Source organism: Asterias amurensis, chromosome 2 (assembly GCF_032118995.1).
Source record: "Asterias amurensis chromosome 2, ASM3211899v1".
NCBI lineage: Eukaryota > Metazoa > Echinodermata > Asteroidea > Forcipulatida > Asteriidae > Asterias > Asterias amurensis.
The window spans coordinates 21954971-22243328 of NC_092649.1; the positions used below are offsets into that span (position 1 = coordinate 21954971).

Consider the following 288358-nt stretch of genomic DNA (forward strand, 5'->3'; position numbering starts at 1 on the left):
TAGCGTGCAGTGGAAGCAGCACTGCTGTCTTGATCCAGGACGGTGCGCAGCCCGTTTTCCAGACAATGTAGGGCCGCCACCAGAACTGCCGAGTCCTCATAGCCGGCCAGTGTGAGGTATCCGGACAAGAGAAGCAAGAAGGACGATGTGCGCATGCCGAAGCGAGATGCCGAGTCCATTTTCCTGATTACCTCCTCCATTTTCCCACACACTTTGTTGGCAAAGGGAAGTTTAGGGGAAGTCGACCCCCTGTCTGCAGCCAGTTTGTCTGACGCAGAGTCCGGCAGAACTTGGGTCGAAAAATGTTTATCAAAATCCCAGGCAGGGAACCGACAATATGAATCAGCCCACTTGGGGTAAGCAATCCAAGAAGAAGCTGACATAATGCCCTCCATGCGATCAGTACATACGCACATGGAGCAGGGCCTGTCCTCCTCTTAAACGATCACAGTTCAACAGGGGAGTCATCCGTTTACTCGGCCGGAAGGTCCAGTACCCGGGCCATGTCCCTCTGGACAAGGCGCAGTTCAGCAATTAAGAGCCGTTGAACACTTGAGCCAAACTCATCCTCTTCAGGGACGAGTTGCTTTGTGGGGAAATCCACATGGTTGGTGCGGGCCGGGTACCCTGAGCCGTGTGGAGGGGGAAGCTCTCCGGCTTCAGAGACCCCGAGGCGGTGCTGGTAGAGCGGGCGGTGCACTCCGGAATTGAGCCACTCTTTGCACTGCCTCTCTTGGTCGTTGCCCTGGCACCAGTATTTTGGCCTTGCCGGGGCGTTTGACCTTCAATTTGGTTGACCCACGCATGCTGACCGAAAAGGGGGAGCGGAAAGCATCCACTCTTTGATCGGTGGGTCCACCAACTGATGCAGCCGACTAAAACTGCGGGGCTGGTTGAAGTGCTGCGAGCTAGGCGATGGAGTGTCGCGGGTGCAGCCCTCCGAGAGCTCTGACTGTCCCCGGGGAACGGACACAACCCCGGTATTGACAGTCGAAGCACTCCCCAATTTCTTTACACTACTCATAATTTAACTCATAGAAATCAAACTATATATTTCTCAAACTCTCTACAACAACAACTATAAGTCTACAACTTCTAGTCTTTAGGAAAGCTCTCAGCAAAGGATAAGGCGCTCTTATTTTATCACAAAAATGGTGAACTATTGGACACAGATTTATCACGTCCTTACCCACTCGGGACTAAGAGAAAAGAGGACGACTACGTGGCAGGCATGTCGCGGGGCGTTGTGGGTAGGACGGTGGAGGGCGCTATTGTGTGTGTGTGAGTGAAAGTTTAAGCATTTATTGCCTCGCGGCATAGGGAACATGCAAATTAGTAATTTGACTCTACCGGTATGTACAGTGAAGTAGACTCGAGTTGTTTTATTTAACCAAACAAATACTTCAAGACCACTATTGGCCAATAAAACCCATAAGCAGCATGAACGGATCAGTGCGAATGAGGAGAACTTGTGGTTTGAAAGTTTCATTCACAATCATTGCCAGTAAAAGTGTAATTGGTAGGCCTATAGAGAAATTATTTTAAGAAGTAAATTAGTAAAATGATGTACAGAGGAAATCCCACGGGGACACAGCGGTTTGCTCATAAAACTGTTTTTATTTCTTTATTCTTTTTGTTATTTATTTATTTATTTATTTATTTACTTGTTTGTTAATTCATTGTTATTAATTTAGTTATTTAACTTTTTTTTTTATTTATCTATTAATATCTCTTTATATTCATCTATTCATTTATCTATAAATATCTCTTGATGGGTGGAAGGAAAATCAGGGTTATGTATCTTGGGTTCACTGAAGAAACAAGGGTAGGAGGGTGCACAGGTCTTAAAATGACAGTATATGGGTGTGCGATGGCTTGAGCCTGACGGAAAGATCAGAGCTGCTTGGTGATTCTGCATTCAATGACAGGAATAGAAGAGGTGGACAGGACCACAGTCCACAATCAACCACAACCCTAACTCTAACCCTAACGCAAGTCCACACCCTGGTCTTGCAAACCTAAAAAACACTAAGCCACCAAGACACAACCAAAACAAACTAATGCCACCATCTAAGCTATACCTCAAGACTAATCAATCTATATCATGTACGCCACTGTTTTCATATCCATCACAACTAGAACCATGAGGGTGACTAACATTCTGTCGACCAACACTAACAGACGCCTACCAAGAAACCCTATGCCCACCACAAAAATGCAAGATCACCAGGCAAGCCATCATCACAACTATCTACTGTCATCCCAAGCCCTTTGCATCCTCCTGCCCTCGTTTCTTCGATCAACCCAAGATACACAATCCTGATGTTCCCCTCTGCCCCATCATGGCATCCAGGGGCGTAACAACCTCTAACATGGCTAGACATATTACCAAGATCCTCCACCCACTTCTCATTGTATTTGATACCTTTTTTTATTTACAGGTTGAATTTAAAATAGGAAATCTGTTGTGTATCTTGGGTAACTTTTTCGGACCGATAGATATTACATGTTTTTTTACTAATATGTTTGATTGATTATATATCTGTTTACTTGTACTTGTACCTTTATTGTTTTATGATCATATTTTTGGGATGTTATTTTTCACCTTCTAATGATTTTGCTTTTTGTGGTTAAATGATAGTTTTTATTGTTGTAAAGCGCTTGAGGGCATTTTTAATGGGTTTGACGCTTTATAAAAAGAGTTTAATTTTTACTTTTGATTACTATTATGAGCAAACTGCTGGGTCGCGATGGTATCTCGTCTATTCCTATTTTACACTTTAAAGTACCATTTCTATAAATCAATGACTTTTGCTTGATATACACGTTTCTAGTGGGTTTCATTCTGGTATTCCTTCTTACAAACTTGATCTTTGATACTGAGTAGTAATTGCATGGTCCATTCTAAAAACATCACTGAAATATACGCAAACAATGAAAATGGGCAATTCCTCTTGGAAGGACACAAAAAGTGATGCTGCATGACTTATGCAGAATCATTTACAAATTTCAACGCTGTTTGTGATAACATAAGAAGTAATATTTGGCACTGTGCTTACACAAACAAGTGCCTTTGCATAGATTTACAAAATTGATGCAATCTGTACTGACCTGATTCCATTCTTCTTCTTGCAAGCTTGAGTGTAGATCCGACCTTGACACAAACATTGATAATGCTTGATTTCCCATCAAACAAGAAGCTGTAAAGTCATGCATCTTGGTAAAGTTCCACATCTGGAAATAAAGTGAGAACTTTAATTGAATGGGCAAGTTGTGATTTTAATATTCTGTGATGAACAAACAGAGGCATGAGAACCACAATGAGAGATAAACATAAGTATGCACTCATAATGGGCTCTTCCACCAGGGGGACAACCTTAGCAAAGTATTTTTACTAATGTAATAATAATTCTAAGCAGTTTTACCTGAGTGCGCCTTGTTGCTAGACAACATCTGAGCAGAACACACACAGTTGAAGACGTTTTTGAACGTCTCATTCTCCTGTGCTTTCCAGGCCGTGTCTCTATCTGCAACTTGCCATCAAGCAATGACTTTACTACAATAAAGCTTCACGGCATCGAATAGCACTTTAGGGGCTTGAGCCACTTAAGCTGCCATTGCATGAGGCCCTGATGGAATGCCTCCCTTCACATCTTCCAACACTGTTGTCTCATTCCGAACGATTCCTGCAAGGGCATATAAAAAAAAAAAAAGGGGGTTTGAACAAGGGCAAATTTACGGGAGCAGGACTTGCAAGTCCAGCTCCAGTCAATTTACCTTGTTCAACCAACATTTTAAAGATCTACCCAGTCAGTTTCCTTTCTGGTTTCTTACTTAATGGGTAAAACAAGTGTTCAAACACAATGAAAAAACCTAATAATGTCACAGGAATAGAACAGACCATGCAACCTACTAGCAGATTTGATAATGATTTTTATGATGGTATGAGACAAACCACTGTACTGCACAGGTCATTGGTTTGTTAATTTTGTTAAACAAATCCCTAATCTTTTTTGCTTTTAACTTTTTAATTTTTAATTACTATAGTTTTACAGAATATTTGGAATCCTTTTGTAGTTTGTATTTTTTTTTAATGGTTTAACTAAGGTAACAGCTGGACTTGCCTATTTTATATAATTTTATTGTGGGTTTTAATTCAGAAATTTATTTTCAGTTTTGTTTTCTTATAGCTTTTATATTTAGCTGTTAAGCGATTTGGGGAATGTTTTGTTATTATTGTTATTGTTATAAATCCACAACTAATAGGGTTTACATCCACGCTATGCATTTGATCCATCAACAATTTAGCCTATATTAATTGTGGATGACAGATCAAAAAAAAAACTCTAGCGTAAGACGCTGTTTAGTTTCAAGATGAGCATTTTTTAGGTAGTAATGTAAAGACAGCATCTCCTACACCTTGTTTTGCTCTATAAGCAAACTGATGGATCGATCTGTGGTTTGTGACAAATACATACATTTAATAATCTGCTCAAAACACTTCATAGCAATAACAAAGGGCCATGGTCAATAATTGTTCATAGCAACTTGTTTGGGCATTTTGGATATCAGAGTTGACCATAGAAGATACAAATACCTTCAGACCAATACCCAAAGACCATTGATACAGGCAGTGAAAAACTGGGGCAAGTGTTAGAAGTGTACACCTTTTTTGGGATGATCATGGCTTTGCAGAAATTGATGTATGACAAAATCATCTCTGTAGCCTCATCAGTGTGGCAGATGTTTTAAAGACCTCTCAATCCCTACAGGCCTACTACAAGCATGCCATTAGAGTAGCCATAGTTCTTACAAGTGTTTAAGATGGCTTTAATCATTGAACATACTTGGGTAGCAGTTGAAGGTGGTGTATACCTAGCCCTTCATCTTCAGGGACGGCCCCTTTTATTTAAAAATTGGGGCCAGCTCCCTGAACTTCTTCCATCCACTCCTCATGCCGGATTTCAATGCTGCATCTGAATAGCTCACTCGGCACCCATCATGTCATCAAGGTAGCAGAACGACTCAACCATCTCAAACATGTCAAGAACGTGATGCTAGCAGCCTGAAGACTACCTTTCACGCAACTACATCACCTGTGAACCCATGTCCTACAAATGTTACACTGGACTGACTTTGTAGCTACACCCTTCCCACACACACCACACAACCATGTACCAGAGCTCGTCATGGGTCCATTGATGATTCAACTAACCATCACTATGGTCTCCCCAGCCTTTATTTTCAGACCCTTAGTTTCCAGACAAGCTCTCCATGCTGCAATCTTTGCCTGTAACTCTCTTTTGTCCCTGCTTGATGATAGTTTTTTCACACTCCTTGCACATTTCCATAGCATTTGTCAAGCATCCGCTCCATTACCAAAAAAACAAACACTAGGCACAAAGATCGAAAATGAAGAGAAAACAAACAATCATCATGGGTTGACCAAAGATCCGAGGGCAGGATGATGCAGAGGGCTAAGATGACGTATGTGGGTTTCTGATTTTCTGATGGCTTAGGGACTAAATAAAAAAAAATAAAAAAACAGGTTGGAGATTTTGCATTCAATGTCTGGCATGGGGTTTCTCGGTAGGTATCAGCAAGTGTCAGTCGGTGCTTGTAAGTGTTGTAAGTGAGTTAGGGTTAGAGTAACGTTTAGAGTAAGGGTTAAAGGGTTAGGTTGAGGATTAAGGCGAATGTGAGAGTGAAGGATAGGTTTTTAGTTAAGTTTAGGCAGACACCTACCTAGAAAACCCATCACAGACATCAAATGCAACATCACTTACTTTAAAGAAAATTCACCTCAGTCAATCTAACATTTTTGTCAGTTTTGACACAGTCTCTCTCGTCCCAACATACCCAAGTAAGAAGCATGCCTCAACACCAAACAACGCCTACAAGTGGATCCTTTCACGACAGACAGCACAAGCCTCACTTCTCAACAAGTCCACAATCTTCTAATAACCTGTGTATTTTTATCCAGCTGGGTCGGCATTGGATCTCCTCTATTCCTGGTCCTGGCAATTTGCTCATACATGTATGAACTCTGTTCCAACTGCCAACTGGATTCCATCAAGAATGTTGATCTTCGCCTCTGCTCTTCTATGTTGATGATACCTTTGAGGTTTGACCCAGCTGCAAGGCAGTTCCTCCAAAACCTAATAAACCAGCAGCCACTGATCAAATTCACCATGAAAAAAGAGAAGAACAACACCATGTCTTTTCCTAGATGTTCAAGTCACCAGACAAGCAGATGGCACCCTTGTCCAAACAGTAAACTACACCGGAAGCAGACACAATGACTGATTTCCATACAACCTTCATTCCATTATCTACACTTCAAGTCTGCCATCCACAACACTTGAACCCACTGACACCTAGATATCTTGTAGCACCACTTCACCACATCAAGACACCACTGCAACTACACCAATATAGAGCAGCATGCGGAGGAGGAAGCACTGCCGTCAAGAGCGTCGTTGATGGAACCGCCGTCGCGCTCCTGTAGATTGGTAAAAACCCAGCTCTTGTTTCCATTACTGTGTAGCGTGCAGTGGAAGCAGCACTGCTGTCTTGATCCAGGACGTGCGCAGCCCGTTTTCCAGACAATGTAGGGCCGCCACCAGAACTGCCGAGTCCTGATAGCCGGCCAGTGTGAGGTATCCGGACAAGAGAAGCAAGAAGGACGATGTGCGCATGCCGAAGCGAGATGCCGAGTCCATTTTCCTGATTACCTCCTCCATTTTCCCACACACTTTGTTGGCAAAGGGAAGTTTAGGGGAAGTCGACCCCCTGTCTGCAGCCAGTTTGTCTGACGCAGAGTCCGGCAGAACTTGGGTCGAAAAACGTTTATCAAAATCCCAGGCAGGGAACCGACAATATGAATCAGCCCACTTGGGGTAAGCAATCCAAGAAGAAGCTGACATAATGCCCTTTATGCGATCAGTACATACGCACACGGAGCAGGGCCTGTCCTCCTCTTAAACGATCACAGTTCAACAGGGGAGTCATCCGTTTACTCGGCCGGAAGGTCCAGTACCCGGGCCATGTCCCTCTGGACAAGGCGCAGTTCAGCAATTAAGAGCCGTTGAACACTTGAGCCAAACTCATCCTCTTCAGGGACGAGTTGCTTTGTGGGGAAATCCACATGGTTGGTGCGGGCCGGGTACCCTGAGCCGTGTGGAGGGGGAAGCTCTCCGACTTCAGAGACCCCGAGGCGGTGCTGGTAGAGCGGGCGGTGCACTCCGGAATTGAGCCACTCTTTGCACTGCCTCTCTTGGTCGTTGCCCTGGCACCAGTTTTTTGGCCTTGCCGGGGCGTTTGACCTTCAATTTGGTTGACCCACGCATGCTGACCGAAAAGGGGGAGCGGAAAGCATCCCCTCTTTGATCGGTGGGTCCACCAACTGATGCAGCCGACTAAAACTGCGGGGCTGGTTGAAGTGCTGCGAGCTAGGCGATGGAGTGTCGCGGGTGCAGCCCTCCGAGAGCTCTGACTGTCCCCGGGGAACGGACGCAACCCCAGTATTGACAGTCGAAGCACTCCCCAATTTCTTTACACTACTCATAATTTAACTCATAGAAATCAAACTATATATTTCTCAAACTCTCTACAACAACAACTATAAGTCTACAACTTCTAGTCTTTAGGAAAGCTCTCAGCAAAGGATAAGGCGCTCTTATTTTATCACAAAAACGGTGAACTATTGGACACAGATTTATCACGTCCTTACCCACTCGGGACTAAGAGAAAAGAGGACGACTACGTGGCAATCATGTCGCGGGGCGTTGTGGGTAGGACGGTGGAGGGCGCTATTGTGTGTGTGTGAGTGAAAGTTTAAGCATTTATTGCCTCGCGGCATAGGGAACATGCAAATTAGTAATTAGACTCTACCGGTATGTACAGTGAAGTAGTTGTTTTATTTAGCCAAACAAATACTTCAAGACCACTATTGGCCAATAAAACCTATAAGCAGCATGAACGGACCAGTGCGAATGAGGAGAACTTGTGATTTGAAAGTTTCTTTCACAATCATTGCCAGTAAAAGTGTAATTGGTAGGCCTATAGAGAAATTATTTTTAGAAGTAAAATATTAGTAAAATGAGGTACAGAGGAAATCCCATGGGTACACAGCGGTTTGCTTGTAAAACTAATTTTATTTCTTTATTCTTTTTGTTAGTTATTTATTTATTTAATTATTTATTTACTTGTTTGTTTATTACTTTAGTTATTTAGTTATTTAATTTTTTCATTTTTATTTATCTATAAATATCTCTTTATATTCAACTATTCATTTATCTATAAATATCTCTTGACGGGGGGAAGGAAAATCAGGATTATGTATCTTGGGTTCACTGAAGAAACAAGGGTAGGAGGATGCACAGGTCTTGAAATGACAGTATATGGGTGTGCGATGGCTTGAGCCTGACGGAAAGATCAGAGCTGCTTGGTGATTCTGCATTCAATGACAGGAATAGAAGAGGTGGACAGGACCACAGTCCGCAATCAACTACAACCCTAACTCTAACCCTAACTCAAGTCCACATCCTGGTTCTGCAAACCTAAAAAACACTAAGCCACCAAGACACAACCAAAACAAACTAATGCCACCATCTAAGCTATACCTCAAGACTAATCAATCTTCATCATGTCCGCCACTGTTTTCATATCCATCACAACTAGAACCATGAGGTGACTGACATTCTGTCGACCAACACTAACAGACGCCTACCAAGAAACCCTATGCCCACCACAAAAATGCAAGATCACCAGGCAAGCCATCATCACAACTATCTACTGTCATCCCAAGCCCTTTGCATCCTCCTGCCCTTGTTTCTTCGATCAACCCAAGATACACAATCCTGATGTTCCCCTCTGCCCCATCATGGCATCCAGGGGCGTACCAACCACTAACATGACTAGACATATTACCAAGATCCTCCACCCACTTCTCATAGTATTTTATACCTTTTTTATTTACAGGTTGCATTTAAAATGGGAAATCTGTTGTGTATCTTGGGTAACTTTTTCAGATCGATAGATATTACATGTTTTTTTTACTAATATGTTTGATTGATTATATATCTGTTTACTTGTACTTGTACCTTTATTGTTTTATGATCATATTTTTGGGATGTTATTTTTTACCTTCTAATGATTTTGCTTTTTGTGATTAAATGATAGTTTTTATTGTTGTAAAGCGCTTGAAGGCATTTTTAATGGGTTTGACGCTTTATAAAATGTGTTTAATTTTTACTTATTATTACTATTATGAGCAAACTGCTGGGTCGCAATGGTATCTCGTCTATTCCTATTTTACATTTTTAAAGTACCATTTCTATAAATCAATGACTTTTGTTTGATATACACGTTTCTAGTGGGTTTCATTCTGGTATTCCTTACACACTTGATCTTTGATACTGCGTAGTAACTGCATGGTCCATTCTAAAAACATCACTGAAATATACGCAAACAATGAAAATGGGCAATTCCTCTTGGAAGGACACAAAAAGTGATGCTGCATGACTTATGCAGAATCATTTACAAATTTCAACGCTGTTTGTGATAACATAAGAAGTAACATTTGGCACTGTGCTTACACAAACAAGTGCCTTTGCATAGATTTACAAAATTGATGCAATCTGTACTGACCTGATTCCATTCTTCTTCTTGCAAGCTTGAGTGTAGATCCGACCTTGACACAAACATTGATAATGCTTGATTTCCCATCAAACAAGAAGCTGTAAAGTCATGCATCTTGGTAAAGTTCCACATCTGGAAATAAAGTGAGAACTTTAATTGAATGGGCAAGTTGTGATTTTAATATTCTGTGATGAACAAACAGAGGCATGAGAACCACAATGAGAGATAAACATAAGTATGCACTCATAATGGGCTCTTCCACCAGGGGGACAACCTTAGCAAAGTATTTTTACTAATGTAATAATAATTCTAAGCAGTTTTACCTGAGTGCGCCTTGTTGCTAGACAACATCTGAGCAGAACACACACAGTTGAAGACGTTTTTGAACATCTCATTCTCCTGTGCTTTCCAGGCCGTGTCTCTATCTGCAACTTGCCATCAAGCAATGACTTTACTACAATAAAGCTTCACGGCATCGAATAGCACTTTAGGGGCTTGAGCCACTTAAGCTGCCATTGCATGAGGCCCTGATGGAATGCCTCCCTTCACATCTTCCAACACTGTTGTCTCATTCCGAACGATTCCTGCAAGGGCATATAAAAAAAAAAAAGGGGGTTTGAACAAGGGCAAATTTACGGGAGCAGGACTTGCAAGTCCAGCTCCAGTCAATTTACCTTGTTCAACCAACATTTTAAAGATCTACCCAGTCAGTTTCCTTTCTGGTTTCTTACTTAATGGGTAAAACAAGTGTTCAAACACAATGAAATACCTAATAATGTCACAGGAATAGAACAGACCATGCAACCTACTAGCAGATTTGATAATGATTTTTATGATGGTATGAGACAAACCACTGTACTGCACAGGTCATTGGTTTGTTAATTTTGTTAAACAAATCCCTAATCTTTTTCACTTTTAACTTTTTAATTTTTAATTACTATAGTTTTACAGAATTTTTGGAATCCTTTTGTAGTTTGTATTTTTTTTTAATGGTTTAACTAAGGTAACAGCTGGACTTGCCTATTTTATATAATTTTATTGTGGGTTTTAATTCAGAAATTTATTTTCAGTTTTGTTTTCTTATAGCTTTTGTATTTAGCTGTTAAGCGAATTGGGGAATGTTTTGTTATTATTGTTATTGTTATAAATCCACAACTAATAGGGTTTACATCCACGCTATGCATTTGATCCATCAACAATTTAGCCTATATTAATTGTGGATGACAGATCCCAAAAGAAACTCTAGCGTAAGACGCTGTATTGTTTCAAGATGAGCATTTTTGTGCAGTAAAGTAAAGACAGCATCTCCTACACCTTGTTTGCTCTATAAGCAAACTGATGGATCGATCTGTGGTTTGTGACAAATACAAACATTTAATAATCTGCTCAAAACACTTCATAGCAATTCCAAGTGGCCATGGTCAATAATTGTTCATAGCAACTTGTTTGGGCATTTTGGATATCAGAGTTGACCATAGAAGATATAAATTCCTTCAGACCAATATCCAAAGACCATTGATACAGGCAGTGAAAAACTGGGGCAAGTGTTAGAAGGTGTACACCTTTTTTGGGATGATCATGGCTTTGCAGAAATTGATGTATGACAAAATCATCTCTGTAGCCTCATCAGTGTGGCAGATGTTTTAAAGACCTCTCAATCCCTATAGGCCTACTACAAGCATGCCATTAGAGTAGCCATTAGTTCTTACAAGTGTTTAAGATGGTTTTAATCATTGAACATACTTGGGTAGCAGTTGAAGGTGGTGTATACCTAGCCCTTCATCTTCAGGGACGGCCCCTTTTATTTAAAAAATGGGGCCAGTTCTCTGAACTTCTTCCATCCACTCCTCATGCCGGATTTCAATGCTGCATCTGAATAGCTCCCTCGGCACCCATCATGTCATCAAGGTAGCAGAACGACTCAACCATCTCAAACATGTCAAGAACGTGATGCTAGCAGCCTCAACTCTACCTTTCACGCAACTACATCACCTGTGAACCCATGTCCTACAAATGTTACACTGGACTGACTTTGCAGCTACACCCTTCCCACACACACCACACAGCCATGTACCAGAGCTCGTCATTGGTCCATTGATGATTCAACTAACCATCACTATGGTCTCCCCAGCCTTTATCTTCAGACCCTTAGTTTCCAGACATATCTCCATGCTACAATCTTTGCCTGTAAGTACTCTTTTGTCCCTGCTTGATGATAGTTTTTTCACACTCCTTGCACATTTCCATAGCATTTGTCAAGCATCTGTTCCGTTACCAAAAAAACAAACACTAGGCACAAAGATCAAAAATGAAGAGAAAACAATCATCTTGGGTTGACCAAAGATCCGAGGGCAGGATGATGCAGAGGGCTAAGATGACGTATGTGGGTTTCTGATTTTCTGATGGCTTAGGGACTAAATAAAAAAAATAAAAAAACAGGTTGGAGGTTTCTGCATTCAATGTCTGGCATGGGGTTTCTCGGTAGGTATCAGCAAGTGTCAGTCGGTGCTTGTAAGTGTTGTAAGTGAGTTAGGGTTAGAGTAACGTTTAGAGTAAGGGTTAAAGGGTTAGGTTGAGGATTAAGGCGAATGTGAGAGTGAGGGATAGGTTTATAGTTAAGTTTAGGCAGACACCTACCTAGAAAACCCATCACAGACATCAAATGCAACATCACTTACTTTAAAGAAAATTCACCTCAGTCAATCTAACATTTTTGTCAGTTTTGACACAGTCTCTCTCGTCCCAACATACCCAAGTAAGAAGCATGCCTCAACACCAAACAACGCCTACAAGTGGATCCTTTCACGACAGACAGCACAAGCCTCACTTTTTAACAAGTCCACAATCTTCTAATAACCTGTGTATTTTTATCCAGCTGGGTCGGCATTGGATCTCCTCTATTCCTGGTCCTGGCAATTTGCTCATACATGTATGAACTCTGTTCCAACTGCCAACTGGATTCCATCAAGAATGTTGATCTTACCCTCTGCTCTTCTATGTTGATGATACCTTTGAGGTTTGACCCAGCTGCAAGGCAGTTCCTCCAACACCTAATAAACCAGCAGCCACTGATCAAATTCACCATGGAACAAGAGAAGAACAACACCATGTCTTTTCCTAGATGTTCAAGTCACCAGACAAGCAGATGGCACCCTTGTCCAAACAGTAAACTACACCGGAAGCAGACACAATGACTGATTTCCTTACAACCCTTCATTCCATTATCTACACTTCAAGTCTGCCATCCACAACACTTGAACCCACTGACACCTAGATAGCTTGTAGCACCACTTCACCACATCAAGACACCACTGCAACTACACCAATATAGAGCAGCATGCGGAGGAGGAAGCACTGCCGTCAAGAGCGTCGTTGATGGAACCGCCGTCGCGCTCCTGTAGATTGGTAAAAACCCAGCTCTTGTTTCCATTACTGTGTAGCGTGCAGTGGAAGCAGCACTGCTGTCTTGATCCAGGACGTGCGCAGCCCGTTTTCCAGACAATGTAGGGCCGCCACCAGAACTGCCGAGTCCTCATAGCCGGCCAGTGTGAGGTATCCGGACAAGAGAAGCAAGAAGGACGATGTGCGCATGCCGAAGCGAGATGCCGAGTCCATTTTCCTGATTACCTCCTCCATTTTCCCACACACTTTGTTGGCAAAGGGAAGTTTAGGGGAAGTCGACCCCCTGTCTGCAGCCAGTTTGTCTGACGCAGAGTCCGGCAGAACTTGGGTCGAAAAATGTTTATCAAAATCCCAGGCAGGGAACCGACAATATGAATCAGCCCACTTGGGGTAAGCAATCCAAGAAGAAGCTGACATAATGCCCTCCATGCGATCAGTACATACGCACATGGAGCAGGGCCTGTCCTCCTCTTAAACGATCACAGTTCAACAGGGGAGTCATCCGTTTACTCGGCCGGAAGGTCCAGTACCCGCGCCATGTCCCTCTGGACAAGGCGCAGTTCAGCAATTAAGAGCCGTTGAACACTTGAGCCAAACTCATCCTCTTCAGGGACGAGTTGCTTTGTGGGGAAATCCACATGGTTGGTGCGGGCCGGGTACCCTGAGCCGTGTGGAGGGGGAAGCTCTCCGGCTTCGTGCTGGTAGAGCGGGCGGTGCACTCCGGAATTGAGCCACTCTTTGCACTGCCTCTCTTGGTCGTTGCCCTGGCACCAGTTTTTTTGCCTTGCCGGGGCGTTTGACCTTCAATTTGGTTGACCCACGCATGCTGACCGAAAAGGGGGAGCGGAAAGCATCCACTCTTTGATCGGTGGGTCCACCAACTGATGCAGCCGACTAAAACTGCGGGGCTGGTTGAAGTGCTGCGAGCTAGGCGATGGAGTGTCGCGGGTGCAGCCCTCCGAGAGCTCTGACTGTCCCCGGGGAACGGACACAACACCGGTATTGACAGTCGAAGCACTCCCCAATTTCTTTACACTACTCATAATTTAACTCATAGAAATCAAACTATATATTTCTCAAACTCTCTACAACAACAACTATAAGTCTACAACTTCTAGTCTTTAGGAAAGCTCTCAGCAAAGGATAAGGCGCTCTTATTTTATCACAAAAATGGTGAACTATTGGACACAGATTTATCACGTCCTTACCCACTCGGGACTAAGAGAAAAGAGGACGACTACGTGGCAGGCATGTCGCGGGGCGTTGTGGGTAGGACGGTGGAGGGCGCTATTGTGTGTGTGTGAGTGAAAGTTTAAGCATTTATTGCCTCGCGGCATAGGGAACATGCAAATTAGTAATTTGACTCTACCGGTATGTACAGTGAAGTAGACTCGAGTTGTTTTATTTAACCAAACAAATACTTCAAGACCACTATTGGCCAATAAAACCCATAAGCAGCATGAACGGATCAGTGCGAATGAGGAGAACTTGTGGTTTGAAAGTTTCATTCACAATCATTGCCAGTAAAAGTGTAATTGGTAGGCCTATAGAGAAATTATTTTAAGAAGTAAATTAGTAAAATGATGTACAGAGGAAATCCCACGGGGACACAGCGGTTTGCTCATAAAACTGTTTTTATTTCTTTATTCTTTTTGTTATTTATTTATTTATTTATTTATTTACTTGTTTGTTAATTCATTGTTATTAATTTAGTTATTTAACTTTTTTTTTTATTTATCTATTAATATCTCTTTATATTCATCTATTCATTTATCTATAAATATCTCTTGATGGGTGGAAGGAAAATCAGGGTTATGTATCTTGGGTTCACTGAAGAAACAAGGGTAGGAGGGTGCACAGGTCTTAAAATGACAGTATATGGGTGTGCGATGGCTTGAGCCTGACGGAAAGATCAGAGCTGCTTGGTGATTCTGCATTCAATGACAGGAATAGAAGAGGTGGACAGGACCACAGTCCACAATCAACCACAACCCTAACTCTAACCCTAACGCAAGTCCACACCCTGGTCTTGCAAACCTAAAAAACACTAAGCCACCAAGACACAACCAAAACAAACTAATGCCACCATCTAAGCTATACCTCAAGACTAATCAATCTATATCATGTACGCCACTGTTTTCATATCCATCACAACTAGAACCATGAGGGTGACTAACATTCTGTCGACCAACACTAACAGACGCCTACCAAGAAACCCTATGCCCACCACAAAAATGCAAGATCACCAGGCAAGCCATCATCACAACTATCTACTGTCATCCCAAGCCCTTTGCATCCTCCTGCCCTTGTTTCTTTGATCAACCCAAGATACACAATCCTGATGTTCCCCTCTGCCCCATCATGGCATCCAGGGGCGTAACAACCTCTAACATGGCTAGACATATTACCAAGATCCTCCACCCACTTCTCATTGTATTTTATACCTTTTTTTAATTTACAGGTTGAATTTAAAATAGGAAATCTGTTGTGTATCTTGGGTAACTTTTTCGGATCGATAGATATTACATGTTTTTTTACTAATATGTTTGATTGATTATATATCTGTTTACTTGTACTTGTACCTTTATTGTTTTATGATCATATTTTTGGGATGTTATTTTTCACCTTCTAATGATTTTGCTTTTTGTGGTTAAATGATAGTTTTTATTGTTGTAAAGCGCTTGAGGGCATTTTTAATGGGTTTGACGCTTTATAAAAAGAGTTTAATTTTTACTTTTGATTACTATTATGAGCAAACTGCTGGGTCGCGATGGTATCTCGTCTATTCCTATTTTACACTTTTAAAGTACCATTTCTATAAATCAATGACTTTTGCTTGATATACACGTTTCTAGTGGGTTTCATTCTGGTATTCCTTCTTACAAACTTGATCTTTGATACTGAGTAGTAATTGCATGGTCCATTCTAAAAACATCACTGAAATATATACGCAAACAATGAAAATGGGCAATTCCTCTTGGAAGGACACAAAAAGTGATGCTGCATGACTTATGCAGAATCATTTACAAATTTCAACGCTGTTTGTGATAACATAAGAAGTAATATTTGGCACTGTGCTTACACAAACAAGTGCCTTTGCATAGATTTACAAAATTGATGCAATCTGTACTGACCTGATTCCATTCTTCTTCTTGCAAGCTTGAGTGTAGATCCGACCTTGACACAAACATTGATAATGCTTGATTTCCCATCAAACAAGAAGCTGTAAAGTCATGCATCTTGGTATAGTTCAACCACATCTGGAAATAAAGTGAGAACTTTAATTGAATGGGCAAGTTGTGATTTTAATATTCTGTGATGAACAAACAGAGGCATGAGAACCACAATGAGAGATAAACATAAGTATGCACTCATAATGGGCTCTTCCACCAGAGGGACAACCTTAGCAAAGTATTTTTACTAATGTAATAATAATTCTAAGCAGTTTTACCTGAGTGCGCCTTGTTGCTAGACAACATCTGAGCAGAATACACACAGTTGAAGACGTTTTGAACATCTCATTCTCCTATGCTTCCCAGGCCGCGTCTCTATCTGCAACTTGCCATCAAGCAATGATATCACTACAATAAAGCTTCATGGCATCAAATAGCACTTTAGGGGCTTGAGCCACTTAAGCTGCCATTGCATGAGGCCCTGATGGAATGCCTCCCTTCACATCTTCCAACACATCTGTTGTCTCATTCCGAACGATTCCTGCAAGGGCATATAAAAAAAAAAAAAGGGGGTTTGAACAAGGGCAAATTTACGGGAGCAGGAATTGCAAGTCCAGCTCCAGTCAATTTACCTTGTTCAACCAACATTTTAAAGATCTACCCAGTCAGTTTCCTTTCTGGTTTCTTACTTAATGGGTAAAACAAGTGTTCAAACACAATGAAAAAACCTAATAATGTCACAGGAATAGAACAGACCATGCAACCTACTAGCAGATTTGATAATGATTTTTATGATGGTATGAGACAAACCACTGTACTGCACAGGTCATTGGTTTGTTAATTTTGTTAAACAAATCCCTAATCTTTTTTGCTTTTAACTTTTTAATTTTTAATTACTATAGTTTTACAGAATATTTGGAATCCTTTTGTAGTTTGTATTTTTTTTTAATGGTTTAACTAAGGTAACAGCTGGACTTGCCTATTTTATATAATTTTATTGTGGGTTTTAATTCAGAAATTTATTTTCAGTTTTGTTTTCTTATAGCTTTTGTATTTAGCTGTTAAGCGATTTGGGGAATGTTTTGTTATTATTGTTATTGTTGTAAATCCACAACTAATATGGTTTACATCCACGCTATGCATTTGATCCATCAACAATTTAGCCTATATTAATTGTGGATGACAGATCCCAAAAGAAACTCTAGCGTAAGACGCTGTATTGTTTCAAGATGAGCATTTTTGTACAGTAAAGTAAAGACAGCATCTCCTACACCTTGTTTTGCTCTATAAGCAAACTGATGGATCGATCTGTGGTTTGTGACAAATACAAACATTTAATAATCTGCTCAAAACACTTCATAGCAATTCCAAGTGGCCATGGTCAATAATTGTTCATAGCAACTTGTTTGGGCATTTTGGATATCAGAGTTGACCATAGAAGATATAAATACCTTCAGACCAATATCCAAAGACCATTGATACAGGCAGTGAAAAACTGGGGCAAGTGTTAGAAGGTGTACACCTTTTCTGGGATGATCATGGCTTTGCAGAAATTGATGTATGACAAAATCATCTCTGTAGCCTCATCAGTGTGGCAGATGTTTTAAAGACCTCTCAATCCCTATAGGCCTACTACAAGCATGCCATTAGAGTAGCCATTAGTTCTTACAAGTGTTTAAGATGGTTTTAATCATTGAACATACTTGGGTAGCAGTTGAAGGTGGTGTATACCTAGCCCTTCATCTTCAGGGACGGCCCCTTTTATTTAAAAAATGGGGCCAGCTCCCTGAACTTCTTCCATCCACTCCTCATGCCGGATGTCAATGCTGCATCTGAATAGCTCCCTCGGCACCCATCATGTCATCAAGGTAGCAGAACGACTCAACCATCTCAAACATGTCAAGAACATGATGCTAGCAGCCTGAAGACTACCTTTCACGCAACTACATCACCTGTGAACCCATGTCCTACAAGTGTTACACTGGACTGACTTTGCAGCTACACCCTTCCCACACACACACCACACAGCCATGTACCAGAGCTCGTCATTGGTCCATTGATGATTCAACTAACCATCACTATGGTCTCCCCAGCCTTTATCTTCAGACCCTTAGTTTCCAGACAAGCTCTCCATGCTGCAATCTTTCCCTGTAACTCTCTTTTGTCCATGCTTGATGATATTTTTCTTCACACTCCTTGCACACTTCCATAGCATTTGTCAAGCATCCATTCCGTTACCAAAAAACAAACACTAGGCACAAAGATCGAAAATGAAGAGAAAACAAACAATCATCTTGGGTTGACCAAAGATCCGAGGGCAGGATGATGCAGAGGGCTAAGATGCAGTATGTGGGTTTTTGATTTTCTGATGGCTTAGGGACTGAATAAAAAACCAAAAACTGGTTGGTGATTTTGTATTCAATGTCTGGTATGGGGTTTCACGGTAGGTATCCGCAAGTGTCAGTCGGTGCTTGTAAGTGTTGTAAGTGAGTTAGGGTTAGAGTAACGTTTAGAGTAATAATCCTTTAGCATTCAGAATTATTTGAGTTGGGAGTAATTCAACCTTGAAAACCCCCGAAATATTGATGAAAATCAGACTCTGTTTTTTCGAACTTCGATAACAATTCTACTGGATAAAACATGGGCCCCATACACATAGCCGAGTGGCTACAATCGTCATAGCTTGGCTCTCTACGCGCACCGTGTAATACACACTTAAGTTACTGAAAACAATATTTACGACTAGTCGCGAATTTAGTCACGACTAGTCGCAGAATTATTCACGACGTCGTAAAAAATATACGCAACTAGTCGTGAAAATATTCGCGACTAGTCGCGAAAATATTCGCGACTTGTCGTGAGTAAATATACAACGTTGCGAAAATATTCGCGACTTGTCGTGAATAAATATACGACGCCGCGAAAATACTCACGACTGGCTGTGTCCCTTCAGGGCCACCATATTATGTAACCCGTAAAGAGAGGTGCCTGCCGCGCAAAACATTTGTCCGGCCTGATATTGTCTTGTGTTAAGAATAGTGCATTTTAATAGGCCTATTGGTAATTTTTAACTTGGTTTTAGGTCGTTCCTCCGATGTTTAACCCCGGGGTGGGGGTGTCTGATAGGCCCAATGCAGCCAAATTATGAATCAAGGGCCACAACTTAAATAGTATACACCTTTCAGCCGCACAGCTGGTGTCGTTATTAAATTACGGGCTTAACGTTTGAAAGAATACCACCACGACGCGCGGTGTCGGCCGGGGGCGGAGCTCCAAAAGGGGGAGATTTTAGCATATTTTAAGAGGTTGTATCTCATAAACGACATAAAGAATGGATTTTATTTGTGGTTTGTGTTCTTTTTAGCCATAGTGGAACAATTAAACAAAGTTTGTAAATCTGAGGTAATTTGACAACTGGTTAATTTCAACCCATAGGTTTGTACATTAAATATTTGGGGGAGGGGGTGTCTGACAGACCTAATGCAGCAGAAAATTTGTCTGGCGGTTGATTTTGTTTACTTAGTATCATGGTAAAGCCCATTTCCACTTGGTTTCATGTGGTACCTAGAATGTTTGGTTCAGCCCATTATTTTGCCTCTTTGTTGGGGGTCCATGCGCCACATGCAGCGGGGGTCCCCGGCAGACATCCATATCTGATTATGTCACGTTATCCACTCAACGTTCCCGTAGTCAAATATTGGTACCTCGTTCCTTTAACCAAAGTGCTCTGGGCTTCCGGTCTAATATTATCATTTCCATCAAACTGCCATATCAAAACAAAATAAAAACTTCCATAAAAAAAACAGACAAGTCAAAATGAATTAATTTAAACGTATCATTTAATTAAATTTATTTTCATTTATAAATATAGTTTTATTTATCAAAAAATATATAACAGTCTATTGGCTTTGCTATTGTTCAATAACCACTGTATACAAAAAAATAAAATGAAGCCCCTACCCCCCACAAAATACACAAGCAACTCTTAATATAGCAAATATCAAGAATTATTTTAAAACTACAATCATGAAGATTTGATGAATTAACTTAAATGCATCATTTAATTAAAAAAAAACATTTATAAATATTATTTTATTTATTGAAGCAAAATATATAACAGTCTATAATTGGCTTTGCTATTGTTCAGTAACCACTATATAAAAATTAAAATTAAAAATAAAAAATAAATTATTTTAAAACTACAATCATGAAGATTTGATATCAGAAGATGAACTGGCAATGTATTTAAAACATTTCAAAAGAATTTCACAAAATATTTGGAGAGAATTGTTTTAATTTAATTTAATTTAATTGAAATGATTTGATGTTTTTAACTTGTAAAGACAGTAAACTTAAAGACACTGAACACTATTGGTAACTGTGAAAGACGAGTCTTCACAGCTGGTGTATCTCAACATTATGCATAAAATAATTACAAACTTGTGAAAATTTGAGCTCAATTGGTCATCGAAGTTGTGAAAAGAAAATGAAATTAATGAAAGAAAAAACACCCTTGTCCTACGAAGTTGTGTGCGTTTATGGTTGATTTCGAGACCTAAAGTTCTAAACCTCGAGGTATCACAATTAATTTCGTGGAAAATTACTTCTTTCTAGAAAACTACACGTTACTTAATTCAGAGCTCCGTTTCTCACAATGGTATACTAACAACAGCTCTCCATTACAATCCAAACTCACAAAATTTTCTTTGAATCTACACATTTTGGTTGTTTAGCCAGTCTCAACTGATAAAATGTCTTCAGTAGCCCGTTCTGTATTATTATTTGGAACCATAAAATCATTGGAAATTTGTTGACCCCAAGTCTGAAAAATTTTGACCATACCGACATAGTTCTATTTTTTTTTATTTCGGACCAAAAATCCAAACTCACAAAATTCTATTTAAATCTAAAAGTTTTGGTTTTATACCCAGACTCCACATGTAAAATATCTTCAGTAGTCCGTGCTGAATCATTTGGAACCATAAAATCATCGGAAAAAATTTCACCCTAAATCTGAAAATTTTGACCATACCGGCATGGTTCGATTTTTTTCATTTCGGACCTAAAATCCAAACTCACAAAATTCTCTTGAAGTCTAATAATTTTGGTTGTTTAGCCAGTCTCAACTGATAAAATGTCTTCAGTAGTCCGTGCTGTATCATTTGGAACCATAAAATTATCGAAAAAATTTCACCCTAAATCTGAAAATTTTGACCGTACCGGCATGGTTCGATTTTTTCATTTCGGACCTAAAATCCAAACTCACAAAATTCTCTTGAAGTCTAACAATTTTGGTTGTTTAGTCAGTCTCAACTGATAAAATGTCTTCAGTAGTCCGTTCTGTATCATTGGGAACCATAAAATCATGTGAACATTTTTCACCCTAAATCTGAAAAATTTGCCGAACGAGAACTTTTTGAAGTTGAGTTTCTAGTAAAAAATCTGAAAAATGTGCCGAGCCGGTGTCGCATGCAATTGTGTCCTCTATGCAATATTATCCAGCAGACATTATCGCATATGCGATAATGTTCGCCAGACACTTTTGCATAAGCAATTGTGTCCGCCCGGACGCTGCTGCACAATGCAATTGTGTCCGCTCGGACACTGCTGCATAATGCAATTGTGTCTGTCCGGACACATTTGCGGACACATTTGCATGTGCAGTTGTGCCCGCCCAGTGCAAAACCATCCATGCAGTAAATTAAACGCCCTTGGTCGACGGAACACGTTTGGCATTTTTTTACAAGCAAAAGTGTGTGTCATGAATGAAATGGGAAATGTTCGGCTGTTGGTATTCGGTGCAATCATAAAATACGTGAATATTCATGCTGCATACTTAAGTTCAGTACATGCACGCGCTCGCTTACGGGTTTTTTGCATAGCCCCGGTTTGCATATGCAAAATTGTCTGGAGCGGAAAGTTTTGCATGGCGGACACAATTGCATCTGCTATCAAGGGCAAATTTTCAGTTTTGAGATCAAGCAATTTTCGGTGATTTTACGGTTTCAAATGATAGAGTACACATAGTGCATATGCAAACTTTCCAGGGCTAGCTACGCAAAAACGTCCAGTGGACATGTACCTACGTATTATGAATATTCACGTATTTTATGATTGCAGGGAATATCCAACAGCCGAACATTTCCCATGTCATTCATGACAGCATGCACTTATGCTTGTAAAATAATGGTGAACGTGTTCCGTTGACCAAGGGCATTTAAGCTTACTGCATGGAAGGTTTAAAACGGGGCGGACACACCTGCATATGCAAATGTGTCAGGGCAGACACAATTGCATAATGCAGCAGCGTCCGGGCGGACAAGATTGCATATGCAAAACCCTCTGGATATTGCATAAAGGACATAATTGCATGCAAAACAGGCTTGGCACATTTTTCAGATTTTTGACTAAAAACTCAATTTCACAATATTCTCATTATATTTCAAACTCTGGTTGATTTACTATTAGTCAGCACTGATGAAATGTCTTTTAGTAGTGCACTCTGTATCATTTGAAACCATAAAATCACCAAAAATTGTTTGATCACAAATCTGAAAATTTGCCCATGCCGGTAGCAGATGCGATTGTGTCCGCCATACAAAACTTTATGCTCTGGACACTTTTGCATATGCAAACTGTCGGGCTCTATGCGAAGGGGTACATGACTGTACATGTACGTGCGCCTGTAAGCGAGCTCACTGAACCTATGCAGCATGAATATTCACGTGTTTTATGATTGCAGCGAATATCCGACAGCCGAACATTTCCCATGTTATTCTTGACATGCACTTATGCTTGTAAAATAACGGTGAACGTGCTCCGTTGACCAAAGGCGTTTTAATTTACTGCATGGACGGTTTTAAACGGGTCAGACACAACTGCATATGCAATGTGCACTTATGCTTTTAAAATAATGGCGAACGAGGGCGTTTAATTCCGGTCCGAAATGAAAAAATCGAACCATGCCGGTATTGTCAACATTTTCAGACTAAGGTTTTAAAAAAATTTGTGAATTTTATGGTTTCAAATGATACAGCCACACTACTGAAGACATTTTACAAGTGGAGTCTGGGTAACAAACCAAAATTATTAGATTTTTAGAGAAATTTTTAAGTTTGGATTTTTGGTCCAAAATAAAAAACAAATCGACCATACCTGGGTATGGACAAAATTTTTGTTTTGGGGTCAAACAATTTCCGATGATTGTATGGTTCAAAATGGTACAGAACGGACTACTGCAGACATTTTATCAGTTGAGACTGGCTAAATCACCAAACTTATTAGATTTCAAGAGAATTTTGTGAGTTTGGATTTTTGGTCCGAAATGAAAAAAGTCGACCACACCTGGGTATGGACAAAATTTTCGTTTGGGGGTCAAACAATTTCCGATGATTGTATGGTTCAAAATGGTACAGAACGGACTACTGCAGACATTTTACAAGTGGAGTCTGGGTAACAAACCAAAATTATTAGATTTATAGAGAAATTTGTGAGTTTAGATTTTTGGTCCCAAATGAAAAAAGTCGACCATACCCGGGTATGGACAAAATTTTCAGATTTGGGGTCAAACAATTCCGATGATCTTATGGTTCTAAATGATACAGAACGGACTACTGAACACATTTTATCAGTTGAGACTGACTAAACAACCAAAATTATTAGACTTCAAGAGAATTTTGTGAGTTTGGATTTTTGGTCCGAAATGAAAAAAGTCGACCATACCCGGGTATGGACACAATTTTCATTTTGGGATCACACAATTTCCGATGATTTTAGAGACTGGGTAAACACCCAAAATTATTAGACTTCAAGAGAATTTTGTGAGTTTGGATTTTTGGTCTGAAATGAAAAAAAGTCGACCATACCCGGGTATGGACAAAGTTCCCAAAAAAACTGTGATGCTGGCACGGGTCGAATTTTCAGATTTGGGGTGAACAATTGTTTGTAATTTTATGCTACCAAATGATACAGAACAGACTACTGAAGACAATTCATCGGTGCAGATTTAGTACATCAGCAAAAGTTTGAGATTAATTGAAGATTTTTTGAGTTTGGGTGTTTTGGTCAAAATCCCCAAAAATCTGTGGCGCCTGCATGGGTCAAGTATTCAGATTTGGGGGTCAAACAATTTTCAGTGATTTTATGGTTTCATATCATAGGCATACAGAACAAAATACTGAAACGTTTCATTAGTGCGGACTGAGTAAATCGTTCTCAATGAAACTCCCTCTCCATTAGGTCCAGTTAAATGTTGAAAGACAAAATCAACCAGGTGTTGTCCCATTGGTTGACATTGTTGAAAGTGTTTGCAAAGACTTGTGCTTTTTATGGGGAGAGAGAGTTATTACATGTGCCCATATAATCAAGGATACTAGCAGAGCAAGCAAACAGTAAACATGGATTACCTTAGGCCTATAGGGTGTGCATGCATCATCTGAGGCGCAGCCACTCTTGGACTGTGGAGAACAGCAAGTAGTACAAGAAGAATGGTGCAGGTAAGATTTCAGGGCGGGAAGAAGAGGCGTAGGGTGTAGAGGCTGCAACTGTCCTGTTCAGCTTTTAGCTGCAATTTGGAGGGAAAATGACCTAACACAGTGTTATTAAAACAGTTTGGAATAAATTCCAACCTTTCTAAGTCAACCAAGCATTATTCATAAATACCTCAGGCAGTTTCGCTATTCCTATTGGTGGAGAGCGCGTCACGTGGGTGTGTATAAACCTTTGTTTATGACCAGTAAAAAGTGTTGAAACATGGGCGAGACACGCGAGCTTGCACCTGTTCTTATAAGACAGTTTTGTCATGCCTATTAGTCGAGAGCAACAGCTGAAACAGTTATGCCACATTACACAATACACGCAACGCGCACAGCATTCCCTTATAAGGAGTTGCTTACCCGAGGGCGGCGAAGAGCTTTACCATTTCATAGCTGGAGGGGTGTTGTGTTGAAAGAAATCATTGAACAATTAAACAATTTACATTTATTTTACTTTTTTACAAAGAATTGTTCATGTTTTTGACCGAAACAGTATTCAGAAATGGGAATCAAAGTGTGTTGAATCGGTTTTCACCTAGTGGTTTAAACCCGCCGAGGCCTGGTTCTTGATAATTTACCTTGACTTCCTCTTGGTAAAATTATCAAGAGCCAGGCCTCGTTGGGATTAAACCACCAGTTGAAAACCGCTTCACCACACAGTGATTCCCCTATTTAAAAACCAATGATTTATGTATGAAAGATCAAATTCCCCACCAAAGGTTTTTTAAAGGATGAATTATTCCCTGTACATTTAAATAATGCAATCAGGAAGTAGGTACGACATCTAAAAAGTGAGTTGAATGTGTAAGATTTCGTTAAAGGTGGTGGACACTATTGGTAATTACTCAAAATAATGATTAGCATAAAAACTTACTTGATAACAAGTAATGGGGAGAGGTTGATATAATAAATCATTGTGAGAAACGGCTTCATGTGAAGTTAAGTGGTTTTCGAGAAAGAAGTTATTTTCCACGAATTTGATTTCGAGACATCAGCTTTAGAATTTGAGGTCTCAAAATCAAGCACATGAAAGCACACAACTTCGTGTGACAAGGGTGTTTTTTCTTTCATTATATGGCAATTTCGATGACCAATTGAGTTCAAATTTTTACAGGTTTGTTATTTTGTGCATATGTTGAAATACACCATGGAGGTAGAATTGGATACACCAAGTGAGAAGACTGGTCTTTGACAATTACCTATAGTGTCCAGTGTATTTAATACAGATTGTCTTAAATGTTGGTACAATTAAATTGCAAGTGTAACAGTCTTAAGTTTACGGGGCTAGTATTTCAACCTTGTATCTAGTACACAATACTTCTTGGCCAATATAATTTCACATTTCAGTTCCCACATTGTCCCGAGTCATCTAAATGTTATTGTTGTGAAACAGTTTTGATGAGTGAAAGGGTGGACAAACATTTTACCGAAAATCTCCTTTACCACAAAATGCCGAGAATGCCTGCTATTGAGAGTTCCCTGACGAAATTCTCCAACATTGAAAATGTTTCCAATGAAACAGAGAGAGTGCTCATCTCTTAAAGGTTGACTCGCTGATAAGAGGAAGTTGTAAGCCACAAAGACCTGCGTGTTATGACAGAACGTATGAGATCTATTGAGAATTTTGTACGTTTGAGTTTTTGGTAAAAAAAATAATAATTTCTGTCAGTTTGGAAAAAATTTCAGATTTGTGGTCAAAAATACTGTTAATAGTAATAATAATATGCCTTTGATATTTTGTCATGGGGCTCGGGAAAAAGTACTGACAAACTCAGTATACAGAGCTTACACACATCGGTGCGTGGGTAAAAACAAAAAATTAACATACAGGCCTAGCACATTGAACTTCTAATTAGTTGAACACTTTCACCTTGGTTTCTTAAGTCGCTCACTACATTTCATTTGCTTGGGCAAGACAACAAAACACAATTCAATTTGAACAATGAAGATTTCTTGCTTAAACACCTGGGTATCTTGACAAAGCCAAATCTCCCAATAGACAACATACCTGTATTTGAAAATTTCTTGCTTGAACATTTCTTTCTTGAAACAATCGCTCATAAGACAAAAACAACACATTGAAGATTTCTTGCTTACTCCATGCTTAAATACATATCGCTCATTGGAAAAAATAACTGTAGGATAAGTAGGCCTACTTGAAGATTTCTTTCTAGATTGAAGTTGAAACCTCCTTCTTGACATTTCGCTCATAAGACAAAATATGACACACTCTAAAATTTCATGGACCATGATCTTTGGAAGAAAGTCTGCTTGAATGTACGCAACTTGCCCTTGCTGAAACACTCACACGATACGAGTCGTACGACTGTACTTATACTAGTTTTAACTGCTGTGATCTCGGCCTCCCCGGGGCCCTGCGCGTGGCTGAATGCATACCGTGTTTTTGGCTCATCTCTCCCCGTCATGATCGTGTCTCCGCCCCGGTCATGTCGTCCGTCCCGGTGCTTCCGTGGTAAGTGTTCGAAGTAAGCTCCTTGGACTTCGGGGATAACTTTCCGTATGGCGCCACCACTTTTTCACTCATTTTTACAAAAAGGGATATGTCAATCAGGTAAATTAGATACTATATTATTTTATTTCGAATGAAAAAGTGGTGGCGCCATACGGAAACTTTTCCGCCTAAATTGGAGCAATTAATTTATTCCAAAGAGTAGAAAATAGATGGTTCCATCCTGCGGTTATTAGTCTTGGCCCAAGACGATGGTGCTTGATTCTGGATAGTGTACTACGCGCGGTTGAATCGCCAAAGCGCGCCCGCCACGGTATGATTTAGTTACGTGGACGGCTCGAAATCTAGACTACACTCTGCAAGCTTTTTCTGCTGCTAAAATCATTTCAAATAACCCTTTTTCCCAAAAAAAGAAAACAAAAAGGTGTCCTGTAAAAAGGAAGCAGGCGGGGACGCTAAACATTTCTATTTTTTTATTTTTAATTGGTCTAATATTATTATGTTTTGGGTATTTACACACCCACAGAGCCTGTTTGAGAATGCCGTGTACAACTCTAAATTGGTACTTGGTGATCACAGTTGGTAATTTAATCCTTAAATACAGTCCAAAAGTTTTATCTTTATAATACAAAATGATATAAGTTCTCTATAAGATTTTATTGTTTTCGCAATCTTTTCTTACCTGCTGACTATGTCGACTGTTTTAGAACTGCATTGTTGTGTATCAACTATATATCAGTTGACATTATTTAATAATAATCTTGCACTTCTTTGCCCCCCCCCCCACCAAAAAAAAAAAAAAAAAAAAAAAAATTAATCTTTGCCCCACCAAATGAAAATGCGTAGTTACGCCACTGATGCATTGAGATAATGAGGGACGACTTGGTAAATCTGCCTGTATACACCCAAGCCAAATGAGTGCACTCCTTTTAGATACCCATCCTGTCTTAAAAATGACAGTTGTTGGGTTTTATAGCTAAAAATGAGCTTTACTTCGTTGTGGGGTTGTAACATATTTGACACTTTATGATTAATTGATCTTATTTGAATAAACAAATTGCAGTCTAGTTGTTCCACTGTCTTTGACAGATATCTTTGTCGTTTTATGCAAATATAAACACGTCTTTTTTAACTATAGCACCCCCCCCCCCTTTCAGATGCTTGATTTCGAGACCTCAAATCCTAAATCTGGGGTCTCGAAATCAAATTCGTGGAAAATTACTTCCTTCTCGAAAACTACATTACTTCAGAGGCAGCCGTTTCTCACAATAAACCTCTACCCATTACTCGTTACCAAGAAAGGTTTTATGCTAACTATCTATTTTGAGTAATTACCAATAATGTCCACTGTCGTTTAAGCCTACATACGCAGAACATAAACTGGTTGTATTAGTCATGTATAGCCCACCCTTCGTGTGTCTTTACCAAATATTGTGAATTATCTAGCTCCTGCTCGTGTATTCGGATGGCCCAAGGTATACAGAAAATGTTTTTAAACAAACCTGCTGAGATCATAGAGCTATAAATGGCTGAGACTCGGAAGTGTTTTGTGGTTATAACAATCCATCAACAGAGGGCGCTATTTACAAATAACAGTCTCCAAATTTTTGGCAACTCTTACGATGCCATGGGTAGGCTACTGCTTGAAGGTCATCACCCACAACATGTGCAGGCGACACCTACTATAACATTTTAAAAGAAATCCAGCCTTCTTTTTATTTGGTCGTTATTATACACAATTTTTTCACATGAGCAGTGAAGTGTATTGCCTGCTGCTAGATGTATAGGGCCTAACTTCATTATGACTGTATAAGCACAGAAACACTTGCTTAGCACTGAATAGCTTTAAAAGAAAATTGGTTACCAGCAACAATTACATTTTAAGTTTACATCGTTGTGATCGGTGGCCCGGGGCTAACTTTTTTTCCCAAAACGACATTGCAATGATTTGGTAAAAGAGCAGGCCAATTTCATTATGACGTAATCTGACGGAAAGAACCAACACAGCGGCAGGGGAAAAACATATTGCAATGCAGTTTTGAAAAAAAATTGCGACCCGGGGTTGGGGGTTGGGGTTGGGGTTGGGACGGGGACGGGGATGGGTTGGGTGTTGGGGTTGGGGCTGGCAATGGGGGGGGGGGGTAATGCTTCTCATACTGTGTTCTTATACGGATTATTTCTCCTATTTGGAACATGTTATTTAACTCTGAAATTTAATGGCAATAAATTAAGTATACATGAGCTTTGATTAGTACATTGCATCGTTAATTTGAGAAATACATTTCACTCATAATTGGTACATACGGGTATGGAAAACGGGTATCATTTTTTATTTCTAAAAAATATTGAATATAGGATGGGGTAAATGGAACCTTTTCAGGAAACATGCTAATTACATTAATTCTCGCATGCGCACGGCCCATGTTGGTTGGCAAACGCCATAGAGTTGTGCACTAAGCAGACGCACAATCACGTCTGCGTCACCATTACCCGTTTATAAAACAGCCCAATCGATGTTCCCTAATTTTTTGCCAACCAAGTTAGTGCGCACTTCATATTCCATGAAAAGGGTACATACGTTTGATGCATAGAGCTATAAACATGCATATAGCTCTATTGTTTGATAGCAATTACTAGTTAACAACAGGGTAGACCACGTGAAGGTTTTCATCTCCCACCCCACAAATGGCAGTTAAAAGTGTCCTTAATACATCGTTCAAGGCAGTGGACACTACTGGTAATTACTCAAAATAATTATTAACATAAAACCTTACTTGGTACTGAGCAATGGGAGAGGTTGATGGTATAAAAACATTGTGAGAAACGGCTCCCTCTGAAATAATTTTCAAAACATTTGATTTCGAGACCTCAACTGTAGAATTTGAGGTCTCGAAATCAAGCGTCTGAAAGCACACAACTTCGTGTGACCATGGTGCGAGCAGGGTGTTTATTCTTTCGTTAATATCTCGCAACTTCGCTGACCGATTGAGCTCAAATTTTATGCACATGATGAGATACACCAACTGTGAAGACTAGTTTTTGACAATTACCAATAGTGTCCACTGTCATTAACACGCTATAAATAAACACTAAAGACAGTGTCACGACCTTGTAATAAAAAATATGTAAAAAAATATGTTTGGTGAATAGATCTATACAAACAAGTTTTATATAGCTCTATTGTTCGATGACAATCAGTTAACAGCAGGGTGGACCACGTGAAGGTTGTCATCTCCCACCCCACAAATAACAGTTAAAGGGAATCTTAATACATCCTTAATGAGTACTCAATAAATAACACTAAAGACAATGTCATGACCTTGTAGTTAAAAATTGTTTGGTGCATAGAGCTATACAAACAAGTATTTATATAGCTCTTTTGTTGGATGACAAATAGTTAACAACAGGGTGGACCACGTGAAGGTTGTCATCTCCCACCCCGCAAATAAATGTTAAAGAAATCTTAATAGATCCTTAATGGTACTAAACACACATTAAATAAACACTAAAGACAATTTCATGACCAATATAATTAAAACATTGGTTTGGTGCATAGAGCTATACAAACAAGTATATATAGCTCTATTGTTTGATGACAATTAGTTAACAACAGGGTGGACCACGTGAAGGTTGTCATCTCCCACCCCATAAATAACAGTTAAAGGAATCTTAATAGATCCTTAATGGTACTGAACAAACATTAAATAAACACTAAAGACAATTTCATGACCAATATAATTAAAACATTGGTTTGGTGCATAGAGCTATACAAACAAGTATATATAGCTCTATTGTTTGATGACAATTAGTTAACAACAGGGTGGACCACGTAAAGGTTGTCATCTCCCACCCCACAAATAACAGTTAAAGGAATCTTAATAGATCCTTAATGTACTAAACACCCTATAAATAAACACTAAAGACAATGTCATGACCTGGTAATTAAAACATTGGTTTGGTGCATAGAGCTATACAAACAAGTATATATAGGTCTATTGTTTGATGACAATTAGTTAACAACAGGGTGGACCACGTGAAGGTTGTCATCTCCCACCCCACAAATAACAGTTAAAGGAATGTTACGAGATCCTTAATGGTACTAAACACACATTAAATAAACACTAAAGACAATTTCATGACCAATATAATTAAAACAATGGTTTGGTGCAAAGAGCTATAGAAACAAGTATTTATATAGCTCTATTGTTTGATGACAATTAGTTAACAACAGGGTGGACCACGTGAAGGTTGTCATCTCCCACCCCACAAATAACAGTTAAAGGAATCTTAATAGATCCTTAAAGGTACTAAACACCCTATAAATAAACACTAAAGACAATGTCATGACCTGGTAATTAAAACATTGGTTTGGTGCATACAGCTATACAAACAAGTATATATAGGTCTATTGTTTGATGACAATTAGTTAACAACAGGGTGGACCACGTGAAGGTTGTCATCTCCCACCCCACAAATAACAGTTAAAGGAATCTTAATAGATCCTTAATGGTACTAAACACACATTAAATAAACACTAAAGACAATTTCATGACCAATATAATTAAAACATTGGTTTGGTGCAAAGAGCTATAGAAACAAGTATTTATACAGCTCTATTTTTTGATGACAATTAGTTACCAACAGGGTGGACCACGTGAAGGTTGTCATCTCCCACCCCACAAATAACGGTTAAAGGAATCTTAATAGATCCTTGATGGTACTAAACACACATTAAATAAACACTAAAGACAATGTCATGACCAATATAATTAAAACATTGGTTTGGTGCATAGAGCTATACAAACAAGTATATATAGCTCTATTGTTCGACGACAATTAGTTAACAACAGGGTGGACCACGTGAAGGTTGTCATCTCCCACCCCACAAATAACAGTTAAAGGAATCTTACGAGATCCTTAATGGTACTAAACACACATTAAATAAACACTCAAGACAATGTCATGACCAATATAATTAAAACATTGGTTTGGTGCATAGAGCTATACAAACAAGTATATATAGCTCTATTGTTTGATGACAATTAGTTAACAACTGAGTGGACCACGTGAAGGTTGTCATCTCCCACCCCACAAATAACAGTTAAAGGAATCTTAATAGATCCTTAATGGTACTAAACACACATTAAATAAACACTAAAGATAATTTCATGACCAATATAATTAAAACATTGGTTTGGTGCAAAGAGCTATAGAAACAAGTATTTATATAGCTCTATTGTTTGATGACAATTAGTTAACAACAGGGTGGACCACGTGAAGGTTGTCATCTCCCACCCCACAAATAACAGTTAAAGGAATCTTAAGAGATCCTTAATGGTACTAAACACACATTAAATAAACACTAAAGACAATGTCATGACCAATATAATTAAAACATTGGTTTGGTGCATAGAGCTATACAAAAAAGTATATAAATTATAGCTCTATTGTTTGATGACAATTAGTTAACAACAGGGTGGACCACGTGAAGGTTGTCATCGCCCACCCCACAAATAACAGTTAAAGGAATATTAAAAGATCCTTAATGGTACGTAACACACATTAAATAAACACTAAAGACAACGTCATGACCAATATAATTAAAACATTGGTTTGGTGCATAGAGCTATACAAACCAATGTTTATATAGCTCTATTGTTTGATGACAATTAGTTAACAACAGGGTGGACCACGTGAAGGTTGTCATCTCCCACCCCACAAATAACAGTTAAAGGAATCTTAAAAGATCCTTAATGGTACGTAGCACACTTTAAATAAACACTAAAGACAATGTCATGACCAATATAATTAAAACATTGGTTTGGTGCATAGAGCTATACAAACAAGTATATATAGCTCTATTGTTTGATGACAATTAGTTAACAACAGAGTGGACCACGTGAAGGTTGTCATCTCCCACCCCACAAATAACAGTTAAAGGAATCTTAATAGATCCTTAATGGTACTAAACACACATTAAATAAACACTAAAGACAATTTCATGACCAATATAATTAAAACATTGGTTTGGTGCAAAGAGCTATAGAAACAAGTTTTTATATAGCTCTATTGTTTGATGACAATTAGTTAACAACAGGGTGGACCACGTTAAGGTTGTCATCTCCCACCCCACAAATAACAGTTAAAGGAATCTTACGAGATCCTTAATGGTACTAAACACACATTAAATAAACACTAAAGACAATTTCATGACAAATATAATTAAAACATTGGTTTGGTGCAAAGAGCTATAGAAACAAGTATTTATATAGCTCTATTGTTTGATGACAATTAGTTAACAACAGGGTGGACCACGTGAAGGCTGTCATCTCCCACCCCACAAATAACAGTTAAAGGAATCTTAATAGATCCTTAATGGTACTAAACACACATTAAATTAACACTAAAGACAATTTCATGACCAATATAATTAAAACATTGGTTTGGTGCATAGAGCTATACAAACAAGTATATATAGCTCTATTGTTTGATGACAAATAGTTAACAACAGGGTGGACCACGTGAAGGTTGTCATCTCCCACCCCACAAATAACAGTTAAAGGAATCTTAATAGATCCTTAATGGTACTAAACACCCTATAAATAAACACTAAAGACAATGTCATGACCTGGTAATTAAAACATTGGTTTGGTGCGTAGAGCTATACAAACAAGTATATATAGGTCTATTGTTTGATGACAATTAGTTAACAACAGGGTGGACCACGTGAAGGTTGTCATCTCCCACCCCACAAATAACAGTTAAAGGAATCTTACGAGATCCTTAATGGTACTAAACAAACATTAAATAAACACTAAAGACAATTTCATGACCAATATAATTAAAACATTGGTTTGGTGCAAAGAGCTATAGAAACAAGTTTTATATAGCTCTATTGTTTGATGACAATTAGTTAACAACAGGGTGGACCACGTGAAGGTTGTCATCTCCCACCCCACAAATAACAGTTAAAGGAATCTTAATAGATCCTTAATGGTACTAAACACACATTAAATAAACACTAAAGACAATTTCATGACCAATATAATTAAAACATTGGTTTGGTGCAAAGTGCTATAGAAACAAGTATTTATATAGCTCTATTGTTTGATGACAATTAGTTAACAACAGGGTGGACCACGTGAATGTTGTCATCTCCCACCCCACAAATAACAGTTAAAGGAATCTTAATAGATCATTAATGGTACTAAACACACATTAAATAAACACTAAAGACAATTTCATGACCAATATAATTAAAACATTGGTTTGGTGCAAAGAGCTATAGAAACAAGTATTTATATAGCTCTATTGTTCGATGACAATTAGTTAACAACAGGGTGGACCACGTGAAGTTTGTCATCTCCCACCCCACAAATAACGGTTAAAGGAATCTTAATAGATCCTTGATGGTACTAAACACACATTAAATAAACACTAAAGACAATGTCATGACCAATATAATTAAAACATTGGTTTGGTGCATAGCGCTATACAAACAAGTATATATAGCTCTATTGTTTGATGACAATTAGTTAACAACAGGGTGGACCACGTGAAGGTTGTCATCTCCCACCCCACAAATAACAGTTAAAGGAATCTTACGAGATCCTTAATGGTACTAAACACACATTAAATAAACACTAAAGACAATGTCATGACCAATATAATTAAAACATTGGTTTGGTGCATAGAGCTATACAAACTAGTATATAAATTATAGCTCTATTGTTTGATGACAATTAGTTAACAACAGGGTGGACCACGTGAAGGTTGTCATCTCCCACCCCACAAATAACAGTTAAAGGAATCTTAAAAGATCCTTAATGGTACTAAGCACACATTAAATAAACACTAAAGACAATGTCATGACCAATATAATTAAAACATTGGTTTGGTGCATATAGAGCTATACAAACAAGTATTATAGAGCTCTATTGTCTGATGACAATTAGTTAACAACAGGGTGGACCACGTGAAGGTTGTCATCTCCCACCCCACAATCAGTTAAAGGGGATCTTTATACATCGTTAAGGGGTACTCAACACACTATAAAAAATCACTAAAGACAACGTCATGACCTTGTAATTAAAACCTTGTTAATGAGAACTCAATTACCCTTAATACCATGGCTCTGTCATGATCTATGTAATTATAAAACCTCTAGTTAATGAGAACTCAAATGACCTTAATGAATACCATGGACAATGTCAAGAACTTTGTAATTATAAAACCTTGTTTATGAGTACTCAAACAAAGACAAGGTCATGAACTTTGACATTACAAACTTTAATTAACCCTATGTGTGTCACAATATTTTACATGTCTTCATACAGTAGATAATAATAATAAAAACATGGTGGCCACCATGTAAGGGTTCCACAGAACAGATACCATATAAGCAATAAGAATAATAAAAATTACAATAGCAATGAAATAAACTTCATCCAGAGTTAAGTATTTTAGCAATGAGGACAAAAACTGTTTCATGTCAACTTCCAAGAATGAATAAAACAGGCCAACGAATAGTGAAATTTACAAAAAAAAAAGATTTTGTGTTATTTTAAATGGGAAAATATCAATCTATCTAGCCTATACCGCTCCATACTGTAGAAGGAAGGTCTCTTCGTCACCATTCCACCTTGATCTTTCTTGTGCTTGTCGCTTCCATGTGAAGCTTCCACGTGAAGCTTCCACATTCTGTTGTGCCGTCCATCCAAGGCCAACTTGATCTGCCTCTTTGTGTTCTTGGGGTTCATTCTGTTATACAATGTGTCCATCTGTTGACATGACGCCTTAGATGAGGTGGTGAAGAAAGAGTTTTCTTCACGTTAATCCTGTAATAATATGATCAAACGTAAAAAAAAAATTTTAACTGTTTTTTTTGTGGTCACTATTATACACTCATCTTTGACCTTTAAACTCATGATTTAACTCAGGTTTTAATTTAAAGGTCAAAGATGAGTGTGTATGATAACCACAAAAATGGCTTTTTATAAAGCATGCATATCTCTCACTCAATGACGCGCCTGCAGTTTAACAATACAGTATTGGTGCAAGGTAATATGGGACTATGTTTTAATTATGAGACGTAAGAAATGTATATTTTCTGCACTTTAATGGATTTCTAAACTTTCAGCTTAAGCTTAGCTAAAAGAGATCCTACCTTCAAACTCCACTTGGGACCCTGGTATGTAGCTGAGAAATACTTTGATGTCCATCTCCTCAAGCCATGATGTATCTCTCTTTGTACTGTGTTGTCACATCTTCATGGTCCATATTGACGGAGGGCAGAAAAGCAGTCGTCACAATCATCTGAAAGAAAATAACAATGTACTCACATTAGGACGAACCATATGAAAACAAATATAGATCATCAGGGTCCATGTTACAACGCTGCTTAAGCTCCACAGGGAACTAAGCACAACATTAATATGCCAAAATACCGTGTCACATGTACAATTTATTACTAGTATCCTGCTTTTGTTTTGGTTAGCAGAAAACTGTTAAGCAATATTTTTTGCTTAAACAGCGAGATGAAATTTGGCCCTGATTACAAAACAGGACGATGCTGAATTAAGAAGAACTTTTTCCACATACGAACATAGTCTTGTTTGTCTACAGAAAAAAATTGTACTCCTTTTGAAGTAGAGAGTGAGGCATCCAGGTACAGTAACAGGTTAATTGCAGCAACTCTGTTGGATGGTTCAGTCAACGTCCCTGTCAGTCATTAAACAGCCAACCTGAATAACACATCAAAAGAAAACTAAAACAAGAAGGTTCTGAATTAATCAGAGCTTTTACAGATTGAAATCATTGTATTTTAAATTATCGAAAAGAAAAATATCTACCTTTTTGAGGTAGAAAGTGAGGCGTCAAGATACAGCAACAGGTCGATTCCAGAAACTCCGTTAGACAGTTCAGTCAACGTCCCGGTCAGTCATCAAGCAGCCAACCTGAATAACACATGAAAAGAAAACTATAAGGAAAAGGTTCTGAATTAAATAGAGCTTTAAACAGATTGGGTTTGTTAAAAACTTCTTTGTCTAAAGAAAAAATATCCACCTTTTGAAGTCAAGAGTAAGGCATCCAGATACAGCAACAGGTCAATTTCAGCAACTCCGTTGGATGGTTCAGTCACATTTCATCATTGCATGAAATAAAAAACAAATACATACAATCAAAAAATACATTTAGAAACCAGGTTTCTTCTCATTAGTTTGGGATTATATTCGGTGCGATAGATGGTGTGGGTGGTTGTTACATATGACCCTGTGAACCATGACGGATGGAGGTGCAAGTTTGGTTAGTCGAGTAATGAATAAAATGGCATACCTTAAGAGATTGTGTAAAAATACTAGTGAATGTAAAAATAACAGAAACAAAATCTACTTGTTGAAGTAGAGACTGAGGCAGCCAGATACAGTGTCAGGTCGTTCCCAGTAACCCCATTAGGCGTTTTAGTCAACATTCCAGTCAGTCATTAAACAGCCAACCTGAATAACACATCAAATACAACTAAAACAGGAAAACGCTGAATTAAATAGAACTTTTACAGATTGATATTGTCCAAAACTTATTTATATAAAAGAAAAAATATCTACCTCAAGAAGTGGAGAGTGAGGCGTCCAGGTACAGCAACAGGTCGATTCCAGCAACTCCGAACGATGGTTCAGTCAATGTCCCGGTGAGACACCAAGCAGCCAACCTGAAGAGCACAACAAAAGAAATCTTTAAAAAAGAAATTTCTGAATTAAAAGGAGCTTTATAAAGATTGGAATTGTTAAAAACTTCTTTATGTAAAGAAACAATATATACTTTTGGAAGTAGTAAGTGGGGCCTCAAAATACAGCAACCGGTCGATTCCAGCAACTCGGTTATGGTTCAGTCAACATCCCGTTCAGTCATCCAGCAGCCAACCTGAATAACATATAAAAAGAAAAACTAAAACAAAGAAGAATCCAAATTAAATAGAGCTTTAAACAGATTGGATTTGTTAAAAACTTCTTTGTCTAAAGAAAAAATATCTACCTTTTGAAGTAGAGAGTGAGGCATCCAGATACAGCGACAGGCCAATTTCAGCAACTCCGTTGGATGGTTCAGTCACATTTCATCATTGCATGAAACAAAAAACAAATACATTCAATCAAAAAATGCATTTAGAAACCAGGTTTCTTCTTATTAGTTTGGGATTATATTCGGTGCGATAGATGGTGTGGGTGGTTGTTACATATGACCCTGTGAACCATGACGGATGGAGGTGAAAGTTTGGCTAGTAGAGTAATGAATAAAATGGCATACCTTCAAAGATTGTGTTTAAAATATTAGTGATGTTTATCTTCATTGTAAAAATAACAGAAACAAAATCTACTAGTTGAAGAAGAGAATCAGGCAGCCAGATACGGCTTCAGGTCGATCCCTGTAACCCCATTAGGCAGTTCAGTCAACGTTCCAGTCAGTCATTAAACAGCCAACCTGAATAACACATCAAATTAAACTAAAACAGGAAAATGCTGAATTAAATAGAGCTATTACAGATTGATGTTGTCCAAAACTTCTTTATCTAAAAGAAAAAATATCTACCTTATGAAGTGGAGAGTGACGCGTCCAGATACAGCAACAGGTGGACTCCAGCAACTCCGATTGATGGTTCAGTCAACGTCCCGGTGAGACATCAAGCAGCCAACCTGAAAAGCACATCAAAAGAAATCTTTAAAAAAGAAGTTTCTGAATTAAATGGAGCTTTAGAAAAATTGGAATTGTTAAAACTTCTTTATCTAAAGAAAAAATATCTACCTTTGGAAGTAGTAAGTGAGGCGTCAAAATACAGCGACAGGTCGATTCCAGCAGCTCGGTTATGGTTCAGTCAACATCCCGTTCAGTCATCAACAGCCAACCTGAATAACATATCAAAAGAAAAATTAAAACAAAGATGGTCCTTAATTAAATAGAGCTGTTACAGCTTGATATTGTCAAAAACTTCTTTATCTAAAGAAAAAATTATCTACCTTTTGAAGTATGAGTGAGGCGAAAAAATACAGCGACAGGTCGGTTCCAGCAACTCCATTAGATGGTTCAGTCAACGCCCCGGTCAGTCATCAAGTAACCAACCTGAATAACATATCAAAAGAAAAATTAAAACAAAGAAGGTCCTGAATTAAATAGAGCTTTAAACAGATTGGATTTATAAAAAACTTCTTTGTCTAAAGAAAAAATATCCACCTTTTGAAGTAGAAAGTGAGGCATCCAGATACAGCGACAGGTCAATTTCAGCAACTCCGTTGGATGGTTCAGTCACATTTCATCATTGCATGAAATAAAAAACAAATACATACAATCAAAAAATACATTTAGAAACCAGGTTTCCTTTTATTAGTTTGGGATTATATTCGGTGCGATAGATGGTGTGGGTGGTTGTTACAAATGACCCTGTGAACCATGACGGATGGAGGTGAAAGTTTGGCTAGTAGAGTAATGAATAAAATGGCATACCTTTAGAGATTGTGTCAAAATACTAGTGATGTTTTTATTGAATGTAAAATTAACAGAAACAAAATCTACTTGTTGAAGTAGAGAACGAGGCAGCCAGATAAAGCGTCAGCTCGATCCCTGTAACCCCATTAGGCGGTTCAGTCAACGTTCCAGTCAGTCATTCAACAGCCAACCTGAATAACACATCAAATACAACTAAAACAGGAAAATGCTGAATTAAATAGAGCTTTTACAGACTGATATTGTCCAAAACTTCTTTATCTCAAAAAAAAGAAATCTACCTTATGAAGTGGAGAGTGAGGCGTCCAGGTACAGCAACAGGTCGATTCCAGCAACTCCATTAGATGGTTCAGTCAATGCCCCGGTCAGTCATCAAGCAGCCAACCTGAATAACATATCAAAAGAAAAATTGAAACAAAGAAGGTCCTCAATTAAATAGAGCTTAAAACAGATTGGATTTGTTAAAAACTTCTTTGTCTAAAGAAAAAATATCCACCTTTTGAAGTAGAGAGTAAGGCATCCAGATACAGCGGCAGGTGCTGAATTAAATAGAGCTTTTACAGACTGATATTGTCCAAAACTTCTTTATCCAAAAGAAAAAATATCTACCTCAAGAAGTGGAGAGTGAGGCGTCCAGGTACAGCAACAGGTCGATTCCAGCAACTCCGATAGATGGTTCAGTCAACGTCCCGGTGAGACACCAAGCAGCCAACCTGAAGAGCACAACAAAAGAAATCTTTAAAAAAGAAATTTCTGAATTAAAAGGAGCTTTATAAAGATTGGAATTGTTAAAAACTTCTTTATGTAAAGAAACAATATATACCTTTGGAAGTAGTAAGTGGGGCCTCAAAATACAGCGACTGGTCGATTCCAGCAACTCGGTTATGGTTCAGTCAACATCCCGTTCAGTCATCCAGCAGCCAACCTGAATAACATATCAAAAGAAAAACTAAAACAAATAAGAATCTAATTTAAATAGAGCTTTAAACAGATTGGATTTGTTAAAAACTTCTTTGTCTAAAGAAAAATTATCTACCTTTTGAAGTAGAGAGTGAGGCATCCAGATACAGCGACAGGCCAATTTCAGCAACTCCGTTGGATGGTTCAGTCACATTTCATCATTGCATGAAACAAAAAACAAATACATACAATCAAAAAATGCATTTAGAAACCAGGTTTCTTCTTGATAGTTTGGGATTATATTCGGTGCGATAGATGGTGTGGGTGGTTGCTACATATGACCCTGTGAACCATGACGGATGGAGGTGAAAGTTTGGCTAGTAGAGTAATGAATAAAATGGCATACCTTTAAAGATTGTGTAAAGATATTAGTGATGTTTTTCTTCATTGTAAAAATAACAGAAACAAAATCTACTAGTTGAAGAAGAGAATCAGGCAGCCAGATACAGCTTCAGGTCGATCCCTGTAACCCCATTAGGCGGTCCAGTCAACATTCCAGTCAGTCATTAAACAGCCAACCTGAATAACACATCAAATTAAACTAAAACAGGAAAATGCTGGATTAAATAGAGCTTTTACAGATTGATATTGTCCAAAACTTCTTTGTCTCAAAGAAAAGAAATCTACCTTATGAAGTTTAGAGTGAGGCGTCCAGCTACAGCAACAGGTCGATTCCAGCAACTCCATTAGATGGTTCAGTCAATGCCCCGGTCAGTCATCAAGCAGCCAACCTGAATAACATATCAAAAGAAAAATTGAAACAAAGAAGGTCCTCAATTAAATAGAGCTTAAAACAGATTGGATTTGTTAAAAACTTCTTTGTCTAAAGAAAAAATATCCACCTTTTGAAGTAGAGAGTAAGGCATCCAGATACAGCGGCAGGTGCTGAATTAAATAGAGCTTTTACAGACTGATATTGTCCAAAACTTCTTTATCTAAAAGAAAAAATATCTACCTCAAGAAGTGGAGAGTGAGGCGTCCAGGTACAGCAACAGGTCGATTCCAGCAACTCCGATAGATGGTTCAGTCAACGTCCCGGTGAGACACCAAGCAGCCAACCTGAAGAGCACAACAAAAGAAATCTTTAAAAAAGAAATTTCTGAATTAAAAGGAGCTTTATAAAGATTGGAATTGTTAAAAACTTCTTTATGTAAAGAAACAATATATACCTTTGGAAGTAGTAAGTGGGGCCTCAAAATACAGCGACTGGTCGATTCCAGCAACTCGGTTATGGTTCAGTCAACATCCCGTTCAGTCATCCAGCAGCCAACCTGAATAACATATCAAAAGAAAAACTAAAACAAATAAGAATCTAAATTAAAGAGCTTTAAACAGATTGGATTTGTTAAAAACTTCTTTGTCTAAAGAAAAATTATCTACCTTTTGAAGTAGAGAGTGAGGCATCCAGATACAGCGACAGGCCAATTTCAGCAACTCCGTTGGATGGTTCAGTCACATTTCATCATTGCATGAAACAAAAAACAAATACATACAATCAAAAAATGCATTTAGAAACCAGGTTTCTTCTTATTAGTTTGGGATTATATTCGGTGCGATAGATGGTGTGGGTGGTTGTTACATATGACCCTGTGAACCATGACGGAGGAGGTGCAAGTTTGGCAAGTAGAGTAATGAAAAAAATGGCATACCTTTAGAGATTGTGTCAAAATACTAGTGATGTTTTTCTTGAATGTAAAAATAACAGAAACAAAATCTACTAGTTAAAGAAGAGAATGAGGCAGCCAGATACAGCGTCAGGTCAATCCCTGTAACCCCATTAGGCGGTTCAGTCAACGTTCCAGTCAGTCATTAAACAGCCAACCTGAATAACACATCAAATACAACTAAAACAGGAAAATGCTGGATTAAATAGAGCTTTTACAGATTGATATTGTCCAAAACTTCTTTATCTCAAAGAAAAGATATCTACCTTATGAAGTGGAGAGTGAGGCGTCCAGACACAACAACAGGTCGATTCCAGCAACTCCGAACGATGGTTCAGTCAATGTCCCGGTGAGACATCAAGCAGCCAACCTGAAAAGCACATCAAAAAAAATCTTTAAAAAAGAAGTTTCTGAATTAAACGGAGCTTTATAAAGATTGGCATTGTTAAAAACTTCTTTATCTAAAGAAAAAATTATCTACCTTTTGAAGTATAAGTGAGGCGAAAAAATACAGCGACAGGTCGATTCCAACCACTCCATTAGATGGTTCAGTCGACGCCCCGGTCAGTCATCAAGTAACCAACCTGAATAACATATCAAAAGAAAAATTAAAACAAAGAAGGTCCTGAATTAAATAGAGCTTTAAACAGATTGGATTTATAAAAAACTTCTTTGTCTAAAGAAAAATATCCACCTTTTGAAGTAGAAAGTGAGGCATCCAGATACAGCGACAGGTCAATTTCAGCAACTCCGTTGGATGGTTCAGTCACATTTCATCATTGCATGAAATAAAAAACAAATACATACAATCAAAAAATACATTTAGAAACCAGGTTTCCTTTTATTAGTTTGGGATTATATTCGGTGCGATAGATGGTGTGGGTGATTGTTACATATGACCCTGTGAACCATGACGGATGGAGGTGAAAGTTTGGCTAGTAGAGTAATGAATAAAATGGCATACCTTTAGAGATTGTGTCAAAATACTAGTGATGTTTTTATTGAATGTAAAATTAACAGAAACAAAATCTACTTGTTGAAGTAGAGAACGAGGCAGCCAGATAAAGCGTCAGCTCGATCCCTGTAACCCCATTAGGCGGTTCAGTCAACGTTCCAGTCAGTCATTAAACAGCCAACCTGAATAACACATCAAATACAACTAAAACAGGAAAATGCTGAATTAAATAGAGCCTTTACAGACTGATATTGTCCAAAACTTCTTTATCTAAAAGAAAAAATATCTACCTCAAGAAGTGGAGAGTGAGGCGTCCAGGTACAGCAACAGGTCGATTCCAGCAACTCCGATAGATGGTTCAGTCAACGTCCCGGTGAGACACCAAGCAGCCAACCTGAAGAGCACAACAAAAGAAATCTTTAAAAAAGAAATTTCTGAATTAAAAGGAGCTTTATAAAGATTGGAATTGTTAAAAACTTCTTTATGTAAAGAAACAATATATACCTTTGGAAGTAGTAAGTGGGGCCTCAAAATACAGCGACTGGTCGATTCCAGCAACTCGGTTATGGTTCAGTCAACATCCCGTTCAGTCATCCAGCAGCCAACCTGAATAACATATCAAAAGAAAAACTAAAACAAATAAGAATCTAAATTAAATAGAGCTTTAAACAGATTGGATTTGTTAAAAACTTCTTTGTCTAAAGAAAAATTATCTACCTTTTGAAGTAGAGAGTGAGGCATCCAGATACAGCGACAGGCCAATTTCAGCAACTCCGTTGGATGGTTCAGTCACATTTCATCATTGCATGAAACAAAAACAAATACATACAATCAAAAAATGCATTTAGAAACCAGGTTTCTTCTTATTAGTTTGGGATTATATTCGGTGCGATAGATGGTGTGGGTGGTTGCTACATATGACCCTGTGAACCATGACGGATGGAGGTGAAAGTTTGGCTAGTAGAGTAATGAATAAAATGGCATACCTTTAAAGATTGTGTAAAGATATTAGTGATGTTTTTCTTCATTGTAAAAATAACAGAAACAAAATCTACTAGTTGAAGAAGAGAATCAGGCAGCCAGATACAGCTTCAGGTCGATCCCTGTAACCCCATTAGGCGGTCCAGTCAACATTCCAGTCAGTCATTAAACAGCCAACCTGAATAACACATCAAATTAAACTAAAACAGGAAAATGCTGGATTAAATAGAGCTTTTACAGATTGATATTGGCCAAAACTTCTTTGTCTCAAAGAAAAGAAATCTACCTTATGAAGTGGAGAGTGAGGCGTCCAGCTACAGCAACAGGTCGATTCCAGCAACTCCATTAGATGGTTCAGTCAATGCCCCGGTCAGTCATCAAGCAGCCAACCTGAATAACATATCAAAAGAAAAATTGAAACAAAGAAGGTCCTCAATTAAATAGAGCTTAAAACAGATTGGATTTGTTAAAAACTTCTTTGTCTAAAGAAAAAATATCCACCTTTTGAAGTAGAGAGTAAGGCATCCAGATACAGCGGCAGGTGCTGAATTAAATAGAGCTTTTACAGACTGATATTGTCCAAAACTTCTTTATCTAAAAGAAAAAATATCTACCTCAAGAAGTGGAGAGTGAGGCGTCCAGGTACAGCAACAGGTCGATTCCAGCAACTCCGATAGATGGTTCAGTCAACGTCCCGGTGAGACACCAAGCAGCCAACCTGAAGAGCACAACAAAAGAAATCTTTAAAAAAGAAATTTCTGAATTAAAAGGAGCTTTATAAAGATAGGAATTGTTAAAAACTTCTTTATGTAAAGAAACAATATATACCTTTGGAAGTAGTAAGTGGGGCCTCAAAATACAGCGACTGGTCGATTCCAGCAACTCGGTTATGGTTCAGTCAACATCCCGTTCAGTCATCCAGCAGCCAACCTGAATAACATATCAAAAGAAAAACTAAAACAAATAAGAATCTAAATTAAAGAGCTTTAAACAGATTGGATTTGTTAAAAACTTCTTTGTCTAAAGAAAAATTATCTACCTTTTGAAGTAGAGAGTGAGGCATCCAGATACAGCGACAGGCCAATTTCAGCAACTCCGTTGGATGGTTCAGTCACATTTCATCATTGCATGAAACAAAAAACAAATACATACAATCAAAAAATGCATTTAGAAACCAGGTTTCTTCTTATTAGTTTGGGATTATATTCGGTGCGATAGATGGTGTGGGTGGTTGTTACATATGACCCTGTGAACCATGACGGAGGAGGTGCAAGTTTGGCAAGTAGAGTAATGAAAAAAATGGCATACCTTTAGAGATTGTGTCAAAATACTAGTGATGTTTTTCTTGAATGTAAAAATAACAGAAACAAAATCTACTAGTTAAAGAAGAGAATGAGGCAGCCAGATACAGCGTCAGGTCAATCCCTGTAACCCCATTAGGCGGTTCAGTCAACGTTCCAGTCAGTCATTAAACAGCCAACCTGAATAACACATCAAATACAACTAAAACAGGAAAATGCTGGATTAAATAGAGCTTTTACAGATTGATATTGTCCAAAACTTCTTTATCTCAAAGAAAAGATATCTACCTTATGAAGTGGAGAGTGAGGCGTCCAGACACAACAACAGGTCGATTCCAGCAACTCCGAACGATGGTTCAGTCAATGTCCCGGTGAGACATCAAGCAGCCAACCTGAAAAGCACATCAAAAAAAATCTTTAAAAAAGAAGTTTTTGAATTAAACGGAGCTTTATAAAGATTGGCATTGTTAAAAACTTCTTTATCTAAAGAAAAAATTATCTACCTTTTGAAGTATAAGTGAGGCGAAAAAATACAGCGACAGGTCGATTCCAACCACTCCATTAGATGGTTCAGTCGACGCCCCGGTCAGTCATCAAGTAACCAACCTGAATAACATATCAAAAGAAAAATTAAAACAAAGAAGGTCCTGAATTAAATAGAGCTTTAAACAGATTGGATTTATAAAAAACTTCTTTGTCTAAAGAAAAATATCCACCTTTTGAAGTAGAAAGTGAGGCATCCAAATACAGCGACAGGTCAATTTCAGCAACTCCGTTGGATGGTTCAGTCACATTTCATCATTGCATGAAATAAAAAACAAATACATACAATCAAAAAATACATTTAGAAACCAGGTTTCCTTTTATTAGTTTGGGATTATATTCGGTGCGATAGATGGTGTGGGTGGTTGTTACATATGACCCTGTGAACCATGACGGATGGAGGTGAAAGTTTGGCTAGTAGAGTAATGAATAAAATGGCATACCTTTAGAGATTGTGTCAAAATACTAGTGATGTTTTTATTGAATGTAAAATTAACAGAAACAAAATCTACTTGTTGAAGTAGAGAACGAGGCAGCCAGATAAAGCGTCAGCTCGATCCCTGTAACCCCATTAGGCGGTTCAGTCAACGTTCCAGTCAGTCATTAAACAGCCAACCTGAATAACACATCAAATACAACTAAAACAGGAAAATGCTGAATTAAATAGAGCCTTTACAGACTGATATTGTCCAAAACTTCTTTATCTAAAAGAAAAAATATCTACCTCAAGAAGTGGAGAGTGAGGCGTCCAGGTACAGCAACAGGTCGATTCCAGCAACTCCGATAGATGGTTCAGTCAACGTCCCGGTGAGACACCAAGCAGCCAACCTGAAGAGCACAACAAAAGAAATCTTTAAAAAAGAAATTTCTGAATTAAAAGGAGCTTTATAAAGATTGGAATTGTTAAAAACTTCTTTATGTAAAGAAACAATATATACCTTTGGAAGTAGTAAGTGGGGCCTCAAAATACAGCGACTGGTCGATTCCAGCAACTCGGTTATGGTTCAGTCAACATCCCGTTCAGTCATCCAGCAGCCAACCTGAATAACATATCAAAAGAAAAACTAAAACAAATAAGAATCTAAATTAAATAGAGCTTTAAACAGATTGGATTTGTTAAAAACTTCTTTGTCTAAAGAAAAATTATCTACCTTTTGAAGTAGAGAGTGAGGCATCCAGATACAGCGACAGGCCAATTTCAGCAACTCCGTTGGATGGTTCAGTCACATTTCATCATTGCATGAAACAAAAAACAAATACATACAATCAAAAAATGCATTTAGAAACCAGGTTTCTTCTTATTAGTTTGGGATTATATTCGGTGCGATAGATGGTGTGGGTGGTTGCTACATATGACCCTGTGAACCATGACGGATGGAGGTGAAAGTTTGGCTAGTAGAGTAATGAATAAAATGGCATACCTTTAAAGATTGTGTAAAGATATTAGTGATGTTTTTCTTCATTGTAAAAATAACAGAAACAAAATCTACTAGTTGAAGAAGAGAATCAGGCAGCCAGATACAGCTTCAGGTCGATCCCTGTAACCCCATTAGGCGGTCCAGTCAACATTCCAGTCAGTCATTAAACAGCCAACCTGAATAACACATCAAATTAAACTAAAACAGGAAAATGCTGGATTAAATAGAGCTTTTACAGATTGATATTGTCCAAAACTTCTTTGTCTCAAAGAAAAGAAATCTACCTAATGAAGTGGAGAGTGAGGCGTCCAGCTACAGCAACAGGTCGATTCCAGCAACTCCATTAGATGGTTCAGTCAATGCCCCGGTCAGTCATCAAGCAGCCAACCTGAATAACATATCAAAAGAAAAATTGAAACAAAGAAGGTCCTCAATTAAATAGAGCTTAAAACAGATTGGATTTGTTAAAAACTTCTTTGTCTAAAGAAAAAATATCCACCTTTTGAAGTAGAGAGTAAGGCAACCAGATACAGCGGCAGGTGCTGAATTAAATAGAGCTTTTACAGACTGATATTGTCCAAAACTTCTTTATCTAAAAGAAAAAATATCTACCTCAAGAAGTGGAGAGTGAGGCGTCCAGGTACAGCAACAGGTCGATTCCAGCAACTCCGATAGATGGTTCAGTCAACGTCCCGGTGAGACACCAAGCAGCCAACCTGAAGAGCACAACAAAAGAAATCTTTGAAAAAGAAATTTCTGAATTAAAAGGAGCTTTATAAAGATTGGAATTGTTAAAAACTTCTTTATGTAAAGAAACAATATATACCTTTGGAAGTAGTAAGTGGGGCCTCAAAATACAGCGACTGGTCGATTCCAGCAACTCGGTTATGGTTCAGTCAACATCCCGTTCAGTCATCCAGCAGCCAACCTGAATAACATATCAAAAGAAAAACTAAAACAAATAAGAATCTAAATTAAATAGAGCTTTAAACAGATTGGATTTGTTAAAAACTTCTTTGTCTAAAGAAAAATTATCTACCTTTTGAAGTAGAGAGTGAGGCATCCAGATACAGCGACAGGCCAATTTCAGCAACTCCGTTGGATGGTTCAGTCACATTTCATCATTGCATGAAACAAAAAACAAATACATACAATACAAAAATGGATTTAGAAACCAGGTTTCTTCTTATTAGTTTGGGATTATATTCGGTGCGATAGATGGTGTGGGTGGTTGCTACATATGACCCTGTGAACCATGACGGATGGAGGTGAAAGTTTGGCTAGTAGAGTAATGAATAAAATGGCATACCTTTAAAGATTGTGTAAAGATATTAGTGATGTTTTTCTTCATTGTAAAAATAACAGAAACAAAATCTACTAGTTGAAGAAGAGAATCAGGCAGCCAGATACAGCTTCAGGTCGATCCCTGTAACCCCATTAGGCGGTCCAGTCAACATTCCAGTCAGTCATTAAACAGCCAACCTGAATAACACATCAAATTAAACTAAAACAGGAAAATGCTGGATTAAATAGAGCTTTTACAGATTGATATTGTCCAAAACTTCTTTGTCTCAAAGAAAAGAAATCTACCTAATGAAGTGGAGAGTGAGGCGTCCAGCTACAGCAACAGGTCGATTCCAGCAACTCCATTAGATGGTTCAGTCAATGCCCCGGTCAGTCATCAAGCAGCCAACCTGAATAACATATCAAAAGAAAAATTTAAACAAAGAAGGTCCTCAATTAAATAGAGCTTAAAACAGATTGGATTTGTTAAAAACTTCTTTGTCTAAAGAAAAAATATCCACCTTTTGAAGTAGAGAGTAAGGCAACCAGATACAGCGGCAGGTGCTGAATTAAATAGAGCTTTTACAGACTGATATTGTCCAAAACTTCTTTATCTAAAAGAAAAAATATCTACCTCAAGAAGTGGAGAGTGAGGCGTCCAGGTACAGCAACAGGTCGATTCCAGCAACTCCGATAGATGGTTCAGTCAACGTCCCGGTGAGACACCAAGCAGCCAACCTGAAGAGCACAACAAAAGAAATCTTTGAAAAAGAAATTTCTGAATTAAAAGGAGCTTTATAAAGATTGGAATTGTTAAAAACTTCTTTATGTAAAGAAACAATATATACCTTTGGAAGTAGTAAGTGGGGCCTCAAAATACAGCGACTGGTCGATTCCAGCAACTCGGTTATGGTTCAGTCAACATCCCGTTCAGTCATCCAGCAGCCAACCTGAATAACATATCAAAAGAAAAACTAAAACAAATAAGAATCTAAATTAAAGAGCTTTAAACAGATTGGATTTGTTAAAAACTTCTTTGTCTAAAGAAAAATTATCTACCTTTTGAAGTAGAGAGTGAGGCATCCAGATACAGCGGCAGGCCAATTTCAGCAACTCCGTTGGATGGTTCAGTCACATTTCATCATTGCATGAAACAAAAACAAATACATACAATCAAAAAATGCATTTAGAAACCAGGTTTCTTCTTATTAGTTTGGGATTATATTCGGTGCGATAGATGGTGTGGGTGGTTGTTACATATGACCCTGTGAACCATGACGGAGGAGGTGCAAGTTTGGCTAGTAGAGTAATGAAAAAAATGGCATACCTTTAGAGATTGTGTCAAAATACTAGTGATGTTTTTCTTGAATGTAAAAATAACAGAAACAAAATCTACTAGTTAAAGAAGAGAATGAGGCAGCCAGATACAGCGTCAGGTCAATCCCTGTAACCCCATTAGGCGGTTCAGTCAACGTTCCAGTCAGTCATTAAACAGCCAACCTGAATAACACATCAAATACAACTAAAACAGGAAAATGCTGGATTAAATAGAGCTTTTACAGATTGATATTGTCCAAAACTTCTTTATCTCAAAGAAAAGATATCTACCTTATGAAGTGGAGAGTGAGGCGTCCAGACACAACAACAGGTCGATTCCAGCAACTCCGAACGATGGTTCAGTCAATGTCCCGGTGAGACATCAAGCAGCCAACCTGAAAAGCACATCAAAAAAAATCTTTAAAAAAGAAGTTTCTGAATTAAACGGAGCTTTATAAAGATTGGAATTGTTAAAAACTTCTTTATCTAAAGAAAAAATTATCTACCTTTTGAAGTATAAGTGAGGCGAAAAAATACAGCGACAGGTCGATTCCAACCACTCCATTAGATGTTTCAGTCGACGCCCCGGTCAGTCATCAAGTAACCAACCTGAATGACATATCAAAAGAAAAATTAAAACAAAGAAGGTCCTGAATTAAATAGAGCTTTAAACAGATTGGATTTATAAAAAACTTCTTTGTCTAAAGAAAAATATCCACCTTTTGAAGTAGAAAGTGAGGCATCCAGATACAGCGACAGGTCAATTTCAGCAACTCCGTTGGATGGTTCAGTCACATTTCATCATTGCATGAAATAAAAAACAAATACATACAATCAAAAAATACATTTAGAAACCAGGTTTCCTTTTATTAGTTTGGGATTATATTCGGTGCGATAGATGGTGTGGGTGGTTGTTACATATGACCCTGTGAACCATGACGGATGGAGGTGAAAGTTTGGCTAGTAGAGTAATGAATAAAATGGCATACCTTTAGAGTTTGTGTCAAAATACTAGTGATGTTTTTATTGAATGTAAAATTAACAGAAACAAAATCTACTTGTTGAAGTAGAGAACGAGGCAGCCAGATAAAGCGTCAGCTCGATCCCTGTAACCCCATTAGGCGGTTCAGTCAACGTTCCAGTCAGTCATTAAACAGCCAACCTGAATAACACATCAAATACAACTAAAACAGGAAAATGCTGAATTAAATAGAGCCTTTACAGACTGATATTGTCCAAAACTTCTTTATCTAAAAGAAAAAATATCTACCTCAAGAAGTGGAGAGTGAGGCGTCCAGGTACAGCAACAGGTCGATTCCAGCAACTCCGATAGATGGTTCAGTCAACGTCCCGGTGAGACACCAAGCAGCCAACCTGAAGAGCACAACAAAAGAAATCTTTAAAAAAGAAATTTCTGAATTAAAAGGAGCTTTATAAAGATTGGAATTGTTAAAAACTTCTTTATGTAAAGAAACAATATATACCTTTGGAAGTAGTAAGTGGGGCCTCAAAATACAGCGACTGGTCGATTCCAGCAACTCGGTTATGGTTCAGTCAACATCCCGTTCAGTCATCCAGCAGCCAACCTGAATAACATATCAAAAGAAAAACTAAAACAAATAAGAATCTAAATTAAATAGAGCTTTAAACAGATTGGATTTGTTAAAAACTTCTTTGTCTAAAGAAAAATTATCTACCTTTTGAAGTAGAGAGTGAGGCATCCAGATACAGCGACAGGCCAATTTCAGCAACTCCGTTGGATGGTTCAGTCACATTTCATCATTGCATGAAACAAAAAACAAATACATACAATCAAAAAATGCATTTAGAAACCAGGTTTCTTCTTATTAGTTTGGGATTATATTCGGTGCGATAGATGGTGTGGGTGGTTGCTACATATGACCCTGTGAACCATGACGGATGGAGGTGAAAGTTTGGCTAGTAGAGTAATGAATAACATGGCATACCTTTAAAGATTGTGTAAAGATATTAGTGATGTTTTTCTTCATTGTAAAAATAACAGAAACAAAATCTACTAGTTGAAGAAGAGAATCAGGCAGCCAGATACAGCTTCAGGTCGATCCCTGTAACCCCATTAGGCGGTCCAGTCAACATTCCAGTCAGTCATTAAACAGCCAACCTGAATAACACATCAAATTAAACTAAAACAGGAAAATGCTGGATTAAATAGAGCTTTTACAGATTGATATTGTCCAAAACTTCTTTGTCTCAAAGAAAAGAAATCTACCTTATGAAGTGGAGAGTGAGGCGTCCAGCTACAGCAACAGGTCGATTCCAGCAACTCCATTAGATGGTTCAGTCAATGCCCCGGTCAGTCATCAAGCAGCCAACCTGAATAACATATCAAAAGAAAAATTGAAACAAAGAAGGTCCTCAATTAAATAGAGCTTAAAACAGATTGGATTTGTTAAAAACTTCTTTGTCTAAAGAAAAAATATCCACCTTTTGAAGTAGAGAGTAAGGCATCCAGATACAGCGGCAGGTGCTGAATTAAATAGAGCTTTTACAGACTGATATTGTCCAAAACTTCTTTATCTAAAAGAAAAAATATCTACCTCAAGAAGTGGAGAGTGAGGCGTCCAGGTACAGCAACAGGTCGATTCCAGCAACTCCGATAGATGGTTCAGTCAACGTCCCGGTGAGACACCAAGCAGCCAACCTGAAGAGCACAACAAAAGAAATCTTTGAAAAAGAAATTTCTGAATTAAAAGGAGCTTTATAAAGATTGGAATTGTTAAAAACTTCTTTATGTAAAGAAACAATATATACCTTTGGAAGTAGTAAGTGGGGCCTCAAAATACAGCGACTGGTCGATTCCAGCAACTCGGTTATGGTTCAGTCAACATCCCGTTCAGTCATCCAGCAGCCAACCTGAATAACATATCAAAAGAAAAACTAAAACAAATAAGAATCTAAATTAAAGAGCTTTAAACAGATTGGATTTGTTAAAAACTTCTTTGTCTAAAGAAAAATTATCTACCTTTTGAAGTAGAGAGTGAGGCATCCAGATACAGCGACAGGCCAATTTCAGCAACTCCGTTGGATGGTTCAGTCACATTTCATCATTGCATGAAACAAAAACAAATACATACAATAAAAAAATGCATTTAGAAACCAGGTTTCTTCTTATTAGTTTGGGATTATATTCGGTGCGATAGATGGTGTGGGTGGTTGTTACATATGACCCTGTGAACCATGACGGAGGAGGTGCAAGTTTGGCAAGTAGAGTAATGAAAAAAATGGCATACCTTTAGAGATTGTGTCAAAATACTAGTGATGTTTTTCTTGAATGTAAAAATAACAGAAACAAAATCTACTAGTTAAAGAAGAGAATGAGGCAGCCAGATACAGCGTCAGGTCAATCCCTGTAACCCCATTAGGCGGTTCAGTCAACGTTCCAGTCAGTCATTAAACAGCCAACCTGAATAACACATCAAATACAACTAAAACAGGAAAATGCTGGATTAAATAGAGCTTTTACAGATTGATATTGTCCAAAACTTCTTTATCTCAAAGAAAAGATATCTACCTTATGAAGTGGAGAGTGAGGCGTCCAGACACAACAACAGGTCGATTCCAGCAACTCCGAACGATGGTTCAGTCAATGTCCTTGTGAGACATCAAGCAGCCAACCTGAAAAGCACATCAAAAAAAATCTTTAAAAAAGAAGTTTCTGAATTAAACGGAGCTTTATAAAGATTGGAATTGTTAAAAACTTCTTTATCTAAAGAAAAAATTATCTACCTTTTGAAGTATGAGTGAGGCGAAAAAATACAGCGACAGGTCGATTCCAACCACTCCATTAGATGGTTCAGTCGACGCCCCGGTCAGTCATCAAGTAACCAACCTGAATAACATATCAAAAGAAAAATTAAAACAAAGAAGGTCCTGAATTAAATAGAGCTTTAAACAGATTGGATTTATAAAAAACTTCTTTGTCTAAAGAAAAATATCCACCTTTTGAAGTAGAAAGTGAGGCATCCAGATACAGCGACAGGTCAATTTCAGCAACTCCGTTGGATGGTTCAGTCACATTTCATCATTGCATGAAACAAAAAACAAATACATACAATCAAAAAATACATTTAGAAACCAGGTTTCCTTTTATTAGTTTGGGATTATATTCGGTGCGATAGATGGTGTGGGTGGTTGCTACATATGACCCTGTGAACCATGACGGATGGAGGTGAAAGTTTGGCTAGTAGAGTAATGAATAAAATGGCATACCTTTAGAGATTGTGTCAAAATACTACTGATGTTTTTATTGAATGTAAAATTAACAGAAACAAAATCTACTTGTTGAAGTAGAGAACGAGGCAGCCAGATAAAGCGTCAGGTCGATCCCTGTAACCCCATTAGGCGGTTCAGTCAACGTTCCAGTCAGTCATTAAACAGCCAACCTGAATAACACATCAAATACAACTAAAACAGGAAAATGCTGAATTAAATAGAGCCTTTACAGACTGATATTGTCCAAAACTTCTTTATCTAAAAGAAAAAATATCTACCTCAAGAAGTGGAGAGTGAGGCGTCCAGGTACAGCAACAGGTCGATTCCAGCAACTCCGATAGATGGTTCAGTCAACGTCCCGGTGAGACACCAAGCAGCCAACCTGAAGAGCACAACAAAAGAAATCTTTGAAAAAGAAATTTCTGAATTAAAAGGAGCTTTATAAAGATTGGAATTGTTAAAAACTTCTTTATGTAAAGAAACAATATATACCTTTGGAAGTAGTAAGTGGGGCCTCAAAATACAGCGACTGGTCGATTCCAGCAACTCGGTTATGGTTCAGTCAACATCCCGTTCAGTCATCCAGCAGCCAACCTGAATAACATATCAAAAGAAAAACTAAAACAAATAAGAATCTAAATTAAAGAGCTTTAAACAGATTGGATTTGTTAAAAACTTCTTTGTCTAAAGAAAAATTATCTACCTTTTGAAGTAGAGAGTGAGGCATCCAGATACAGCGACAGGCCAATTTCAGCAACTCCGTTGGATGGTTCAGTCACATTTCATCATTGCATGAAACAAAAACAAATACATACAATCAAAAAATGCATTTAGAAACCAGGTTTCTTCTTATTAGTTTGGGATTATATTCGGTGCGATAGATGGTGTGGGTGGTTGTTACATATGACCCTGTGAACCATGACGGAGGAGGTGCAAGTTTGGCAAGTAGAGTAATGAAAAAAATGGCATACCTTTAGAGATTGTGTCAAAATACTAGTGATGTTTTTCTTGAATGTAAAAATAACAGAAACAAAATCTACTAGTTAAAGAAGAGAATGAGGCAGCCAGATACAGCGTCAGGTCAATCCCTGTAACCCCATTAGGCGGTTCAGTCAACGTTCCAGTCAGTCATTAAACAGCCAACCTGAATAACACATCAAATACAACTAAAACAGGAAAATGCTGGATTAAATAGAGCTTTTACAGATTGATATTGTCCAAAACTTCTTTATCTCAAAGAAAAGATATCTACCTTATGAAGTGGAGAGTGAGGCGTCCAGACACAACAACAGGTCGATTCCAGCAACTCCGAACGATGGTTCAGTCAATGTCCCGGTGAGACATCAAGCAGCCAACCTGAAAAGCACATCAAAAAAAATCTTTAAAAAAGAAGTTTCTGAATTAAACGGAGCTTTATAAAGATTGGAATTGTTAAAAACTTCTTTATCTAAAGAAAAAATTATCTACCTTTTGAAGTATGAGTGAGGCGAAAAAATACAGCGACAGGTCGATTCCAACCACTCCATTAGATGGTTCAGTCGACGCCCCGGTCAGTCATCAAGTAACCAACCTGAATAACATATCAAAAGAAAAATTAAAACAAAGAAGGTCCTGAATTAAATAGAGCTTTAAACAGATTGGATTTATAAAAAACTTCTTTGTCTAAAGAAAAATATCCACCTTTTGAAGTAGAAAGTGAGGCATCCAGATACAGCGACAGGTCAATTTCAGCAACTCCGTTGGATGGTTCAGTCACATTTCATCATTGCATGAAACAAAAAACAAATACATACAATCAAAAAATACATTTAGAAACCAGGTTTCCTTTTATTAGTTTGGGATTATATTCGGTGCGATAGATGGTGTGGGTGGTTGTTACATATGACCCTGTGAACCATGACGGATGGAGGTGAAAGTTTGGCTAGTAGAGTAATGAATAAAATGGCATACCTTTAGAGATTGTGTCAAAATACTACTGATGTTTTTATTGAATGTAAAATTAACAGAAACAAAATCTACTTGTTGAAGTAGAGAACGAGGCAGCCAGATAAAGCGTCAGGTCGATCCCTGTAACCCCATTAGGCGGTTCAGTCAACGTTCCAGTCAGTCATTAAACAGCCAACCTGAATAACACATCAAATACAACTAAAACAGGAAAATGCTGAATTAAATAGAGCCTTTACAGACTGATATTGTCCAAAACTTCTTTATCTAAAAGAAAAAATATCTACCTCAAGAAGTGGAGAGTGAGGCGTCCAGGTACAGCAACAGGTCGATTCCAGCAACTCCATTAGATGGTTCAGTCAACGCCCCGGTCAGTCATCAAGCAGCCAACCTGAATAACATATCAAAAGAAAAATTAAAACAAAGAAGGTCCTCAATTAAATAGAGCTTAAAACAGATTGGATTTGTTAAAAACTTCTTTGTCTAAAGAAAAAATATCCACCTTTTGAAGTAGAGCGTAAGGCATCCAGATACAGCGGCAGGTCAATTTAAGCAACTCCGTTGGATGGTTCAGTCACATTTCATCATTGCATGAAATAAAAAACAAATACATACAATCAAAACATACATTAAGAAACCAGGTTTCTTCTGATTAGTTTGGGATTATATTCGGTGCGATAGATGGTGTGGGTGGTTGTTACATATGACCCTGTGAACCATGACGAAGAAGGTGCAAGTTTGGCAAGTAGAGTAATGAAAAAAATGGCATACGTTTAGATATTGTGTCAAAATACTAGTGATGTTTTTCTTGAATGTAAAAATAACAGAAACAAAATCTACTAGTTAAAGAAGAGAATGAGGCAGCCAGATACAGCGTCAGGTCGATCCCTGTAACCCCATTAGGCGGTTCAGTCAACGTTCCAGTCAGTCATTAAACAGCCAACCTGAATAACACATCAAATACAACTAAAACAGGAAAATGCTGGATTAAATAGAGCTTTTACAGATTGATATTGTCCAAAACTTCTTTGTCTCAAAGAAAAGAAATCTACCTTATGAAGTGGAGAGTGAGGCGTCCAGCTACAGCAACAGGTCGATTCCAGCAACTCCATTAGATGGTTCAGTCAACGCCCCGGTCAGTCATCAAGCAGCCAACCTGAATAACATATCAAAAGAAAAATTAAAACAAAGAAGGTCCTAAATTAAGTGGAGCTTAAAACAGATTGGATTTGTTAAAAACTTCTTTGTCTAAAGAAAAAATATCCACCTTTTGAAGTAGAGAGTAAGGCATCCAGATACAGCGGCAGGTGCTGAATTAAATAGAGCTTTTACAGACTGATATTGTCCAAAACTTCTTTATCTAAAAGAAAAAATATCTACCTCAAGAAGTGGAGAGTGAGGCGTCCAGGTACAGCAACAGGTCGATTCCAGCAACTCCGATAGATGGTTCAGTCAATGTCCCGGTGAGACACCAAGCAGCCAACCTGAAGAGCACAACAAAAGAAATCTTTAAAAAAGAAATTTCTGAATTAAAAGGAGCTTTATAAAGATTGGAATTGTTAAAAACTTCTTTATGTAAAGAAACAATATATACCTTTGGAAGTAGTAAGTGGGGCCTCAAAATACAGCGACTGGTCGATTCCAGCAACTCGGTTATGGTTCAGTCAACATCCCGTTCAGTCATCCAGCAGCCAACCTGAATAACATATCAAAAGAAAAACTAAAACAAATAAGAATCTAAATTAAAGAGCTTTAAACAGATTGGATTTGTTAAAAACTTCTTTGTCTAAAGAAAAATTATCTACCTTTTGAAGTAGAGAGTGAGGCATCCAGATACAGCGACAGGCCAATTTCAGCAACTCCGTTGGATGGTTCAGTCACATTTCATCATTGCATGAAACAAAAAACAAATACATACAATCAAAAAATGCATTTAGAAACCAGGTTTCTTATTAGTTTGGGATTATATTTGGTGCGATAGATGGTGTGGGTGGTTGTTACATATGACCCTGTGAACCATGACGGATGGAGGTGAAAGTTTGGCTAGTAGAGTAATGAATAAAATGGCATACCTTTAAAGATTGTGTAAAGATATTAGTGATGTTTTTCTTCATTGTAAAAATAACAGAAACAAAATCTACTAGTTGAAGAAGAGAATCAGGCAGCCAGATACAGCTTCAGGTCGATCCCTGTAACCCCATTAGGCGGTCCAGTCAACATTCCAGTCAGTCATTAAACAGCCAACCTGAATAACACATCAAATTAAACTAAAACAGGAAAATGCTGAATTAAATAGAGCTATTACAGCTTGATATTGTCCAAAACTTCTTTATTTAAAAGAAAAAAATATATACCTTATGAAGTGGAGAGTGACGCGTCCAGATACAGCAACAGGTCGATTCCAGCAACTGCGATAGATGGTTCAGTCAACGTCCCGGTGAGACATCAAGCAGCCAACCTGAAAAGCACATCAAAAGAAATCTTTAAAAAAGAAGTTTCTGAATTAAACGGAGCTTTAGAAAAATTGAATTTGTTAAAAACTTCTTTGTCTAAAGAAAAAATATCCACCTTTTGAAGTAGAGAGTGAGGCATCCAGATACAGCGCCAGGTAAATTTCAGCAACTCCGTTGGATGGTTCAGTCACATTTCATCATTGCATGAAATAAAAAACAAATACATATGATCAAAAAATACATTAAGAAACCAGGTTTCTTCTGATTAGTTTGGGATTATATTCGGTGCGATAGATGGTGTGGGTGGTTGTTACATATGACCCTGTGAACCATGACGGAGGAGGTGCAAGTTTGGCAAGTAGAGTAATGAAAAAAATGGCATACCTTTAGAGATTGTGTCAAAATACTAGTGATGTTTTTCTTGAATGTAAAAATAACAGAAACAAAATCTACTAGTTAAAGAAGAGAATGAGGCAGCCAGATACAGCGTCAGGTCGATCCCTGTTACCTCATTAGGCCGTTCAGTCAACGTCCGAGTCGGCCATTAAACAGCTTACCTGAATAACACATCAAATACAACTACAACAGGAAAATGCTGAATTAAATAGAGCTTTTACAGATTGATATTGTCCGAAATTTCTTTATCTAAAAGAAAAAATATCTACCTTATGAAGTAGAGAGTGAGGCGTCCAGATACAGCGTCAGGTCGATTCCAGTAACTACGTTAGATGGTTCAGTCAACGTCCTGGTCAGTCATCAAACAGCCAACCTGAATAACACATCCAAAGAAAAATTACAACAAAAAAGGTTCTGAATTAAATAGAGCTTTAAACAGATTGGATTTGTTAAAAAAATATCCTCCTTTTGAAGTAGAAGAACAGGTCGATTCCAGCACTTCCGTTAGATGGTTCAGTCAACGTCCCGGTCAGAATGACATGTGCTGTTTCAAGTCGACATCAAACATTGTTTAAACATATTTCTGTAAACTATATTGTTTAAACTTTATATGTTTTGTAAACTTTGCTTTGTAAACTTTTTATATTTAATGTATGTTATATAAGTGTAAACTCTATAATGTTTTTTAAACTTTATATACATTTGATTAACTTCTATATATATTTTTTCAACTTTAGACTTTACATTATTGTAAACTCATCTAGAGTCCTGTTTTCAAGTTTTCCCTAAAATCGAGGCAAATCTTTTACCTCTCTGTGCGCGATGTAAACACTCCCAATGTTTTTGGTCTGACTTGCCAAGCAAAGAGTCTCCACTCCCTTGACCAAAACTTAGAAACACATAAGGCTCCACTCTGGTTAGTTGCAGTTGTAAATGCAAAAAGGTTTTGTGTTTTTGGCATTTCTACGAGGTATACAAATATGTCATATTGTTGGGGGCCATAATATAAAAAAAAATTGCCCACAAAATATTTCAATTCACAATTCACGGTGATCAAATCATGTGACTGAACATTCTGCTGAGCATACTGGGGGAAAAATACAGAGGCCAATAAAGAAGCCAATTGCCTTTACACAATTTTCTAATTTTTCTGATTTTTTTTAACCCTCATAATATTCATAATTATTTTTTTTAATATTAAAATTTAATCATCGTCTTGGTGATTGAATTATTACTGGTTATTTATTAGCTTTATTATGAATGTTAAGGGGGAAAAAGACTTAATAAAAGTAAAAAGATTTGAAGCCAAAAACTATTCACATTTTTAATTAATTTAACTTTTTGCCAGTTACCATCGTAATTTTTACAAAGAAATGTCATACAAAATATTTTGAAAAAAATGAAAACAACTGCTGGCTATAAAGTCATAAACAAAGTCTCACAGAACATTTGTAATCTCTGCAGATGTTTTGTCCACGTTATGGCTTCACCGGGAAACCATACTTTCTCGTTTGCCTCGAAAACAGGAAAAACTCGAAAGAAATGGGACGCTGTTGAAATCATCGAAGATCGGTGTATGGTGTGAAAATTTTAATGTCTACAAAGTTTCAAATATGCGCATACTTCTTATAAACAAAACAAAGGTAGGGCATGATTATATGTGGCATAATTATTTTTTTTCAATTCAAAGAAAAAGCCATAATAATACCTTGCTTGAAAACAATTAAGGTCCTAGAAATCACAATAATAATTACATCGGATAAACTGAGGGTTTAAACAATACTCACGAGTGGCTCTATGAGCTTGTCCCTTTCACGTGACTAAGCTTTAGGAGCATGGCCAGAGCAATGGTCTCTATAAAAACAGAGAGAAATGCTCTTTCAAGAAAACGAAGCTGTTATAAACATGATAGAAACAGAGTGAATGTGACATAATAATAATGTGCAATCCCAAAAGTTAACTTTATACAAATTCAACACTGAGGGCGCACTTGGGATCCCTTTATTGGGTGCATTCGTTTAGCTTCCCTGGGTCGACCCCGATGTTGCGTATTTTATTTTTTTCCAGGACGAACGTGGGCACACACAATTACCCCACGTTCGTCATCGACGTCAGTGCACCTCGGGCCAGCCCCAAGAGCCCCACTTGTGGATTGGGTCACTCGCCAGATATAGAACCAATCACAGAAACAACAATCAGTGATCATTGTCAAAGGGGTGGATACATTAATAATGAAGTGATGACCATTCAATTTAAGGTATTCATTGTTTTAGCTCACCTGTGATAACCTCTTTGAGTTTCAGCTTTTCATATTGTCAACATGTAATTAAGCAGCAATATTTTGATGGAAGTTTTAAATCTGTCGCTTTTGCAATAATGAGTGACTCTATGCTAATAATTATTTTGAGTAATTAATGTCCACTGCCTTTAAGCTATTACTGGTAACTTGGATTAGGGGATTTCACAGAAAAGAAAGAACTAAAAGAAAACAAACACGAGGCGAACACTATAACTCATATGAAACTTAGTCTAGAAACTTAGTGAAGACACGATTTATTATTTGGGGGTGGGGTGGGGGTAGGGGCGTTGGGGTCGGGCGGTGGTGGTAGGGGGCGTTGGGGTCGGCGGTGGGGTTGTTGTCGGTGGCCATTAAAAAACGGCAGGTGAGGATTTTGAATAACGGTGAAAATGTATTTTGCAATTTCTTTTTTGCAGGGTGGATTTTTTTCTGGACCCACGCTGCTGAGCTCTCGACAAGAACTTATAGAGACTTATTATTGCGTGAGATCCAGTTTCATAGCACTCCAGGTGCATAACCACAAAGAGCAAAATGTTTGAGGTTCGAGGAGACGTTCCGTAGCTATAGAAGTGGTGCACTAGCAGAAATTCATTTGGTATTGTAATATAGGTCTCGGAGCCCTGAGGAAAAAAGATGAAATACACCTATTATTGAAGAAAAAAGAGTACTCACAAAGCACAGCACACATCATTAGTGCACTAATGAAAGTAAGGCAAATCGCTCTCGACTAACTGCAGCCATTTTACAGTAACATATGGTACCGTCCATTTTACGGCTAACTTGGGATCCACACAAGCACTCCCAACCATGGCGTAGCAACGAGTCCACTCGACCATGCAGTGTTTGTTTTCAAATTAGCCAAGGGAGCATGCAAGCCCCACACCCAAAATAACAAAGAAACGGGATATTGAAAGCGCTGGTCTTTAATCACTGCGATCTCGTAGTAGTAGCAATCAATGGAATCTTCGCGGGCTTTTACTTTCCGTGTTATGATTGGTGACCTCTGAAACGAGGCAGAATGTAACTTACGTCCAGGGGCGGGGTCAATTTCATAGAGCGGTTTACTTAGTTTACAAAACCGGTTTAAGGCACTAGATTGGTATTACTCAAAATATTTCAGAGTATAAAAACTTTCTTGGATAATGAGCAAGGAAGAAATGGTCATCACGTATAAAACATCGCGAGAAACGTCTCCCTCTGAAGTGACACAGAAGGCGTGTATTCAAGGGCTAATTTTAATTAAGTAGGATTTGAAACTTTGCGCGGTGGATCAGATACAATATAGAAAAGTTTGCGGTAGTACCATGTACTGACTATCTCTAACTCGACGTTTCGATCAGTATGCTCTGATCGTCTTCTGGCTAATTTTAATACTATTTAGTGGACCGAATCAGTCCCCCCCCCCCACAAAAAAATACAATAATAATAATAAAGTCTGCCTAGAGGTATGAGCATGGAGCCATAGCTCTATGGGTATGAGCTATCAGATTATGAAATAAAATTCCGTTTTTTATGTACCGTGAAGGGTGTATTTACTTTACGTCAAAGCTCTGTGCTATACGGTTAACGTAGTGTGTAGAAAATGGCGTGTACTCGAGCGGCTAATTAGGTATTAATTAGTGGACCAATTTAGCTTCCTTTATCCAAAAGTGAAGTGCCCAAAGGTACGGTCTATCAGATAATGACATAACATGTTGTCTTTTCTGCAAAAGGGTACATTTACTTTGGGTGCAAGTTTTGTTTAGTAATAGCAGGGGCGTCAATCCGTCTTGAAAGATGGGGGGACATCACATTTACGGCGTGGGGTCCGGGGCCGCTTTAGGGCCCGGGATTTCTTTTTAGTCCGTAGATACTCTCTGGTGCAGTCCAGTGGATCTGAGGGGTGATGTTTTCCCCTTTCAGGTGTTGGAATTGAATGCCTATTTCAAGGTATGATGCAACTATTCTTGCTCTCATGGTATTGTACCTAAAAATCATAGCTTCGTTATATCCATATTGTTTCTGCATTCTAATGCTCATACGGCGTTTCATCCTTATCATCACCAGACCTAAGTTTTATGGGGCAAATCTGTCAGAATGAAACAGAACATCTGTAAAATGTGAACAGCAGTAGAACCTTTTGGGTGGACAGCATCTTCAAGCGGGATCTATGAACTAAGTTTTAGGGGGGAAATCTGTCGAAGAGTGAGATCACGAGTGCAAACTTTTACGGCATGGGTCCGGGCCAAACCGGACCCGGGAAATTTTGCATTCTAGATGCTCTGTGGTGCAATCTTAGGCCAATATAAGAGGCATACAGAACGGAACATAATATCTGTAAAATGTGAGTAGCAGTAGAACCTTTTGGGTTGACAGCATCTTCAAGTGCGGAACTAGGAACCAAGTATTAAGGGGGAAATACTGTCAAAGAGTGAGGACGTGAGTGTGACGCCTTTACGGCATGGGTCCGGGCCCGCTTAAGGGCCCGGGAATTTTTTTTTTTAGATGCTCTATGGTGCAATCTTTAGGCCATTTTGCAGCCAAATGGCAAACGAAACAGAATAATGAGCAGTGTGAATATTGTGTTCCAGTGCTCCACAGTTCCTCAGTGCAAGACACGATTTTGATGATAAAGGTGGTCAAACGACACGGGGAATATCTGATACTGTTCAAAAATGGAGTGGGGTGGGGTGGGGTACACGTCCCTTCCACTCTTTCAGGGGTTAGGTGCAAATCTGTCCACGACGGAGCATGCGTGTGAGAAGCCTTTACGGCTCGGAGTGCGGACACAATTAAGGGCTTGGCATTTTAGACGCTCTGTGATGCAATCTAGGGCCAATTTTTAGGGGGGATATTGCGTCATCCTTTGCCCACATGCCCAAATAGGGACACAGGGTTTCGTCTTACACAATGCAAAACTTGGGCTTCATGATAAAGGTGGTCAAAAAGGTGGGGGACCTTTGATATTGTGTCCCCCACCCTCCAAAAGGTGAGGGGACATGTCCCCCTGTGCCATCCCCCCCCCCCCCCAGGATTGACGCCCATGAGTAATAGTAGCTGTTTATCATGGTCTGGATGGTGCGGTAGTGATTACGGTGGCTAAATTACTCACTAGTTATGCAGCCGGATAATCTAGTTCTCCCTTTGAAATTTGGTCAATGATTTATTCAAATTTATGGAAAAGACAATAACGATGAAGCCAGAAAATTAAAAAAATCGTTAAAGCAAGAAAGGAGGGGCAGACCCAAAATTTGACCACCTTTTACTGCACAGTGTATTTTACTCTTTCCTGAATTTCATTAATGCGCGGCTAGGGGCCGCCAGCTGCGCTCTCCCGTAATTTGGTGATATGGGAGGGGGGTAGGGCTGATAAGGCGCAAACGGCACCCCCACCCACCCAAGTATGCCGAGCTATCCCTGACCCGGTGTACCTCCATGAATTTCCTTGCCTCTCACCAATTCGTGGGGGCCAATCCCATCCAAAATGCCTCAACTTGGATATCAAGAACACTAATGCTTGTTCTTTGTATAGCGTAATGTACATCAGCGTATAAAGTACAAAACTCGTAAATTCTTCCTTGACTAAATTAATTGGGCTGAGCTAATTAGCAGACTTAACAAGTTGGGGCGCTAATCTAATATAGCCAGGGGTATGAGGAATGGATTTATGAAATAAAAACTAATAATATTTTCCAATTAAGATGGAACTCTTGGCTTTGTAGTTGTCCATACCTTACGCTTGTTCTTTGTATAGCATAATGTACATCAGCGTATAAAGTAGAAAAACTCGTAAATTCTTCCTTCGTTTAATTAATTGGGCTGATCTAATTAGCAGACTTAACAAGTTGGGGCGCTAATCTGATATAGCCAGGGGTATAAGGAATGGATTTATGAAATGAAAATTAATAATACTTTCCAATTAAGATTGAACTCTTGGCTTTGTAATTGCCCATACCTTACGCGTGTTCTTTGTATAGCATAATGTACAGCGTATAAAGTGCAAAAACTCGTAAATTTTTCCTTTATTAAACTAATTGGGCTGAGCTAATTAACAGACTTAACACGTCGGGGTGCTAATCTGATGTAGCCAGGGGTATGAGGAATGGATTTATGAAATAAAAATTAAAAAGATTTATGATGGAACTCTTGGCTTTGCATATGCCCGTACCCAAACGCTTGTTCTTTGCATTGCATATAAACAGTGTATAAAGTAGAAAAACTCACAAATTCTTCCCTAATTTAATTAATTGGCCTGAGCTAATTAGCAAACTTAACAAGTTGGGGCGCTAGTCTGATATAGCCAGGGGTATGAGAAATAGATTTATGAAATAAAAATTTGTAATATTTTCCAATTAAGATGGAACTCTTGGCTTTGTATTTGCCCATACCTTACGCGTGTGTTTAGTGTATCATACAACGTATAGTAAGAAATTCGTGAATGCTTCTCTTGATTAATTTAATTGGGCTGAGCTAATTAGGTAAGTTAACATGTCGAGGTGCTAATGTGATTTAGCCATGGGTATGTGGAACACATTTATGAGATAAATGATATTAATATTTTCCATCTTAAATGGAATTCGTTTGTTTAGTTTTTGCCTATACCCCACGCATGTATTAGGCATAATAGCGTATACAGTACGAAATTCGCAATTTCTTTCCTAATTGGATTAATTGGGCTGAGCTAAATAGCAGACTTAAAACACTGGGGCGCTAATTTGATATAGCCAAAGGTATAATGAACAGACTAATGAAATAAAAATTAATAATATTTTCCAATTAAGATGGAACTTTTGCCTTTTTATTTGCCCATACCTTACGCATACAGCGCATACAGTACACAAATTCGTAAATTCTTCATTGACTAAATTAATTGGGCTAAGCTAATTAGCAGACTTCAAACACTGGGGCGCTAATCTGATATAGCCAGGGGTATGAGGAATAGATTTAGGAAATCAAAATTAACTAGACATTAAGTGTTTGTGAACAAACACGAAGCTGTTCCGTGGTGTTTTGCTTGGATTATGTGCTTCATTGCCCAAGGAATATATAACTGAAAAAAGGTTTCAAAAAAGTTGTGTAGCTCTTGTTATAAAGTCTTACTTCCCGGTTGACACGTAAGTAAAGGTCAACATGGGCCCACAGCTACCAAAGATTAATCTGCAATGCCAAGGAGACTATAAAATCGGTTGTGTAGATTTTGATATATAGTCCCACTTCCGGTTGACCCAGAAGTAGAGGTCAACTTGGGGCCACAGTTTTTCAAAGCTAATATCTATTGCCTTAGAGTCTATAACTGAAGTTTGAACATTAGCTTTTTACTTTTTTAGATAATGGGCTCACTTCCGGTTGACCCGGAAGTAAAGGTCAACATGGGGTCAAAGTTGTTTCAAACTAATCGTGAATGCCCAAGGAGTCTATAACTGAACAAAAATTGATAATCTGTTGTATAGTTCTTGAGATATGGTCCCACTTCAGCATTTTGATAAAATTAGTTGGTTAAACATGAGGGCGGGTGGCTGAAATTCACAAAAAAAACATCATAATTCACCGTAAAAAGCATGTACATCCATAAGGGACAAAACAAATAAAACACAAAACAATTAAAACATCACAAGGGCCGGTTTTAATCCCACGTTTTGATAATTATTTTTAGGGCAAAAAATATCGCTGACATAATTGTGTTATGAGAAACAAAATACAATTTGGCTAAATCAAATACAAAATCAAAAACACGCAAAACACAAGGTATTTGCTGTCAGTGGCCGTCACTCATGCTTCTCCTTTTCCTAAGTTGTTGACATTTTTTACGGCTCTGACATTATAGTGGAGAGCGCCCTCTCTTTGTGATTGGCTAAAGTTTCCCACCACTGGGTAACGGCAGTTGGGCTGAAAACCTTAATTGGGATTTAAAAATAAGACGTCTTCGTAAAACCGCAAATGTCAGCTGCAAGGAAAACCGTCTGCATGATGCAGTTCGAAATTCTACAGAGAAACGGTATATCTTTGGTTTTTTAATATCCCTGTCAAAATATACTTCCGTAAAACCATTTGGCACTTCCTTGAACTGTTTTCATGATACGTGTACTTTTTAAGCTGCCTCCAAACTACGGTCATGACACTTTGACGGGCCAGACTATGACATTAGTATTACAATGTAGTCAAGCGAAGCTTCCCACGGTCTCCTCTCACGTTGTGGTTTACATATACATGTATGTATGTACATGGACAATGTACATGTTACCGGTATTTTAGCAGTAGTCCCTAAAACGAGCCACGATCGACTTCAGAGTAAGTGAGATCTAATAATTACGGTCCTAATTGAACATTCTAAACCATTTATTCCAATCATTCTTTTTGAGATATAACTTAACAAAAATAGGACTAATATCATTCAGTTCATAATCATGGGCCTAATTGTTTGTTGATGAATTCCGACCTGGGCCCTGGGTGTATCAAATTGTACACCTATCAATTGTAAGACGCACAACTGGGTCAGATCCAAAACCTGTCAACCAAAACTGGAAATAATCAACTTTTTGTTGTACATTGAATTGATTATTTTTTTCTTTGTGTGAGCCATATAGATATTGGAGTTTTTAGGGGCAATTTTTTTTTCGCTGAATCTCGTCTTATTTCCAAGATATACACCGTGAAAGACAAAAATGGCGCAATCTGAGTGCGACGGGACGGAATTTTAACACAATTGATTCTGATATAAACAAAGCTAGTCAAATCAAACTTTTTGTGATCAGTCTGTTTGGCTTGTTCCTAGGAACTGATTTAAGCATTAAGGTTTTTTCAAATTCTCAGTGAATTGCCTAGGGTTCTTTTTAAACAAGTCCGCATTCCGTCCCGTCGCGTTTTGACATAATTTTTTTAAATTTTTACTATGATAAAGTAAATGGATATGAATGAAACTTTGCAAAGTATCATTTTTTGAAGTGTTGAAGATTAACAACTTATGTGTTTTCATATTTTTGGACCCCAGGTTTATACAGGACACTTTAAAATTTTCATGACGGGACGGAAATTTAGTGCGACGGGACGGAAAATGGTGCAATGGGACAACAATTATATTATAACACCATACCTTCTGGAGTATATTCTGACTCTTTTATGAAATGTTTACTGTTATGGGTCCTTGAGCAGTTGTAACCGAGTTTACCCTCCCGTCCATCATTACTGGTTCCTCAGATACTTTCAGATGTGCATGGTCAATTGCAAAAATGAAGCTCCTCAAACTTGTGTACCCCTCTATGCAAAATAGTGTACTCCACACTGACCTACAATAAATAGGCCTAACCTCCATGGTGTATGTTAATGGTAATGTTACACACAATATGTATTAGTATGTTACACATTGTTTTGATAAGTAAGACCTAAAGTCTAACTGCCCTATATATACCTCACGGTATACTAAAACTCAAAGACACAAACCGTTGAGAAAAAGAGTATCACTGTTCTTAGTGTGCATAGAATGAGTGTGACGACTAGTTATGTAGGATCTAGACATTGTACATACTCCGCACGAAAGGAAGAAAAATAAAAAATATACGAAGCTAAGTTTTAGCCATTATGAAAAGTGTTTGGGGGGATGAAGGGGAAATGATTTTAGATCGCGTAATTTGGCTAACGGCATAAAACCTGACAAACTACACGAAACCTGAGGCTCTGAGGGATATTTTAGAAAAGGGAAATAGTTGAAAAGACAATTTATAAAAGGGGGAGGGGGGGGGGTTGGGGTGGGTTAGGTTATAAAAGGAATTTTGAAAAAAAGAAAAAATAACTTGAAAGACAACTTATAAAAGGGGGAAGGGGGGGGGGTTGGGGTGGGTTAGGTTATAGAAGGATATTTTAGAAAAGGGAAATAATTTAAAAGACAAATTATAAAAGGTGGGGGGGGGGGGGGTAGGGGGGGTTAGGTTGTAGTTAGTATGTTAAGCCGACAATGTACCTGATGTACCTGGCACCCTTAAGGTGCGCTTCATTAAGAGACAAATCACCAAGACCACCAAGCTCGAGTCCTTGACAGGTGGCATTCGGAGAAGAATTTTTGAGAACAAATTTACGAGTGTGAGCAAGATGAGGTGGAAGACATGGATGTTGGTGAGGATGAGAGTGAAATTGTTACAGATGAAAGAAATGTAAGAGATGAGATAAGTGCAGGTGACAAGGTTGCTGATGACAATAATGATCTTTCTTGGAAAGTGGGAGACTGGGTAATTGTAGAGTACGACTCACAAATGTACCCCGGTGAGGTCCTTACAATCAAATCAACCGATACTTATGTACACGCAATGACCAAATCTGGGGGTTATTGGAAATGGCCAGAGACAGACGGGAAAAATATGGATACTGTGTGGTACAAAAAAAAAAGGTCATGTGTAAAATTTCACCTCCTGTACCAGTGGGGTCAAGGGGACAATACAAAGTAAGTGGTAAGTGACTTTTCTATGCATGAGCAGCCATAGCTAATGTATTAATAAGCAGGGTACATAGTACATTGCTTTAAGTAGGCCTATCAGTTGATTTGACATGTTGGTTATGGGATCTACATCTACAGGTACATGTACTTGTAAAATGTTCTAAAGATTTATTAATTAACTAAAACACCATTAAAGAAGAAAACAATGGTTTTTAATGCTAGTATTTTGAAAGTTTAACATGCAGATCAAATTTGTTAAAGATCTACAGATCTAAACCAAACATTTACACATATTGACAAATTTCCGTCCCATCACTTTTCCGTCCTGTCACACGACCATTTTGTTTTTTAATTAAGTGTTTTTTATTTAAAGAAAGAATCAAGCTGTGATGTCTATGTATAGTAAGAAGGCCAATAGTTGTACTTTGTATTGCCATGAAAATTGTTGTTGACTTCTCATTAAATTTGATGAAAATCAGTATTGAACACAAAGTACAAAAGTTTCATTATTTCTTCATTCCGTCCCGTCACTTTTTAAAAATGTTCGCTACCATGGCAACGTTTTTATGTTGAGGGTAAATAATTTTTCCAATAATAGAGCACAACTTACTTGTGATTATAAGTACCTAACTAAAAAAAATTAACATTCCTGACAAAATATATGCAACCAAATGTACTTCATTTTCCGTCCCGTCACAAAGAGGTAGTTTTGGATCTGACCCAACTTGACCCCCGGGGAGGTTGCGTCAAGTCTGCGTCTTTACTCTCAATAAAGTGATGGTGGGTACATCAAAATCCATAAGTCGTCAGTCAAAAAATCTTTAAGATGTGCGTCGAGGTACGTCATGTTCCTTCAATGTTTTTTGTTTATTTGGTGGAGAATCAAATAATGAAGCCAACTTTCCCTCCCTGTCTTCGAATGATGTTGGTATTTGCACACATTCCAACCTTTCAATGCCACAACCTGTGTTTTGCTCGATCTAATTAGCCGCTATCGTGATTGCAATCGTTTATTTTGCAGCAAAACACGCATCCGCTGTCGCTCATCGGTCGAGCGCAATCAACAAATTTGCGCAACAATTTTGTGCACAATTTATAACTTGCGCTATGCAGAACAGGCAGTTCAAATTGTGTATCGAGCAATTTGAAGATTGTGCACCATCGTGTACACACGTGCATGGTGTGCTTTGACTTGCGGTTATTAGGGCCCCACTCTGTTTTCTGTGCGTTTTACTAGCTAGTGCGCTGGGTCCCGCTCGTCTCGAAAATCGAGCGGTACCACCTCGAACACCTCAAATGGTGCATGCACTTGCAAAACCGCGAAACTCGCTCTCGTAGCTGTAAGGTTGAATTACTTTGTATTCACTGCGCCTGTGTAGTTCATAGAGACTTTATGTGCGTCGGTAATGTGCGTTGTTTTCTGTGGTTGGTTAGTCAAAAAACGTTCGGAGGACCGTCCAAATCTGCAACAAGTGTGTCATTTTCTTTAATCATTGTGGGTCTTTGGACTCACAAATCCGACTCGCATATGGACAGTGACGCATCCTCCCCGAGGTCAAGTGGTGCGTCTTACAATTGATAGGTGTATTAGTATTACTCTTCATGGGGAGTAACCATTTTTTACTTTCCTATAGTTTCACATTGACTGTCACTATTCAACTTTACTAAGTCGCTTCCCAATTATGCAACGCGACTTTTTTGCAATAATGTAATGCACGATTGCTATAAATAGTAATTAGTAGCATGGGAGGGCAGAATTAAAAACCCAGTGTGTGCCAGTGCAAGTTTACGAGTGCTCGAGACGGTGCTTTCTCAATGCCAAGAAACACTCACCCCATTCGATCAAAATATCATCCTGGGATTTATCGGCATTTAACCCTTTGCATGCTACCATTCATTACACACACTATTCTCTGCCCGCTGGAATCATTAAAATTACACACATCTGTACTCGAAAGCATTTTTCTGTGTGAAGGAATTATTTTATTGCAAAATGCAAATTAAGATAAATGAAGAGTATAATACGGACAACCAGTTAGTTCAAACAGAATTGAATTCGAGTACATAATTTATTAAGTACACACTTCCAAAGCACAGCGAAAAATGTCCCCAACACCATGGACAGTTCTACCCTGTTTCCTTCTTGCATAGGAAAGCTGCCATCGCTATCATCAGATTCGGCCCCATCTTCCATAGATATGTGTCCGTTATCTGGCCCAATGTCAATAGACATAACCCCACTCAAGTATTATCATCTCTATCGTCTCCCAAAACATCCTTAGACTCTTATTTTCCAAAGCTAGAATCCGCGAAAATCTTCCAGAATGCTGCCTGCGGCGTCCATTGTTACTCCATTTTGTTTGACGGTGAAAACAGTCACCGAAAAACTCGGAAAATACAAGATTTTTTCATGAAAAACTGTCGCGTATTCGTTCGTAACATGTCCTCTGTGTATCGAAGTGTATAGAAAAGTACCCGGATGGATGTCAGGGGTCAAAAGAAAGCTTGATTGTGTGCAAACAAACAGCACGTTGTGTTGGGCGCAAATATGCGCCTACAGCAGTGAGGGGATAAACGTTGCGGGCGCAAATTTGCGCCCGCAGCACGCAAAGGGTTAAACAGTGATTTTCCTAAACTTAAAGGAACTTGAAGATACATGCAGGTCTAGGAAGACACTGTAATGAGGTGGTGGACAACTGTAGTTTTGACATAGAGGTTTATAATTTGGTGTTTTTCTTTTGTTAAAAACTGCTAAATTATTGGTTTTACAGCACGTTGACACACATGGCACACACACACTGCATGATGGAACGAGCCATTGCTTCACAGGGATATAGGTTGTCAGAAATAATAAACATGTGGACTGATAAAGTACAACACCCCAGCTTCTAAATTTGATTTATATATTTTTAATCAAATAAATGATATTAAGAATAATGAAGTGGATTGATGCATGCATGTCCGCCCCTCTAGAATAATATTTCAAATTAATGCCTCCACACAAAGAGTGGAGCAGGTCCATTTTGTGTATGCCTAATGCAAAGAGCAACGCAAGTTGCAGTGTCAACTAACCGCGTATGATACCTCAACTGTAGCCTTGCTCAAGGCAGTCGCATTATTCGCTCCGAAAAGACGCCGCTGTAAACCCACCGGTATATATACCGGTTGGTTTACAGTGGCGTCTGTACTGTGCGAGGTGCGTGTAATCACACTGCACACCGGTGTGAAGTTACATCGTATTTGATTGGACTAAAGTTTTGATGTTTTCACTGTTTGCCCCTGTGTTACGACAATATTAAACAATCACATTTTTTTACAGGACTCGTAGAAAAACTACTGAGTAAACAGTGCTGAGTAAACGGTGTACAGCGAAAATTTGTAATTTGTAATTTTAAGGCGATGCAAATTTATCATCTTGAAGCATCACAGACCTTGCTGCTAAACTTAGGATTAGAACTATCTTGAGCTACCAGGCAATCTTGGCAGTCGAGTTGGTAATACACTGCTCTAGAGTTTCAAAGATCCCACTAAAGTTTTTATGCCTGGACTCGGAAACACTTTGACTAGCAGGCTCCAACCTTTCAACCTCAATAGTCAGCGAGGCATTGTTGGCTTCAATCTTTGCATAATTAGAAAGTTAAACTTACTATCTGCTTACCGCGTATGAGTCCATCCAAGTTTCTTGCTAACAAAACAGTTATACTGGCAGTGTAATCCAAAATATACGTAAGTTTGAGTTCAATGGGTCATCTGGGTCCTGAGAAAATAGTGAAAAACCGATGACACACTTTATAAGCGCTTAAATGTATTCAGCATTCGTGCCTGCAAGGGTTAAATTTTTTAGCAGCATTGATTTCAGTCATTTTGCTTTCCATTGTTGACTACTTGCAGCTGCAGTGCAAGTTACCTCCATGTTTTGTGCAAGGGGAACGTCAACACCAAAACCTCATGCATTATGTGCCCATTTGAAATTCTGGATGTAGAGAAGAAGTGTAGGTTACAGTGCATTTCATTACTCACAGTCTTTAATTTCACATGTAGCGCATAATGAGGTAGGTATTATAGCCAATCTGAACTTCAAAAAAATATTTCTATCAATGTGGAATATTGTTTGAGTACTTTCTTACATTTTGAAATGTTGGTGTTTTCTTTGCAGGTCTACGAGAGACATGACCTGAAAAACTCATAATAGAATGAGCTCATAGTGTTTGAGTTCTGCTCAGATGTTGTCTGGCCACAAGGGATGTTAAGGTAAAACTGCTTTGAATTATCATGAAAACTAACCATTAGTGAAATATTAGAACAATATTATGAAAAGGCATCAGTTTAGACGAACATGAGTACAGATGCAGAGAATACATACTTAAGTATTGGTTAGCTTGTTCTGCTGTATTGTCTCCATGAATTGTATCATATGCTTATAGAGTGACAGCAAAACAAAACACTGTACTCAAAATGTTTTGCCCCTCACATTTACATGACTACACTGTTCTTTGTACTCTCACTGAGCGTTACTCTCTCATCCAGGAAATACAATTGCACAAATTCTCACTGTCTTTTAGAATCCTTGCATTTCAGTAATGGTTGCCTTATGGTTGGTAATCGATGTTATCTGCAGACAAACTGGTTCACAATGACCATTGGTCCATGTACAAAAAGCGTAATTTTAACATTACTAAAGAATGATCCACACAGATTTATCTTGGCCCTAAATTGTGTTTTTTCCTGCTTTTTAAAAAACATTTCTTTTACTCCACAAATATACGAACAACCATTTACAAACTATAGATAGCATTTTATTGGGACCCTATGTGTTTTGTATATATGTAAATGTAAAAAGAGGTAGCTTCAAGATGATATACAAGTAGGGGGTATGAGAGCACAATGGCACAGTTTGTGTTATCACCAAACCACATTTTAAAAACAAAATTCTTATTGAAAAACAGAGGGGTTTGATCTTAAAAGAACAAAAGCAACACTCCTGTCAGTAACAAGTTGTTGTGGAAAGTCAAATACTGTCCTACTACATGGAAGAGCACATTTATGGGGGCATCAGTTCATACTGTTGTAAATCTGTTCTGATGGCTGTTATCCTTGCTCTTCACAAAAATTTGTTAAAAATCCAGGTCAGTTAAATCTATGTTCAAAAACTTTATTTGCAGATATGGTTGATCATCATTATTTGTGTCAAGGTCGGTTCTGCACTCAAGCTTGCAAGCAGAACATTAGACTCAGGTCAGTGCATTGTATCAATGAGAATGGGTGGTTTTATTGTTTACGCGTAATTTACACAATGTGGTTAAATGGACCATGCAATCGCCACAGAAAACATAATATCAAAGATATCATGAGAGGCGTTGTTTGGAGATGATGGAATCTTCTTTTGTGTGTATGTTGGTGAAGAGAGCGACTCTATGCACGTCAGAACCCCTAAAGAACGTGCCCATGAAGACACAACTATTTTACTTGCCAAATCTGTAGGTAATAAGGGAGTTCTGTTTGATGCCAGGATGTCAAAGGAATATTATGTTGCACAACTAAGTAAGAACCTTGGCTTTTACCTACAAATATTGCGACATTCTTCTGTCCTCAGTAGCTTTCTCTATTGAACCACTAATTGTCCTAACTTGTATAGTTATCTTTGTTACCAATAGAAGCAACAACACTCTTAATTTCGTTCCTCTTTTCATGAAACTTCTGTTTCCTTCCTGTATCTAACACTCCACCCTACTCTCTGATGATATCTGTCTGTCCTCAGTGTAGCTTAAACCTCTGTTTCATTCCTGCATCCAATACTCTAGTATACTCCTTAATAATATCCTTCTAACAACACCCCTTTTTTGTTTCTTTGTAACTTTTCTTTGGCCTTTTTCTTTTGTCTAAAGTTGCATCTGGTTGAAACAAAAAGCTACATTTTTAGTTATTTGGCTTAGGTTTACTAAGTTTTTTTAAATTAAAAGCACTTGACACCTTTGGTCCTTCTCAAGGACCAGTATTCTTACTTGGTGTATTCTAAAACATGCATAATAAATCTGCGAACATTTGGACTTAATTGGTAATTGAACTTGCAAGGGAATAACAAAAGAAAAAACACCCTTTTTTGACGCATTTTTTATGCTTTTAGTTGTTAACAAAGGCTTCAGGCCTGAAGTCTTTTGTTACTGCAATGAACTATACTACTTAGCACTCTCCATGGTTTTTGACCAAGTAAGTTTCTTTGCTCACAATTTGTCTTAGTAATATCCAACACTGTCCAGTTTGTTTAAGTTAAGGCCCCACAAAAATTTGTTTTAAGGTAATAAGGTGACCATCCGTGTTTGTCTAAAGTTGTCTTATTCCTCCTTAAAGACAGTGGACACTATTGGTAATTGTCAAAGAGTAAAATAACAAACATTTGAAAATTTGAGCTCAATCAGTCGTCGAAGTCGCGAGATAATTACGGAAAAAAAACCACCCTTGTCACATGAAGTTGTGTGCTTTTTGATGCTTGATTTCGAGACCTCAAATTCTAAACTTGAGGTAATCAAATTTGTGGAAAATTACTTCTTTCTCAATAACTACGTCACTTCAGAGGGAGCTGTTTCTCACAATGTTTATACAATCAACCTCTCCCCATTACTCGTAATCAAGAAAGGTTTTATGATGATAATTATTTTGAGTAATTAACAATAGTGTCCACTGCCTTTAAAACTTGTTTAGTTCAATATTTAAGTTGGCTTCCTGAATAAACTCCAGCAAAATGACACTGGACACTTTTTGTATTTGTTAAAGACCAGTCTTTTCACTTGGTGTATCTCAAAGTATGAACAAAATAACAAACCTGTGAAAATTTGAACTCAATTGGTCGTCAAAGTTGCGAAATATATGAAAGAAAAATCAACCTTGTCACACGAAATAGGGGCTTTTAGATGTCGTGACCTCCAAATCTAGTTTTGAGGTCTCAAAATAAAATTTGTGCAAAAATTACTTCTTTCTAAAAAATTAGGTTTCTTTAGATGGAGCCGTTTTTTCATACTGTGTTACTCCACTGCTAGTTACCAAGAAAGTTTTATTGCTTACAATTATTTTGAGTAATTACCAAGAGTGTCCACTGCCTTTAAGGGGAACTCTGTATAGTTCAAATTAAGTTATGAATTCCTAAAATTAAATAATTCTCATAACAAATTTGTTCAAGGTATCTACCAATTGCATCAATGCCATGTGGCTACTAGTGATTACCACGTTCACCATTTTGGGAGTAAAATTCCGCTTGTGCTTTAAGAACTTTGGAGCGCTTTACCTGAAAACTCATTTATTTAACTCCAGCTTGTAACTTGTCTTAGATTATTCCTTGAATACTTTGTATACTTCATGTACTCCTTATTTTACTTATCAAGTAAGAAAACCACAAGGGAATCTGACTTCGATTCTAACTAGATTTTAAGTAGATTTTAAATAATTCAGATTTGACTGAACAAAGAAAAACTGACTAGACCAGGACTTGAATGTTGAATTTTCTTTGTTCAAACCCCATTACTTTGATTTTACTTGCAGGTAATTGTTCAACAAACTTGCTGAAAACTTATTTATTTAGCTCCAGCTTATAACATGTTTTAGATTATTAATATACACTTGTCCATGTATTCTATATTTCTCTCTGTTACTTTGTTATTTGTGTGTGCTGCGCCTTGGAATAGGCATTTTACACTAGATAGATAGCATTATAAATGCATTATTATTATTGTTGTTTTTATAATGACTAACGCCACAAATGGCAATACTTAAAGGCACTGGACACCTTCGTTAATTGTTCAAGACCAGTCTTCTCACTTGGTGTATCTCAACGTATTATGCATATATAATAAAAAAAACTTTGCAACTGTGAACTAAATCGGTCGTAGAATAATGGAAGAAAAAAAGACACCCTGGCGCACAAATTTTGTGCGTTCAGTTGCTTGAGTTTGAGACCTCAGATTAGGTCTCAAGTTCAATTTAAATATTTTCGTGAGAAATTACTTCTTCCTCAAAAGCAACATACTTAATGGTGAGCCATTTCTCACAATGTTTTATACTATCAACAGCTCTCCATTGCTTATCACCAAGTAAGTTTATGCTTAAAATTATTTAGAGTAACTACCATTAGTGTCCTGTGCCTTTAGTATAAAACAGTGTTAGAAACAGCTCCCTCTGATGAGACATAGTTTTCGAAAAAAGAAGTTATTTTCCCATGTTTGATATTTAGACCTAAAATTAAGAACTTGAGGTCTCAAAATCAAGCATCTGAAAGCACACACCTTCGTGCACACTTGTTTTTTTTTGTTTTTTTTTAATATCTCGCACTTTCAACAACCCATTGAGATTGAGATCAAATTTTCACAGGTTTGATATTTTAAGCAGATACACCAACTGTGAAGGCTAGTTTTTGACAATTACCATTAGTGTCGCAGTGTCTTTAAACATTAACTCTAAAGGGAACAGACTGGGCCATTTTTTCTTTGCTCAATTCCCAATGTTTTATTTTACTTGTAGGAATTGTTGAGACTACACGTATGACAGTCTAAGATGTACGGGAAGATTTGCCGGTAGATGTGCAGGGAGGCAGCCCAGCAGTAGGGCCTCTTGCAAGAGACCCGTGCCCATAAAGTACGATTGAAACTTTACTGTAGTGAAATCTTTGCCATTGTCCTAAAACATACGAGGTCAGTTGCAGTAAAATTGTTGTTTTTTATCGATAAATAAATAAGCTAAACTCCACTACTGCTGACAAATATGTTTTACTGAACTCCTGTGTTTAAGCTTTGCGTCCAGAATTAAAACATATCAATAGAAACCACAAGGGAAAACCCAAAAATCAGAATTATGTTGTCACCAAAACGAGCCCCTTGATGTGTGATTTTGAAATATCCTATATTGCATATCTAAATTAATCCTGTGAGTGACCCATTCTATGTTGAAGACTATGCAGAGCGCACTTTAAAACGATGCATCAAGATAGAGCTACTGGTTCCCTCTCAATGTTTTTGAAGCTTGCAGTATGCTAATTGCTTCCAGTTTGGGATCATTATAAAAAAACAAACTGAGCTATCAAGTCATATTTTAGCGGTTACCCTTTTGTTTGGCCGGGGGGTGTCAGTCACAGCCATACAGCTGCTGTGTAGCCAGGTTGTGATCTTTTGCTACACCGCTGTTAATGGTTGTATGGCTTCTGACTTTCACCCAAAACAAAAATATTTTTTAAAAAGGGACACTGCCAACATAGGGCTAGATGACACAGTTGGTAGAGCTCCAGCTCGTTGATCTGGAGGTCTTTGGTTTGAGTCCCACTCTTTGTCACTTTTGTTTTTCAACCCCAAATCAATTTCTTCACAGGTCTGTAAGAGGCATATGACCAGACAAGCAAGCACAAAAGAAAATAAGATCCGCATGAAAAACCTCTTCAGTTGTTCATATTCTGCTAAGATGTTTTCTAACAACAAGGGACGCTCAGGTAATACTGCTAAGAATTATCATGACAACAAATCATTGTGTGAAAGATACATGTAAAACCAACATTGAAAGGGAGAGCAGTGTAGACAGACTCATGAGCAGGCCTAGAATTTCGTGTTTGAACATGTTGAAAGGACAAAGAAAAGAGCACTTCCATTTGAAAATCTTAAAGTCAAAGGGAGTCTTTTGAAGGGCACAAAAGCCAAGACATGGAGCAACAGAGGCCATAGTCTTTGTAACCAGCATGTTTCTCCAGACCTACATGAGTGCAGATAAAACGGGACTTGTGTATGCTATATTATATAACACCACATCAGTACAACAATGTCAAATCTGCATGTAGATCTTACATGTCCCTTTAACTTTTGGAGGAAGGGGGACACAATATCAATGACCCCCCCCCCCCCACATGTTTTCGACCAGTGCTCAACTAGATGAACACTGTGTCCCGCTGCCGGCATCAATCCTTGGTGAAACGGATGACACCACCTTTCTGAAGGGTGGGGACAAATTATCAAATGCTTACTCATGATCATTGGCCTCGTTAAACTTCATGTACATCCATTACTGTGGTTGATATATGACCTGCTGCCTCCCATGTTCATTACAGAAAAAGATACAATTCACATGTAGCCCTTTTAAAGGAACTTTACGTTATTTGCAGATGCCCAAAATCATCTTCTTGCAAATCATGGGTTATTTGATGAGAAATCAAGCAGTACTTTAGTTGTGTCTAAACGCAAAGTTGGATCTGCACTCAAGCTTGCAAGAAGAAGAATGGAATCAGGTCAGTGTAGAATGCATCCAGAAATGGATCCCATTGTATCAATAAATATTAATTCTGTTATTCTACGCAAAGGTACTCTTTAGTTAACAATCACAGTGCCGACTATTGCTTAGGTAAAAATCAGTAATGATTGTTGTAAAACTACCACTCCTTTGTTATTACAATAAGGGTTAAAATTTGGAAGTGGTTCTGTAGAACTCAAGCAGCATCAACTTTTAAGGCAATTTAGTATGAACTGCCTTGTGTAATTGTTCACATATAATCCACATGATGTTTTTTCGAGGACCATGCAATACTACATATAAAAATGTAACCAAAATCTTCAGGAATCCACACTTTTTTGATGTATCTTTTGTTACTACTATTATTTAATATACAATGGCTTTTGTGGAAATAGTTTAGGTCAGAGAAAAGACTCTGAATTATAGATGCATTTTAAACTACAGATGTACTTGCCTTCAGCTGGTACATTCTATCAACAATTAGTAATTTATACACATTCTCATCCATTTTCCTTACAGTAGTTGCAAAATGTTATACTGCTCGGAACTATAAGGTCATTAGTGGCTTTCGTTTTTCTAATAGTCAAAAGATCATTCTTTGAAAAAATGCGTACAAAATTTGAAAACGTAAATCAACAAATGAATATTTTACTTTGAATAGAAAGGTTTTTTTTGCCTAACAATTTTGAAGAACACTCTTGATCAACAAACACATTTACTAGGATTCAAACGTACTGGCTGAAATTGGTGATGCGATGCTGTTTGAGACAGTACGTGGGTGTGCTGATAGCTTGAGACTGAAGTAGACACTGTAGCTTGTTGTTGATCTTGCATTCATTGGCCAGGATAGGGTTCCTTGGTAGGCGTTTGTAGGTGTCAGTTGACAGCATTTTAGTCACCTTGTGGTCATACTTTGTGGTAGCTATGACCACAGTGGTGTTACTTTTTTCGACTGGCATGAAGTGGATTGATTGGTCTTGAGGTAGGGCTTAGATGGCAGCATTCTACTGCTGGCTTTGGTTGGTCTTGGTAGACGGCATTCTTGAGGACAGAACTTAAGCCACTTCGTGGTCATACTTTGTGGTAGATATGGCAACAGTGGTGTAACCCTTTTCGGCTGGCATTAAGTGGATGAATTGGTCTTGAGGTAGGGCTTAGCTAGACATTCCTTAGCTTACTTTAGTTGGTTCCTGGTAGTTTTTGAGGGTTCTTGAAGGTGAGCAGGGTCTGGATACGGACTTAGGGTTTAGGGTTAGGGTTGAGTTAGGATTAGGGTCTGTGGTTTAGGTCGAATGTGGTCAACACAACTGACTTGACCAAGGAAACTGAAATTCTGTCGGCCAACACTTAACATACTCTTACCAAGAAACTCCATCCTGGCCACCGAACAAGAGATCAGCAACAAGCTTTGAACAAGACATCCCTCTTCTCATTTCTTGCTTATCTTTATCAATTTTCTGATTGAGGGACTAGTTCTATGATATACAATTTTCTAGTAGGTTTCATTATATAGTCTTCATTGCACACACTTAAATAAAATACCTCAATAATTTTTGTTACATTTTATTGGTAGTAATTGCATTGTCCATTCTTAAAACATGACATGAACTAACTGTAACTGAAAAACTTAGGGCATTCATCTTGAGTGGTCTTTTCACAGGACATGGGACAATACACAGGAGAGTACAGAGTATTAACACACATCGATGTCAGGGTGAAACCAAAACTATCATTCTTTATCCTGAATGAAAGTTTAACATCTTTTAAAATAGGAATGGTAGTTTGACAGCATTCCTTATTGAATTTTACCAAAGCAACAGTTGTCAACACAGTGTTCAGAACTATATGCAGTCTTCATTGCAAGTTGTATAGGTCTCATAAAAATGCTTGCATATTTTTGAGCTCCTGGTAAATGAGGTTTATTGGGATTTGAATTTGGCAAAGAGAAACCTTTGTTTCAAAGTAAAACATTAATTTGGTGATTTTCATCAATTTACTTTTTCAAATTTGTTTGCTTTTTTCACTTTTTGATTCTTTGATTACTAGAAATATGAAATTTCCATTAATGACCTTTTAGTTCTGAGCAGAAGATAATTGTGCAAATCTGTAGTTTATGTATCTACACTTTAGAGCATTCTCTGACCTAAACTATTTCCACAAAAAGTTAAAGGATATGAAACAAATTAGTTGATTTTGATTTCCCAATAATGAGTGTAGACTCCTGAGATTACCCATGCATGCATATTTTCAGTAATTTTACGAAGGGCTGAAAAATCCTGGCAGCCAAAAGTTTATGTTTGGAGAAAACCGCGCATTAAGTTAACTTATTTTTTAAATAACTAGCTGGTAGACTAATGGTGGTTTAATTTTACACTGACAGCTATTAGTTCATATTATTGTTGACATTAACATTCCAAAGTAACTTTTATTCCGTTGTTGTTGATTTGTTTGTTGAAAGAACATTACAGAGTTTGTATGAAAAAAACATGTCCAAGATCACAGATTTATATCAAAATTTCAAGAAAAAAATCCCTTGAAATACTTCTGTCTGAAGTGTCATATTTGTTTATATAAAACTAATTTCCTGTTTTCAGTTTGTTGCTCAGTAAGCGTTTCATTCTTAAAATTGATGTCATGACAAATGTGTCATTGGTGTCGCACTATTTTCATGTGACCCAGAAGGTCAATCGCTCTCAAATGAATACTGTTTTTTTTATGTAGATGATGGATTACATAAAGTGCCTACACTGCCAGTAACTGTTTTGTAAGCAAAACCAATTCTGTAATGTTCCTGTAAACATAACTTTAAAGGCAGTGGAAACTATTCGTAATTACTCAAAATAATTATCAGCATAAAACTTAACTTGGTAACGAGTATTGGGGAGAGGTTTATAGTTTAAAACATTGTGAAAAATGGCTCCCTCTGAAGTGCCATAGTTTTTAGAGAGAAGTAATTTTCCACGAATTTGATGTGAGACCTCAGATTTAGAATTCATGGTCCCAAAATCAACCTTCTAAATGCACACAAATTCATGTGGCAAGACGTTTTTTCTTTCATTATGATCTTGCAACTTCGAGATACACAAAGTGAGTAGACTGGTCTTTTACAATTACCAATAGCGTCCACTGTCTTTAACAGATTGTATTCATGTAGTGTGATAAATTGGTTATTAGTGGGCTAATTGTTAAGCTGACTGCTTGTGTGAAAGCTTTCGCAGTGTACATGTATTAGACCATGGTCCCTCTGTAATTTTCCTGAAATATAAAGAGAGTGTATCAATGGGTGAATAAAGGCACTGGACACTTTTGATGATTAGGCCCCTACTCAACACAATTATTAATAGAACAACTTACTCGTGCTTTGGAGAACTGTTGATATTTGCAAGACACATATTTTTTTAGAAAGAGGTAATTTCTCATTCAAATAGTCAAATACTTCAGCTGAGAAGCCTTTGTTATGCATCTGCAGCTGGAGAGCGTTTGATGGTGGAAAACATTAGGAGAAACTGCTCCACTATTCTCTTGCAATTGAAATTACAAAAATTGAGTCCAAATTTTCCCAGGTTTGTTATCTATCTATCTATCTATCTATCTATCTATATAATTTATCTATATATCTATTTATCTATCAATCTATCTTTGAACCTGTTGATCAATGGAACGGAACAGCAAGCTGCAGCACTTTTTCTCTATAGGTTACAAATACATGTAGTTTAAAACTGACGTTGGCTTTAACTTCCGTGTTTTTACTAGAAGTTAAGGTCAAATAGGGTCACACTCTGTGTTCCTTTTGCTATCCGCTTTTTTGGTGACATAATCATCATGGAAGGGGGATGGTATCAGTCTACTTTAGTTCAATGGTCAATGTCATCTGTGGATCCTAATTGCTAAAGTGTTGGAGGAACTGATGATCAAGTGTTGTCTGACAAAACTGACATTAATGTCAAACTTTAGTTGCTGATGTGAGGCCAGACTAATGTATGGAGGATATTGGTTAGATGTCTGGCCGTGTGGTAGGTTGTTGAACCCCTGTGTACCACTATGTCCTGGAGGGGAACATCAGAATTGTGTGTCTTGAACTAACTGAGGAAACGAGGGCAGGGGACTCAGAGAAATGCAAAGGTCTTAAAATTACGCTTAGTTGGCGTGCGAATGGCTTAAAACAAACAGAGAGACCAGAGCTGCTATGTGATCTTGCATTCAATATCAGGGATGGGGTTTCTTGTAGGTGTCTGTCCATGACACAAATCTAACCCAGTCATCCTAAACCCTCATCCTAACCCTAATCCTATATAGTTCTACCTGGGATTTCTATAACACTAATCCTATAACCCTAACCACTCACTCATAACCACACTTACAGACACCCACAACTAGGCCTACGACCAACCCTTATAGACACTAACCTCCACCTAGACACTAACTGATAATTACAGTCACCTACCAGGAAACCCCATTCCAGATGTTGAAAGCAAGATCAGATACCAGTTTGGGTCTCAGCCTATAGTGTTCCATGCAGAGCAATGTGGCAGCTTTCGCTATTGCTCTCCTCCAAATATCTTTGTTTTCTCTGTTTTCCTACTTAATTGGTTGCCTGCATGTTAACTTCAAGGTATTTGAATCTGGATTCAAACTGTAGAGTTGTGCCATCCCTTGTGTGGACAGGCGGGTCAAATCCTGACAAATTGTCCAGTGCCAATCCCAAAGACATTGTGCATACTGCTCTGACAAATTCTGCAGTGCTAATCCCAAGGACATTGTGCATACTACTCTTGTCAAAAAACTAGGTGAACATTTTCTACTTTGAAAACTCATCCATGGCAGACAAAGGTGCCTAAAGAAACATGTCAAGGAAGGCAAAAAACGCTTGACCTGACGACGATGATGAATAACTGTGCCAAGAAACTGCTTGCATGTTGCTCTGATATCGATATTGCTCATATTGTATTGTCTTCATTTATCTGTGAAATGGAGCAAATTAGTCTCTAAAACGCTGTGTCCTGGATATTACTCTTGATACCTACATAAATATTATGCACAATTTCAATCCGCTCATGGACGTCAAGAAACTTATAAGGGACTTTTTTAATAAGTCCTGTTGCTAAGACACGCAACCGAGTCTGATTATATATCATGTTAAAACTAAGGTCATGAAATGATAAGTGTAAAAATTAGCTTAAACTAGTTAATTAACTTTCTTATTTATTTTGACATGAGAACCTTAATTACCAATAGTTAGCTTACAAGGTAGTTGCATGTCAAAGCACTTTTGCAAATAAATAACTATGTTATAAATCTTGCTTTAAGTATGATCCCATAAGACCTTTACTTCCAGCCCAAACCGGAATTGCAAGTTTCGTAATTCAAAAATTCATTACTCATGAACCAAGCAAATTTCATCTTGAAGTGTGTAGGACCCAGTTTTTTCGTGGGTTGTGAAATCAATGCAAGCTCATTCAGATTGTAGTTGTAAAATGCGCGCTAAAAGAAACTTTGTTAATAATTTTATTTATTTAATACTACAAAATCTGCAGATATGTGAGGCCCAAATGGAAGCACAACAATGTTTTGAATAGGTTCACTGCACTCCTTTTCCATCATCTTCTACTTTCCCTTCTCAACCTTTTTTTTATTACTGGTATCCATAAATGTTCATAGTCAAATGCCATACTACTGGTCAGCATTCCATTCGTGTACAATCTTCTAAGAGAACAGCGTGCCGACCAAGAGAGGCCATCAGCAAATCTCGACACTGCAGAGTTTATCGCACATTCAACTACCATCCCTATCAACTCCGGAGAACTTGCAACTTCATAAAATAGTGTCCAGTGCCTTTAAAGTTTTTGTTTGTGGTTTTGTTTAAGATTACAGGTTACTATACCTCATACATATTCATGATCGAGACTCAGGTTCTTACAGCTAAATTCATCATCACGTGCCAGGTGTTATTTTTTGCTATTAGCTGAGAAAGATTAAAGAATGTTATTTGCCAAGGGCACTAAATTGCATTGAGAAGGTTACTGTAAAATGTGCTAAATACATGTAAAGACATCAGATGATTTGGGTTAATAAGTTAATTTATCAAATATTGTACTCTTTCTTTGTTTCACTTATTAAAGGCAGTGGACACTATTGGTAATTACTCAAAATAATTAATTATTATTAAAACACCTTTCTTGGTTAAGAGTAATGAGGAGAGGTTAATAGTATCAAACATTGTTAGAAACAGCTCCATCTGAAGAGACGTAGTTTTGGGAAAAGAAGTAATTTTCCCGTCATGTGATTTCAAGACCTCAGATTTAGAACTTGAGGTCTCGAAATCAAGCATCTGAAAGCACACAGCTTCGTGTGACAACTTGGTGTTTTTTTCTTTCATTAATATATCGCAACTTCGATGACCAATTGAGTTCAAATTTTCACAGGTTTGTTATTTTAAGCACATGTTGAGATACACCAGCTGTGAAGGCTAGTTTTTGACAAGTACCAAAAGTGTCTTTAAACAATAAACCTAAAGGGAACAGACTGGGCAAATTTTTCTTTGCTCAATTCCCCATTCTTTATTTTACTTGTAGGAGTTGTTGAGACTATGACACTCTGAGATGTACGAGAAGATTTGCGGACAGGCACCCCAGCAGTTAGGCCTCTTGTAAGAGACCCGAGGCCATAAAGTATGATTGAAACTTTACTGCAGTGAATTTTTTGTCATCGTCCTGCAACATACCAGGTCAGTTGTTGTCAATCTTTTGTTATTTTATCTATAAATAAATTTGCTAAACTCCAGTACTGCTAACAAACAGGTTTTACAGTTACTGAACTCCTGTGTTGAAGCTTTGCGCCCAGAATTCAAACAGTTTCAATTTAATTATTTAGTCGCCAAAACAAACCCTTTGAGGTGTGATTTTGAATGATCGTATTTGGATATCTAAATTAATCCTGTGAGTGACACATTCTATGTTAAAGACTATGCAGAGCGCCCTTTATAACGATGCATCAAGATAGAGCTACTGGTTCCCTCTCAATGTTTTTGAAGCTTGCGGTATGCTAATTGCTTGCAGTTTGGGGTCATTATAAAAAAACAACTCAGCTATCAAGCCCTATGTTAGCGGTCACCCTTTTTTGTCAACCTCTTTGTTCGGCCGGGGAGTGTCAGTCACAGCGATACAGCTGCAGTGTAGCCATGCATCACACACTGGGTGAGATATCTTGCTACATGACAGTTATTGGTTGTGTGGCTTCTGACTTTCACCCCAAACAAAAATATTTTTAAAAAGAGGAGACTGCCAACATAGGGCTAGATGACGCAGTTGGTAGAGCGCCAGCTCGTTGATCTGGAGGTCTTTGGTTCGAGTCCCAATTTAGTCACTTTTGTTTTTCAACCCCAAATCATTTTCTTCACAGGTCTGTAAGAGGCATATAACCAGACAAGCAAGCACAAAAGAAAATAAGATACGCATGAAAAACCTCTTCAGTTGTTCATATTCTGCTAAGATGTTGCCTAGGAACAAAGGGACGCTCAGGTAATACTGCTAAGAATTATCATGACAACAAATCATTGTGTGAAAGATACATGTAAAACCAACATTGAAAGGGAGAGCAGTGTAGACAGACTCATGAGCAGGCCTAGAATTTCATGTTTGAACATGTTGAAAGGACAAAGAAAAGAGCACTTCCATTTGATACTTGCATAAATATTATGCACAATTTCAATCCTCTCATGGATGTCAACAAACTTATGAGGGACTTTTTTAATAAGTCCTGTTGCTAAGACACAACTGAGTCTGATTCTTTATCATGTTAAAACTAAGGTCATGAAATACTAAGTGTAATAATTAGCTTAAACTAATTAATTAACTTTCTTATTTATTTAAAAATGAGAACATTAATTACTAATAGTTAGCTTACAAGGTAGTTGCATATCAAAGCACTTTTGCAAATAAATAATTATGTTTTAAGTCTTGCTTGATGTATGATCCCATGTGACCTTTACTTCAAATTTCGTAATTCAAAAGTTCATTACTCATGAACCAAGCAAAATTCATCTTGAAGTGTGTAGGACCCAGTTTTTTAGTGGGACGTTAAATCAATGCAAGCTCATTCAGATGGTAATTGTTAAATGCGCGCTAAAAGAAATTATTATTAATTTTATTTATTTAATACTACAAAATCTGCAGATATGTGAGGCCCAAATGGAAGCACAACAATGTTTTTGAATAGGTTCACTGCACTCCTTTTCCATCATCTTCTACTTCCCCTTTTCCCTTTTTTTTTTACTGGTATCCATAAATGTTCATAGTCAAATGCCTTACTACTGGTCTTCACTCAATTCGTGTACAAACTTCTAAGAGAACAGACCAAGAGAGGCCATCAGCAAATCCCTGTCGCAGAGTCTGTCGCACATTCAACTACCATCCCTATCAACTCCGGAGAACTTGCAACTTCATAAAATAGTGTCCAGTGCCTTTAAAGTTTTTGTTTGTGGTTTTGTTTAAGATTACAGGTTACTATACCTCATACATATTCATGATCGAGAGTCAAGTTCTTACAGCTCAATTCATCATCACGTGCCAGGTGTTATTTTTGCTATTAGATTAGAAAGATTAAAGAATATTATTTGCCAAGGGCACTAAAACGCATTGAGACGGTTGCTGTGAAATAGGCTATATACATTTAAAGACGTCAGGTGATTTGGGTTAATAAGTTGTGTTATCATGTATTGTACTCTTTCTTTGTTTCACTTATTATAGGCAGTGGACAATATTGGTAATTACTCAAAATAATTAATTATTATCAAAAAACCTTTCATAACAGGCTCTAAAGGTCCTTCAAGCCTCTATTATGCATTTGCACCCCATTCGCATAGTGCAACATTACTGCGAATGTTGTATTGTGCCGGCGCAGCGGTGTATACTGTATGTGTGTTTGAGGGTAGGAGTAGTGACCCAAACGAGTGTCTAAAAAGCTTCACAAATGATCGTACAATGTATTATCTTCTTGTTTACTTTCAAGTTAGTGTGTAAACCTTTCGAGGGGCACTTTTAACCATTAAACAATAATACATATCAGACCACAGAAGGTGATGACTTTTTTTCTTGCCACTCCGCAGTTATTTCGCAAGCCAATTTGTCATCACCTTGCTTTTTGCTAAAGCAAACATCTAAAATGTTACGTGCCTAAGCTAGCATTCGCTCGTGAAATAGGTTTGCCTAAGCAATTTTTGTTGCTATGTTAAGCAAACAAATTTTCTTACTGTTAAACAGCCCTACGCCATTGGGCCCTTCACACACACACAGTGCAACATAATTGCAATATGTTATTGGTGTGGCGTGCAGCAGTGCATTTGGGTGTGTATTTGACGTGTGTTTGTATGGTAGGTGTAGCGAAGTAAACGCGTCTGAAATGTTTAAGGAATGATGTACAAAGTATTATCTTCTTATTTTCTCTCAAGTTGTGTAAACCTTTCAAGTGGCGCTTTGAACCATTACAAATAGTACATGGAAGACAGAGAAGGCGTTAATTTTTGTTTTATCGCCACTCTGCATTAATATTGCCCGCCATTTTGTCAGTAGGGGGCCTACCTTCTTCTATTTTGCTGCAGCAAATGATTTACAATCTTGTGCGTGCCGTTTGTTTACGTGCTTAACCTCGTGAAATATGTGTACATCCTCCATGGTTTAAGCGATTATTTTTGCTACGTTAAGCAAAAAAAATTGCTAACCGTTAAGCAGCTCTTTGAAATTTGGCCCTGTTCTGTTCAACATTTGAACAGTCTGTTTTATCAGTTGTTTATTGAAAGTGTGTTATGTTTTTCATTTATTTCCTTGTATTTTGTAACTTAAGTGTCAAGAACAAAAACAGTTTGAAAAGGATTGTTAGACTTGGGTCTCAAAATTATCAGAGAGCCACAGAGAGACTTAACCAAGGTCAGTGAGCGACAGATACTTAAGAGATAATCATGTACTTAGGCAATTGTTTAACAATGATCTAGAACACCCCCCTCCCCCAAATAGATGGAAATTTCTGTTTTGTTCCATTCAGACCTGTTCTGAGTGGTTTTTGTTTTGCACTTGTTTTCAACTGTTTTTGTATGCTGGGTGTCAGCTATTTGGAGGTCTGGTTCACCACCGTTTATCTGTTTACACTGTATTTATAAATTGTTTTGTGGTTCTTATTAATGTATATTCAACTAATGTGTTTTATATTTATTCAGTTGTCTGTAATTGCTGTGGTTTCACACCACTCTTACTTACCTGCTTCTTGTCATTGTGTCAAGTAATCTATATATTTTTAACTAATTGTATTTTGTCTACTTCCAGCTGTAACTGTAAATGTTTTATATGAAGCACGCCAACTGAATTAATTGACTATTGAAGATTATTAAAGTTTTTTTAATTGAATTGAATAGCCTCTGTGTCTTTTATCAACTTCTTCCTTCAAGAAACAACCTGAGGTTTGACACGCTCATTATTCGACTCTCACCAAATCTACCACTGTTTTGGACTGTAAAACCGCTCTGGTCGGAGAGTTCAACACTCATGTTTTTGATCCCAACAACAAAGAATCCAAGGTTTTTCTGAACATGCTTGAGGCTGCTGGTTTAAACCAACTTGTGTTTTCATCTGCTCTACCCAAGCTACTCTATACAAGTACTTGTACACAATAGGCTTAAGTACACAATTTCAGGCAAACTTTGATAATTTCAGGCACAATTTCATACGTTAACAAGGCTAAAATTTGATAATTTCAGGCAAAGTTTAATTAGTATACACAAGGTAAAGTTTGATAAGAAAACAAGGCTTGAACACGATAGCCTTGTACACCATTTTAGACAAAACTGGATAATTTCATGCAGAATTTGCTAATTGTCAATTTAATAAGTACATGTCCACATGGCTTTATACACAATTTCCAGGCATTATTTGATAATTGCAGGTAAAATTTGATAAGTAGGCAAGGCTATTGTACGCAATAGCTGCATACACAATTTAAGGAGAAGTTTCACAAGTACACAATGCTATCGCTTGTACACAATAGCCTTGTTCACATTTTCATGCAAATTTTGCTAATTGCCAGACAGAATTTGCTAATTTTCTGACAAAATTTGATAAGAACACAAGACTTTTACCTTGTACATATGTTTAGGCATAAGTACGCAAGGCTATATTGTACACAATAGCTGCGTACACAATTTCAGGCAAAATTTATTCAGTACACAAGGCTATTTATAGTCTTGCAATTTGATGAAGTACACAACTCCTGGCAAAGTTTGATAATTTTAGGCACACAAGGCTTTATACACACTTTCAGGCAAAACCTGGCAAAATTTGATAATTTCAGGCCAAATGTTGATGATAAACAAGGATAAAGTCGTGTAATTTGACCAATTCATGCAAACTTTGGTGCATACACAAGGCCAGGTGATCTTGTTTAGTACACAATTGTATACAATTTCAGGCAAAATTTGATCGCTTCAGGCAAAATTTGAAAGCACACAAGGCCAAATTCAGGCAAAGTTTGGTAACTTCAGACAAAATTTGATCAGTAGGCAGAATTTAAGGGGTACACAAGTACACAATTATAGACAAAGTTTGATATATTAAGGCAAAATTTGATAAAGTTCACAACTCCTGGCAAAGTTTGATAATTTCAGGCACACAAGGCTTTATACACACTTTCAGGCAAAACCTGGTAAGTAAAAATGGCTTTAGTAGGGTACACATTAGCCTTGAACACATTTTCAGCAACCATTTTATAATTTCAGGCCAAAAGTTGATAACACAAGTCTTACACTATTTCAGGCAAAATTTGCTACTTTTCAGTCAAAATAAACAAAAAATAGTAGAAAAGGCTGGTTAAGTAGACAATTTTAGGCAAAACTTGAAAGCGTCATGCAAATATGAAAGGCTTAAAATTTTAACACATTTTCAGGCAACAATTGATAGTCTCAGGCTAAAATTGAAAGTACACAAGGCTTTAGTCTTGTACACAATAAGTCTGTGCACAATTTGAAATATACACATTGCTTTAGTCTGTACACAATTTCAGGTCAAATTCGATAATTCCAGGGAAAGTACACAAGGCTTGTTTACTGTATAGTTCTTATTTTCAGGCAAATTTGATCATTTCAAGCAAAATTTGATGATTACACAACGCTACAGTCTTGTAGGCCTACACTATTTCAGGCAAAATTTGATAATTTCAGGCAAAATTTAATAATTTCAGGCAAAGTTTGATGATTACAAAAGGCTACAGTTTTGTTCACTGTATCAGGCAAAATTTGATAATTTCAGACAAAGTTTGATAATTTCAGACAAAATTTGATGATAACACTATTTCAGGCAAAATTTGATCATTTCAGGCAAAATTTGATCAGTACACAAGGTTATAAGTCTTGTACTTGTTTGAAGGCAGAATTTAGGGAGTACACAAGTCTTGTACACAAGTACACAATTTCAGGCAAAATTTGATATATTCAGGCAAAATTTGATGATTTCAGACAACATGTGATGATTACACAAGGCTAAGGTCTTGTACACTATTTCAGGCAAAATTTGATAATTTCAGAAAAAGTTTGATAATTTCAGACAAAATTTGATGATTACACTATTTCAGGCAAAATTTGATGATTACACAAGGCTTGTACTTATTTTCAGGCCAAATTTGATCAATTGAGGCAAAGTTTGAAGATTACACAAGGCTATAGTTCTGTACACTATTTCAGGATAAGTTTGATAATTTCAGGCAAAATTTGATCATTTCAGGCAAAATTTGATGTTTAAACAAGGCTACAGTCTTGTACACTATTTCAGACAAAATTTGATCAGTACACAAGGCTACAGTCTTGTACACTATTTCAGACAAAATTTGATCAGTACACAAGGTTATAGTCTTGCACTTGTTTTTAGGCAGAATTTAGGGAGTACACGAGGCTATAGTCTTGTACACAAGTACACAATTTCAGGCAAAGTTTGATGATTACACAAGGCCACAGTCTTGTACACTATTTCAAACAAAATTTGATCAGTACTTGTTTTAAGGCAGAATTTAGGGAGTACACAAGGCTATAATCTTGTACACAAGTACACAATTTCAGGCAAACTTTGATGATGACACTTTGATGATGATACTTATTTTCAGGCAAAATTTGATCATTTGAGGTAAAATGTGATAATTACACAAGGCTACTGTCTTGTAAACTCAGACAAAATTTGATGAGTACACAAGGTTATAGTATGGACTTGTTTTTAGGCAGAACCTAGGGAGTACACAAGGCTATATAGTCTTGTACTGATTTTCAGGCAAAATTTGATCATTTGAGGCAAAATGTGATGATTACACAAGGCTACAGTCCTGTACACTATTTCAGGATAAGTTGATAATTTCAGGCAAAATTTGATGATTACACAAGGCTACAGTCTTGTACACTATTTCAGGATAAGTTTGATAATTTCAGGCAAAATTTGATGATTACACAAGGCTATAGGCTTGTACTTATTTTCAGGCAAAATTTGATCATTTCAGAAAGAAAAATGATGATTACACTATTTCAGGAAAATTTTTATAATTTCAGGTAAAATGTTATCATTTCAGGCAAAATTTGATCAGTACACAAGGTTATAGTCTTGCACTTGTTTTTAGGCAGATTTTAGGGAGTACACAAAGCTATAGTCTTGTACACAAGTACACAATTTCAGGCAAAATTTGATGATTACACTAGGCTATAGTCTTGTGGTTATTTTCAGGCAAAATTTGATCATTTGAGGCAAATTGTGATGATTACACAAGGCTACTGTCTTGTACACTATTTCAGACAAAAGTTGATCAGTACACAAGGTTATAGTCTTGTACTTGTTTTTACGCAGAATTTAGGGAGTCCACAAGGCTATAGTCTTGTACACAAGTACACAATTTCAGGCAAAATTTGATGATTACACAAGGCTACAGTCTTGTACACTATTTCAGACAAAAGTTGATCAGTACACAAGGTTATAGTCTTGTACTTGTTTTTAGGCAGAATTTAGGGAGTCCACAAGGCTATAGTCTTGTACACAAGTACACAATTTCAGGCAAAATTTGATGATTACACAAGGCTTCAGTCTTGTACACTATTTCAAACAAAATTTGATCAGTACTTGTTTTAAGGCAGAATTTAGGGAGTACACAAGGCTATAATCTTGTACACAAGTACACTCTTTCAGACAAAATTTGATGAGTACACAAGGCTATAGTCTTGTACTTATGATTACACAAGGCTACAGTCCTGTACACTATTTCAGGATAAGTTTGATAATTTCAGGCAAAATTTGATGATTACCCAAGGCCATAGTCTTGTACTTATTTTCAGGCAAAATTTGATCATTTCAGGCAAAGTTTAATGATTACACAATGCTACAGTGTTGTACACTTTTCAGGCAGAATTTGATAATTTCAGACAAAATTTGATGATTACACTATTTCAGGCAAACTTTTAATATTTCAGGTAAAATGTTATTTCAGGCAAAATTTGATCAGTACACAAGGTTATGGTCTTGTACTTGTTTTAAGGCAGAGTTTAGGGAGTACACATGGCTATAGTCTTGTGCCCAAGTACACAATTTCAGAAAAAAAATAATATAATTATTCAGGCACAACTTGATAAGTACACAAGGCTTGTGTACCATAGAGTCTTGTTTCTTATTTGCAGGCAAAATTTGATCATTTCATGCAAAATTTGATGATTACACAAGACTACTTGTTTTTAGGCAGAATTTAGGGAGTACACAAGGCTATAGTCTTGTACACAAGAACACAATTTCAAACAAAATTTGATACTAATTTTAATAATAATTTATTCATTTATATTGCGCCCATTCCAAAAAGTGTACACAAGCGCATAACAAAGTAATTATAATGACATAACTTTTAACAACAAGAAAATATACAGCAATCCAAACAAACTGAAAATACAAGAACCTTACAGGACAATCCGAAGAGTTCAAATTGCAAAACATAAGCTAGACCAAAAACAAACTAGTAAAGGAACAATAAATTTATATGCACAATCAGTAAAAAGCTTCTCATAAAAAGATAAGTCTTAAGGACCGATTTAAAAATATTGAGGCTGCCAGCGATCCTAGTATGAGGGGGAGTTTGTTCCAGAGGTGGGGAGCACTACATTCAAAGGCCTTGTCCCCAAGAGCGGCCTTACTACAACCAACAGGGTGACTAAGAAAAATACCATTATCAGAACTGCGAAGGCCTTAGCGAGATAGGGGTTTGATCGAAACAAGCCTAATTAAATACTGAGGAGCTAAAATATGAAGAATTTTGTAAGTGACCATTCAAATTTTAAATTCAATTCTAAACCGAACAGGGAGCCAATGTAAATCCATAAGTAGTGGAGAAATATGGCAATATTTGAAAGCATTACAGACCAGCCTGGCACAAGCATTTTGCACTCTCTGGAGTTGTTTAATCTTAGTGTTGGGTAAGCCATAAAAAAAGACTATTACGTATAGGATAATGCCCGAGGTGCGCGCCATTCGTACCCACGAATGGCGCGTTCACCGAGGGCATTATGCGACTTAACCCACACCTGTGACGTCATGCTATTGTTAAAATCGCTCCATTATTTTGCACGAATGGCGCGATATTGTTTAATTTTTAAGTCAATTGTTTGTATGTATTACGTAAGCTTGTTCACTCCAGTGAACACCACTGTATATGTGTGTGAACAATGGACGAAGACCAACATTTAGGAAATAATTATGCTCGTTCCTTCGATAGTGGCATCATTGATCGGGAGCGAAAGTGGCAGCAGATAAGTGATTTGGTTTCTTGACTTTAAGTAAATTTATACGAGTTAGTGATAGAAACAGACTATCAGATGATGTTGTAGCCGACTTTCTCGGTCAACAAAAACCCCAAACGGTGAAGATAAAAGAAGTGACCTACCCGCGTACAAGCCTGTAGTTTCAGATTTGTTTTTAATAAACAAATTTAAGCTACCTTTATGATCAACAATTTCAGTTGAATTCCTGTTATTTTATGACGATATTGAAAAAAAGTATCTTTGCAATCTTAAATTTTAGGGACTTTACTCACTTACCATGTTTGTGTATGATAAATTAAGCATTTTGAATTAATAAAAACAAAAACATAAATACTGGTTAAAATGAAATTGATTTATCTGACTTTAAGACCTGCTTAAATTACTGTTATAGTTCTATAATTATTTTTTAACATCTCAGCTAAATAATAATTTAATAATGTAGCTGTTCACATGTGGAAAGTGTTAACGATCATTTTGCAATACATGTGTAGCTCTATTAACCTGTGTTAAAAACCATTAAAAACAAAATAATATGTGGTCCATGGCGTCATTGACTTCATTTACTTTATTCCCTAACTCTTTTATGCACAATGGGTGAATAGATGTACCCATCGCGCCATTCGTGCAAAATAATGGAGCGATTTAACAATAGCATGATGTCACATGTGTGGGTTAAAGTAATATAGTCTATTAGAGACAAACGCATGAATGAGTGTTTCAGTACATTCCTTAGACAAAAAATTTATTATGCGCGGGTTTTCATTGACAGATTGGCATCAAACCATGCACCTAGACTTCGAGCAAGGGAAACAGGTGACACAAATGACTGCCCAACCTGAATACCATCCAGTGTAACCTTAGATAGTTGCTGACGGGTACCTATGATCAAGAATTCAGTTTTATTGTCATTTAGATACAAACCATTACATGCAAATAATTATAATTATGAGACAGTTTACCACTAATCGAAACCCTTTGTGATCTGCCATCAAGGTATGAGCGAAACAATAAGGGCTGTACCATCAATTCCAAAGCGAGACTTAAGTGTACTCAGTAAAATACCATGATCCAGTGTATCAAATGCAGCACTTAAATGTAATAAAACCAACAGGGTAACATGTTTTCTATTCATAGCCATTAACAAATCGTTTTGAATTTTCAACAGAGCAGTTTCGGTACTATGGAATTTGCGGTAAGCAGACTGCATCAATGAGTAAAAGTTATTCTGTCAGACAAGATTGTAACTGACATGCTACAGGGAAGTACACACGCCGTGTGTACCGTATAGTCTTGTACGTATTTTCAGGCAAAATTTGATAATTTCAGGCAAAATTTGATAATTTCAGGTAAAATTTAATTATTACACAAGGCTACAGTCTTGTACACAATAGTTCAACAGTTTTAGTTTAAGAACAACACTTTTGTAAGTACGCAAGGCCTGTACATCTTTTCAGGCAAAATGTGATAGTTCAGAATTTGTACACAAGGCTATAGTTTTCAACACAAACATTGTCAACCAAACTTGATAACACACATTTCCTAAGCCTCGTCAGATTCAGGCAAGGTTTGATAACGTTCAGGCAAAATATGGCAACTGTACAAGGCTATATTATTATTATTATATAGGCCTGAGATACAGTTTCAGGCAAAATTTGATAATTTTAGGAGAAAAAGTACACGAGGCCTTGTAAACATTTTCAAGCAACATTTGACAACTACACAAGGCATATGCACCAGTCTAGTAAGTACTAGCTCTTACATTTTCAAGCAAAGTGTTTTTTCTGTACGGAAAGTGTATAATGGCTTTAAACACATTTCCAAACACACAAGCCTTGTACACATTTTGTAGCAAATGCTATACAAGTAGCACATTTGAACACTTTTTCAGGCAAAGTTTTATAAGTACACAAGGCTGTATAAAGCACTGTACAAACATTTTCGGCAAAGTTTAAGTTTAAGTAAAGGAGGCTGATGTACAATAGCCTTGTACACAATTTCTGGCAAATTTAATAATTTCATGCAAAATCTTATCAGTACACAAGACCTAATACACAATTTCAGGCAAACCTTGGTAAGTACAAATTTTAGTAACTAACCCAATAGCTTTGTACAAATTTGATAAGTACACAAAGGCCACGTTATTATTATGGTTAATTTAGTTAGCACTGGGACAAGAAAAACAAACACATACAATGATTCGTAGATCTGTTGCCCTACATTTGGAATACACAATGAAATTAATAAGGGAATCAAAGAGTAGGCGACGAGTTCTTAAACGGACGTTTAAAACTGGTAGGGTTGTGGCCATGTGATAAAGGCTTGAGCGGAAGGTGAGGGCCTTTATCGCACCGTAACGACCCTGCAAGGATTTAAACGTCCGCTTTAGATATCGAGTCACTACTCTTTTATTCCCGTTCATAAATGCCCTTATGTTTAAAGCAACTTAATTTACCAGGTATAGACAGTGTGACATTGTTTCATTTGCGTTTTTTTGCGCGTCGGTCGGTGTGTAATACGCGCTGTTAATAATAGCTATGCCAATTGTGTTCCACATAATTCAATTTGGCGTACATTAGCTTTTGCGCCCAACACACAAAGCTTTTCAAAATTTCAAAATCTTTTGTACTTGAAAAAGATCCTTTACTAATTTCGTTGTATGGATTAGACAAGTGATGATCACAGGTAACACAAAGAAGCTGAGTTTGTCTCATTTCTGTTACATCTTTGTAAAATAATTCACCTGCTGTGTGATTTAGCTTGGACAAAACATCCATGCAGTAAGCAGTGTGTTTACATCAATATTCTTCAATATGCCTAATTAAATGAACTGCATACTGTACAAAATCCGTTTACACACAAATCACTTTACGTCAAGTTGGCTAGTTGTGCTGTAATAGAAATGTGTTAAAACTCCAAACTCTGTTTTTACTTGTTTGTTTTAAAATTTATTTATGCCGGTAAAAATCACAGTTACTTACTGGCAACTCAGCTGACAGTAAATTACTGTAATTTTTAAGAGCAAAGTTTTACAGTTTACCCTTTCAAACATTTTAGGCAAAATTTGATAGTACACAAGGCCTTAGTTCTCTAAAAAACAAGGACAGTAAAATCATACACAACCTGGAACGTTAAAGAAAACTTAAATTGTGTTTACCTAAATTTTCGAAGGACTGCAACTTGTGTGTCTACAAAAAAGCTTCTTGGCATCAAAAGGTTCTTTAAGGGCTCGAATCTCTTCAACAGTGTTTCCATCAGGCCTGCTGGGCTGCCTCCCTGCACATCTTGTCGCAAATCTTCTCGCACATCCTATAAATGTCTCATTCTCAATGATTGCTGCAAGTAAAGTAAAGCAATGGGGTTTGAACAGAGAAAATTGTTCTGAGGTGGGCCGCTCTAGTAAACATTTCCTTGTTCAAACCTAAGTTGTTTAAGATCTACCATAAGTCAGTTTCCCTTCAGGTTTTCCTAATTGATAAGTAAAGTAAGGAGTACATGATGAAAAATCTTTGTTGCAATTTTGGGAATCAATGTGGTACATGGATTCCCTAAAGATTGTGCCATATTGTGCGCCTTTTAAGGCAAGACAAAAAGAACAAGGCTACCATAACTAATATTGGCAAACAACGCCTCTCATGATATTCATAGGCACATTCTTCAGGGGTTCTGACGAATGTATAGTCTCTATCTTCACCAACATACACACAAAAGGAGATTCCATCATCTCCAAATAACGCCTCTCATGATATCTTTGATATTATGTTTTCTGTGGCGATTGCATTGTCCATTTAACAACATCATGTAAATTATGCATAAAAAATAAAAATGACCCATTCTCATTGATACAATGCACTGACCTGATTCCAATCTTCTTCTTGCAAGCTTAAGTGCAGAACCGACCATGACACAAATAATGATGATGCTTGATTTCCCATCAAACATGAAGATATATCTCACTCTGTTTAACCATATCTGCAAATAAAATATTTGAACATCAACTTAACTGACCTGGATTTTTAAAAAATTTCTGTGATGAGCAAGGATAACAGCCACCAGAACAGATTTACAACAGTATGAACTGTTAAGAGTCAGTTCAGGTAAATAGTTGACATACTTGCTCACGGTCAAAAAATGAATTTTTTTTATACTTTGTGGGTTGAAGGGCCTTGGGGTGCGAGTAAACAAAATTGCATTTTCAATTCTATATATAGCCCGTTGCCATGGTTACGGCTCATTTTGTTTTTTGGCCATTTTAGGCCGATTTTGGGGTCTGAAAAACTGGTTTTTCTTAGAGATAGAGATCATAAACAATGTAGTTTCTGTGTTTGCGGCAGATGGTTTGGAGCATCCAATCATGTCCAACACAAACGTGGGAAATTAAAAAGCCCGCTTAAAAGTGTTGGAAAAGTTTGCCAAGATCTTATTAAAAACAATGATACTAACGATTTGCAAGATGAGCGTAAGAGATTATTTAAAAGGAACACGTTGCCTGGGATCGGTTAAGTTGGTCTTTGAAATGCGTTTGTAACGGTTTGTTTTAAAATGCATGGTTAGAAAGATGTTTTTGAGTGATACTTGTATAGATCATTATATTCTACTTTTAAAATATCTTTCTAATCATATGCATTTTTTAATAAACGTTTACAAACGCTTTTGAAATACCAACTCGACCGATCCAAGGCAACGTGTTCCTTTAATGAAACAACATTGAAAGAAGTTGTAAAAACTTGCACCTGCTGAACATAAATAAGTAAGATGCATTTGCAGTGACAAAAGTCTATTCAGGCTAGTTTGATATTTTTTCCATTCACTATCTTACTAATTCATAATTATTATATATGTCTCTGAGAACGTTGAGTTGTTTATCACATTGAGTTATTTATCACGTTAAATAAACCAACTCTTTTATTGTTTGCAACAGTACAATTGAAAGGAACCCCACCATAGATGGGGGAACTGCTTACAGAAGGCCAAAGCAGGTGAATGGCCATTTAGCCCTTTAGTCCCTGCACCGCCCGAGTTTGCTGAAATCCAATTTCTCAAGAGTCTTGCAGTAAATTACTGGAATCATAGTTCAAATTTTAAAAGATAGCCAAGGCTTAATGTGTATGCACAATTTTTTACCCTTTCGGTAATATTTGTATAAAAGTTCTCATGGGAACAATAAATGCCTCTCGTTAAACGGCCACGGTAATTTTTATGGCGAATACTTTTGTGCACGGATAAAATGAACACAATAGCTTTTCAAGGCTTTTGTCTGGCTCAATGCTCATACTGATTAAATGCGAAAGCGTTATTTTCGACAATATCATCATAAATGATGAACAGTTTCCTGTTTACTGATGAGCGTTTTATTTTTCGTAAGAGCTAAATTATTTCATCATCATTAGCTTTGACAAGTCAACTGTGAAGGGAGAATTAATAACGATCTATAACAACTAGATATATTAACAAATGCGTAGACCTACTAATGACTATCGAGTTTTCTTTTGATGTTCCTTTTTTTCTACAAACACAAGCTAGCGAGGTTTCCTCATACCGCATACAGTGTATCGCTATAATGCGGCTGGGCGGTACAGCGGCTAAATGGTTAGATACTTTGGATACAGTACTTGCTCACTTTTAGAGCCTCTTTGTTCTGAATGGGATGAAAATGTTTAGTTCGGTAGCGGGCAGGGGACCAAGAAGACTGTTATAAGGCCATGTAAAGACAAGGACAGTAAAGATTGCTCACCGCACTACTTCTCTTCTTGCAATGTGAATCATACCTGTACAACTAGGTAAAGTAGTTATGACAAAACAAGAACTCAGTGGCTTAAAGAGCATGGAAACAGTGCCATATTCTTTTAACAAGCATGCTCGTTTTTGTTTTTTATCAATTCAAACTAAGGGATAACTTCAAAATGCATTTTTAATTGTTTTTGGAAAAATTACCATTTTTGAGGCAGAAGTGTCACAACAGGATACAATAAACCAAAGTGTTTCTCCCCAGTAGACATGCAAACCATAATGATAGCCCAATCAAAACAAAAAGGGAAATATTCCGAGAACCAACAAAACATTAAAGACAGTACAAACTTTCTTGATGTGCAAGGGGAATTAAAAAATGTGACTTTCAAAAAAAAAGGCGCTGTTCGCAAAACTGTTATTTTATTTTATGCAATGTCAAGAAATATGATTGGGCCAGGGCCGGGGTGGGGCAAATTATAAGATTTAGGTCATCAACAAGTCCTGATCAATGTTTGGTAATGCACTAAACCTACAAAGTGCTTATAAAAAGCTGCCAGATTGATGGAATTATAGCTAACTTTTTCATGTTATAAATTCAAAATGAAGCAAATATTTCAAAATGCATTTCTCTATGTTTTCGGGGAAAAGGGTCTATTTTTGAGACAGTTCTGTTACATCAGGATACAATTGCCCGAGTCTTTCTTACCAGAAATAAAAAGACAAATTATGGCCCTGATCAAAACCGAAAGGAAAATATTCTGAGACCCCTGAAAAAATGGAATTTTGAGGGCAAAAAATATGGTAAAAATGTTGAATTTGCAAGCTCTAAAAACATACTGTAATGCACGTTCTTAAAATAGCACAAGGGTGAAATTTATAGCAATATTTTTTGTCTCAAGTAAAGCCAAGGATGATACTTTGTAGTGATGTAAAAGGTTTTATGAAATATTTTTGTTTTTTGGTGGGGTGGAGTTGTAAATATTAACTTAAAAAAACAGTTTTTCATTCCCCAATATCGGCCCAAAGTGGCCTAAACACAAATGAACTGTTACCATGGCAACGTGTTATATTATGATTTGAAATGTTAATGTTGTTTATTTGCACCCCAAGTCCCTACCATCCACAAAGTATAAAAAAAAATATTCCTTTTCTTTTACCATGGACACGTATGTCGATATTATGTGGAAAGACCCTTAAAAAGGCATTTTTCATGTTTTGGGGAAAAAAGTCTAGTTTTGAGGCAGTACTGGCCCAACAGGATACAATTGCCCAAGTTTTTGACACCAGATATGGAAAGACCAATGTTGGCCCTAATCACAGACGAAAGGAAAATTTTCTGAGACCCCTGGCAAGTTGACATTTTGGGGTCCAAAAATAGGGTAAAAATGTCGATTTTGCAAGTTCTAAAAACATACTGTAATGCATGGTGCAAAAATAGCACAAGGGTGATATTTAAAGCAATAATTTTTTTTCTCAAGGAAGGCCACGGATGATACTTTGTAGTGATATAAAAGGTTTTTTGAATTAATATTGCATTTTGGTGGGGTGGAGTTGTAAATATGAGCTAAAAACCAGTTTTTCAGACCCCAAAATCGACCTAAAATGGCAAAAAAAATAAAATGAGCCGTAACCATGGCAACGGGCTATATATAGAATTGAAAATGCAATTTTGTTTACTTGCACCCCAAGGCCCTTCCACCCACAAAGTATAAAAAAAAATTCATTTTTTGACCGTGAGCAACTATGTCAACTATTTACCTGAACTGACTCTTAATACGCTCTTCCATGTAGAAGGGTGGAATTTTTTATTATTATTTTTTTTGCTGACAGGAGTGTGGCTTTTGTTCTATTAAGATCAAACCCCTCTGTTTTTCAAAAAGATTTTCATTTATTATGTGGTTTGGTAATTGCACATGTGCCATTGATTTCTCATACCCCCTACTTGTATATCATCTTGAAGCTACCTCAGTCTACATTTACACATACAAAACGCAAAGGGTCCAAATCAAAGGCTATCTATAATATGTAACTGTTGTTCGTATTATTTGTGGAGTAAAATATATTGTTCTCCAAAAAAGAAGGAAAAAACACAATTTATATCGACTATATATCGATATGGATCATTCTTCAGTCCTGTTATAAATGTATTTTTTTATACATGGACCATTGGTCATTGTTGTCATGATAATTCAAATCAGTATTACCTGAACATCCCTCATCGCCAAACAAAATCTGAGCAGAACCTAAACATTTGAAGAGGTTTTCCATCTTCTCATTCTACTATGAGCTTTTCAGGTCATGTCTCTTGTAGACCTGCAAAGAAAACACCAACATTCAGAATTTAGAAAATTACTCAAACCGATTTCAACATCGATAGAAATATGTTATGAAATTCAGAGTGGCTTTAATACCTTTCTCATTATGCACTACATGTGAAATCAAAGACTGTGAGATGACATGCACTGTTACATACACTTCTTCTCTACATCCAAGAGTACAAATGGGCACATAATACATGAGGTTTTGGTATTGACGTTCCCCTTGCACAAAACATTGAGGCAGCTTACATTGCGGCTTCAAGTTGTCAACAATGGAAAGCAAAAAGGACTGAAATCAATGCTGCTAAAAATTTTTAGCCTAGCACGCCAGCTATCCATTATAGGATGTTTCAAACTGAAAGTTCCAGGGGTTAAGATCAAGAATTAGGTATTCTGGGAAATAGTTGCACAGTGAAAATATACACCACTGGGAACGACTTCTTCCATGAAGGCAATAAGCTTTTTCAATAATGCTGATTAAATTCATGCATACCTAAAGACACCAATGACTTGCCAAACTTGTGTAGAAGGCAGTCGCACAAAGTTGGCTTCAATGTGCCACAACTAGGTCATTTTAATGAAAACTGTTCAACTTAATTAAATCTAGAAGAGAAAAAAAACTTGAGTGTACATTGCCATGTGTGTCTTGCGTGATGATTGAAAGGGTTTCACTACAGAAAAGCTTCTTGGCATCAGAAGGCACTTGAACATCCTGTGCACTAGGCCTTGCTGGGCTGCCTCCCTGCCCATCTTTTCGCAAATCTTCTCGCACATCTTTGATTGTCTAACTGTCCATGATTCATGTAAGTAAAATAAAGCAATGGGGCTTGAACAAAGAAAAATGTACTGAAGCGGGCCGCTCCAGTAAACTTTTCCTTGTTCAAACCTAAGTTGTTTAAGATCTACCAAGTCAGTTTCCCTTCAGGTTTTCTTACTTGATAAGTAAAATAAAGAGTACATGATGAAAAATCTTTGTTGCAATTTTGGGAATCAATGTGGTACCATGGATACCTCAAAGATTGTGCAGTATCGTGCGCCTTTTTAGGCAAGACAAAAAGAACAAGGCTACCGTAACTGATATTGACATGGAGTTTTACCCACAAAATGGTACATTAGGTAATCAGTGGCATTGTGGCATTGATGCAATGGCAGAAAACATAAACAAATTATCATGAGAGTCGAATGAGACTTATTGCATTTAAGGAACTTGCAACTTATGCTATACAGAGTGCTCCTGTCTGAAGCGTCATATTGATGAGTAAATTTAAAATAAAAACAATTTCCGCAAAGTGAGCATTTTATGAAGTTTTGGTTGGTAGTCGATGTCATGCAGAGTTTGTCATTGGTTTTTCACAATTTTATCTCGACCCAGATGGCAGATTGATCTCAAACTTCTACAAAGAGTCAGTTGTGGTATAATACATTGCCAGCAATGGTTTTGTTAGCAAAACCAAGTTCTGTAATGATTCTTTAAGTTGCTGGAGTTTATTCAGAAAGCCAACTACTAAAACAAATCTTGAAGCAAAATTAAAACAGCTCAACCAAATAAAGCTTATAAAGATTTTAGGGTAGCCTGAAGGCACTGGACACTGTTGATTATTACTCAAAATAACAGTTAGCATAAACCTTACTTAACATAAACCAATGAGAGCTGTTGATAGTATCAAACATTGTGAGAATAGGTTACCTCCGATGTATTTTTCAAATATTCAAAGACTTCAGGCCTTGAGAATTTGTTTTTCTTAAACACACAAATGTGTGCAAACAAAGATTTTTGTCATAATTCCCTTTGCTTTGCTGACCAATTCAGTCAAAAACTTTTACAGATTTGCTATAAATGCATGTGTCAGAATACAACTAGTGAGAACAAAATTACCAAAGGTGTCCAGTGCCTTTAAACATTGAAAACCCAGTGCACCTAAACCAAGTATTAAAAAAGGTCTTATTTATTTAAAATAAATGCAACGAAAAGTAGAAATAGAATTTTTTGTTTTCTACAAAATAAAGTGTTAAACAATAAAGATTAATTAAAGGAACACGTTGCCTTGGATCGGACGAGTTGGTCAAAACAAAAGCGTTTGTAACCGTTTTTTATATAATGCATATGGTTGGAAAGATGTTTTAAAAGTAGAATACAATGATCCACACAAGTTTGCCTCGAAATTGCATGGTTTTTCTTCTACTGTGCGAACCAACACGGTCGGCCATTTATGGGAGTCAAAATTTTGACCCCCATAAATGGCCGACGTGTTAGTCGACGAGGTAAAAGGAAAACCACGCAATTTTGAGGCATGTTTGTGTGGATCATTGTATTCTACTTTTACAACATCTTTCTACCCATATGCATTTTATAAAAAACGGTTACAAACGCTTTTCAAAAACCAACTCGACCGATCCAAGGCAATGTGTTCCTTTAATACAATGTGTTGCTATTTTATTGTTTAACTTGCATCACAATTTCTAACAATTCCTGAAGATCACAGATTTACATAAAATCTACACGATCTAATGATGATGATGGTAGAAAACATACCTTAAAATATTTTTGTCTGAAATGTCATACTTGATGAGTAATAATAATCTAATTTCGCGTTTGGAGTTCATCGCTCAGTGAGAGTTTTATTCATTTTTGTTTTGCATTAGATGCAATGCAAAATTTTTAGTTGTTTTTGTCACTATTTTCATGTGACTCCGATGGCGGATCGATCTCAAACTTCTACAGGTTTGTCAGTTTATGTTTGTGGTAGATACATAAAGTGCTGACACTGACAACAACTTTTTAGCTAGCAAAACCAATTCTGTAATGTTCCTTTAATTTTTCACAAAAATAAGTCACGATAACAGCCCAGTTCTAAAATACAAGCAAGGTCTATAAAATAGGTCACTAACATACTAATTTTTGTGGTAATATATATAAACCTTCGTATCAACAAGTTTAATTAAAAACTTCGTAAAAGAACACCCATGATTCGAACCAACTACCTTTGGGTATGGAGTCGGGAACCCTTCCACTGGGTCACTGCTCATTCTTGCTAATCATGTGTTCGAGTTTAATTTTAAACCGTCTCTTCAACAATTTTAAATTAAAAGTTAGTAAAAGAACACCCATTATTCGAACCCAGTACCTTTGGGTATGGAGTCGGGAGCCCTTCCACTGGGCCACTGCTCCTTCTTACTAATCATGTGTTCGAGTTTAATTTTAAACCTCATCAACAATTTTAAATTAAAAGTTAGTAAAAGAACACCTGTTATTCGAACCCAGTACCTTTGGGTATGCAGTCGGGAACCCTTCCACTGGGCCACTGCTCATTCTTGCTCATCAAGTGTTCGAGTGTAATTTAAAACCTTCGTATCAACAATTTGAAATTAAAACTTAGTAAAAGAACACCCACGATTCGAACCCAGTACCTTTCGGTATGGAGTCGGGAACCCTTCCACTGGGCCACTGCTCCTTCTTACTAATCATGTGTTCAGGTTTAATTTAAAACCTTCGTATCAACAACTTTAAATTAAAAGTTAGTAAAAGAACACTCATTATTCGAACCCAGTATACCTTTGGGTATGGAGTCGGGAACCCTTCCACTGGGCCACTGCTCCTTCTTACTAATCATGTGTTCGAGTTTAATTTTAAACCTTCGTATCAACAATTTGAAATTAAAACTTAGTAAAAAAACACCGATGATTCGAACCCTGTACCTTTGGGTATGGAGTCGGGAACCTTTCCACTGGACCACTGCTCATTCTTGCTGATCAAGTGTTCGATCAACAATTTAATCAACAATATTAAATTAAACGTTAGTAAAAGAACACCGATGATTCGAACCCAGTACCTTTGGGTATGGAGTCGGAAGCCCTTCCACTGGGCCACTGCTCATTCTTGCTCATCAAGTGTTCGAGTGTAATTTAAAACCTTCGTATCAACAATTTTAAATAAAAAGTTCGTAAAAGAACACCCATGATTCGAACCCACTACCTTTGGGTATGGAGTCGGGAACCCTTCTACTAGGCCACTGCTCATTCTTGCTCATCAAGTGTTCGAGTGTAATTTAAAACCTTCGTATCAACAGTTTGAAATTAAAAGTTAGTAAAAGAACACCCATTATTCGAACCCAGTACTTTTGGGTATGGAGTCGGGAACCCTTCCACTGGGCCACTGCTCCTTCTTACTAATCATGTGTTCGAGTTTAATTTAAAACCTTCGTATCAACAACTTTAAATTAAAAGTTAGTAAAAGAACACTCATTATTCGAACCCAGTACCTTTGGGTATGGAGTCGGGAACCCTTCCACTGGGCCACTGCTCCTTCTTACTAATCATGTGTTCGAGTTTAATTTTAAACCTTCGTATCAACAATTTGAAATTAAAACTTAGTAAAAAAACACCGATGATTCGAACCCTGTACCTTTGGGTATGGAGTCGGGAACCTTTCCACTGGGCCACTGCTCATTCTTGCTGATAAAGTGTTCGATCAACAATTTAATCAACAATATTAAATTAAACGTTAGTAAAAGAACACCGATGATTCGAACCCAGTACCTTTGGGTATGGAGTCGGAAGCCCTTCCACTGGGCCACTGCTCATTCTTGCTCATCAAGTGTTCGAGTGTAATTTAAAACCTTCGTATCAACAATTTTAAATAAAAAGTTCGTAAAAGAACACCCATGATTCGAACCCACTACCTTTGGGAATGGAGTCGGGAACCCTTCTACTAGGCCACTGCTCATTCTTGCTCATTAAGTGTTCGAGTGTAATTTAAAACCTTCGTATCAACAGTTTGAAATTAAAAGTTAGTAAAAGTTAGTTATTCGAACCCAGTACCTTTGGGTATGGAGTCGGAAGCCCTTCCACTGGGCCACTGCTCCTTCTTACTAATCATGTGTTCGAGTTTAATTTTAAACCTTCTCATCAACAATTTTAAATTAAAAGTTAGTAAAAGAACACCGATGATTCGAACCCAGTACCTTTGGGTATGGAGTCGGGAGCCCTTATACTAGGCCACTGCTCCTTCTTACTAATCATGTGTTCGAGTTTAATTTTAAACCTTCTCATCAACAATTTTAAATTAAAACTTAGTAAAAGAACACCGATGATTCGAACCCTGTACCTCTGGGTATGGAGTTGGGAGCCCTTCCACTGGGCCACTGCACCTTCTTACTAATTATGTGTTCGAATTTAATTTTAAACCGTCTCATCAACAATTTTAAATTAAAACTTAGTAAAAGAACACCCATTATTCGAACCGAGTACCTTTGGGTAAGGAGTCGGAAGCCCTTCCACTGGGCCACTGCTCCTTCTTACTAATCATGTGTTCGAGTTTAATTTTAAACCTTCGTATCAACAATTTGAAGTTAAAACTTAGTAAAAGAACACCGATGATTCGAACCCTGTACCTTTGGGTATGGAGTAGGAAGCGCTTCCACTGGGCCACTGCTCCTTCTTACTAATCATGTGTTCGAGTTTAATTTTAAACCTTCTCATCAACAATTTTAAATTAAAACTTAGTAAAAGAACACCCATTATTCGAACCCAGTACCTTTGGGTATGGAGTAGGAAGCCCTTCCACTGGGCCACTGGTCCTTCTTACTAATCATGTGTTCGAGTTTAATTTTAAACCTTCTCATCAACAATTTTAAATTAAAACTTAGTAAAAGAACACCCATTATTCGAACCCAGTACCTTTGGGTATGGAGTCGGACGCCCTTCCACTGGGCCACTGCTCCTTCTTACTAATCATGTGTTCGAGTTTAATTTTAAACCTTCGTATCAACAATTTGAAATTAAAACTTAGTAAAAGAACACCGACAATTCGAACCCTGTACCTTTGGGTATGGAGTCGGGAACCCTTCCACTGGGCCACTGCTCCTTCTTACTAATCATGTGTTCGAGTTTAATTTTGAACCGTCGTATCAACAATTTGAAATTAAAACTTAGTAAAAAACACCGATGATTCGAACCCAGTACCTTTGGGTATGGAGTCGGGAGCCCTTCCACTGGGCCACTGCTCCTTCTTACTAATCATGTGTTCGAGTGTAATTTTAAACCTTCTCATCAACAATTTTAAATTAAAAGTTTTAAAGTAAAAGAACACCCATTATACGCACCCAGTACCTTTGGGTATGGAGTCGGGAGCCCTTCCACTGGGCCGCTGCTCCTTCTTACTAATCATGTGTTCGAGTTTAATTTTAAAACCTTCTCATCAACAATTTTAAATTAAAACTTAGTAAAAGAACACCGATGATTCGAACCCTGTACCTCTGGGTATGGAGTTGGGAGCCCTTCCACTGGGCCACTGCACCTTCTTACTAATTATGTGTTCGAATTTAATTTTAAACCGTCTCATCAACAATTTTAAATTAAAACTTAGTAAAAGAACACCCATTATTCGAACCGAGTACCTTTGGGTAAGGAGTCGGAAGCCCTTCCACTGGGCCACTGCTCCTTCTTACTAATCATGTGTTCGAGTTTAATTTTAAACCTTCGTATCAACAATTTGAAGTTAAAACTTAGTAAAAGAACACCGATGATTCGAACCCTGTACCTTTGGGTATGGAGTAGGAAGCGCTTCCACTGGGCCACTGCTCCTTCTTACTAATCATGTGTTCGAGTTTAATTTTAAACCTTCTCATCAACAATTTTAAATTAAAACTTAGTAAAAGAACACCCATTATTCGAACCCAGTACCTTTGGGTATGGAGTAGGAAGCCCTTCCACTGGGCCACTGGTCCTTCTTACTAATCATGTGTTCGAGTTTAATTTTAAACCTTCTCATCAACAATTTTAAATTAAAACTTAGTAAAAGAACACCCATTATTCGAACCCAGTACCTTTGGGTATGGAGTCGGACGCCCTTCCACTGGGCCACTGCTCCTTCTTACTAATCATGTGTTCGAGTTTAATTTTAAACCTTCGTATCAACAATTTGAAATTAAAACTTAGTAAAAGAACACCGACAATTCGAACCCTGTACCTTTGGGTATGGAGTCGGGAACCCTTCCACTGGGCCACTGCTCCTTCTTACTAATCATGTGTTCGAGTTTAATTTTGAACCGTCGTATCAACAATTTGAAATTAAAACTTAGTAAAAAACACCGATGATTCGAACCCAGTACCTTTGGGTATGGAGTCGGGAGCCCTTCCACTGGGCCACTGCTCCTTCTTACTAATCATGTGTTCGAGTGTAATTTTAAACCTTCTCATCAACAATTTTAAATTAAAAGTTTTAAAGTAAAAGAACACCCATTATACGCACCCAGTACCTTTGGGTATGGAGTCGGGAGCCCTTCCACTGGGCCGCTGCTCCTTCTTACTAATCATGTGTTCGAGTTTAATTTTAAAACCTTCTCATCAACAATTTTAAATTAAAAGTTAGTAAAAGAACACCCATTATTCGAACCCAGTACCTTTGGGTATGGAGTAGGAAGCCCTTCCACTGGGCCCCTGCTCCTTCTTACTAATCATGTGTTCAGGTTTAATTTTAAACCTTCGTATCAACAATTTGAAATTAAAATGTTAGTAAAAGAACACCCATGATTCGAACCCAGTACCTTTGGGTATGGAGTCGGGAGCCCTTCTACTAGGCCACTGCTCCTTCTTACTTATCATGTGTTCGAGTTTAATTTTAAACCTTCGTATCAACAATTTGAAATTAAAATGTTAGTAAAAGAACACCCATGATTCGAACACAGTACCTTTGGGTATGGAGTCGGGAACCCTTCCACTGGGCCACTGCTTATACTTGCTCATCAAGTGTTTGAGTGTAATTTGAAATCTTCATATCAACATTTTTAAATTAAAAGTTAGTAAAAGAACACCCATGATTCGAACCCACTTCCTTTGGGTATGGAGTCGGGAACCCTTCCACTGGGCCACTGCTCATTCTTGCTCATCAAGTGTTCGAGTGTAATTTAAAATCGTCATATCAACATTTTTAAATTAAAAGTTAGTAAAAGAACACCCATTATTCGAACCCAGTACCTTTGGGCATGGAGTCGGGAACCCTTCCACTGGACCACTGCTCATTCTTCCTCATCAAGTGTTTGAGTTTAATTTAAAACCTTCGTATCAACAATTTTAAATTAAAACTTAGTAAAAGAATACCCATGATTCGAACCCAGTACCTTTGTGTATATAGTCGAGAACCCTTCCACTGGGCCACTGCTCATTCTTGCTCATGAAGTGTTCGAGTTTAATTTTAAACCTTCGTATTAACAATTTTAAATTAAAACTTAGTAAAAGAACACCTATGATTCGAACCCAGTACCTTTGGGTATGGAGTCGGGAGCCCTTCCACTGGGCCACTGCTCCTGCTTACTAATCATGTGTTCGAGTTTAATTTTTAAGGAACACGTTGCCTTGGATCGGACGAGTTGGTCAAAACAAAAGCGTTTGTAACCGTTTTTTTATAAAATGCATATGGTTGGAAAGATGTTTTAAAAGTAGAATACAATGATCCACACAAGTTTGCCTCGAAATTGCGTGGTTTTCCTTCTACTGTGCGAACTAACATGGTCGGCCATTTATGGGAGTCAAAATTTTGACCCCCGTAAATGGCCAACGTGTTAGTCGACAAGGTAAAAGGAAAACCACGCAATTTCGATGCATGTTTGTGTGGATCATTGTATTCTACTTTTACAACATCTTTCTACCCATATGCATTTTATAAAAAACGGTTACAAACACTTTTCAAAGACCAACTCGACCGATCCAAGGCAACGTGTTCCTTTAAACCTTCTCATCAACAATTTTAAAATAAAAGTTAGTAAAAGAACACCGATGACACAAACCCAGTACCTTTGGGTATGAAGTCGGGAACCCTTCCACTGGGCCACTGCTCATTCTTGCTCGTCAAGTGTTCAAGTTTAATTTTAAACCTTCGTATCAATAAATTGAAATTAAAATGTAAGTAAAAGAACACCCATGATTCGAACCCAGTACCTTTGGGTATGGATTCGTGAGCCCTTCTACTAGGCCACTGCTCCTTCCTACTTATCATGTGTTCGAGTTTAATTTTAAACCTCATCAACAATTTTAAATTAAAAGTTAGTAAAAGAACACCCGTTATTCGAACCCAGTACCTTTGGGTATGCAGTCGGGAACCCTTCCACTGGGCCACTGCTCCTGCTTACTAATCATGTGTTCGAGTTTAATTTTAAACCTTCTCATCAACAATTTTAAATTCAAAGTTAGTAAAAGAACACCCATTATTCGAACCCAGTACCTTTGGGTATGGAGTCGGGAACCCTTCCACTGGGCCCCTGCTCATTCTCGCTCATCAAGTGTTCAATTTTAAACCTTCGTATCAACAAATTGAAGTTTGAACTTACTAAAAAAAAGACACTCGATTCGAACCCAGTACCTTTGGGTATGGAGTCGGGAACCCTTCCACTGGGCCACTGCTCATTCTTGCTCATCAAGTGTTTGAGTTTAATTTAAAACCTTCGTATCAACAATTTTAAATTAAAACTTAGTAAAAGAACACGGACGATTCGAACACACTACCTTTGGGTATGGAGTCGGGAACCCTTCCACTGGGCCACTGCTCCTTCTTACTAATCATATGTTCGAGTTTAATTTTAAACCTTCGTATCAACAATTTTTAAATTAAAAATTGGTAAAAGAACACCCATGATTCGAACCCAGTACCTTCGATAATGGAGTCGGGAGCCCTTCCACTGGGCCACTGCTCCTTCTTACTAATCATGTGTTTGAGTTTAATTTTAAACCTTCGTATCAACAATTTGAAATTAAAACTTAGTAAAAAACACCGATGATTCGAACCCTGTACCTTTGGGTATGGAGTCGGGAACCTTTCCACTGGGCCACCGCTCATTCTTGCTCATCAAGTGTTCGAGTGTTATTTAAAACCTTCGTATCAACAATTTTAAATAAAAAGTTCGTAAAAGAACACCCATGATTCGAACCCACTACCTTTGGGTATGGAGTCGGGAACCCTTCTACTAGGCCACTGCTCATTCTTGCTCATCAAGTGTTCGAGTGTAATTTAAATCCTTCGTATCAACAGTTTGAAATTAAAAGTTAGTAAAAGAACACCCATTATTCGAACCCAGTACCTTTGGGTATGGAGTAGGAAGCCCTTCCACTGGGCCACTGCTCCTTCTTACTAATCATGTGTTCGAGTTTAATTTTAAAACCTTCTCATCAACAATTTTAAATTAAAAGTTAGTAAAAGAACACCCATTATTCGAACCCAGTACCTTTGGGTATGGAGTCGGGAGCCCTTCCACTGGGCCCCTGCTCCTTCTTACAAATCATGTGTTCAGGTTTAATTTTAAACCTTCGTATCAACAATTTAAAATTAAAATGTTAGTAAAAGAACACCCATGATTCGAACCCAGTACCTTTGGGTATGGAGTCGGGAGCCCTTCTCCTAGGCCACTGCTCCTTCTTACTAATCATGTGTTCGAGTTTAATTCAAAACCTTCTCATCAACAATTTTAAATTAAAACATAGTAAAAGAACACCGATGATTCGAACCCTGTACCTTTGGGTATGGAGTAGGAAGCCCTTCCACTGGGCCACTGCACCTTCTAACTAATTATGTGTTCGAATTTAATTTTTAACCGTCTCATAAACAATTTTAAATTAAAAGTTAGTAAACGAACACCCATTATTCGAACCCAGTACCTTTGGGTATGGAGTCGGGAGCCCTTCCACTGGGCCACTGCTCCTTCTTACTAATCATGTGTTCGAGTTTAATTTTAAACCTTCTCATCAACAATCTTAAATTAAAAGTTAGTAAAAGAACACCGATCACACAAACCCAGTACTTTTGGGTATGAAGTCGGGAACCCTTCCACTAGGCCACTGCTCATTCTTGCTCGTCAAGTGTTCAAGTTTAATTTTAAACCTTCGTATCAACAATTTTAAATTAAACGTTAGTAAAAGAACACACATTATTTGAACCTAGTACCTTTGGGTGTAGAGTCGGGAACCCTTCCACTGGGCCACTGCTCATTCTTGCTCATCAAGTGTTCAATTTTAAACCTTCGTATCAACAAATTCAAGTTTGAACTTACTAAAAAAAAAGACACATGATTCGAACCCAGTACCTTTGGGTATGGAGTCGGGAACCCTTCCACTGGGCCACTGCTCATTCTTGCTCATCAAGTGTTTGAGTTTAATTTAAAACCTTCGTATCAACAATTAGAAATAAAAAGTTAATAAAAGAACACCCATGATTCGAACCCGGTACCTTTGGTTATGGAGCCAGGAGCCCTTCCACTGGGCCACTGCTCCATCTTACTAATTATGTGATCGAGTTTAATTTTAAAACTTCGTATCAACAATTTGAACATAAAACTTAATAAAAAAAAACACCCATGATTCGAACCCAGTACCTTTTGGTAAGAAGTCGGTAACCCTTCCACGGGGCCACTGCTCCTTATGTGTACGAGTTTAATTTTAAACCTTCGTACTACGTCGACAAGCCCTGTCCTCCCCAAATTCCTATAACTCATATTTTATTGTATACAACTACATTTATAAAGTATTAAAACAATTGAACGGATAGTTCCAAGAAATATTTTGCCTGTGAACCTGTTTATGGTACTGCCTTGTCTTGTCTTTACTGCACAAACTTCTGCCACTGGGCTATAAACGTGCAGACCCTCATGCATGCATGCCCCTACATTTAAGTTAAAATTAATGTGTCAATGTAGGTACACTGTATGTATTTATGTGTTGAATCTGAGAAGTTTCACAGTATAAAGCTTCTGAAATTCTGTTTTACAATAGAAACTGTTTCCAACAATCAAAAGAACTCTGCATTTTAAATTCAAACTTAGTAAAAGAACACCCATGATTCGAACCCAGTACCTTTGGGAATGGAGTCGGGAACCCTTCCACTGGGCCACTGCTCATTCTTGCTCATGAAGTGTTCGAGTTTAATTTTATACCTTCGTATCAACAATTTTAAATTAAAACTTAGTAAACAAAAGACCCATGATTCGAACCAAGTACCTTTGGGTATGGAGTCGGGAGCCCTTCCACTGGGCCACTGCTCCTTCTTACTAATCATGTGTTCGAGTTTAATTTGAAACCTTCGTATCAACAATTTCAAATTTAAACTTAGTAACACAGTACCCTTCCACTGGGCCAATGCTCCGTCTTACTAATCATGTGTTCGAGTTTAATTTTAACCCTTCGTAACAACAATTTGAAATTAAAACTTAGTAAAAGAACACCCATGATTCGAACCCACTACCTTTGGGTATGGAGTCGGGAGCCCTTCCACTGGGCCACTGCTCCTTCTTACTAATCATGTGTTCGAGTTTAATTTTAAACCATCGTATCAACAATTTTAAATTAAAAGTTAGTCAAAGAACACCCATTTTCTGGCTGCTGTGGTTCAGATTGCGGGGAGAAGAAGACCTTGGTGCTAGTGGCCAATGGGGAATAAGCCACTTCGGAATGTCAGTGGCGCATGTCTGTTACTGCTGACAACGTATTCTGTCTTTATTCCTTAACCTTTTGACAATACCCACTGGTATTGTCAAAAGGTTAAGGGAGATAGACAAAGTGTTGTCAAAAGGTTAAGGGAGATAGACAAAGTATTGCCAAAAGATAAAGGGAGATAGACAAAATGCGTTGTCAACAGTAACAGACATGCGCCACTGACATTCCGAAGTGGCTTATTGCAAGGAGGCTGCTAAATAAAATTGGCTTTTATCATAAGAAAAACATAAAATTATGTCCGCACACCATATTCACAGAATCAATGAACTTTGTTTATTTTATTACACAATCTCCACAGAACACTTTACAACAAGTGGACAACAACAAATAAATAAAAAAAGTGAAAATCATCAAAGACACTGAAATATGAAGAGTTGTCGGGGGCATTCTTTGATCATTTGGCTCAAACAAATTTAAGCCCCTTCTGTTGCAGAGCAACAAAGAATCCATGCAAAATCATACATGCTTTTGACAAAACACACTCAAACAATTCGTCATTTCTCTATTTCAATTAGAAGGTCAGGATTAGTACTCAAAATCAAAATTTGTATTTTGTAAATTCATCTCAATTTTCAACAAATAATATTTATTAAAGCCTTTTAGAAATACATTGCTTTAAAATTTGGCTCTTTAGATAATGAATTTGCTTCAACAAAATGGCAGACAGTTCAAGAGGGTATAAACAGAAAACTAAACAATTTTCAGGTATATTTATGTGGGTCATTATTTACTAAATTTGAAACATCTTTCCAACCATATTCATTCTTTCATAGCAATATCTTTCTTGAGCACAAAACACTAAACCCAGATGATACATGTCCCTTTTGGCATGTGATGTAATTCAATATTCATAAATACCTCACACAGTTTTGCTATTCATATTTTTGATCTTCTGTGACTTTTGTGTCTCCCAGCTCTGTAACGTTCCTTTAAGTTTCACACTGTTGTGACTTAGGTGCCCCACTCAATTATACTTGTATTAGCAAAGTAATTTGTCAACAGTGTTTTCTGTATAACAGCTTTATAAATTTTGGCCCTGGTTGGACACATGTTTTAAATGTAGGGTATCAATATTTACACTAATGTGCCTCAAAACTGTGAGGTTTTCCAATTACTCTGTGAACTAAAATAGTCAGCCATTTTGGGGAGTCAAGCATTTGCTTCAACAAAATGACAGAATGTGATCAAGAGGGTAAACAGAAAACCAAACAATTTCCAGGTAGTGTGGATCAATCAATTTGAAACATATTAACAACAATCTTTTCATAGCAGGCACTTTCTAAAGCCACAAACAGCCAACATGTCCCTTTAAAGACACTGGACACTGTTGGTAATTTGTCTAAGATCAGTCTTCTCACTTGATGTATCTCAATATATGCATAAAATAACAAACCTGTGAAAATTTGAGATTAATCAGTCGTCAAAGTTGCGAGATACTAATAAGAGAAAAAACACCTTGTCACACGAAGTTGTGTGCATTCAGATGCTTGATTTCGAGACCTCAAATTATAAATCCGAGGTACCGAAGTCCAATTTGAGGAAAATTACTTCTTTCTCAGTCGTCAAAGTTGCGAGATAATAATGGAAGAAAAAACACCTTGTCACACGAAGTTGTGTGCATTCAGATGCTTGATTTCGAGACTTCAAATTCAAAATCTCAGGTACCGAAATCAAATTTGAGCAAAACTACTTCTTTCTTGAAAACAACAGCTATCAACAGCTCCCCATTACTAGTTACCAAGTAAGGTCATATGCTAATGATTATTTTGAGAATTAACCCACAGATAGTATCCACTGTCTTTCATGTTATGTAATATTTTGTTATTATCTGGTTGGAAACCTGTTTTGAAAGTACATGTAGTGTACAATGTATAATAATTTACACTATCAAAACTGTGGTTTTTTTTTTTTTTTTACTTCCTTTTTTTTTTCTTTCTTTAGTCAAAACTTCCATTTACTTGTGTACTTTTTAAATAGTCTGCCATTTTTTAGGAGTCTAGAATTTGCTTCAACAAAATGGCAGACTATGTCACTGCAATCCCATGCAAATACCATTTCAGGTTTATTTGTGTGGATCGTTAATTTCTAGTTTTAAAACCTACTTGCAACCACATCCACTTCATAGCAAGCACTTTCTAAAGCCAAAAACACCCAACTCAAAAACGAAGTGTCCCTTTAGGAGTGTCAGGCAACATTCAATTGTCAGGCTCATTACTTGTTATTAAAACTGTCTTGCTAAAAATCATCACATCTCAAACTCAACAATTTCAATCACAATCAATGATTTCATTAATTTTATCTAAACATTTTGGAGACCTATTTTAGGCTATGGAAGAGTTTTTTATGACATAGACCTGGTTGGACAGAATAACTTTTAAAGTAGTGGAATAAAAGTAATGGATAATAAACTCATGTACTTCAAAACTGTGAGGTTTTCCATTTACTTTCTGAACTAAAACGGTTCAACATTTTGATGAGTCAAAAGTTTGCTTCAACAAACTTGTCGGTTGTGTTAGGTCAACAACACAAAAAGAAAAACCAAACAAGTTCCAGGTACAACATAATTGTGTGGATCATCATTTTCAAAAAAATTAAATAAAAAATAAAATCTTTCGGATGGCAGGCATTGAAGAGAAGCATAATAGGATGTTGACATGGGCTTTCAGTGATAGATGTTCATCCATGACTGCACTGAGATTTCTTGCTTCTGATGAGTGTATTAACTTTACATCTCCAACTATGATGAAAGTGATTTGGCTGTTTCAAAAATCTTGATGAAAAAAAACAAACAAAAAAAACCCACTGTTTTTGCGGCAATTAGCATCTTGTTCGTAGTCGCCCATTGGTGAATGTCCTTCATGCATGCACTGAGTTTTGGGAGTGAAGTGTCAGTCCATGGCCGCATCAAGCTTAAAAAGTAACGGGGGGGGGGGCACATTCCTCGAGTTGCCCTCCTCACCTGATCTCTTCTCTCCCAATGGGGATCCAAACCTTTGCAAGTTTGCAGTCAATTCAGGAGCCATAACCTTGAAGATGTTATCAAAGTACTGCACAAATAAAAAATTCAAATAAGAAAAAATCACTTGTATAAAAAAAAATATTGGTTACCACAACTCAGTAGGTAATCAAGACTTTCCAACCATCAGAATTATTGTGGAAACATGCTGAACTTACTTATGTTTTTATAATAACAATCTACTACTCATACTACTCATACTTAACATCTCATTGAGCCGAATACAGGGATTAACAATAACGGCAACCTGTCCATTTGAAACTAAAGGGCAAAAGGTCAGGATTTCGGAATTACAAAATAACCCCCGGAAAAAGAAAGATTTAAAGCATAAATTCCAGTACCGTCTTTCTGTTTTTATTATAAGGTCAGGTCAGGTTTTCTATCAGACATAAAGAAAACCTGCCCCCATGGTTTTGTTGCATGTGGACTCCTTTTGTTCTGGTTTTGCATTAACTCCTGTAAAGTTCTTTTCAAAACTACGCCAACTCACAGAAAGACTGTCATTATATGGTGTTACGTCAAACCTTCCAAGATTGTATTTCTGCCTTGTAAATTTTCAAGAAATCCCACATAACGATTATTTGGTTTTGTTTTTTATTTTTCATAAAACAGATACGCATGTCCTCTCTTACACGGGCGAATGAGCACTTCTTCTTATCCGGGATCCAGAAAGATAGGGAGTTTCAACAAACCCCTAGACCCAAATGCACCATCCGTGAAACCGGCTGCAATTGGCTCTTCTTCAGGTTGATGAAGTATCCAAGGCGTGACTGCATGTAACAGACTACATACAACGCTCTAGCAGCCTTTTGACTCGAGTCGCTTATCGAGCCCTGCAAGCAAACAAAAACAAACATTCTGCTGTTAGGAACAATACTTCGCCTCTCCACCACACTCTCCAATGAAACGGTCGACGATCCAAGCGTAGCTCGGTCCGGAGACTGGCAACCGTTGGATGGAGCTGACCAGCTCGTCCTCCTCATTGGCCGAGTCGGTCGAGTCGGAGGGACGAGATGTCAACGAGGAACGGGATTCTGAACCGGCCTCATCACGGCGCCCGTGGTCAGACTCAAAGGCCGCCGACGGGTGCAGACTGATGCAAGGCGGGCCCCCCGGGGGGGGGGGGGGGGGGGGGGTCCCATTGGGTGGTAGCCACACGCCCCTGAACGTACGGGTTAGCGGGCGGTTGTGAGGGGAGAATCTGGCGCACTGCTAGCCGTGTGGGGGAGTCCCCATTGGCCCAGTGCAAGCCACCCACGGCCGTGTTGACTATGGGGCACCAGTTCGGTGGCTAAGTCAGACGGGCCTTGTCCACCACCCTCGTGACGACCCGTAATTGAGGCCGCGAGGGTGTGAAAAGCTTCTAAAAATTCTTCCCTCGAGATCGGGTCCCCACCCTTTTGACGTTTGTCACGGTGGGGACAACCGGAGGTAGAGCCGCTTGAGCTGGGACTCGAGGGCGGGCTTTCTTGCCCTTTTTGGAGGGGCGTCCCCAAAGCAAAGTCCTATGTAGTATCGGAGGGCGGCTGCCGGGCGGGAATACCCAAGCAGCGGGTAAACCCTGAAGTGGAGGCCGACCTTTCGGAACGTAGCGATCCGACGGGGCCCCAGGGGGTCTGTACCCCGTTGCCAATCTCCTTGGCAACCGCCAGCGCCCCGAGCCCGATAGCGCAGGCTGCCTGGTCAGGGCAGCGATACAAAAGGCCATCCCTGGGCACCGCGGTACTTGCGTGTGCACTGTGGGGGGCCGGGTGCACCGAGCCGTGGAGAGGTAATTTCTCCGGCTGTGCATACCCTGTACATGTACTCAGCCCTGGGTGCACCGAGCCGTGGAGGGGTACCCCCTCTGGCTGTGCGTGCACCGCTGGCTGGCCTGGGATCGATGGGGCGAGCCTCGTAGTGGAGTCCAGCTTACCAACTCGTCCCTTCTTGGGTGTCACCCAGATACTAGGCAATTTTTTGGCCTTACCGGGGCGTTTCCCCTGCTGTCGGGGGGATCCAGGCAGAGACGGTGAGACCGTAGGTCCCCCGCTCGGCCGGTTACAGATCCGTCAGCCCCGGCAGCTGGCGATGGCTGAGGGGGCTGACTGGGAGATAGCTTTGGCGTCGACGTAATGTCACCGTCGCAATCCCCCAAGGACTTGGGCTGTCTCGGAGGGATGTAGGTCCCCCCTACGTCGACAAGCCCTGTCCTCCCCAATTTCTTATAACTCATATTTTATTAAATCTCACTTTAGAATTTCTCAACAACTCTACTAGAAATTCTCAACACTTACAGACTATCCTGCTATAGGATAGCTGCTAAACTACACTCTTATTATAGCTAAAAGGGGCAAAGAATCTACCCCAATACGGACAATCACTTACTTACGTCCGCTGCCTTTGCCGGCTAAGAGAAAGAGAGGCTGCCGACGTGGTGCGCATGTCACAGGGCGTTGGGGATAGGACTCTTGAGGGCGCTATTGTGTGTAAAACTCTTAGCTTTTTGCCTGCCGGCATAGGGAACAATGCAATTGTAGTATTCGCTCTACAGGTCAGTAGAGTGAAGTGTACTCATAAGTATGCACTCATAATGGGCTCTTCCACCAGGGGGACAACCTTAGCAAAGTATTTTTACTAATGTAATAATAATTCTTGGCAGTATTACCTGAGTGCCCCTTGTTGCTAGACAACATCTGAGCAGAATACACACAGTTGAAGATGTTTTTGAACGTCTCATTCTCCTATGCTTTCCAGGCCGCGTCTCTATCTGCAACTTGCCATCAGGCAATGATTTCACTACAATAAAGCTTCATGGCATCAAATAGCACTTTAGGGGCTTGAGCCACTTAAGCTGCCATTGCATGAGGCCCTGATGGAATGCCTCCCTTCACATCTTCCAACACATCTGTCTCATTCCGAACGATTCCTGCAAGGGCATATAAAAAAAGAAATGGCGTTTGAACAAGGACAAATTTACGGGAGCAGGACTTGCAAGTCCAGCTCCAGTCAATTTGCCTTGTTCAACCAACATTTTAAAGATCTACCCAGTCAGTTTCCTTTCTGGTTTCTTACTTAATGGGTAAAACAAGTGTACAAAACACAATGAAAACCTAATAATGTCACAGGAATAGAACAGACCATGCAACCTACTAGCAGATTTGATAAAACAACTTTTTAATGATTTTTATGATGATATGAGACAAACCACTGTACTACACATGTCATTGGTTCGTAAATTTTTCTTTGTTTTCCGGGGGGGGGGGGGGGGGGGGGGTCCCATTGGGTGGTAGCCACACGCCCCTGAACGTACGGGTTAGCGGGCGGTTGTGAGGGGAGAATCTGGCGCACTGCTAGCCGTGTGGGGGAGTCCCCATTGGCCCAGTGCAAGCCACCCACGGCCGTGTTGACTATGGGGCACCAGTTTGGTGGCTAAGTCAGACGGGCCTTGTCCACCACCCTCGTGACGACCCGTAATTGAGGCCGCGAGGGTGTGAAAAGCTTCTAAAAATTCTTCCCTCGAGATCGGGTCCCCACCCTTTTGACGTTTGTCACGGTGGGGACAACCGGAGGTAGAGCCGCTTGAGCTGGGACTCGAGGGCGGGCTTTCTTGCCCTTTTTGGAGGGGCGTCCCCAAAGCAAAGTCCTATGTAGTATCGGAGGGCGGCTGCCGGGCGGGAATACCCAAGCAGCGGGTAAACCCTGAAGTGGAGGCCGACCTTTCGGAACGTAGCGATCCGACGGGGCCCCAGGGGGTCTGTACCCCGTTGCCAATCTCCTTGGCAACCGCCAGCGCCCCGAGCCCGATAGCGCAGGCTGCCTGGTCAGGGCAGCGATACAAAAGGCCATCCCTGGGCACCGCGGTACTTGCGTGTGCACTGTGGGGGGCCGGGTGCACCGAGCCGTGGAGAGGTAATTTCTCCGGCTGTGCATACCCTGTACATGTACTCAGCCCTGGGTGCACCGAGCCGTGGAGGGGTACCCCCTCTGGCTGTGCGTGCACCGCTGGCTGGCCTGGGATCGATGGGGCGAGCCTCGTAGTGGAGTCCAGCTTACCAACTCGTCCCTTCTTGGGTGTCACCCAGATACTAGGCAATTTTTTGGCCTTACCGGGGCGTTTCCCCTGCTGTCGGGGGGATCCAGGCAGAGACGGTGAGACCGTAGGTCCCCCGCTCGGCCGGTTACAGATCCGTCAGCCCCGGCAGCTGGCGATGGCTGAGGGGGCTGACTGGGAGATAGCTTTGGCGTCGACGTAATGTCACCGTCGCAATCCCCCAAGGACTTGGGCTGTCTCGGAGGGATGTAGGTCCCCCCTACGTCGACAAGCCCTGTCCTCCCCAATTTCTTATAACTCATATTTTATTAAATCTCACTTTAGAATTTCTCAACAACTCTACTAGAAATTCTCAACACTTACAGACTATCCTGCTATAGGATAGCTGCTAAACTACACTCTTATTATAGCTAAAAGGGGCAAAGAATCTACCCCAATACGGACAATCACTTACTTACGTCCGCTGCCTTTGCCGGCTAAGAGAAAGAGAGGCTGCCGACGTGGTGCGCATGTCACATGGCGTTGGGGATAGGACTCTTGAGGGCGCTATTGTGTGTAAAACTCTTAGCTTTTTGCCTGCCGGCATAGGGAACAATGCAATTGTAGTATTCGCTCTACAGGTCAGTAGAGTGAAGTGTACTCATAAGTATGCACTCATAATGGGCTCTTCCACCAGGGGGACAACCTTAGCAAAGTATTTTTACTAATGTAATAATAATTCTTGGCAGTATTACCTGAGTGCCCCTTGTTGCTAGACAACATCTGAGCAGAATACACACAGTTGAAGATGTTTTTGAACGTCTCATTCTCCTATGCTTTCCAGGCCGCGTCTCTATCTGCAACTTGCCATCAGGCAATGATTTCACTACAATAAAGCTTCATGGCATCAAATAGCACTTTAGGGGCTTGAGCCACTTAAGCTGCCATTGCATGAGGCCCTGATGGAATGCCTCCCTTCACATCTTCCAACACATCTGTCTCATTCCGAACGATTCCTGCAAGGGCATATAAAAAAAGAAATGGCGTTTGAACAAGGACAAATTTACGGGAGCAGGACTTGCAAGTCCAGCTCCAGTCAATTTGCCTTGTTCAACCAACATTTTAAAGATCTACCCAGTCAGTTTCCTTTCTGGTTTCTTACTTAATGGGTAAAACAAGTGTACAAAACACAATGAAAACCTAATAATGTCACAGGAATAGAACAGACCATGCAACCTACTAGCAGATTTGATAAAACAACTTTTTAATGATTTTTATGATGATATGAGACAAACCACTGTACTACACATGTCATTGGTTCGTAAATTTTTCTTTGTTAAACCCCCAAAACTTAAACATTACTGCGACAAACGCTCTGCTATCGAACAGTTAAACAAATCCATAATTTTTGTTTGCTTTTAACTTTTTAATTTTTAATTACTATAGTTTTACAGAATTTTTGGAATCCTTTTGTAGTTTGTATTTTTTTTTAATGGTTTAACTAAGGTAACAGCTGGACTTGCCTATTTTATATAATTTTATTGTGGGTTTTAATTCAGAAATTTACTTTCAGTTTTGTTTTCTTATAGCTTTTTATTTTGCTGTTAAGCGATTTGGGGAATGTTTTGTTATTATTGTTATTGTTATAAATCCACAACTAATAGGGTTTACATCCACGCTATGCATTTGATCCATCAACAATTTAGCCTATATTAATTGCGGATGACAGATCCAAAAAGAAAACTCTAGCGTAAGACGTTGTATAGTTTAAAGATGAGCATATTTTTTGTGCGGTAAAGTAAAGACAGCATCTCCTACACCTTGTTTTGCTCTATAAGCAAACTGATGGATCGATCTTTGGTTTGTGACAAATACATGCATTTAATAATCTGCTCAAAACACTTCATAGGAATTCCAAAGGGCCAGGGTCAATAATTGTTCATAGAAACTGGTTTGGGCATTTTGGATATCAGAGTTGATCATAGAAGATATAAATAACTTCAGACCAATATCCAAAGACCATTGATATAGGCAGTGAAAAACTGGGGCAAGTGTTAGAAGGTGTACACCTTTTCTGGGATGATCATGGCTTTGCAGAAATTGATGTATGCCAAAATCATCTCTGTAGCCTCATCAGTGTGGCAGATGTTTTAAAGACCTCTCAATCCCTATAGGCCTACTACAAGCATGCCATTAGAGTAGCCATAGTTCTTACAAGTGTTTAAGATGGATTTAATCATTGAAGGTGGTGTATACCTAGCCCTTCATCTTCAGGGACGGCCCCTTTTATTTAAAAAATGGGGCCAGCTCCCTGAACTTCTTCCATCAACTCCTCATGTCGGATGTCAATGCTGCATCTGAATAGCTCACTCGGCACCCATCATGTCATCAAGGTAGCAGAACGACTCAACCATCTCAAACATGTCAAGAACGTGATGCTAGCAGCCTGAAGACTACCTTTCACGCAACTACATCACCTGTGAACCCATGTCCTACAAATTTTACACTGGACTGACTTTGCATCTGCACCCTTCCGACACACACCACACAGCCATGTACCAGAGCTCGTCATTGGTCCACTGATGATTTAACTAACCATCACTATGGTCTTCCCAGCCGTTATCTTCAGACCCTTAGTTTCCAGACAAGCTCTCCATGCTGCAATCTTTGCCTGTAGGTACTCTTTTGTCTCTGCTTGATGATAGTTTTTTTCACACTCCTTGCACATTTCCATAGCATTTGTCAAGCATCCGTTCCGTTACCAAAAAACAAACACTAGGCACAAAGATAGAAAATGAAGAGAAAACAAACAATCATCTTGGGTTGACCAAAGATCCGAGGGCAGGATGATGCAGAGGGCTAAGATGACGTATGTGGGTTTCTGATTTTTTGATGACTTAGGGACTGAATAAAAAAACCAAACCGGTGGGAGATTTTGCATTCAATGTCTGGTATGGGGTTTCTCGGTAGGTATCCGCAAGTGTCAGTCAGTGCCTGTAAGTGTTGTAAGTGAGTTAGGGTTAGAGTAACGTTTAGAGTAAGGGTTAAAGGGTTAGGTTGAGGATTAAGGCGAATGTGAGAGTGAGGGATAGGTTTATAGTTGGGGTTAGGCAGCCACCTACCTAGAAAACCCATCACAGACATCAAATGCAACATCACTTACTTTAAAGAAAATTCACCTCAGTCAATCTAACATTTTTGTCAGTTGTGACACAGTCTCTCTCGTCCCAACATACCCAAGTAAGAAGCATGTCTCATCACCAAACAACGCCTACAAGTGGATCCTTTCATAACAGATAGCACAAGCCTCACTTCTCAACAAGTCCACAAACTTCTAATAACCTGTGTACTTTTATCCAGCTGGGTCGGCATTGGATCTCCTGTATTACTGGTTCTGGCAAATTTGCTCATACATGTATGAACTCTGTTCCAACTGTCAACTGGATTCCATCGAGAATGTTGATCTTCGCCTCTGCTCTTCTATGTTGATGATACCTTTCAGGTTTTACCCAGCTGCAAGGCAGTTCCTCCAACACCTAATAAACCAGCAGCCACTGATCAAATTCACCATGGAACAAGAGAAGAACAACACCATGTTTTTCCTAGATGTTCAAGTCACCAGAAAAGCAGATGGCACCTTTGTCCAAACACTAAAGTACACCGGAAGCAGACAACAATGACTGATTTCCATTCAACCCTTCCTTCCATTATCTACACTTCAAGTCTGCCATCCACAACACTTGAACCCACTGTCCCATCAACACCTAGATAGCTTGTAGCACCACTTCACCACATCAAGACACCGCTGCAACTACACCAATATAGAGCAGCATGCGGAGGAGGAAGCACTGCCATCTAGAGCTTCATTGATGGAATCGCCGTCGCGCTCCTGTAGATTGGTAAAAAACCAGCTCTTGATCCAGGACAGTGTGCAGCCCCCTTTCCAGACAATGGAGGGCTGCCACCATCATATCAGCCGGAACTGCCAAGTCCTCATAGACGGCCAGTGTGAGGTATCCAGACAAGAGAAACAAGAAGGACGATGTGCGCATGCCGAAGCGAGACCCCAAGTCCATTTTCCTGATTACCTCCTCCATTTTCCCACACAATTTGTTGGCAAACGGAAAGTTATGGGAAATCTACCCCCTGTCCGCAGCCAGTTTGTCTGACGCGGAGTCCGGCAAGACTTGGGTCCAAAAATATTTATCGAAATCCCAGGCAGGGAACCGACAATATGAATCAGCCCGCTTGGGGTAACGATCCAAGAAGAAGCTGACATAATGCCCTCAATAAGATCAGTACATATGCACATGGAGCAGAGCCTGTCCTCCTCTTAAACGATCGCCGTTCAACAGGGGAGTCATCCGTTTTCTCGGCCGGAAGGTCCAGTACCCGGGCCATGTCCCTCTGGACAAGGCGCAGTTCAGCAATTGAGAGCCGTTGAACACTTGAGCCCAACTCGTCCTCTTTGGGGGACGAGTTGCTTTGTGGTGGAATCCACGTGGTTGGTGATGGCGGGGTACCCTGAGCCATGTGGAGGAGGAAGCTCTCCGGCTTCAGAGACCCCAAAGCGGTGCTGGGAGAGTGGACGGTGCACTCCGGAATGGAGCCACTCTTTGCACTGCCTCTCTTGGTCGTTGCCCTGGCACCAGTGTTTTGGCCTTGCCGGGGCGTTTGACCTTCAATTGGGTTGACCCAAGCATGCTGACAGAAGAGGGGATCGAAAGCATCCCCTCTTTGATCGGTGGGTCTAACAACTGATGCAGCCGAAAGAAACTGCGGGGCCGGTTGAAGGGCTGCGAGCCAGGCGACGGAGTGTCGCGGGTGCAGCCCTCCGAGAGCTCTGACTGTCCCCCGGGAACGGACGCAACCCCAGTATTGACAGTCGAAGCCCTCCCCAATTTCTTTACACTACTCATAATTTAACTCATAGAAATCGAACTATATGTTTCTCAAACTCTCTACAACAACTATAAGTCTACAACTTCTAGTCTTTAGGAAAGCTCTTGCAGCAAAGGATAAGGCGCTCTTATTTTATCACAAAAACGGTGAACTATTGGACACAGATTTATTACGTCCTTACCCACTCGCGGCTAATAGAAAAGAGGACGACTACGTGGCAGGCATGTCGCGGGATATTGTGGGTAGGACGGTGCAGGGCGCTATTGTGTGTGTGTGTGTGAGTGAAGTTTTAGCATTATTGCCTCACGGCATAGGGAACATGCAAATTAGTAATTAGACTCTACCGGTAAGTACAGTGAAGTAGACTCAAGTTGTTTTATTTAGCCAAACAAATACTTCAAGACCACTAGTGCCCGATAAAACCCATAAGCAGCATGAATGGATCAGTGCGAATGAGGAGAACTTGTGGTTTGAGAGTTTCTTTCACAATCATTGCCAGTAAAAGTGTAATTGGTAGGCCTATAGAGAAATTATTTTAAGAAGTAAATTAGTAAAATGAGGTACAGAGGAAATCCCATGGGGACACAGCGGTTTGCTCATAAAACTGTTTTTTATTTCTTTATTCTTTTTGTTATTTATTTATTTATTGACTTGCTTGTTAATTTATTGTAATTAATTTAGTTATTTAATTTTTTATTTTTATTTATCAATAAGTATCTCTTTATATTTATCTATTCATTTATCTATAAATATCTCTTGATGGGTGGAAAGAAAATCAGGATTATGTATCTTGGGTTCACTGAAGAAACAAGGGTAGGAGGATGCACAGGTCTTAAAATGACAGTATATGGGTGTGCGATGGCTTGAGCCTGACGGAAAGATCAGAGCTGCTTGGTGATTCTGCATTCAATGACAGGAATAGAAGAGGTGGACAGGACCACAGTCCACAATCAACCACAACCCTAACTCTAACCCTACCTCAAGTCCACACCCTGGTCTTGCAAACCTAAAAAACACTAAGCTACCAAGACACAACCAAAACAAACTAATGCCACCATCTAAGCTATACCTCAAGACTAATCAATCTATATCATGTCCGCCACTGTTGTCATATCCATCACAACTAGAACCATGAGGTGACTAACATTCTGTCGACAAACACTAACAGACGCCTACCAAGAAACCCTATGCCCACCACAAAAATGCAAGATCACCAGGCAAGCCATCATCACAACTATCTACTGTCATCCCAAGCCCTTTGCATCCTCCTGCCCTTGTTTCTTCGATCAACCCAAGATACACAATCCTGATGTTTCCCTCTGCCCCATTATGGCATCCAGGGGCTTACCAACCTCTAACATGGCTAGACATATTACCAAGATCCTCCACCCACTTCTCATTGTATTTTATACCTTTTTTTATTTACAGGTTGCATTTAAAATAGGAAATCTGTTGTGTATCTTGGGTAACTACATGTTTTTTTACTATATGTTTGATTGATTATATTCTGTTTACTTGTACTTGTACCTTTATTGTTTTATGATCATATTTTTGGGATGTTATTTTTCACCTTCTAATGATTTTGCTTTTTGTGGTTACATGATAGTTTTAATTGTTGTAAAGCGCTTGAGGTCATTTTTAATGGATTTGGCGCTTTATAAAATGTGTTTAATTTTTACTTATTATTACTATTATGAGCAAACTGCTGGGTCGCAATGGTATCTCGTCTATTCCTATTTTACATTTTTAAAGTACCATTTCTATAAATCAATTACTTTTGTTTGATATACACGTTTCTAGTGGGTTTCATTCTGGTATTCCTTACACACTTGATCTTTGATATTGCGTAGTAATTGCATGGTCCATTCTAAAAACGTCACTGAAATATACGCAAACAATGAAAATGGGCAATTCCTCTTGGAAGGACACAAAAAGTGTCGCTGCATGACTTATGCAGAATCATTTACAAATTTCAACGCTGTTTGTGATAACATAAGAAGTAACATTTGGCACTGTGCTTTCACAAACAAGTGCCTTTGCATAGATTTACAAAATTGATGCAATCTGTACTGACCTGATACCATTCTTCTTCTTGCAAGCTTGAGTGTAGATCCGACCTTGACACAAACATTGATAATGCTTGATTTCCGATCAAACAAGAAGCTGTAAAGTCATGCATCTTGGTAAAGTTCCACATCTGGAAATAAAGTGAGAACTTTAATTGAATGGCAAGTTGTGATTTTAAATTTCTGTGATGAACAAACAGAGGCATGAGAACCACAATGAGAGATAAACATAAGTATGCACTCATAATGGGCTCTTCCACCAGGGGGACAACCTTAGCAAAGTAATTTTACTAATGTAATAATAATTCTTAGCAGTTTTACCTGAGTGCCCCTTGTTGCTAGACAACATCTGAGCAGAATACACACAGTTGAAGACGTTTTGAACATCTCATTCTCCTATGCTTCCCAGGCCGCGTCTCTATCTGCAACTTGCCATCAAGCAATGATTTCACTACAATAAAGCTTCATGGCATCAAATAGCACTTTAGGGGCTTGAGCCACTTAAGCTGCCATTGCATGAGGCCCTGATGGAATGCCTCCCTTCACATCTTCCAACACATCTGTCTCATTCCGAACGATTCCTGCAAGGGCATATAAAAAAAGAAATGGCGTTTGAACAAGGACAAATTTACGGGAGCAGGACTTGCAAGTCCAGCTCCAGTCAATTTGCCTTGTTCAACCAACATTTTAAAGATCTACCCAGTCAGTTTCCTTTCTGGTTTCTTACTTAATGGGTAAAACAAGTGTACAAAACACAATGAAAAACCTAATAATGTCACAGGAATAGAACAGACCATGCAACCTACTAGCAGATTTGATAATACCATTTTTTAATGATTTTTATGATGTTATGAGACAAACCACTGTACAACACAGGTCATTGGTTTGTAAATTTTTCTTTGTTAAACCCCCAAAACGTAAACATTACTGCGACAAACGCTCTGCTATCGAACAGTTAAACAAATCCATAATCTTTTTCGCTTTTAACTTTTTAATTTTTAATTACTATAGTTTTACAGAATTTTGGGAATCCTTTTGTAGTTTGTAGTTTTTTTAATGGTTTAATTTAGGTAACAGCTGGACTTGCCTATTTTATATAATTTTGTTGTGGGTTTTAATTCGGAAATTTACTTTCAGTTTTGTTTTCTTATAGCTTTTTATTTTGCTGTTAAGCGATCTGGGGAATGTTTTGTTATTATTGTTATTGTTATAAATCCACAACTAATAGGGTTTACATCCACGCTATGCATTTGATCCATCAACAGTTTAGCCTATATTAATTGCGGATGACAGATCCAAAAAGAAAACTCTAGCGTAAGACGTTGTATAGTTTAAAGATGAGCATATTTTTTGTGCGGTAAAGTAAAGACAGCATCTCCTACACCTTGTTTTGCTCTATAAGCAAACTGATGGATCGATCTTTGGTTTGTGACAAATACATGCATTTAATAATCTGCTCAAAACACTTCATAGGAATTCCAAAGGGCCAGGGTCAATAATTGTTCATAGAAACTGGTTTGGGCATTTTGGACATCAGAGTTGATCATAGAAGATATAAATAACTTCAGACCAATATCCACAGACCATTGATATAGGCAGTGAAAAACTGGGGCAAGTGTTAGAAGGTGTACACCTTTTCTGGGATGATCATGGCTTTGCAGAAATTGATGTATGCCAAAATCATCTCTGTAGCCTCATCAGTGTGGCAGATGTTTTAAAGACCTCTCAATCCCTATAGGCCTACTACAAGCATGGCATTAGAGTAGCCATAGTTCTTACAAGTGTTTAAGATGGATTTAATCATTGAAGGTGGTGTATACCTAGCCCTTCATCTTCAGGGACGGCCCCTTTTATTTAAAAAATGGGGCCAGCTCCCTGAACTTCTTCCATCAACTCCTCATGCCGGATGTCAATGCTGCATCTGAATAGCTCACTCGGCACCCATCATGTCATCAAGGTAGCAGAACGACTCAACCATCTCAAACATGTCAAGAACGTGATGCTAGCAGCCTGAAGACTACCTTTCACGCAACTACATCACCTGTGAACCCATGTCCTACAAATTTTACACTGGACTGACTTTGCAGCTACACCCTTCCCACACACACCACACAGCCATGTACCAGAGCTCGTCATTGGTCCACTGATGATTCAACTAACCATCACTATGGTCTTCCCAGCCTTTATCTTCAGACCCTTAGTTTCCAGACAAGCTCTCCATGCTGCAATCTTTGCCTGTAAGTACTCTTTTATCTCTGCTTGATGATATTTTTTTTCACACTCCTTGCACATTTCCATAGCATTTGTCAAGCATCCGTTCCGTTACCAAAAAACAAACACTAGGCACAAAGATAGAAAATGAAGAGAAAACAAACAATCATCATGGGTTGACCAAAGATCCGAGGGCAGGATGACAGTATGTGGGTTTCTGATTTTCTGATGGCTTAAGGACTGAATAAAAAACCAAAAACTGGTTGGTGATTTTGCATTCAATGTCTGGTATGGGGTTTCTCGGTAGGTATCCGCAAGTGTCAGTCGCTGCCTGTAAGTGTTGTAAGTGAGTTAGGGTTAGAGTAATGTTTAGGGTAAGGGTGAAAGGGTTAGGTTGAGGATTAAGGCGAATGTGAGAGTGAGGGATAGGTTTATAAATAAGTTTAGGCAGACACCTACCTAGAAAACCCATCACAGACATCAAATGCAACATCACTTACTTTAAAGAAAATTCACCTCAGTCAATCTAACATTTTTGTCAGTTTTGACACAGTCTCTCTCGTCCCAACATACCCAAGTAAGAAGCATGCCTCAACACCAAACAACGCCTACAAGTGGATCCTTTCACGACAGACAGCACAAGCCTCACTTCTCAACAAGTCCACAATCTTCTAATAACCTGTGTATTTTTATCCAGCTGGGTCGGCATTGGATCTCCTCTATTCCTGGTCCTGGCAATTTGCTCATACATGTATGAACTCTGTTCCAACTGCCAACTGGATTCCATCAAGAATGTTGATCTTCGCCTCTGCTCTTCTATGTTGATGATACCTTTGAGGTTTGACCCAGCTGCAAGGCAGTTCCTCCAAAACCTAATAAACCAGCAGCCACTGATCAAATTCACCATGAAAAAAGAGAAGAACAACACCATGTCTTTTCCTAGATGTTCAAGTCACCAGACAAGCAGATGGCACCCTTGTCCAAACAGTAAACTACACCGGAAGCAGACACAATGACTGATTTCCATACAACCTTCATTCCATTATCTACACTTCAAGTCTGCCATCCACAACACTTGAACCCACTGACACCTAGATATCTTGTAGCACCACTTCACCACATCAAGACACCACTGCAACTACACCAATATAGAGCAGCATGCGGAGGAGGAAGCACTGCCGTCAAGAGCGTCGTTGATGGAACCGCCGTCGCGCTCCTGTAGATTGGTAAAAACCCAGCTCTTGTTTCCATTACTGTGTAGCGTGCAGTGGAAGCAGCACTGCTGTCTTGATCCAGGACGTGCGCAGCCCGTTTTCCAGACAATGTAGGGCCGCCACCAGAACTGCCGAGTCCTCATAGCCGGCCAGTGTGAGGTATCCGGACAAGAGAAGCAAGAAGGACGATGTGCGCATGCCGAAGCGAGATGCCGAGTCCATTTTCCTGATTACCTCCTCCATTTTCCCACACACTTTGTTGGCAAAGGGAAGTTTAGGGGAAGTCGACCCCCTGTCTGCAGCCAGTTTGTCTGACGCAGAGTCCGGCAGAACTTGGGTCGAAAAACGTTTATCAAAATCCCAGGCAGGGAACCGACAATATGAATCAGCCCACTTGGGGTAAGCAATCCAAGAAGAAGCTGACATAATGCCCTCCATGCGATCAGTACATACGCACACGGAGCAGGGCCTGTCCTCCTCTTAAACGATCACAGTTCAACAGGGGAGTCATCCGTTTACTCGGCCGGAAGGTCCAGTACCCGGGCCATGTCCCTCTGGACAAGGCGCAGTTCAGCAATTAAGAGCCGTTGAACACTTGAGCCAAACTCATCCTCTTCAGGGACGAGTTGCTTTGTGGGGAAATCCACATGGTTGGTGCGGGCCGGGTACCCTGAGCCGTGTGGAGGGGGAAGCTCTCCGACTTCAGAGACCCCGAGGCGGTGCTGGTAGAGCGGGCGGTGCACTCCGGAATTGAGCCACTCTTTGCACTGCCTCTCTTGGTCGTTGCCCTGGCACCAGTTTTTTGGCCTTGCCGGGGCGTTTGACCTTCAATTTGGTTGACCCACGCATGCTGACCGAAAAGGGGGAGCGGAAAGCATCCCCTCTTTGATCGGTGGGTCCACCAACTGATGCAGCCGACTAAAACTGCGGGGCTGGTTGAAGTGCTGCGAGCTAGGCGATGGAGTGTCGCGGGTGCAGCCCTCCGAGAGCTCTGACTGTCCCCGGGGAACGGACGCAACCCCAGTATTGACAGTCGAAGCACTCCCCAATTTCTTTACACTACTCATAATTTAACTCATAGAAATCAAACTATATATTTCTCAAACTCTCTACAACAACAACTATAAGTCTACAACTTCTAGTCTTTAGGAAAGCTCTCAGCAAAGGATAAGGCACTCCTATTTTATCACAAAAACGGTGAACTATTGGACACAGATTTATCACGTCCTTACCCACTCGGGACTAAGAGAAAAGAGGACGACTACGTGGCAATCATGTCGCGGGGCGTTGTGGGTAGGACGGTGGAGGGCGCTATTGTGTGTGTGTGAGTGAAAGTTTAAGCATTTATTGCCTCGCGGCATAGGGAACATGCAAATTAGTAATTAGACTCTACCGGTATGTACAGTGAAGTAGTTGTTTTATTTAGCCAAACAAATACTTCAAGACCACTATTGGCCAATAAAACCTATAAGCAGCATGAACGGATCAGTGCGAATGAGGAGAACTTGTGATTTGAAAGTTTCTTTCACAATCATTGCCAGTAAAAGTGTAATTGGTAGGCCTATAGAGAAATTATTTTTAGAAGTAAAATATTAGTAAAATGAGGTACAGAGGAAATCCCATGGGTACACAGCGGTTTGCTTGTAAAACTAATTTTATTTCTTTATTCTTTTTGTTAGTTATTTATTTATTTAATTATTTATTTACTTGTTTGTTTATTACTTTAGTTATTTAGTTATTTAATTTTTTCATTTTTATTTATCTATAAATATCTCTTTATATTCAACTATTCTTTTATCTATAAATATCTCTTGACGGGGGGAAGGAAAATCAGGATTATGTATCTTGGGTTCACTGAAGAAACAAGGGTAGGAGGATGCACAGGTCTTGAAATGACAGTATATGGGTGTGCGATGGCTTGAGCCTGACGGAAAGATCAGAGCTGCTTGGTGATTCTGCATTCAATGACAGGAATAGAAGAGGTGGACAGGACCACAGTCCGCAATCAACTACAACCCTAACTCTAACCCTAACTCAAGTCCACATCCTGGTTCTGCAAACCTAAAAAACACTAAGCCACCAAGACACAACCAAAACAAACTAATGCCACCATCTAAGCTATACCTCAAGACTAATCAATCTTCATCATGTCCGCCACTGTTTTCATATCCATCACAACTAGAACCATGAGGTGACTGACATTCTGTCGACCAACACTAACAGACGCCTACCAAGAAACCCTATGCCCACCACAAAAATGCAAGATCACCAGGCAAGCCATCATCACAACTATCTACTGTCATCCCAAGCCCTTTGCATCCTCCTGCCCTTGTTTCTTCGATCAACCCAAGATACACAATCCTGATGTTCCCCTCTGCCCCATCATGGCATCCAGGGGCGTACCAACCACTAACATGACTAGACATATTACCAAGATCCTCCACCCACTTCTCATAGTATTTTATACCTTTTTTATTTACAGGTTGCATTTAAAATGGGAAATCTGTTGTGTATCTTGGGTAACTTTTTCAGATCGATAGATATTACATGTTTTTTTTACTAATATGTTTGATTGATTATATATCTGTTTACTTGTACTTGTACCTTTATTGTTTTATGATCATATTTTTGGGATGTTATTTTTTACCTTCTAATGATTTTGCTTTTTGTGATTAAATGATAGTTTTTATTGTTGTAAAGCGCTTGAAGGCATTTTTAATGGGTTTGACGCTTTATAAAATGTGTTTAATTTTTACTTATTATTACTATTATGAGCAAACTGCTGGGTCGCAATGGTATCTCGTCTATTCCTATTTTACATTTTTAAAGTACCATTTCTATAAATCAATGACTTTTGTTTGATATACACGTTTCTAGTGGGTTTCATTCTGGTATTCCTTACACACTTGATCTTTGATACTGCGTAGTAACTGCATGGTCCATTCTAAAAACATCACTGAAATATACGCAAACAATGAAAATGGGCAATTCCTCTTGGAAGGACACAAAAAGTGATGCTGCATGACTTATGCAGAATCATTTACAAATTTCAACGCTGTTTGTGATAACATAAGAAGTAACATTTGGCACTGTGCTTACACAAACAAGTGCCTTTGCATAGATTTACAAAATTGATGCAATCTGTACTGACCTGATTCCATTCTTCTTCTTGCAAGCTTGAGTGTAGATCCGACCTTGACACAAACATTGATAATGCTTGATTTCCCATCAAACAAGAAGCTGTAAAGTCATGCATCTTGGTAAAGTTCCACATCTGGAAATAAAGTGAGAACTTTAATTGAATGGGCAAGTTGTGATTTTAATATTCTGTGATGAACAAACAGAGGCATGAGAACCACAATGAGAGATAAACATAAGTATGCACTCATAATGGGCTCTTCCACCAGGGGGACAACCTTAGCAAAGTATTTTTACTAATGTAATAATAATTCTAAGCAGTTTTACCTGAGTGCGCCTTGTTGCTAGACAACATCTGAGCAGAACACACACAGTTGAAGACGTTTTTGAACATCTCATTCTCCTGTGCTTTCCAGGCCGTGTCTCTATCTGCAACTTGCCATCAAGCAATGACTTTACTACAATAAAGCTTCACGGCATCGAATAGCACTTTAGGGGCTTGAGCCACTTAAGCTGCCATTGCATGAGGCCCTGATGGAATGCCTCCCTTCACATCTTCCAACACTGTTGTCTCATTCCGAACGATTCCTGCAAGGGCATATAAAAAAAAAAAAAGGGGGTTTGAACAAGGGCAAATTTACGGGAGCAGGACTTGCAAGTCCAGCTCCAGTCAATTTACCTTGTTCAACCAACATTTTAAAGATCTACCCAGTCAGTTTCCTTTCTGGTTTCTTACTTAATGGGTAAAACAAGTGTTCAAACACAATGAAAAAACCTAATAATGTCACAGGAATAGAACAGACCATGCAACCTACTAGCAGATTTGATAATGATTTTTATGATGGTATGAGACAAACCACTGTACTGCACAGGTCATTGGTTTGTTAATTTTGTTAAACAAATCCCTAATCTTTTTTGCTTTTAACTTTTTAATTTTTAATTACTATAGTTTTACAGAATATTTGGAATCCTTTTGTAGTTTGTATTTTTTTTTAATGGTTTAACTAAGGTAACAGCTGGACTTGCCTATTTTATATAATTTTATTGTGGGTTTTAATTCAGAAATTTATTTTCAGTTTTGTTTTCTTATAGCTTTTATATTTAGCTGTTAAGCGATTTGGGGAATGTTTTGTTATTATTGTTATTGTTATAAATCCACAACTAATAGGGTTTACATCCACGCTATGCATTTGATCCATCAACAATTTAGCCTATATTAATTGTGGATGACAGATCAAAAAAAAAACTCTAGCGTAAGACGCTGTTTAGTTTCAAGATGAGCATTTTTTAGGTAGTAATGTAAAGACAGCATCTCCTACACCTTGTTTTGCTCTATAAGCAAACTGATGGATCGATCTGTGGTTTGTGACAAATACATACATTTAATAATCTGCTCAAAACACTTCATAGCAATAACAAAGGGCCATGGTCAATAATTGTTCATAGCAACTTGTTTGGGCATTTTGGATATCAGAGTTGACCATAGAAGATACAAATACCTTCAGACCAATACCCAAAGACCATTGATACAGGCAGTGAAAAACTGGGGCAAGTGTTAGAAGTGTACACCTTTTTTGGGATGATCATGGCTTTGCAGAAATTGATGTATGACAAAATCATCTCTGTAGCCTCATCAGTGTGGCAGATGTTTTAAAGACCTCTCAATCCCTACAGGCCTACTACAAGCATGCCATTAGAGTAGCCATAGTTCTTACAAGTGTTTAAGATGGCTTTAATCATTGAACATACTTGGGTAGCAGTTGAAGGTGGTGTATACCTAGCCCTTCATCTTCAGGGACGGCCCCTTTTATTTAAAAAATGGGGCCAGCTCCCTGAACTTCTTCCATCCACTCCTCATGCCGGATTTCAATGCTGCATCTGAATAGCTCACTCGGCACCCATCATGTCATCAAGGTAGCAGAACGACTCAACCATCTCAAACATGTCAAGAACGTGATGCTAGCAGCCTGAAGACTACCTTTCACGCAACTACATCACCTGTGAACCCATGTCCTACAAATGTTACACTGGACTGACTTTGTAGCTACACCCTTCCCACACACACCACACAACCATGTACCAGAGCTCGTCATAGGTCCATTGATGATTCAACTAACCATCACTATGGTCTCCCCAGCCTTTATTTTCAGACCCTTAGTTTCCAGACAAGCTCTCCATGCTGCAATCTTTGCCTGTAACTCTCTTTTGTCCCTGCTTGATGATAGTTTTTTCACACTCCTTGCACATTTCCATAGCATTTGTCAAGCATCCGCTCCATTACCAAAAAAACAAACACTAGGCACAAAGATCGAAAATGAAGAGAAAACAAACAATCATCATGGGTTGACCAAAGATCCGAGGGCAGGATGATGCAGAGGGCTAAGATGACGTATGTGGGTTTCTGATTTTCTGATGGCTTAGGGACTAAATAAAAAAAAATAAAAAAACAGGTTGGAGATTTTGCATTCAATGTCTGGCATGGGGTTTCTCGGTAGGTATCAGCAAGTGTCAGTCGGTGCTTGTAAGTGTTGTAAGTGAGTTAGGGTTAGAGTAACGTTTAGAGTAAGGGTTAAAGGGTTAGGTTGAGGATTAAGGCGAATGTGAGAGTGAAGGATAGGTTTATAGTTAAGTTTAGGCAGACACCTACCTAGAAAACCCATCACAGACATCAAATGCAACATCACTTACTTTAAAGAAAATTCACCTCAGTCAATCTAACATTTTTGTCAGTTTTGACACAGTCTCTCTCGTCCCAAAATACCCAAGTAAGAAGCATGCCTCAACACCAAACAACGCCTACAAGTGGATCCTTTCACGACAGACAGCACAAGCCTCACTTCTCAACAAGTCCACAATCTTCTAATAACCTGTGTATTTTTATCCAGCTGGGTCGGCATTGGATCTCCTCTATTCCTGGTCCTGGCAATTTGCTCATACATGTATGAACTCTGTTCCAACTGCCAACTGGATTCCATCAAGAATGTTGATCTTCGCCTCTGCTCTTCTATGTTGATGATACCTTTGAGGTTTGACCCAGCTGCAAGGCAGTTCCTCCAAAACCTAATAAACCAGCAGCCACTGATCAAATTCACCATGAAAAAAGAGAAGAACAACACCATGTCTTTTCCTAGATGTTCAAGTCACCAGACAAGCAGATGGCACCCTTGTCCAAACAGTAAACTACACCGGAAGCAGACACAATGACTGATTTCCATACAACCTTCATTCCATTATCTACACTTCAAGTCTGCCATCCACAACACTTGAACCCACTGACACCTAGATATCTTGTAGCACCACTTCACCACATCAAGACACCACTGCAACTACACCAATATAGAGCAGCATGCGGAGGAGGAAGCACTGCCGTCAAGAGCGTCGTTGATGGAACCGCCGTCGCGCTCCTGTAGATTGGTAAAAACCCAGCTCTTGTTTCCATTACTGTGTAGCGTGCAGTGGAAGCAGCACTGCTGTCTTGATCCAGGACGTGCGCAGCCCGTTTTCCAGACAATGTAGGGCCGCCACCAGAACTGCCGAGTCCTCATAGCCGGCCAGTGTAAGGTATCCGGACAAGAGAAGCAAGAAGGACGATGTGCGCATGCCGAAGCGAGATGCCGAGTCCATTTTCCTGATTACCTCCTCCATTTTCCCACACACTTTGTTGGCAAAGGGAAGTTTAGGGGAAGTCGACCCCCTGTCTGCAGCCAGTTTGTCTGACGCAGAGTCCGGCAGAACTTGGGTCGAAAAACGTTTATCAAAATCCCAGGCAGGGAACCGACAATATGAATCAGCCCACTTGGGGTAAGCAATCCAAGAAGAAGCTGACATAATGCCCTCCATGCGATCAGTACATACGCACACGGAGCAGGGCCTGTCCTCCTCTTAAACGATCACAGTTCAACAGGGGAGTCATCCGTTTACTCGGCCGGAAGGTCCAGTACCCGGGCCATGTCCCTCTGGACAAGGCGCAGTTCAGCAATTAAGAGCCGTTGAACACTTGAGCCAAACTCATCCTCTTCAGGGACGAGTTGCTTTGTGGGGAAATCCACATGGTTGGTGCGGGCCGGGTACCCTGAGCCGTGTGGAGGGGGAAGCTCTCCGACTTCAGAGACCCCGAGGCGGTGCTGGTAGAGCGGGCGGTGCACTCCGGAATTGAGCCACTCTTTGCACTGCCTCTCTTGGTCGTTGCCCTGGCACCAGTTTTTTGGCCTTGCCGGGGCGTTTGACCTTCAATTTGGTTGACCCACGCATGCTGACCGAAAAGGGGGAGCGGAAAGCATCCCCTCTTTGATCGGTGGGTCCACCAACTGATGCAGCCGACTAAAACTGCGGGGCTGGTTGAAGTGCTGCGAGCTAGGCGATGGAGTGTCGCGGGTGCAGCCCTCCGAGAGCTCTGACTGTCCCCGGGGAACGGACGCAACCCCAGTATTGACAGTCGAAGCACTCCCCAATTTCTTTACACTACTCATAATTTAACTCATAGAAATCAAACTATATATTTCTCAAACTCTCTACAACAACAACTATAAGTCTACAACTTCTAGTCTTTAGGAAAGCTCTCAGCAAAGGATAAGGCACTCTTATTTTATCACAAAAACGGTGAACTATTGGACACAGATTTATCACGTCCTTACCCACTCGGGACTAAGAGAAAAGAGGACGACTACGTGGCAATCATGTCGCGGGGCGTTGTGGGTAGGACGGTGGAGGGCGCTATTGTGTGTGTGTGAGTGAAAGTTTAAGCATTTATTGCCTCGCGGCATAGGGAACATGCAAATTAGTAATTAGACTCTACCGGTATGTACAGTGAAGTAGTTGTTTTATTTAGCCAAACAAATACTTCAAGACCACTATTGGCCAATAAAACCTATAAGCAGCATGAACGGATCAGTGCGAATGAGGAGAACTTGTGATTTGAAAGTTTCTTTCACAATCATTGCCAGTAAAAGTGTAATTGGTAGGCCTATAGAGAAATTATTTTTAGAAGTAAAATATTAGTAAAATGAGGTACAGAGGAAATCCCATGGGTACACAGCGGTTTGCTTGTAAAACTAATTTTATTTCTTTATTCTTTTTGTTAGTTATTTATTTATTTAATTATTTATTTACTTGTTTGTTTATTACTTTAGTTATTTAGTTATTTAATTTTTTCATTTTTATTTATCTATAAATATCTCTTTATATTCAACTATTCTTTTATCTATAAATATCTCTTGACGGGGGGAAGGAAAATCAGGATTATGTATCTTGGGTTCACTGAAGAAACAAGGGTAGGAGGATGCACAGGTCTTGAAATGACAGTATATGGGTGTGCGATGGCTTGAGCCTGACGGAAAGATCAGAGCTGCTTGGTGATTCTGCATTCAATGACAGGAATAGAAGAGGTGGACAGGACCACAGTCCGCAATCAACTACAACCCTAACTCTAACCCTAACTCAAGTCCACATCCTGGTTCTGCAAACCTAAAAAACACTAAGCCACCAAGACACAACCAAAACAAACTAATGCCACCATCTAAGCTATACCTCAAGACTAATCAATCTTCATCATGTCCGCCACTGTTTTCATATCCATCACAACTAGAACCATGAGGTGACTGACATTCTGTCGACCAACACTAACAGACGCCTACCAAGAAACCCTATGCCCACCACAAAAATGCAAGATCACCAGGCAAGCCATCATCACAACTATCTACTGTCATCCCAAGCCCTTTGCATCCTCCTGCCCTTGTTTCTTCGATCAACCCAAGATACACAATCCTGATGTTCCCCTCTGCCCCATCAAGGCATCCAGGGGCGTACCAACCACTAACATGACTAGACATATTACCAAGATCCTCCACCCACTTCTCATAGTATTTTATACCTTTTTTATTTACAGGTTGCATTTAAAATGGGAAATCTGTTGTGTATCTTGGGTAACTTTTTCAGATCGATAGATATTACATGTTTTTTTTACTAATATGTTTGATTGATTATATATCTGTTTACTTGTACTTGTACCTTTATTGTTTTATGATCATATTTTTGGGATGTTATTTTTTACCTTCTAATGATTTTGCTTTTTGTGATTAAATGATAGTTTTTATTGTTGTAAAGCGCTTGAAGGCATTTTTAATGGGTTTGACGCTTTATAAAATGTGTTTAATTTTTACTTATTATTACTATTATGAGCAAACTGCTGGGTCGCAATGGTATCTCGTCTATTCCTATTTTACATTTTTAAAGTACCATTTCTATAAATCAATGACTTTTGTTTGATATACACGTTTCTAGTGGGTTTCATTCTGGTATTCCTTACACACTTGATCTTTGATACTGCGTAGTAACTGCATGGTCCATTCTAAAAACATCACTGAAATATACGCAAACAATGAAAATGGGCAATTCCTCTTGGAAGGACACAAAAAGTGATGCTGCATGACTTATGCAGAATCATTTACAAATTTCAACGCTGTTTGTGATAACATAAGAAGTAACATTTGGCACTGTGCTTACACAAACAAGTGCCTTTGCATAGATTTACAAAATTGATGCAATCTGTACTGACCTGATTCCATTCTTCTTCTTGCAAGCTTGAGTGTAGATCCGACCTTGACACAAACATTGATAATGCTTGATTTCCCATCAAACAAGAAGCTGTAAAGTCATGCATCTTGGTAAAGTTCCACATCTGGAAATAAAGTGAGAACTTTAATTGAATGGGCAAGTTGTGATTTTAATATTCTGTGATGAAAAAACAGAGGCATGAGAACCACAATGAGAGATAAACATAAGTATGCACTCATAATGGGCTCTTCCACCAGGGGGACAACCTTAGCAAAGTATTTTTACTAATGTAATAATAATTCTAAGCAGTTTTACCTGAGTGCGCCTTGTTGCTAGACAACATCTGAGCAGAACACACACAGTTGAAGACGTTTTTGAACATCTCATTCTCCTGTGCTTTCCAGGCCGTGTCTCTATCTGCAACTTGCCATCAAGCAATGACTTTACTACAATAAAGCTTCACGGCATCGAATAGCACTTTAGGGGCTTGAGCCACTTAAGCTGCCATTGCATGAGGCCCTGATGGAATGCCTCCCTTCACATCTTCCAACACTGTTGTCTCATTCCGAACGATTCCTGCAAGGGCATATAAAAAAAAAAAAAGGGGGTTTGAACAAGGGCAAATTTACGGGAGCAGGACTTGCAAGTCCAGCTCCAGTCAATTTACCTTGTTCAACCAACATTTTAAAGATCTACCCAGTCAGTTTCCTTTCTGGTTTCTTACTTAATGGGTAAAACAAGTGTTCAAACACAATGAAATACCTAATAATGTCACAGGATTAGAACAGACCATGCAACCTACTAGCAGATTTGATAATGATTTTTATGATGGTATGAGACAAACCACTGTACTGCACAGGTCATTGGTTTGTTAATTTTGTTAAACAAATCCCTAATCTTTTTTGCTTTTAACTTTTTAATTTTTAATTACTATAGTTTTACAGAATATTTGGAATCCTTTTGTAGTTTGTATTTTTTTTTAATGGTTTAACTAAGGTAACAGCTGGACTTGCCTATTTTATATAATTTTATTGTGGGTTTTAATTCAGAAATTTATTTTCAGTTTTGTTTTCTTATAGCTTTTGTATTTAGCTGTTAAGCGATTTGGGGAATGTTTTGTTATTATTGTTATTGTTATAAATCCACAACTAATAGGGTTTACATCCACGCTATGCATTTGATCCATCAACAATTTAGCCTATATTAATTGTGGATGACAGATAAAAAAAAAAACTCTAGCGTAAGACGCTGTTTAGTTTCAAGATGAGCATTTTTTAGGTAGTAATGTAAAGACAGCATCTCCTACACCTTGTTTTGCTCTATAAGCAAACTGATGGATCGATCTGTGGTTTGTGACAAATACATACATTTAATAATCTGCTCAAAACACTTCATAGCAATAACAAAGGGCCATGGTCAATAATTGTTCATAGCAACTTGTTTGGGCATTTTGGATATCAGAGTTGACCATAGAAGATACAAATACCTTCAGACCAATACCCAAAGACCATTGATACAGGCAGTGAAAAACTGGGGCAAGTGTTAGAAGTGTACACCTTTTTTGGGATGATCATGGCTTTGCAGAAATTGATGTATGACAAAATCATCTCTGTAGCCTCATCAGTGTGGCAGATGTTTTAAAGACCTCTCAATCCCTACAGGCCTACTACAAGCATGCCATTAGAGTAGCCATAGTTCTTACAAGTGTTTAAGATGGCTTTAATCATTGAACATACTTGGGTAGCAGTTGAAGGTGGTGTATACCTAGCCCTTCATCTTCAGGGACGGCCCCTTTTATTTAAAAAATGGGGCCAGCTCCCTGAACTTCTTCCATCCACTCCTCATGCCGGATTTCAATGCTGCATCTGAATAGCTCACTCGGCACCCATCATGTCATCAAGGTAGCAGAACGACTCAACCATCTCAAACATGTCAAGAACGTGATGCTAGCAGCCTGAAGACTACCTTTCACGCAACTACATCACCTGTGAACCCATGTCCTACAAATGTTACACTGGACTGACTTTGTAGCTACACCCTTCCCACACACACCACACAACCATGTACCAGAGCTCGTCATAGGTCCATTGATGATTCAACTAACCATCACTATGGTCTCCCCAGCCTTTATTTTCAGACCCTTAGTTTCCAGACAAGCTCTCCATGCTGCAATCTTTGCCTGTAACTCTCTTTTGTCCCTGCTTGATGATAGTTTTTTCACACTCCTTGCACATTTCCATAGCATTTGTCAAGCATCCGCTCCATTACCAAAAAAACAAACACTAGGCACAAAGATCGAAAATGAAGAGAAAACAAACAATCATCATGGGTTGACCAAAGATCCGAGGGCAGGATGATGCAGAGGGCTAAGATGACGTATGTGGGTTTCTGATTTTCTGATGGCTTAGGGACTAAATAAAAAAAAATAAAAAAACAGGTTGGAGATTTTGCATTCAATGTCTGGCATGGGGTTTCTCGGTAGGTATCAGCAAGTGTCAGTCGGTGCTTGTAAGTGTTGTAAGTGAGTTAGGGTTAGAGTAACGTTTAGAGTAAGGGTTAAAGGGTTAGGTTGAGGATTAAGGCGAATGTGAGAGTGAAGGATAGGTTTATAGTTAAGTTTAGGCAGACACCTACCTAGAAAACCCATCACAGACATCAAATGCAACATCACTTACTTTAAAGAAAATTCACCTCAGTCAATCTAACATTTTTGTCAGTTTTGACACAGTCTCTCTCGTCCCAACATACCCAAGTAAGAAGCATGCCTCAACACCAAACAACGCCTACAAGTGGATCCTTTCACGACAGACAGCACAAGCCTCACTTCTCAACAAGTCCACAATCTTCTAATAACCTGTGTATTTTTATCCAGCTGGGTCGGCATTGGATCTCCTCTATTCCTGGTCCTGGCAATTTGCTCATACATGTATGAACTCTGTTCCAACTGCCAACTGGATTCCATCAAGAATGTTGATCTTCGCCTCTGCTCTTCTATGTTGATGATACCTTTGAGGTTTGACCCAGCTGCAAGGCAGTTCCTCCAAAACCTAATAAACCAGCAGCCACTGATCAAATTCACCATGAAAAAAGAGAAGAACAACACCATGTCTTTTCCTAGATGTTCAAGTCACCAGACAAGCAGATGGCACCCTTGTCCAAACAGTAAACTACACCGGAAGCAGACACAATGACTGATTTCCATACAACCTTCATTCCATTATCTACACTTCAAGTCTGCCATCCACAACACTTGAACCCACTGACACCTAGATATCTTGTAGCACCACTTCACCACATCAAGACACCACTGCAACTACACCAATATAGAGCAGCATGCGGAGGAGGAAGCACTGCCGTCAAGAGCGTCGTTGATGGAACCGCCGTCGCGCTCCTGTAGATTGGTAAAAACCCAGCTCTTGTTTCCATTACTGTGTAGCGTGCAGTGGAAGCAGCACTGCTGTCTTGATCCAGGACGTGCGCAGCCCGTTTTCCAGACAATGTAGGGCCGCCACCAGAACTGCCGAGTCCTCATAGCCGGCCAGTGTGAGGTATCCGGACAAGAGAAGCAAGAAGGACGATGTGCGCATGCCGAAGCGAGATGCCGAGTCCATTTTCCTGATTACCTCCTCCATTTTCCCACACACTTTGTTGGCAAAGGGAAGTTTAGGGGAAGTCGACCCCCTGTCTGCAGCCAGTTTGTCTGACGCAGAGTCCGGCAGAACTTGGGTCGAAAAACGTTTATCAAAATCCCAGGCAGGGAACCGACAATATGAATCAGCCCACTTGGGGTAAGCAATCCAAGAAGAAGCTGACATAATGCCCTCCATGCGATCAGTACATACGCACACGGAGCAGGGCCTGTCCTCCTCTTAAACGATCACAGTTCAACAGGGGAGTCATCCGTTTACTCGGCCGGAAGGTCCAGTACCCGGGCCATGTCCCTCTGGACAAGGCGCAGTTCAGCAATTAAGAGCCGTTGAACACTTGAGCCAAACTCATCCTCTTCAGGGACGAGTTGCTTTGTGGGGAAATCCACATGGTTGGTGCGGGCCGGGTACCCTGAGCCGTGTGGAGGGGGAAGCTCTCCGACTTCAGAGACCCCGAGGCGGTGCTGGTAGAGCGGGCGGTGCACTCCGGAATTGAGCCACTCTTTGCACTGCCTCTCTTGGTCGTTGCCCTGGCACCAGTTTTTTGGCCTTGCCGGGGCGTTTGACCTTCAATTTGGTTGACCCACGCATGCTGACTGAAAAGGGGGAGCAGAAAGCATCCCCTCTTTGATCGGTGGGTCCACCAACTGATGCAGCCGACTAAAACTGCGGGGCTGGTTGAAGTGCTGCGAGCTAGGCGATGGAGTGTCGCGGGTGCAGCCCTCCGAGAGCTCTGACTGTCCCCGGGGAACGGACGCAACCCCAGTATTGACAGTCGAAGCACTCCCCAATTTCTTTACACTACTCATAATTTAACTCATAGAAATCAAACTATATATTTCTCAAACTCTCTACAACAACAACTATAAGTCTACAACTTCTAGTCTTTAGGAAAGCTCTCAGCAAAGGATAAGGCGCTCTTATTTTATCACAAAAACGGTGAACTATTGGACACAGATTTATCACGTCCTTACCCACTCGGGACTAAGAGAAAAGAGGACGACTACGTGGCAATCATGTCGCGGGGCGTTGTGGGTAGGACAGTGGAGGGCGCTATTGTGTGTGTGTGAGTGAAAGTTAAAGCATTTATTGCCTCGCGGCATAGGGAACATGCAAATTAGTAATTAGACTCTACCGGTATGTACAGTGAAGTAGTTGTTTTATTTAGCCAAACAAATACTTCAAGACCACTATTGGCCAATAAAACCTATAAGCAGCATGAACGGATCAGTGCGAATGAGGAGAACTTGTGATTTGAAAGTTTCTTTCACAATCATTGCCAGTAAAAGTGTAATTGGTAGGCCTATAGAGAAATTATTTTTAGAAGTAAAATATTAGTAAAATGAGGTACAGAGGAAATCCCATGGGTACACAGCGGTTTGCTTGTAAAACTAATTTTATTTCTTTATTCTTTTTGTTAGTTATTTATTTATTTAATTATTTATTTACTTGTTTGTTTATTACTTTAGTTATTTAGTTATTTAATTTTTTTCATTTTTATTTATCTATAAATATCTCTTTATATTCAACTATTCTTTTATCTATAAATATCTCTTGACGGGGGGAAGGAAAATCAGGATTATGTATCTTGGGTTCACTGAAGAAACAAGGGTAGGAGGATGCACAGGTCTTGAAATGACAGTATATGGGTGTGCGATGGCTTGAGCCTGACGGAAAGATCAGAGCTGCTTGGTGATTCTGCATTCAATGACAGGAATAGAAGAGGTGGACAGGACCACAGTCCGCAATCAACTACAACCCTAACTCTAACCCTAACTCAAGTCCACATCCTGGTTCTGCAAACCTAAAAAACACTAAGCCACCAAGACACAACCAAAACAAACTAATGCCACCATCTAAGCTATACCTCAAGACTAATCAATCTTCATCATGTCCGCCACTGTTTTCATATCCATCACAACTAGAACCATGAGGTGACTGACATTCTGTCGACCAACACTAACAGACGCCTACCAAGAAACCCTATGCCCACCACAAAAATGCAAGATCACCAGGCAAGCCATCATCACAACTATCTACTGTCATCCCAAGCCCTTTGCATCCTCCTGCCCTTGTTTCTTCGATCAACCCAAGATACACAATCCTGATGTTCCCCTCTGCCCCATCATGGCATCCAGGGGCGTACCAACCACTAACATGACTAGACATATTACCAAGATCCTCCACCCACTTCTCATAGTATTTTATACCTTTTTTATTTACAGGTTGCATTTAAAATGGGAAATCTGTTGTGTATCTTGGGTAACTTTTTCAGATCGATAGATATTACATGTTTTTTTTACTAATATGTTTGATTGATTATATATCTGTTTACTTGTACTTGTACCTTTATTGTTTTATGATCATATTTTTGGGATGTTATTTTTTACCTTCTAATGATTTTGCTTTTTGTGATTAAATGATAGTTTTTATTGTTGTAAAGCGCTTGAAGGCATTTTTAATGGGTTTGACGCTTTATAAAATGTGTTTAATTTTTACTTATTATTACTATTATGAGCAAACTGCTGGGTCGCAATGGTATCTCGTCTATTCCTATTTTACATTTTTAAAGTACCATTTCTATAAATCAATGACTTTTGTTTGATATACACGTTTCTAGTGGGTTTCATTCTGGTATTCCTTACACACTTGATCTTTGATACTGCGTAGTAACTGCATGGTCCATTCTAAAAACATCACTGAAATATACGCAAACAATGAAAATGGGCAATTCCTCTTGGAAGGACACAAAAAGTGATGCTGCATGACTTATGCAGAATCATTTACAAATTTCAACGCTGTTTGTGATAACATAAGAAGTAACATTTGGCACTGTGCTTACACAAACAAGTGCCTTTGCATAGATTTACAAAATTGATGCAATCTGTACTGACCTGATTCCATTCTTCTTCTTGCAAGCTTGAGTGTAGATCCGACCTTGACACAAACATTGATAATGCTTGATTTCCCATCAAACAAGAAGCTGTAAAGTCATGCATCTTGGTAAAGTTCCACATCTGGAAATAAAGTGAGAACTTTAATTGAATGGGCAAGTTGTGATTTTAATATTCTGTGATGAACAAACAGAGGCATGAGAACCACAATGAGAGATAAACATAAGTATGCACTCATAATGGGCTCTTCCACCAGGGGGACAACCTTAGCAAAGTATTTTTACTAATGTAATAATAATTCTAAGCAGTTTTACCTGAGTGCGCCTTGTTGCTAGACAACATCTGAGCAGAACACACACAGTTGAAGACGTTTTTGAACATCTCATTCTCCTGTGCTTTCCAGGCCGTGTCTCTATCTGCAACTTGCCATCAAGCAATGACTTTACTACAATAAAGCTTCACGGCATCGAATAGCACTTTAGGGGCTTGAGCCACTTAAGCTGCCATTGCATGAGGCCCTGATGGAATGCCTCCCTTCACATCTTCCAACACTGTTGTCTCATTCCGAACGATTCCTGCAAGGGCATATAAAAAAAAAAAAAGGGGGTTTGAACAAGGGCAAATTTACGGGAGCAGGACTTGCAAGTCCAGCTCCAGTCAATTTACCTTGTTCAACCAACATTTTAAAGATCTACCCAGTCAGTTTCCTTTCTGGTTTCTTACTTAATGGGTAAAACAAGTGTTCAAACACAATGAAATACCTAATAATGTCACAGGAATAGAACAGACCATGCAACCTACTAGCAGATTTGATAATGATTTTTATGATGGTATGAGACAAACCACTGTACTGCACAGGTCATTGGTTTGTTAATTTTGTTAAACAAATCCCTAATCTTTTTTGCTTTTAACTTTTTAATTTTTAATTACTATAGTTTTACAGAATTTTTGGAATCCTTTTGTAGTTTGTATTTTTTTTTAATGGTTTAACTAAGGTAACAGCTGTACTTGCCTATTTTATATAATTTTATTGTGGGTTTTAATTCAGAAATTTATTTTCAGTTTTGTTTTCTTATAGCTTTTGTATTTAGCTGTTAAGCGAATTGGGGAATGTTTTGTTATTATTGTTATTGTTATAAATCCACAACTAATAGGGTTTACATCCACGCTATGCATTTGATCCATCAACAATTTAGCCTATATTAATTGTGGATGACAGATCCCAAAAGAAACTCTAGCGTAAGACGCTGTATTGTTTCAAGATGAGCATTTTTGTGCAGTAAAGTAAAGACAGCATCTCCTACACCTTGTTTGCTCTATAAGCAAACTGATGGATCGATCTGTGGTTTGTGACAAATACAAACATTTAATAATCTGCTCAAAACACTTCATAGCAATTCCAAGTGGCCATGGTCAATAATTGTTCATAGCAACTTGTTTGGGCATTTTGGATATCAGAGTTGACCATAGAAGATATAAATACCTTCAGACTAATATCCAAAGACCATTGATACAGGCAGTGAAAAACTGGGGCAAGTGTTAGAAGGTGTACACCTTTTCTGGGATGATCATGGCTTTGCAGAAATTGATGTATGACAAAATCATCTCTGTAGCCTCATCAGTGTGGCAGATGTTTTAAAGACCTCTCAATCCCTATAGGCCTACTACAAGCATGCCATTAGAGTAGCCATTAGTTCTTACAAGTGTTTAAGATGGTTTTAATCATTGAACATACTTGGGTAGCAGTTGAAGGTGGTGTATACCTAGCCCTTCATCTTCAGGGACGGCCCCTTTTATTTAAAAAATGGGGCCAGTTCTCTGAACTTCTTCCATCCACTCCTCATGCCGGATTTCAATGCTGCATCTGAATAGCTCCCTCGGCACCCATCATGTCATCAAGGTAGCAGAACGACTCAACTATCTCAAACATGTCAAGAACGTGATGCTAGCAGCCTCAACTCTACCTTTCACGCAACTACATCACCTGTGAACCCATGTCCTACAAATGTTACACTGGACTGACTTTGCAGCTACACCCTTCCCACACACACCACACAGCCATGTACCAGAGCTCGTCATTGGTCCATTGATGATTCAACTAACCATCACTATGGTCTCCCCAGCCTTTATCTTCAGACCCTTAGTTTCCAGACATATCTCCATGCTACAATCTTTGCCTGTAAGTACTCTTTTGTCCCTGCTTGATGATAGTTTTTTCACACTCCTTGCACATTTCCATAGCATTTGTCAAGCATCTGTTCCGTTACCAAAAAAACAAACACTAGGCACAAAGATCAAAAATGAAGAGAAAACAAACAATCATCTTGGGTTGACCAAAGATCCGAGGGCAGGATGATGCAGAGGGCTAAGATGACGTATGTGGGTTTCTGATTTTCTGATGGCTTAGGGACTAAATAAAAAAAATAAAAAAACAGGTTGGAGGTTTCTGCATTCAATGTCTGGCATGGGGTTCTCGGTAGGTATCAGCAAGTGTCAGTCGGTGCTTGTAAGTGTTGTAAGTGAGTTAGGGTTAGAGTAACGTTTAGAGTAAGGGTTAAAGGGTTAGGTTGAGGATTAAGGCGAATGTGAGAGTGAGGGATAGGTTTATAGTTAAGTTTAGGCAGACACCTACCTAGAAAACCCATCACAGACATCAAATGCAACATCACTTACTTTAAAGAAAATTCACCTCAGTCAATCTAACATTTTTGTCAGTTTTGACACAGTCTCTCTCGTCCCAACATACCCAAGTAAGAAGCATGCCTCAACACCAAACAACGCCTACAAGTGGATCCTTTCACGAGAGACAGCACAAGCTTCACTTTTTAACAAGTCCACAATCTTCTAATAACCTGTGTATTTTTATCCAGCTGGGTCGGCATTGGATCTCCTCTATTCCTGGTCCTGGCAATTTGCTCATACATGTATGAACTCTGTTCCAACTGCCAACTGGATTCCATCAAGAATGTTGATCTTACCCTCTGCTCTTCTATGTTGATGATACCTTTGAGGTTTGACCCAGCTGCAAGGCAGTTCCTCCAACACCTAATAAACCAGCAGCCACTGATCAAATTCACCATGGAACAAGAGAAGAACAACACCATGTCTTTTCCTAGATGTTCAAGTCACCAGACAAGCAGATGGCACCCTTGTCCAAACAGTAAACTACACCGGAAGCAGACACAATGACTGATTTCCTTACAACCCTTCATTCCATTATCTACACTTCAAGTCTGCCATCCACAACACTTGAACCCACTGACACCTAGATAGCTTGTAGCACCACTTCACCACATCAAGACACCACTGCAACTACACCAATATAGAGCAGCATGCGGAGGAGGAAGCACTGCCGTCAAGAGCGTCGTTGATGGAACCGCCGTCGCGCTCCTGTAGATTGGTAAAAACCCAGCTCTTGTTTCCATTACTGTGTAGCGTGCAGTGGAAGCAGCACTGCTGTCTTGATCCAGGACGGTGCGCAGCCCGTTTTCCAGACAATGTAGGGCCGCCACCAGAACTGCCGAGTCCTCATAGCCGGCCAGTGTGAGGTATCCGGACAAGAGAAGCAAGAAGGACGATGTGCGCATGCCGAAGCGAGATGCCGAGTCCATTTTCCTGATTACCTCCTCCATTTTCCCACACACTTTGTTGGCAAAGGGAAGTTTAGGGGAAGTCGACCCCCTGTCTGCAGCCAGTTTGTCTGACGCAGAGTCCGGCAGAACTTGGGTCGAAAAATGTTTATCAAAATCCCAGGCAGGGAACCGACAATATGAATCAGCCCACTTGGGGTAAGCAATCCAAGAAGAAGCTGACATAATGCCCTCCATGCGATCAGTACATACGCACATGGAGCAGGGCCTGTCCTCCTCTTAAACGATCACAGTTCAACAGGGGAGTCATCCGTTTACTCGGCCGGAAGGTCCAGTACCCGGGCCATGTCCCTCTGGACAAGGCGCAGTTCAGCAATTAAGAGCCGTTGAACACTTGAGCCAAACTCATCCTCTTCAGGGACGAGTTGCTTTGTGGGGAAATCCACATGGTTGGTGCGGGCCGGGTACCCTGAGCCGTGTGGAGGGGGAAGCTCTCCGGCTTCAGAGACCCCGAGGCGGTGCTGGTAGAGCGGGCGGTGCACTCCGGAATTGAGCCACTCTTTGCACTGCCTCTCTTGGTCGTTGCCCTGGCACCAGTTTTTTGGCCTTGCCGGGGCGTTTGACCTTCAATTTGGTTGACCCACGCATGCTGACCGAAAAGGGGGAGCGGAAAGCATCCACTCTTTGATCGGTGGGTCCACCAACTGATGCAGCCGACTAAAACTGCGGGGCTGGTTGAAGTGCTGCGAGCTAGGCGATGGAGTGTCGCGGGTGCAGCCCTCCGAGAGCTCTGACTGTCCCCGGGGAACGGACACGACCCCGGTATTGACAGTCGAAGCACTCCCCAATTTCTTTACACTACTCATAATTTAACTCATAGAAATCAAACTATATATTTCTCAAACTCTCTACAACAACAACTATAAGTCTACAACTTCTAGTCTTTAGGAAAGCTCTCAGCAAAGGATAAGGCGCTCTTATTTTATCACAAAAATGGTGAACTATTGGACACAGATTTATCACGTCCTTACCCACTCGGGACTAAGAGAAAAGAGGACGACTACGTGGCAGGCATGTCGCGGGGCGTTGTGGGTAGGACGGTGGAGGGCGCTATTGTGTGTGTGTGAGTGAAAGTTTAAGCATTTATTGCCTCGCGGCATAGGGAACATGCAAATTAGTAATTTGACTCTACCGGTATGTACAGTGAAGTAGACTCGAGTTGTTTTATTTAACCAAACAAATACTTCAAGACCACTATTGGCCAATAAAACCCATAAGCAGCATGAACGGATCAGTGCAATGAGGAGAACTTGTGGTTTGAAAGTTTCATTCACAATCATTGCCAGTAAAAGTGTAATTGGTAGGCCTATAGAGAAATTATTTTAAGAAGTAAATTAGTAAAATGATGTACAGAGGAAATCCCACGGGGACACAGCGGTTTGCTCATAAAACTGTTTTTATTTCTTTATTCTTTTTGTTATTTATTTATTTATTTACTTGTTTGTTAATTCATTGTTATTAATTTAGTTATTTAACTTTGTTTTTTATTTATCTATTAATATCTCTTTATATTCATCTATTCATTTATCTATAAATATCTCTTGATGGGTGGAAGGAAAATCAGGGTTATGTATCTTGGGTTCACTGAAGAAACAAGGGTAGGAGGGTGCACAGGTCTTAAAATGACAGTATATGGGTGTGCGATGGCTTGAGCCTGACGGAAAGATCAGAGCTGCTTGGTGATTCTGCATTCAATGACAGGAATAGAAGAGGTGGACAGGACCACAGTCCACAATCAACCACAACCCTAACTCTAACCCTAACGCAAGTCCACACCCTGGTCTTGCAAACCTAAAAAACACTAAGCCACCAAGACACAACCAAAACAAACTAATGCCACCATCTAAGCTATACCTCAAGACTAATCAATCTATATCATGTACGCCACTGTTTTCATATCCATCACAACTAGAACCATGAGGGTGACTAACATTCTGTCGACCAACACTAACAGACGCCTACCAAGAAACCCTATGCCCACCACAAAAATGCAAGATCACCAGGCAAGCCATCATCACAACTATCTACTGTCATCCCAAGCCCTTTGCATCCTCCTGCCCTCGTTTCTTCGATCAACCCAAGATACACAATCCTGATGTTCCCCTCTGCCCCATCATGGCATCCAGGGGCGTAACAACCTCTAACATGGCTAGACATATTACCAAGATCCTCCACCCACTTCTCATTGTATTTGATACCTTTTTTTATTTACAGGTTGAATTTAAAATAGGAAATCTGTTGTGTATCTTGGGTAACTTTTTCGGATCGATAGATATTACATGTTTTTTTACTAATATGTTTGATTGATTATATATCTGTTTACTTGTACTTGTACCTTTATTGTTTTATGATCATATTTTTGGGATGTTATTTTTCACCTTCTAATGATTTTGCTTTTTGTGGTTAAATGATAGTTTTTATTGTTGTAAAGCGCTTGAGGGCATTTTTAATGGGTTTGACGCTTTATAAAAAGAGTTTAATTTTTACTTTTGATTACTATTATGAGCAAACTGCTGGGTCGCGATGGTATCTCGTCTATTCCTATTTTACACTTTAAAGTACCATTTCTATAAATCAATGACTTTTGCTTGATATACACGTTTCTAGTGGGTTTCATTCTGGTATTCCTTCTTACAAACTTGATCTTTGATACTGAGTAGTAATTGCATGGTCCATTCTAAAAACATCACTGAAATATACGCAAACAATGAAAATGGGCAATTCCTCTTGGAAGGACACAAAAAGTGATGCTGCATGACTTATGCAGAATCATTTACAAATTTCAACGCTGTTTGTGATAACATAAGAAGTAATATTTGGCACTGTGCTTACACAAACAAGTGCCTTTGCATAGATTTACAAAATTGATGCAATCTGTACTGACCTGATTCCATTCTTCTTCTTGCAAGCTTGAGTGTAGATCCGACCTTGACACAAACATTGATAATGCTTGATTTCCCATCAAACAAGAAGCTGTAAAGTCATGCATCTTGGTAAAGTTCCACATCTGGAAATAAAGTGAGAACTTTAATTGAATGGGCAAGTTGTGATTTTAATATTCTGTGATGAACAAACAGAGGCATGAGAACCACAATGAGAGATAAACATAAGTATGCACTCATAATGGGCTCTTCCACCAGGGGGACAACCTTAGCAAAGTATTTTTACTAATGTAATAATAATTCTAAGCAGTTTTACCTGAGTGCGCCTTGTTGCTAGACAACATCTGAGCAGAACACACACAGTTGAAGACGTTTTTGAACGTCTCATTCTCCTGTGCTTTCCAGGCCGTGTCTCTATCTGCAACTTGCCATCAAGCAATGACTTTACTACAATAAAGCTTCACGGCATCGAATAGCACTTTAGGGGCTTGAGCCACTTAAGCTGCCATTGCATGAGGCCCTGATGGAATGCCTCCCTTCACATCTTCCAACACTGTTGTCTCATTCCGAACGATTCCTGCAAGGGCATATAAAAAAAAAAAAAGGGGGTTTGAACAAGGGCAAATTTACGGGAGCAGGACTTGCAAGTCCAGCTCCAGTCAATTTACCTTGTTCAACCAACATTTTAAAGATCCACCCAGTCAGTTTCCTTTCTGGTTTCTTACTTAATGGGTAAAACAAGTGTTCAAACACAATGAAAAAACCTAATAATGTCACAGGAATAGAACAGACCATGCAACCTACTAGCAGATTTGATAATGATTTTTATGATGGTATGAGACAAACCACTGTACTGCACAGGTCATTGGTTTGTTAATTTTGTTAAACAAATCCCTAATCTTTTTTGCTTTTAACTTTTTAATTTTTAATTACTATAGTTTTACAGAATATTTGGAATCCTTTTGTAGTTTGTATTTTTTTTTAATGGTTTAACTAAGGTAACAGCTGGACTTGCCTATTTTATATAATTTTATTGTGGGTTTTAATTCAGAAATTTATTTTCAGTTTTGTTTTCTTATAGCTTTTATATTTAGCTGTTAAGCGATTTGGGGAATGTTTTGTTATTATTGTTATTGTTATAAATCCACAACTAATAGGGTTTACATCCACGCTATGCATTTGATCCATCAACAATTTAGCCTATATTAATTGTGGATGACAGATAAAAAAAAAAACTCTAGCGTAAGACGCTGTTTAGTTTCAAGATGAGCATTTTTTAGGTAGTAATGTAAAGACAGCATCTCCTACACCTTGTTTTGCTCTATAAGCAAACTGATGGATCGATCTGTGGTTTGTGACAAATACATACATTTAATAATCTGCTCAAAACACTTCATAGCAATAACAAAGGGCCATGGTCAATAATTGTTCATAGCAACTTGTTTGGGCATTTTGGATATCAGAGTTGACCATAGAAGATACAAATACCTTCAGACCAATACCCAAAGACCATTGATACAGGCAGTGAAAAACTGGGGCAAGTGTTAGAAGTGTACACCTTTTTTGGGATGATCATGGCTTTGCAGAAATTGATGTATGACAAAATCATCTCTGTAGCCTCATCAGTGTGGCAGATGTTTTAAAGACCTCTCAATCCCTACAGGCCTACTACAAGCATGCCATTAGAGTAGCCATAGTTCTTACAAGTGTTTAAGATGGCTTTAATCATTGAACATACTTGGGTAGCAGTTGAAGGTGGTGTATACCTAGCCCTTCATCTTCAGGGACGGCCCCTTTTATTTAAAAAATGGGGCCAGCTCCCTGAACTTCTTCCATCCACTCCTCATGCCGGATTTCAATGCTGCATCTGAATAGCTCACTCGGCACCCATCATGTCATCAAGGTAGCAGAACGACTCAACCATCTCAAACATGTCAAGAACGTGATGCTAGCAGCCTGAAGACTACCTTTCACGCAACTACATCACCTGTGAACCCATGTCCTACAAATGTTACACTGGACTGACTTTGTAGCTACACCCTTCCCACACACACCACACAACCATGTACCAGAGCTCGTCATGGGTCCATTGATGATTCAACTAACCATCACTATGGTCTCCCCAGCCTTTATTTTCAGACCCTTAGTTTCCAGACAAGCTCTCCATGCTGCAATCTTTGCCTGTAACTCTCTTTTGTCCCTGCTTGATGATAGTTTTTTCACACTCCTTGCACATTTCCATAGCATTTGTCAAGCATCCGCTCCATTACCAAAAAAACAAACACTAGGCACAAAGATCGAAAATGAAGAGAAAACAAACAATCATCATGGGTTGACCAAAGATCCGAGGGCAGGATGATGCAGAGGGCTAAGATGACGTATGTGGGTTTCTGATTTTCTGATGGCTTAGGGACTAAATAAAAAAAAATAAAAAAACAGGTTGGAGATTTTGCATTCAATGTCTGGCATGGGGTTTCTCGGTAGGTATCAGCAAGTGTCAGTCGGTGCTTGTAAGTGTTGTAAGTGAGTTAGGGTTAGAGTAACGTTTAGAGTAAGGGTTAAAGGGTTAGGTTGAGGATTAAGGCGAATGTGAGAGTGAAGGATAGGTTTATAGTTAAGTTTAGGCAGACACCTACCTAGAAAACCCATCACAGACATCAAATGCAACATCACTTACTTTAAAGAAAATTCACCTCAGTCAATCTAACATTTTTGTCAGTTTTGACACAGTCTCTCTCGTCCCAACATACCCAAGTAAGAAGCATGCCTCAACACCAAACAACGCCTACAAGTGGATCCTTTCACGACAGACAGCACAAGCCTCACTTCTCAACAAGTCCACAATCTTCTAATAACCTGTGTATTTTTATCCAGCTGGGTCGGCATTGGATCTCCTCTATTCCTGGTCCTGGCAATTTGCTCATACATGTATGAACTCTGTTCCAACTGCCAACTGGATTCCATCAAGAATGTTGATCTTCGCCTCTGCTCTTCTATGTTGATGATACCTTTGAGGTTTGACCCAGCTGCAAGGCAGTTCCTCCAAAACCTAATAAACCAGCAGCCACTGATCAAATTCACCATGAAAAAAGAGAAGAACAACACCATGTCTTTTCCTAGATGTTCAAGTCACCAGACAAGCAGATGGCACCCTTGTCCAAACAGTAAACTACACCGGAAGCAGACACAATGACTGATTTCCATACAACCTTCATTCCATTATCTACACTTCAAGTCTGCCATCCACAACACTTGAACCCACTGACACCTAGATATCTTGTAGCACCACTTCACCACATCAAGACACCACTGCAACTACACCAATATAGAGCAGCATGCGGAGGAGGAAGCACTGCCGTCAAGAGCGTCGTTGATGGAACCGCCGTCGCGCTCCTGTAGATTGGTAAAAACCCAGCTCTTGTTTCCATTACTGTGTAGCGTGCAGTGGAAGCAGCACTGCTGTCTTGATCCAGGACGTGCGCAGCCCGTTTTCCAGACAATGTAGGGCCGCCACCAGAACTGCCGAGTCCTGATAGCCGGCCAGTGTGAGGTATCCGGACAAGAGAAGCAAGAAGGACGATGTGCGCATGCCGAAGCGAGATGCCGAGTCCATTTTCCTGATTACCTCCTCCATTTTCCCACACACTTTGTTGGCAAAGGGAAGTTTAGGGGAAGTCGACCCCCTGTCTGCAGCCAGTTTGTCTGACGCAGAGTCCGGCAGAACTTGGGTCGAAAAACGTTTATCAAAATCCCAGGCAGGGAACCGACAATATGAATCAGCCCACTTGGGGTAAGCAATCCAAGAAGAAGCTGACATAATGCCCTCCATGCGATCAGTACATATGCACACGGAGCAGGGCCTGTCCTCCTCTTAAACGATCACAGTTCAACAGGGGAGTCATCCGTTTACTCGGCCGGAAGGTCCAGTACCCGGGCCATGTCCCTCTGGACAAGGCGCAGTTCAGCAATTAAGAGCCGTTGAACACTTGAGCCAAACTCATCCTCTTCAGGGACGAGTTGCTTTGTGGGGAAATCCACATGGTTGGTGCGGGCCGGGTACCCTGAGCCGTGTGGAGGGGGAAGCTCTCCGACTTCAGAGACCCCGAGGCGGTGCTGGTAGAGCGGGCGGTGCACTCCGGAATTGAGCCACTCTTTGCACTGCCTCTCTTGGTTGTTGCCCTGGCACCAGTTTTTTGGCCTTGCCGGGGCGTTTGACCTTCAATTTGGTTGACCCACGCATGCTGACCGAAAAGGGGGAGCGGAAAGCATCCCCTCTTTGATCGGTGGGTCCACCAACTGATGCAGCCGACTAAAACTGCGGGGCTGGTTGAAGTGCTGCGAGCTAGGCAATGGAGTGTCGCGGGTGCAGCCCTCCGAGAGCTCTGACTGTCCCCGGGGAACGGACGCAACCCCAGTATTGACAGTCGAAGCACTCCCCAATTTCTTTACACTACTCATAATTTAACTCATAGAAATCAAACTATATATTTCTCAAACTCTCTACAACAACAACTATAAGTCTACAACTTCTAGTCTTTAGGAAAGCTCTCAGCAAAGGATAAGGCGCTCTTATTTTATCACAAAAACGGTGAACTATTGGACACAGATTTATCACGTCCTTACCCACTCGGGACTAAGAGAAAAGAGGACGACTACGTGGCAATCATGTCGCGGGGCGTTGTGGGTAGGACGGTGGAGGGCGCTATTGTGTGTGTGTGAGTGAAAGTTTAAGCATTTATTGCCTCGCGGCATAGGGAACATGCAAATTAGTAATTAGACGTTACCGGTATGTACAGTGAAGTAGTTGTTTTATTTAGCCAAACAAATACTTCAAGACCACTATTGGCCAATAAAACCTATAAGCAGCATGAACGGATCAGTGCGAATGAGGAGAACTTGTGATTTGAAAGTTTCTTTCACAATCATTGCCAGTAAAAGTGTAATTGGTAGGCCTATAGAGAAATTATTTTTAGAAGTAAAATATTAGTAAAATGAGGTACAGAGGAAATCCCATGGGTACACAGCGGTTTGCTTGTAAAACTAATTTTATTTCTTTATTCTTTTTGTTAGTTATTTATTTATTTAATTATTTATTTACTTGTTTGTTTATTACTTTAGTTATTTAGTTATTTAATTTTTTCATTTTTATTTATCTATAAATATCTCTTTATATTCAACTATTCATTTATCTATAAATATCTCTTGACGGGGGGAAGGAAAATCAGGATTATGTATCTTGGGTTCACTGAAGAAACAAGGGTAGGAGGATGCACAGGTCTTGAAATGACAGTATATGGGTGTGCGATGGCTTGAGCCTGACGGAAAGATCAGAGCTGCTTGGTGATTCTGCATTCAATGACAGGAATAGAAGAGGTGGACAGGACCACAGTCCGCAATCAACTACAACCCTAACTCTAACCCTAACTCAAGTCCACATCCTGGTTCTGCAAACCTAAAAAACACTAAGCCACCAAGACACAACCAAAACAAACTAATGCCACCATCTAAGCTATACCTCAAGACTAATCAATCTTCATCATGTCCGCCACTGTTTTCATATCCATCACAACTAGAACCATGAGGTGACTGACATTCTGTCGACCAACACTAACAGACGCCTACCAAGAAACCCTATGCCCACCACAAAAATGCAAGATCACCAGGCAAGCCATCATCACAACTATCTACTGTCATCCCAAGCCCTTTGCATCCTCCTGCCCTTGTTTCTTCGATCAACCCAAGATACACAATCCTGATGTTCCCCTCTGCCCCATCATGGCATCCAGGGGCGTACCAACCACTAACATGACTAGACATATTACCAAGATCCTCCACCCACTTCTCATAGTATTTTATACCTTTTTTATTTACAGGTTGCATTTAAAATGGGAAATCTGTTGTGTATCTTGGGTAACTTTTTCAGATCGATAGATATTACATGTTTTTTTTACTAATATGTTTGATTGATTATATATCTGTTTACTTGTACTTGTACCTTTATTGTTTTATGATCATATTTTTGGGATGTTATTTTTTACCTTCTAATGATTTTGCTTTTTGTGATTAAATGATAGTTTTTATTGTTGTAAAGCGCTTGAAGGCATTTTTAATGGGTTTGACGCTTTATAAAATGTGTTTAATTTTTACTTATTATTACTATTATGAGCAAACTGCTGGGTCGCAATGGTATCTCGTCTATTCCTATTTTACATTTTTAAAGTACCATTTCTATAAATCAATGACTTTTGTTTGATATACACGTTTCTAGTGGGTTTCATTCTGGTATTCCTTACACACTTGATCTTTGATACTGCGTAGTAACTGCAATGTCCATTCTAAAAACATCACTGAAATATACGCAAACAATGAAAATGGGCAATTCCTCTTGGAAGGACACAAAAAGTGATGCTGCATGACTTATGCAGAATCATTTACAAATTTCAACGCTGTTTGTGATAACATAAGAAGTAACATTTGGCACTGTGCTTACACAAACAAGTGCCTTTGCATAGATTTACAAAATTGATGCAATCTGTACTGACCTGATTCCATTCTTCTTCTTGCAAGCTTGAGTGTAGATCCGACCTTGACACAAACATTGATAATGCTTGATTTCCCATCAAACAAGAAGCTGTAAAGTCATGCATCTTGGTAAAGTTCCACATCTGGAAATAAAGTGAGAACTTTAATTGAATGGGCAAGTTGTGATTTTAATATTCTGTGATGAACAAACAGAGGCATGAGAACCACAATGAGAGATAAACATAAGTATGCACTCATAATGGGCTCTTCCACCAGGGGGACAACCTTAGCAAAGTATTTTTACTAATGTAATAATAATTCTAAGCAGTTTTACCTGAGTGCGCCTTGTTGCTAGACAACATCTGAGCAGAACACACACAGTTGAAGACGTTTTTGAACATCTCATTCTCCTGTGCTTTCCAGGCCGTGTCTCTATCTGCAACTTGCCATCAAGCAATGACTTTACTACAATAAAGCTTCACGGCATCGAATAGCACTTTAGGGGCTTGAGCCACTTAAGCTGCCATTGCATGAGGCCCTGATGGAATGCCTCCCTTCACATCTTCCAACACTGTTGTCTCATTCCGAATGATTCCTGCAAGGGCATATAAAAAAAAAAAAGGGGGTTTGAACAAGGGCAAATTTACGGGAGCAGGAATTGCAAGTCCAGCTCCAGTCAATTTACCTTGTTCAACCAACATTTTAAAGATCTACCCAGTCAGTTTCCTTTCTGGTTTCTTACTTAATGGGTAAAACAAGTGTTCAAACACAATGAAATACCTAATAATGTCACAGGAATAGAACAGACCATGCAACCTACTAGCAGATTTGATAATGATTTTTATGATGGTATGAGACAAACCACTGTACTGCACAGGTCATTGGTTTGTTAATTTTGTTAAACAAATCCCTAATCTTTTTTGCTTTTAACTTTTTAATTTTTAATTACTATAGTTTTACAGAATTTTTGGAATCCTTTTGTAGTTTGTATTTTTTTTTAATGGTTTAACTAAGGTAACAGCTGGACTTGCCTATTTTATATAATTTTATTGTGGGTTTTAATTCAGAAATTTATTTTCAGTTTTGTTTTCTTATAGCTTTTGTATTTAGCTGTTAAGCGAATTGGGGAATGTTTTGTTATTATTGTTATTGTTATAAATCCACAACTAATAGGGTTTACATCCACGCTATGCATTTGATCCATCAACAATTTAGCCTATATTAATTGTGGATGACAGATCCCAAAAGAAACTCTAGCGTAAGACGCTGTATTGTTTCAAGATGAGCATTTTTGTGCAGTAAAGTAAAGACAGCATCTCCTACACCTTGTTTGCTCTATAAGCAAACTGATGGATCGATCTGTGGTTTGTGACAAATACAAACATTTAATAATCTGCTCAAAACACTTCATAGCAATTCCAAGTGGCCATGGTCAATAATTGTTCATAGCAACTTGTTTGGGCATTTTGGATATCAGAGTTGACCATAGAAGATATAAATACCTTCAGACCAATATCCAAAGACCATTGATACAGGCAGTGAAAAACTGGGGCAAGTGTAAGAAGGTGTACACCTTTTCTGGGATGATCATGGCTTTGCAGAAATTGATGTATGACAAAATCATCTCTGTAGCCTCATCAGTGTGGCAGATGTTTTAAAGACCTCTCAATCCCTATAGGCCTACTACAAGCATGCCATTAGAGTAGCCATTAGTTCTTACAAGTGTTTAAGATGGTTTTAATCATTGAACATACTTGGGTAGCAGTTGAAGGTGGTGTATACCTAGCCCTTCATCTTCAGGGACGGCCCCTTTTATTTAAAAAATGGGGCCAGTTCTCTGAACTTCTTCCATCCACTCCTCATGCCGGATTTCAATGCTGCATCTGAATAGCTCCCTCGGCACCCATCATGTCATCAAGGTAGCAGAACGACTCAACCATCTCAAACATGTCAAGAACGTGATGCTAGCAGCCTCAACTCTACCTTTCACGCAACTACATCACCTGTGAACCCATGTCCTACAAATGTTACACTGGACTGACTTTGCAGCTACACCCTTCCCACACACACCACACAGCCATGTACCAGAGCTCGTCATTGGTCCATTGATGATTCAACTAACCATCACTATGGTCTCCCCAGCCTTTATCTTCAGACCCTTAGTTTCCAGACATATCTCCATGCTACAATCTTTGCCTGTAAGTACTCTTTTGTCCCTGCTTGATGATAGTTTTTTCACACTCCTTGCACATTTCCATAGCATTTGTCAAGCATCTGTTCCGTTACCAAAAAAACAAACACTAGGCACAAAGATCAAAAATGAAGAGAAAACAAACAATCATCTTGGGTTGACCAAAGATCCGAGGGCAGGATGATGCAGAGGGCTAAGATGACGTATGTGGGTTTCTGATTTTCTGATGGCTTAGGGACTAAATAAAAAAAATAAAAAAACAGGTTGGAGGTTTCTGCATTCAATGTCTGGCATGGGGTTTCTCGGTAGGTATCAGCAAGTGTCAGTCGGTGCTTGTAAGTGTTGTAAGTGAGTTAGGGTTAGAGTAACGTTTAGAGTAAGGGTTAAAGGGTTAGGTTGAGGATTAAGGCGAATGTGAGAGTGAGGGATAGGTTTATAGTTAAGTTTAGGCAGACACCTACCTAGAAAACCCATCACAGACATCAAATGCAACATCACTTACTTTAAAGAAAATTCACCTCAGTCAATCTAACATTTTTGTCAGTTTTGACACAGTCTCTCTCGTCCCAACATACCCAAGTAAGAAGCATGCCTCAACACCAAACAACGCCTACAAGTGGATCCTTTCACGACAGACAGCACAAGCCTCACTTTTTAACAAGTCCACAATCTTCTAATAACCTGTGTATTTTTATCAAGCTGGGTCGCCATTGGATCTCCTCTAACCCTGGTCCTGGCGGATTTGCTCATACATGTATGAACTCTGTTCCAACTGCCAACTGGATTCCATCAAGAATGTTGATCTTACCCTCTGCTCTTCTATGTTGATGATACCTTTGAGGTTTGACCCAGCTGCAAGGCAGTTCCTCCAACACCTAATAAACCAGCAGCCACTGATCAAATTCACCATGGAACAAGAGAAGAACAACACCATGTCTTTTCCTAGATGTTCAAGTCACCAGACAAGCAGATGGCACCCTTGTCCAAACAGTAAACTACACCGGAAGCAGACACAATGACTGATTTCCTTACAACCCTTCATTCCATTATCTACACTTCAAGTCTGCCATCCACAACACTTGAACCCACTGACACCTAGATAGCTTGTAGCACCACTTCACCACATCAAGACACCACTGCAACTACACCAATATAGAGCAGCATGCGGAGGAGGAAGCACTGCCGTCAAGAGCGTCGTTGATGGAACCGCCGTCGCGCTCCTGTAGATTGGTAAAAACCCAGCTCTTGTTTCCATTACTGTGTAGCGTGCAGTGGAAGCAGCACTGCTGTCTTGATCCAGGACGGTGCGCAGCCCGTTTTCCAGACAATGTAGGGCCGCCACCAGAACTGCCGAGTCCTCATAGCCGGCCAGTGTGAGGTATCCGGACAAGAGAAGCAAGAAGGACGATGTGCGCATGCCGAAGCGAGATGCCGAGTCCATTTTCCTGATTACCTCCTCCATTTTCCCACACACTTTGTTGGCAAAGGGAAGTTTAGGGGAAGTCGACCCCCTGTCTGCAGCCAGTTTGTCTGACGCAGAGTCCGGCAGAACTTGGGTCGAAAAATGTTTATCAAAATCCCAGGCAGGGAACCGACAATATGAATCAGCCCACTTGGGGTAAGCAATCCAAGAAGAAGCTGACATAATGCCCTCCATGCGATCAGTACATACGCACATGGAGCAGGGCCTGTCCTCCTCTTAAACGATCACAGTTCAACAGGGGAGTCATCCGTTTACTCGGCCGGAAGGTCCAGTACCCGGGCCATGTCCCTCTGGACAAGGCGCAGTTCAGCAATTAAGAGCCGTTGAACACTTGAGCCAAACTCATCCTCTTCAGGGACGAGTTGCTTTGTGGGGAAATCCACATGGTTGGTGCGGGCCGGGTACCCTGAGCCGTGTGGAGGGGGAAGCTCTCCGGCTTCAGAGACCCCGAGGCGGTGCTGGTAGAGCGGGCGGTGCACTCCGGAATTGAGCCACTCTTTGCACTGCCTCTCTTGGTCGTTGCCCTGGCACCAGTTTTTTGGCCTTGCCGGGGCGTTTGACCTTCAATTTGGTTGACCCACGCATGCTGACCGAAAAGGGGGAGCGGAAAGCATCCACTCTTTGATCGGTGGGTCCACCAACTGATGCAGCCGACTAAAACTGCGGGGCTGGTTGAAGTGCTGCGAGCTAGGCGATGGAGTGTCGCGGGTGCAGCCCTCCGAGAGCTCTGACTGTCCCCGGGGAACGGACACGACCCCGGTATTGACAGTCGAAGCACTCCCCAATTTCTTTACACTACTCATAATTTAACTCATAGAAATCAAACTATATATTTCTCAAACTCTCTACAACAACAACTATAAGTCTACAACTTCTAGTCTTTAGGAAAGCTCTCAGCAAAGGATAAGGCGCTCTTATTTTATCACAAAAATGGTGAACTATTGGACACAGATTTATCACGTCCTTACCCACTCGGGACTAAGAGAAAAGAGGACGACTACGTGGCAGGCATGTCGCGGGGCGTTGTGGGTAGGACGGTGGAGGGCGCTATTGTGTGTGTGTGAGTGAAAGTTTAAGCATTTATTGCCTCGCGGCATAGGGAACATGCAAATTAGTAATTTGACTCTACCGGTATGTACAGTGAAGTAGACTCGAGTTGTTTTATTTAACCAAACAAATACTTCAAGACCACTATTGGCCAATAAAACCCATAAGCAGCATGAACGGATCAGTGCAATGAGGAGAACTTGTGGTTTGAAAGTTTCATTCACAATCATTGCCAGTAAAAGTGTAATTGGTAGGCCTATAGAGAAATTATTTTAAGAAGTAAATTAGTAAAATGATGTACAGAGGAAATCCCACGGGGACACAGCGGTTTGCTCATAAAACTGTTTTTATTTCTTTATTCTTTTTGTTATTTATTTATTTATTTATTTATTTACTTGTTTGTTAATTCATTGTTATTAATTTAGTTATTTAACTTTGTTTTTTATTTATCTATTAATATCTCTTTATATTCATCTATTCATTTATCTATAAATATCTCTTGATGGGTGGAAGGAAAATCAGGGTTATGTATCTTGGGTTCACTGAAGAAACAAGGGTAGGAGGGTGCACAGGTCTTAAAATGACAGTATATGGGTGTGCGATGGCTTGAGCCTGACGGAAAGATCAGAGCTGCTTGGTGATTCTGCATTCAATGACAGGAATAGAAGAGGTGGACAGGACCACAGTCCACAATCAACCACAACCCTAACTCTAACCCTAACGCAAGTCCACACCCTGGTCTTGCAAACCTAAAAAACACTAAGCCACCAAGACACAACCAAAACAAACTAATGCCACCATCTAAGCTATACCTCAAGACTAATCAATCTATATCATGTACGCCACTGTTTTCATATCCATCACAACTAGAACCATGAGGGTGACTAACATTCTGTCGACCAACACTAACAGACGCCTACCAAGAAACCCTATGCCCACCACAAAAATGCAAGATCACCAGGCAAGCCATCATCACAACTATCTACTGTCATCCCAAGCCCTTTGCATCCTCCTGCCCTCGTTTCTTCGATCAACCCAAGATACACAATCCTGATGTTCCCCTCTGCCCCATCATGGCATCCAGGGGCGTAACAACCTCTAACATGGCTAGACATATTACCAAGATCCTCCACCCACTTCTCATTGTATTTGATACCTTTTTTTATTTACAGGTTGAATTTAAAATAGGAAATCTGTTGTGTATCTTGGGTAACTTTTTCGGATCGATAGATATTACATGTTTTTTTACTAATATGTTTGATTGATTATATATCTGTTTACTTGTACTTGTTGCATGACTTATGCAGAATCATTTACAAATTTCAACGCTGTTTGTGATAACATAAGAAGTAATATTTGGCACTGTGCTTACACAAACAAGTGCCTTTGCATAGATTTACAAAATTGATGCAATCTGTACTGACCTGATTCCATTCTTCTTCTTGCAAGCTTGAGTGTAGATCCGACCTTGACACAAACATTGATAATGCTTGATTTCCCATCAAACAAGAAGCTGTAAAGTCATGCATCTTGGTATAGTTCAACCACATCTGGAAATAAAGTGAGAACTTTAATTGAATGGGCAAGTTGTGATTTTAAATTTCTTTGATGAACAAACAGAGGCATGAGAACCACAATGAGAGATAAACATAAGTATGCACTCATAATGGGCTCTTCCACCAGGGGGACAACCTTAGCAAAGTATTTTTACTAATGTAATAATAATTCTAAGCAGTTTTACCTGAGTGCGCCTTGTTGCTAGACAACATCTGAGCAGAATACACACAGTTGAAGACGTTTTGAACATCTCATTCTCCTATGCTTCCCAGGCCGCGTCTCTATCTGCAACTTGCCATCAAGCAATGATATCACTACAATAAAGCTTCATGGCATCAAATAGCACTTTAGGGGCTTGAGCCACTTAAGCTGCCATTGCATGAGGCCCTGATGGAATGCCTCCCTTCACATCTTCCAACACATCTGTTGTCTCATTCCGAACGATTCCTGCAAGGGCATATAAAAAAAAAAAAAGGGGGTTTGAACAAGGGCAAATTTACGGGAGCAGGAATTGCAAGTCCAGCTCCAGTCAATTTACCTTGTTCAACCAACATTTTAAAGATCTACCCAGTCAGTTTCCTTTCTGGTTTCTTACTTAATGGGTAAAACAAGTGTTCAAACACAATGAAATACCTAATAATGTCACAGGAATAGAACAGACCATGCAACCTACTAGCAGATTTGATAATGATTTTTATGATGGTATGAGACAAACCACTGTCCTGCACAGGTCATTGGTTTGTTAATTTTGTTAAACAAATCCCTAATCTTTTTCGCTTTTAACTTTTTAATTTTTAATTACTATAGTTTTACAGAATATTTGGAATCCTTTTGTAGTTTGTATTTTTTTTTAATGGTTTAACTAAGGTAACAGCTGGACTTGCCTATTTTATATAATTTTATTGTGGGTTTTAATTCAGAAATTTACTTTCAGTTTTGTTTTCTTATAGCTTTTGTATTTAGCTGTTAAGCGATTTGGGGAATGTTTTGTTATTATTGTTATTGTTATAAATCCACAACTAATAGGGTTTACATCCACGCTATGCATTTGATCCATCAATAATTTAGCCTATATTAATTGTGGATGACAGATCCCAAAAGAAACTCTAGCGTAAGACGCTGTATTGTTTCAAGATGAGCATTTTTGTGCAGTAAAGTAAAGACAGCATCTCCTACACCTTGTTTTGCTCTATAAGCAAACTGATGGATCGATCTGTGGTTTGTGACAAATACAAACATTTTAACTAATCTGCTCAAAACACTTCATAGCAATTCCAAGTGGCCATGGTCAATAATTGTTCATAGCAACTTGTTTGGGCATTTTGGATATCAGAGTTGACCATAGAAGATATAAATACCTTCAGACCAATATCCAAAGACCATTGATACAGGCAGTGAAAAACTGGGGCAAGTGTTAGAAGGTGTACACCTTTTCTGGGATGATCATGGCTTTGCAGAAATTGATGTATGACAAAATCATCTCTGTAGCCTCATCAGTGTGGCAGATGTTTTAAAGACCTCTCAATCCCTATAGGCCTACTACAAGCATGCCATTAGAGTAGCCATTAGTTCTTACAAGTGTTTAACATGGTTTTAATCATTGAACATACTTGGGTAGCAGTTGAAGGTGGTGTATACCTAGCCCTTCATCTTCAGGGACGGCCCCTTTTATTTAAAAAATGGGGCCAGTTCTCTGAACTTCTTCCATCCACTCCTCATGCCGGATTTCAATGCTGCATCTGAATAGCTCCCTCGGCACCCATCATGTCATCAAGGTAGCAGAACGACTCAACCATCTCAAACATGTCAAGAACGTGATGCTAGCAGCCTGAGGACTACCTTTCACGCAACTACATCACCTGTGAACCCATGTCCTACAAATGTTACACTGGACTGACTTTGCAGCTACACCCTTCCCACACACACCACACAGCCATGTACCAGAGCTCGTCGTTGGTTCATTGATGATTCAACTAACCATCACTATGGTCTCCCCAGCCTTTATCTTCAGACCCTTAGTTTCCAGACAAGCTCTCCATGCTACAATCTTTGCCTGTAAGTACTCTTTTGTCCCTGCTTGATGATAGTTTTTTCACACTCCTTGCACATTTCCATAGCATTTGTCAAGGATCTGTTCCGTTACCAAAAAAACAAACACTAGGCACAAAGATCAAAAATGAAGAGAAAACAAACAATCATCTTGGGTTGACCAAAGATCCGAGGGCAGGATGATGCAGAGGGCTAAGATGACGTATGTGGGTTTCTGATTTTCTGATGGCTTAGGGACTAAATAAAAAAAAATAAAAAAACAGGTTGGAGATTTTGCATTCAATGTCTGGCATGGGGTTTCTCGGTAGGTATCAGCAAGTGTCAGTCGGTGCTTGTAGGTGTTGTAAGTGAGTTAGGGTTAGAGTAACGTTTAGAGTAAGGGTTAAAGGGTTAGGTTGAGGATTAAGGCGAATGTGAGAGTGAGGGATAAGTTTATAGTTAAGTTTAGGCAGACACCTACCTAGAAAACCCATCACAGACATCAAATGCAACATCACTTACTTTAAAGAAAATTCACCTCAGTCAATCTAACATTTTTGTCAGTTTTGACACAGTCTCTCTCGTCCCAACATACCCAAGTAAGAAGCATGCCTCAACACCAAACAACGCCTACAAGTGGATCCTTTCACGACAGACAGCACAAGCCTCACTTCTCAACAAGTCCACAATCTTCTAATAATCTGTGTATTTTTATCAAGCTGGGTCGCCATTGGATCTCCTCTAACCCTGGTCCTGGCGGATTTGCTCATACATGTATGAACTCTGTTCCAACTGCCAACTGGATTCCATCGAGAATGTTGATCTTCGCCTCTGCTCTTCTATGTTGATGATACCTTTGAGGTTTGACCCAGCTGTAAGGCAGTTCCTCCAACACCTAATAAACCAGCAGCCACAACACTTGAACCCACTGTGCCATCAACACCTAGATAGCTTGTAGCACCACTTCACCACTTCAAGACACCGCTGCAACTCCACCAATATAGAGCAGCATGCGGAGGAGGAAGCACTGCCGTCTAGAGCGTCCCTGATGGAACCGCCGTTGCACTCCTGTAGATTGGTAAAAACCCAGCTCTCGTTCCCATTACTGTGTAGCGTGCAGTGGAGGCAGCACTGCCGTCTTGATCCAGGACGGTGCGCAGCCCGTTTTCCAGACAATGGAGGGCCGCCACCATCATATCAGCCAGAACCGCCGAGTCCTGATTACCTCCTCCATTTTCCTACGCACTTTGTCGGCAAAGGGAAGTTTTGGGGAAGTCGACCCCCTGTCCGCAGCCAGTTTGTCTGAGTCAAAAAATATTTATCAAAAGCCCAGGCGGGGAACTGACAATATGAATCAGCCCGCTTGGGGTACGCAATCCAAGAAGAAGCTGACATAATGCCCTCAATGCGATCAGTACATACGCACACGGAGCAGGGCCTGTCCTTGAACGATCGCCGTTCAACAGGGGAGTCATCCGTTTTCTCGGCGGGAAGGTCCAGCACCCGGGCCTAGTCCCTCTGGACAAGGCGCAGTTCAGCAATTGAGAGCCGTTGAACACTTGAGCCCAACTCGTCCTCTTCAGGGGACGAGTTGCTTTGTGGGGGAATCCACGTGGTTGGTGCGGGCCCGGTTACCCTGAGCCGTGTGGAGGGGGGACGCCCTCCGGCTTCAGAGACCCCAAAGCGGTACTGGGAGAGCGGGCGGTGCACTCCAGAATGGAGCCACTCTTTGCACTGCCTCTCTTGGTCGTTGCCCCGGCACCGATTTTTTTGGCCTTGCCGGGGCGTTTGACCTTCGATTGGGTTGACCCACGCACGCTGACCGAAAAGGGGGAGCGTAAAGCATCCGCTCTTTGATCGGTGGGTCCACCAACTGACGCAGCCGACTGAAGCTGCGGGGCCAGTTGAAGGGCTGCGAGCCAGGCGACAGAGTGTCGCGGACGCAGCCCTCCGAGAGCTCTGACTGTCCCCGGGGAACGGACGCAACCCCAGTATTGACAGTCGAAGCCCTCCCCAATTTCTTTACACTACTCATAATTTAACTTATAGAAATCAAACTATATGTTTCTCAAACTCTCTACAACAACAACTATAAGTCTACAACTTCTAGTCTTTACGAAAGCTCTCAGCAAAGGATAAGGCGATCTTATTTTATCACAAAAACGGTGAACTATCGGACACAGATTTATCATGTCCTTACCCACTCGCGGCTAAGAGAAAAGAGGATGACTTCGTGGCAGGCATGTCGCGGGGCGTTGTGGGTAGGACGGTGGAGGGCGCTATTGTGTGTGTGTGAAAGTCTTAGTAATATTGCCTCGCAGCATAGGGAACATGCAAATTAGTAATTCGACTCTACCGGTAAGTAGAGTGAAGTAGACTCGAGTTGTTTTATTTAGCCAAACAAAACTTCAAGGCCACTGTTGGCCAATAAAACCCATAAGCAGCATGTACTGATCAGTGCGAATGAGGAGGACTTGTGGTTTGAAAGTTTCTTTCACAATCATTGCCAGTAAAAGTGTAATTGGTAGGCCTATAAAGAAATTATTTTTAAAAGTAAAATATTAGTAAAAGTAGGTAAAGAGGAAATCCCATGGGGACCCAGTGGTTTGCTCATAAAACTGTTTTTATTTCTTTATTCTTTTTGTTATTTATTTATTTATTTACTTGTTTGTTTATTAATTTAGTTATTTAGTTATTTATTTATTTTTTTATTTTTTTTATTTATCTTTAAATATCTCTTCATATTCAATTATTCATTTATCTATAAATATATCTTGATGGGCGGAAGGAAATCAGGATTGTGTATCTTGGGTTGACTGAAGAAACAAGGGCAGGAGGATGCAGAGGTCTTGAAATGACAGTATATGGGTGTGCGATGGCTTGAGCCTGACGGAAAGATCAGAGCTGCTTGGTGATTCTGCATTCAATGACAGGGATAGAAGAGGTGGACAGGACCACAGTCCACAATCAACCACAACCCTAACTCTAACCCTAACTCAAGTCCACATCCTGATCCTGCAAACCTAAAAAACACTAAGCTACCAAGACACAACCAAAACAAACTAATGCCACCAACTAAGCTATACCTCAAGACTAATCAATCTGTATCATGTCGGCCACTGTTGTCATATCCATCACAACTAGAACCATGAGGTGACTGACATTCTGTCGACCAACACTAACAGACCCCTACCAAGAAACCCTATGCCCACCACAAAAATGCAAGATCACCAGGCAAGCCATCATCACAACTATCTACTGTCATCCCAAGCCCTTTGCATCCTCCTGCCCTCGTTTCTTCGATCAACCCAAGATACACAATCCTGATGTTCCCCTCTGCCCCATTATGGCATCCAGGGGCGTAACAACCTCTAACATGGCTAGACATATTACCAAGATCCTCCACCCACTTCTCATTGTATTTTATACCTTTTTTTTTTTACAGGTTGAATTTAAAATAGCAAATCTGTTGTGTATCTTGGGTAACTTTTTCGGATCGATAGATATTACATGTTTTTTTACTAATATGTTTGATTGATTATATATCTGTTTACTTGTACCTTTATTGTTTTATGATCATATTTTTGGGATGTTATTTTTTACCTTCTAATGATTTTGCTTTTTGTGGTTAAATGATAGTTTTTATTGTTGTAAAGCGCTTGAGGGCATTTTTAATGGGTTTGACGCTTGATAAAAAGAGTTTAATTTTTACTTTTGATTACTATTATGAGCAAACTGCTGGGTCGCGATGGTATCTCGTCTATTCCTATTTTACACTTTTAAAGTACCATTTCTATAAATCAATGACTTTTGCTTGATATACACGTTTCTAGTGGGTTTCATTCTGGTATTCCTTCTTACAAACTTGATCTTTGATACTGAGTAGTAATTGCATGGTCCATTCTAAAAACATCACTGAAATATACGCAAACAATGAAAATGGGCAATTCCTCTTGGAAGGACACAAAAAGTGATGCTGCATGACTTATGCAGAATCATTTACAAATTTCAACGCTGTTTGTGATAACATAAGAAGTAATATTTGGCACTGTGCTTACACAAAAAAGTGCCTTTGCATAGATTTACAAAATTGATGCAATCTGTACTGACCTGATTCCATTCTTCTTCTTGCAAGCTAGAGTGTAGATCCGACCTTGACACAAACATTGATAATGCTTGATTTTCCATCAAACAAGAAGCTGTAAAGTCATGCATCTTGGTATAGTTCAACCACATCTGGAAATAAAGTGAGAACTTTAATTGAATGGGCAAGTTGTGATTTTAAATTTCTTTGATGAACAAACAGAGGCATGAGAACCACAATGAGAGATAAACATAAGTATGCACTCATAATGGGCTCTTCCACCAGGGGGACAACCTTAGCAAAGTATTTTTACTAATGTAATAATAATTCTAAGCAGTTTTACCTGAGTGCGCCTTGTTGCTAGACAACATCTGAGCGTTTTTGAACATCTCATTCTCCTATGCTTTCCAGGCCGCGTCTCTATCTGCAACTTGCCATCAGGCAATGATTTCACTACAATAAAGCTTCATGGCATCAAATAGCACTTTAGGGGCTTGAGCCACTTAAGCTGCCATTGCATGAGGCCCTGATGGAATGCCTCCCTTCACATCTTCCAACACATCTGTTGTCTCATTCCGAACGATTCCTGCAAGGGCATATAAAAAAAAAGGGGGTTTGAACAAGGGCAAATTTACGGGAGCAGGAATTGCAAGTCCAGCTCCAGTCAATTTACCTTGTTCAACCAACATTTTAAAGATCTACCCAGTCAGTTTCCTTTCTGGTTTCTTACTTAATGGGTAAAACAAGTGTACAAACACAATGAAAAACCTAATAATGTCACAGGAATAGAACAGACCATGCAACCTACTAGCAGATTTGATAATGATTTTTATGATGGTATGAGACAAACCACTGTCCTGCACAGGTCATTGGTTTGTAAATTTTTCTTTGTTACACCCAAAGAATGTAAACGTTACTGCGACAAACACTCTTCTATCGAACAGTTAAACAAATCCATAATCTTTTTTGCTTTTAACTTTTTAATTTTTAATTACTATAGTTTTACAGAATATTTGGAATCCTTTTGTAGTTTGTATTTTTTTTTAATGGTTTAACTAAGGTAACAGCTGGACTTGCCTATTTTATATAATTTTATTGTGGGTTTTAATTCAGAAATTTACTTTCAGTTTTGTTTTCTTATAACTTTTGTATTTAGCTGTTAAGCGATTTGGGGAATGTTTTTTTATTATTATTATTGTTATAAATCCACAACTAATGGGGTTTACATCCACGCTATGCATTTGATCCATCAACAATTTAGCCTATATTAGTTGTGGATGACAGATCCCAAAAGAAACTCTAGCGTAAGACGCTGTACTGTTTCAAGATGAGCATTTTTGTGCAGTAAAGTAAAGACAGCATCTCCTACACCTTGTTTTGATCTATAAGCAAACTGATGGATCGATCTGTGGTTTGTGACAAATACAACATTTAATAATCTGCTCAAAACACTTCATAGCAATTCCAAGTGGCCATGGTCAATAATTGTTCATAGCAACTTGTTTGGGCATTTTGGATATCAGAGTTGACCATAGAAGATATAAATACCTTCAGACCAATATCCAAAGACCATTGATACAGACAGTGAAAAACTGGGGCAAGTGTTAGAAGGTGTACACCTTTTCTGGGATGATCATGGCTTTGCAGAAATTGATGTATGACAAAATCATCTCTGTAGCCTCATCAGATGTTTTAAAGACCTCTCAATCCCTATAGGCCTACTACAAGCATGCCATTAGAGTAGCCATTAGTTCTTACAAGTGTTTAAGATGGTTTTAATCATTGAACATACTTGGGTAGCAGTTAAAGGTGGTGTATACCTAGCCCTTAATCTTCAGGGACGGCCCTTTTATTTAAAAAATGGGGCCAGTTCCCTGAACTTCTTCCATCCACTCCTCATGCCGGATTTCATTGCTGCATCTGAATAGCTCCCTCGGCACCCATCATGTCATCAAGGTAGCAGAACGACTCAACCATCTCAAACATGTCAAGAACGTGATGCTAGCAGCCTGAAGACTACCTTTCACGCAACTACATCACCTGTGAACCCATGTCCTACAAATGTTACACTGGACTGACTTTGCAGCTACACCCTTCCCACACACACCACACAGCCATGTACCAGAGCTCGTCATCGGTCCATTGATGATTCAACTAACCATCACTATGGTCTCCCCAGCCTTTATCTTCAGACCCTTAGTTTCCAGACAAGCTCTCCATGCTACAATCTTTGCCTGTAAGTACTCTTTTGTCCCTGCTTGATGATAGTTTTTTTCACACTCCTTGCACATTTCCATAGCATTTGTCAAGCATCTGTTCCGTTACCAAAAAAACAAACACTAGGCACAAAGATCGAAAATGAAGAGAAAACAAACAATCATCTAGGGTTGACCAAAGATCCGAGGGCAGGATGATGCAGAGGGCTAAGATGACGTATGTGGGTTTCTGATTTTCTGATGGCTTAGGGACTAAATAAAAAAATAAAAAACAACAGGTTGGAGATTTTGCATTCAATGTCTGGCATGGGGTTTCTCGGTAGGTATCCGCAAGTGTCAGCCGGTGCTTGTAAGTGTTGTAAGTGAGTTAGGGTTAGAGTAACGTTTAGAGTAAGGGTTAAAGGGTTAGGTTGAGGATTAAGGCGAATGTGAGAGTGAGGGATAGGTTTATAGTTAAGTTTAGGCAGACACCTACCTAGAAAACCCATCACAGACATCAAATGCAACACCACTTACTTTAAAGAAAATTCACCGCAGTCAATCTAACATTTTTGTCAGTTTTGACACAGTCTCTTTCATCCCAACATACCCAAGTAAGAAGCATGTCTCAACACCAAACAACGCCTACAAGTGGATCCTTTCATGACAGACAGCACAAGCCTCACTTCTCAACAAGTCCACAATCTTCTAATAACCTGTGTAATTTTACCCAGCTGGGTCGGCATTGGATCTCCTCTATTCCTGGTCCTGGCAATTTGCTCATACATGTATGAACTCTGTTCCAACTGCCAACTGGATTCCATCAAGAATGTTGATCTTCGCCTCTGCTCTTCTATGTTGATGATACATTTGAGGTTTGACCCAGCTGCAAGGCAGTTCCTCCAATGGAACAAGAGAAGAACAACACCATGTCTTTTCCTAGATGTTCAAGTCACCAGACAAGCAGATGGCACCCTTGTCCAAACAGTAAACTACACCGGAAGCAGACACAATGACTGATTTCCATACAACCCTTCATTCCATTATCTACACTTCAAGTCTGCCATCCACAACACTTGAACCCACTGTCCCATCAACACCTAGATAGCTTGTAGCACCACTTCACCACATCAAGGCACCACTGCAACTACACCAATATAGAGCAGCATGCGGAGGAGGAAGCATTGCCGTCAAGAGCGTCACTGATGGAACCGTCGTCGCGCTCCTGTAGATTGGTAAAAACCCAGCTCTTGTTTCCATTACTGTGTAGCGTGCAGTGGAAGCAGCACTGCTGTCTTGATCCAGAACGGTGCGCAGCCCGTTTTCCAGACAATGTAGGGCCGCCACCATCATATCAGCCAGAACTGCCGAGTCCTCATAGCCGGCCAGTGTGAGGTATCCGGACAAGAGAAGCAAGAAGGACGATGTCGCATGCCGAAGCGAGATGCCGAGTCCATTTTCCTGATTACCTCCTCCATTTTCCCACACACTTTGTTGGCAAAGGGAAGTTTAGGGGAAGTCGACCCCCTGTCTGCAGCCAGTTTGTCTGGCGCAGAGTCCGGCAGAACTTGGGTCGAAAAATATTTATCAAAATCCCAGGCCGGGAACCGACAATATGAATCAGCCCACTTGGGGTAAGCAATCCAAGAAGAAGCTGACATAATGCCCTCCATGCGATCAGTACATACGCACATGGAGCAGGGCCTGTCCTCCTCTTAAACGATCACAGTTCAACAGGGGAGTCATCCGTTTACTCGGCCGGAAGGTCCAGTACCCGGGCCATGTCCCTCTGGACAAGGCGCAGTTCAGCAATTAAGAGCCGTTGAACACTTGAGCCCAACTCATCCTCTTCGGGGACGAGTTGCTTTGTGGGGAAATCCACATGGTTGGTGCGGGCCGGGTACCCTGAGCCGTGTGGAGGGGGAAGCTCTCCGGCTTCAGAGACCCTGAGGCGGTGCTGGTAGAGCGGGCGGTGCACTCCGGAATTGAGCCACTCTTTGCACTGCCTCTCTTGGTCGTTGCCCCGGCACCAGTTCTTTGGCCTTGCCGGGGCGTTTGACCTTCAATTGGGTTGACCCACGCATGCTGACCGAAGAGGGGGAGCGGAAAGCATCCCCTCTTTGATCGGTGGGTCCACCAACTGATGCAGCCGACTGAAACTGCGGGGCTGGTTGAAGTGCTGCAAGCTAGGCGATGGAGAGTCGCGGGTGCAGCCCTCCGAGAGCTCTGACTGTCCCTGGGGAACGGACGCAACCCCGGTATTGACAGTCGAAGCCCTCCCCAATTTCTTTACACTACTCATAATTTAACTCATAGAAATCAAACTATATATTTCTCAAACTCTCTACAACAACAACTATAAGTCTACAACTTCTAGTCTTTAGGAAAGCTCTCAGCAAAGGATAAGGCGCTCTTATTTTATCACAAAAACAGTGAACTCTTGGACACAGATTTATCACGTCCTTACCCACTCGGGACTAAGAGAAAAGAGGACAGGTATGTACAGTGAAGTAGCCTTGAGTTGTTTTATTTAGCCAAACAAATACTTCAAGACCACTATTGGCCAATAAAACCCATAAGCAGCATGAACGGATCAGTGCAAATGAGGAAAACTTGTGGTTTGAGAGTTTCTTTCACAATCATTGCTAGTAAAAGTGTAATTGGTAGGCCTATAGAGGAATTATTTTTAGAAGTATAATATTAGTAACATGAGGTACAGAGGAAATCCCATGGGTACACAGCGGTTTGCTTGTAAAACTAATTTTATTTCTTTATTCTTTTTGTTATTTATTTATTTATTTAATTATTTATTTACTTGTTTGTTTATTAATTTAGTTACTTAGTTATTTAATTTTTTTATTTTTATTTATCTATCAATATCTCTTTATATTCAATTATTCTTTTATCTATAAGTATCTCTTGATGGGGGGAAGGAAAATCAGGATTATGTATCTTGGGTTCACTGAAGAAACACAAGGGTAGGAGGATGCACAGGTCTTGAAATGACAGTATATGGGTGTGCGATGGCTTGAGCCTGACGGAAAGATCAGAGCTGCTTGGTGCTTCTGCATTCAATGACAGGGATAGAAGAGGTGGACAGGACCACAGTCCGCAATCAACTACAACCCTAACTCTAACCCTAACTCAAGTCCACATCCTGGTCCTGCAACCCTAAAAAACACTAAGCCACCAAGACACAACCAAAACAAACTAATGCCACCATCTAAGCTATACCTCAAGACTAATCAATCTATAACATGTCCGCCACTGTTTTCATATCCATCACAACTAGAACCATGAGGTGACTGACATTCTGTCGACCAACACTAACAGACGCCTACCAAGAAACCCTATGCCCACCACAAAAATGCAAGATCACCAGGCAAGCCATCATCACAACTATCTACTGTCATACCAAGCCCTTTGCATCCTCCTGCCCTCGTTTCTTCGATCAACCCAAGATACACAATCCTGATGTTCCCCTCTGCCCCATTATGGCATCCAGGGGCGTAACAACCTCTAACATGGCTAGACATATTACCAAGATCCTCCACCCACTTCTCATTGTATTTTATACCTTTTTTATTTACAGGTTGAATTTAAAATAGGAAATCTGTTGTGTATCTTGGGTAACTTTTTTGGATTGATAGATATTACATGTTTTTTTACTAATATGTTTGATTGATTATATATCTGTTTACTTGTACTTGTACCTTTATTGTTTTATGATCATATTTTTGGGATGTTATTTTTTACCTTCTAATGATTTTGCTTTTTGTGGTTAATAGATAGTTTTTATTGTTGTAAAGCGCTTGAGGGCATTTTTAATGGGTTTGACGCTTTATAAAAAGAGTTTAATTTTTACTTTTTATTACTTTTATGAGCAAACTGCTGGGTCGCGATGGTATCTCGTCTATTCCTATTTTACACTTTTAAAGTACCATTTCTATAAATCAATGACTTTTGTTTGATATACACGTTTCTAGTGGGTTTCATTCTGGTATTCCTTCTTACAAACTTGATCTTTGATACTGAGTAGTAATTGCATGGTCCATTCTAAAAACATCACTGAAATATACGCAAACAATGAAAATGGGCAATTCCTCTTGGAAGGACACAAAAAGTGATGCTGCATGACTTATGCAGAATCATTTACAAATTTCAACGCTGTTTGTGATAACATAAGAAGTAATATTTGGCACTGTGCTTAAACAAAAAAGTGCCTTTGCATAGATTTACAAAATTGATGCAATCTGTACTGACCTGATTCCATTCTTCTTCTTGCAAGCTTGAGTGTAGATCCGACCTTGACACAAACATTGATAATGCTTGATTTCCCATCAAACAAGAAGCTGTAAAGTCATGCATCTTGGTAAAGTTCAACCACATCTGGAAATAAAGTGAGAACTTTAATTGAATGGGCAAGTTGTGATTTTAAATTTCTTTGATGAACAAACAGAGGCATGAGAACCACAATGAGAGATAAACATAAGTATGCACTCATAATGGGCTCTTCCACCAGGGGGACAACCTTAGAAAAGTATTTTTACTAATGTAATAATAATTCTAAGCAGAACAGCTGGACTTGCCTATTTTATATAATTTTATTGTGGGTTTTAATTCAGAAATTTACTTTCAGTTTTGTTTTCTTATAGTTTTTTATTTAGCTGTTAAGCGATTTGGGGAACGTTTTGTTATTATTGTTATTGTTACAAATCCACAACTAATAGGGTTTACATCCACGCTATGCGATTGATCCATCAACAATTTAGCCTATATTAATTGTGGGTAACAGATCCAAAAAGAAAACTCTAGCGTAAGACGCTGTATTGTTTCAAGATGAGCATTTTTTGTGCAGTAAAGTAAAGACAGCATCAAAACCAACATCGATATTGGCGATATTGTTTTCAATATCGTATCGTCACGATATTATCGTCATATCGTCCAGACCTAGTACTTACCACGACAAATGTGCCCACTCGTTTTGGTAAAATTTTTTATAACTTTTTGCTCAAAAAATTTACCGTGCGTACAATACATGCGGCGAGTTGTCAGAGTGTCAAGTTGTTCAAGGTTGGATTGTCTTACCTATCGAGTTGTCAGTCTGTCTAGTTGTCTGAGAGACGAGTTATCTGACCTATCGCGATTTTATACTAAAGTTGTTCGATGGATGAATTTTGTGGACTCATGGTCTAGCCTATCGGTAAAAAAACACAAACCGACGCAAACATCTTTGACGATGTTAATCGAGTGAGCCTAGCTTCAAATTTGTTCTTAAAATTACACCAAAACAACCTTGCACATTTTGCAGGTTAATGAGCTCTCCACAAAAGCATGAACTCCCTTATTACCTACAGATTTGGCAAGTAAAAAAGTTGTGTCTTCATAGGCACGCTCTTTAGGGGTGCTGACGTGCATAGAATTGCTCTCTTCACCAACATACACACAAAAGAAATAATAATAATAATAATAAGACATTTGTAAAGCGCCTAATGCAAAAGAAGACTCCATCATCTCCAAACAACGCCTCTCATGATATCTTTGATATTATGTTTTCTGTGGCGATTGCATGGTCCATTTAACCACATTGTGTAAATTACGCATAAACAATAAAACCACCCATTCTCATTGATACAATGCACTGACCTGAGTCTAATGTTCTGCTTGCAAGCTTGAGTGCAGAACCGACCTTGACACAAATAATGATGATCAACCATATCTGCAAATAAAGTTTTTGAACATAGATTTAACTGACCTGGATTTTTAACAGATTTTTGTGAAGAGCAAGGATAACAGCCATCAGAACAGATTTACAACAGTATGAACTGATGCCCCCATAAATGTGCTCTTCCATGTAGTAGGGTAGTATTTGACTTTCCACAACAACTTGTTGCTGACAGGAGTGATGCTTTTGTTCTTTTAAGATCAAACCCCTCTGTTTTTCAATAAGATTTTTGTTTTTAAAATGTGGTTTGGTGATAACACAAACTGTGCCATTGTGCTCTCATACCCCCTACTTGTATATCATCTTGAAGCTACCTCTTTTTAAATTTACATATATACAAAACACATAGGGTCCCAATAAAATGCTATCTATAGTTTGTAAACGGCTGTTCGTATATTTGTGGAGTAAAAAAATGTTGTTTTTCAAAAAAGCAGGAAAAAACACAATTTAGGGCCAAGATAAATCTGTGTGGATCATTCTTTAGTAATGTTAAAACCACGCTTTTTGTACATGGACCAATGGTCATTGTGAACCAGTGTTGTCTGCAGATACCATCGATTACCAACCGTAAGGCAACCATTACTGAAATGCAAGGATTCTAAAAGACTGTGAGACTTATCAATTTGTGCAATTGTATTTCCTGGACGAGAGGGTAACCCTCAGTGAGAGTACAAAGAACAGTGTAGTCATGTAAACGTGAGGGGCAAAACATTTTGAGTACAGTGTTTTGTTTTGCTGTCACTCTATAAGCATATGATACAATTCATGGAGACATTACAGCAGCACAAGCTAATCAATTCTTAGGTATGTATTCTCCTGTTGCATCTGTACTCATGTTCGTCTAAACTGATGCCTTTTCATAATATTGTTCTAATATTCACTAATGGTTAGTTGTCATGATAATTCAAAGCAGTTTTACCTTAACATCCCTTGTGGCCAGACAACATCTGAGCAGAACTCAAACACTATGAGCTCATTCTACTATGAGCTTTTCAGGTCATGTTTCTCGTAGACCTGCAAAGAAAACAGGAACATTTCAGAATGTAAGAAATTACTCAAACAGTATTCCACATTAATGGAAATATTTTTTTGAAGTTCAGATTGGCTATAATACCTACCTCATTATGCGCTACATGTGAAATCAAAGACTGTGAGTAATGAAATGCACTGTAACCTACACTTCATCTCCATGAGGTTTTGGTGTTGACGTTCCCCTTGCACAAAACATGGAGGCAACTTGCACTGCAGCTGCAAGCAAAATGACTGAAATCAATGCTGCTAAAAAATTGAACCCCTGCAGGCACGAATGCTGACAACATTTAAGCGCTTATAAAGTGTGTCATTGGTTTTTCACTATTTTCTCAGGACCCAGACGACCCATTAATCTCAAACTTCCGTAAATTGTGGATTACACTGCCAGTAACTGTTTTGTTAGCAAGAAGTTTGGATGGAGTCATACATGGTAAGCAGATAGTAAGTTTAACTTTCTAATTATGCAAAGATTGAAGCCAACAATGCCTCGCTGACTATTGAGGTTAAAAGGTTGGAGCAGTTTTTAACAAAAGAAAAACACCAACTCTTAAACCTCTATATCAAAACTACAGTTGTCCACCACCTCATTACATTGTCTTCCTAGACCTGCATGTATCTTTAAGTTAAGGAAAATCACTGTTTAAATGCTGATAAATCCCAGGATGATATTTTGATCGAATGTGGTGAGTGTTTCTTGGCATTGAGAAAGCACCGTCTCGAGCACTCATAAACTTGCTCTGGCACACACTGGGTTTTTAATTCTGCCCTCCCATGCTACTAATGACTATTTATAGCAATCGTGCATTACATTATTGCAAAAAAGTTGCGTTGCATAATTGGGAAGCGACTTAGTAAAGTTGAATAGTGACAGTCAATGTGAAACTATAGGAAAGTAAACATTGTTTACTCCTCATGAAGAGTAATACTAATACACCTATCAATTGTATGACGCACTACTTGACCCCGGGGAGGGTGCGTCACTGTCCACATGCGAGTCGGATTTGTGAGTCCAAAGACCCACACTGATTAAAAAAAATGACACACTTGTTGAAGATTTGGACGGTCTTCCGAACGATTTTTTGACTAACCAACCGCAGAAAACAACGCACATTACCGACGCACATAATGTCTCTATGAACTACGCAGGCGCAGTGAATACAAAGTAATTCAACCTTACAGCTACGAGAGCGAGTTTCGCGGTCTTGCAAGTGCATGCACCATTTGAGGTGTTCGAGGTGGTACCGCTCGATTTTCGAGACGAGCTGGACCCAGCGCACTAGATATTAAAGCGCACAGAAAACAGAGTGGGGCCCTAATAACCGCAATTCAAAGCACACCGTGCACGTGTGTACACGATGGTGCACAATCTTCAAATTGCTCGATACACAATTGGAACTGCCTGTTCTGCATAGCGCAAGTTATAAATTGCTCAAAATATTGTTGCCCAATTTGTTGATTGTGCTCGACTGATGAGCGACAGTCGATGCGTGTTTTGCTGCAAAATAAACGATCGCAATCACGATAGTGGCTAATTAGATCGAGCAAAATACAGGTCTGTGGCATTGAAAGGTTGGAATGTCTGCAAATACCAACATCATACGAAGGCAGGGAGGGAAAGTTGGCTTCATTATTTGATTCTCCACCAAATAAACAAAAAACATCGACGGAACATGGCGTACCTCGACGCACATGTTAAAAAATATTTGACTGACGACTATTGGATTTTGATGTACCCACCATCACTTTATTGAGAGTAAAGACGCAGACTTGACGCACCCTCCCCGGGGGTCAAGTTGTGCGTCTTACAATTGATAGGTGTACAATTTGATACACCCAGGGCCCAGGTCCGAATTCATCAACAAACAATTAGGCCTATGAACTGAGAAAATAATAGTCCTATTTTTATAAGTAATAACTCAAAAAGAATGTTTGGAATAAATGGTTTAGAATGTTCAATCGTAATTATTAGATCTCACTTACTCTGAAGTCGATCGTGGCTCGTTTTAGGGACTACTGCTGAAATACCGGTAACATGTACATTGTTCATGTACTATCCCAGCAGGCACACGACGTCTTTCTGACGTCATATTATGGTTGATTTTGAGTCGCGACGTCAGATTACCAAAAAGTGACTAAAATACAACGTCGGATTGGTGACAAGAATCAAACGTAAATTAATAACGTCGTATGGACGTCGTAAGATGGTCATGACTATAATAACTAAAATGTAACCGAAAATGAACGTTACATTTTAGGTAGATTTATAACTTAATAGTTACGTCATTGACCAGACGTTGCTTAGACGTAATTTTATTGTCATAGTCTAACCATCGTTTTATTACAACAGTCTGACCATAATAAGACGTCGCATTAATGTTTGTATTTTAACCAGATAGTAACGTCATTGAGCAGACGTTGCACAGACGTTTTTTGTATGTCCCTTTGTAACCATAACTGTATTACCATAAGCCGACCATAAACAAACGTCACATTATTGTATGTATAATAACCAGTTAGTAGCGTCATTATATTTTGGTCAACCTGTGACGTCATTATGACGTCATAATATGTACATCAGTATTTCGTCATATTATGGTTAGCTTGCAACGGCAATTTACCGTCACGACATCATTTGCATATTATGCAAATTTTGAGGTCAGACTTAGATGTGGTTACATACTGCAACACTTATGCAACAAATTAAGCGGTAATTAGATACTACAAACACATGTTTTGTTTTGTTTGTGTTAAATATCAATAGATTTTGTGATATTTTAAATGTGTGAACTAAATTTGACGGCTTTATTCCAAAATATTAATTAAAACTACAAAGTTTTAATTACAATCTATAACACCCATGAATGCAAAATTCTTGAAACCGATCGGTATATATACACATGCTGTACCATTGAATAGTATAATAGGTGCGGTGATTAGAGGGCAACGAAGGAGATCAAGCGGATTGTATGTATGTATGCATTGTATTAATTGATAATGTGAATTATTAAAAATCAATTATAACTAATAAATAATTATAAATGTAGATAATGTTAATGTAACGTCGGGTTTGGGGTATTCCAATGACGTCTAAACGATGTCATTAATTGACAATACGCCGACGTCGGTTTGTGGTCGGAAAATTACGTTGTATCATGGTCGATAACAGACGTCCTACAAACTTTCACATAGAACCATGAACCGACCATCACCCGACGTCGGGATTTGACGTCATATTTTGGGAAATTTGCCGACGTCTAAATGACGTCTATTTATTGACCGTCTGTCGACGTCGGTTTGTGGTCGGAAAAATTACGTTGTATCATGGTCGCTAACAGACGTCGGTAATGGTCGGTAACAGACGTCCTACAAACTTTCACATAGAACCATGAGCCAACCGTCATCCGACGTCGGGATGTGACGTCGGTTTAACGTTACTATGACCAACTTGTGCCTGCTGGGATGTATATTAGACCCACAATTTTTGAGTTCATCTGTCGTCGTACGACAGATGAAGTCAAAAATTGTTTAAAAGGAGTACAGCGCCCCAGTTACTGGGTCTACATGTATATGTAAACCACAACGTGAGAGGAGACCGTGGGAAGCTTCGCTTGACTACATTGTAATACTAATGTCATAGTCTGGCCCGTCAATGTGTCATGACCGTAGTTTGGAGGCAGCTTAAAATGTACACGAATCATGAAAATAGTTCAAGGAAGTGCCAAATGGTTTTACGGATGTATATTTTGACAGGGATATTAAAAAACCAAAGATATACCGTTTCTCTGTAGAATTTCGAACTGCATCATGCAGACGGTTTCCTTGCAGCTGACACTTGCGGTTTTACGAAGACGGCTTATTTTTAAATCCCGATTAAGGTTTTCAGCCCAACTGCCGTTACCCAGTGGTGGGAAACTTTAGCCAATCACCAAGAGAGGGCGCTCTCCACCACGTAATGTCAGAGCCGTCAAAAATTTCAACAACTTAGGAAAAGGAGAAGCATGAGTGACGGCCACTGACAGCAAATACCTTGTGTTTTGCGTGTTTTTGATTTTGTATTTGATTTAGCCAAATTGTATTTTGTTTCTCATAACACAATGCCCTATCCAGTCAGTATAATGGAGATCAATGGGTGTCAGTGTATACACGCGCGCACTCAAAATGTATACATTTTTAGCGCGCGAACGTGAATTGCGCAAAGTTGCAATGAAACTTATAGAGATATAAACAAGCGTGCGATACAATGGCCACTGATTTAGTGGCCACTATTTTGCTATTTCCAAAGCCGGTCTTTATACCACCGTTAACACTCCCACACGTGACCGGGTTTTGACCAATCAGAGACTTGAAACCGTCAAAGGTATTTATTAATAATTGAATAGAATGTACGAGCTGAAGACTAGTACATCTGTAGTTTAAAATGAATCTACGATTCAGAGTCTTTTCTCACACAAAAAGTGTGGATTCCTGAAGATTTTTATTACTATTTTAAATGTAGTATTGCATGGTCTTTTCCCCAAAACATCGTGTGGATTATACGTAAACAATTAGAATAGGCAATTCATCCTAAATTGACTAACAAGTTGATGCGCATGAGTTCTACGGAACCACTTCCAAATTTTAACCCTCATTGTGATAACAAAGGAGTGGTAGTTTTACATCAATCGTTAAAAATTTTTACTAAAGCAACAGTTGGCACTGATTGTTAACTTTGCATAGATGAACAGAATTAACGGTAACTAGCGGGATGCCGCTTTACACAGATATTTCGAAATGTAATGTGGGGGAGGGTGTTATACGCCTCTCTCAATATTTATGCATGGCGTCATAATTCTAACCCAAAATGGAGCTATTTCGCACGTCCGCCACTACTTGCAGTGGCTGCGCCCACCTCGTTTTGGGTTAGACGACGTACCTTATGCATACTTCTAGAAACTACAAGGCTCCCCCGTGAGCCTTATAGGGGTCTAATATTTTGGGCCTCCTTAACGCTACGCGTTTTTCAAATCAGCGTTGATAGGTGGAACTGACCGTTAGCCAGCAATAACTAAAGTTTCTTTTGTACTACACTACCAAAACTTTCCCCACACACTCAATATACATTCATAATGCTTGCATTTCCTTTTTAAAAAACATCGTCAAAAATGACATTTTCACGTCCCACGGAATACATAGCGTTGCTACAGCACTATAAGTAAAGCGAGTTTTCGGAACATGCTGTGTGCCACAAATCTTAAGGCTGTTTTGGGGTTTTTTCGGGGGGGGGGCGGTAAGTGTTTTGTTTATTGTCACTTTGGGCTTATTGCATCTCGCGAAATTTTTACGACAAACGACACAATTTCTGACCGCGTTCATGTTCACGCTGCTCTAGGAACAAACCTCTTGCATGCAATATGTCCTGCGGATAGTATTGCATAGAAGACATATAATTGCATGCGACAACGGCGTCTAAACATTTTGTACGATCTAGTTTTGGCCCAAAAATGCGTCGGATGTCATAAGTAGAAAACTAGAGGAGATTAACATAAACAAGAACAACGGGCCCAGTATTGTGTTTCGGGTCTATTTGGACCAGGTATGCCTGTTTTAGGGAGAGTTTCAACACTTAGATCATAGGCTGTAATGCGCAAAACAGTCCAGCATGTTCAATGGCGAAAAAATCCCATCCAGCATTTTGATAAAATTAGTTGGTTAAACATGAGGGCGGGTGGCTGAAATTCACAAAAAGAAAATAATAATTCACCGTAAAAAGCATGTACATCCATAAGGGACAAAACAAATTAAACACAAAACAATTAAAACATCACAAGGGCCGGTTTTAATCCCACGTTTTGATAATTATTTTTAGGGCAAAAAATATCGCTGACATAATTGTGTTATGAGAAACAAAATACAATTTGGCTATATCAAATACAAAATCAAAAACACGCAAAACACAAGGTATCTGCTGTCAGTGGCCGTCATTCATGCTTCTCCTTTTCCTAAGTTGTTGACATTTTTTACGGCTCTGACATTACGTGGTGGAGAGCGCCCTCTCTTGGTGATTGGTTAAAGTTTCCCACCACTGGGTAACGGCAGTTGGGCTGAAAACCTTAATCGGGATTTAAAAATAAGCCGTCTTCGTAAAACCGCAAGTGTCAGCTGCAAGGAAAACCGTCTGCATGATGCAGTTCGAAATTCTACAGAGAAACGGTATATCTTTGGTCTTTTTAATATCCCTGTCAAAATATACTTCCGTAAAACCATTTGGCACTTCCTTGAACTGTTTTCATGATACGTGTACTTTTTAAGCTGCCTCCAAACTACGGTCATGACACATTGACGGGCCAGACTATGTATGTATGTACATGGACAATGTACATGTTACCGGTATTTTAGCAGTAGTCCCTTAAACGAGCCACGATCGACTTCAGAGTGAGTGAGATCTAATAATTACGGTCCTAATTGAACATTCTAAACCATTTATTCCAATCATTCTTTTTGAGTTATAACTTAACAAAAATAGGACTAATATCATTCAGTTCATAATCATAGGCCTAATTGTTTGTTGATGAATTCCGACCTGGGCCCTGGGTGTATCAAATTGTACACCTATCAATTGTAAGACGCACAACTTGACCCCCGGGGAGGTTGCATCAAGTCTGCGTCTTTACTCTCAATAAAGTGATGGTGGGTACATCAAAATCCATTAGTCGTCAGTCAAAAAATCTTTAAGATGTGCGTCGAGGTACGTCATGTTCCTTCGATGTTTTTTGTTTATTTGGTGGAGAATCAAATAATGAAGCCAACTTTCCCTCCCTGCCTTCGTATGATGTTGGTATTTGCACACATTCCAACCTTTCAATGCCACAACCTGTGTTTTGCTCGATCTAATTAGCCGCTATCGTGATTGCAATCGTTTATTTTGCAGCAAAACACGCATCCGCTGTCGCTCATCGGTCGAGCGCAATCAACAAATTTGCGCAACAATTTTGTGCACAATTTATAACTTGCGCTATGCAGAACAGGCAGTTCCAATTGTGTATCGAGCAATTTGAAGATTGTGCACCATCGTGTACACACGTGCACGGTGTGCTTTGACTTGCGGTTATTAGGGCCCCGCTCTGTTTTCTGTGCGTTTTACTAGCTTGTGCGCTGGGTCCCGCTCGTCTCGAAAATCGAGCGGTACCACCTCGAACACCTCAAATGGTGCATGCACTTGCAAAACCGCGAAACTCGCTCTCGTAGCTGTAAGGTTGAATTACTTTGTATTCACTGCGCCTGCGTAGTTCATAGAGACTTTATGTGCGTCGGTAATGTGCGTTGTTTTCCGCGGTTGGTTAGTCAAAAATCGTTCGGAGGACCGTCCAAATCTGCAACAAATGTGTCATTTTCTTTAATCATTGTGGGTCTTGGACACACAAATCCGACTCGCATATGGACAGTGACGCATCCTCCCCGAGGTCAAGTGGTGCGTCTTACAATTGATAGGTGTATTAGTATTACTCTTCATGGGGAGTAACCATTGTTTACTTTCCTATAGTTTCACATTGACTGTCACTATTCAACTTTACTAAGTCGCTTCCCAATTATGCAACGCGACTTTTTTGCAATAATGTAATGCACGATTGCTATAAATAGTAATTAGTAGCATGGGAGGGCAGAATTAAAAACCCAGTGTGTGCCAGTGCAAGTTTACGAGTGCTCGAGACGATGCTTTCTCAATGCCAAGAAACATTCAACCCATTCGATCAAAATATCATCCTGGGATTTATCGGCATTTAACCCTTTGCATGCTACCATTCATTACACACACTATTCTCTGCCCGCTGGAATCATTAAAATTACACACATCTGTACTCGAAAGCATTTTTCTGTGTGAAGGAATTATTTTATTGCAAAATGCAAATTAAGATAAATGAAGAGTATAATACGGACAACCAGTTAGTTCAAACAGAATTGAATTCGAGTACATAATTTATTAAGTACACACTTCCAAAGCACAGCGAAAAATGTCCCCAACACCATGGACAGTTCTACCCTGTTTCCTTCTTGCACAGGAAAGCTGCCATTGATATCGTCAGATTCGGCCCCATCTTCCATAGATATGTGTCCGTTATCTGTTCCAATGTCAATAGACATAACCCCACTCAAGTATTATCATCTCTATCGTCTCCCAAAACATCCTTAGACGTCTGTACACCGGTGTGAAGTTACATCGTATTTGATTGAACTAAAGTTTTGATGTTTTCACTGTTTGCCCCTGTGTTACGACAATATTAAACATTTTTTTACAGGACTCGTAGAAAAACTACTGAGTAAACAGTGCTGAGTAAACGGTGTACATTGAAAATTTGTAATTTGTAATTTTAAGGCGATGCAAATTTAACATCTTGAAGCATCACAGACCTTGCTGCTAAACTTAGGATTAGAACTATCTTGAGCTACCAGGCAATCTTGGCAGTCGAGTTGGTAATACACTGCTCTAGAGTTTCAAAGATCCCACTAAAGTTTTTATGCCTGGACTCGGAAACACTTTGACTAGCAGGCTCCAACCTTTCAACCTCAATAGTCAGCGAGGCATTGTTGGCTTCAATCTTTGCATAATTAGAAAGTTAAACTTACTATCTGCTTACCACGTATGAGTCCATCCAAGTTTCTTGCTAACAAAACAGTTATACTGGCAGTGTAATCCAAAATATACGTAAGTTTGAGTTCAATGGGTCATCTGGGTCCTGAGAAAATAGTGAAAAACCGATGCCACACTTTATAAGCGCTTAAATGTATTCAGCATTCGTGCCTGCAAGGGTTAAATTTTTTAGCAGCATTGATTTCAGTCATTTTGCTTTCCATTGTTGACTACTTGCAGCTGCAGTGCAAGTTACCTCCATGTTTTGTGCAAGGGGAACGTCAACACCAAAACCTCATGCATTATGTGCCCATTTGAAATTCTGGATGTAGAGAAGAAGTGTAGGTTACAGTGCATTTCATTACTCACGGTCTTTGATTTCACATGTAGCGCATAATGAGGTAGGTATTATAGCCAATCTGAACTTCAAAAAAATATTTCTATCAATGTGGAATATTGTTTGAGTACTTTCTTACATTCTGAAATGTTGGTGTTTTCTTTGCAGGTCTACGAGAGACATGACCTGAAAAGCTCATAATAGAATGAGCTCATAGTGTTTGAGTTCTGCTCAGATGTTGTCTGGCCACAAGGGATGTTAAGGTAAAACTGCTTTGAATTATCATGAAAACTAACCATAAGTGAAATATTAGAACAATATTATGAAAAGGCATCAGTTTAGACGGACATGAGTACAGATGCAACAGGAGAATACATACTTAAGTATTGGTTAGCTTGTTCTGCTGTATTGTCTCCATGAATTGTATCATATGCTTATAGAGTGACAGCAAAACAAAACACTGTACTCAAAATGTTTTGCCCCTCACGTTTACATGACTACACTGTTCTTTGTACTCTCACTGAGCGTTACTCTCTCGTCCAGGAAATACAATTGCACAAATTCTCACTGTCTTTTAGAATCCTTGCATTTCAGTAATGGTTGCCTTATGGTTGGTAATCGATGTTATCTGCAGACAACACTGGTTCACAATGACCATTGGTCCATGTACAAAAAGCGTAATTTTAACATTACTAAAGAATGATCCACACAGATTTATCTTGGCCCTAAATTGTGTTTTTTCCTGCTTTTTTAAAAAACAACATTTCTTTTACTCCACAAATATACGAACAACCGTTTACAAACTATAGATTGCATTTTATTGGGACCCTATGCGTTTTGTATGTGTAAATGTAAAAAGAGGTAGCTTCAAGATGATATACAAGTAGGGGGTATGAGAGCACAATGGCACAGTTTGTGTTATCACCAAACCACATTTTAAAAACAAAATTCTTATTGAAAAACAGAGGGGTTTGATCTTAAAAGAACAAAAGCAACACTCCTGTCAGCAACAAGTTGTTGTGGAAAGTCAAATACTGTCCTACTACATGGAAGAGCACATTTATGGGGGCATCAGTTCATACTGTTGTAAATCTGTTCTGATGGCTGTTATCCTTGCTCTTCACAAAAATCTGTTAAAAATCCAGGTCAGTTAAATCTATGTTCAAAAACTTTATTTGCAGATATGGTTGATCATCATTATTTGTGTCAAGGTCGGTTCTGCACTCAAGCTTGCAAGCAGAACACTAGACTCAGGTCAGTGCATTGTATCAATGAGAATGGGTGGTTTTATCGTTTACGCGTAATTTACACAATGTGGTTAAATGGACCATGCAGTCGCCACAGAAAACATAATATCAAAGATATCATGAGAGGCGTTGTTTGGAGATGATGGAATCTTCTTTTGTGTGTATGTTGGTGAAGAGAGCGACTCTATGCACGTCAGAACCCCTAAAGAACGTGCCCATGAAGACACAACTATTTTACTTGCCAAATCTGTAGGTAATAATGGAGTTCTCTTTGATGCCAGGATGTCAATGGAATATCATGTTGCACAACTAAGTAAGAACCTTGGCTTTTACCTACAAATATTGCGACATTCTTTTGTTTTGCCTTTGAACTTGAGTAGGTTTACTGTTAGGGTTTGTTTTGTTGATGAGGTAGAGCTTAGGTGATGACACTGCTTGGCTTGTTGGTTGTTCCTTGGTAGTTTGGCCTTTCTGAGTGATTGCAGGATCTGGATACGGACTGTAGTTAAGAGTTAGGTTTAGGGTTAGGGGTTGTGTTTAGGTTGTTTTTGACTGTGATCATGTCCACCTCTGGTTACGACCTCAAGGTAACTGAGATTCTGTCGACCAACACTTACAAACGTTTACCAATAGGCCCCATTTTTGGCATCGGCGCAAGATTACCAACCATTCTCCAGTTTCTCCATCAGTCTCAAGCCATCGACACACCTACTTACCGTCATCTCAGCCCTCTGCATCCTCCTGACCTTGCTTCCTGTTCAATGCAAGTCACACAATCCCGATATTCCCCTCTGCCCATCGTGCCAGAGGTTTACCAACATACAATGCAGCAGACATCTCACCAAAATCAGTCACCCACTAGTCTGCCTCGCACAGCACCATGTCACCAACTCAAGCAAGTTAGTCACCACCATAAAATGACATTCACGTCAATCAATTTGACATTCTTTAATTGACAATACCATGTGGGGAGAAGGCATGATATTGACATGCAATCATGATGGCTTCTCAGAAATGTAATTAGGCTTTGTTGTAGTTTGTGTGGGTCAAGTACAATTTCCTTGGAGCTCCTTGTATACGTGTTTTACTGATCAAGAATGGTCTTCAAGAATTAAAAAGAAACCTCCATTTTGATAGTACAAAATTGATTTCTATATTTTGTTCATAATATTATTTTTGAAATTTGTGTGCATTCTAAGTTTAATGTCCTTTTGATCATTACGAGTACGAAATTGCCATTGATGACTTCATGGTTCTGAGAAGAGGATAATTGCAAAATACTTAAGGGAGAATTGAGGAGAAATTGTAGATTTTTGATAGAATGTATGAACCAACGGCGAGTACATTATAATGATGAATATTTACTTTGGAGTCTATTCTCTGACTTAAACTCCCCAAAGCCATCGATTATGAAGTAATAATAGTAATAATAACAGTAAATATTTGTTATAGAGCGCCTTACCAAAGTTACAAAGGGCTGTACAGTGACTACGAATATACACAAATTATAATGACTTAGCGTAGTATAAAAGTAAATGAATAGATTCAAGGAATTTGTTTTTTTCAATAATAAATGTATATTTGTAAAGTTTACTCATATTTTCATATAGTCAATAGCAAGTTTCTATCTCATCATTTATGCAGTGTCTGATCGTATAAGAGAACAATATATGGCCCAAGGGAGTCTACCAGATCAGTTCAAATATTTTACTGAGAAATTACTTCTTGATCAAAAACTATGTACTTCGGAGGGAGCCGTTTCTCACAATGTTTTAAACTTTTAACAGCTCTCTATGCTCGTTACCAAGTAAGTTAATTTATGCTCACAGTTATTTTGAGTAATAACCAATAGTGCCAAGCAACACCACTCCTCAGTTCTTTCTCTATTTCATGAAACCTCATGTGTCTAACACTCTAGCCTACTCTGATGAAATCTATATAAGCCCTGTAGCTCTCTCTATTTAGCGACTCTTGTACTCTTAGTTAGTCCTGTACTTGTTGTACTTGACCCCTCAGTCAGCGTTGCGGGTAAATCTGTCACAAACTAACAGCAATTCAAGTACTTTGGCTGTAACATCCACTCTTGAAGCTACTCCTTTTCCAACATCTGTTGATGTCTTTGGCTTTCTTTATCCACCTTTGGTCAGCTAAATCATATCTAGGGAACAAATGCCTGAAACCCACAACCAAGCTGATCTAGCGGAACAAATGCCTGAAACTCACAACCAAGCTGAGGTTATTTACAATGTCCCTTCTTATCCTACTCTACACTACACTACAGCCAAGGACAAACACAGACTTCAGCTTTCAAGCTCAGGTCTAAACAAGGCATTCTTTGCTTCAGTCGTTGCATAAATGGGTCGACTTGTCCTGTACTTGTTCTGGACTTAGCCCACCACCCGCCTTATTCAGAGTTGGAGGTTATTATTTCGTTAACTGACAGAAGTTCAGGTACCTTGAGTGTAACATCCTCTCATCAGGCTACTCCTCTTTCAACATGTAATGACATCTTGGGCTTGCGATATCCACTTTCAGTCAGCTAAATCGTATCTAGGATTTTTAACTTTGCATGGCGGAAATACGATATAGAAAGATTTCTAAATCATATCTAATGAAACAAATGCCTGAAACTCCCAACCAAGCTGAGGGTATAAATGAGATGTGTTCGCCTCGTATTGCTATGGATCAAAAACAAACACGGGCTCCAGCCTTCAACCTAAGGTTTCAACTAGGCTTCCATGGCTCCATTCTTTGGATAAACAACTTACTGTTTGCTTATTGATGATGAGTCCTTTACATCGACTTCATGTTCTCCTTCTTCTGGTTAGACACCTTTGTTCTGAAACCTGGTTATGGTCATGGTATGGTCATGGTATGGTAAGGGGATAAGGCTAGGATTAGTTTTAGGGAAAGGGTAACAGTTAGGGCCTAGGGTTAGGGATTAGGATTGGGTTCGATTAGGTTAGAATACAGTAGGGGTGTCAGAACATTGTTGTCTAACCAGAAAACTCAACTTGTGCTAACTGATGGAAAAGGGGACACAACATAGGTCTTGAATTGATCGGAGCATGATGCTGACTTACCGCTTCTCTCCAGAAATGAGATTAAGGATTGTCAACATATCTGTCGATGGAAACGACACATGCTTCAACGATTCATGATTGTTCATGGACTTGCATTTATCTTAACGAACCACTCCCCTTGCAGGCCAGGTAACGCAGCCAGGTTTATATTGTTCGGCATGCTCAACACCAACATTTTCAATGTAAGCAAATTGGAGACGTTTGTTCATCATTAAGGACCTACATGGTCATTGCTAAGGAAACAGCAAGCAACACAATTTTCTATCACACTTTGTGATGATCCTCAAGGGCCTTGAGGGCCTTGTCACATGGATCATGTCCTCATACACAGTATCACTCGGATCGCATGACAGTCAAGTGAGAGATTCCTACAAAACAGGACATGGAATACTGATTGACTAAAATTTAATGTGGCACTTGACCACATTGTCAAGCATCTGGACTTAGCAAAACAGCTGCATTTGGGCAGTACCCAGTTCCCACTACATTACATAGCTACAATGATTCAAGGGTATATAAAATCAGTTGGGTAAATTTGTCTTAGCTCTTACCCCAAATCAAAAACCCTGAACAATCCACGAAAATTTAGTTTCTTTGTCTATTTCAAAAAACCTCTGTTTCATTCATGTATCTCTAGCCTTTTATCTAAGGATATCTGTCTGTCCTAAGTAGCTTTCTCTATTTAACCACTAATTGTCCTAACTTGTATAGTTATCTTTGTTACCAATAGAAGCAACAACACTCTTAATTTCGTTCCTCTTTTCATGAAACTTCTGTTTCCTTCCTGTATCTAACACTCCACCCTACTCTCTGATGATATCTGTCTGTCCTCAGTGTAGCTTAAACCTCTGTTTCATTCCTACATCCAATACTCTAGTATACTCCTTAATAATATCCTTCTAACAACACCCCTTTTTTGTTTCTTTGTAACTTTTCTTTGGCCTTTTTCTTTTGTCTAAAGTTGCATCTGGTTGAAACAAAAAGCTACATTTTTAGTTATTTGGCTTAGGTTTACTAAGTTTTTTTAAATTAAAAGCACTTGACACCTTTGGTCCTTGTCAAGGACCAGTATTCTTACTTGGTGTATCCTAAAACATGCATAATAAATCTGCGAACATTTAGACTTAATTGGTAATTGAACTTGCAAGGGAATAACAAAAGAAAAAACACCCTTTTTTGACGCATTTTTTATGCTTTAAGTTGTTAACAAAGGCTTCAGGCCTGAAGTCTTTTGTTACTGCAATGAACTATACTACTTAGCACTCTCCATGGTTTTTGACCAAGTAAGTTTCTTTGCTCACAATTTGTCTTAGTAATATCCAACACTGTCCAGTTTGTTTAAGTTAAGGCCCCACAAAAATTTGTTTTAAGGTAATAAGGTGACCATCCGTGTTTGTCTAAAGTTGTCTTATTCCTCCTTAAAGACAGTGGACACTATTGGTAATTGTCGAAGACTAAAATAACAAACATTTGAAAATTTGAGCTCAATCAGTCGTCGAAGTTGCGAGATAATAACGAAAAAAAACCACCCTTGTCACACGAAGTTGTGTGCTTTCTGATGCTTGATTTCGAGACCTCAAATTCTAAACTTGAGGTAATCAAGTTTGTGGAAAATTACTTCTTTCTCAATAACTACGTCACTTCAGAGGGAGCTGTTTCTCACAATGTTTATACAATCAACCTCTCCCCATTACTCGTAATCAAGAAAGGTTTTATGATGATAATTATTTTGAGTAATTAACAATAGTGTCCACTGCCTTTAAAACTTGTTTAGTTCAATATTTAAGTTGGCTTTCTGAATAAACTCCAGCAAAATGACACTGGACACTTTTTGTATTTGTTAAAGACCAGTCTTTTCACTTGGTGTATCTCAAAGTATGAACAAAATAACAAACCTGTGAAAATTTGAACTCAATTGGTCGTCAAAGTTGCGAAATATATGGAAGAAAAATCAACCTTGTCACACGAAATAGGGGCTTTTAGATGTCGTGACCTCCAAATCTAGTTTTGAGGTCTCAAAATAAAATTTGTGCAAAAATTACTTCTTTCTCAAAAATTAGGTTTCTTTAGATGGAGCCGTTTTTTCATACTGTGTTACTCCACTGCTAGTTACCAAGAAAGTTTTATTGCTTACAATTATTTTGAGTAATTACCAAGAGTGTCCACTGCCTTTAAGGGGAACTCTGTATAGTTCAAATTAAGTTATGAATTCCTAAAATTAAATAATTCTCATAACAAATTTGTTCAAGGTATCTACCAATTGCATCAATGCCATGTGGCTACTAGTGATTACCACGTTCACCATTTTGGGAGTAAAATTCCGCTTGTGCTTTAAGAACTTTGGAGCGCTTTGCCTGAAAACTCATTTATTTAACTCCAGCTTGTAACTTGTCTTAGATTATTCCTTGAATACTTTGTATACTTCATGTACTCCTTATTTTACTTATCAAGTAAGAAAACCACAAGGGAATCTGACTTCGATTCTAACTAGATTTTAAGTAGATTTTAAATAATTCAGATTTGACTGAACAAAGAAAAACTGACTAGACCAGGACTTGAATGTTGAATTTTCTTTGTTCAAACCCCATTACTTTGATTTTACTTGCAGGTAATTGTTAAACAAACTTGCTGAAAACTTATTTATTTAGCTCCAGCTTATAACATGTTTTAGATTATTAATATATACTTGTCCATGTATTCTATATTTCTCTCTGTTACTTTGTTATTTGTGTGTGCTGCGCCTTGGAATAGGCATTTTACACTAGATAGATAGCATTATAAATGCATTATTATTATTGTTGTTTTTATAATGACTAACGCCACAAATGGCAATACTTAAAGGCACTGGACACCTTCGTTAATTGTTCAAGACCAGTCTTCTCACTTGGTGTATCTCAACGTATTATGCATATATAATAAAAAAAACTTTGCAACTGTGAACTAAATCGGTCGTAGAATAATGGAAGAAAAAAAGACACCCTGGCGCACAAATTTTGTGCGTTCAGATGCTTGAGTTTGAGACCTCAGATTAGGTCTCAAGTTCAATTTAAATATTTTCGTGAGAAATTACTTCTTCCTTAAAAGCAACATACTTAATGGTGAGCCGTTTCTCACAATGTTTTATACTATCAACAGCTCTCCATTGCTTATCACCAAGTAAGTTTATGCTTAAAATTATTTAGAGTAACTACCATTAGTGTCCTGTGCCTTTAGTATAAAACAGTGTTAGAAACAGCTCCCTCTGATGAGACATAGTTTACGAAAAAAGAAGTTATTTTCCCATGTTTGATATTTAGACCTAAAATTAAGAACTTGAGGTCTCAAAATCAAGCATCTGAAAGCACACAGCTTCGTGTACACTTGTTGTTTTTTTGTTTTTTTAATATCTCGCAACTTCAACAACCCATTGAGATTGAGATCAAATTTTCACAGGTTTGATATTTAAAGCACATGTTGAGATACACCAACTGTGAAGGCTAGTTTTTGACAATTACCATTAGTGTCGCAGTGTCTTTAAACATTAACTCTAAAGGGAACAGACTGGGCCATTTTTTCTTTGCTCAATTCCCAATGTTTTATTTTACTTGTAGGAATTGTTGAGACTACACGTATGACAGTCTAAGATGTACGGGAAGATTTGCCGGTAGATGTGCAGGGAGGCAGCCCAGCAGTAGGGCCTCTTGCAAGAGACCCGTGCCCATAAAGTACGATTGAAACTTTACTGTACTGAAATCTTTGCCATTGTCCTAGAACATACGAGGTCAGTTGCAGTAAAATTGTTGTTTTTTATCGATAAATAAATAAGCTAAACTCCAGTACTGCTGACAAATATGTTTTACTGAACTCCTGTGTTTAAGCTTTGCGTCCAGAATTAAAACATATCAATAGAAACCACAAGGGAAAACCCAAAAATCAGAATTATGTTGTCACCAAAACGAGCCCCTTGATGTGTGGTTTTGAAATATCCTATATTGCATATCTAAATTAATCCTGTGAGTGACCCATTCTATGTTGAAGACTATGCAGAGCGCACTTTAAAACGATGCATCAAGATAGAGCTACTGGTTCCCTCTCAATGTTTTTGAAGCTTGCAGTATGCTAATTGCTTCCAGTTTGGGATCATTATAAAAAAATAAACTGAGCTATCAAGTCATATTTTAGCGGTTACCCTTTTGTTTGGCCGGGGGGTGTCAGTCACAGCCATACAGCTGCTGTGTAGCCAGGTTGTGATCTTTTGCTACACCGCTGTTAATGGTTGTATGGCTTCTGACTTTCACCCAAAACAAAAAAAGGGACACTGCCAACATAGGGCTAACTGACACAGTTGGTAGAGCTCCAGCTCGTTGATCTGGAGGTCTTTGGTTTGAGTCCCACTCTTTGTCACTTTTGTTTTTCAACCCCAAATCATTTTCTTCACAGGTCTGTAAGAGGCATATGACCAGACAAGCAAGCACAAAAGAAAATAAGATCCGCATGAAAAACCTCTTCAGTTGTTCATATTCTGCTAAGATGTTACCTAACAAGAAGGGACGCTCAGGTAATACTGCTAAGAATTATCATGACAACAAATCATTGTGTGAAAGATACATGTAAAACCAACATTGCAAGGGAGAGCAGTGTAGACAGACTCATGAGCAGGCCTAGAATTTCATGTTTGAACATGTTGAAAGGACAAAGAAAAGAGCACTTCCATTTGAAAATCTTAAAGTCAAAGGGAGTCTTTTGAAGGGCACAAAAGCCAAGACATGGAGCAACAGAGGCCATAGTCTTTGTAACCAGCATGTTTCTCCAGACCTACATGAGTGCAGATAAAACGGGACTTGTGTATGCTATATTATATAACACCACATCAGTACAACAATGTCAAATCTGCATGTAGATCTTACATGTCCCTTTAACTTTTGGAGGAAGGGGGACACAATATCAATGACCCCCCTCCCACATGTTTTCGACCAGTGCTCAACTAGATGAACACTGTGTCCCGCTGCCTGCATCAATCCTTGGTGAAACGGATGACACCACCTTTCTGAAGGGTGGGGACAAATTATCAAATGCTTACTCATGATCATTGGCCTCGTTAAACTTCATGTACATCCATTACTGTGGTTGATATATGACCTGCTGCCTCCCATGTTCATTACAGAAAAAGATACAATTCACATGTAGCCCTTTTAAAGGAACTTTACGTTATTTGCAGATGCCCAAAATCATCTTCTTGCAAATCATGGGTTGTTTGATGAGAAATCAAGCAGTACTTTAGTTGTGTCTAAACGCAAAGTTGGATCTGCACTCAAGCTTGCAAGAAGAAGAATGGAATCAGGTCAGTGTAGAATGCATCCAGAAATGGATCCCATTGTTTTAATAAATATTAATTCTGTTATTCTACGCAAAGGTACTCTTTAGTTAACAATCACAGTGCCGACTATTGCTTAGGTAAAAATCAGTAATGATTGTTGTAAAACTACCACTCCTTTGTTATTACAATAAGGGTTAAAATTTTGGAAGTGGTTCTGTAGAACTCAAGCAGCATCAACTTTTAAGGCAATTTAGTATGAACTGCCTTGTGTAATTGTTCACGTATAATCCACATGATGTTTTTTCGAGGACCATGCAATACTACATATAAAAATGTAACCAAAATCTTCAGGAATCCACACTTTTTTGATGTATCTTTTTTTACTATTATTATTTAATATACAATGGCTTTTGTGGAAATAGTTTAGGTCAGAGAAAAGACTCTGAATTATAGATGCATTTTAAACTACAGATGTACTTGCCTTCAGCTGGTACATTCTATCAACAATTAGTAATTTATACACATTCTCATCCATTTTCCTTACAGTAGTTGCAAAATGTTATGCTGCTCGGAACTATAAGGTCATTAATGGCTTTCGTTTTTCTAATAGTCAAAAGATCATTCTTTGAAAAAATGCATACAAAATTTGAAAACGTAAATACAAATCAACAAATGAATATTTTACTTTGAATAGAAAGGTTTTTTTTGCCTAACAATTTTGAAGAACACTCTTGATCAACAAACACATTTACTAGGATTCAAACGTACTGGCTGAAATTGGTGATGCGATGCTGTTTGAGACAGTACGTGGGTGTGCTGATAGCTTGAGACTGAAGTAGACACTGTAGCTTGTTGTTGATCTTGCATTCATTGGCCAGGATAGGGTTCCTTGGTAGGCGTTTGTAGGTGTCAGTTGACAGCATTTTAGTCACCTTGTGGTCATACTTTGTGGTAGCTATGACCACAGTGGTGTTACTTTTTTCGACTGGCATGAAGTGGATTGATTGGTCTTGAGGTAGGGCTTAGATGGCAGCATTCTACTGCTGGCTTTGGTTGGTCTTGGTAGACGGCATTCTTGAGGACAGAACTTAAGCCACTTCGTGGTCATACTTTGTGGTAGATATGGCAACAGTGGTGTAACCCTTTTCGGCTGGCATGAAGTGGATGAATTGGTCTTGAGGTAGGGCTTAGCTAGACATTCCTGAGCTTACTTTAGTTGGTTCCTGGTAGTTTTTGAGGGTTCTTGAAGGTGAGCAGGGTCTGGATACGGACTTAGGGTTTAGGGTTAGGGTTGAGTTAGGATTAGGGTCTGTAGTTTAGGTCGAATGTGGTCAACACAACTGACTTGACCAAGGAAACTGAAATTCTGTCGGCCAACACTTAACATACTCTTACCAAGAAACTCCATCCTGGCCACCGAACAAGAGATCAGCAACAAGCTTTGAACAAGACATCCCTCTTCTCATTTCTTGCTTATCTTTATCAATTTTCTGATTGAGAGACTAGTTCTATGATATACAATTTTCTAGTAGGTTTCATTATATAGTCTTCATTGCACACACTTAAATAAAATACCTCAGTAATTTTTGTTACATTTTATTGGTAGTAATTGCATTGTCCATTCTTAAAACATGACATGAACTAACTTTAACTGAAAAACTTAGGGCATTCATCTTGAGTGGTCTTTTCACAGGACATGGGAAAATACACAGGAGAGTATAGAGTATTAACACACATCGATGTCAGGGTGAAACCAAAACTATCATTCTTTATCCTGAATGAAAGTTTAACATCTTTTAAAATAGGAATGGTAGTTTGACAGCATTCCTTATTGAATTTTACCAAAGCAACAGTTGTCAACACAGTGTTCAGAACTATATGCAGTCTTCATTGCAAGTTGTATGGGTCTCATAAAAATGCTTGCATATTTTTGAGCTCCTGGTAAATGAGGTTTATTGGGATTTGAATTTGGCAAAGAGAAACCTTTGTTTCAAAGTAAAACATTAATTTGGTGATTTTCATCAATTTACTTTTTCAAATTTGTTTGCTTTTTTCACTTTTTGATTCTTTGATTACTAGAAATATGAAATTTCCATTAATGACCTTATAGTTCTGAGCAGAAGATAATTGTGCAAATCTGTAGTTTATGTATCTACACTTCAGAGCAATCTCTGACCTAAACTATTTCCACAAAAAGTTAAAGGATATGAAACAAGTTAGTTGATTTTGATTTCCCAATAATGAGTGTAGACTCCTGAGATTACCCATGCATGCATATTTTCAGTAATTTTACGAAGGGCTGAAAAATCCTGGCAGCCAAAAGTTTATGTTTGGAGAAAACCGCGCATTAAGTTAACTTATTTTTTAAATAACTAGCTGGAGACTATTGGTGGTTTAATTTTACACTGACAGCTATTAGTTCATATTATTGTTGACATTAACATTCCAAAGTAACTTTTATTCCGTTGTTGTTGATTTGTTTGTTGAAAGAACATTACAGAGTTTGTATGAAAAAAACATGTCCAAGATCACAGATTTATATCAAAATTTCAAGAAAAAAATCCCTTGAAATATTTCTGTCTGAAGTGTCATATTTGTTTATATAAAACTAATTTCCTGTTTTCAGTTTGTTGCTCAGTAAGCGTTTCATTTTTAAAATTGATGTCATGAAAAATGTGTCATTGGTGTCGCACTATTTTCATGTGACCCAGAAGGTCAATCGCTCTCAAATGAATACTGTTTTTTTTATGTAGATGATTGATTACATAAAGTGCCTACACTGCCAGTAACTGTTTTGTAAGCAAAACCAATTCTGTAATGTTCCTGTAAACATAACTTTAAAGGCAGTGGAAACTATTCGTAATTACTCAAAATAATTATCAGCATAAAACTTAACTTGGTAACGAGTAATGGGGAGAGGTTTATAGTTTAAAACATTGTGAAAAATGGCTCCCTCTGAAGTGCTATAGTTTTTAGAGAAAAGTAATTTTCCACGAATTTGATGTGAGACCTCAGATTTAGAATTCATGGTCCCAAAATCAACCTTCTAAATGCACACAAATTCATGTGGCAAGACGTTTTTTCTTTCATTATGATCTTGCAACTTCGAGATACACAAAGTGAGTAGACTGGTCTTTTACAATTACCAATAGTGTCCACTGTCTTTAACAGATTGTATTCATGTAGTGTGATAAATTGGTTATTAGTGGGCTAATTGTTAAGCTGACTGCTTGTGTGAAAGCTTTCACAGTGTACATGTATTAGACCATGGTCCCTCTGTAATTTTCCTGAAATATAAAGAGAGTGTATCAATGGGTGAATAAAGGCACTGGACACTTTTGATGATTAGGCCCCTACTCAACACAATTATTAATAGAACAACTTACTCGTGCTATGGAGAACTGTTGATAGTGAAACAATTTGCGAGACACATATTTTTTTAGAAAGAGGTAATTTCTCATTCAAATAGTCAAATACTTCAGCTGAGAAGCCTTTGTTATGCATCTGCAGCTGGAGAGCGTTTGATGGTGGAAAACATTAGGAGAAACTGCTCCACTATTCTCTTGCAATTGAAATGACGAAAATTGAGTCCAAATTTTCCTAGGTTTGTTATCTATCTGTTTATCTATCAATCTATCTTTGAACCTGTTGATCAATGGAACGGAACAGCAAGCTGCAGCGCTTTTTCTCTATAGGTTACAAATACATGTAGTTTAAAACTGACGTTGGCTTTAACTTCCGTGTTTATACTAGAAGTTAAGGTCAAATAGGGTCACACTCTGTGTTCCTTTTGCTATCCGCTTTTTTGGTGACATAATCATCATGGAAGGGGGATGGTATCAGTCTACTTTAGTTCAATGGTCAATGTCATCTGTGGATCCTAATTGCTAAAGTGTTGTAGGAACTGATGATCAAGTGTTGTCTGACAAAACTGACATTAATGTCAAACTTTAGTTGCTGATGTGAGGCCAGACTAATGTATGGAGGATCTTGGTTAGATGTCTGGCCGTGTGGTAGGTTGTTGAACCCCTGTGTACCACTATGTCCTGGAGGGGAACATCAGAATTGTGTGTCTTGAACTAACTGAGGAAACGAGGGCAGGGGACTCAGAGAAATGCAAAGGTCTTAAAATTACGCTTAGTTGGCGTGCGAATGGTTTGAAAAAAACAGAGAGACCAGAGCTGCTATGTGATCTTGCATTCAATATCAGGGATGGGGTTTCTTGTAGGTGTCTGTCCATGACACAAATCTAACCCAGTCATCCTAAACCCTCATCCTAACCCTAATTCTATATAGTTCTACTTGGGATTTCTATAACACTAATCCTATAACCCTAACCACTCACTCATAACCACACTTACAGACACCCACAACTAGGCCTACGACCAACCCTTATAGACACTAACCTCCACCTAGACACTAACTGATAATTACAGATACCTACCAGGAAACCCCATTCCAGATGTTGAAAGCAAGATCAGATACCAGTTTGGGTCTCAGCCTATAGTGTTCCATGCGGCGCAATGTGGCAGCTTTCGCTATTGCTCTCCTCCAAATATCTTTGTTTTCTCTGTTTTCCTACTTAATTGGTTGCCTGCATGTTAACTTCAAGGTATTTGAATCTGGATTCAAACCGGAGAGTTGTGCCATCCCTTGTGTGGACAGGCGGGTCAAATCCTGACAAATTGTCCAGTGCCAATCCCAAGGACATTGTGCATACTGCTCTGACAAATTCTGCAGTGCCAATCCCAAGGACATTGTGCATACTACTCTTGTCAAAAAACTAGGTGAACATTTTCAACTTTGAAAACTCATCCATGGCAGACAAAGGTGCCTAAAGAAACATGTCAAGGAAGGCAAAAAACGCTTGACCTGACGACGATGATGAATAACTGTGCCAAGAAACTGCCTGCATGTTGCTCTGATATCGATATTGCTCATATTGTATTGTCTTCATTTATCTGTGAAATGGAGCAAATTAGTCTCTAAAACGCTGTGTCCTGGATATTACTCTTGATACCTACATAAATATTATGCACAATTTCAATCCGCTCATGGATGTCAACAAACTTATAAGGGACTTTTTTAATAAGTCCTGTTGCTAAGACACGCAACCGAGTCTGATTATATATCATGTTAAAACTAAGGTCATGAAATGATAAGTGTAAAAATTAGCTTAAACTAGTTAATTAACTTTCTTATTTATTTTGACATGAGAACCTTAATTACCAATAGTTAGCTTACAAGGTAGTTGCATGTCAAAGCACTTTTGCAAATAAATAACTATGTTATAAATCTTGCTTTAAGTATGATCCCATAAGACCTTTACTTCCAGCCTAAACTGGAATTGCAAGTTTCGTAATTCAAAAGTTCATTACTCATGAACCAAGCAAAATTCATCTTGAAGTGTGTAGGACCCAGTATTTTGGTGGGTTGTGAAATCAATGCAAGCTCATTCAGATTGTAGTTGTTAAATGCGCGCTAAAAGAAATTTTGTTAATAATTTTATTTATTTAATACTACAAAATCTGCAGATATGTGAGGCCCAAATGGAAGCACAACAATGTTTTGAATAGGTTCACTGCACTCCTTTTCCATCGACTTCTACTTCCCCTTCTCAATCTTTTTTTTTACTGGTTTCTATAAATGTTCATAGTCAAATGCCATACTACTGGTCAGCATTCCATTCGTGTACAATCTTCTAAGAGAACAGCGTGCCGACCAAGAGAGGCCATCAGCAAATCTCGACACTGCAGAGTCTGTCGCACATTCAACTACCATCCCTATCAACTCCGGAGAACTTGCAACTTCATAAAATAGTGTCCAGTGCCTTTAAAGTTTTTGTTTGTGGTTTTGTTTAAGATTACAGGTTACTATACCTCATCATATTCATGATCGAGAGTCAGGTTCTTACAGCTAAATTCATCATCACGTGCCAGGTGTTATTTTTGCTATTAGCTGAGAAAGGTTAATGAATGTTATTTGCCAAGGGCACTAAATTGCATTGAGAAGGTTACTGTAAAATGTGCTAAATACATGTAAAGACATCAGGTGATTTGGGTTAATAAGTTAATTTATCATGTATTGTACTCTTTCTTTGTTTCACTTATTAAAGGCAGTGGACAATATTGGTAATTACTCAAAATAATTAAGTAATATTAAAAAAACTTTCTTGGTTAAGAGTAATGAGGAGAGGTTAATAGTATAAAACATTGTTAGAAACAGCTCCATCTGAAGAGACGTAGTTTTCGGAAAAAAAGTAATTTTCCCGTCATTTGATTTCAAGACCTCAGATTTAGAACTTGAGGTCTCGAAATCAAGCATCTGAAAGCACACAGCTTCGTGTGACAACTTGGTGTTTTTTTCTTTCATTAATATCTCGCAACTTCGATGACCAATTGAGTCCAAATTTTCACAGGTTTGTTATTTTAAGCACATGTTGAGATACACCAGCTGTGAAGGCTAGGTTTTGACAAGTACCAAAAGTGTCACACTGTCTTTAAACAATAAACCTAAAGGGAACAGACTGGGCAAATTTTCCTTTGCTCAATTCCCAGTTCTTTATTTTACTTGTAGGAGTTGTTGAGACTATGACACTCTGAGATGTACGAGAAGATTTGCGGACAGGCACCCCAGCAGTAAGGCCTCTTGTAAGAGACCCGAGCCCATAAAGTACGATTGAAACTTTACTGCAGTGAAATCTTTGTCATCGTCCTGCAACATACCAGGTCAGTTGTTGTCAATCTTTTGTTATTTTATCTATAAATAAATTTGCTAAACTCCAGTACTGCTAACAAATAGGTTTTACAGTTACTGAACTCCTGTGTTGAAGCTTTGCGTCCAGAATTCAAACAGTTTCAATTTAATTATTTAGTCGCCAAAACAAACCCCTTGAGGTGTGATTTTGAATGGTCCTATTTGGATATCTAAATTAATCCTGTGAGTGACACATTCTATGTTGAAGACTATGCAGAGCGCCCTTTATAACGATGCATCAAGATAGAGCTACTGGTTCCCTCTCAATGTTTTTGAAGCTTGCGGTATGCTAATTGCTTGCAGTTTGGGGTCATTATAAAAAAACAACTCAGCTATCAAGCCCTATGTTAGCGGTCACCCTTTTTGTCAACCTCTTTGTTCGGCCGGGGAGTGTCAGTCACAGCCATACAGCTGCAGTTTAGCCAGGCATCACACACTGGGTGAGATATCTTGCTACATGACAGTTATTGGTTGTATGGCTTCTGACTTTCACCCCAAACAAAAATATTTTTAAAAAGAGGAGACTGCCAACATAGGGCTAGATGACGCAGTTGGTAGAGCGCCAGCTCGTTGATCTGGAGTTCTTTGGTTCGAGTCCCAATCTAGTCACTTTTGTTTTTCAACCCCAAATCATTTTCTTCACAGGTCTGTAAGAGGCATATGACCAGACAAGCAAGCACAAAAGAAAATAAGATACGCATGAAAAACCTCTTCAGTTGTTCATATTCTGCTAAGATGTTACCTAACAAGAAGGGACGCTCAGGTAATACTGCTAAGAATTATCATGACAACAAATCATTGTGTGAAAGATACATGTAAAACCAACATTGCAAGGGAGAGCAGTGTAGACAGACTCATGAGCAGGCCTAGAATTTCGTGTTTGAACATGTTGAAAGGACAAAGAAAAGAGCACTTCCATTTGAAAATCTTAAAGTCAAAGGGAGTCTTTTGAAGGGCACAAAAGCCAAGACATGGAGCAACAGAGGCCATAGTCTTTGTAACCAGCATGTTTCTCCAGACCTAATGAGTGCAGATAAAACGGGACTTGTGTATGCTATATTATATAACACCACATCAGTACAACAATGTCAAATCTGCTTGTAGATCTTACATGTCCCTTTAACTTTTGGAGGAAGGGGGACACAATATCAATGACCCCCCCCCCCCCCACATGTTTTCGACCAGTGCTCAACTAGATGAACACTGTGTCCCGCTGCCGGCATCAATCCTTGGTGAAACGGATGACACCACCTTTCTGAAGGGTGGGGACAAATTATCAAATGCTTACTCATGATCATTGGCCTCGTTAAACTTCATGTACATCCATTACTGTGGTTGATATATGACCTGCTGCCTCCCATGTTCATTACAGAAAAAGATACAATTCACATGTAGCCCTTTTAAAGGAACTTTACGTTATTTGCAGATGCCCAAAATCATCTTCTTGCAAATCATGGGTTGTTTGATGAGAAATCAAGCAGTACTTTAGTTGTGTCTAAACGCAAAGTTGGATCTGCACTCAAGCTTTCAAGAAGAAGAATGGAATCAGGTCAGTGTAGAATGCATCCAGAAATGGATCCCATTGTATCAATAAATATTAATTCTGTTATTCTACGCAAAGGTACTCTTTAGTTAACAATCACAGTGCCGACTATTGCTTAGGTAAAAATCAGTAATGATTGTTGTAAAACTACCACTCCTTTGTTATTACAATAAGGGTTAAAATTTGGAAGTGGTTCTGTAGAACTCAAGCAGCATCAACTTTTAAGGCAATTTAGTATGAACTGCCTTGTGTAATTGTTCACGTATAATCCACATGATGTTTTTTCGAGGACCATGCAATACTACATATAAAAATGTAACCAAAATCTTCAGGAATCCACACTTTTTTGATGTATCTTTTTTTACTATTATTATTTAATATACAATGGCTTTTGTGGAAATAGTTTAGGTCAGAGAAAAGACTCTGAATTATAGATGCATTTTAAACTACAGATGTACTTGCCTTCAGCTGGTACATTCTATCAACAATTAGTAATTTATACACATTCTCATCCATTTTCCTTACAGTAGTTGCAAAATGTTATGCTGCTCGGAACTATAAGGTCATTAATGGCTTTCGTTTTTCTAATAGTCAAAAGATCATTCTTTGAAAAAATGCATACAAAATTTGAAAACGTAAATACAAATCAACAAATGAATATTTTACTTTGAATAGAAAGGTTTTTTTTGCCTAACAATTTTGAAGAACACTCTTGATCAACAAACACATTTACTAGGGTTCAAACGTACTGGCTGAAATTGGTGATGCGATGCTGTTTGAGACAGTACGTGGGTGTGCTGACAGCTTGAGACTGAAGTAGACACTGTAGCTTGTTGTTGATCTTGCATTCATTGGCCAGGATAGGGTTCCTTGGTAGGTGTTTGTAGGTGTCAGTTGACAGCATTTTAGTCACCTTGTGGTCATACTTGGTGGTAGCTATGACCACAGTGGTGTTACTTTTTTCGACTGGCATGAAGTGGATTGATTGGTTTGAGGTAGGGCTTAGATGGCAGCATTCTACTGCTGGCTTTGGTTGGTCTTGGTAGACGGCATTCTTGAGGACAGAACTTAAGCCACTTCGTGGTCATACTTTGTGGTAGATATGGCAACAGTGGTGTAACTCTTTTCGGCTGGCATTAAGTGGATGAGTTGGTCTTGAGGTAGGGCTTAGCTAGACATTCCTTAGCTTACTTTAGTTGGTTCCTGGTAGTTTTTGAGGGTTCTTGAAGGTGAGCAGGGTCTGGATACGGACTTAGGGTTTAGGGTTAGGGTTGAGTTAGGATTAGGGTCTGTGGTTTAGGTCGAATGTGGTCAACACAACTGACTTGACCAAGGAAACTGAAATTCTGTCGGCCAACACTTAACATACTCTTACCAAGAAACTCCATCCTGGCCACCGAACAAGAGATCAGCAACAAGCTTTGAACAAGACATCCCTCTTCTCATTTCTTGCTTATCTTTATCAATTTTCTGATTGAGGGACTAGTTCTATGATATACAATTTTCTAGTAGGTTTCATTATATAGTCTTCATTGCACACACTTAAATAAAATACCTCAATAATTTTTGTTACATTTTATTGGTAGTAATTGCATTGTCCATTCTTAAAACATGACATGAACTAACTGTAACTGAAAAACTTAGGGCATTCATCTTGAGTGGTCTTTTCACAGGACATGGGAAAATACACAGGAGAGTATAGAGTATGAACACACATCGATGTCAGGGTGAAACCAAAACTATCATTCTTTATCCTGAATGAAAGTTTAACATCTTTTTAAATAGGAATGGTAGTTTGACAGCATTCCTTATTGAATTTTACCAAAGCAACAGTTGTCAATACGGTGTTCAGAACTATATGCAGTCTTTATTGCAAGTTGTATGGGTCTCATAAAAATGCTTGCATATTTTTGAGCTCCTGGTAAATGAGGTTTGTTGGGATTTGAATTTGGCAAAGAGAAACCTTTGTTTCAAAGTAAAACATTAATTTGGTGATTTTCATCAATTTACTTTTTCAAATTTGTTAGCTTTTTTCACTTTTTGATTCTTTGATTACTAGAAATATGAAATTTCCATTAATGACCTTATAGTTCTGAGCAGAAGATAATTGTGCAAATCTGTAGTTTATGTATCTACGCTTCAGAGCATTCTCTGACCTAAACTATTTCCACAAAAAGTTAAAGGATATGAAACAAATTAGTTGATTTTGATTTCCCAATAATGAGTGTAGACTCCTGAGATTACCCATGCATGCATATTTTCAGTAATTTTACAAAGGGCTGAAAAATCCTGGCAGCCAAAAGTTTATGTTTGGAGAAAACCACGCATTAAGTTAACTTATTTTTTAAATAACTAGCTGGAGACTATTGGTGGTTTAATTTTACACTGACAGCTATTAGTTCATATTATTGTTGACATTAACATTCCAAAGTAACTTTTATTCCGTTGTTGTTGATTTGTTTGTTGAAAGAACATTACAGAGTTTGTATGAAAAAAACATGTCCAAGATCACAGATTTATATCAAAATTTCAAGAAAAAAATCCCTTGAAATATTTCTGTCTGAAGTGTCATATTTGTTTATATAAAACTAATTTCCTGTTTTCAGTTTGTTGCTCAGTAAGCGTTTCATTCTTAAAATTGATGTCATGACAAATGTGTCATTGGTGTCGCACTATTTTCATGTGACCCAGAAGGTCAATCGCTCTCAAATGAATACTGTTTTTTGTTTATGTAGATGATTGATTACATAAAGTGCCTACACTGCCAGTAACTGTTTTGTAAGCAAAACCAATTCTGTAATGTTCCTGTAAACATAACTAATAATTATCAGCATAAAACTTAACTTGGTAACGAGTAATGGGGAGAGGTTTATAGTTTAAAACATTGTGAAAAATGGCTCCCTCTGCAGTGCCATAGTTTTCAGAGAGAAGTAATTTTCCACGAATTTGATGTGAGACCTCAGATTTAGAATTCATGGTCCCAAAATCAACCTTCTAAATGCACACAAATTCATGTGGCAAGACGTTTTTTCTTTCATTATGATCTTGCAACTTCGAGATACACAAAGTGAGTAGACTGGTCTTTTACAATTACCAATAGTGTCCACTGTCTTTAACAGATTGTATTCATGTAGTGTGATAAATTGGTTATTAGTGGGCTAATTGTTAAGCTGACTGCTTGTGTGAAAGCTTTCACAGTGTACATGTATTAGACCATGGTCCCCCTGTAATTTTCCTGAAATATAAAGAGAGTGTATCAATGGGTGAATAAAGGCACTGGACACTTTTGATGATTAGGCCCCTACTCAACACAATTATTAATAGAACAACTTACTCGTGCTATGGAGAACTGTTGATAGTGAAACAATTTGCAAGACACATATTTTTTTAGAAAGAGGTAATTTCTCATTCAAATAGTCAAATACTTCAGCTGAGAAGCCTTTGTTATGCATCTGCAGCTGGAGAGCGGTTTGATGGTGGAAAACATTAGGAGAAACTGCTCCACTATTCTCTTGCAATTGAAATGACGAAAATTGAGTCCAAATTTTCCTAGGTTTGTTATCTATCTATCTATCTATCTATCTATCTATATATCTATATAGTTTATCTGTATATCTATTTATCTATCAATCTATCTTTGAACCTGTTGATCAGTGGAACGGAACAGCAAGCTGCAGCGCTTTTTCTCTATAGGTTACAAATACATGTAGTTTAAAACTGACGTTGGCTTTAACTTCCGTGTTTATACTGGAAGTTAAGGTCAAATAGGGTCACACTCTGTGTTCCTTTTGCTATCCGCTTTTTTGGTGACATAATCATCATGGAAGGGGGATGGTATCAGTCTACTTTAGTTCAATGGTCAATGTCATCTGTGGATCCTAATTGCTAAAGTGTTGGAGGAACTGATGATCAAGTGTTGTCTGACAAAACTGACATTAATGTCAAACTTTAGTTGCTGATGTGAGGCCAGACTAATGTATGGAGGATATTGGTTAGATGTCTGGCCGTGTGGTATGTTGTTGAACCCCTGTGTACCACTATGTCGTGGAGGGGAACATCAGAATTGTGTGTCTTGAACTAACTGAGGAAACGAGGGCAGGGGACTCAGAGAAATGCAAAGGTCTTAAAATTACGCTTAGTTGGCGTGCGAATGGTTTGAAAAAAACAGTGCAAAGGTCTTAAAATTACGCTTAGTTGGCGTGCGAATGGTTTGAAAAAAACAGAGAGACCAGAGCTGCTATGTGATCTTGCATTCAATATCAGGGAAGGGGTTTCTTGTAGGTGTCTGTCCATGACACAAATCTAACCCAGTCATCCTAAACCCTCATCCTAACCCTAATCCTATATAGTTCTACCTGGGATTTCTGTAACACTAATCCTATAACCCTAACCACTCACTCATAACCACACTTACAGACACCCACAACTAGGCCTACGACCAACCCTTATAGACACTAACCTCCACCTAGACACTAACTGATAATTACAGATACCTACCAGGAAACCCCATTCCAGATGTTGAAAGCAAGATCAGATACCAGTTTGGGTCTCAGCCTATAGTGTTCCATGCGGCGCAATGTGGCAGCTTTCGCTATTGCTCTCCTCCAAATATCTTTGTTTTCTCTGTTTTCCTACTTAATTGGTTGCCTGCATGTTAACTTCAAGGTATTTGAATCTGGATTCAAACTGGAGAGTTGTGCCATCCCTTGTGTGGACAGGGGGGTCAAATCCTGACAAATTGTCTAGTGCCAATCCCAAGGACATTGTGCATACTGCTCTGACAAATTCTGCAGTGCCAATCCCAAGGACATTGTGCATACTACTCTTGTCAAAAAACTAGGTGAACATTTTCAACTTTGAAAACTCATCCATGGCAGACAAAGGTGCCTAAAGAAACATGTCAAGGAAGGCAAAAAACGCTTGACCTGACGACGATGATGAATAACTGTGCCAAGAAACTGCCTGCATGTTGCTCTGATATCGATATTGCTCATATTGTATTGTCTTCATTTATCTGTGAAATGGAGCAAATTAGTCTCTAAAACGCTGTGTCCTGGATATTACTCTTGATACCTACATAAATATTATGCACAATTTCAATCCGCTCATGGATGTCAACAAACTTATAAGGGACTTTTTTAATAAGTCCTGTTGCTAAGACACGCAACCGAGTCTGATTATATATCATGTTAAAACTAAGGTCATGAAATGATAAGTGTAAAAATTAGCTTAAACTAGTTAATTAACTTTCTTATTTATTTTGACATGAGAACCTTAATTACCAATAGTTAGCTTACAAGGTAGTTGCATGTCAAAGCACTTTTGCAAATAAATAACTATGTTATAAATCTTGCTTTAAGTATGATCCCATAAGACCTTTACTTCCAGCCCAAACCGGAATTGCAAGTTTCGTAATTCAAAAGTTCATTACTCATGAACCAAGCAAAATTCATCTTGAAGTGTGTAGGACCCAGTATTTTGGTGGGTTGTGAAATCAATGCAAGCTCATTCAGATTGTAGTTGTTAAATGCGCGCTAAAAGAAATTTTGTTAATAATTTTATTTATTTAATACTACAAAATCTGCAGATATGTGAGGCCCAAATGGAAGCACAACAATGTTTTGAATAGGTTCACTGCACTCCTTTTCCATCGACTTCTACTTCCCCTTCTCAATCTTTTTTTTTACTGGTTTCTATAAATGTTCATAGTCAAATGCCATACTACTGGTCAGCATTCCATTCGTGTACAATCTTCTAAGAGAACAGCGTGCCGACCAAGAGAGGCCATCAGCAAATCTCGACACTGCAGAGTCTGTCGCACATTCAACTACCATCCCTATCAACTCCGGAGAACTTGCAACTTCATAAAATAGTGTCCAGTGCCTTTAAAGTTTTTGTTTGTGGTTTTGTTTAAGATTACAGGTTACTATACCTCATCATATTCATGATCGAGAGTCAGGTTCTTACAGCTAAATTCATCATCACGTGCCAGGTGTTATTTTTGCTATTAGCTGAGAAAGGTTAATGAATGTTATTTGCCAAGGGCACTAAATTGCATTGAGAAGGTTACTGTAAAATGTGCTAAATACATGTAAAGACATCAGGTGATTTGGGTTAATAAGTTAATTTATCATGTATTGTACTCTTTCTTTGTTTCACTTATTAAAGGCAGTGGACAATATTGGTAATTACTCAAAATAATTAAGTAATATTAAAAAAACTTTCTTGGTTAAGAGTAATGAGGAGAGGTTAATAGTATAAAACATTGTTAGAAACAGCTCCATCTGAAGAGACGTAGTTTTCGGAAAAAAAGTAATTTTCCCGTCATTTGATTTCAAGACCTCAGATTTAGAACTTGAGGTCTCGAAATCAAGCATCTGAAAGCACACAGCTTCGTGTGACAACTTGGTGTTTTTTTCTTTCATTAATATCTCGCAACTTCGATGACCAATTGAGTCCAAATTTTCACAGGTTTGTTATTTTAAGCACATGTTGAGATACACCAGCTGTGAAGGCTAGGTTTTGACAAGTACCAAAAGTGTCACACTGTCTTTAAACAATAAACCTAAAGGGAACAGACTGGGCAAATTTTCCTTTGCTCAATTCCCAATTCTTTATTTTACTTGTAGGAGTTGTTGAGACTATGACACTCTGAGATGTACGAGAAGATTTGCGGACAGGCACCCCAGCAGTAAGGCCTCTTGTAAGAGACCCGAGCCCATAAAGTACGATTGAAACTTTACTGCAGTGAAATCTTTGTCATCGTCCTGCAACATACCAGGTCAGTTGTTGTCAATCTTTTGTTATTTTATCTATAAATAAATTTGCTAAACTCCAGTACTGCTAACAAATAGGTTTTACAGTTACTGAACTCCTGTGTTGAAGCTTTGCGTCCAGAATTCAAACAGTTTCAATTTAATTATTTAGTCGCCAAAACAAACCCTTTGAGGTGTGATTTTGAATGATCGTATTTGGATATCTAAATTAATCCTGTGAGTGACACATTCTATGTTAAAGACTATGCAGAGCGCCCTTTATAACGATGCATCAAGATAGAGCTACTGGTTCCCTCTCAATGTTTTTGAAGCTTGCGGTATGCTAATTGCTTGCAGTTTGGGGTCATTATAAAAAAACAACTCAGCTATCAAGCCCTATGTTAGCGGTCACCCTTTTTTGTCAACCTCTTTGTTCGGCCGGGGAGTGTCAGTCACAGCCATACAGCTGCAGTTTAGCCAGGCATCACACACTGGGTGAGATATCTTGCTGCATGACAGTTATTGGTTGTGTGGCTTCTGACTTTCTCCCCAAACAAACATTTTTTTAAAAAGAGGAGACTGCCAACATAGGGCTAGAAGATGCAGTTGGTAGAGCGCCAGCTCGTTGATCTGAAGGTCTTTGGTTCGAGTCCCAATTTAGTCACTTTTGTTTTTCAACCCCAAATCATTTTCTTCACAGGTCTGTAAGAGGCATATGACCAGACAAGCAAGCACAAAAGAAAATAAGATCCGCATGAAAAACCTCTTCAGTTGTTCATATTCTGCTAAGATGTTGCCTAGGAACAAAGGGACGCTAAGGTAATACTGCTAAGAATTATCATGACCACAAATCATTGTGTGAAAGATAAATGTAAAACCAACATTGAAAGGGAGAGCAGTGTAGACAGACTCATGAGCAGGCCTAGAATTTCATGTTTGAACATGTTGAAAGGACAAAGAAAAGAGCACTTCCATTTGAAAATCTTAAAGTCAAAGGGAGTCTTTTGAAGGGCACAAAAGCCAAGACATGGAGCAACAGAGGCCATAGTCTTTGTAACCAGCATGTTTCTCCAGACCTACATGAGTGCAGATAAAACGGGACTTGTGTATGCTATATTATATAACACCACATCAGTACAACAATGTCAAATCTGTATGTAGATCTTACATGTCCCTTCAACTTTTGGAGGAAGGGGGACACAATATCAATGACCCCCCCCCCACATGTTTTCGACCAGTGCCCAACTAGATGAACACTGTGTCCCACTGTCGGCATCAATCCTTGGTGAAACGGATGACACCACCTTTCTGAAGGGTGGGGACAAATTATCAAATGCTTACTCATGATCATTGGCCTCGTTAAACTTCATGTACATCCATTACTGTGGTTGATATATGACCTGCTGCCTCCCATGTTCTTTACAGAAAAAGATACAATTCACATGTAGCCCTTTTAAAGGAACTTTACGTTATTTGCAGATGCCCAAAATCATCTTCTTGCAAATCATGGGTTGTTTGATGAGAAATCAAGCAGTACTTTAGTTGTGTCTAAACGCAAAGTTGGATCTGCACTCAAGCTTGCAAGAAGAAGAATGGAATCAGGTCAGTGTAGAATGCATCCAGAAATGGATCCCATTGTATCAATAAATATTAATTTTGTTATTCTACGCAAAGGTACTATTTAGTTAACAATCACAGTGCCGACTATTGCTTAGGTAAAAATCAGTAATGATTGTTGTAAAACTACCACTCCTTTGTTATTACAATAAGGGTTAAAATTTGGAAGTGGTTCTGTAGAACTCAAGCAGCATCAACTTTTAAGGCAATTTAGTATGAACTGCCTTGTGTAATTGTTCACGTATAATCCACATGATGTTTTTTCGAGGACCATGCAATACTACATATAAAAATGTAACCAAAATCTTCAGGAATCCACACTTTTTTGATGTATCTTTTTTTACTATTATTATTTAATATACAATGGCTTTTGTGGAAATAGTTTAGGTCAGAGAAAAGACTCTGAATTATAGATGCATTTTAAACTACAGATGTACTTGCCTTCAGCTGGTACATTCTATCAACAATTAGTAATTTATACACATTCTCATCCATTTTCCTTACAGTAGTTGCAAAATGTTATGCTGCTCGGAACTATAAGGTCATTAATGGCTTTCGTTTTTCTAATAGTCAAAAGATCATTCTTTAAAAAAATGCATACAAAATTTGAAAACGTAAATACAAATCAACAAATGAATATTTTACTTTAAATAGAAAGGTTTTTTTTGCCTAACAATTTTGAAGAACAGTCTTGATCAACAAACACATTTACTAGGATTCAAACGTACTGGCTGAAATTGGTGATGCAATGCTGTTTGAGACAATACGTGGGTGTGCTGATAGCTTGAGACTGAAGTAGACACTGTAGCTTGTTGTTGATCTTGCATTCATTGGCCAGGATAGGGTTCCTTGGTAGGCGTTTGTAGGTGTCAGTTGACAGCATTTTAGTCACCTTGTGGTCATACTTTGTGGTAGCTATGACCACAGTGGTGTTACTTTTTTCGACTGGCATGAAGTGGATTGATTGGTCTTGAGGTAGGGCTTAGATGGCAGCATTCTACTGCTGGCTTTGGTTGGTCTTGGTAGACGGCATTCTTGAGGACAGAACTTAAGCCATTTGGTGGTCATACTTTGTGGTACATATGGCAACATAGGTGTAACCCTTTTCGGCTGGCATTAAGTGGATGATCTGGTCTTGAGGTAGGGCTTAGCTAGACATTCTTTAGCTTACTTTAATTGGTTCCTGGTAGTTTTTGATGGTTCTTGAAGGTGAGCAGGGTCTGGATACGGACTTAGGGTTTAGGGTTAGGGTTGAGTTAGGATTAGAGTCAGTGGTTTAGGTCGAATGTGGTCAACACAACTGACTTGACCAAGGAAACTGAAATTCTGTCGGCCAACACTTAACATACTTTTACCAAGAAACTCCATCCTGGCCACCGAACAAGAGATCAGCAACAAGCTTTCAACAAGACATCGCTCTTCTCATTTCTTGCTTATCTTTATCAATTTTCTGATTGAGGGACTAGTTCTATGATATACAAATTTCTAGTAGGTTTCATTATAGAGTCTTCATTGCACCCACTTAAATAAAATACCTCAATAATTTTTGTTACATTTTATTGGTAGTTATTGCATTGTCCATTCTTAAAACATGACATGAATTAACTGTAACTGAAAAAATTAGGGCATTCATCTTGAGTGGTCTTTTCACAGGACACGGGAAAATACACAGGAGAGTGTAGAGTATTAACACACATCGATGTCAGGGTGAAACCAAAACTATCATTCTTTATCCTGAATGAAAGTTTAACATCTTTTAAAATAGGAATGGTAGTTTGACAGCATTCCTTATTGAATTTTACCAAAGCAACAGTTGTCAATACGGTGTTCAGAACTATATGCAGTCTTCATTGCAAGTTGTATGGGTCTCATAAAAATGCTTGCATATTTTTGAGCTCCTGGTAAATGAGGTTTATTGGGATTTGAATTTGGCAAAGAGAAACCTTTGTTTCAAAGTAAAACATTACATTGGTGATTTTCATCAATTTACTTTTTCAAATTTGTTTGCTTTTTTCACTTTTTGATTCTTTGATTACTAGAAATATGAAATTTCCATTAATGACCTTATAGTTCTGAGCAGAAGATAATTGTGCAAATCTGTAGTTTATGTATCTACACTTCAGAGCACTCTCTGACCTAAACTATTTCCACAAAAAGCCAAAGGATATGAAACAAATTAGTTGATTTTGATTTCCCAATAATGAGTGTAGACTCCTGAGATTACCCATGCATGCATATTTTCAGTAATTTTACGAAGGGCTGAAAAATCCTGGCAGCCAAAAGTTTATGTTTGGAGAAAACCGTGCATAAAGTTAACTTATTTTTTAAATAACTAGCTGGAGACTATTGGTGGTTTAATTTTACACTGACAGCTTTTAGTTCATATTATTGTTGACATTAACATTCCAAAGTAACTTTTATTCCATTGTTGTTGATTTGTTTGTTGAAAGAACATTACAGAGTTTGTATGAAAAAAACATGTCCAAGATCACAGATTTATATCAAAATTTCAAGAAAAAAATCCCTTGAAATATTTCTGTCTGAAGTGTCATATTTGTTTATATAAAACTAATTTCCTGTTTTCAGTTTGTTGCTCAGTAAGCGTTTCATTCTTAAAATTGATGTCATGACAAATGTGTCATTGGTGTCGCACTATTTTTATGTGACCCAGAAGGTCAATCGCTCTCAAATGAATACTGTTTTTTTTATGTAGATGATTGATTACATAAAGTGCCTACACTGACAGTAACTGTTTTGTAAGCAAAACCAATTCTGTAATGTTCCTGTAAACATAACTTTAAAGGCAGTGGAAACTATTCGTAATTACTCAAAATAATTATCAGCATAAAACTTAACTTGGTAACGAGTAATGGGGAGAGGTTTATAGTTTAAAACATTGTGAAAAATGGCTCCCTCTGAAATGCCATAGTTTTTAGAGAGAAGTAATTTTCCACGAATTTGATGTGAGACCTCAGATTTACAATTCATGGTCCCAAAATCAACCTTCGAAATGCACACAAATTCATGTGGCAAGACGTTTTTTCTTTCATTATGATCTTGCAACTTCGAGATACACAAAGTGAGTAGACTGGTCTTTTACAATTACCAATAGTGTCCACTGTCTTTAACAGATTGTATTCATGTAGTGTGATAAATTGGTTATTAGTGGGCTAATTGTTAAGCTGACTGCTTGTGTGAAAGCTTTCACAGTGTACATGTATTAGACCATGGTCCCTCTGTAATTTTCCTGAAATATAAAGAGAGTGTATCAATGGGTGAATAAAGGCACTGGACACTTTTGATGATTAGGCCCCTACTCAACACAATTATTAATAGAACAACTTACTCGTGCTATGGAGAACTGTTGATAGTGAAACAATTTGCGAGACACATATTTTTTTAGAAAGAGGTAATTTCTCATTCAAATAGTCAAATACTTCAGCTAAGAAGCCTTTGTTATGCATCTGCAGCTGGAGAGCGTTTGATGGTGGAAAACATTAGGAGAAACTGCTCCACTATTCTCTTGCAATTGAAATGACGAAAATTGAGTCCAAATTTTCCTAGGTTTGTTATCTATCTATCTATCTATCTATCTATATAGTCTATCTATCTGTTTATCTATCAATCTATCTTTGAACCTGTTGATCAATGGAACGGAACAGCAAGCTGCAGCACTTTTTCTCTATAGGTTACAAATACATGTAGTTTAAAACTGACGTTGGCTTTAACTTCCGTGTTTATACTAGAAGTAAAGGTCAAAAAGGGTCACACTCTGTGTTCTTTTTGCTATCCGCTTTTTTGGTGACATAATCATCATGGAAGGGGGATGGTATCAGTCTACTTTAGTTCAATGGTCAATGCCATCTGTGGATCCTAATTGCTAAAGTGTTGGAGGAACTGATGATCAAGTGTTGTCTGACAAAACTGACATTAATGTCAAACTTTAGTTGCTGATGTGAGGCAAGACTAATGTATGTAGGATCTTGGTGAGATGTCTGGCCGTGTGGTAGGTTGTTGAACCCCTGTGTACCACTATGTCCTGGAGGGGAACATCAGAATTGTGTGTCTTGAACTAACTGAGGAAACGAGGGCAGGGGACTCAGAGAAATGCAAAGGTCTTAAAATTACACTTAGTTGGCGTGCGAATGGCTTAAAACAAACAGAGAGACCAGAGCTGCTATGTGATCTTGCATTCAATATCAGGGATGGGGTTTCTTGTAGGTGTCTGTCCATGACACAAATCTAACCCAGTCATCCTAAACCCTCATCCTAACCCTAATCCTATATAGTTCTACCTGGGATTTCTATAACACTAATCCTATAACCCTAACCACTCACTCATAACCACACTTACAGACACCCACAACTAGGCCTACGACCAACCCTTATAGACACTAACCTCCACCTAGACACTAACTGATAATTACAGATACCTACCAGGAAACCCCATTCCAGATGTTGAAAGCAAGATCAGATACCAGTTTGGGTCTTAGCCTATAGTGTTCCATGCAGCGCAATGTGGCAGCTTTCGCTATTGCTCTCCTTCAAATATCTTTGTTTTCTCTGTTTTCCTACTTAATTGGTTGCCTGCATGTTAACTTCAAGGTATTTGAATCTGGATTCAAACTGGAGAGTTGTGCCATCCCTTGTGTGGACAGGCGGGTCAAATCCTGACAAATTGTCCAGTGCCAATCCTAAGGACATTGTGCATACTGCTCTGACAAATTCTGCAGTGCCAATCCCAAGGTCATTGTGCATACTACTCTTGACAAAAAACTCTGTGAACATTTTCTACTTTGAAAACTCATCCATGGCAGACAAAGGTGCCTAAAGGAACATGTCAAGGAAGGCAAAAAACGCTTGACCTGACGCTGATGATGAATAACTGTGCCAAGAAACTGCCTGCAGGTTGCTCTGATATCGGTATTCTCTTCATTTATCTGTGAAATGGAGCAAATTAGTCTCTAAAACGCTGTGTCCTGGATATTACTCTTGATACTTACATAAATATTATGCACAATTTCAATCCGCTCGTGGACGTCAACAAACTTATAAGGGACTTTTTAATAAGTCCTGTTGGTAAGACACACAGACGAGTCTGATTCTATATCATATTAAAACTAAGGTCATGAAATGATAAGTGTAAAATTTAGCTTAAACTAGTTAATTAACTTTCTTATTTATTTTGACATGAGAACCTTAATTACCAATAGTTAGCTTACAAGGTAGTTGCATGTCAAAGCACTTTTGCAAATAAATAACTATGTTATAAATCTTGCTTTAAGTATGACCCCATAAGACCTTTACTTCCAGCCCATACCGGAATTGCAAGTTTCGTAATTCAAAAGTTTCGTAATTCAAAAGTTCACTACTCATGAACCAAGCAAAATTCATCTTGAAGTGTGTAGGACCCAGTATTTTGGTGGGTTGTGAAATCAATGCAAGCTCATTCAGATTGTAGTTGTTAAATGCGCGCTAAAAGAAATTTTGTTAATAATTTTATTTATTTAATACTACAAAATCTGCAGATATGCAAGGACCAAATGGAAGCACAACAATGTTTTTGAATAGGTTCACTGCACTCCTTTTCCATCATCTTCTGCTTCCCCTTCTCAATCTTTTTTTTTTTACTGGTATCCATGAAGTCAAATGCCATACTACTGGTCAGCATTCCAGTCGTGTACAATCTTCTAAGAGAACAGCGTGCCGACCAAGAGAGGCCATCAGCAAATCTCGACACTGCAGAGTCTGTCGCACATTCAACTACCATCCCTATCAACTCCGGAGAACTTGCAACTTCATAAAATAGTGTCCAGTGCCTTTAAAGTTTTTGTTTGTGGTTTTGTTTAAGATTACAGGTTACTATACCTCATCATATTCATGATCGAGAGTCAGGTTCTTACAGCTAAATTCATCATCACGTGCCAGGTGTCATTTTTGCTATTAGCTGAGAAAGGTTAATGAATGTTATTTGCCAAGGGCACTAAAACGCATTGAGAAGGTTACTGTAAAATGTGCTAAATACATGTAAAGACATCAGGTGATTTGGGTTAATAAGTTAATTTATCATGTATTGTACTCTTTCTTTGTTTCACTTATTAAAGGCAGTGGACAATATTGGTAATTACCCAAAATAATTAATTATTATTAAAAAAACTTTCTTGGTTAAGAGTAATGAGGAGAGGTTAATAGTATAAAACATTGTTAGAAACAGCTCCGTCTGAAGAGACGTAGTTTTGGGAAAAAAAGTAATTTTCCCGTCATTTGATTTCAAGACCTCAGATTTAGAACTTGAGGTCTCGAAATCAAGCATCTGAAAGCACACAGCTTCGTGTGACAACTTGGTGTTTTTTTCTTTCATTAATATCTCGCAACGTCGATGACCAATTGAGTTCATATTTTCACAGGTTTGTTATTTTAAGCACAGGTTGAGATACACCAGCTGTGAAGGCTAGTTTTTGACAAGTACCAAAAGTGTCACACTGTCTTTAAACAATAAACCTAAAGGGAACAGACTGGGCAAATTTTCCTTTGCTCAATTCCCAATTCTTTATTTTACTTGTAGGAGTTGTTGAGACTATGACACTCTGAGATGTACGAGAAGATTTGCGGACAGGCACCCCAGCAGTAAGGCCTCTTGTAAGAGACCCGAGCCCATAAAGTACGATTGAAACTTTACTGCAGTGAAATCTTTGTCATCGTCCTGCAACATACCAGGTCAGTTGTTGTCAATCTTTTGTTATTTTGTCTATAAATAAATTTGCTAAACTCCAGTACTGCTAACAAATAGGTTTTACAGTAACTGAACTCCTGTGTTGAAGCTTTGCGTCCAGAATTCAAACAGTTTCAATTTAATTATTTAGTCGCCAAAACAAACCCTTTGAGGTGTGATTTTGAATGATCGTATTTGGATATCTAAATTAATCCTGTGAGTGACACATTCTATGTTAAAGACTATGCAGAGCGCCCTTTATAACGATGCATCAAGATAGAGCTACTGGTTCCCTCTCAATGTTTTTGAAGCTTGCGGTATGCTAATTGCTTGCAGTTTGGGGTCATTATAAAAAACAACTCAGCTATCAAGCCCTATGTTAGCGGTCACCCTTTTTTGTCAACCTCTTTGTTCGGCCGGGGAGTGTCAGTCACAGCCATACAGCTGCAGTGTAGCCAGGCATCACACACTGGGTGAGATATCTTGCTACATGACAGTTATTGGTTGTGTGGCTTCTGACTTTCACCCCAAACAAAAATATTTTTAAAAAGAGGAGACTGTCAACATAGGGCTAGATGACGCAGTTGGTAGAGCACCAGCTCGTTGATCTGGAGGTCTTTGGTTCGAGTCCCAATTTAGTCACTTTTGTTTTTCAACCCCAAATCATTTTCTTCACAGGTCTGTAAGAGGCATATGACCAGACAAGCAAGCACAAAAGAAAATAAGATGCGCATGAAAAACCTCTTCAGTTGTTCATATTCTGCTAAGATGTTGCCTAGGAACAAGGGACGCTAAGGTAATACTGCTAAGAATTATCATGACAACAAATCATTGTGTGAAAGATACATGTAAAACCAACATTGAAAGGGAGAGCAGTGTAGACAGACTCATGAGCAGGCCTAGAATTTCATGTTTGAACATGTTGAAAGGACAAAGAAAAGAGCACTTCAATTTGATACTTGCATAAATATTATGCACAATTTCAATCCTCTCATGGATGTCAACAAACTTATGAGGGACTTTTTTAATAAGTCCTGTTGCTAAGACACAACTGAGTCTGATTCTTTATCATGTTAAAACTAAGGTCATGAAATATTAAGTGTAATAATTAGCTTAAACTAATTAATTAACTTTCTTATTTATTTTAAAATGAGAACATTAATTACTAATAGTTAGCTTACAAGGTAGTTGCATATCAAAGCACTTTTGCAAATAAATAATTATGTTATAAGTCTTGCTTGATGTATGATCCCATGTGACCTTTACTTCAAGTTTCGTAATTCAAAAGTTCATTACTCATGAACCAAGCAAAATTCATCTTGAAGTGTGTAGGACCCAGTTTTTTAGTGGGACGTTAAATCAATGCAAGCTCATTCAGATGGTAATTGTTAAATGCGCGCTAAAAGAAATTATTATTAATTTTATTTATTTAATACTACAAAATCTGCAGATATGTGAGGCCCAAATGGAAGCACAACAATGTTTTTGAATAGGTTCACTGCACTCCTTTTCCATCATCTTCTACTTCCCCTTTTCCCTTTTTTTTTACTGGTATCCATAAATGTTCATAGTCAAATGCCTTACTACTGGTCTTCACTCAATTCGTGTACAAACTTCTAAGAGAACAGACCAAGAGAGGCCATCAGCAAATCTCTGTCGCAGAGTCTGTCGCACATTCAACTACCATCCCTATCAACTCCGGAGAACTTGCAACTTCATAAAATAGTGTCCAGTGCCTTTAAAGTTTTTGTTTGTGGTTTTGTTTAAGATTACAGGTTACTATACCTCATACATATTCATGATCGAGAGTCAAGTTCTTACAGCTCAATTCATCATCACGTGCCAGGTGTTATTTTTGCTATTAGATTAGAAAGATTAAAGAATATTATTTGCCAAGGGCACTAAAACGCATTGAGATGGTTGCTGTGAAATAGGCTATATACATTTAAAGACGTCAGGTGATTTGGGTTAATAAGTTGTGTTATCATGTATTGTACTCTTTCTTTGTTTCACTTATTATAGGCAGTGGACTATATTGGTAATTACTCAAAATAATTAATTATTATCAAAAAAACCTTTCATAACAGAGGCTCTAAAGGTCCTTCAAGCCTCTATTATGCATTTGCACCCCATTCGCTTAGTGCAACATTACTGCGAATGTTGTATTGTGCCGGCCCAGCGGTGTATACTGTATGTGTGTTTGAGGGTAGGTGTAGTGACCCAAACGAGTGTCTAAAAAGCTTCACAAATGATCGTACAATGTATTATCTTCTTGTTTACTTTCAAGTTAGTGTGTAAACCTTTCGAGGGGCACTTTTAACCATTAAACAATAATACATATCAGACCACAGAAGGTGATGACTTTTTTTCTTGCCACTCCGCAGTTATTTCGCACGCCAATTTGTCATCACCTTGCTTTTTGCTAAAGCAAACATCTAAAATGTTACATGCCTAAGCTAGCATTCGCTCGTGAAATAGGTTTACGCTTAAGCAATTTTTGTTGCTATGTTAAGCAAACAAATTTTCTTACTGTTAAACAGCCCTATGCCATTGGGCCCTTCACACACACACAGTGCAGCATAATTGCAATATGTTATTTGTGTGGCGTGCAGCAGTGCATTTGGGTGTGTATTTGACGTGTGTTTGTATGGTAGGTGTAGCGAAGTAAACGCGTCTGAAATGTTTAAGGAATGATGTACAAAGTATTATCTTCTTATTTTCTCTCAAGTTGTGTAAACCTTTCAAGTGGCACTTTGAACCATTACAAATAGTACATAGAAGACAGAGAAGGCGTTAATTTTTGTTTTATCGCCACTCTGCATTAATATTGCCCGCCATTTTGTCAGTAGGGGGCCTACCTTCTTCTATTTTGCTGCAGCAAATGATTTACAATCTTGTGCGTGCCGTTTGTTTACGTGCTTAACCTCGTGAAATATGTGTACATCCTCCATGGTTTAAGCGATTGTTTTTGCTACGTTAAGCCACAAAAATTGCTAACCGTTAAGCAGCTCTTTGAAATTTGGCCCTGTTCTGTTCAACAGTTGAACAGTCTGTTTTATCAGTTGTTTATTGAAAGTGTGTTATGTTTTTCATTTATTTCCTTGTATTTTGTAACTTAAGTGTCAAGAACAAAAACAGTTTGAAAAGGATTGTTAGACTTGGGTCTCAAAATTATCAGAGAGCCACAGAGAGACTTAACCAAGGTCAGTGAGCGACAGATACTTAAGAGATAATCATGTACTTAGGCAATTGTTTAACAATGATCTAGAACACCCCCCTCCCCCAAATAGATGGACATTTCTGTTTTGTTCCATTCAGACCTGTTCTGAGTGGTTTTTGTTTTGCACTTGTTTTCAACTGTTTTTGTATGCTGGGTGTCAGCTATTTGGAGGTCTGGTTCACCACCGTTTATCTGTTTACACTGTATTTATAAATTGTTTTGTGGTTCTTATTAATGTATATTCAACTAATGTGTTTTATATTTATTCAGTTGTCTGTAATTGCTGTGGTTTCACACCACTCTTACTTACCTGCTTCTTGTCATTGTGTCAAGTAATCTATATATTTTTAACTAATTGTATTTTGTCTACTTCCAGCTGTAACTGTAAATGTTTTATATGAAGCACGCCAACTGAATTAATTGACTATTGAAGATTATTAAAGTTTTTTTAATTGAATTGAATAGCCTCTGTGCCTTTTATCAACTTCTTCCTTCAAGAAACAACCTGAGGTTTGACACGCTCATTTTTCGACTGTCACCAAATCTACCACTGTTTTGGACTGTAAAACTGCTCTGGTCGGAGAGTTCAACACTCATGTTTTTGATCCCAACAACAAAGAATCCAAGGTTTTTCTGAACATGCTTGAGGCTGCTGGTTTAAACCAACTTGTGTTTTCATCTGCTCTACCCAAGCTACTCTATACAAGTACTTGTACACAATAGGCTTAAGTACACAATTTCAGGCAAACTTTGATAATTTCAGGCACAATTTCATACGTTAACAAGGCTAAAATTTGATAATTTCAGGCAAAGTTTAATTAGTATACACAAGGTAAAGTTTGATAAGAAAACAAGGCTTGAACACGATAGCCTTGTACACCATTTTAGACAAAACTGGATAATTTCATGCAGAATTTGCTAATTGTCAATTTAATAAGTACATGTCCACATGGCTTTATACACAATTTCCAGGCATTATTTGATAATTGCAGGTAAAATTTGATAAGTAGGCAAGGCTATTGTACGCAATAGCTGCATACACAATTTAAGGAGAAGTTTCACAAGTACACAATGCTATCGCTTGTACACAATAGCCTTGTTCACATTTTCATGCAAATTTTGCTAATTGCCAGACAGAATTTGCTAATTTTCTGACAAAATTTGATAAGAACACAAGACTTTTACCTTGTACATATGTTTAGGCATAAGTACGCAAGGCTATATTGTACACAATAGCTGCGTACACAATTTCAGGCAAAATTTATTCAGTACACAAGGCTATTTATAGTCTTGCAATTTGATGAAGTACACAACTCCTGGCAAAGTTTGATAATTTTAGGCACACAAGGCTTTATACACACTTTCAGGCAAAACCTGGCAAAATTTGATAATTTCAGGCCAAATGTTGATGATAAACAAGGATAAAGTCGTGTAATTTGACCAATTCATGCAAACTTTGGTGCATACACAAGGCCAGGTGATCTTGTTTAGTACACAATTGTATACAATTTCAGGCAAAATTTGATCGCTTCAGGCAAAATTTGAAAGCACACAAGGCCAAATTCAGGCAAAGTTTGGTAACTTCAGACAAAATTTGATCAGTAGGCAGAATTTAAGGGGTACACAAGTACACAATTATAGACAAAGTTTGATATATTAAGGCAAAATTTGATAAAGTTCACAACTCCTGGCAAAGTTTGATAATTTCAGGCACACAAGGCTTTATACACACTTTCAGGCAAAACCTGGTAAATAAAAATGGCTTTAGTAGGGTACACATTAGCCTTGAACACATTTTCAGCAACCATTTTATAATTTCAGGCCAAAAGTTGATAACACAAGTCTTACACTATTTCAGGCATAATTTGCTACTTTTCAGTCAAAATAAACAAAAAATAGTAGAAAAGGCTGGTTAAGTAGACAATTTTAGGCAAAACTTGAAAGCGTCATGCAAATATGAAAGGCTTAAAATTTTAACACATTTTCAGGCAACAATTGATAGTCTCAGGCTAAAATTGAAAGTACACAAGGCTTTAGTCTTGTACACAATAAGTCTGTGCACAATTTGAAATATACACATTGCTTTAGTCTGTACACAATTTCAGGTCAAATTCGATAATTCCAGGGAAAGTACACAAGGCTTGTTTACTGTATAGTTCTTATTTTCAGGCAAATTTGATCATTTCAAGCAAAATTTGATGATTACACAACGCTACAGTCTTGTAGGCCTACACTATTTCAGGCAAAATTTGATAATTTCAGGCAAAATTTAATAATTTCAGGCAAAGTTTGATGATTACAAAAGGCTAAAGTTTTGTTCACTGTATCAGGCAAAATTTGATAATTTCAGACAAAGTTTGATAATTTCAGACAAAATTTGATGATAACACTATTTCAGGCAAAATTTGATCATTTCAGGCAAAATTTGATCAGTACACAAGGTTATAAGTCTTGTACTTGTTTGAAGGCAGAATTTAGGGAGTACACAAGTCTTGTACACAAGTACACAATTTCAGGCAAAATTTGATATATTCAGGCAAAATTTGATAAGTGCACAAGGCTTGTGTACCGTATAGTCTTGTACTAATTTTCAAGCAAAATTTGATAATTTCAGGCAAAATTTGATGATTTCAGACAACATGTGATGATTACACAAGGCTAAGGTCTTGTACACTATTTCAGGCAAAATTTGATAATTTCAGAAAAATTTTGATAATTTCAGACAAAATTTGATGATTACACTATTTCAGGCAAAATTTGATGATTACACAAGGCTTGTACTTATTTTCAGGCCAAATTTGATCAATTGAGGCAAAGTTTGAAGATTACACAAGGCTATAGTTCTGTACACTATTTCAGGATAAGTTTGATAATTTCAGGCAAAATTTGATCATTTCAGGCAAAATTTGATGTTTAAACAAGGCTACAGTCTTGTACACTATTTCAGACAAAATTTGATCAGTACACAAGGTTATAGTCTTGCACTTGTTTTTAGGCAGAATTTAGGGAGTACACGAGGCTATAGTCTTGTACACAAGTACACAATTTCAGGCAAAGTTTGATGATTACACAAGGCCACAGTCTTGTACACTATTTCAAACAAAATTTGATCAGTACTTGTTTTAAGGCAGAATTTAGGGAGTACACAAGGCTATAATCTTGTACACAAGTACACAATTTCAGGCAAACATTGATGATGACACTTTGATGATGATACTTATTTTCAGGCAAAATTTGATCATTTGAGGTAAAATGTGATAATTACACAAGGCTACTGTCTTGTAAACTCAGACAAAATTTGATGAGTACACAAGGTTATAGTATGGACTTGTTTTTAGGCAGAACCTAGGGAGTACACAAGGCTATATAGTCTTGTACTTATTTTCAGGCAAAATTTGATCATTTGAGGCAAAATGTGATGATTACACAAGGCTACAGTCCTGTACACTATTTCAGGATAAGTTGATAATTTCAGGCAAAATTTGATGATTACACAAGGCTACAGTCTTGTACACTATTTCAGGATAAGTTTGATAATTTCAGGCAAAATTTGATGATTACACAAGGCTATAGGCTTGTACTTATTTTCAGGCAAAATTTGATCATTTCAGAAAGAAAAATGATGATTACACTATTTCAGGAAAATTTTTATAATTTAAGGTAAAATGTTATCATTTCAGGCAAAATTTGATCAGTACACAAGGTTATAGTCTTGCACTTGTTTTTAGGCAGATTTTAGGGAGTACACAAAGCTATAGTCTTGTACACAAGTACACAATTTCAGGCAAAATTTGATGATTACACTAGGCTATAGTCTTGTGGTTATTTTCAGGCAAAATTTGATCATTTGAGGCAAATTGTGATGATTACACAAGGCTACTGTCTTGTACACTATTTCAGACAAAAGTTGATCAGTACACAAGGTTATAGTCTTGTACTTGTTTTTAGGCAGAATTTAGGGAGTCCACAAGGCTATAGTCTTGTACACAAGTACACAATTTCAGGCAAAATTTGATGATTACACAAGGCTACAGTCTTGTACACTATTTCAAACAAAATTTGATCAGTACTTGTTTTAAGGCAGAATTTAGGGAGTACACAAGGCTATAATCTTGTACACAAGTACACTCTTTCAGACAAAATTTGATGAGTACACAAGGCTATAGTCTTGTACTTATGATTACACAAGGCTACAGTCCTGTACACTATTTCAGGATAAGTTTGATAATTTCAGGCAAAATTTGATGATTACCCAAGGCCATAGTCTTGTACTTATTTTCAGGCAAAATTTGATCATTTCAGGCAAAGTTTAATGATTACACAATGCTACAGTGTTGTACACTTTTCAGGCAGAATTTGATAATTTCAGACAAAATTTGATGATTACACTATTTCAGGCAAACTTTTAATATTTCAGGTAAAATGTTATTTCAGGCAAAATTTGATCAGTACACAAGGTTATGGTCTTGTACTTGTTTTAAGGCAGAGTTTAGGGAGTACACATGGCTATAGTCTTGTGCCCAAGTACACAATTTCAGAAAAAAAATTATATAATTATTCAGGCACAACTTGATAAGTACACAAGGCTTGTGTACCATAGAGTCTTGTTTCTTATTTGCAGGCAAAATTTGATCATTTCATGCAAAATTTGATGATTACACAAGACTACTTGTTTTTAGGCAGAATTTAGGGAGTACACAAGGCTATAGTCTTGTACACAAGAACACAATTTCAAACAAAATTTGATACTAATTTTAATAATAATTTATTCATTTATATTGCGCCCATTCCAAAAAGTGTACACAAGCGCATAACAAAGTAATTATAATGACATAACTTTTAACAACAAGAAAATATACAGCAATCCAAACAAACTGAAAATACGAGAACCTTACAGGACAATCCGAAGAGTTCAAATTGCAAAACATAAGCTAGACCAAAAACAAACTAGTAAAGGAACAATAAATTTATATGCACAATCAGTAAAAAGCTTCTCATAAAAAGATAAGTCTTAAGGACCGATTTAAAAATATTGAGGCTGCCAGCGATCCTAGTATGAGGGGGAGTTTGTTCCAGAGGTGGGGAGCACTACATTCAAAGGCCTTGTCCCCAAGAGCGGCCTTACTACAACCAACAGGGTGACTAAGAAAAATACCATTATCAGAACTGCGAAGGCCTTAGCGAGATAGGGGTTTGATCGAAACAAGCCTAATTAAATACTGAGGAGCTAAAATATGAAGAATTTTGTAAGTGACCATTCAAATTTTAAATTCAATTCTAAACCGAACAGGGAGCCAATGTAAATCCATAAGTAGTGGAGAAATATGGCAATATTTGAAAGCATTACAGACCAGCCTGGCACAAGCATTTTGCACTCTCTGGAGTTGTTTAATCTTAGTGTTGGGTAAGCCATAAAAAAAGACTATTACGTATAGGATAATGCCCGAGGTGCGCGCCATTCGTACCCACGAATGGCGCGTTCACCGAGGGCATTATGCGACTTAACCCACACCTGTGACGTCATGCTATTGTTAAAATCGCTCCATTATTTTGCACGAATGGCGCGATATTGTTTAATTTTTAAGTCAATTGTTTGTATGTATTACGTAAGCTTGTTCACTCCAGTGAACACCACTGTATATGTGTGTGAACAATGGACGAAGACCAACATTTAGGAAATAATTATGCTCGTTCCTTCGATAGTGGCATCATTGATCGGGAGCGAAAGTGGCAGCAGATAAGTGATTTGGTTTCTTGACTTTAAGTAAATTTATACGAGTTAGTGATAGAAACAGACTATCAGATGATGTTGTAGCCGACTTTCTCGGTCAACAAAAACCCCAAACGGTGAAGATAAAAGAAGTGACCTACCCGCGTACAAGCCTGTAGTTTCAGATTTGTTTTTAATAAACAAATTTAAGCTACCTTTATGATCAACAATTTCAGTTGAATTCCTGTTATTTTATGACGATATTGAAAAAAAGTATCTTTGCAATCTTAAATTTTAGGGACTTTACTCACTTACCATGTTTGTGTATGATAAATTAAGCATTTTGAATTAATAAAAACAAAAACATAAATACTGGTTAAAATGAAATTGATTTATCTGACTTTAAGACCTGCTTAAATTACTGTTATAGTTCTATAATTATTTTTTAACATCTCAGCTAAATAATAATTTAATAATGTAGCTGTTCACATGTGGAAAGTGTTAACGATCATTTTGCAATACATGTGTAGCTCTATTAACCTGTGTTAAAAACCATTAAAAACAAAATAATATGTGGTCCATGGCGTCATTGACTTCATTTACTTTATTCCCTAACTCTTTTATGCACAATGGGTGAATAGATGTACCCATCGCGCCATTCGTGCAAAATAATGGAGCGATTTAACAATAGCATGATGTCACATGTGTGGGTTAAAGTAATATAGTCTATTAGAGACAAACGCATGAATGAGTGTTTCAGTACATTCTTTAGACAAAAAATTTATTATGCGCGGGTTTTCATTGACAGATTGGCATCAAACCATGCACCTAGACTTCGAGCAAGGGAAACAGGTGACACAAATGACTGCCCAACCTGAATACCATCCAGTGTAACCTTAGATAGTTGCTGACGGGTACCTATGATCAAGAATTCAGTTTTATTGTCATTTAGATACAAACCATTACATGCAAATAATTATAATTATGAGACAGTTTACCACTAATCGAAACCCTTTGTGATCTGCCATCAAGGTATGAGCGAAACAATAAGGGCTGTACCATCAATTCCAAAGCGAGACTTAAGTGTACTCAGTAAAATACCATGATCCAGTGTATCAAATGCAGCACTTAAATGTAATAAAACCAACAGGGTAACATGTTTTCTATTCATAGCCATTAACAAATCGTTTTGAATTTTCAACAGAGCAGTTTCGGTACTATGGAATTTGCGGTAAGCAGACTGCATCAATGAGTAAAAGTTATTCTGTCAGACAAGATTGTAACTGACATGCTACAGGGAAGTACACACGCCGTGTGTACCGTATAGTCTTGTACGTATTTTCAGGCAAAATTTGATAATTTCAGGCAAAATTTGATAATTTCAGGTAAAATTTAATTATTACACAAGGCTACAGTCTTGTACACAATAGTTCAACAGTTTTAGTTTAAGAACAACACTTTTGTAAGTACGCAAGGCCTGTACATCTTTTCAGGCAAAATGTGATAGTTCAGAATTTGTACACAAGGCTATAGTTTTCAACACAAACATTGTCAACCAAACTTGATAACACACATTTCCTAAGCCTTGTCAGATTCAGGCAAGGTTTGATAACGTTCAGGCAAAATATGGCAACTGTACAAGGCTATATTATTATTATTATATAGGCCTGAGATACAGTTTCAGGCAAAATTTGATAATTTTAGGAGAAAAAGTACACGAGGCCTTGTAAACATTTTCAAGCAACATTTGACAACTACACAAGGCATATGCACCAGTCTAGTAAGTACTAGCTCTTACATTTTCAAGCAAAGTGTTTTTTCTGTACGGAAAGTGTATAATGGCTTTAAACACATTTCCAAACACACAAGCCTTGTACACATTTTGTAGCAAATGCTATACAAGTAGCACATTTGAACACTTTTTCAGGCAAAGTTTTATAAGTACACAAGGCTGTATAAAGCACTGTACAAACATTTTCGGCAAAGTTTAAATTTAAGTAAAGGAGGCTGATGTACAATAGCCTTGTACACAATTTCTGGCAAATTTAATAATTTCATGCAAAATCTTATCAGTACACAAGACCTAATACACAATTTCAGGCAAACCTTGGTAAGTACAAATTTTAGTAACTAACCCAATAGCTTTGTACAAATTTGATAAGTACACAAAGGCCACGTTATTATTATGGTTAATTTAGTTAGCACTGGGACAAGAAAAACAAACACATACAATGATTCGTAGATCTGTTGCCCTACATTTGGAATACACAATGAAATTAATAAGGGAATCAAAGAGTAGGCGACGAGTTCTTAAACGGACGTTTAAAACTGGTAGGGTTGTGGCCATGTGATAAAGGCTTGAGCGGAAGGTGAGGGCCTTTATCGCACCGTAACGACCCTGCAAGGATTTAAACGTCCGCTTTAGATATCGAGTCACTACTCTTTTATTCCCGTTCATAAATGCCCTTATGTTTAAAGCAACTTAATTTACCAGGTATAGACAGTGTGACATTGTTTCATTTGCGTTTTTTTGCGCGTCGGTCGGTGTGTAATACGCGCTGTTAATAATAGCTATGCCAATTGTGTTCCACATAATTCAATTTGGCGTACATTAGCTTTTGCGCCCAACACACAAAGCTTTTCAAAATTTCAAAATCTTTTGTACTTGAAAAAGATCCTTTACTAATTTCGTTGTATGGATTAGACAAGTGATGATCACAGGTAACACAAAGAAGCTGAGTTTGTCTCATTTCTGTTACATCTTTGTAAAATAATTCACCTGCTGTGTGATTTAGCTTGAACAAAACATCCATGCAGTAAGCAGTGTGTTTACATCAATATTCTTCAATATGCCTAATTAAATGAACTGCATACTGTACAAAATCCGTTTACACACAAATCACTTTACGTCAAGTTGGCTAGTTGTGCTGTAATAGAAATGTGTTAAAACTCCAAACTCTGTTTTTACTTGTTTGTTTTAAAATTTATTTATGCCGGTAAAAATCACAGTTACTTACTGGCAACTCAGCTGACAGTAAATTACTGTAATTTTTAAGAGCAAAGTTTTACAGTTTACCCTTTCAAACATTTTAGGCAAAATTTGATAGTACACAAGGCCTTAGTTCTCTAAAAAACAAGGACAGTAAAATCATACACAACCTGGAACGTTAAAGAAAACTTAAATTGTGTTTACCTAAATTTTCGAAGGACTGCAACTTGTGTGTCTACAAAAAAGCTTCTTGGCATCAAAAGGTTCTTTAAGGGCTCGAATCTCTTCAACAGTGTTTCCATCAGGCCTGCTGGGCTGCCTCCCTGCACATCTTGTCGCAAATCTTCTCGCACATCCTATAAATGTCTCATTCTCAATGATTGCTGCAAGTAAAGTAAAGCAATGGGGTTTGAACAGAGAAAATTGTTCTGAGGTGGGCCGCTCTAGTAAACATTTCCTTGTTCAAACCTAAGTTGTTTAAGATCTACCATAAGTCAGTTTCCCTTCAGGTTTTCCTAATTGATAAGTAAAGTAAGGAGTACATGATGAAAAATCTTTGTTGCAATTTTGGGAATCAATGTGGTACATGGATTCCCTAAAGATTGTGCCATATTGTGCGCCTTTTAAGGCAAGACAAAAAGAACAAGGCTACCATAACTAATATTGGCAAACAACGCCTCTCATGATATTCATAGGCACATTCTTCAGGGGTTCTGACGAATGTATAGTCTCTATCTTCACCAACATACACACAAAAGGAGATTCCATCATCTCCAAATAACGCCTCTCATGATATCTTTGATATTATGTTTTCTGTGGCGATTGCATTGTCCATTTAACAACATCATGTAAATTATGCATAAAAAATAAAAATGACCCATTCTCATTGATACAATGCACTGACCTGATTCCAATCTTCTTCTTGCAAGCTTAAGTGCAGAACCGACCATGACACAAATAATGATGATGCTTGATTTCCCATCAAACATGAAGATATATCTCACTCTGTTTAACCATATCTGCAAATAAAATATTTGAACATCAACTTAACTGACCTGGATTTTTAAAAAATTTCTGTGATGAGCAAGGATAACAGCCACCAGAACAGATTTACAACAGTATGAACTGTTAAGAGTCAGTTCAGGTAAATAGTTGACATACTTGCTCACGGTCAAAAAATGAATTTTTTTTATACTTTGTGGGTTGAAGGGCCTTGGGGTGCGAGTAAACAAAATTGCATTTTCAATTCTATATATAGCCCGTTGCCATGGTTACGGCTCATTTTGTTTTTTGGCCATTTTAGGCCGATTTTGGGGTCTGAAAAACTGGTTTTTCTTAGAGATAGAGATCATAAACAATGTAGTTTCTGTGTTTGCGGCAGATGGTTTGGAGCATCCAATCATGTCCAACACAAACGTGGGAAATTAAAAAGCCCGCTTAAAAGTGTTGGAAAAGTTTGCCAAGATCTTATTAAAAACAATGATACTAACGATTTGCAAGATGAGCGTAAGAGATTATTTAAAAGGAACACGTTGCCTGGGATCGGTTAAGTTGGTCTTTGAAATGCGTTTGTAACGGTTTGTTTTAAAATGCATGGTTAGAAAGATGTTTTTGAGTGATACTTGTATAGATCATTATATTCTACTTTTAAAATATCTTTCTAATCATATGCATTTTTTAATAAACGTTTACAAACGCTTTTGAAATACCAACTCGACCGATCCAAGGCAACGTGTTCCTTTAATGAAACAACATTGAAAGAAGTTGTAAAAACTTGCACCTGCTGAACATAAATAAGTAAGATGCATTTGCAGTGACAAAAGTCTATTCAGGCTAGTTTGATATTTTTTCCATTCACTATCTTACTAATTCATAATTATTATATATGTCTCTGAGAACGTTGAGTTGTTTATCACATTGAGTTATTTATCACGTTAAATAAACCAACTCTTTTATTGTTTGCAACAGTACAATTGAAAGGAACCCCACCATAGATGGGGGAACTGCTTACAGAAGGCCAAAGCAGGTGAATGGCCATTTAGCCCTTTAGTCCCTGCACCGCCCGAGTTTGCTGAAATCCAATTTCTCAAGAGTCTTGCAGTAAATTACTGGAATCATAGTTCAAATTTTAAAAGATAGCCAAGGCTTAATGTGTATGCACAATTTTTTACCCTTTCGGTAATATTTGTATAAAAGTTCTCATGGGAACAATAAATGCCTCTCGTTAAACGGCCACGGTAATTTTTATGGCGAATACTTTTGTGCACGGATAAAATGAACACAATAGCTTTTCAAGGCTTTTGTCTGGCTCAATGCTCATACTGATTAAATGCGAAAGCGTTATTTTCGACAATATCATCATAAATGATGAACAGTTTCCTGTTTACTGATGAGCGTTTTATTTTTCGTAAGAGCTAAATTATTTCATCATCATTAGCTTTGACAAGTCAACTGTGAAGGGAGAATTAATAACGATCTATAACAACTAGATATATTAACAAATGCGTAGACCTACTAATGACTATCGAGTTTTCTTTTGATGTTCCTTTTTTTCTACAAACACAAGCTAGCGAGGTTTCCTCATACCGCATACAGTGTATCGCTATAATGCGGCTGGGCGGTACAGCGGCTAAATGGTTAGATACTTTGGATACAGTACTTGCTCACTTTTAGAGCCTCTTTGTTCTGAATGGGATGAAAATGTTTAGTTCGGTAGCGGGCAGGGGACCAAGAAGACTGTTATAAGGCCATGTAAAGACAAGGACAGTAAAGATTGCTCACCGCACTACTTCTCTTCTTGCAATGTGAATCATACCTGTACAACTAGGTAAAGTAGTTATGACAAAACAAGAACTCAGTGGCTTAAAGAGCATGGAAACAGTGCCATATTCTTTTAACAAGCATGCTCGTTTTTGTTTTTTATCAATTCAAACTAAGGGATAACTTCAAAATGCATTTTTAATTGTTTTTGGAAAAATTACCATTTTTGAGGCAGAAGTGTCACAACAGGATACAATAAACCAAAGTGTTTCTCCCCAGTAGACATGCAAACCATAATGATAGCCCAATCAAAACAAAAAGGGAAATATTCCGAGAACCAACAAAACATTAAAGACAGTACAAACTTTCTTGATGTGCAAGGGGAATTAAAAAATGTGACTTTCAAAAAAAAAGGCGCTGTTCGCAAAACTGTTATTTTATTTTATGCAATGTCAAGAAATATGATTGGGCCAGGGCCGGGGTGGGGCAAATTATAAGATTTAGGTCATCAACAAGTCCTGATCAATGTTTGGTAATGCACTAAACCTACAAAGTGCTTATAAAAAGCTGCCAGATTGATGGAATTATAGCTAACTTTTTCATGTTATAAATTCAAAATGAAGCAAATATTTCAAAATGCATTTCTCTATGTTTTCGGGGAAAAGGGTCTATTTTTGAGACAGTTCTGTTACATCAGGATACAATTGCCCGAGTCTTTCTTACCAGAAATAAAAAGACAAATTATGGCCCTGATCAAAACCGAAAGGAAAATATTCTGAGACCCCTGAAAAAATGGAATTTTGAGGGCAAAAAATATGGTAAAAATGTTGAATTTGCAAGCTCTAAAAACATACTGTAATGCACGTTCTTAAAATAGCACAAGGGTGAAATTTATAGCAATATTTTTTGTCTCAAGTAAAGCCAAGGATGATACTTTGTAGTGATGTAAAAGGTTTTATGAAATATTTTTGTTTTTTGGTGGGGTGGAGTTGTAAATATTAACTTAAAAAAACAGTTTTTCATTCCCCAATATCGGCCCAAAGTGGCCTAAACACAAATGAACTGTTACCATGGCAACGTGTTATATTATGATTTGAAATGTTAATGTTGTTTATTTGCACCCCAAGTCCCTACCATCCACAAAGTATAAAAAAAAATATTCCTTTTCTTTTACCATGGACACGTATGTCGATATTATGTGGAAAGACCCTTAAAAAGGCATTTTTCATGTTTTGGGGAAAAAAGTCTAGTTTTGAGGCAGTACTGGCCCAACAGGATACAATTGCCCAAGTTTTTGACACCAGATATGGAAAGACCAATGTTGGCCCTAATCACAGACGAAAGGAAAATTTTCTGAGACCCCTGGCAAGTTGACATTTTGGGGTCCAAAAATAGGGTAAAAATGTCGATTTTGCAAGTTCTAAAAACATACTGTAATGCATGGTGCAAAAATAGCACAAGGGTGATATTTAAAGCAATAATTTTTTTTCTCAAGGAAGGCCAAGGATGATACTTTGTAGTGATATAAAAGGTTTTTTGAATTAATATTGCATTTTGGTGGGGTGGAGTTGTAAATATGAGCTAAAAACCAGTTTTTCAGACCCCAAAATCGACCTAAAATGGCAAAAAAAATAAAATGAGCCGTAACCATGGCAACGGGCTATATATAGAATTGAAAATGCAATTTTGTTTACTTGCACCCCAAGGCCCTTCCACCCACAAAGTATAAAAAAAATTCATTTTTTGACCGTGAGCAACTATGTCAACTATTTACCTGAACTGACTCTTAATACGCTCTTCCATGTAGAAGGGTGGAATTTTTTATTATTATTTTTTTTGCTGACAGGAGTGTGGCTTTTGTTCTATTAAGATCAAACCCCTCTGTTTTTCAAAAAGATTTTCATTTATTATGTGGTTTGGTAATTGCACATGTGCCATTGATTTCTCATACCCCCTACTTGTATATCATCTTGAAGCTACCTCAGTCTACATTTACACATACAAAACGCAAAGGGTCCAAATCAAAGGCTATCTATAATATGTAACTGTTGTTCGTATTATTTGTGGAGTAAAATATATTGTTCTCCAAAAAAGAAGGAAAAAACACAATTTATATCGACTATATATCGATATGGATCATTCTTCAGTCCTGTTATAAATGTATTTTTTTATACATGGACCATTGGTCATTGTTGTCATGATAATTCAAATCAGTATTACCTGAACATCCCTCATCGCCAAACAAAATCTGAGCAGAACCTAAACATTTGAAGAGGTTTTCCATCTTCTCATTCTACTATGAGCTTTTCAGGTCATGTCTCTTGTAGACCTGCAAAGAAAACACCAACATTCAGAATTTAGAAAATTACTCAAACCGATTTCAACATCGATAGAAATATGTTATGAAATTCAGAGTGGCTTTAATACCTTTCTCATTATGCACTACATGTGAAATCAAAGACTGTGAGATGACATGCACTGTTACATACACTTCTTCTCTACATCCAAGAGTACAAATGGGCACATAATACATGAGGTTTTGGTATTGACGTTCCCCTTGCACAAAACATTGAGGCAGCTTACATTGCGGCTTCAAGTTGTCAACAATGGAAAGCAAAAAGGACTGAAATCAATGCTGCTAAAATTTTTTAGCCTAGCACGCCAGCTATCCATTATAGGATGTTTCAAACTCAAAGTTCCAGGGGTTAAGATCAAGAATTAGGTATTCTGGGAAATAGTTGCACAGTGAAAATATACACCACTGGGAACGACTTCTTCCATGAAGGCAATAAGCTTTTTCAATAATGCTGATTAAATTCATGCATACCTAAAGACACCAATGACTTGCCAAACTTGTGTAGAAGGCAGTCGCACAAAGTTGGCTTCAATGTGCCACAACTAGGTCATTTTAATGAAAACTGTTCAACTTAATTAAATCTAGAAGAGAAAAAAAACTTGAGTGTACATTGCCATGTGTGTCTTGCGTGATGATTGAAAGGGTTTCACTACAGAAAAGCTTCTTGGCATCAGAAGGCACTTGAACATCCTGTGCACTAGGCCTTGCTGGGCTGCCTCCCTGCCCATCTTTTCGCAAATCTTCTCGCACATCTTTGATTGTCTAACTGTCCATGATTCATGTAAGTAAAATAAAGCAATGGGGCTTGAACAAAGAAAAATGTACTGAAGCGGGCCGCTCCAGTAAACTTTTCCTTGTTCAAACCTAAGTTGTTTAAGATCTACCAAGTCAGTTTCCCTTCAGGTTTTCTTACTTGATAAGTAAAATAAAGAGTACATGATGAAAAATCTTTGTTGCAATTTTGGGAATCAATGTGGTACCATGGATACCTCAAAGATTGTGCAGTATCGTGCGCCTTTTTAGGCAAGACAAAAAGAACAAGGCTACCGTAACTGATATTGACATGGAGTTTTACCCACAAAATGGTACATTAGGTAATCAGTGGCATTGTGGCATTGATGCAATGGCAGAAAACATAAACAAATTATCATGAGAGTCGAATGAGACTTATTGCATTTAAGGAACTTGCAACTTATGCTATACAGAGTGCTCCTGTCTGAAGCGTCATATTGATGAGTAAATTTAAAATAAAAACAATTTCCGCAAAGTGAGCATTTTATGAAGTTTTGGTTGGTAGTCGATGTCATGCAGAGTTTGTCATTGGTTTTTCACAATTTTATCTCGACCCAGATGGCAGATTGATCTCAAACTTCTACAAAGAGTCAGTTGTGGTATAATACATTGCCAGCAATGGTTTTGTTAGCAAAACCAAGTTCTGTAATGATTCTTTAAGTTGCTGGAGTTTATTCAGAAAGCCAACTACTAAAACAAATCTTGAAGCAAAATTAAAACAGCTCAACCAAATAAAGCTTATAAAGATTTTAGGGTAGCCTGAAGGCACTGGACACTGTTGATTATTACTCAAAATAACAGTTAGCATAAACCTTACTTAACATAAACCAATGAGAGCTGTTGATAGTATCAAACATTGTGAGAATAGGTTACCTCCGATGTATTTTTCAAATATTCAAAGACTTCAGGCCTTGAGAATTTGTTTTTCTTAAACACACAAATGTGTGCAAACAAAGATTTTTGTCATAATTCCCTTTGCTTTGCTGACCAATTCAGTCAAAAACTTTTACAGATTTGCTATAAATGCATGTGTCAGAATACAACTAGTGAGAACAAAATTACCAAAGGTGTCCAGTGCCTTTAAACATTGAAAACCCAGTGAAACCTAAACCAAGTATTAAAAAAGGTCTTATTTATTTAAAATAAATGCAACGAAAAGTAGAAATAGAATTTTTTGTTTTCTACAAAATAAAGTGTTAAACAATAAAGATTAATTAAAGGAACACGTTGCCTTGGATCGGACGAGTTGGTCAAAACAAAAGCGTTTGTAACCGTTTTTTATATAATGCATATGGTTGGAAAGATGTTTTAAAAGTAGAATACAATGATCCACACAAGTTTGCCTCGAAATTGCATGGTTTTTCTTCTACTGTGCGAACCAACACGGTCGGCCATTTATGGGAGTCAAAATTTTGACCCCCATAAATGGCCGACGTGTTAGTCGACGAGGTAAAAGGAAAACCACGCAATTTTGAGGCATGTTTGTGTGGATCATTGTATTCTACTTTTACAACATCTTTCTACCCATATGCATTTTATAAAAAACGGTTACAAACGCTTTTCAAAAACCAACTCGACCGATCCAAGGCAATGTGTTCCTTTAATACAATGTGTTGCTATTTTATTGTTTAACTTGCATCACAATTTCTAACAATTCCTGAAGATCACAGATTTACATAAAATCTACACGATCTAATGATGATGATGGTAGAAAACATACCTTAAAATATTTTTGTCTGAAATGTCATACTTGATGAGTAATAATAATCTAATTTCGCGTTTGGAGTTCATCGCTCAGTGAGAGTTTTATTCATTTTTGTTTTGCATTAGATGCAATGCAAAATTTTTAGTTGTTTTTGTCACTATTTTCATGTGACTCCGATGGCGGATCGATCTCAAACTTCTACAGGTTTGTCAGTTTATGTTTGTGGTAGATACATAAAGTGCTGACACTGACAACAACTTTTTAGCTAGCAAAACCAATTCTGTAATGTTCCTTTAATTTTTCACAAAAATAAGTCACGATAACAGCCCAGTTCTAAAATACAAGCAAGGTCTATAAAATAGGTCACTAACATACTAATTTTTGTGGTAATATATATAAACCTTCGTATCAACAAGTTTAATTAAAAACTTCGTAAAAGAACACCCATGATTCGAACCAACTACCTTTGGGTATGGAGTCGGGAACCCTTCCACTGGGTCACTGCTCATTCTTGCTAATCATGTGTTCGAGTTTAATTTTAAACCGTCTCTTCAACAATTTTAAATTAAAAGTTAGTAAAAGAACACCCATTATTCGAACCCAGTACCTTTGGGTATGGAGTCGGGAGCCCTTCCACTGGGCCACTGCTCCTTCTTACTAATCGTGTGTTCGAGTTTAATTTTAAACCTCATCAACAATTTTAAATTAAAAGTTAGTAAAAGAACACCTGTTATTCGAACCCAGTACCTTTGGGTATGCAGTCGGGAACCCTTCCACTGGGCCACTGCTCATTCTTGCTCATCAAGTGTTCGAGTGTAATTTAAAACCTTCGTATCAACAATTTGAAATTAAAACTTAGTAAAAGAACACCCACGATTCGAACCCAGTACCTTTCGGTATGGAGTCGGGAACCCTTCCACTGGGCCACTGCTCCTTCTTACTAATCATGTGTTCAGGTTTAATTTAAAACCTTCGTATCAACAACTTTAAATTAAAAGTTAGTAAAAGAACACTCATTATTCGAACCCAGTATACCTTTGGGTATGGAGTCGGGAACCCTTCCACTGGGCCACTGCTCCTTCTTACTAATCATGTGTTCGAGTTTAATTTTAAACCTTCGTATCAACAATTTGAAATTAAAACTTAGTAAAAAAACACCGATGATTCGAACCCTGTACCTTTGGGTATGGAGTCGGGAACCTTTCCACTGGACCACTGCTCATTCTTGCTGATCAAGTGTTCGATCAACAATTTAATCAACAATATTAAATTAAACGTTAGTAAAAGAACACCGATGATTCGAACCCAGTACCTTTGGGTATGGAGTCGGAAGCCCTTCCACTGGGCCACTGCTCATTCTTGCTCATCAAGTGTTCGAGTGTAATTTAAAACCTTCGTATCAACAATTTTAAATAAAAGGTTCGTAAAAGAACACCCATGATTCGAACCCACTACCTTTGGGTATGGAGTCGGGAACCCTTCTACTAGGCCACTGCTCATTCTTGCTCATCAAGTGTTCGAGTGTAATTTAAAACCTTCGTATCAACAGTTTGAAATTAAAAGTTAGTAAAAGAACACCCATTATTCGAACCCAGTACTTTTGGGTATGGAGTCGGGAACCCTTCCACTGGGCCACTGCTCCTTCTTACTAATCATGTGTTCGAGTTTAATTTAAAACCTTCGTATCAACAACTTTAAATTAAAAGTTAGTAAAAGAACACTCATTATTCGAACCCAGTACCTTTGGGTATGGAGTCGGGAACCCTTCCACTGGGCCACTGCTCCTTCTTACTAATCATGTGTTCGAGTTTAATTTTAAACCTTCGTATCAACAATTTGAAATTAAAACTTAGTAAAAAAACACCGATGATTCGAACTCTGTACCTTTGGGTATGGAGTCGGGAACCTTTCCACTGGGCCACTGCTCATTCTTGCTGATAAAGTGTTCGATCAACAATTTAATCAACAATATTAAATTAAACGTTAGTAAAAGAACACCGATGATTCGAACCCAGTACCTTTGGGTATGGAGTCGGAAGCCCTTCCACTGGGCCACTGCTCATTCTTGCTCATCAAGTGTTCGAGTGTAATTTAAAACCTTCGTATCAACAATTTTAAATAAAAAGTTCGTAAAAGAACACCCATGATTCGAACCCACTACCTTTGGGAATGGAGTCGGGAACCCTTCTACTAGGCCACTGCTCATTCTTGCTCATTAAGTGTTCGAGTGTAATTTAAAACCTTCGTATCAACAGTTTGAAATTAAAAGTTAGTAAAAGAACACCCATTATTCGAACCCAGTACCTTTGGGTATGGAGTCGGAAGCCCTTCCACTGGGCCACTGCTCCTTCTTACTAATCATGTGTTCGAGTTTAATTTTAAACCTTCTCATCAACAATTTTAAATTAAAAGTTAGTAAAAGAACACCGATGATTCGAACCCAGTACCTTTGGGTATGGAGTCGGGAGCCCTTATACTAGGCCACTGCTCCTTCTTACTAATCATGTGTTCGAGTTTAATTTTAAACCTTCTCATCAACAATTTTAAATTAAAACTTAGTAAAAGAACACCGATGATTCGAACCCTGTATCTCTGGGTATGGAGTTGGGAGCCCTTCCACTGGGCCACTGCACCTTCTTACTAATTATGTGTTCGAATTTAATTTTAAACCGTCTCATCAACAATTTTAAATTAAAACTTAGTAAAAGAACACCCATTATTCGAACCGAGTACCTTTGGGTATGGAGTCGGAAGCCCTTCCACTGGGCCACTGCTCCTTCTTACTAATCATGTGTTCGAGTTTAATTTTAAACCTTCGTATCAACAATTTGAAATTAAAACTTAGTAAAAGAACACCGATGATTCGAACCCTGTACCTTTGGGTATGGAGTAGGAAGCGCTTCCACTGGGCCACTGCTCCTTCTTACTAATCATGTGTTCGAGTTTAATTTTAAACCTTCTCATCAACAATTTTAAATTAAAACTTAGTAAAAGAACACCCATTATTCGAACCCAGTACCTTTGGGTATGGAGTAGGAAGCCCTTCCACTGGGCCACTGGTCCTTCTTACTAATCATGTGTTCGAGTTTAATTTTAAACCTTCTCATCAACAATTTTAAATTAAAACTTAGTAAAAGAACACCCATTATTCGAACCCAGTACCTTTGGGTATGGAGTCGGACGCCCTTCCACTGGGCCACTGCTCCTTCTTACTAATCATGTGTTCGAGTTTAATTTTAAACCTTCGTATCAACAATTTGAAATTAAAACTTAGTAAAAGAACACCGACAATTCGAACCCTGTACCTTTGGGTATGGAGTCGGGAACCCTTCCACTGGGCCACTGCTCCTTCTTACTAATCATGTGTTCGAGTTTAATTTTGAACCGTCGTATCAACAATTTGAAATTAAAACTTAGTAAAAAACACCGATGATTCGAACCCAGTACCTTTGGGTATGGAGTCGGGAGCCCTTCCACTGGGCCACTGCTCCTTCTTACTAATCATGTGTTCGAGTGTAATTTTAAACCTTCTCATCAACAATTTTAAATTAAAAGTTTTAAAGTAAAAGAACACCCATTATACGCACCCAGTACCTTTGGGTATGGAGTCGGGAGCCCTTCCACTGGGCCGCTGCTCCTTCTTACTAATCATGTGTTCGAGTTTAATTTTAAAACCTTCTCATCAACAATTTTAAATTAAAAGTTAGTAAAAGAACACCCATTATTCGAACCCAGTACCTTTGGGTATGGAGTAGGAAGCCCTTCCACTGGGCCCCTGCTCCTTCTTACTAATCATGTGTTCAGGTTTAATTTTAAACCTTCGTATCAACAATTTGAAATTAAAATGTTAGTAAAAGAACACCCATGATTCGAACCCAGTACCTTTGGGTATGGAGTCGGGAGCCCTTCTACTAGGCCACTGCTCCTTCTTACTTATCATGTGTTCGAGTTTAATTTTAAACCTTCGTATCAACAATTTGAAATTAAAATGTTAGTAAAAGAACACCCATGATTCGAACACAGTACCTTTGGGTATGGAGTCGGGAACCCTTCCACTGGGCCACTGCTTATACTTGCTCATCAAGTGTTTGAGTGTAATTTGAAATCTTCATATCAACATTTTTAAATTAAAAGTTAGTAAAAGAACACCCATGATTCGAACCCACTTCCTTTGGGTATGGAGTCGGGAACCCTTCCACTGGGCCACTGCTCATTCTTGCTCATCAAGTGTTCGAGTGTAATTTAAAATCGTCATATCAACATTTTTAAATTAAAAGTTAGTAAAAGAACACCCATTATTCGAACCCAGTACCTTTGGGCATGGAGTCGGGAACCCTTCCACTGGACCACTGCTCATTCTTCCTCATCAAGTGTTTGAGTTTAATTTAAAACCTTCGTATCAACAATTTTAAATTAAAACTTAGTAAAAGAATACCCATGATTCGAACCCAGTACCTTTGTGTATATAGTCGAGAACCCTTCCACTGGGCCACTGCTCATTCTTGCTCATGAAGTGTTCGAGTTTAATTTTAAACCTTCGTATTAACAATTTTAAATTAAAACTTAGTAAAAGAACACCTATGATTCGAACCCAGTACCTTTGGGTATGGAGTCGGGAGCCCTTCCACTGGGCCACTGCTCCTGCTTACTAATCATGTGTTCGAGTTTAATTTTTAAGGAACACGTTGCCTTGGATCGGACGAGTTGGTCAAAACAAAAGCGTTTGTAACCGTTTTTTTATAAAATGCATATGGTTGGAAAGATGTTTTAAAAGTAGAATACAATGATCCACACAAGTTTGCCTCGAAATTGCGTGGTTTTCCTTCTACTGTGCGAACTAACATGGTCGGCCATTTATGGGAGTCAAAATTTTGACCCCCGTAAATGGCCAACGTGTTAGTCGACAAGGTAAAAGGAAAACCACGCAATTTCGATGCATGTTTGTGTGGATCATTGTATTCTACTTTTACAACATCTTTCTACCCATATGCATTTTATAAAAAACGGTTACAAACACTTTTCAAAGACCAACTCGACCGATCCAAGGCAACGTGTTCCTTTAAACCTTCTCATCAACAATTTTAAAATAAAAGTTAGTAAAAGAACACCGATGACACAAACCCAGTACCTTTGGGTATGAAGTCGGGAACCCTTCCACTGGGCCACTGCTCATTCTTGCTCGTCAAGTGTTCAAGTTTAATTTTAAACCTTCGTATCAATAAATTGAAATTAAAATGTAAGTAAAAGAACACCCATGATTCGAACCCAGTACCTTTGGGTATGGATTCGTGAGCCCTTCTACTAGGCCACTGCTCATTCTTGCTTATCATGTGTTCGAGTTTAATTTTAAACCTCATCAACAATTTTAAATTAAAAGTTAGTAAAAGAACACCCGTTATTCGAACCCAGTACCTTTGGGTATGCAGTCGGGAACCCTTCCACTGGGCCACTGCTCCTGCTTACTAATCATGTGTTCGAGTTTAATTTTAAACCTTCTCATCAACAATTTTAAATTCAAAGTTAGTAAAAGAACACCCATTATTCGAACCCAGTACCTTTGGGTATGGAGTCGGGAACCCTTCCACTGGGCCCCTGCTCATTCTCGCTCATCAAGTGTTCAATTTTAAACCTTCGTATCAACAAATTGAAGTTTGAACTTACTAAAAAAAAGACACTCGATTCGAACCCAGTACCTTTGGGTATGGAGTCGGGAACCCTTCCACTGGGCCACTGCTCATTCTTGCTCATCAAGTGTTTGAGTTTAATTTAAAACCTTCGTATCAACAATTTTAAATTAAAACTTAGTAAAAGAACACGGACGATTCGAACACACTACCTTTGGGTATGGAGTCGGGAACCCTTCCACTGGGCCACTGCTCCTTCTTACTAATCATATGTTCGAGTTTAATTTTAAACCTTCGTATCAACAATTTTTAAATTAAAAATTGGTAAAAGAACACCCATGATTCGAACCCAGTACCTTTGATAATGGAGTCGGGAGCCCTTCCACTGGGCCACTGCTCCTTCTTACTAATCATGTGTTTGAGTTTAATTTTAAACCTTCGTATCAACAATTTGAAATTAAAACTTAGTAAAAAACACCGATGATTCGAACCCTGTACCTTTGGGTATGGAGTCGGGAACCTTTCCACTGGGCCACCGCTCATTCTTGCTCATCAAGTGTTCGAGTGTTATTTAAAACCTTCGTATCAACAATTTTAAATAAAAAGTTCGTAAAAGAACACCCATGATTCGAACCCACTACCTTTGGGTATGGAGTCGGGAACCCTTCTACTAGGCCACTGCTCATTCTTGCTCATCAAGTGTTCGAGTGTAATTTAAATCCTTCGTATCAACAGTTTGAAATTAAAAGTTAGTAAAAGAACACCCATTATTCGAACCCAGTACCTTTGGGTATGGAGTAGGAAGCCCTTCCACTGGGCCACTGCTCCTTCTTACTAATCATGTGTTCAGGTTTAATTTTAAACCTTCGTATCAACAATTTAAAATTAAAATGTTAGTAAAAGAACACCCATGATTCGAACCCAGTACCTTTGGGTATGGAGTCGGGAGCCCTTCTCCTAGGCCACTGCTCCTTCTTACTAATCATGTGTTCGAGTTTAATTCAAAACCTTCTCATCAACAATTTTAAATTAAAACATAGTAAAAGAACACCGATGATTCGAACCCTGTACCTTTGGGTATGGAGTAGGAAGCCCTTCCACTGGGCCACTGCACCTTCTAACTAATTATGTGTTCGAATTTAATTTTTAACCGTCTCATAAACAATTTTAAATTAAAAGTTAGTAAACGAACACCCATTATTCGAACCCAGTACCTTTGGGTATGGAGTCGGGAGCCCTTCCACTGGGCCACTGCTCCTTCTTACTAATCATGTGTTCGAGTTTAATTTTAAACCTTCTCATCAACAATCTTAAATTAAAAGTTAGTAAAAGAACACCGATCACACAAACCCAGTACTTTTGGGTATGAAGTCGGGAACCCTTCCACTAGGCCACTGCTCATTCTTGCTCGTCAAGTGTTCAAGTTTAATTTTAAACCTTCGTATCAACAATTTTAAATTAAACGTTAGTAAAAGAACACACATTATTTGAACCTAGTACCTTTGGGTGTAGAGTCGGGAACCCTTCCACTGGGCCACTGCTCATTCTTGCTCATCAAGTGTTCAATTTTAAACCTTCGTATCAACAAATTCAAGTTTGAACTTACTAAAAAAAAAGACACATGATTCGAACCCAGTACCTTTCGGTATGGAGTCGGGAACCCTTCCACTGGGCCACTGCTCATTCTTGCTCATCAAGTGTTTGAGTTTAATTTAAAACCTTCGTATCAACAATTTGAAATTAAAACTTAGTAAAAGAACACCCATGATTCGAACCCACTACCTTTGGGTATGGAGTCGGGAGCCCTTCCACTGGGCCACTGCTCCTTCTTACTAATCATGTGTTTGAGTTTAATTTAAAACCTTCGTATCAACAATTAGAAATAAAAAGTTAATAAAAGAACACCCATGATTCGAACCCGGTACCTTTGGTTATGGAGCCAGGAACCCTTCCACTGGGCCACTGCTCCATCTTACTAATTATGTGATCGAGTTTAATTTTAAAACTTCGTATCAACAATTTGAAAATAAAACTTAATAAAAAAAAACACCCATGATTCGAACCCAGTACCTTTTGGTAAGAAGTCGGTAACCCTTCCACGGGGCCACTGCTCCTTATGTGTACGAGTTTAATTTTAAACCTTCGTACTACGTCGACAAGCCCTGTCCTCCCCAAATTCCTATAACTCATATTTTATTGTATACAACTACATTTATAAAGTATTAAAACAATTGAACGGATAGTTCCAAGAAATATTTTGCCTGTGAACCTGTTTATGGTACTGCCTTGTCTTGTCTTTACTGCACAAACTTCTGCCACTGGGCTATAAACGTGCAGACCCTCATGCATGCATGCCCCTACATTTAAGTTAAAATTAATGTGTCAATGTAGGTACACTGTATGTATTTATGTGTTGAATCTGAGAAGTTTCACAGTATAAAGCTTCTGAAATTCTGTTTTACAATAGAAACTGTTTCGAACAATCAAAAGAACTCTGCATTTTAAATTCAAACTTAGTAAAAGAACACCCATGATTCGAACCCAGTACCTTTGGGAATGGAGTCGGGAACCCTTCCACTGGGCCACTGCTCATTCTTGCTCATGAAGTGTTCGAGTTTAATTTTATACCTTCGTATCAACAATTTTAAATTAAAACTTAGTAAACAAAAGACCCATGATTCGAACCAAGTACCTTTGGGTATGGAGTCGGGAGCCCTTCCACTGGGCCACTGCTCCTTCTTACTAATCATGTGTTCGAGTTTAATTTGAAACCTTCGTATCAACAATTTCAAATTTAAACTTAGTAACACAGTACCCTTCCACTGGGCCAATGCTCCGTCTTACTAATCATGTGTTCGAGTTTAATTTTAACCCTTCGTAACAACAATTTGAAATTAAAACTTAGTAAAAGAACACCCATGATTCGAACCCACTACCTTTGGGTATGGAGTCGGGAGCCCTTCCACTGGGCCACTGCTCCTTCTTACTAATCATGTGTTCGAGTTTAATTTTAAACCATCGTATCAACAATTTTAAATTAAAAGTTAGTCAAAGAACACCCATTTTCTGGCTGCTGTGGTTCAGATTGCGGGGAGAAGAAGACCTTGGTGCTAGTGGCCAATGGGGAATAAGCCACTTCGGAATGTCAGTGGCGCATGTCTGTTACTGCTGACAACGTATTTTGTCTTTATTCCTTAACCTTTTGACAATACCCACTGGTATTGTCAAAAGGTTAAGGGAGATAGACAAAGTGTTGTCAAAAGGTTAAGGGAGATAGACAAAGTATTGCCAAAAGATAAAGGGAGATAGACAAAATGCGTTGTCAACAGTAACAGACATGCGCCACTGACATTCCGAAGTGGCTTATTGCAAGGAGGCTGCTAAATAAAATTGGCTTTTATCATAAGAAAAACATAAAATTATGTCCGCACACCATATTCACAGAATCAATGAACTTTGTTTATTTTATTACACAATCTCCACAGAACACTTTACAACAAGTGGACAACAACAAATAAATAAAAAAAGTGAAAATCATCAAAGACACTGAAATATGAAGAGTTGTCGGGGGCATTCTTTGATCATTTGGCTCAAACAAATTTAAGCCCCTTCTGTTGCAGAGCAACAAAGAATCCATGCAAAATCATACATGCTTTTGACAAAACACACTCAAACAATTCGTCATTTCTCTATTTCAATTAGAAGGTCAGGATTAGTACTCAAAATCAAAATTTGTATTTTGTAAATTCATCTCAATTTTCAACAAATAATATTTATTAAAGCCTTTTAGAAATACATTGCTTTAAAATTTGGCTCTTTAGATAATGAATTTGCTTCAACAAAATGGCAGACAGTTCAAGAGGGTATAAACAGAAAACTAAACAATTTTCAGGTATATTTATGTGGGTCATTATTTACTAAATTTGAAACATCTTTCCAACCATATTCATTCTTTCATAGCAATATCTTTCTTGAGCACAAAACACTAAACCCAGATGATACATGTCCCTTTTGGCATGTGATGTAATTCAACATTCATAAATACCTCACACAGTTTTGCTATTCATATTTTTGATCTTCTGTGACTTTTGTGTCTCCCAGCTCTGTAACGTTCCTTTAAGTTTCACACTGTTGTGACTTAGGTGCCCCACTCAATTATACTTGTATTAGCAAAGTAATTTGTCAACAGTGTTTTCTGTATAACAGCTTTATAAATTTTGGCCCTGGTTGGACACATGTTTTAAATGTAGGGTATCAATATTTACACTAATGTGCCTCAAAACTGTGAGGTTTTCCAATTACTCTGTGAACTAAAATAGTCAGCCATTTTGGGGAGTCAAGCATTTGCTTCAACAAAATGACAGAATGTGATCAAGAGGGTAAACAGAAAACCAAACAATTTCCAGGTAGTGTGGATCAATCAATTTGAAACATATTAACAACAATCTTTTCATAGCAGGCACTTTCTAAAGCCACAAACAGCCAACATGTCCCTTTAAAGACACTGGACACTGTTGGTAATTTGTCTAAGATCAGTCTTCTCACTTGATGTATCTCAATATATGCATAAAATAACAAACCTGTGAAAATTTGAGATTAATCAGTCGTCAAAGTTGCGAGATACTAATAAGAGAAAAAACACCTTGTCACACGAAGTTGTGTGCATTCAGATGCTTGATTTCGAGACCTCAAATTATAAATCCGAGGTACCGAAGTCCAATTTGAGGAAAATTACTTCTTTCTCAGTCGTCAAAGTTGCGAGATAATAATGGAAGAAAAAACACCTTGTCACACGAAGTTGTGTGCATTCAGATGCTTGATTTCGAGACTTCAAATTCAAAATCTCAGGTACCGAAATCAAATTTGAGCAAAACTACTTCTTTCTTGAAAACAACAGCTATCAACAGCTCCCCATTACTAGTTACCAAGTAAGGTCATATGCTAATGATTATTTTGAGAATTAACCCACAGATAGTATCCACTGTCTTTCATGTTATGTAATATTTTGTTATTATCTGGTTGGAAACCTGTTTTGAAAGTACATGTAGTGTACAATGTATAATAATTTACACTATCAAAACTGTGGTTTTTTTTTTTTTTTTACTTCCTTTTTTTTTTCTTTCTTTAGTCAAAACTTCCATTTACTTGTGTACTTTTTAAATAGTCTGCCATTTTTTAGGAGTCTAGAATTTGCTTCAACAAAATGGCAGACTATGTCACTGCAATCCCATGCAAATACCATTTCAGGTTTATTTGTGTGGATCGTTAATTTCTAGTTTTAAAACCTACTTGCAACCACATCCACTTCATAGCAAGCACTTTCTAAAGCCAAAAACACCCAACTCAAAAACGAAGTGTCCCTTTAGGAGTGTCAGGCAACATTCAATTGTCAGGCTCATTACTTGTTATTAAAACTGTCTTGCTAAAAATCATCACATCTCAAACTCAACAATTTCAATCACAATCAATGATTTCATTAATTTTATCTAAACATTTTGGAGACCTATTTTAGGCTATGGAAGAGTTTTTTATGACATAGACCTGGTTGGACAGAATAACTTTTAAAGTAGTGGAATAAAAGTAATGGATAATAAACTCATGTACTTCAAAACTGTGAGGTTTTCCATTTACTTTCTGAACTAAAACGGTTCAACATTTTGATGAGTCAAAAGTTTGCTTCAACAAACTTGTCGGTTGTGTTAGGTCAACAACACAAAAAGAAAAACCAAACAAGTTCCAGGTACAACATAATTGTGTGGATCATCATTTTCAAAAAAATTAAATAAAAAATAAAATCTTTCGGATGGCAGGCATTGAAGAGAAGCATAATAGGATGTTGACATGGGCTTTCAGTGATAGATGTTCATCCATGACTGCACTGAGATTTCTTGCTTCTGATGAGTGTATTAACTTTACATCTCCAACTATGATGAAAGTGATTTGGCTGTTTCAAAAATCTTGATGAAAAAAAACAAACAAAAAAAACCCACTGTTTTTGCGGCAATTAGCATCTTGTTCGTAGTCGCCCATTGGTGAATGTCCTTCATGCATGCACTGAGTTTTGGGAGTGAAGTGTCAGTCCATGGCCGCATCAAGCTTAAAAAGTAACGGGGGGGGGGGCACATTCCTCGAGTTGCCCTCCTCACCTGATCTCTTCTCTCCCAATGGGGATCCAAACCTTTGCAAGTTTGCAGTCAATTCAGGAGCCATAACCTTGAAGATGTTATCAAAGTACTGCACAAATAAAAAATTCAAATAAGAAAAAATCACTTGTATAAAAAAAAATATTGGTTACCACAACTCAGTAGGTAATCAAGACTTTCCAACCATCAGAATTATTGTGGAAACATGCTGAACTTACTTATGTTTTTATAATAACAATCTACTACTCATACTACTCATACTTAACATCTCATTGAGCCGAATACAGGGATTAACAATAACGGCAACCTGTCCATTTGAAACTAAAGGGCAAAAGGTCAGGATTTCGGAATTACAAAATAACCCCCGGAAAAAGAAAGATTTAAAGCATAAATTCCAGTACCGTCTTTCTGTTTTTATTATAAGGTCAGGTCAGGTTTTCTATCAGACATAAAGAAAACCTGCCCCCATGGTTTTGTTGCATGTGGACTCCTTTTGTTCTGGTTTTGCATTAACTCCTGTAAAGTTCTTTTCAAAACTACGCCAACTCACAGAAAGACTGTCATTATATGGTGTTACGTCAAACCTTCCAAGATTGTATTTCTGCCTTGTAAATTTTCAAGAAATCCCACATAACGATTATTTGGTTTTGTTTTTTATTTTTCATAAAACAGATACGCATGTCCTCTCTTACACGGGCGAATGAGCACTTCTTCTTATCCGGGATCCAGAAAGATAGGGAGTTTCAACAAACCCCTAGACCCAAATGCACCATCCGTGAAACCGGCTGCAATTGGCTCTTCTTCAGGTTGATGAAGTATCCAAGGCGTGACTGCATGTAACAGACTACATACAACGCTCTAGCAGCCTTTTGACTCGAGTCGCTTATCGAGCCCTGCAAGCAAACAAAAACAAACATTCTGCTGTTAGGAACAATACTTCGCCTCTCCACCACACTCTCCAATGAAACGGTCGACGATCCAAGCGTAGCTCGGTCCGGAGACTGGCAACCGTTGGATGGAGCTGACCAGCTCGTCCTCCTCATTGGCCGAGTCGGTCGAGTCGGAGGGACGAGATGTCAACGAGGAACGGGATTCTGAACCGGCCTCATCACGGCGCCCGTGGTCAGACTCAAAGGCCGCCGACGGGTGCAGACTGATGCAAGGCGGGCCCCCCGGGGGGGGGGGGGGGGGGGGTCCCATTGGGTGGTAGCCACACGCCCCTGAACGTACGGGTTAGCGGGCGGTTGTGAGGGGAGAATCTGGCGCACTGCTAGCCGTGTGGGGGAGTCCCCATTGGCCCAGTGCAAGCCACCCACGGCCGTGTTGACTATGGGGCACCAGTTCGGTGGCTAAGTCAGACGGGCCTTGTCCACCACCCTCGTGACGACCCGTAATTGAGGCCGCGAGGGTGTGAAAAGCTTCTAAAAATTCTTCCCTCGAGATCGGGTCCCCACCCTTTTGACGTTTGTCACGGTGGGGACAACCGGAGGTAGAGCCGCTTGAGCTGGGACTCGAGGGCGGGCTTTCTTGCCCTTTTTGGAGGGGCGTCCCCAAAGCAAAGTCCTATGTAGTATCGGAGGGCGGCTGCCGGGCGGGAATACCCAAGCAGCGGGTAAACCCTGAAGTGGAGGCCGACCTTTCGGAACGTAGCGATCCGACGGGGCCCCAGGGGGTCTGTACCCCGTTGCCAATCTCCTTGGCAACCGCCAGCGCCCCGAGCCCGATAGCACAGGCTGCCTGGTCAGGGCAGCGATACAAAAGGCCATCCCTGGGCACCGCGGTACTTGCGTGTGCACTGTGGGGGGCCGGGTGCACCGAGCCGTGGAGAGGTAATTTCTCCGGCTGTGCATACCCTGTACATGTACTCAGCCCTGGGTGCACCGAGCCGTGGAGGGGTACCCCCTCTGGCTGTGCGTGCACCGCTGGCTGGCCTGGGATCGATGGGGCGAGCCTCGTAGTGGAGTCCAGCTTACCAACTCGTCCCTTCTTGGGTGTCACCCAGATACTAGGCAATTTTTTGGCCTTACCGGGGCGTTTCCCCTGCTGTCGGGGGGATCCAGGCAGAGACGGTGAGACCGTAGGTCCCCCGCTCGGCCGGTTACAGATCCGTCAGCCCCGGCAGCTGGCGATGGCTGAGGGGGCTGACTGGGAGATAGCTTTGGCGTCGACGTAATGTCACCGTCGCAATCCCCCAAGGACTTGGGCTGTCTCGGAGGGATGTAGGTCCCCCCTACGTCGACAAGCCCTGTCCTCCCCAATTTCTTATAACTCATATTTTATTAAATCTCACTTTAGAATTTCTCAACAACTCTACTAGAAATTCTCAACACTTACAGACTATCCTGCTATAGGATAGCTGCTAAACTACACTCTTATTATAGCTAAAAGGGGCAAAGAATCTACCCCAATACGGACAATCACTTACTTACGTCCGCTGCCTTTGCCGGCTAAGAGAAAGAGAGGCTGCCGACGTGGTGCGCATGTCACAGGGCATTGGGGATAGGACTCTTGAGGGCGCTATTGTGTGTAAAACTCTTAGCTTTTTGCCTGCCGGCATAGGGAACAATGCAATTGTAGTATTCGCTCTACAGGTCAGTAGAGTGAAGTGTACTCATAAGTATGCACTCATAATGGGCTCTTCCACCAGGGGGACAACCTTAGCAAAGTATTTTTACTAATGTAATAATAATTCTTGGCAGTATTACCTGAGTGCCCCTTGTTGCTAGACAACATCTGAGCAGAATACACACAGTTGAAGATGTTTTGAACATCTCATTCTCCTATGCTTCCCAGGCCGCGTCTCTATCTGCAACTTGCCATCAGGCAATGATTTCACTACAATAAAGCTTCATGGCATCAAATAGCACTTTAGGGGCTTGAGCCACTTAAGCTGCCATTGCATGAGGCCCTGATGGAATGCCTCCCTTCACATCTTCCAACACATCTGTCTCATTCCGAACGATTCCTGCAAGGGCATATAAAAAAAGAAATGGCGTTTGAACAAGGACAAATTTACGGGAGCAGGACTTGCAAGTCCAGCTCCAGTCAATTTGCCTTGTTCAACCAACATTTTAAAGATCTACCCAGTCAGTTTCCTTTCTGGTTTCTTACTTAATGGGTAAAACAAGTGTACAAAACACAATGAAAACCTAATAATGTCACAGGAATAGAACAGACCATGCAACCTACTAGCAGATTTGATAAAACAACTTTTTAATGATTTTTATGATGATATGAGACAAACCACTGTACTACACATGTCATTGGTTCGTAAATTTTTCTTTGTTAAACCCCCAAAACTTAAACATTACTGCGACAAACGCTCTGCTATCGAACAGTTAAACAAATCCATAATTTTTGTTTGCTTTTAACTTTTTAATTTTTAATTACTATAGTTTTACAGAATATTTGGAATCCTTTTGTAGTTTGTATTTTTTTTTAATGGTTTAACTAAGGTAACAGCTGGACTTGCCTATTTTATATAATTTTATTGTGGGTTTTAATTCAGAAATTTACTTTCAGTTTTGTTTTCTTATAGCTTTTTATTTTGCTGTTAAGCGATTTGGGGAATGTTTTGTTATTATTGTTATTGTTATAAATCCACAACTAATAGGGTTTACATCCACGCTATGCATTTGATCCATCAACAATTTAGCCTATATTAATTGCGGATGACAGATCCAAAAAGAAAACTCTAGCGTAAGACGTTGTATAGTTTAAAGATGAGCATATTTTTTGTGCGGTAAAGTAAAGACAGCATCTCCTACACCTTGTTTTGCTCTATAAGCAAACTGATGGATCGATCTTTGGTTTGTGACAAATACATGCATTTAATAATCTGCTCAAAACACTTCATAGGAATTCCAAAGGGCCAGGGTCAATAATTGTTCATAGAAACTGGTTTGGGCATTTTGGATATCAGAGTTGATCATAGAAGATATAAATAACTTCAGACCAATATCCAAAGACCATTGATATAGGCAGTGAAAAACTGGGGCAAGTGTTAGAAGGTGTACACCTTTTCTGGGATGATCATGGCTTTGCAGAAATTGATGTATGCCAAAATCATCTCTGTAGCCTCATCAGTGTGGCAGATGTTTTAAAGACCTCTCAATCCCTATAGGCCTACTACAAGCATGCCATTAGAGTAGCCATAGTTCTTACAAGTGTTTAAGATGGATTTAATCATTGAAGGTGGTGTATACCTAGCCCTTCATCTTCAGGGACGGCCCCTTTTATTTAAAAAATTGGGCCAGCTCCCTGAACTTCTTCCATCAACTCCTCATGTCGGATGTCAATGCTGCATCTGAATAGCTCACTCGGCACCCATCATGTCATCAAGGTAGCAGAACGACTCAACCATCTCAAACATGTCAAGAACGTGATGCTAGCAGCCTGAAGACTACCTTTCACGCAACTACATCACCTGTGAACCCATGTCCTACAAATTTTACACTGGACTGACTTTGCATCTGCACCCTTCCGACACACACCACACAGCCATGTACCAGAGCTCGTCATTGGTCCACTGATGATTTAACTAACCATCACTATGGTCTTCCCAGCCGTTATCTTCAGACCCTTAGTTTCCAGACAAGCTCTCCATGCTGCAATCTTTGCCTGTAGGTACTCTTTTGTCTCTGCTTGATGATAGTTTTTTTCACACTCCTTGCACATTTCCATAGCATTTGTCAAGCATCCGTTCCGTTACCAAAAAACAAACACTAGGCACAAAGATAGAAAATGAAGAGAAAACAAACAATCATCTTGGGTTGACCAAAGATCCGAGGGCAGGATGATGCAGAGGGCTAAGATGACGTATGTGGGTTTCTGATTTTTTGATGACTTAGGGACTGAATAAAAAAACCAAACCGGTGGGAGATTTTGCATTCAATGTCTGGTATGGGGTTTCTCGGTAGGTATCCGCAAGTGTCAGTCAGTGCCTGTAAGTGTTGTAAGTGAGTTAGGGTTAGAGTAACGTTTAGAGTAAGGGTTAAAGGGTTAGGTTGAGGATTAAGGCGAATGTGAGAGTGAGGGATAGGTTTATAGTTGGGGTTAGGCAGCCACCTACCTAGAAAACCCATCACAGACATCAAATGCAACATCACTTACTTTAAAGAAAATTCACCTCAGTCAATCTAACATTTTTGTCAGTTGTGACACAGTCTCTCTCGTCCCAACATACCCAAGTAAGAAGCATGTCTCATCACCAAACAACGCCTACAAGTGGATCCTTTCATAACAGATAGCACAAGCCTCACTTCTCAACAAGTCCACAAACTTCTAATAACCTGTGTACTTTTATCCAGCTGGGTCGGCATTGGATCTCCTGTATTACTGGTTCTGGCAAATTTGCTCATACATGTATGAACTCTGTTCCAACTGTCAACTGGATTCCATCGAGAATGTTGATCTTCGCCTCTGCTCTTCTATGTTGATGATACCTTTCAGGTTTTACCCAGCTGCAAGGCAGTTCCTCCAACACCTAATAAACCAGCAGCCACTGATCAAATTCACCATGGAACAAGAGAAGAACAACACCATGTTTTTCCTAGATGTTCAAGTCACCAGAAAAGCAGATGGCACCTTTGTCCAAACACTAAAGTACACCGGAAGCAGACAACAATGACTGATTTCCATTCAACCCTTCCTTCCATTATCTACACTTCAAGTCTGCCATCCACAACACTTGAACCCACTGTCCCATCAACACCTAGATAGCTTGTAGCACCACTTCACCACATCAAGACACCGCTGCAACTACACCAATATAGAGCAGCATGCGGAGGAGGAAGCACTGCCGTCTAGAGCTTCATTGATGGAATCGCCGTCGCGCTCCTGTAGATTGGTAAAAAACCAGCTCTTGATCCAGGACAGTGTGCAGCCCGCTTTCCAGACAATGGAGGGCTGCCACCATCATATCAGCCGGAACTGCCAAGTCCTCATAGACGGCCAGTGTGAGGTATCCAGACAAGAGAAACAAGAAGGACGATGTGCGCATGCCGAAGCGAGACCCCAAGTCCATTTTCCTGATTACCTCCTCCATTTTCCCACACAATTTGTTGGCAAACGGAAAGTTATGGGAAATCTACCCCCTGTCCGCAGCCAGTTTGTCTGACGCGGAGTCCGGCAAGACTTGGGTCCAAAAATATTTATCGAAATCCCAGGCAGGGAACCGACAATATGAATCAGCCCGCTTGGGGTAACGATCCAAGAAGAAGCTGACATAATGCCCTCAATAAGATCAGTACATATGCACACGGAGCAGAGCCTGTCCTCCTCTTAAACGATCGCCGTTCAACAGGGGAGTCATCCGTTTTCTCGGCCGGAAGGTCCAGTACCCGGGCCATGTCCCTCTGGACAAGGCGCAGTTCAGCAATTGAGAGCCGTTGAACACTTGAGCCCAACTCGTCCTCTTTGGGGGATGAGTTGCTTTGTGGTGGAATCCACGTGGTTGGTGATGGCGGGGTACCCTGAGCCATGTGGAGGAGGAAGCTCTCCGGCTTCAGAGACCCCAAAGCGGTGCTGGGAGAGTGGACGGTGCACTCCGGAATGGAGCCACTCTTTGCACTGCCTCTCTTGGTCGTTGCCCTGGCACCAGTGTTTTGGCCTTGCCGGGGCGTTTGACCTTCAATTGGGTTGACCCAAGCATGCTGACAGAAGAGGGGATCGAAAGCATCCCCTCTTTGATCGGTGGGTCCAACAACTGATGCAGCCGAAAGAAACTGCGGGGCCGGTTGAAGGGCTGCGAGCCAGGCGACGGAGTGTCGCGGGTGCAGCCCTCCGAGAGCTCTGACTGTCCCCCGGGAACGGACGCAACCCCAGTATTGACAGTCGAAGCCCTCCCCAATTTCTTTACACTACTCATAATTTAACTCATAGAAATCGAACTATATGTTTCTCAAACTCTCTACAACAACTATAAGTCTACAACTTCTAGTCTTTAGGAAAGCTCTTGCAGCAAAGGATAAGGCGCTCTTATTTTATCACAAAAACGGTGAACTATTGGACACAGATTTATTACGTCCTTACCCACTCGCGGCTAATAGAAAAGAGGACGACTACGTGGCAGGCATGTCGCGGGATATTGTGGGTAGGACGGTGCAGGGCGCTATTGTGTGTGTGTGTGTGAGTGAAGTTTTAGCATTATTGCCTCACGGCATAGGGAACATGCAAATTAGTAATTAGACTCTACCGGTAAGTACAGTGAAGTAGACTCAAGTTGTTTTATTTAGCCAAACAAATACTTCAAGACCACTAGTGCCCGATAAAACCCATAAGCAGCATGAATGGATCAGTGCGAATGAGGAGAACTTGTGGTTTGAGAGTTTCTTTCACAATCATTGCCAGTAAAAGTGTAATTGGTAGGCCTATAGAGAAATTATTTTAAGAAGTAAATTAGTAAAATGAGGTACAGAGGAAATCCCATGGGGACACAGCGGTTTGCTCATAAAACCGTTTTTTATTTCTTTATTCTTTTTGTTATTTATTTATTTATTGACTTGCTTGTTAATTTATTGTAATTAATTTAGTTATTTAATTTTTTATTTTTATTTATCAATAAGTATCTCTTTATATTTATCTATTCATTTATCTATAAATATCTCTTGATGGGTGGAAAGAAAATCAGGATTATGTATCTTGGGTTCACTGAAGAAACAAGGGTAGGAGGATGCACAGGTCTTAAAATGACAGTATATGGGTGTGCGATGGCTTGAGCCTGACGGAAAGATCAGAGCTGCTTGGTGATTCTGCATTCAATGACAGGAATAGAAGAGGTGGACAGGACCACAGTCCACAATCAACCACAACCCTAACTCTAACCCTACCTCAAGTCCACACCCTGGTCTTGCAAACCTAAAAAACACTAAGCTACCAAGACACAACCAAAACAAACTAATGCCACCATCTAAGCTATACCTCAAGACTAATCAATCTATATCATGTCCGCCACTGTTGTCATATCCATCACAACTAGAACCATGAGGTGACTAACATTCTGTCGACAAACACTAACAGACGCCTACCAAGAAACCCTATGCCCACCACAAAAATGCAAGATCACCAGGCAAGCCATCATCACAACTATCTACTGTCATCCCAAGCCCTTTGCATCCTCCTGCCCTTGTTTCTTCGATCAACCCAAGATACACAATCCTGATGTTTCCCTCTGCCCCATCATGGCATCCAGGGGCGTAACAACCTCTAACATGGCTAGACATATTACCAAGATCCTCCACCCACTTCTCATTGTATTTTATACCTTTTTTTATTTACAGGTTGCATTTAAAATAGGAAATCTGTTGTGTATCTTGGGTAACTACATGTTTTTTTACTATATGTTTGATTGATTATATTCTGTTTACTTGTACTTGTACCTTTATTGTTTTATGATCATATTTTTGGGATGTTATTTTTCACCTTCTAATGATTTTGCTTTTTGTGGTTACATGATAGTTTTAATTGTTGTAAAGCGCTTGAGGTCATTTTTAATGGATTTGGCGCTTTATAAAATGTGTTTAATTTTTACTTATTATTACTATTATGAGCAAACTGCTGGGTCGCAATGGTATCTCGTCTATTCCTATTTTACATTTTTAAAGTACCATTTCTATAAATCAATTACTTTTGTTTGATATACACGTTTCTAGTGGGTTTCATTCTGGTATTCCTTACACACTTGATCTTTGATATTGCGTAGTAATTGCATGGTCCATTCTAAAAACGTCACTGAAATATACGCAAACAATGAAAATGGGCAATTCCTCTTGGAAGGACACAAAAAGTGTCGCTGCATGACTTATGCAGAATCATTTACAAATTTCAACGCTGTTTGTGATAACATAAGAAGTAACATTTGGCACTGTGCTTTCACAAACAAGTGCCTTTGCATAGATTTACAAAATTGATGCAATCTGTACTGACCTGATACCATTCTTCTTCTTGCAAGCTTGAGTGTAGATCCGACCTTGACACAAACATTGATAATGCTTGATTTCCGATCAAACAAGAAGCTGTAAAGTCATGCATCTTGGTAAAGTTCCACATCTGGAAATAAAGTGAGAACTTTAATTGAATGGCAAGTTGTGATTTTAAATTTCTGTGATGAACAAACAGAGGCATGAGAACCACAATGAGAGATAAACATAAGTATGCACTCATAATGGGCTCTTCCACCAGGGGGACAACCTTAGCAAAGTAATTTTACTAATGTAATAATAATTCTTAGCAGTATTACCTGAGTGCCCCTTGTTGCTAGACAACATCTGAGCAGAACACAAACAGTTGAAGACGTTTTTGAACATTTCATTCTCCTATGCTTTCCAGGCCGTGTCTCTATCTGCAACTTGCCATCAAGCAATGATATCACTACAATAAAGCTTCATGGCATCAAATAGCACTTTAGGGGCTTGAGCCACTTAAGCTGCCATTGCATGAGGCCCTGATGGAATGCCTCCCTTCACATCTTCCAACACATCTGTCTCATTCCGAACGATTCCTGCAAGGGCATATAAAAAAAGAAATGGCGTTTGAACAAGGACAAATTTACGGGAGCAGGACTTGCAAGTCCAGCTCCAGTCAATTTGCCTTGTTCAACCAACATTTTAAAGATCTACCCAGTCAGTTTCCTTTCTGGTTTCTTACTTAATGGGTAAAACAAGTGTACAAAACACAATGAAAAACCTAATAATGTCACAGGAATAGAACAGACCATGCAACCTACTAGCAGATTTGATAATACCATTTTTTAATGATTTTTATGATGTTATGAGACAAACCACTGTACAACACAGGTCATTGGTTTGTAAATTTTTCTTTGTTAAACCCCCAAAACGTAAACATTACTGCGACAAACGCTCTGCTATCGAACAGTTAAACAAATCCATAATCTTTTTCGCTTTTAACTTTTTAATTTTTAATTACTATAGTTTTACAGAATTTTGGGAATCCTTTTGTAGTTTGTAGTTTTTTTAATGGTTTAATTTAGGTAACAGCTGGACTTGCCTATTTTATATAATTTTGTTGTGGGTTTTAATTCGGAAATTTACTTTCAGTTTTGTTTTCTTATAGCTTTTTATTTTGCTGTTAAGCGATCTGGGGAATGTTTTGTTATTATTGTTATTGTTATAAATCCACAACTAATAGGGTTTACATCCACGCTATGCATTTGATCCATCAACAATTTAGCCTATATTAATTGCGGATGACAGATCCAAAAAGAAAACTCTAGCGTAAGACGTTGTATAGTTTAAAGATGAGCATATTTTTTGTGCGGTAAAGTAAAGACAGCATCTCCTACACCTTGTTTTGCTCTATAAGCAAACTGATGGATCGATCTTTGGTTTGTGACAAATACATGCATTTAATAATCTGCTCAAAACACTTCATAGGAATTCCAAAGGGCCAGGGTCAATAATTGTTCATAGAAACTGGTTTGGGCATTTTGGACATCAGAGTTGATCATAGAAGATATAAATAACTTCAGACCAATATCCACAGACCATTGATATAGGCAGTGAAAAACTGGGGCAAGTGTTAGAAGGTGTACACCTTTTCTGGGATGATCATGGCTTTGCAGAAATTGATGTATGCCAAAATCATCTCTGTAGCCTCATCAGTGTGGCAGATGTTTTAAAGACCTCTCAATCCCTATAGGCCTACTACAAGCATGGCATTAGAGTAGCCATAGTTCTTACAAGTGTTTAAGATGGATTTAATCATTGAAGGTGATGTATACCTAGCCCTTCATCTTCAGGGACGGCTCCTTTTATTTAAAAAATGGGGCCAGCTCCCTGAACTTCTTCCATCAACTCCTCATGCCGGATGTCAATGCTGCATCTGAATAGCTCACTCGGCACCCATCATGTCATCAAGGTAGCAGAACGACTCAACCATCTCAAACATGTCAAGAACGTGATGCTAGCAGCCTGAAGACTACCTTTCACGCAACTACATCACCTGTGAACCCATGTCCTACAAATTTTACACTGGACTGACTTTGCAGCTACACCCTTCCCACACACACCACACAGCCATGTACCAGAGCTCGTCATTGGTCCACTGATGATTCAACTAACCATCACTATGGTCTTCCCAGCCTTTATCTTCAGACCCTTAGTTTCCAGACAAGCTCTCCATGCTGCAATCTTTGCCTGTAAGTACTCTTTTGTCTCTGCTTGATGATATTTTTTTTCACACTCCTTGCACATTTCCATAGCATTTGTCAAGCATCCGTTCCGTTACCAAAAAACAAACACTAGGCACAAAGATAGAAAATGAAGAGAAAACAAACAATCATCATGGGTTGACTAAAGATCCGAGGGCAGGATGACAGTATGTGGGTTTCTGATTTTCTGATGGCTTAAGGACTGAATAAAAAACCAAAAACTGGTTGGTGATTTTGCATTCAATGTCTGGTATGGGGTTTCTCGGTAGGTATCCGCAAGTGTCAGTCGCTGCCTGTAAGTGTTGTAAGTGAGTTAGGGTTAGAGTAATGTTTAGGGTAAGGGTGAAAGGGTTAGGTTGAGGATTAAGGCGAATGTGAGAGTGAGGGATAGGTTTATAAATAAGTTTAGGCAGACACCTACCTAGAAAACCCATCACAGACATCAAATGCAACATCACTTACTTTAAAGAAAATGCACCTCAGTCAATCTAACATTTTTGTCAGTTTTGACACAGTCTCTCTCGTCCCAACATACCCAAGTAAGAAGCATGTCTCATCACCAAACAACGCCTACAAGTGGATCCCTTCATGACAGACGGCACAAGCCTCACTTCTCAACAAGTCCACAATCTTCTAATAACCTGTGTATTTTTATCAAGCTGGGTCGCCGTTGGATCTCCTCTAACCCTGGTCCTGGCGGATTTGCTCATACATGTATGAACTCTGTTCCTACTGTCAACTGGATTCCATCGAGAATGTTGATCTTCGCCTCTGCTCTTCTATGTTGATGATACCTTTGAGGTTTGACCCAGCTGTAAGGCAGTTCCTCCAACACCTAATAAACCAGCAGCCACTGATCAAATTCACCATGGAACAAGAGAAGAACAACACCATGTCTTTCCTAGATGTTCAAGTCACCAGAAAAGCAGATGGCACCCTTGTCCATACAGTAGAAGCAGACACAATGACTGATTTCCATACAACCCTTTATTCCATTATCTACACTTCAAGTCTGCCATCCACAACACTTGAACCCACTGTGCCATCAACACCTAGATAGCTTGTAGCGCCACTTCACCACATCAAGACACCGCTGCAACTCCACCAATATAGAGCAGCATGCGGAGGAGGAAGCACTGCCGTCTAGAGCATCCCTGATGGAACCGCCGTCGTGCTCCTGTAGATTGGTAAAAACCCAGCTCTCATTCCCATTACTGTGTAGCATGCAGTGGAGGCAGCACTGCCGTCTTGATCCAGGACGTGTAGCGTGCAGTGGAGGCAGCACTGCTGTCTTGATCCAGGACGGTGCGCAGCCCGTTTTCCAGACAATGTAGGGCCGCCACCAGAACTGCCGAGTCCTCATAGCCGACCAGTGTGAGGTATCCGGACAAGAGAAGCAAGAAGGACGATGTGCGCATGCCGAAGCGAGATGCCGAGTCCATTTTCCTGATTACCTCCTCCATTTTCCCACACACTTTGTTGGCAAAGGGAAGTTTAGGGGAAGTCGACCCCCTGTCTGCAGCCAGTTTGTCTGACGCAGAGTCCGGCAGAACTTGGGTCGAAAAATGTTTATCAAAATCCCAGGCAGGGAACCGACAATATGAATCAGCCCACTTGGGGTAAGCAATCCAAGAAGAAGCTGACATAATGCCCTCCATGCGATCAGTACATACGCACATGGAGCAGGGCCTGTCCTCCTCTTAAACGATCACAGTTCAACAGGGGAGTCATCCGTTTACTCGGCCGGAAGGTCCAGTACCCGGGCCATGTCCCTCTGGACAAGGCGCAGTTCAGCAATTAAGAGCCGTTGAACACTTGAGCCAAACTCATCCTCTTCAGGGACGAGTTGCTTTGTGGGGAAATCCACATGGTTGGTGCGGGCCGGGTACCCTGAGCCGTGTGGAGGGGGAAGCTCTCCGGCTTCAGAGACCCCGAGGCGGTGCTGGTAGAGCGGGCGGTGCACTCCGGAATTGAGCCACTCTTTGCACTGCCTCTCTTGGTCGTTGCCCTGGCACCAGTTTTTTGGCCTTGCCGGGGCGTTTGACCTTCAATTTGGTTGACCCACGCATGCTGACCGAAAAGGGGGAGCGGAAAGCATCCACTCTTTGATCGGTGGGTCCACCAACTGATGCAGCCGACTAAAACTGCGGGGCTGGTTGAAGTGCTGCGAGCTAGGCGATGGAGTGTCGCGGGTGCAGCCCTCCGAGAGCTCTGACTGTCCCCGGGGAACGGACACAACCCCGGTATTGACAGTCGAAGCACTCCCCAATTTCTTTACACTACTCATAATTTAACTCATAGAAATCAAACTATATATTTCTCAAACTCTCTACAACAACAACTATAAGTCTACAACTTCTAGTCTTTAGGAAAGCTCTCAGCAAGGATAAGGCGCTCTTATTTTATCACAAAAATGGTGAACTATTGGACACAGATTTATCACGTCCTTACCCACTCGGGACTAAGAGAAAAGAGGACGACTACGTGGCAGGCATGTCGCGGGGCGTTGTGGGTAGGACGGTGGAGGGCGCTATTGTGTGTGTGTGAGTGAAAGTTTAAGCATTTATTGCCTCGCGGCATAGGGAACATGCAAATTAGTAATTTGACTCTACCGGTATGTACAGTGAAGTAGACTCGAGTTGTTTTATTTAACCAAACAAATACTTCAAGACCACTATTGGCCAATAAAACCCATAAGCAGCATGAACGGATCAGTGCGAATGAGGAGAACTTGTGGTTTGAAAGTTTCATTCACAATCATTGCCAGTAAAAGTGTAATTGGTAGGCCTATAGAGAAATTATTTTAAGAAGTAAATTAGTAAAATGATGTACAGAGGAAATCCCACGGGGACACAGCGGTTTGCTCATAAAACTGTTTTTATTTCTTTATTCTTTTTGTTATTTATTTATTTATTTATTTATTTACTTGTTTGTTAATTCATTGTTATTAATTTAGTTATTTAACTTTGTTTTTTATTTATCTATTAATATCTCTTTATATTCATCTATTCATTTATCTATAAATATCTCTTGATGGGTGGAAGGAAAATCAGGGTTATGTATCTTGGGTTCACTGAAGAAACAAGGGTAGGAGGGTGCACAGGTCTTAAAATGACAGTATATGGGTGTGCGATGGCTTGAGCCTGACGGAAAGATCAGAGCTGCTTGGTGATTCTGCATTCAATGACAGGAATAGAAGAGGTGGACAGGACCACAGTCCACAATCAACCACAACCCTAACTCTAACCCTAACGCAAGTCCACACCCTGGTCTTGCAAACCTAAAAAACACTAAGCCACCAAGACACAACCAAAACAAACTAATGCCACCATCTAAGCTATACCTCAAGACTAATCAATCTATATCATGTACGCCACTGTTTTCATATCCATCACAACTAGAACCATGAGGGTGACTAACATTCTGTCGACCAACACTAACAGACGCCTACCAAGAAACCCTATGCCCACCACAAAAATGCAAGATCACCAGGCAAGCCATCATCACAACTATCTACTGTCATCCCAAGCCCTTTGCATCCTCCTGCCCTCGTTTCTTCGATCAACCCAAGATACACAATCCTAATGTTCCCCTCTGCCCCATCATGGCATCCAGGGGCGTAACAACCTCTAACATGGCTAGACATATTACCAAGATCCTCCACCCACTTCTCATTGTATTTGATACCTTTTTTTATTTACAGGTTGAATTTAAAATAGGAAATCTGTTGTGTATCTTGGGTAACTTTTTCGGATCGATAGATATTACATGTTTTTTTACTAATATGTTTGATTGATTATATATCTGTTTACTTGTACTTGTACCTTTATTGTTTTATGATCATATTTTTGGGATGTTATTTTTCACCTTCTAATGATTTTGCTTTTTGTGGTTAAATGATAGTTTTTATTGTTGTAAAGCGCTTGAGGGCATTTTTAATGGGTTTGACGCTTTATAAAAAGAGTTTAATTTTTACTTTTGATTACTATTATGAGCAAACTGCTGGGTCGCGATGGTATCTCGTCTATTCCTATTTTACACTTTAAAGTACCATTTCTATAAATCAATGACTTTTGCTTGATATACACGTTTCTAGTGGGTTTCATTCTGGTATTCCTTCTTACAAACTTGATCTTTGATACTGAGTAGTAATTGCATGGTCCATTCTAAAAACATCACTGAAATATACGCAAACAATGAAAATGGGCAATTCCTCTTGGAAGGACACAAAAAGTGATGCTGCATGACTTATGCAGAATCATTTACAAATTTCAACGCTGTTTGTGATAACATAAGAAGTAATATTTGGCACTGTGCTTACACAAACAAGTGCCTTTGCATAGATTTACAAAATTGATGCAATCTGTACTGACCTGATTCCATTCTTCTTCTTGCAAGCTTGAGTGTAGATCCGACCTTGACACAAACATTGATAATGCTTGATTTCCCATCAAACAAGAAGCTGTAAAGTCATGCATCTTGGTAAAGTTCCACATCTGGAAATAAAGTGAGAACTTTAATTGAATGGGCAAGTTGTGATTTTAATATTCTGTGATGAACAAACAGAGGCATGAGAACCACAATGAGAGATAAACATAAGTATGCACTCATAATGGGCTCTTCCACCAGGGGGACAACCTTAGCAAAGTATTTTTACTAATGTAATAATAATTCTAAGCAGTTTTACCTGAGTGCGCCTTGTTGCTAGACAACATCTGAGCAGAACACACACAGTTGAAGACGTTTTTGAACGTCTCATTCTCCTGTGCTTTCCAGGCCGTGTCTCTATCTGCAACTTGCCATCAAGCAATGACTTTACTACAATAAAGCTTCACGGCATCGAATAGCACTTTAGGGGCTTGAGCCACTTAAGCTGCCATTGCATGAGGCCCTGATGGAATGCCTCCCTTCACATCTTCCAACACTGTTGTCTCATTCCGAACGATTCCTGCAAGGGCATATAAAAAAAAAAAAAGGGGGTTTGAACAAGGGCAAATTTACGGGAGCAGGACTTGCAAGTCCAGCTCCAGTCAATTTACCTTGTTCAACCAACATTTTAAAGATCTACCCAGTCAGTTTCCTTTCTGGTTTCTTACTTAATGGGTAAAACAAGTGTTCAAACACAATGAAAAAACCTAATAATGTCACAGGAATAGAACAGACCATGCAACCTACTAGCAGATTTGATAATGATTTTTATGATGGTATGAGACAAACCACTGTACTGCACAGGTCATTGGTTTGTTAATTTTGTTAAACAAATCCCTAATCTTTTTTGCTTTTAACTTTTTAATTTTTAATTACTATAGTTTTACAGAATATTTGGAATCCTTTTGTAGTTTGTATTTTTTTTTAATGGTTTAACTAAGGTAACAGCTGGACTTGCCTATTTTATATAAATTTATTGTGGGTTTTAATTCAGAAATTTATTTTCAGTTTTGTTTTCTTATAGCTTTTATATTTAGCTGTTAAGCGATTTGGGGAATGTTTTGTTATTATTGTTATTGTTATAAATCCACAACTAATAGGGTTTACATCCACGCTATGCATTTGATCCATCAACAATTTAGCCTATATTAATTGTGGATGACAGATCAAAAAAAAAACTCTAGCGTAAGACGCTGTTTAGTTTCAAGATGAGCATTTTTTAGGTAGTAATGTAAAGACAGCATCTCCTACACCTTGTTTTGCTCTATAAGCAAACTGATGGATCGATCTGTGGTTTGTGACAAATACATACATTTAATAATCTGCTCAAAACACTTCATAGCAATAACAAAGGGCCATGGTCAATAATTGTTCATAGCAACTTGTTTGGGCATTTTGGATATCAGAGTTGACCATAGAAGATACAAATACCTTCAGACCAATACCCAAAGACCATTGATACAGGCAGTGAAAAACTGGGGCAAGTGTTAGAAGTGTACACCTTTTTTGGGATGATCATGGCTTTGCAGAAATTGATGTATGACAAAATCATCTCTGTAGCCTCATCAGTGTGGCAGATGTTTTAAAGACCTCTCAATCCCTACAGGCCTACTACAAGCATGCCATTAGAGTAGCCATAGTTCTTACAAGTGTTTAAGATGGCTTTAATCATTGAACATACTTGGGTAGCAGTTGAAGGTGGTGTATACCTAGCCCTTCATCTTCAGGGACGGCCCCTTTTATTTAAAAAATGGGGCCAGCTCCCTGAACTTCTTCCATCCACTCCTCATGCCGGATTTCAATGCTGCATCTGAATAGCTCACTCGGCACCCATCATGTCATCAAGGTAGCAGAACGACTCAACCATCTCAAACATGTCAAGAACGTGATGCTAGCAGCCTGAAGACTACCTTTCACGCAACTACATCACCTGTGAACCCATGTCCTACAAATGTTACACTGGACTGACTTTGTAGCTACACCCTTCCCACACACACCACACAACCATGTACCAGAGCTCGTCATAGGTCCATTGATGATTCAACTAACCATCACTATGGTCTCCCCAGCCTTTATTTTCAGACCCTTAGTTTCCAGACAAGCTCTCCATGCTGCAATCTTTGCCTGTAACTCTCTTTTGTCCCTGCTTGATGATAGTTTTTTCACACTCCTTGCACATTTCCATAGCATTTGTCAAGCATCCGCTCCATTACCAAAAAAACAAACACTAGGCACAAAGATCGAAAATGAAGAGAAAACAAACAATCATCATGGGTTGACCAAAGATCCGAGGGCAGGATGATGCAGAGGGCTAAGATGACGTATGTGGGTTTCTGATTTTCTGATGGCTTAGGGACTAAATAAAAAAAAATAAAAAAACAGGTTGGAGATTTTGCATTCAATGTCTGGCATGGGGTTTCTCGGTAGGTATCAGCAAGTGTCAGTCGGTGCTTGTAAGTGTTGTAAGTGAGTTAGGGTTAGAGTAACGTTTAGAGTAAGGGTTAAAGGGTTAGGTTGAGGATTAAGGCGAATGTGAGAGTGAAGGATAGGTTTATAGTTAAGGTTAGGCAGACACCTACCTAGAAAACCCATCACAGACATCAAATGCAACATCACTTACTTTAAAGAAAATTCACCTCAGTCAATCTAACATTTTTGTCAGTTTTGACACAGTCTCTCTCGTCCCAACATACCCAAGTAAGAAGCATGCCTCAACACCAAACAACGCCTACAAGTGGATCCTTTCACGACAGACAGCACAAGCCTCACTTCTCAACAAGTCCACAATCTTCTAATAACCTGTGTATTTTTATCCAGCTGGGTCGGCATTGGATCTCCTCTATTCCTGGTCCTGGCAATTTGCTCATACATGTATGAACTCTGTTCCAACTGCCAACTGGATTCCATCAAGAATGTTGATCTTCGCCTCTGCTCTTCTATGTTGATGATACCTTTGAGGTTTGACCCAGCTGCAAGGCAGTTCCTCCAAAACCTAATAAACCAGCAGCCACTGATCAAATTCACCATGAAAAAAGAGAAGAACAACACCATGTCTTTTCCTAGATGTTCAAGTCACCAGACAAGCAGATGGCACCCTTGTCCAAACAGTAAACTACACCGGAAGCAGACACAATGACTGATTTCCATACAACCTTCATTCCATTATCTACACTTCAAGTCTGCCATCCACAACACTTGAACCCACTGACACCTAGATATCTTGTAGCACCACTTCACCACATCAAGACACCACTGCAACTACACCAATATAGAGCAGCATGCGGAGGAGGAAGCACTGCCGTCAAGAGCGTCGTTGATGGAACCGCCGTCGCGCTCCTGTAGATTGGTAAAAACCCAGCTCTTGTTTCCATTACTGTGTAGCGTGCAGTGGAAGCAGCACTGCTGTCTTGATCCAGGATGTGCGCAGCCCGTTTTCCAGACAATGTAGGGCCGCCACCAGAACTGCCGAGTCCTCATAGCCGGCCAGTGTGAGGTATCCGGACAAGAGAAGCAAGAAGGACGATGTGCGCATGCCGAAGCGAGATGCCGAGTCCATTTTCCTGATTACCTCCTCCATTTTCCCACACACTTTGTTGGCAAAGGGAAGTTTAGGGGAAGTCGACCCCCTGTCTGCAGCCAGTTTGTCTGACGCAGAGTCCGGCAGAACTTGGGTCGAAAAACGTTTATCAAAATCCCAGGCAGGGAACCGACAATATGAATCAGCCCACTTGGGGTAAGCAATCCAAGAAGAAGCTGACATAATGCCCTCCATGCGATCAGTACATACGCACACGGAGCAGGGCCTGTCCTCCTCTTAAACGATCACAGTTCAACAGGGGAGTCATCCGTTTACTCGGCCGGAAGGTCCAGTACCCGGGCCATGTCCCTCTGGACAAGGCGCAGTTCAGCAATTAAGAGCCGTTGAACACTTGAGCCAAACTCATCCTCTTCAGGGACGAGTTGCTTTGTGGGGAAATCCACATGGTTGGTGCGGGCCGGGTACCCTGAGCCGTGTGGAGGGGGAAGCTCTCCGACTTCAGAGACCCCGAGGCGGTGCTGGTAGAGCGGGCGGTGCACTCCGGAATTGAGCCACTCTTTGCACTGCCTCTCTTGGTCGTTGCCCTGGCACCAGTTTTTTGGCCTTGCCGGGGCGTTTGACCTTCAATTTGGTTGACCCACACATGCTGACCGAAAAGGGAAAGCGGAAAGCATCCCCTCTTTGATCGGTGGGTCCACCAACTGATGCAGCCGACTAAAACTGCGGGGCTGGTTGAAGTGCTGCGAGCTAGGCGATGGAGTGTCGCGGGTGCAGCCCTCCGAGAGCTCTGACTGTCCCCGGGGAACGGACGCAACCCCAGTATTGACAGTCGAAGCACTCCCCAATTTCTTTACACTACTCATAATTTAACTCATAGAAATCAAACTATATATTTCTCAAACTCTCTACAACAACAACTATAAGTCTACAACTTCTAGTCTTTAGGAAAGCTCTCAGCAAAGGATAAGGCACTCCTATTTTATCACAAAAACGGTGAACTATTGGACACAGATTTATCACGTCCTTACCCACTCGGGACTAAGAGAAAAGAGGACGACTACGTGGCAATCATGTCGCGGGGCGTTGTGGGTAGGACGGTGGAGGGCGCTATTGTGTGTGTGTGAGTGAAAGTTTAAGCATTTATTGCCTCGCGGCATAGGGAACATGCAAATTAGTAATTAGACTCTACCGGTATGTACAGTGAAGTAGTTGTTTTATTTAGCCAAACAAATACTTCAAGACCACTATTGGCCAATAAAACCTATAAGCAGCATGAACGGATCAGTGCGAATGAGGAGAACTTGTGATTTGAAAGTTTCTTTCACAATCATTGCCAGTAAAAGTGTAATTGGTAGGCCTATAGAGAAATTATTTTTAGAAGTAAAATATTAGTAAAATGAGGTACAGAGGAAATCCCATGGGTACACAGCGGTTTGCTTGTAAAACTAATTTTATTTCTTTATTCTTTTTGTTAGTTATTTATTTATTTAATTATTTATTTACTTGTTTGTTTATTACTTTAGTTATTTAGTTATTTAATTTTTTCATTTTTATTTATCTATAAATATCTCTTTATATTCAACTATTCTTTTATCTATAAATATCTCTTGACGGGGGGAAGGAAAATCAGGATTATGTATCTTGGGTTCACTGAAGAAACAAGGGTAGGAGGATGCACAGGTCTTGAAATGACAGTATATGGGTGTGCGATGGCTTGAGCCTGACGGAAAGATCAGAGCTGCTTGGTGATTCTGCATTCAATGACAGGAATAGAAGAGGTGGACAGGACCACAGTCCGCAATCAACTACAACCCTAACTCTAACCCTAACTCAAGTCCACATCCTGGTTCTGCAAACCTAAAAAACACTAAGCCACCAAGACACAACCAAAACAAACTAATGCCACCATCTAAGCTATACCTCAAGACTAATCAATCTTCATCATGTCCGCCACTGTTTTCATATCCATCACAACTAGAACCATGAGGTGACTGACATTCTGTCGACCAACACTAACAGACGCCTACCAAGAAACCCTATGCCCACCACAAAAATGCAAGATCACCAGGCAAGCCATCATCACAACTATCTACTGTCATCCCAAGCCCTTTGCATCCTCCTGCCCTTGTTTCTTCGATCAACCCAAGATACACAATCCTGATGTTCCCCTCTGCCCCATCAAGGCATCCAGGGGCGTACCAACCACTAACATGACTAGACATATTACCAAGATCCTCCACCCACTTCTCATAGTATTTTATACCTTTTTTATTTACAGGTTGCATTTAAAATGGGAAATCTGTTGTGTATCTTGGGTAACTTTTTCAGATCGATAGATATTACATGTTTTTTTTACTAATATGTTTGATTGATTATATATCTGTTTACTTGTACTTGTACCTTTATTGTTTTATGATCATATTTTTGGGATGTTATTTTTTACCTTCTACTGATTTTGCTTTTTGTGATTAAATGATAGTTTTTATTGTTGTAAAGCGCTTGAAGGCATTTTTAATGGGTTTGACGCTTTATAAAATGTGTTTAATTTTTACTTATTATTACTATTATGAGCAAACTGCTGGGTCGCAATGGTATCTCGTCTATTCCTATTTTACATTTTTAAAGTACCATTTCTATAAATCAATGACTTTTGTTTGATATACACGTTTCTAGTGGGTTTCATTCTGGTATTCCTTACACACTTGATCTTTGATACTGCGTAGTAACTGCATGGTCCATTCTAAAAACATCACTGAAATATACGCAAACAATGAAAATGGGCAATTCCTCTTGGAAGGACACAAAAAGTGATGCTGCATGACTTATGCAGAATCATTTACAAATTTCAACGCTGTTTGTGATAACATAAGAAGTAACATTTGGCACTGTGCTTACACAAACAAGTGCCTTTGCATAGATTTACAAAATTGATGCAATCTGTACTGACCTGATTCCATTCTTCTTCTTGCAAGCTTGAGTGTAGATCCGACCTTGACACAAACATTGATAATGCTTGATTTCCCATCAAACAAGAAGCTGTAAAGTCATGCATCTTGGTAAAGTTCCACATCTGGAAATAAAGTGAGAACTTTAATTGAATGGGCAAGTTGTGATTTTAATATTCTGTGATGAACAAACAGAGGCATGAGAACCACAATGAGAGATAAACATAAGTATGCACTCATAATGGGCTCTTCCACCAGGGGGACAACCTTAGCAAAGTATTTTTACTAATGTAATAATAATTCTAAGCAGTTTTACCTGAGTGCGCCTTGTTGCTAGACAACATCTGAGCAGAACACACACAGTTGAAGACGTTTTTGAACATCTCATTCTCCTGTGCTTTCCAGGCCGTGTCTCTATCTGCAACTTGCCATCAAGCAATGACTTTACTACAATAAAGCTTCACGGCATCGAATAGCACTTTAGGGGCTTGAGCCACTTAAGCTGCCATTGCATGAGGCCCTGATGGAATGCCTCCCTTCATATCTTCCAACACTGTTGTCTCATTCCGAACGATTCCTGCAAGGGCATATAAAAAAAAAAAAAGGGGGTTTGAACAAGGGCAAATTTACGGGAGCAGGACTTGCAAGTCCAGCTCCAGTCAATTTACCTTGTTCAACCAACATTTTAAAGATCTACCCAGTCAGTTTCCTTTCTGGTTTCTTACTTAATGGGTAAAACAAGTGTTCAAACACAATGAAATACCTAATAATGTCACAGGATTAGAACAGACCATGCAACCTACTAGCAGATTTGATAATGATTTTTATGATGGTATGAGACAAACCACTGTACTGCACAGGTCATTGGTTTGTTAATTTTGTTAAACAAATCCCTAATCTTTTTTGCTTTTAACTTTTTAATTTTTAATTACTATAGTTTTACAGAATATTTGGAATCCTTTTGTAGTTTGTATTTTTTTTTAATGGTTTAACTAAGGTAACAGCTGGACTTGCCTATTTTATATAATTTTATTGTGGGTTTTAATTCAGAAATTTATTTTCAGTTTTGTTTTCTTATAGCTTTTATATTTAGCTGTTAAGCGATTTGGGGAATGTTTTGTTATTATTGTTATTGTTATAAATCCACAACTAATAGGGTTTACATCCACGCTATGCATTTGATCCATCAACAATTTAGCCTATATTAATTGTGGATGACAGATAAAAAAAAAAACTCTAGCGTAAGACGCTGTTTAGTTTCAAGATGAGCATTTTTTAGGTAGTAATGTAAAGACAGCATCTCCTACACCTTGTTTTGCTCTATAAGCAAACTGATGGATCGATCTGTGGTTTGTGACAAATACATACATTTAATAATCTGCTCAAAACACTTCATAGCAATAACAAAGGGCCATGGTCAATAATTGTTCATAGCAACTTGTTTGGGCATTTTGGATATCAGAGTTGACCATAGAAGATACAAATACCTTCAGACCAATACCCAAAGACCATTGATACAGGCAGTGAAAAACTGGGGCAAGTGTTAGAAGTGTACACCTTTTTTGGGATGATCATGGCTTTGCAGAAATTGATGTATGACAAAATCATCTCTGTAGCCTCATCAGTGTGGCAGATGTTTTAAAGACCTCTCAATCCCTACAGGCCTACTACAAGCATGCCATTAGAGTAGCCATAGTTCTTACAAGTGTTTAAGATGGCTTTAATCATTGAACATACTTGGGTAGCAGTTGAAGGTGGTGTATACCTAGCCCTTCATCTTCAGGGACGGCCCCTTTTATTTAAAAAATGGGGCCAGCTCCCTGAACTTCTTCCATCCACTCCTCATGCCGGATTTCAATGCTGCATCTGAATAGCTCACTCGGCACCCATCATGTCATCAAGGTAGCAGAACGACTCAACCATCTCAAACATGTCAAGAACGTGATGCTAGCAGCCTGAAGACTACCTTTCACGCAACTACATCACCTGTGAACCCATGTCCTACAAATGTTACACTGGACTGACTTTGTAGCTACACCCTTCCCACACACACCACACAACCATGTACCAGAGCTCGTCATAGGTCCATTGATGATTCAACTAACCATCACTATGGTCTCCCCAGCCTTTATTTTCAGACCCTTAGTTTCCAGACAAGCTCTCCATGCTGCAATCTTTGCCTGTAACTCTCTTTTGTCCCTGCTTGATGATAGTTTTTTCACACTCCTTGCACATTTCCATAGCATTTGTCAAGCATCCGCTCCATTACCAAAAAAACAAACACTAGGCACAAAGATCGAAAATGAAGAGAAAACAAACAATCATCATGGGTTGACCAAAGATCCGAGGGCAGGATGATGCAGAGGGCTAAGATGACGTATGTGGGTTTCTGATTTTCTGATGGCTTAGGGACTAAATAAAAAAAAATAAAAAAACAGGTTGGAGATTTTGCATTCAATGTCTGGCATGGGGTTTCTCGGTAGGTATCAGCAAGTGTCAGTCGGTGCTTGTAAGTGTTGTAAGTGAGTTAGGGTTAGAGTAACGTTTAGAGTAAGGGTTAAAGGGTTAGGTTGAGGATTAAGGCGAATGTGAGAGTGAAGGATAGGTTTATAGTTAAGTTTAGGCAGACACCTACCTAGAAAACCCATCACAGACATCAAATGCAACATCACTTACTTTAAAGAAAATTCACCTCAGTCAATCTAACATTTTTGTCAGTTTTGACACAGTCTCTCTCGTCCCAACATACCCAAGTAAGAAGCATGCCTCAACACCAAACAACGCCTACAAGTGGATCCTTTCACGACAGACAGCACAAGCCTCACTTCTCAACAAGTCCACAATCTTCTAATAACCTGTGTATTTTTATCCAGCTGGGTCGGCATTGGATCTCCTCTATTCCTGGTCCTGGCAATTTGCTCATACATGTATGAACTCTGTTCCAACTGCCAACTGGATTCCATCAAGAATGTTGATCTTCGCCTCTGCTCTTCTATGTTGATGATACCTTTGAGGTTTGACCCAGCTGCAAGGCAGTTCCTCCAAAACCTAATAAACCAGCAGCCACTGATCAAATTCACCATGAAAAAAGAGAAGAACAACACCATGTCTTTTCCTAGATGTTCAAGTCACCAGACAAGCAGATGGCACCCTTGTCCAAACAGTAAACTACACCGGAAGCAGACACAATGACTGATTTCCATACAACCTTCATTCCATTATCTACACTTCAAGTCTGCCATCCACAACACTTGAACCCACTGACACCTAGATATCTTGTAGCACCACTTCACCACATCAAGACACCACTGCAACTACACCAATATAGAGCAGCATGCGGAGGAGGAAGCACTGCCGTCAAGAGCGTCGTTGATGGAACCGCCGTCGCGCTCCTGTAGATTGGTAAAAACCCAGCTCTTGTTTCCATTACTGTGTAGCGTGCAGTGGAAGCAGCACTGCTGTCTTGATCCAGGACGTGCGCAGCCCGTTTTCCAGACAATGTAGGGCCGCCACCAGAACTGCCGAGTCCTGATAGCCGGCCAGTGTGAGGTATCCGGACAAGAGAAGCAAGAAGGACGATGTGCGCATGCCGAAGCGAGATGCCGAGTCCATTTTCCTGATTACCTCCTCCATTTTCCCACACACTTTGTTGGCAAAGGGAAGTTTAGGGGAAGTCGACCCCCTGTCTGCAGCCAGTTTGTCTGACGCAGAGTCCGGCAGAACTTGGGTCGAAAAACGTTTATCAAAATCCCAGGCAGGGAACCGACAATATGAATCAGCCCACTTGGGGTAAGCAATCCAAGAAGAAGCTGACATAATGCCCTCCATGCGATCAGTACATACGCACACGGAGCAGGGCCTGTCCTCCTCTTAAACGATCACAGTTCAACAGGGGAGTCATCCGTTTACTCGGCCGGAAGGTCCAGTACCCGGGCCATGTCCCTCTGGACAAGGCGCAGTTCAGCAATTAAGAGCCGTTGAACACTTGAGCCAAACTCATCCTCTTCAGGGACGAGTTGCTTTGTGGGGAAATCCACATGGTTGGTGCGGGCCGGGTACCCTGAGCCGTGTGGAGGGGGAAGCTCTCCGACTTCAGAGACCCCGAGGCGGTGCTGGTAGAGCGGGCGGTGCACTCCGGAATTGAGCCACTCTTTGCACTGCCTCTCTTGGTCATTGCCCTGGCACCAGTTTTTTGGCCTTGCCGGGGCGTTTGACCTTCAATTTGGTTGACCCACGCATGCTGACCGAAAAGGGGGAGCGGAAAGCATCCCCTCTTTGATCGGTGGGTCCACCAACTGATGCAGCCGACTAAAACTGCGGGGCTGGTTGAAGTGCTGCGAGCTAGGCAATGGAGTGTCGCGGGTGCAGCCCTCCGAGAGCTCTGACTGTCCCCGGGGAACGGACGCAACCCCAGTATTGACAGTCGAAGCACTCCCCAATTTCTTTACACTACTCATAATTTAACTCATAGAAATCAAACTATATATTTCTCAAACTCTCTACAACAACAACTATAAGTCTACAACTTCTAGTCTTTAGGAAAGCTCTCAGCAAAGGATAAGGCGCTCTTATTTTATCACAAAAACGGTGAACTATTGGACACAGATTTATCACGTCCTTACCCACTCGGGACTAAGAGAAAAGAGGACGACTACAAGGCAATCATGTCGCGGGGCGTTGTGGGTAGGACGGTGGAGGGCGCTATTGTGTGTGTGTGAGTGAAAGTTTAAGCATTTATTGCCTCGCGGCATAGGGAACATGCAAATTAGTAATTAGACTCTACCGGTATGTACAGTGAAGTAGTTGTTTTATTTAGCCAAACAAATACTTCAAGACCACTATTGGCCAATAAAACCTATAAGCAGCATGAACGGATCAGTGCGAATGAGGAGAACTTGTGATTTGAAAGTTTCTTTCACAATCATTGCCAGTAAAAGTGTAATTGGTAGGCCTATAGAGAAATTATTTTTAGAAGTAAAATATTAGTAAAATGAGGTACAGAGGAAATCCCATGGGTACACAGCGGTTTGCTTGTAAAACTAATTTTATTTCTTTATTCTTTTTGTTAGTTATTTATTTATTTAATTATTTATTTACTTGTTTGTTTATTACTTTAGTTATTTAGTTATTTAATTTTTTCATTTTTATTTATCTATAAATATCTCTTTATATTCAACTATTCATTTATCTATAAATATCTCTTGACGGGGGGAAGGAAAATCAGGATTATGTATCTTGGGTTCACTGAAGAAACAAGGGTAGGAGGATGCACAGGTCTTGAAATGACAGTATATGGGTGTGCGATGGCTTGAGCCTGACGGAAAGATCAGAGCTGCTTGGTGATTCTGCATTCAATGACAGGAATAGAAGAGGTGGACAGGACCACAGTCCGCAATCAACTACAACCCTAACTCTAACCCTAACTCAAGTCCACATCCTGGTTCTGCAAACCTAAAAAACACTAAGCCACCAAGACACAACCAAAACAAACTAATGCCACCATCTAAGCTATACCTCAAGACTAATCAATCTTCATCATGTCCGCCACTGTTTTCATATCCATCACAACTAGAACCATGAGGTGACTGACATTCTGTCGACCAACACTAACAGACGCCTACCAAGAAACCCTATGCCCACCACAAAAATGCAAGATCACCAGGCAAGCCATCATCACAACTATCTACTGTCATCCCAAGCCCTTTGCATCCTCCTGCCCTTGTTTCTTCGATCAACCCAAGATACACAATCCTGATGTTCCCCTCTGCCCCATCATGGCATCCAGGGGCGTACCAACCACTAACATGACTAGACATATTACCAAGATCCTCCACCCACTTCTCATAGTATTTTATACCTTTTTTATTTACAGGTTGCATTTAAAATGGGAAATCTGTTGTGTATCTTGGGTAACTTTTTCAGATCGATAGATATTACATGTTTTTTTTACTAATATGTTTGATTGATTATATATCTGTTTACTTGTACTTGTACCTTTATTGTTTTATGATCATATTTTTGGGATGTTATTTTTTACCTTCTAATGATTTTGCTTTTTGTGATTAAATGATAGTTTTTATTGTTGTAAAGCGCTTGAAGGCATTTTTAATGGGTTTGACGCTTTATAAAATGTGTTTAATTTTTACTTATTATTACTATTATGAGCAAACTGCTGGGTCGCAATGGTATCTCGTCTATTCCTATTTTACATTTTTAAAGTACCATTTCTATAAATCAATGACTTTTGTTTGATATACACGTTTCTAGTGGGTTTCATTCTGGTATTCCTTACACACTTGATCTTTGATACTGCGTAGTAACTGCAATGTCCATTCTAAAAACATCACTGAAATATACGCAAACAATGAAAATGGGCAATTCCTCTTGGAAGGACACAAAAAGTGATGCTGCATGACTTATGCAGAATCATTTACAAATTTCAACGCTGTTTGTGATAACATAAGAAGTAACATTTGGCACTGTGCTTACACAAACAAGTGCCTTTGCATAGATTTACAAAATTGATGCAATCTGTACTGACCTGATTCCATTCTTCTTCTTGCAAGCTTGAGTGTAGATCCGACCTTGACACAAACATTGATAATGCTTGATTTCCCATCAAACAAGAAGCTGTAAAGTCATGCATCTTGGTAAAGTTCCACATCTGGAAATAAAGTGAGAACTTTAATTGAATGGGCAAGTTGTGATTTTAATATTCTGTGATGAACAAACAGAGGCATGAGAACCACAATGAGAGATAAACATAAGTATGCACTCATAATGGGCTCTTCCACCAGGGGGACAACCTTAGCAAAGTATTTTTACTAATGTAATAATAATTCTAAGCAGTTTTACCTGAGTGCGCCTTGTTGCTAGACAACATCTGAGCAGAACACACACAGTGAAGACGTTTTTGAACATCTCATTCTCCTGTGCTTTCCAGGCCGTGTCTCTATCTGCAACTTGCCATCAAGCAATGACTTTACTACAATAAAGCTTCACGGCATCGAATAGCACTTTAGGGGCTTGAGCCACTTAAGCTGCCATTGCATGAGGCCCTGATGGAATGCCTCCCTTCACATCTTCCAACACTGTTGTCTCATTCCGAATGATTCCTGCAAGGGCATATAAAAAAAAAAAAGGGGGTTTGAACAAGGGCAAATTTACGGGAGCAGGAATTGCAAGTCCAGCTCCAGTCAATTTACCTTGTTCAACCAACATTTTAAAGATCTACCCAGTCAGTTTCCTTTCTGGTTTGTCTTACTTAATGGTAAAACAAGTGTTCAAACACAATGAAATACCTAATAATGTCACAGGAATAGAACAGACCATGCAACCTACTAGCAGATTTGATAATTGATTTTTATGATGGTATGAGACAAACCACTGTACTGCACAGGTCATTGGTTTGTTAATTTTGTTAAACAAATCCCTAATCTTTTTTGCCTTTTAACTTTTTAATTTTTAATTACTATAGTTTTACAGAATTTTTGGAATCCTTTGTAGTTTGTATTTTTTTTTTAATGGTTTAACTAAGGTAACAGCTGGACTTGCCTATTTTATATAATTTTATTGTGGGTTTTAATTCAGAAATTTATTTTCAGTTTTTGTTTTCTTATAGCTTTTGTATTTAGCTGTTAAGCGAATTGGGGAATGTTTTTGTTATTATTGTTATTGTTATAAATCCACAACTAATAGGGGTTTACATCCACGCTATGCATTTGATCCATCAACAATTTAGCCTATATTAATTGTGGATGACAGATCCCAAAAGAAACTCTAGCGTAAGACGCTGTATTGTTTCAAGATGAGCATTTTTGTGCAGTAAAGTAAAGACAGCATCTCCTACACCTTGTTTGCTCTATAAGCAAACTGATGGATCGATCTGTGGTTTGTGACAAATACAAACATTTAATAATCTGCTCAATAACACTTCATAGCAATTCCAAGTGGCCATGGTCAATAATTGTTCATAGAGCAACTTGTTTGGGCATTTTGGATATCAGAGTTGACCATAGAAGATATAAATACCTTCAGACCAATATCCAAAGACCATTGATACAGGCAGTGAAAAACTGGGGCAAGTGTTAGAAGGTGTACAACCTTTTCTGGGATGATCATGGCTTTGCAGAAATTGATGTATGACAAAATCAACTCTTGTAGCCTCATCAGTGTGGCAGATGTTTTAAAGACCTCTCAATCCCTATAGGCCTACTACAAGCATGCCATTAGAGTAGCCATTAGTTCTTACAAGTGTTTAAGATGGTTTTAATCATTGAACATACTTGGGTAGCAGTTGAAGGTGGTGTATACCTAGCCCTTCATCTTCAGGGACGGCCCCTTTTATTTAAAAAATGGGGCCAGTTCTCTGAACTTCTTCCATCCACTCCTCATGCCGGATTTCAATGCTGCATCTGAATAGCTCCCTCGGCACCCATCATGTCATCAAGGTAGCAGAACGACTCAACCATCTCAAACATGTCAAGAACGTGATGCTAGCAGCCTCAACTCTACCTTT

General features: G+C 38.9%; 6 long non-coding RNA genes across 14 annotated transcripts; 1 reads left to right on the top strand and 5 right to left on the bottom strand.

The window, feature by feature from the left end:
- Nucleotides 1-16542: 16542 nt before the first annotated feature.
- Nucleotides 16543-27456, bottom strand: LOC139934051 (uncharacterized). 4 transcript variants are annotated; one of them, XR_011785686.1, is made up of 4 exons: nt 26760-27455; nt 26179-26335; nt 24623-24780; nt 16543-16758 (listed from the first exon to the last, which is right to left on the bottom strand). It is a non-coding gene; the product is annotated as an uncharacterized lncRNA (long non-coding RNA). The 4 variants fall into 4 exon arrangements; XR_011785688.1 differs by lacking the exon at nt 16543-16758 and having other exon boundaries at nt 24418-24803; nt 26195-26335; nt 26760-27456; XR_011785685.1 differs by lacking the exon at nt 16543-16758 and having other exon boundaries at nt 24418-24780.
- Nucleotides 27457-35274: 7818 nt separating this feature from the next.
- LOC139933894 (uncharacterized) lies at nt 35275-37365 on the bottom strand. The gene is made up of 4 exons (XR_011785647.1): nt 37287-37365; nt 37073-37177; nt 36388-36536; nt 35275-36058 (listed from the first exon to the last, which is right to left on the bottom strand). It is a non-coding gene; the product is annotated as an uncharacterized lncRNA (long non-coding RNA).
- A 22107-nt stretch (nt 37366-59472) lies between these two features.
- Nucleotides 59473-62215, bottom strand: LOC139934130 (uncharacterized). Its single transcript, XR_011785697.1, has 3 exons — nt 62152-62215; nt 60968-61034; nt 59473-59553 (listed from the first exon to the last, which is right to left on the bottom strand). It is a non-coding gene; the product is annotated as an uncharacterized lncRNA (long non-coding RNA).
- A 12851-nt stretch (nt 62216-75066) lies between these two features.
- On the top strand, nt 75067-229211 carry LOC139954112 (uncharacterized). Of its 4 annotated transcripts, XR_011788049.1 has the most exons (16): nt 75067-75118; nt 78392-78561; nt 79232-79349; nt 80013-80135; nt 86710-86861; nt 87536-87654; nt 202982-203104; nt 209657-209808; nt 210482-210599; nt 211263-211385; nt 218009-218160; nt 218835-218953; nt 219614-219736; nt 226317-226468; nt 227142-227259; nt 227914-229211. It is a non-coding gene; the product is annotated as an uncharacterized lncRNA (long non-coding RNA). The 4 variants fall into 4 exon arrangements; XR_011788046.1 differs by lacking the exon at nt 227914-229211 and having other exon boundaries at nt 75068-75118; nt 227142-227723; XR_011788048.1 differs by lacking the exon at nt 227914-229211 and having other exon boundaries at nt 75069-75118; nt 78392-78505; nt 227142-227723.
- LOC139933905 (uncharacterized) lies at nt 116724-122323 on the bottom strand. 2 transcript variants are annotated; one of them, XR_011785651.1, is made up of 3 exons: nt 122128-122323; nt 120113-120313; nt 116724-119511 (listed from the first exon to the last, which is right to left on the bottom strand). It is a non-coding gene; the product is annotated as an uncharacterized lncRNA (long non-coding RNA). The 2 variants fall into 2 exon arrangements; XR_011785652.1 differs by lacking the exon at nt 122128-122323 and adding an exon at nt 121848-121996.
- A 25854-nt stretch (nt 229212-255065) lies between the features above and the next one.
- On the bottom strand, nt 255066-260527 carry LOC139933904 (uncharacterized). 2 transcript variants are annotated; one of them, XR_011785650.1, is made up of 3 exons: nt 260468-260527; nt 258455-258655; nt 255066-257853 (listed from the first exon to the last, which is right to left on the bottom strand). It is a non-coding gene; the product is annotated as an uncharacterized lncRNA (long non-coding RNA). The 2 variants fall into 2 exon arrangements; XR_011785649.1 differs by lacking the exon at nt 260468-260527 and adding an exon at nt 260188-260242.
- Nucleotides 260528-288358: the final 27831 nt, after the last annotated feature.